This window comes from Prionailurus viverrinus, chromosome A2, assembly GCF_022837055.1.
Source record: "Prionailurus viverrinus isolate Anna chromosome A2, UM_Priviv_1.0, whole genome shotgun sequence".
Taxonomy (NCBI): Eukaryota; Metazoa; Chordata; class Mammalia; order Carnivora; family Felidae; genus Prionailurus; species Prionailurus viverrinus.
The window spans coordinates 10,420,064-10,653,058 of record NC_062562.1 but is presented as its reverse complement, the minus strand read 5'-3'; the positions used below and the strand labels follow the sequence as shown (position 1 = coordinate 10,653,058).

At 51.2% G+C, this 232,995-nt stretch overlaps 7 protein-coding genes, 3 long non-coding RNA genes and 1 other non-coding gene across 27 annotated transcripts; 7 read left to right on the top strand and 4 right to left on the bottom strand.

Moving 5' to 3' along the window:
* The first annotated feature begins 357 nt into the window (after window positions 1–357).
* Window positions 358–86,893, top strand: BRD4 (bromodomain containing 4). Of its 10 annotated transcripts, none has more exons than XM_047850637.1 (20): window positions 358–593; window positions 50,836–51,154; window positions 54,783–54,920; window positions 56,244–56,379; window positions 58,096–58,385; window positions 59,083–59,445; window positions 60,339–60,467; window positions 66,854–67,063; window positions 67,900–68,099; window positions 68,424–68,719; window positions 69,747–69,857; window positions 79,296–79,348; window positions 79,464–79,833; window positions 80,467–81,054; window positions 83,642–83,754; window positions 83,854–84,016; window positions 84,148–84,278; window positions 84,404–84,609; window positions 84,719–84,956; window positions 85,339–86,893. In XM_047850637.1, the coding sequence occupies exons 2-20, from the start codon at window positions 50,870–50,872 to the stop codon at window positions 85,405–85,407; spliced, it is 4,089 nt and encodes a 1,362-aa protein (XP_047706593.1). In that variant the 5' UTR covers window positions 358–593; window positions 50,836–50,869; the 3' UTR covers window positions 85,408–86,893. The 10 variants fall into 10 exon arrangements, with proteins under 10 accessions (XP_047706593.1, XP_047706589.1, XP_047706591.1 ...); XM_047850633.1 differs by having other exon boundaries at window positions 83,642–84,016; window positions 85,339–85,417; window positions 86,245–86,893; XM_047850635.1 differs by having other exon boundaries at window positions 79,449–79,833.
* On the top strand, window positions 72,613–76,912 carry LOC125161039 (uncharacterized). The gene is made up of 2 exons (XR_007150450.1): window positions 72,613–72,857; window positions 74,531–76,912. It is a non-coding gene; the product is annotated as an uncharacterized LOC125161039 (long non-coding RNA).
* A 2,446-nt stretch (window positions 86,894–89,339) lies between the features above and the next one.
* Window positions 89,340–93,542, top strand: EPHX3 (epoxide hydrolase 3). 2 transcript variants are annotated; one of them, XM_047850642.1, is made up of 7 exons: window positions 90,344–90,586; window positions 90,809–90,894; window positions 91,238–91,395; window positions 91,489–91,617; window positions 92,446–92,549; window positions 92,644–92,780; window positions 92,868–93,542. In XM_047850642.1, exons 1-7 carry the CDS (start codon window positions 90,344–90,346, stop codon window positions 93,091–93,093), a joined length of 1,083 nt encoding a protein of 360 aa, XP_047706598.1. In that variant the 3' UTR covers window positions 93,094–93,542. The 2 variants fall into 2 exon arrangements, with proteins under 2 accessions (XP_047706597.1, XP_047706598.1); XM_047850641.1 differs by having other exon boundaries at window positions 89,340–90,586; window positions 91,238–91,617.
* A 560-nt stretch (window positions 93,543–94,102) lies between these two features.
* LOC125161040 (uncharacterized) lies at window positions 94,103–97,450 on the top strand. The gene is made up of 3 exons (XR_007150451.1): window positions 94,103–94,381; window positions 96,083–96,166; window positions 96,296–97,450. It is a non-coding gene; the product is annotated as an uncharacterized LOC125161040 (long non-coding RNA).
* A 5,697-nt stretch (window positions 97,451–103,147) lies between these two features.
* On the top strand, window positions 103,148–138,702 carry NOTCH3 (notch receptor 3). Of its 2 annotated transcripts, XM_047844357.1 has the most exons (34): window positions 103,148–103,345; window positions 105,885–105,963; window positions 109,817–109,959; window positions 110,042–110,380; window positions 110,474–110,596; window positions 110,685–110,918; window positions 111,524–111,679; window positions 111,770–111,955; window positions 112,633–112,746; window positions 113,255–113,368; window positions 113,955–114,188; window positions 114,301–114,411; window positions 115,150–115,342; window positions 115,419–115,570; window positions 115,791–115,904; window positions 116,388–116,543; window positions 117,727–117,952; window positions 118,379–118,580; window positions 118,726–118,879; window positions 119,311–119,495; window positions 120,067–120,199; window positions 120,288–120,545; window positions 120,628–120,746; window positions 121,090–121,655; window positions 123,351–123,683; window positions 125,659–125,813; window positions 125,904–126,126; window positions 127,133–127,217; window positions 129,654–129,816; window positions 131,690–131,994; window positions 132,270–132,417; window positions 135,436–135,533; window positions 136,590–137,040; window positions 137,223–138,702. In XM_047844357.1, exons 1-34 carry the CDS (start codon window positions 103,228–103,230, stop codon window positions 137,834–137,836), a joined length of 6,984 nt encoding a protein of 2,327 aa, XP_047700313.1. In that variant the 5' UTR covers window positions 103,148–103,227; the 3' UTR covers window positions 137,837–138,702. The 2 variants fall into 2 exon arrangements, with proteins under 2 accessions (XP_047700313.1, XP_047700323.1); XM_047844367.1 differs by having other exon boundaries at window positions 136,590–137,789.
* A 30,894-nt stretch (window positions 138,703–169,596) lies between these two features.
* On the bottom strand, window positions 169,597–169,784 carry LOC125161418 (U2 spliceosomal RNA). Its single transcript, XR_007150621.1, has one exon. It is a non-coding gene; the product is annotated as a U2 spliceosomal RNA (small nuclear RNA).
* A 620-nt stretch (window positions 169,785–170,404) lies between these two features.
* Window positions 170,405–181,001, top strand: ILVBL (ilvB acetolactate synthase like). Of its 3 annotated transcripts, none has more exons than XM_047849197.1 (16): window positions 170,405–170,577; window positions 171,114–171,258; window positions 172,413–172,614; window positions 172,737–172,864; window positions 172,951–173,089; window positions 173,186–173,297; window positions 176,202–176,301; window positions 176,443–176,540; window positions 176,658–176,794; window positions 178,277–178,411; window positions 179,439–179,553; window positions 179,664–179,833; window positions 179,910–179,980; window positions 180,060–180,131; window positions 180,295–180,400; window positions 180,535–181,001. In XM_047849197.1, the coding sequence occupies exons 1-16, from the start codon at window positions 170,537–170,539 to the stop codon at window positions 180,708–180,710; spliced, it is 1,947 nt and encodes a 648-aa protein (XP_047705153.1). In that variant the 5' UTR covers window positions 170,405–170,536; the 3' UTR covers window positions 180,711–181,001. The 3 variants fall into 3 exon arrangements, with proteins under 3 accessions (XP_047705153.1, XP_047705154.1, XP_047705155.1); XM_047849198.1 differs by having other exon boundaries at window positions 170,421–170,844; XM_047849199.1 differs by having other exon boundaries at window positions 170,564–170,581.
* Window positions 181,002–187,973, bottom strand: SYDE1 (synapse defective Rho GTPase homolog 1). Of its 4 annotated transcripts, none has more exons than XM_047849193.1 (9): window positions 187,823–187,973; window positions 185,836–186,177; window positions 185,091–185,735; window positions 184,722–184,936; window positions 183,997–184,123; window positions 183,625–183,785; window positions 182,823–183,048; window positions 182,049–182,440; window positions 181,002–181,426 (listed from the first exon to the last, which is right to left on the bottom strand). In XM_047849193.1, the coding sequence occupies exons 1-9, from the start codon at window positions 187,917–187,919 to the stop codon at window positions 181,340–181,342; spliced, it is 2,292 nt and encodes a 763-aa protein (XP_047705149.1). In that variant the 5' UTR covers window positions 187,920–187,973; the 3' UTR covers window positions 181,002–181,339. The 4 variants fall into 4 exon arrangements, with proteins under 4 accessions (XP_047705149.1, XP_047705150.1, XP_047705151.1 ...); XM_047849194.1 differs by having other exon boundaries at window positions 187,832–187,969; XM_047849195.1 differs by having other exon boundaries at window positions 181,002–182,440.
* LOC125160339 (uncharacterized) lies at window positions 182,981–189,042 on the top strand. The gene is made up of 3 exons (XR_007150217.1): window positions 182,981–183,061; window positions 188,554–188,691; window positions 188,950–189,042. It is a non-coding gene; the product is annotated as an uncharacterized LOC125160339 (long non-coding RNA).
* Window positions 189,043–196,939: 7,897 nt separating this feature from the next.
* On the bottom strand, window positions 196,940–197,994 carry LOC125148737 (olfactory receptor 1I1). The gene is given in 6 exon segments (XM_053447891.1): window positions 196,940–196,983; window positions 196,986–197,226; window positions 197,228–197,345; window positions 197,347–197,761; window positions 197,764–197,871; window positions 197,874–197,994. Coding segments are annotated over 6 exon segments (1,047 nt in total).
* Window positions 197,995–221,899: 23,905 nt separating this feature from the next.
* On the bottom strand, window positions 221,900–224,560 carry CASP14 (caspase 14). The gene is made up of 6 exons (XM_047850894.1): window positions 224,534–224,560; window positions 223,364–223,513; window positions 223,047–223,272; window positions 222,789–222,905; window positions 222,491–222,594; window positions 221,900–222,004 (listed from the first exon to the last, which is right to left on the bottom strand). The coding sequence occupies exons 1-6, from the start codon at window positions 224,558–224,560 to the stop codon at window positions 221,900–221,902; spliced, it is 729 nt and encodes a 242-aa protein (XP_047706850.1).
* Between the last annotated feature and the right edge of the window lie 8,435 nt (window positions 224,561–232,995).

Genomic DNA, 232,995 nt, shown 5'->3' with positions numbered 1-232,995 from the left:
AGGGTCGTTCCACACCTTCCTCCCTCTCGCCGAGGGTCGCATCAGCAGACCTTTCTTAAATTTTGTTCGTCTCTCTCTGCCTTCAGATCTTCTCAGACCCAGCCTTCAGCCTGAGGGGTCTCCCCTCGGTCCTCTCCCTCGGTCTGCCGAATCCCTGCACCCTCCCCCCCGAGGGGTTCCCCCCCTACCCCGGGCGCCCCGCCCCACCTCCACTCACCTCGCGCCCGCCAGCTCTCCCGAGCTCGCTGGCGCCGGGCGCGGTCGCGGGACGCGCACGCCGGGCGGCGGCGGGGGGCCGCGCGCGCAGCGTACGCGGTGACGTCAGTGCGCTGGCGGCGGCGGCGGCGGCGGCGGCGGCGGCGGCGGCGGCGGCGGCGGCAGGGCTGTTTGTTCTGCTCTCCCGCAGCCGAGGAGCCGAAGCGGTGGCTGCGGCGGCAGCGGCTGCCGGCAGTGCCCGCAGGCGAGCGGGGCCTGTGAGCGCGGCGGAGCGGCGGGCGCGGCGGGCGGGCCCCGGCGCCGCGCAGGCAGCCCGAAGAAGAGGGGGCGGCGGCAGCGGGCGGCCGGCGGGGGCGGCGTGCGGCCTAGCGTCTCAGGTGAGGACCGGTGCCCTTCGGGGCGGCGGGCGGCGCGGGGCGGCCGGTGGGGACCCGCGGCGCGGCCCGCGTAACCTGCATTGCGTAATGGGGCCGGTGCGCCAGCACCTACGCCATCGGCGCGGCGCGGGGGCGGGGAGGCCGGGGCGACGCGGGCTCGGGCCTGCGGGCCTCCCGCGTCCGCGCGCCGTGCCGCTTGCGCCCGGCCGGGGCCGCCTGCGCCGTTGGCGTCGGAGTGGCCGGGTCGCTCGCGGGTGCTCGGTCGTTGGCGCCGCCGCCCCCCGGCTTGGGCCGGCCGGCGGGGCGGGGGCGCGGGTGGGGGGCGCGGGCGCCGCGGCGGGGCGGGTGGCCGGGGGCGGGCGGGGGGCGGGCCGAAGCGCCCGGCACTTCCTGCCGCCGCCATTTTGTCAAGTGAGGAGGAGGAGGAGGAGGAGGAGGAAGCGGCCGCCGCGGGCTCCGCGGCGCGCCCGGCCCCGGTAAGTCCGGGCCCGGCGTGGTGGCCACGGGCGCCGTTGTCCCCATCCGCGGTCCCCCGGGGCTGGCTCGGCCGCTGCCCGGGCGCTCACGTGGGCCGGGCTCAGCGCGCGCTCCCCTGTCGCCTGGGTCCTCCTGCCCGAGCTGGGGCAGCGCGCCCCCGCCCCCATTTCCTCGCCTTCCCGGCGGTCCCCGGAGCTCTGCGGAGAATGGGTCTGGTCCCCAGGGGGAGGGAGGAGGCTGCCGCGGCACGCCTGCCGGGAGACACCCCCGGGGGTGGGAGCGGTGCTGTGTGGGGCGAGCCTGACCCCCTTTACCTACCCACTCCCAGCCTGGCAGCCGTGCGCTGGGCGCTTTGTTTTGCTCGGTCGATGCTCGCTGGCGTCCTTGCCACGGCCTCTTCTGTTCGTTGTGTTGTCTGGGGTGGTGGTTTGGGGTGGGGATGTGGGGGAGTTGTGATTCAGCGAAATAAAACGACACAGGCCCCCCCCCCCCAAAAAAAAAAAAAAAAAAAAACGGAAACAGCACAACTTCACCCGGCTGCCCCCAAGGCCCGGCCTTGGATGAAAATGGGAAATCCCAGTTTGGTATAGTGGACAGTGTAAATACTTGCATTCAGGCCCGTGGATGAGTCATGTGCTTTTGCTAAGTGGCTGACCTCCCATTTACTCAGGACCACAGCATTGTTTTTTGAAATATTATTTTTATTTTTCACTCCGTGTTTTCTGCAACCTGGTGAGGTGTGTGGTCTTGGTCTTTGGGTTCAATTTGGTGTGTGTGTTTTGGATGCAAGAAGTGACCTCTTGGAGTCTGTGCTTTCTGAGAATTGAAGTGTCTTTGCTTCCCTTTGGGAGGGCTCTACCTGTCCGTGTTTACAAAAACCAAGTCTCTGTGCCTGTAAGTCAGTGGCTCTTTGGTGGTGTAATAATGGTTGGGAGATTTTTATGAATGGGGCTGTCAAGTTCCCTAAGTTGTTAGTCCTTAGAGTTTGTAGTCTGTTAGTGGTAAAGCTATACTCGACAGGATTTATGAATGTTTTCAGTTCTAAGTGGGTTTTGGGTGGTGGTACAGTCTGTTTTATGATCTCGCCAGTAACTTAATAAAGCATTCCTCCTCTCAGTTTAATTTGGGTAGGGATTATCTTTCCTTCAAGGTATTACAGATAACCAAGCTCTTCTCCCCCAAAACTTCAACGTGAGGAAGATAAACCTGTCAGATGGTTCCCATTGACTAAGTCCAGAAGGAAAAGCGTGATCTGAAACAAAATGCATTGCTCCTCTGTTATCCACCATACCCCTTTCCGTGGTAGGAAACATAGTATCCAAGAGGTCAAGCTGTGGAGAAAAGCACTTAAGTTCATTTTAGTTGGTTTTAACTGGAAGGAAATGATCCCACCTCTGTGTGTCTAGCTAGAATTCAGCACAGCCAATTTGCTGAAGAGGAGGAGCTCTGCCTACAGATGAACGTTCGAACTTGAAAGGGGCTACATATTAAGGACAGGTTGGCTGTTCTAGGGTGCTAGTATGGCTAGCTTCTCTAGCTTGGATGGGGATAAGGAGAAAAAAACTGCTGGAGAATTGCAAGAGAATTGCAAGAGAATTGGCGGCTGCTTTGTAAAATTGCCACTGAATTATTGAATTGTTCAAAGGAATTTAGACTTTGTTTCCAAAAGTTACTCTTTTGAGCCAGTTGTTGTGATCTTTGTACTAAATTGCACTTTCGTTTTTGAAGGTTGGGGGGGATGCAATATTTTTCTGTTACACAATTCAGGTTATTGAATGACTTGAGATTTACAGACCTAGAAGATTGGAGTCCTTGTTCTTAATTTAAAGTAAAAACCGTTTGGTACATCAATGATTTGTAGACTCTGGGCTGTTAAATCCTTTGACAACCCGCTGTCATGTGTCAATTGTAAAGTGTTTCAATTTTCGATTTTGAATGAACTTACAAAGTAGATGTTTGTCTTTATGTTCCTGGCAAATGTATAAGAAGGAAAGGAAAGCTTGACATTGGAAAGTGCTACTAATATTTCATAGATCTTTGTGAGTTTTGCTGGTTCGCAAAGACTGCGCGTTTGCAAGGTGAGAATTGTGGGGATTCTTTGCAGATGCTGACAGTTCGTTTTTAATTCATTAGACATGAGTTTGTAAAAATAAAATTTTAAGTTATTTTAATTTTTTACTGGAATGTGAGTTCCATGCGGGCAGGGTTTTGTTTGCTTGGTTTTACCTATTTTAAGTCCCTATTGTATTCTCAGGGCCTAGAAGAGGACCTAAAATATTCTTAGAGTGAACAAACTGGAAAGATAAGTGAGCAAGAATTTGGCATGTCCAGGGGCTCCTCAGTAGCTCACTCAATTAAGTGTCTGACTTCGGCTCAGGTCATGATCTCACGGTTTGTGGGTTCGAGCCCTCCGTCAGGCTCTGTGATGACATCTCAGGGCCTGGAGCCTGCTTGGGATTCTGCGTCTTCCTCTCCCTCTGCCCCTCCCCTGCTTGCACTCTGTCTCTCTCACTCTGTCTCTCTCAAAAATAAATAAACTTTTTTTAAAAAATTAAAAAAAAAAAGAATTTGGCATGTCCTTAATACCAAATGCAAGTAATTCCTTTTAATATCGTTAGGAGGGGATATAGTTGGTCAGTAGTGATTTGCAAGGAATGTGAATTTTAACTATGATGTTAAGGTCCAGAAATTGCAGTAAACTTGCTTATGGTCCAAGCAGTGTGGCATGCAGTTGCTTCTGTGCACTGTCTACTGTACATTTCCCACTTAGTTTGAAATGTGGTGAGTGGGTTTGGGCTGTGGTTCAGCATTGGCCTGGGAAAAGTATTTTTAAGAGGGACATGAAGTGGGTAATAAACGTGTATGGGTAGCATTTCTTAATGTGACTCTCATGTTTTTAATAAAAACTTGATTTGTGCGCGTGTTAAACATTGAGTCTTTTTTTGTTGTTTTTGTTTTGTTTTTGTAATATTCGGGTTTCATGTGTATATAATTGCCCAATCAGTTTCAAGTGATTAGTTCCCGAGCTCATACTATATTCACGGGGGAAACAAAAAGTGAGTTTTCTTTGGTAGGTTCATGTTTTGATGTATTCATTCCCCAACATTTTATTGAGTATAAACTGTATATAACTTGAGCATTACACTATTATTGTAAAATCCCACCAATCTCTTTCTTTTTTTTTAAGTTTATTTATTTATTTTGAAAGAGAAAGAACACAAACGGAAAAGGGGCAGAGAGAGAGAATCCCAGCAGGCTCTGTGCTGTCGGCACAGAGCCCAACGCAGAGCTGGAACTCACAAACTGTGAGATCATGATCTGAGCCGAAATCCAGAGTTGGATGCTTAACCTACTGAGCCACCCAGGTGCCCCTTTAAAGAAAGAACCGCTTTGTTGAGATACAATTCACACACGTTACAGTTCCCTGGTTTAAAGTGCACATTTCAATAGTTCCTAGTATATTCAGAGTTGTGCACCGATCACCACAACCAATGTTAGAACATTTGCATCTGTCCCAAAAGAAACCCCTATACATTAGCAGTCACTCTCCATCCATCCCTCCCCCCCTCCCCCCCAACACGTGGCAACCACTAATCTATTTTCTGTTTCTATGAATTTGTGTATCCTGCATATTTCAAAAATCATACAATATGTAGCCTTTCATGTCTGACCTCTGAGTATAACGTTTTCGTGCTTTGTGCTACAGCACGAATCACTGTTTCATTCCTTTTGTTACTGAATGATATTCCATTATGTGAATACATGCCACGTTTTGTTTATCCATTCAGTAGTTGGTGGATATTTGGGTTGTTTCCACTTTGGCTGTTGTGAATGGTGCTGCTGTGAACATTCACGCACAAGATTCTGTGCAGACGTGTGTATTTTCTCTGGGGTAGCTACTTAACGAGTGTAATTGCTGGTCATGGTAACTGTTTGAGGGTGTGCAATGACTTTTTAACTGCCTTGATTTTCTAGTGCTTTCACAAGGGGTTAAAAGAAAAGCTTAATGGGTTATGGGTGTACCCATTACAAAAAAAATGAGGGAATGGAAGTGCAAGGATGTCTGCATGTTGCATGTAGTACAGCCTGCCTAGTTTGATCCCAACTTAGTTTTTAAAAATTGCACATTCTTAGAGAACAGTTTAAAATGCTGGTAAGGCACAGAAAACCATTTGGAAGATGAACCCCAAACTTGTGTTGAAAAGGGTAACTGTTAAAACCCTTAAAATTTCTTTTTCAGTCTAAATAGGCTACAACTTCTCAAACTGCATGCGCACATCTAGCTTAAATCATGGGATATATTCTCTTCTAAAGAAATAGATGAAGTCCATTGTCACAGGGCAAACAGCCATCTGTCCAATTCTTGACTGAACCCTGAAAGGGAATAGCAGTGATTGGTTTATGTCATTTGAAAATGAGATTGTGAGATTTGTTTTTTCTTTAAGCAAAAACAAAGTAGTTCGTGGTCATTTGAAATAATTTGAAAAATAACAATGTTAACGTTAGATGTCAAAAACTGTCCTTTACCCTCATTTTTATTTCAGTTTTTCGTGTTAGTAACAAAATTGATTATACTCTTAAGTTTTCAAAAAACATTACGTTGTGAACATTTCCAGAATGTTCTATTTAAATAGTTGCCTAAATTTTATCATATGAATGTACCATAATTCTATTTTTAGACCTTGTCTTCAGGTTTCCTCCTTTTTTCATGTCTAGAGAGGGAATCACTGGATCAGAGGGTGTGCATTCTTTCAAACTTGATACAAATCCGTTTTCCAGAAAAGTTCCATGAATGTCCCATTTCTCCAATCACAGTTTGACACAGGGTCTTGTTTATTTATTTTACTTTTTAAGTTTATTTTTGAAAGAGAGAGAGAGCAGGGAAGGGGCAGAGAGAGAGGGAGACAATCCCAAGCAGGCTCCACACTGTCAGCACGGAGCCTGATGTGGGGCTCGAACTCACAGAATTATGAGATCATAACCTAGGCTGAAATCAAGAGTTGGACGCTTAACAACTGTGCCACCCAGGTGCCCCAACAGAGTCTTGTTTATAAGGCTGAGTTTTGGTTTTTTGTTTTTTAACGTCCCCCCTCCCCCGCAAAAAGCAATTGGGTAAAAACAGAGTGTCCTCTTTGGTGTGTTCTGAAGGCATCTGAGAAGCAGATGTGTCTTGACATCTTGCTTTTTGACCTTTCTACTCTCTCCTGTTAGACTTGGACTTTGTTTCCTGAAATCAAGCCCTCAGAATTCCTAATCCTGTGATAGGAGCCTAGTGTTATCTGAATACTCTGGGGAAGGGTGACTGGAAAGGGCTTAAGCAGCCTGTTGGCGTCCAGTCCTGTCTCATTTTTGTTGGCCCACTCCAAAGACTGATACCACAAGCGTGTCACAGACGCCAGTTTGAATCCTGGCCCTGCTGCCAGGATTTCAACCTGTCTCAGCCTCCTGCAAATTTCACCTGCCCATTTTTCAGTTTAGAGTAAGATGAGGCTGTGCCCTCTCTCGGGTAGCTACTACGCCCTTGCTGTCATTGCCCAGGGGGAAGAACAGAAGTGCGGAGAGGCAGCCAGGTCTGAGAGTAGAATGCCAGAGGGCCGCGAAGGTGTAGCAGCCGGCACTTCGGGATATTGTGCCGCCAGGTGCCTTCTAGATGTGCCCCCTCTCCCCCCAGCCTTGTTGTGTCTTCCGAATTGAATTCTGAGTGGAGATCATTTGGAGAAGGTGATTTCAAGTGAGGGTTGGATTTTTTGTTTTGGTTGGTTTTTTTTTTTGTTGTTCGTTTGTTTTTTTTTTAAGTGAGGATTTGTTTTTATCTGATACTGAGATTAAAAGTGGTGGTAATGGGATTAGGGGAAGTTCAGCTCTGAGGGCATTCACTCTGTGGTGTTGGCTGCAGCGTTTGGGGAAATGATCCAGCCGGGAAAGGTAATGTGTGTTCTTGGGCCTAAAATGTAACTTTTCTATTTCATTAAAAATGGGTTATGTGAGTAAAGGCAGTGGCCAGGGTGCCAGAAGTCGCTGGTGGACTAAAATTTTTCTAGAGCATAAGCACAGCATCTCTCCCTACCTTCTTTGCCCCCTTTGGCCCTAATTTGAATTATGTTGACATCTGAGCTTGAAAAAAGGATTCTGGTCTCCAGGAAGGTTTGTGTCACAAGTTGGGATCTCCCTGGAAGAGAGGCAGGCAGCTGGATGGACCAGGCAAGTGGAGTTCTGGATGGAAAGCTACAGTCCTGCTACTTTGGGCCTTGTTGACCACAAGAACTAGTTGATGTCAGTCACCCTTCCTGGGGACCATCAGGATCCAGTATCACATGGGGTGTTTTTTGTTTGTGTTAAACTCACCTGGAGAATATCTTTCAGAAATCAGCCAAATCTGAGCATTTGACTGCAAATTAAGGGTACTGGGATGAATATGTCATTTCTCTCTCTTTTTAAATTTTATTTCTTTTGAGAAAGAGAACACAAGCGGGGGAGGGGCAGAGAGAGAGGAGAGGAAAGGAGAGGAGAGGAGAGAGAGAATCCCAAGCAGGCTCCTCACTGTGAGTGCAGAGCCCCCCGATGTGGGGCTCAATGTCAGGAACTGTGAGATCATGACCTGAGCCGAAACCCAAGTAGATACTTAATTGACTGAGCTCCCCGGGCGCCCTTCCCCCCATTTTTTCCTTTTGAACTGTGACATAATTACGAAGACTTTTTATAGTTCATTCTAGGTATAGGCTATTCTGTGATCTTTTTCTTGGAGAAGTATTGGCCTGTTTTGCCTAATATAGGAAGTTCCAGGTCTTTGGGCTATGGAGAGCAGACTTGGTTGGAGCTGTGTCACTGAAGAGGAATAACTGTGGAGTCCACTGTCAGAGTTCAGTCCCAGCCCTGACCCCTTCTGGTCTTGACCTCGGGCAAGTTACCTAATGGTTCTAGATCTCAGTTTCCTTATTGGTAAAGTGGGGTCTGTATACCTGAGCATTGGCAGGTAGACAGAAGGTGGGGGGTGGTTAACATCTGTATTGTATTTAGATTGAGTGGGGTCTGAAGGGAGTGCTTGCTTTGTTCTGCCTGAAGGGCTTTGAGAAAAGCTGTCCAGGCTCTACTTTGCATGTGGTCACCTTCCTTGTCTTGGTGTCCACTTAAGGCTGAAACTCCTTGTTTGTTCCTTGTTGCTGTCAGGTCAAGAGGCACTGGCACACTGTGGAAGCAGTACCAGGGGAGAGGTGTTGGGCTTGGTATTATGCAATTTCCAGAAACAGGAATTAGTAATTCCCACATCCTCATGTGTGACTAATGTCCCCACTTGTCCTACCCCAGGCAATAACACATAACACATCTGTGGGCAAATTGGCCTTTGAGACTGTTTTTATTTTGTGTTCAAAGGGTGGGGGTGAGATAAATTTGGGGATTTTACATCTGAAACATTTTCATTGTTTTTTGAGGAAACATATTTGGTGGGAGCAGATTGTTACTGTGAGGGGTGAAACCGGAGAACTGAAGAACTGCAAGGAGGGTGGAACCTGCCAGTGGTGGGGGGGTGGGGGGGACGCGGGCGCGCGCACGTGCATGCACAAGAACTGGGTGCAGGGGCATGCTGTACTCACATTGGACTAGTCATGTATCCTCTCGAGACTCAATTTTTCATATATAAAATGGGGTAACAGGTTTGGGCTCCAGAGAACTTTGACCAGAATCTAGATTTTAAGAGAAAGTCACTCGTTTTATATCTGTTTTTTTTCAAACTGTGGGTAATGATGTGAACTGAAAAGGTTGCAATCATTGTTTAAGGGGGGAAAAAAAAGAAATGTTGGAAAGTGTCTCACACATTCAAGAGGATTTTATAAAACCTTTTCTTTGATTTTATGTATTGTGATGTACATGATAAAAGGTGTATGTTACTGTGGGTCATGTCAGAACAGTGTGAAATAATATTTTAGATAATATCCAATTGTAACTGTGGGTACCTTGATGGTATTTTTTTTTTAAACCTTTTTGCAGTTTGTTTCTTCATCACTTGTCCAAGGGTGACTACTGTATATGCTTTCCAGTAGCAGGTGAATTGCATTGATCTTTAGTTTCTTTTCTTCCTTGTACCACTGTTTGCTAAACGCTCTGTAGGGGGTGGAGCAGCTCTGAGAGTTGAGGAAGCATGTAGTGCTGAAGGTTGTCAGCAGACTGCAATCGGCAAAACAAGAAGGATATAGTGTTTTGTGTGTGTTGTTAAAATTCAACTGAGTAAATTTTAAAGATCTTAGTTGGCTTTATTCAATGATTCATTAATTGGGCGACATCTCATCCAGTAAATAGAAAGGCGCTCCAAAGAGCTGTATAAAATGAAAGGTTTTTATAAGTAGAAGGGGGTGGGATGAAGTTAGAAATGCAAAGAAACAGGTCGTTTTAGGCAGGGTCACCTTCCTTTGGGGGCTGGGGTCTGTTGGGCAGATGACCTCACTAGTGCTGGCCAGGTAATTCCAGATTGGTTAAAAATTCCACCTCTTGCAGAAGTTGAAACCATGATTAGGTATTAAGTCTCAGTTTGGTGACTGTGGGGCTTAACACAAGTGACTCCATTTAGGGCCTTTTGTCTCTTTAAGTGTGTAAGGCAAGCTACCTGTCCTTTATTCTCTGATACGTCCTCCCGATGTTTAAATTAAGAGGTCGGTCTCTCTCTCTCTCTCTCTCTCTCTCTGTTTTTTAAGGAAATAGTTGTATTGGTTAGGTCTTTCTGGTATAAGTAACAAACATAAAACTACTTAAAAGGGAAGTCTGTTGGGTGATGTGAACATAAGTCTGGAGTGGGTAGGGCTCAGGCACAGTCGAATCTAGGGGCTCAAACAGGGACATCAGAGCTTGTTACCTATTTCTAGTATAGTGACCTCAAGGTCAAGATTGAATCTTCCCTTGTAATGCTGTCTGATGGCAGAAGACTCTGCCTTGGATCATTTCCCGTCATTGACCATGTGCAGAATGGGAATGCCAAACAACCTTGCCTCACACATAGCACCTGTAGCCCATCTCTGTCCTCCATTTGCTCACCCCAAACAGTAGCTCCAGTAGCATCTTGCTCATCATTATGAGGTATGCTAGATGGAATACTTTGGTTGAGCAAGACGTCTATCTTTTACACTAGAAGAAGTGTGCTCCCTAACTGCAAACAGGAAATTTTGGGTGGCTGAGAGGGAAGTTAATTTTCCATACGAAGTCATAAACTAGAATCCAAGAGTGAGTTATCAGGAAAAGGGTAAAGTGAAGATGGTATTAGGGATTACGTATTCTGAATCCTTTGTTAGAGGGTAAAATGAAAGCTAGGATTTATCTTACCAGGTCCTGGGTGCAGAGGGGCTGCTGTGGGGCTGAGAGAGGAGTCAAGCCAAGTCTCGAAGTCTCTTTTGGGTGGGTGAGATGATGTGGGTTCCCAGTGGTGATTGGAGCCAGTTTGGCAGAAAAATAGTCCTCAGGAAGCACAGGGGTGAGCTGGGCTTATACCCTCGAGGAAGCACAGGGCAAGACTTGGAAAAGAGACCAGGTAGATAAATTTCAGTAAGTGCTTCCATGAATGAAATTGTAATGGAGAACGTTTCAGTAGACTGGGTTCATCTTTCATCCATGCCTGTGAAAGCTACAGTTGTAATTTTGCCATTTGCTAAGCTGTTTCTGTACTTAAGTTCATTCTTGTAAAGTCTGCTGCTTGACATTCCTCTAGCATTACAAAAAGCCTGCTCAGATTTCCATAATCAAAAACAAGTGTTAAGCATTGTTAGGGTCATCGTTTTCCTGCAGTTCTTACTGTTGGATTTATGCAGTCCTTTAAGGAGCTCAGAAATAATTGAGGATCCAGTGGCCAAGGATGAGACCAGCCCTGCCTCTCACTAGAACTTCAATTCTTAGCTTGAGGGAAGGTCAGAGGTCATCTTGAGACTGTGTCAGATGCCGTGGGTCCTTTCTCCAGGAAAAATGCACATGCATGAACATTGAACCGTTGAGGGAGACAGTTTTCAGAACCCTAAAGTCCATCCGAGGAGTATGTACTAAAGTGAATTTCCTGGATTTTACTTTGAGAATGAAAAATTTATTATTACGTTAATTGAGAGGCTCTTGGTAGTTTTGAAGACTTTTGTTTTCGCACTAGCTTGCTTTCGCAGGCATTTATAAATTTATGACTTGGAAACAACGTGGAACGCCCATTTTGGTTTGTTCTTGTAAAATCTCCCAGAGGGTTTTATAGAGCTGTCAACCTGGAGTGTCAACAGTGGTGCAAACTTCCTCGATACCCCTGTGCATCCCTCTTTTCCAGCTTGTTTTCTTTCCTGGGGATGAGGAATGTCAGAATGGGCCTATCTGTGTCTGCAGAAGAAGGGAGGTTTTTGTTCACTGAAGCTGCCGCTGTTTGTAAAACTGTCTCCAGGATTTGGTGTTGGCCTGGAGCCTTTGCTGCAGAAGGTAGCCCAGTGGGCCACTAGCCAGCCTGTCATTTGGTGGTGTTGGGTGTGGGTATACTTGGAATTATGGCTGTGGGTCCCTGTTGTGGTTTAGTGCCTCCTTTCTGCTGTGGCACATTTGTTCATGCATACACCAGAACTACATGCTGAGGGATGGCAAGGGATCATTCTTCAGCATAATATGTTCATGCTTAGGAATATGAACATGCTACTCCAGGTGGTGTGCGTGATGTCACTCTGCTGTCTCCCCAAATTCCTGCATGGTGGAAGGAATAGGAAATACAGTACCTCATAAACTTGAATAATTCATACTTCTGTAATTGGGGCAGGGTTGTCAGAGGTTGCAAAAGAACTATTACTTCTAAGAATAGTGCATATTAAGACCTCCTTTGCTCCTTAATCTCTAAAGTTTGAAGATTAATCTTGTTATGTGTTGATGGATATTTAAGCATTTACTGTTGGTGTTGGCTTTAATTAATCCCATTGCTCTGCTCACTTGTATTACAGTCTTATTGTACAGGCATGATTTTTGTTACTTGAGCAGTTTCCCCTTTCTATTCTGTAATTAAGAGAAACAAGATAGAGTACACAGAAGTTTTGTAAAAGATGGTGCCATCCATGTGTAGGTTGTTTTAATTTACAAGCTTCACTGAAAATTATTTGGCTCTCAAGTGCTTTCAGTTATTAAAAAAAACCTGCTAAGTAATAAAGTCGTGTATGTGTGTTCATTTGTTTTCCTTTTGACACTAGGAAACAATTGAGCTGACAGATTAGCTGTCTGGAAATAACACCACCTTTGTGTTCATCTATTTCAGAATCATAACACACATCTTTGTAATCCCAGGAATGCAGTTTTGAGTTACTAGTGTTGGAGCCCTCTTGAGTTGCAGCACATACAGCCTGTAGTTTAGTTTGCCCGTCCTCAGGGTCCTCTCCCAGGACATTTCTGGGCCTCTTTGCTGTGGGAACCCTGTGTGAACATCCTTCCCTTGTACGTGTGAAAGCTAAATGCCCACCCTGGCCTATGGCTCTTTCCGCTTGCCTTCCAGACCCCCACATTCCCTTTGTTCACCTTGAGATAGTGCTTTTCTTTTATCCATGACCCTTTGTGAAAAGGTTCCCTGTGACGGGATAGAACTATCTTTTCTGAATGTATGTGGGTTTTTTGTTTTTTTGTTTTACCGCTTGCCTGTTCTGAAATGGTGAAGTCAAATACGAGTCAACTGGCTGTCTTTGTCAGCCTCAGTATATGGAGCTGCAATGTGGGTCTGTTTCCCACTATTTCCCCAGACTGGGAGCTTGAGCATACATGTTTATGAGCAGTCTGTTTTAGTGGGTATTTGAGTGGCTACTATGGCCCAGGAGCTAGATTTCTAAGAAAAGCTCTATGTTTTCCTTAAGTCTTAAGAAAACAACTTTACTAATGGGGTACTGGTATCATCTTGGTTTTGTAAAAGGTAGCTGGCGCCCAGAGAGCTCAGTCACTTGAGCAGGAGTGCAAGGGCATGGAGCTGGTAAGTGGTACGCCTGGCTCTAGAGCCCACGTGTGCACACGTGCTCGCTCGCTCTCGCTCTCTCTCTCTCTCTCTCTCTTTTTGTTTTTAAGATTTAACTAATCTCTACACCCATCGTGAGGGTCGAATTTACAGCCCTGAGATCAAGAATTGCATGCTCCACCATCTGAGTCAGCCAGGCACTCCCACATGCTCCTGACTTCGTTCTACAAGCTGTGGAAGGAGGGAATCGGCCACGTTCAGATGGATGGAGTGGTAACTAACGTGCACAAGATAGATCATGGGAGTGCTCGTGAGAGGTACAGGCCAGCCACTCTGAGAAGAGAGTCCTTCCAGCTGTGAGCATAGGAAAGGAGCTGGCATTTAGGCTGGTCCATCTGTGAGACAGCTGAGGCCTGGACAGAGATTTGGACTGTTCTGCAAGCAAGCACCTGCCCCTCGGAAGCACTCACGGAGGAGGGTCACGTCAGAGGAGGGTCATTACTCTGGCTGCAGACCTCTTTTTCATCTGGATATCTGGTCATTAAATGCAGTGCCACCCTCCAGAGGAGTCTCATGAAGACATTCACATGAGTGGAATTAAACTTCACCTGCCTTGATTTGGTTTCACCTCCATTTTTTCCTTGTTACTCTAGTGAAAGTCTGTGAATTCAGACAAAGGAGTTGGGGGAGTCAGTAAGCTGGAGTAAACTTCATCTTTAGCCCATGTGCCCTGGGCTTGCTGTATCAGGGTGTGAACTGGATGATCTGCTAGGATTATGGTGAGTCTCTATCTCAAGGTGCTGCTTATTGTAGGGTGCGATTGCGTTCCAGCTCATGGGTTTTTATTTCCCACTTAGGGACTGTTGTTTAAAGGGAATTTCCTGCCTGAAGCAAACAGGCCAAATTCTGCCAGGGTGTGTGTGGGACTTACTAGATAATGGGGCACTGTGCTATATCTTTTGTGTGCAGTGAGAATTCAGTGATGAATAAAAGTGTTTCCCATGTCTGTATGCTGAGTACAATTAAATCATAACTGGGGGCAGAGTGAGGCAAGTGTTTAAGGGGGTCCTAATATGTCCAGTGGTGGGCAGTGGCCCAGTGCTAGAAAGGTGGTAATTCATTTAATAAGAGTGCCCTGAAGAAACATCATTTTACTTTTAAAACCTTTCTTTGACTTAATAAGATGACAAATGATTTTGTTGAGTAAGAGTTTGGCTCTGAGTACTGTGAGAAAAATCTAGTAAGAGAAAATGGTAGAATTGGTTAAACAGACTTCATGCAAAACTGAAAACTAGACCAGTAAGCTAGTTGGAATATGATCAGAAGGTAATAGATCTATTGGAGCAAAATTCTCCTGCTGCTTTAAAACCCCACTGTATATATGTAGGCTAAAACCCAAACCCCAATCCTGTGGTACTCTGGGCCCTACCTAGCTTCTATGACAGACTGCTGTCCCATGTCTTTGTTTTTCTAGGACCCCCCCCCCCCCACATCTTTCAGGGTCCAGTTTTGATCTTATTTTACAGTGACCTACCCCCCCCCCCCCCATGCACAGTGTGGGGCGTGAAGTACCCTGAGATCAATTCACATGCTCTACTGACTGAGCCTGGCAGGTGCCCCATGACCTTACCCAAGTTTTAAAGCAGTGCTGTCCTGTGGAACTTTCTGCAATAATGGAAAATCTTTAGTTTTTGAGTTACCCAGCATGGTAGGCACTACCCCACGTGATGAATATGCCTGCTTTGACAGGTTTTAGAGAGGATAGGCTCATTTTAGTCTCTTGGTGCTTGTGGTTGACACTGCCTTGTAGGCAGGTGGATATGTAGTGCTGGAATGCAGGGGCACGTCTAGGCTAGAAGTGGGGCTTTAGGCATTGCCAGGAGGGTGGATGAGGTCTCCTGGAGCTATGTGGAGAGAGAACGGGGTGGGGGTGGGGGGCGGCTGGGCCCGCATTTAGAGTGAGAGGGCAGTCAGGAACAGAATCCTGATTTGTGGGGACGGACAAGCACCCTGCTCCCCTCCTACAGGAGGCTGGAAGCAGAGTCCCAGCAAAGTCCCAGGCTAGAGGAAGCTAATAAGCCTGCATAGCCTAAGAACTCAGGTGGAGAATTAGCCTTCATCAGATCAGGGAAAGGGGTTTTCCTTTGAAAACTGTCCGCCATGGAGTGAACTCCAGTTACCTACGTAAGTATGGTATTCTCAATCTCTGCCCTTCTGTTTTTATAGCCTAGAAAATTCCCCACCCCTCCTTGGAATTTGCTTTATCTGGTATCTTTCATTTTATTCATTCCATACATCCCCATTTTGTGAGCAGAGCTTTTGGGGGAAGGGCTGGTGCATTTGGCCCATTATCTTTGGGTGTGGAGAATATGACCAAAGGCTCAAGCAGGGACTGAGGGCCGAGTTGTGCTTCTAGAAAGTGCCAGCGGTGGGTCTACCTGGAGTCATTCAACTGAATGAGGTGGATGAAGCCTGCCCACAGAGTTTGTGCTAGTGGGCCGCAGACCAGACCTGAAGGCCCATTGGGTTTCATTCTGTGATTACATTATGAAATGTGCAAAGCTAACATTAAATCATGGCATTTGCTTTTATTGATACTATGATTAATAGTGTTAATTGAGCGCTTAGTTTCTCTTGCATCGCATTTGACGCTTACACCAGCCCTGTGAGGGTCTTCTCTCCAGAGTTGAAGAATCTGTGGTGAAGCCATCTGCTTTTTTTCCCCCTGTTCAAAAACATAAAACTTTACCATCTTAATATTTTTAAGTATACAGTAACGTTAAGTCTGTGCATGTTGTGTAGCAGATCTCTAGAACTTTTCCATCTTGCAAAATTGAAACTATGTCCATTTAACAATTCTCACTTTTCCCCCCCTCCCTCCAGCCCCTTGGCAACCGCATACTACTTTCTATTTCTACGAGTTTGACTGTTTTAGATTGCTCACATTAAGTGGAATCGTGCAGTGTTTGTCACAAGCCTATTTCAATACTTAGCAAATGTCCTCCAGGTTCATCCATGTTGTCACATGTGAGAGGATTTACTTTCTTAAGGCAGAAAATACCCCACTGTACATAACCATATTTTCTCTATCCATTTATCTGTTAATGGACATTTGGATTGCTTCCCCTTCTTGGCTCTTGTGAATAGTGCTGCCATGAAATGAACATGGATGTGCAGGTAGCCACTTGTCTACTTTTTGAACACAATTTAGAACTTAAATAGGGAAGTCTGCTACGAAATTCCCTTGTCCTGTTTGCATGCTGCAACAGATTTGGGATTGGAGGGTTTTTATTAGGCAGATGTGAAAAGTGGGCACAAGGGTACAGGAAGGAGATGATTCAGCCGGTGGTCCCTTGTCCAGCTAGGTGTCTTTCAAGGCAGCCTAGAAGAAAGTAGGGGCTGGTTACAAATGGATTGGACCCTACCCCTTTCTGGCTTTCCAGGGTCTTATCCTGTCAGTTAGCCACAGTCTTGGCTTCTCAACCCAACCCACTCACATTTCCATGACACGTAGCTTGACTTGTGTTCTCATTTCAGCCAGTGTAATCCTGAAAAGGCTCACAGAATTCCTGTAACCTAACATTTCTCTGTGAGTTGCCTCAAAATGTGACCAAGGCAGCTTAATTTTTGAACTCCTGTAAATGGGATGGCCCTTAATAACACACGATCAGATGTAGCAGAGGTGAGAGGTGTCTCCAGCATCAGTTTTGGCAGTCTCTGCCTTTGCCTGCACTCAGTGTCCTGTGACTTATGCCTGGACATCTTGGATTGCTTCATACTCCCTCCTGCCCAGTGCAAGAAGCACCAAGTGCTGTCCTTGGAAGCAAGCACAGAGCTCAGGGATAAATAGACTAGACAGCTTGCTCCCTCAAAAGGAAGCAGCTTAGATTTTGACTTTTCCTTTTTCAGAAAATCTGGTCATATCCTTGTAAATGGGACCACCCATTCACGGACATCTCAATTTCTACTTTTTGGTTCTTTTTTATTATAATTTTTTTTAATGTTTGTTTTTGAGACAGAGGGAGACAGAACGCGAGTGGGGGAGGGGCATAGAGAGAGGGAGACACACAATCTGAAACAGGCTCCAGGCTCTGAGCTGTTAGCACAGAGCCGGCTGCGGGGCTTGAACCCACGAACCGTGAGATCATGACCTGAGCCGAAGTCGGATGCTTAACGGACTGAGCCACCCAGGTGCCCCTCTACTTTTTGGTTCTTAACGAATCATGAACTTCTATGAACTTCCACATGCAAGTTTTTGTGTAGACATGTTTTTCTTTCCTTTGTTTATATAGCTAGGGGCAAAACTTCCTCCTTACATGGTAACTATGTTTAACCTTTCCAGAAACTGCTGGACTGCTTTCCAAAGTTGCTACCCCATTTTACAGTCCTGTCAGCAGTGCGTAAAGGTTCCAGTTTCCCCACATCCTTGCCAGCACTTGTTATCTTTCTGATTGTAACACAAATTCCTTTTAAGCCTAGCAGAATTTAAGTAGTTTTGGTTTTGACTTCTTACTCTCTCCCTTTTGAGCAGCAGTTGCAAGATACGGGGTTGTGTTCTCAGTGTTCTTGGAGAATACGTCTGCCCAAATGAGTCTTGTCATGTGATGTGCCAGTTACAAGACACTGGGTGCAGATCTGGATGCACAGTATTGTCAAGAGGTTGGGTTTTAAGTCGTTATCGCGGGTCCTGTTTCTGTGAACTTTTGTTCTAGTGATGCATTAATTGATCTTTTTAGGTAGTACAGTGTTGAGGTCTTTGGGTGAGGGTTCCAATCCACTTTCTTCCTTCTGGTTTTTTACTCACAGGGATGCATGTGTACCTGAGGCTATAGAGTTATTTCAGAACCCATCTTACTCTCTATGCTTGTTGCTGAAACAGCTTCTGGTCCAGGACAGAGGACGAGAACTAGATTCATCAAGGATCTTATGCAGACTGTGCCTCCCAAGATTTGAAACCAGCCATAACTTTGAAGTGACTCTTTTTTACTGCTAAAACTGCCATTGGCATTCTCTTGTCCTGGGACTAGAATGAGCTAGTCACTCAGTGTTTTGTCTCCTGTTGAGCTGACCTTCTTTTTACCTCTGGTGTGTTCTACACTGGCCATTAGAGCATGCTGAAAAAGGAGTGAACCACCTGAGGAGGTAAACAGATGAACTGTGACTAGTGGTATTGAAGCTGAACATGGACACTCACTGGCATTTGGAGGAATGGGCAGTGATCTGGGATGGGCTCCTTAACCTCTGGGGCTGTTTCCTATCAGTAAAACGGGATAACAAAAGCACCCCACCTACCTGAAGGTTGTGAAGATCCTGTCTTGGACCAAGTAGCTCTGAGTGTTAGTAACAAACTCCTGCTGTCAGGCACAGCAGAGGGGAGCTCCTCTGATTTCACGGAAGATGCCGTGGATTCGGTCATACGGGGTTAAAGGTGAAGTGGTTTGCAGTTCACATTTGAGTGATTCTAATTTCTGTCTTCCAGCTTGAGGATCCTTGGGATGACCAGCTCAGTCGTCTGTGCTTCCTTCCCTACCTCATTTTCTTGCCATCCTGAAGTTTACTTGTCTCAGTTGCATATAACTCTCAACGATACGTTGCTTGGTCTTACTGTTTTTCATCTTTATTACCAGCGCAGCACATTATTTGCAGACTTTGCCACTTCCTCACTTAAGTTCATCCATGTCATGGTAGCTATAGCTCATTCATTTTCACCAAAGTGTGAATGTATCACAATTGATTCATTCTCATGTTGGTGGACATTTGGGTCCTTAGATTGATTATTTATTTTAAGGTTTTATTTTTTAAGCATTCTGTACACCCATCGTGGAGCTCGAACTCACAGCCCTGAGATCAGGAGTTGCATGCTCCACCGACTGAGCCAGCCAGGTGCCCCCTTTAAATTTATTTTTATTGGAGAGGTAGGGAGGGTGGAATAGGTATCACAACATTGTTGGCTGTGAGCATTCTGCTTGCATATGTGCATCTGAGGCATGTGTACAAGTGTCTCAGTAGGTGTATGGGAGTGGAATTAGTGGGTAATTGGGGATGTCTTAATACCAAATTATTTTCAGAAACAGTCCCATCAGTTTACCTGCCCACATCCCAGAATGTTGGACCACATTTTCACAAATGTTGGCATTAATGTACTTGTATTTTACCAGTCTTGGTGGACATAAAGTGTCATTGTGGCTTCAGTTGTCAGGGAAGTGGAGATGAATGAGGCTGAGCGTCTTCTTGGGTTTATTCATTGTCCTTGTTGAAATGCCTGTTTCTGACTTCTGCTCATTTTCCTTTAGTTTATCTTTTTTAATTGATTTGCACAAGTTGTTTATAGAGCGTGCGTACCAGATCTTTGTGGATAATACATTTTGCAAATATTTTCCCCTAGTGTGATGTCTCCTCACCTCCAGAGTGTCTTTTGATCAACAGGAGATGTTAATATTCATGTAGGTGAATTTATGAATCTTTGTTTTACAGTTGGTGGGAAGAGCATTACCTGAAGTCAAGTAATCTATTTTTTTAACATTCTGTGGATTTTTTTTCTCTTTTCTTTTTCTTTTTTTATTTAAATTCAAGTTAACATGCAGTGTAGTCTTGGCTTCAGGAGTAGAACCCAGTGATTCATCTCTTACGTATGACACTCAGTGCTCATTCCAAAGTGTCCTCCTTAATGCTCATCACCCGTTTAACCCATCCCCCCATCCACCTCCTCTCCAGCAACCTTCAGTTTGTTCTCTGTGTCTGAGTCTCTTATGGTTTGCCTCCCTCTGTTTTTATCTTATTTTTCCTTCCCTTCCCTGTGTTCATCTGTTGTGTTTCTTAAACTCCACATGTGAGTGAAATCATAAGATTGCTGTCTTTCTCTATTTCACTTAGCATAATACCCTCTAGTTCCATCCACCTTGGAACTGGCAAGATTTCATTCCTTGTTGTTGCTGAGTAGTACTCTGTTATACATGTATATACCATATATATATATATATATATATACATATATACATATATATATACACACACACACACACACACTATATAGCGTGTATGTGTGTGTATATGTATATATGTGTGTGTGTGTATATACGTATATACACACACACACACATATATATATAATTATGGAAAGAGCCCAAATGTCCAGCAACTGATGAATGGATAAAGAAGATGTGGGGTGTGTATGTGTATGGGGGGTATACTTCTGTATCCATTCATCAGTCAATAAACATTTGGGCTCTTTCCATAATTGGGCTATTGTTGATAGTGCTGCTATAAACACTGTGGTGCATGTGCCCCTTCGAATCCGCATTTTTATCCTTTGGATAAATACCGAGTAGTGCAATTGCTGGGTCACAGGGTAGTTCTTTTTTTGAACTTTTTTGAAGAACCTCCATACTGTTGCTTGCATTCCCGCCAACAGTACAAAAGGGTTTCCCCTTTCTCCACATCCTCGCCAACATCTGTTGTTGTTTTCTAAAAGTTGTGAGGTTTTGCCTTTCAAATATATGCCCTTAGTTCATCAGGAAATGATTTTGGAGTACGGGGTGAAGAGTCGTGCAGGCTTCATGACCTCAGTTGAATGACTGATGGCTAGCATCAGCATCCCTGGCTGTGAAACTGAGATCTTAGTCCCTACCTGTGCAAGGTTCTCATGGAGTGCGGAATACAGCAATCTAGCAGCACACTGAGCCTGAGCCTCAGTGAGCATGCAGTAATTGCTCCTTGGTCTGAGTCCAATTGCTTTCCCTAAGCATGTGGACACTCAGGGAAAGTTGGCGCTTAACTGGGAAAGTTGTTGCTTATACATTGCCTGCCAACCACTACAGGCATCGTGGCCAGGCTGGGTTTGGCTGCTCAACGAATCCTCTGGCAAAGGCACTGGTTAGCTTGGAAAATGTTCAGCTGCATGCAAAGCTTGCCTGATTCAGGCAGGTGCTCAGTCAGTACCAGAGCTAATTGGTGTGCCATCTGATGCATTCTAGAAGTGACTCTTTCCTAGGTCCCTAGTGCAGTAACGAGCCTGGGTCGAAGATACTTTCCTAACCAGGAGCTTCAGGCCTTGAATGGAGCTTGTTTCCTGACGCTGACATTGAGTACGTGTCAGACATGGATATATCTTTGTATGCTCTGGGAGGTCCGGTTTCAGAATGAGGGCTTTGGGACACCCAAGGGCATTGATGCCAACCCTTGCTCATGGAGTTGGTTGTGGTAGATGGTGTCCTCTCTGTAAGCCTTTTCCAGTTAGGCTCTCCCAGTGTTCTTCGCTGGCATTTTGACCAGGGGCTTTGTCATGCACCTTTTACAGAGGGGACCACTGAGCTGGGAGTGTATTAATAAGTCACCAATAATAAGCCATGAAATGTTTCTTGATTCCTCTCAACCCTGTAGTGTCCACACATTACTGGAAATAATCTCAGCATTAAACAGCTGGGGTGTGGTTTGTGAGCTTTGGCGTTTCTTCCTGATGGGTAGCAGTGGCTGTCCCATCACTGTTAAAGGTGACAGGAGGGTCTGCACACATCCCATCAATACTAGAACACAGAATGTAGGGAGAATATTGTTTGTGGGTAGCCCTGTGAGCTTGTACACACAAAAATAGGTGTTATGATGCAGGGTGACCTTTTCCCTACTTGTGGCTTTGTTGTATCTTATTGGAATGACAGTGAAATGTTTTAATCAGAAGACCTCCTTCCACACGCAGAATTGTCCTGATGCTTGTTCCCTCTGACCTGGAAGGTGTTCTGCTGTTGGCCAGGAGGGAATTGTTTGCTTCTCTGGCACTTGGCTGTCTAGGAGCCTTCCCCACCCCAGCGCAAATATCTTCACTAGCTTGGAGACTCAATCAAAACTTTAAAATTGGGCCAAGGCCCTCTAGGAAGCATTTAGTTTGAAAAATTGTTCTACACGGTAGCTTTGCTGTATCATGATAAGTTACTTTTCCCAGAAGATTAATAAACTGTACTTTAATCACTCTGGAAAAGCTGAGTATCAGTGTTCCCCCTACTCTGAGTTAGTAGTAATCTTCTTCCTCAGTTGATATGAGTGCAGGAAGTGCTCTGGTCGTAGAGCCCACAAGGATTTTTTATGACTCCTTGAAGATTGTTAGTCTTGCTGCTTTGCTGTGTTAAGTGCAAACCGCAAGTCACAGAACCCATTGTTTACCTTCATCTAGAGTTTTCCTTTCAGAAAAGCACTTTTTAACACTTACTGTTCACCAATATTCCAGTAGCTCCCATCATCTAGGAGCTCCCAGTCTACACGGGTGGATTTCTGTTCCAGAAAATAGAATATTTGGTTTCCCTCCCCTAATTACTGTGACTGAACAACATTGAGCGCTTGCTAATCCTTGGCACAGCCCCGAGGGTAGGCCCTGTGAACCGATGTTTCACAGATGAGGAGTCAGGAGCCTAACGATGATGTCTGCCTCCCAGCTCAGCTCTAGAGCATGGAGTTCAGACCAAGCTGTTTGGGTTTTTGTTCTGCACTTGCAGGTCTGTGTCTGCCCTCGCAAAGCAGCACGTCTGAAGTGGGTGGGGCCCTGTCGTGGTTTATTTGTTCATTTTCTTAAGTTTGTATGCTATAAAACTCACTCTGACAAATGCACTACCACAATCAGAAACAGAATATTTCCAGCAGCCCCCCAAATTCTCTTTGTAGTCAGCTCCTCCTCCCACTCCCAGCTCCATACATGGGGTTTTTTTTTTTTTTAATATATAAAAATTTTTTTAAGTTTATTTATTTTGAGACAGAGAGAGCGCACGGGGGAGGGGCAGAAAGAGGGGGAGAGAGCGAATCCCAAGCAGGCTCCACACAGGCAGAGCCTGATGTCGGGCTCAAACTCAACAAACTGCGAACCTGAGCTGAAATCAAGAGTTAGACACTTAACCAGCTGAGCCACCCAGGTGCCCCTGATTTTTATTTTTATTTTTTTATGTTTATTTTTGAGAGAGTGTGTGCACACATGAGTGGGGGAGAGGCAGAGAGAGAGGGAGACACAGAATTCCAAGCAGGCTCCAGGCTCTGAGCTGTCAGCACAGAGCCCGACGTGGGGCTTGAACCCACCGACTGTGAGATCACGACCTGAGCCGAAGTCCGACGCCCAACCGACTGAGCCACCCAGGCGCCCCATTGGTCGGATGAACTTTTATTCATCCCAGGGTAGGGCCTGGGACATCCAGGTTTGGCCAATCCCAGCTTAAAAAGCAGTTTATTTTGGGGACTCCCTGAAATAGATGCCGTAACCTCAGTAAGAATTCCCAATGTGGACAGATGTAGAGAAGCAACGGAAGAGGGACACGTTTCCAGAGCTCCTTTGGTGGCCCCGCATGAATGCATTCTGTGGCATGCCACCAATGCCCCCCCTACCCCGAGTAAGGCTGCAGCAACAGGCTGACACAGGCACCACTCAGGAGCAGGGCCCAACATTCTGGTGCTATCTGTCCTTATGAGAAGATGGCCACCCACTTCCCCACCTCATCCTACCAAAGAGCATAAGCAAAAAATGACTTAATTGCTGCTCTGCAAAGAGCTTGTAAAGTGGTAGCTCTCATCTCTGCAAAGAGAACTGCTTGAGGAGCTTGTTTTAGAAACCCATGTGTGGGGGCACTTGGGTGACTCAGTTAAGCATCCAACTTGGGCTCAGGCCATGATCTCATGGAACCATGAGAAAAAGAGGAGAGCCTTTTCAGAATGCAGGCCAGGGAGGGACACTCTGCCCGTTTATGCATAATGCTCACCTTCTAATAAAATGCCGGGACCTTCTGTAAGACAGGCACAGGGGTTGCAAGTAAGCAGTGTCAGGCTGGAGCCTTGGGTATTCGGGTAGGCAGCTGTGGTAGCTGAGCTTGTTTGCTCCTCAGATATCTGTGTCTGCTAGTGTTTGTTATGCCCTGTGACCAAGGAACAGCTCTGTGCCAGCAGAAGAGGGCTGCCGTTGCAGTGCTCAGGGCACAACCCATAAAGGTGACATCAAGGGGCGCCTGGGTGGCTCAGTCGGTTAAGCATCCCGACTTCGGCTCAGGTCATGATCTCACGGTTTATGAGTTCAAGCCCCGCGTCGGGCTCTGTGCTGACAGCTCAGAGCCTGGAGCCTGTTTCAGATTCTGTGTCTCCCTCTCTCTCTCGCTCTCTGCCCCTCCCCCGTTCATGCTCTGTCTCTCTCTGTCTCAAAAGTAAATAAACGTTAAAAAAAAAAAAAAGGTGACATCAAGACATGTCACCAGTTACCCAAGTGCTGGAACCCTAGGACTTCAGCCTGAACTGCTTAGGGATCTCTTAGCAGCATGAGACCTATTTTCTTTGTTAAGGCCTCTGGTGGGGTTGGATTGTATATTTAACTAGGGATGAATGATTTGGCGTACTTTCTGTTAAGCCGATTTTCTGGTTGTAGGGAGCAGATTGTTGCAATTTTGGTTTAGTTCACAAGTGTTAGGGAAGCTGTATAGAAGTGCATTTTCATCCCTTTTTCTGGGGGTGAGGAGTGGGGAGAGAAGGGATGTGACCGCAAGCTTTTACATGAAGAATGCCAGAAAAGCACTCTGTAGTTCTTTTCTTGACAGCCATTTGAGTTAACCACAGTCTTATTATAGACTTAGCTAAGGTTCAGGCAAAAACAAACCAAATATTCCAGCAGTGCTTATACAGTGAGTATTTGCGGACTTCTGCCCATGCCCCATGTTTGTGTGTTTTGCAGAGCCCACTGAGAAACCAGTGCTTAATAATGGAATCTGAATTGGGTCGTGAATGTATGGGCCTGCCTGACGTACCTGTGCCCTGTTGCCTGCGTAGAGCAGGCGTAGAGGAGCCTTCACCACAGTTGTTGGCTGCTGGGTAACCAAGTGTCTGGCCACCTGTCCTGTTGTGGTTCACAGTGGTTATCCCAGCTGGCGACACTGGTTGTAACAGAGCTTCCTGTTATGCTTCACCTTCATCTTAAAGATGAGATTGCAGAAATGACTGATTAGGATTGGGGACGCGGGGACATGCAGACAGCACCCCTTTCCTCCCTGCCGCTGGTCCCTTGGGAGTCTAAGGTGTTTGAGCCAGGCCTTTCTATTCTGCTGTTACCATTTTCCATCTTCACTTTCCAACTGAAACTGTTGCTTTCTGCCTCTTACATCATCCCCTGTGATGAGGGTAAGCCTCAGATAGAGGAAATGAGAACACTCCTAGTTGGAGCCCGTATCTGTATTCCCTTTGTCAGCAGGTGGAGCATTTCCTGCTAAACCTGAGCCACGTGCAAAGGCAGAGATCAAAAAGCAGATGAAATGTCAACATGCTTTGAAAGAGATCTACTGACTGTACAAATAGAAAGTTTCTTATATTTGTCCTGTAGACAAAACAAAGGAAGGTGTGGGAGTGTGTCGGGTTTTGATGAATAAAAAAGTTAAAGCCCCCCGTAAGGCTATTTACAAACTTCGTGAAGACATAGTTGAGGGGCTCTAAATGCTTCTGTGTTTTGTTTGAACATGACGATGTGGGAGTAATATATTCCCCCTGATGTATGCTTAGCAGCAGAAAAGGGAAGTGCCCTCCATAGATTTAGAACTGCCTGAGGAGCAACTTGAGAAGTCCTCATAGCTTGTGCAGCCTGGTTACAGGAGGGTGGCAGGTTTTCTTGCTCTTTCTGACATTAGAAAGTGCCATAGCTGGTTGCCATTCTGTGGTCTTTTGTCAAGGTTATGAGAACGTAACCAAGGGCTGTTACTGTTTTAAATCTTGCCATTACCTATTTGTGTGTGGGAGGGGAAGGAGCTAGTTTTTATTATTATCGTTATCATTATCATTATTATTATTATTTTATCATTTTCTAGAAGCTGTACCAACTGCTTATTTCTTTAGTCCTTGCAAAAACAGAAGGTAGATATTTAAAAAAACCTAACAGAAGGGCCTTGGGCTGACATACCACCCCAGTGTCCTATGGATGGGGTCTAAACCAAGGTCTTGCTGGATCTAAAGTATGTGTTTCATGGGGTGAAGGGGGAGTGTCCCCACCATCAAAGACCACACTCCCCATGAGAGGCAAAAGGGGTTATGTGCTTAGAGAATCCGAGAGAAATGAAATATTGTTTAGATTAGAGAAGACTCTGTCAATACACCTCCTTTGTTAAGTGGATTTTCAGAGAATTTGAGAATAAGTTAGTCTTGCTTTAGTCCCTTGGATTTTCATATCTTAAATTTAAAGCTTGAGGTTGGGCAGAGGGCTGCTTCAGGAGCCAGAGCTCAGTGCAGTTGAGAGGTCAGGAGACTGTATCTGAGTGCCCCCTCCTATGCCGAGTCCCTGGACTCCCTATTCACTTTAGCAGCCATGATATACTCTGCATTACTGCTGTCTAAAGACACACTGGCACATCTATAGGCTTCCTGCCCTCTTTCTGGGGAAAAGGGGTCTCTGTCCTAGGCTTTGGGCTTGGTGTTCCTGGCATTTGTTATTGGTTTCTGGTTTTTGTTTTTTAATGTTTATTTTTGAGAGAGAGAGAGAGAGAGAGAGAGAGAGAGAGAGCGCGCGCGAGCTGGGGAGGAGCAGAGAGGGAGACCCAGAATCCGAAGCAGGCTCCAAGCTCTGAGCTGTCAGCACAGAGCCCGACGAGGGGCTTGAACCCACGAACTGTGAGATCATGACCTGAGCCGAAGTTGGACACTTAACCAACTGAGCCACCCAGGCGCCCCAGTTTCTGGTTTTCTTTAAACATTTATTGGGATCTTTCAACCTGACAGGTGCTGATTTGATGCTATTCATAGCAATATGAACTTTGAAGGAGAGGAGCAGACATAATCCTAGTTTGTTGGATGCCGTGGTTGCTTGTAATTTCAAATTCTAATTTTTCATTGCTGGTGTATAGGAAAGTTACCTTTTGTGTAGTAACCTTGTATCCTGCATCCTTGCTGTAATTGCTTTATAGTTCCAGGGAGTTTTGAGTCTTTGGGATTTTCTACATAGGCAGTCCTGTCCTGTGCAAATAAAATTGGTTTTATTCCTTCCTTTCTAGTCTGTATCCCTTTCAGTTCCTTTTCGTTTTTCTTTTTCTCTTTTTAGAGGGAGAGGGAGAGAGAACAAGTGGGGGAGGGGGGAAGAGAGACTACCTTGAGCAGACACCACACTCAGCATGGAGCCCAACACAGGGTTTGATGCCATGACCCTGGGATCATGACCTGAGCCTAAGTAAAGAGTTGGGCACTTAACCTACTGAGCTACCGAGGTGCCCCTTCATTTCCTTTACTTAATGCATTAGGACTTCTAGGACAAAGTTGAAAAGGAGTGGTAAGAAAGGACACTCTTGCCTTGGTCCAGATCTTAGGGGAAAAGCATCGAGTTTTCTCAGCATTCAGTAGATTCTGTGATTGTGATGAGACCAAATCTGGCCACGGGAATCCTTGAGAAGACCACTTAAGGCAGACTTGGGTTGGGAAGGGGTAGAGACTCAGGGAAGGCTTCTTGAAGGAGAAGGGTTTGCCAGAATGGGGTGCTGTGAAGGGCAGGGTATGCCAGACAGGGAGGGCCTGCTATATCTCAAAGTAAGTAATCAAGAGTGTCTGAATGGTACACATGCAAGCAACAGTGAGGATATCTGTGTGAGAGAAGGGGAACCTGATGAGAATCCTTGAGTGCCCTGGTGCCCTGAGGTGCTGGGGACACGTTTTGCATAGATACCAGACCATAGCATTTGCGTGCTGCAAGAGGAGTTCAGATATGGCATAGCTTCCTTTAGCAAGCTGGTTGTCTGGGGTGGGCGGGCTCTACCAAGGTTCCGCTCCAACTGTATCACCTGTTCCTTGGGCCAGTGTCCCCCTTCATGGTCCCTGTAATCAGTCGGTGGCTGACGTGGAGAGTCAACACAGCACAAGTAGTGTTATGGTGTAGAGTGTTGAGGCAGCTAGGGAAATAATCATAGCTAAAGAACAGTTTTTTCTCTTCCCTTTTTTGAAGGCAGACATGTTCATTCTTTGTTCTCAGAATGGCCTTCTGGGGTGTAGGACAGCCTACCCCACACCATTCATTATCCTTGACTGCCATGTCGTTTTACCACACAGGGCCCCAAACTCCAGGCCTCGCCCTACACTGGCTCTCTATATCCTAGGAATTTGGGATGTCAGCCAGGCCCTAGAGCCCCAGGCTCCGAGGAGATCAGCGATTCTGTTCATTTTGGATTAGCCCTGGCACCCAGCCATCATTTACAACATTCTTCCCTGGGAACCCAGCAGAGAAAAGTCCCAGGAACTGGCCTGATGTACCTTTGCATCATGAGCTTGCCCTGGGTTGCTGGTTGCCCATGGTATGTTGAGAAGACTTTCCTACAAGCACAGTGGGAAAGGGGAAATTTCCACACCCAGAATATAACCTCTTGGTCGTATTCAGGGCTGGCGACAGAATCCTATCCCCCCATTCCTCTTTCCATCCCTTGGCTTCTTGACTGAAGAGGAAATGAACGGACCCCAGAAATCTCTACATGAGGGTGTGTTGCATCTAAGCTAGTGGAGATCACAGTGGAGTGTCTGGTGCCTGTCCTCTAAATGGGTACATAGAGGTCAGGGTGTCTCCTCCACTGTGAACTGCATATCCAGACCATTATCAGTTACAGCTGCAGAAATGCAAGCGAAGGAGAACATTCCTCTTTGGTGTTTTCATTTATGTTTTACTCAACACAGAAATGTTTAGCTTTAGATTATGAGAAAATTGCTGTGAATTACATTTGTGAAAACTCACAGACTCCTGGTATGTCCTGACGTGGTGCCCCATTTCTTGATTGTTCTGGATTGTGCAGTGGTTCACAATCTTGGCTTGGATTTTAGAATCACCTGGGGAGCTTTTGCAAATCCTAATACTTGGCCCCCACCCAGCATCCTTTTCGTTGGAATCTTTGTGGGAAGGGGCCCAGGAATCAATAGTTCTTACGGTTTCCTGAAAGCTGCCAACTGTACACTTCTGTAAACTGCTGTTGGAACCTGATTTCACCCTGGGCAGGTATTGAATGTAGAGCATACAGAAGTTTCACGGCGTCATGAGGAAAGACATACATTGGGCAAGTTGTAGGCTTTTTTGGGAATGCTTGGCTAAAGGTTTTTATTTACTTCCTTTGCTATCTTCATTGCCGAGCACCACCACCTTAGTCTGAGGGATGGTGGTCTGGTTTATTAAATTAAGATCCAGTTGACTGTTTTGGCTACATTTGAGCCCTGCTGAAATCGGGGAATTGGGGTGTTAACTTAAGTCCTGAAGCTATTTCTGCTAGTCATTTGAGATGGAAAACCTTCCGAAATCAATTACCAGAATCTTTGCCTTCGGGTAAACAGGCGTGTGCCTTTAGCAATGTTCTTAATAGCACTAGTGACAAAACCCAAAAGGTAGAAGCAACCCAAATGTCGGCTGACAGACGAATTGATAAAGTATGACACAGCCATATAATGGGGTATTACTCACTTGAGAAAGGAAGGAAATTCTGGTACAGGCTACAACATGGATGAACCTTGAAGACATCATGCCGAGTGAAGTAAATCAGATACAACTACTTCTGAGTGAAGTAAATCAGATACATAGGGCAAGTGCTATATGATCCTGCTTGCATGAGATAACTACCTTATGAAATAGTCAAATTCCTAGAGACAGAAAAGGGAATAGTGGGAGCCAGGGATGGGGGAGGAAGTGGGCTGGGAGTTACTGTTTAGTGGGCAGAGGTTTGGTTTGGGAAGGTGGAGAATTATTCTGAAGGATGGTGGTGATGGCTGCACAGTGGTGAGAATGTACTTATTAATGCCACTGAATTTTACACTTAAAAAATGGTTAAAATGGTAAACTTTATGTTGTGTATATTTTACAACAATAAAAACATTTTTTTTTGATGAGCGTGTCCTGCCTCTTCTGGGTAGATAGCTGGGGCCCCCTCGCTGAATTTTGGTCGTGTTCACCACAGAATAATGGGTGGTACCTGCACAGGTTGCCTGAGGCTGTTGTCCTCTGCTGTGGCAGTTAAATTGTTGGCTGTTTTTTCTTCTGGTAAAACGGCACAGTTGTCTCCTTGCTTGCTATCAAATTGCCAGCTGTTGCTTCCTCCTCCTGTGCCTTCAACTGCTCCACTCCCCTTTCAGTGGGCTGCTTCTAATCTGCTGTTCTGGGAACAGAGATAAGCCTGCCTTCCTGGTGGTGTGGGGCTTTGTGGTGGCCCTACCCAGTGCCACCCTCCCAGGACTTCCAAGGCCAGGAACCCCTCATCAGCCACTCTGGCGGAACTAAACTGTTGAGTTTCAGGTTTATTTTGTGGCTTCAGTTTTTACATTGGTAGCCAAGGTTTAGCTAATCTTGTTTTGAGTTTGTTACTCATTGATTTTTCTGTCTGGATGTCACCATTTTGAGTGGTGCTTCCATTGGCCCCCTTGAGCTGTTGGCTTCAACTGCAGGTGCCTGTTGTGAGGACACCTGGGTGCGTGCTCGGTGTGGCAGTCTGACAGGAGCCAGCCTCTCCCTGGGCACTGGCTTCCAAGACGAGGTGCCCATCCTTCTGCCTGCCTGGTGCTGAGCAGAGAGCTCCTCTCCTGCCTGTGCCGGAATCTGCTTGGGCCTGAAATTGTGAAACCCAGGACTTAGGATGCTTTCAGTTTGGGAAACATCTGTAGATGTTTTGTCCTGTGCTCACAGTGCCTTATTAAGGCAGACCACTTTCTTCACAGTCCATCGTGTAATCCAAGTAATGCCGGGGGCTCTGGGGCCAGGGTTTCCAGCAGCAAAGAGTAATCCTTGGGGTGTAGATGACTCCCCAGAGTCCGAGTTGAAGGGTGGGGGGTCATGACGGCATCTCCCCAGAGGATTGTGACCTGAAGCTCTTTTGCCTTTGGCACATGGGAGCTGTGGCGCTCCTGAGAATTCCGGGACAGAGAGACCACTGGGCAGGGCCGTGGAGTCTAGCGGCTTCTTGTCATAACTGGAGGACTCTCTTTGGCCTGCTTTCCCGAAGTAAAGGTGGAACATGTTTGTGGAATGAAAAATCAGGCTTTGATCAGTTGAATAGCCGTCCTTCAGCTTACAACTGTGGCATTTATTTGTTTAGGGAATCATGTAGTGACTGCCTGCAAAACAACTAGTGTACTGAGGAATTTGCATCTTCCTGGCTGCAGCCTGCCTGAGGGGTACAGTCTGAGAACCGCTGAACTGACACTTGACTCTGGAACAGAATGTGGCTGCCTATACTGGTTATAATCAGTGTCTGCGCTGAAAGTAAAGTTGTGGTGCAGAACGGGCTTATAATGAGCTGTGTTGTCTTGTATGTAAATTATTGAAGGTGAATATATTCAGTCCTTTTTTATTGTCTTTAAAGGTGATCGTGTAAAGATGCTGTCTGAGTGGAAGCTGCAGTTTGAAGTAAGCCACAAGCCCTTGTGTACAGAGCAGATACATGTATCTGGGAAACAGGCTTTAGAGTAATTTACACATGAAAGATGTTTCCGTGGAGAAAGCTTGTTTTCTGCGTGGACTGTTATCCCATTTAGTGCATAATACAGAGGAAATGAGAAGAGATCAGGAACCACAGAGCCTCACTTGTGAAAGTCCCAAGGGATTCCTTTAAAAAACTTAAAAATTTTTAAAAAGCCCCAATCTCATGTGCACCCTTGCTCTTTTTTTTTTTTTTTTTCTCTCTCTCCATAGAACACTACATAATTTTAGTTGTCATCTTCATTCTTGCTTGTCCCCATACCCCCACCTATGGGCTGAAATGGGAACCCATGAGGACAACAGGTGTCTTTGTGCCGAATCCCAAGAGCCTGCAGTGTTGCAGTGTTGTAAGGTTGTTGTTGATGGCTGGATCCGAAATGCAAAGTTTTCACCCAAACCAACAAATGGTGGAGTATGCCCACTCATTCCCAGGGTCCTGCTTCTTGGCCAGCCTGGACCAGGAGTTGGTTTTCAGCCTGTTCTTCACCTCAGCACCATTTCCTCATAGACCCGTGCCAAACATACATATTAGAACAGATCTATTAGCACATATCGGCGAAACAGGGCGACAAAAGTCAGAAGCAGAGCAGGCCAAATAGATACTGTTTGGTGAGGGGAGGAAGGACATTCAGATCACAGGAGTAAAGCTAACAGAAGGAAGGAACTCTTACCAGAACCCCTTGATTTGGGGTTTTGCAGGATCCAAAGCACCATCCTGCCTACCACTCTCCGTCTAGGTCCTGCTGTGGGACCATTACTTCTGTGATGCAGTAGGACTTTTTTTTTTTTTTTTTTTTTTTTTCATTTATAAAGAACACTTTTTAAAACCTCTCATACCTTGGATTGAAATCAAATCTCTAGTGGCCTGTGTCTCTTGTCTACTCACTAGAGATGGTGAACCTAACCCATGAGGAAACTTGTCTGTTGAGGGGACACGGGAGCTTACTTTTTCATAAATATGGTTCAGTATGAAAATGGAACAAATCAGAAACATGGCAACTACAGACTTGGTGACAGGAGGAGGTGTGTGTGCTGGTAACTTGATCACCTGTGGGGTGCGCTCAGGGCAGGGGCAGAGTTAACAGTGGGTCCCAGCCGTGAGGATAGCCTGGCTGGGTCAGTTGTGTTTGCCTCAAGGTTCTTCCATAGGACTGATGTTCTGTATGTTGGTGTTGTGTGAATGAGTGAGCTTCCTTTTTCTCCTGGGCCTGGAGCACATCTGTTTGGGTGGTGGTCTAAGGATACTTGATGTGCTTGCATCCATTTATTATGAAAGGGATTTGAGTTTGAACTGGATTTGATGGGGATTTTTCTTCAGCACCCATGGTGCATTTCTTCACCCGAAAGTATAATGCATTTTGATGCCATTTCTATGGCAACTGGTGAACTCCAAGGGAACAAATTCTATTTTTGTGCTCTAACATGGTAACAGGATTAGTGAAGGCACATCGAAAATTCCATTATAAGGCAGTGCTGCATTTTGAAGAGAATTGAAATGGTCCAGTACTAAATTTTTAACATGGACTCCATTTGAATACACTTCTAATAATCTGCATGTCGTTCAACCTAGTCTCTGTTTTAAATGTCATTAGGTTTTGTGAGGTTGGGAGGGGATTGATAGGGGCTTATTTTTAATCCCAAATAGGTCCTCCGTAAAGTCTTAGAGGAGCTCCATCCTCTGGATTTCAAAAGCCACCTTGTTCATGCACCTCTGTTATTAGAGATATTATTAGAGATTCTTACCTTCCAAGTGTGTGACACCCTCCCCACACCTGAGCCTGCAGGTCAGGTATTTTTTACTTTTCTGTCCTGCCTTTGAACCAGACCTCTCCGAGAGACCAAAAACAAACAAACAAATGAACTCCTCAGCCGTGGCAGCCCACTTAGGACTCCTCCCCTGACCTGAGCCCCTTGCTGAGGTGGTGGTGTTCGGCCGGGCAGTAGTACCCCTTGCCTTGTCTGTGAGGGCAAGGAGCTGGCTGGAGGTGGTCGGGGTGGTGGGGGCGGGGTGTCGGGCCAGTGCCCCAACGAGCCACACCGTCCTCAGCTTTGGAGCTCCCCTGATAGTGGTTTGGGTTTGGGGAAATGCTACCAAGTTTTTTCCTGATTTTGAGTCAGAAGCCTAAGCTTTCCACTAGGCTAGTTTGGAGACGTTTGGGTGAAGCATCTCAAGCCTCACTTGCTCCAGGCACTTGTATCTGAACCTGGAAGCATGGGGGGCTGGGTGGGAATGTGGGGGAGCTGAACAAGGGCAGCCAGAGGTAGAAGAAAGACATAAAGAAATTCCAGGGTCGTTCTACACTTTGGTTTCCTACAGTTGTTGTGGATGGAGAGACTGTAGCTTCTGTTGTTGAGCTCCTCGTGTTCAGGCCTCGTCTCGAGTTTAGGCCGTGCCACCTTGACACAGTAGGGACCTGGGCAGTTGTTTTCGTCAGTGGAGAGCTGAGGACTCGGTGCCCGTTCCTCTGACCTTTCTCTCCCCTCAGCAGATGGTACTGTTGCGTGTTCTCTTCCACCAATGAAAGAGCTCATTCATGCCATTCACTGAGGGTGGACTCAGAGCTCTGCCCTCCTCCATCTGCTGGGGACAGGGCCTACCACCCAGCTCGGAGGCCGCCCTCAGGCGTTGACTTCCTCACGTTGGCCTGGTGCCGTGCACTGTCCTGGGTAGCACCAGCTGCTCAGCGGCCAAATCGGAACAAGGGAAATGCAGAGTCTCTGTGCTTGTGGGAGGTGCTCAGGGTTTGTCAGTAGTCCTGGCTGAATTCTGCGTTTGTCTCACGAAACAAGTACGGAACAGCTACAGTTTATGGCTGGCCCCTGCATTCCAGTCCCTCCTAGTTATGACGAACCTGGGGGCCCGGCAGAACCTTTTTGCCCAGGCTCTGAAACCTTTACGTGTTATTTTCACATCTCACCTCGCCCCTTTAGTTGTGTTTACTTTGGTCTAACACTCTCCTTCAACATCGAGTGCACTTTTTTCTAGGATGGTTTCTGCTTCCTCCCCTTTCATATTACTATTCAGCACTCGTAGGACAAACATAGATTTTCCTCAGTCCTCTGATTAAGTTCCCAACAGCCTGATTGAAAATGCCAGGAGCAGCCGTGGTGCCTGAGACCACATGGCCTACACCTTGTCTCTCTCTAACTTGCCTTGCAGTGTCTGCATCCAAGAAGATGCAGAGTCCCACGTTTCTGCCTACTTCCCCAGCAGGGACTTTGGTTGAACATTCTTCTGGGTACTCTCCTCTCTGGACACAAAATTTCCTGAGTGGTCTCACTCAGCCCTGTTACTCAGCTGCTACTCTGCTCGGTCTGCTCCTATCCGCTGGTAATCAGCTTTTTACCAGGGACAGAGTTTGTCTTGCGATGATGGTTCACCAGTTGACGTTAATCCTGGGCTCCCCTTTGACCTCAACAATTGGGATTCAGCCTCTAAAATTATCTGAGTCTGACCCCGATCTTCTGCCTTTTTTGTTGTTCTTGTTTTGCTCCTGCAGTAGCCTCAGTGCTGAACTTGATTTCCACCCACCCACCCCCAATAATGTTCCTAAATTGTGGGAGCCTCAGTAAGGTGACTCTAACTATTCCAGGGACTAGCATTTCCCCATGGGAGAATTTGCAAATTGAGCGTAGCTCAGACTCTGGCCAGCAGCCACGCCAATGATGTTGTTTTCATTGTACTTATTTTTACACCGGCTTTGTCTTCATAGCAGCTGATGCTGGTTGTTAAGTTAATGGCTTTTTTCTTCTTTTTCTTTTAGTTACATATAATTATCAGTGCACAGGTTTTTTTTTTTTCTAATCCTTTGAAAGTAAGTTGCAGATGTGATTTTACCTCATGTACTTTGGCAAACATCTCTTTAAGAATAAGGGCATTTTGTTGAAAGCAGGGACTGTAACAGATATTTGTACATCCGTGTTCATAGCAGCATTGGTCAAAATGGCCAAAAGGTAGAAGCAACCCAGGTGTACGTGGACGGATGAACAGATAAACAAATGTCATCTGTCCATACAATGAAATATTTATTCAGCCTTAAAAAGGAAGGAAATTCTCATACAGGTTACAACATGGATGAGCCTTGAGGACATTTTACAGAGTGAACGAAGCCAGTTAAAAAAAGGACAAATACAGGGAACGCCTGGGTGGTTCAGTTGGTTTTAAGCGTCAGACTTGGCCTCACATCACGATCTCACAGTTCATGAGTTCGAGCCCCATGTTGGGCTCTGTGCTGATAGCTTAGAGCCTGGAGCTTGCTTCAGATTCTGTCTCTCCCTTCCCCTGCTCACGCTCTGTCTCTCTGTCTCTCAAAAATAAATAAACATTAAAAATTTTAAAAAAAAAGACAAATACTGAATCCACTTACGTGAGGTACTTGAGTAGTCAGATTCGTTGCAACCCATGTTAAGATTTCTTCTGTTGTCTCCCATAATGTCTGTCTCATTCAAACAGGTTCACACACATCACATGGGATATGTTAATGTTTTCTTTTAAATAAATACATTTAAGTTTGTAAAAAGCAAGTTGATTTAAAGCATACATGGATTTTGGGGTGGTGAAGGTGGTAGGTGTGAACTGACTAGGGTCAAACCAACCCTGAATGTGTAGTGGATCTGGGTCCCTGTGGCCCTGGAGTCAAGTCCCTAAAATGTGTGCCCTGGCTTCCTTTCTAGAGGAGGAATCTTCCAGATGTTTATGATAAGATCAGTGCTAACGTCTCAGGCCTCTTGAGCATCAAAATGTGGCTTGTGTGACTGGGGAACTGAATTTAAAAAAAATTTTTTTTTTTTTTTTAATTTTTTTTTTCAATGTTTATTTTTGGGACAGAGAGAGACAGAGCATGAACGGGGGAGGGGCAGAGAGAGAGGGAGACACAGAATCGGAAACAGGCTCCAGGCTCCGAGCCATCAGCCCAGAGCCTGACGCGGGGCTCGAATTCATGGACCGCGAGATCGTGACCTGGCTGAAGTAGGACGCTTAACCGACTGCGCCACCCAGGCGCCCCTGAATTTTAAAATTTTACTGATGCTTAATTTAGTTATTGGAGAAGTTTTAGTATGTTTGGAACACCTTGGGTATGTGAATCTACTTTTCATCCATAAATTTTATAGAATCTAAATGCAGATACAATGTTTTATGAAATACTTCATGAAAATTTAGTTCCTGCATTGAGATGTGCTGTAAGCATGGAGTACTCACTCGAATCTCACACAGTTAGTATGAGAAGAAATTAAAATGTCCCAGCTTTTTATAGTGCTTATAAGTTAAGATGGTACTTTGGTTATGTTGGGTTCAGTGGAATAGAACTATTGAGTATTCAGTGAAATATGCTGTTAACTTCACCTTTTTTACATTACTGCGACTAGTAGAAAATATCAAATTGTTGGAGGTGGCCATGTTATATTTGTATGAGGCACAGGTGGATACGGTATAAATACAGAATATCACTTTCTTTGTGCAGCAGCTCCTGGCCTCCCTCCTTCAGGTCTTCCTCTTATTTCCCTATCTGGGCTACTGAGGTTTTTAGGCCATGTTGGTTTTTGGTGAATTTTCACTGGAGTTTCATTTGCTTGTTCTTTCCCTCTGTCCTAACAAGGCCTAAGGCCTGGGAGTATCTGAGCTGTAGGCACACCTCTGCTCCTCCAGTAAGTGGAAGAGGCTCTCTGCCCCATCTGTCACCTGCTCGAGGTTTGCTGAGGGGCAGGAGGAACGAGTTCTGATCTGTGTTTCTGCATACATGGGAGAAGGCCCGCCCCTGTTCCTCTTGGGTCTAGCTCTTGGCCCCAGGTCCTCAGCAGAGGTGTGGGAATCATCGGTGGGAGGGCATTGGGACCCCAAAGAGTATAGAGGGGGCACTAGCTCGGATGAGTTCTGCTCCCTCCCAGGAATCACATGCCTGGCATGGAGAGCTGGGAAAGGCCTGGACCTCAAGCCGCCCGATATTTAGGTCTCCAGCTTTCCCTGGGCACAGTTTGAAAACCAGTTACTAAACCCAGTGCAGGGCTGTTTTCACTGAGGAGCATGCATGTGTGTGCACATTTCTGTTTATTCCGTCATCGTGTGTGCCAGGCCCTGGTGTGAAGGTTCCTATGTGATGAACGTTAGTTCCTCTTCCTTCAGTATTTCTCACAGTTTTCACACAAAGGCCGTGAGGAGTTGTGGGGAGTGCTGCAGGTTCACTGAGTGAGCCATAGTCTGTTCAGTGGGCAGGTGTTTTGGCTTTTGACGATTTGAAAGCTCCTCGCTAGCAAGCAGCTCTTATTCCTAGGTGGTCACTAACTAGGGACGAGCTGACTGTGTCTGCCAGGGAGTAAACTTGGGCCATGCCATAGAATCTGAGTCTGAGATGCTGGCTTGGCTCCAGCCAAGGCTCTCCTGGGACAGTGATCGCTGCCTGCCAGCAAGGCCCATGCTGCCCAGGGGAGAGCAGGCTGGAGACGGGAGGAGGGGGATGGCAGGTGGTCTTGCAAGGAGATCAGATGTGCTTTGTGTCATTTGTCCTTTTCTCTCTGGTATCTGCGTTCCCCGCCTTGTCAGCGCCGGGAGTTGGGGCACTTGACTTGGTGGCTCATTTACTGCAGTGGACGTTGGGTGGAACTAATGGCAACAAGAACATTAGTTCTCACAGAACAACAGATCTCTCCAGTTCTTAACTTCCTTTGCTGTTCTCTCCTGAAGTGGTTTGAGTTTTGTCCTTGCTCTGTAACTTTGTTCTCTGAAAATTACTGAGATCTAGAGGAGGTTGTTTTATTGACATCCAAGCATCCATCTCAAAATGACAGGGTCAGATTGTCAGGGCAAAAGTAGACACTGAATATTTGCTGAGGGCTGAGGCCTCCCAGCAGACAAAGGAGTGGTAAGCTTACCCCTTACCTGAGAGAAGAGGTGCCTGACAGGAAGTCAAGGCCGTGTGGAAGGTGGGCCCCTTGGCCCGTTTCCCTCTCAGAGAACCAGCCTGTTGCTGTATACTCTTGGAGTAGACGTCCAGTTTTGACATTGTCCACTCTCATGACTGGTTGTCTTTAGGCCTTGGGTCAGTCTTTCAGTTCCTGCTTTGGGAACTGGGGACTTGGGGTCTTTCCAGTTGTGACATTAACTTTGTCACTTTCTGTGTTCCCTTTCCTTTGGGAAAAGTGATGTTGTCCCCCACTCCCACCCGTATTATCTGGGTTCTGTACCTGATGGAACTGAGGCATGGCGAGAAGAAAAGTCATCTTTGCTAGAATCACTTCCTGAGATTACCTGATACTGACAGATGTAACCTTTTTCACAGGTTTTTCTTGTAAAATTCAACTTCGGAGTGAGGGTCAGAGGGTAAGATTGTTGAGGAAAAGGTTACCCCATACGCATTAGCTCTTCATCAAGGTAACCAGGCTTCTGCGTCTCTAAACCCAGAGTCGATGTGTGCCTTGTCCTTCATGCATGCTGCTATTCCTGGCACCCTGGAACGTCCTCCTGTTTCCATGTGTCCTCTCGGCCGTTGAAGGCCTGGTTTGACCTTTCCTCTCAGTGAGGCCTCTCCGTGGTCATGTGGTCCCTAGAAACTCTTTTTCTGGCCCTGTTTCCTGATCCCCTTTTGTCCCCAGTGAACATAGGTGGGCCCCAGGGATGCCTTGAGTCTTGTTCTCAGCCACCATTCTACTGTTTTGAAGAGCTCAGAGGCATGATGTGTTCTTGTTGGGGATATCACCCCGCCCTGTTACCCCTGCTTCCCAGGGTATCAAATTGTAGAAGGGTTGATTGAAGTGTTACCTTTCCCACTCATGGGTCTGTTCACACGTTGTTTCCGTTTACACATAACAGTCCTATGTGCTGAGCTGGCACGTTGTGGAACATTCCAGCCACAGGCGTGAACCACCTTCCCCTGTGTGGTGCTAGCCACTGGCTGTGCAGGCTGTTCGTCACCTGCCCTTCACTCATCTCCTTCTTGGCCTCCCAGATTCCCAAACAGCTTGCCTTCGATCACTTGCTTGGAGGTCAGCGCTGACATGTTTCCCTGGTGTTTGACGCACTGCAAACACCGTAGTTGGCTGTCTTTTATAGTTTTAAGTTTTGTTCATGAGGATCATGAACTTGATTTTTATCCTTTCGTTGGAAATGAGAGGGTTCCAGAGGACAGTGTGATATCACCCTCAGAAGCTTTCTTCTGGTCTACAACCGGGCAGCCCAAGACTGACTGTCGGCCTAGTTGGAACTAATCCTGGTTTCTCACTCTTAGACTTTCCCCTCATTACAGTAGTTTTCACTGTCAAGAGGTGAATGTTCTCTGTCACCCTTGGTGCCCTGCAGATTCTTCTGTTTTCCAGTGTCTTTGTCCTTCCTCCCAAAAAACCCTCATCTAAGTGGAAGAAGTACCCAGCCTCACTGTCTACTTCAGCTTTGCCTTCCGCATGGCCGTGCACTCTGTGGCCATCTTGGAGTTCACTTCTCAAAGCAGGATTTTTTCTACGTGAATTAACAGTCCTTTCGCGTTCTATATTACAGTGTAGGTTCACCTCAGTGCCACATAACACTGCACCAGCTCTTTTAGAAAAGCAGATAGCTGAAAATAAAAGGTATAAAAATGAGACAGTTAAAAGAGTCGGAGTAATAGCTTTAAAAGAGGCAACCGGAAGAAGATGTCACTTAACCTTTCCTATGAAGGGCACAACCCTAGACCCAGGTCAGTGGGAATGCAGTGTTTGTATTAATGACATTGTATTTCTGTCATAATCTTTTAGCTTGTAATTTGGAGTCTTGGCCCAGGTCAGGGCTGCTTTGAGTAGCAGTGGAGGCCTGCTCGCCAGGCAGAGAGACGGAACACAGCAAGAGAGGTCGGTCAGTGGGGTTTGTGAAAGGTGTCTGATTGCAGAGAAGCTGTGCTGTTTTTACGTACGTACTGGTAGGTTGGTTGGGTTTTAGAGTCCTCCACACACCCACCACCCCTGTCCCACTTCATCGTATGGTTCCGTGTACCCGCTCATTTGCACACCATTACCTAATTTAACCTGTAATTTTGTATTCTCTTACTCTTTTTTTGTTTTACTTTTTTTAAGTTTATTTCTTTTGAGAGAGACTGTGCATGTGAGCGGGGGAGGGCCAGAGAGAGAATCCCAACACTGGGGGTCAATGTCACGAAGGGATCACGACCTGAGCCATCCAGGCACCCCTTGTATTCTGCGTTTCTAACATAATATTTTGTCGCAAACGTTTCCCTCGCCCTGACACAAAGTCTAGAAATCTTTGGAACGGGGCTTGCAAACTCGGGCTCACGGGCCAGTCTGAGTGTTATTGGCATATAGCCACGCTCGTTTGTCTAAGGCTTGTGGGTGGGCTGCTTTCCCAGTGCAGCAGCGGCAGGATGGAGTATTGCTATAGACTGTATGCCTTGTACAGCTGGCTGTATTTCTTCCCTGGCCCTTTATAGGAAAAATCAGCCTGCCCCTGCTGGAGTATGTTTTAGCCTCGCAGTTTTGATCTTGTCCACATCAAAGTTTTGCTTTTACTGTGTACCCATCACAGGAACATTTTAAATTAACAAATCTGTCCACCCAGATCTAACCATCAGCACAGCGATGTAAACCATATGTAACAACGGAACCTTTTACTGTACCTGAGCTGGTCAACCCTCCAGCTTCTAGCAGCTTTTACAGAGAAAAGATGGCGCAGAAATCTCAGTGCCCCTAATTTAATGGGCCTGCTGATTGGTTTCTAAAGCAGAAGGACAGGGATTCTGAATTGGCAGTGTTGTGATCTGCTGGGCCTTCCTCGCGGTCCTCCTGACCACCACGTCCGTGTGGGCCTGGTGCCCCCCTACTGGGGAACAGAGAACTTGAGTGTGTCTCTGCTCCCTTAGCGGGTAGGTGGCTCATCTCTGCCTTGGGTCACCTGGCTCAAGGCAGGCAGCAGGGCTGAGTCTGAGGTAATGGCCCTGGTTTGGCATGTCTGAGGGGTGGCAGTCAGGGCTTGTACAAGCTGCATGAAGGAGGATTAAGGTTTTGAGAGCTGCCTCAGCGCACAGCCACTGGCCAAGCTCCAGACGGCGCGGTCTGGCTGATGACACGAGCGATGTTCTCACCAGCTGCCTGAGCCGGTCAGAGGGAAAAGTAATCCTGTTTGTGCTTCCCCACTGACACAGATGCACAATGAAATGGGCTGTGGCCATGAATGGAAATAGCTTCTGCTCTGGGACCAGAAGGAAATGGACCTTCTGATATTAGTGTTCCATAACCAGTGTAACCAACATTTCCAGGAAGATGTCCCTAGGACAGGATAAGTATTTGCTGCAAACTGACCAGTACTGAGAAATGACCAGATCCTCCAACCCCTTCTTTTTATTGCTGGGTAGGATCTTGCACTTCCCTCAAATGATTCTTTATAGGAGGGCCTTGCAGTGGTGGGGAGGTGACTTCCTCTGAAGGATGTGCTCCACTGTGAACTTGTAATTTCATGAGGGGTAGGGGTCAGCTGGCATTGGCTGACATTTTGCTTGGCATGAAACAAGTTCAAGGCACAGCTCCTTGTAGCCCTAACTGTGTGGGAACCATAAGTAACAGCTTGGACTCCGTTCCCCTCCACTCTCTCCCCATGGCATCAACAGGGAAGTATGCTTCAGATTTCACCTAGTATGTGAGACGAGTCACACTGCAGACAGACAGACGGCCAGGTGCTGTGAGAGCTGTCTGGGCTCTGATTTGTTTCTGGGGGTGAAATTTGGAAACACCACTTCTGGAAATCTGACTGGAGACCTAGCTCAAGGGTCACATGGCATTCAGCTGCTTCTGCAGAGAAAGCAGGCTTGCTGATTAATACATGCCAGGATGTGGAAGTCGCAGGGGGGCGGGGGGGGCCTTGAGCAAACCAGCCCTGTCAGGCCCAGCAGTGCTGGTCAACTAGGGCTCTGCCCCTGTATTCGGTGAGCAGAGACAACTGTGGAGCAGAGTACTTGAAATACATACAGCCCTGGGTGACCTCCCGCTGACCAGGCTACCACCCACTCTCTTGTGTTGCCACGGGCATGAAGATGGTGATGTTGCCCTTGGCCTTGTAGTGTTGCTGTGAGGATTAAGCAGGTATAGCTCAAGTGCTCAGAGAGCACTGGCCCAGGAAGTAGCAGGTATGTGCTGGCAAGCTGGTCTCGGCCCTAGTGCAGGCAGGCGTATGTGGTGATGGCTTGCATAAAGCTCTGCTGAGTGTGGCGACGGTATTTCACAGGAGAATTCGTGAAGGTTTACAGGTAGCCTGCACTGTTCCTGTTTTCCCTGGTGTTTTACTGCCTCGGTGTTGTGTCACTTAAGGATGAGAGTGAGTAAATGAACATGACAAAGTGGAGGTGGGCCCCTTGGCTTTGTGGGCCCTCTGGCAGTCCAGGACTTCAGATGGGCCTACAAGTTCAAAATTCAGTTGGCCACAACCCACCAAGATACCCAGCCTCTTGGGATGGACAGAACTAGGGCCAGATATCCAGAAATCAGCCGATTTCTGGGCAGCTGTATATGGCCTTTTCTTTTCTCTCCTCAGAGTCCCAGAACCAAGCCTATCCATGTCTGTCTTGCCTCCTAGTGTCCAGGAAATAAAACTTTCTGTTGAAATTTGAAAAATATCACATGTGTGTTGTCTGCTAAATTCTGTCCTTAAGTTTTTTGAGATCATTTCTAAAAAATTTTTTTTTACATTTATTTATTTTTGAGAGAGAGCACAAGCGGGGAAGGGGCAGAGAGAGAGGGAGACACAGAATCTGAAGCAAGCTCCAGGCTCTGAGCTGTCAGCACAGAGACCGACGTGGGGCTCGAACTCACAAACCGTGTGAGATCATGACCTGAGCCGAAGTCAGACACTTAACCGAGGGAGCCACCCAAGCGCCCCTCTCAGATCATTTAGATGAGTTGGGATGTTAGCAGACAGTATCCCTGAAAGCAGGAGTGCTTCATCAGGTGTCTCTAAACTTAGGAAGAGAATCCTCTTAGGAAGAGAATCATGGTTCCTCCTTAATGGAATGTGTGTGCCTATTAGGCGCTGCTTAACTCCTCAGGCCTTAGAGCCAGATGGGATGTCTGCCACTTGCATTTCTGGTTCCACGTTGGGTCTTATGTGGTATCTGCTTTTTGTTACAGCATTCGCTGAACACCAAGCTTTGCAAGATGGGACATTGTCCAAGGGGATATAGTGCAGTCTGGCCTTGAAATTATTAATTGCCTTATACTGATCGTTCCCACAGTGCCCCTCTAAGGTACCATGACACTCTTGGTACTCAGTTTGGGGACCAGGGCACTAACTGTCTAATCTCTCTTCATCTTTTCCTTACTCCTTTAAATTGGGACTTTGTTGTAAGGTATCTGTTGGGGATAGATTCAGGACTAGGACACTCGTTTGAATCATGCAGCCTTCTTTGGGTTGGAAACAGTAGGTGAAATTTTCTTCCTGTCTCTTGTCCTTCAATTAACTCAACACAGTGAATGGTGGCTCCTGCCTCTTGGCCACAGGTCAGTATGAAAACGGAATAGCATTTTAGGATCTTTTTGACTTAAAACTTTGCCTGAATTGGTTGAAGATGATGTCTACTGTATCACAGGAATCCTACATCCTTATATATGCGGGTAGATTTAGGAGTTTCTGAGTTTTCAGCTTGTCTCTCCCCATAAGCCCTGGTGCTGAGCCGTTGATTCACCCTGTCCACGTGCATCCGCTCTTGGGTTCTCTCTCTTTTGCATCTGTGAACTCCACAGGTGCAGGTATAGTTGAAAATGCACCATGAGGCAAGAATGGACTTCTCCTATTGTTATCTGTGTTCTGAATGACCCTGGAATCTATCCCCCAGACCCCCTCCAAGCATGCCCCCCCCCCCCTTTTCTCCTGCCACTATATTCTCTGCACTGAGTCAAGAACCTGTGAAGGACAAAAGCCAGTGTGGTCACCTGGCCCCTGTGCTGTGCCATCCCTCCCTTCCCACTTCAAATGGTCCTCAGATGCACTGGTATCTCCCCTGCCTCCAGACCCATGCCTGTGTCCCTGCATCGGTCCCTCCTTCTCCTGTCACAAGCCTTGACCCTCTCTGTTCTTGTCTGTCCCTCTCTGCCTCACCCACCACAGGAGTGTGCACACCCTCCCTGTCCTTGGCCAGAGCAGCCTGGCCCTTCTCCTTTACAGTACTTGCCCCAGTATGCTTAATCACTGGAAGAATGTCACGTTGACCACAGGGTCCTGGGCCCGGCACATGGCACACACGGGATGCGTTGGCTGAGCCAGTGAATCTGGCAGTCACCACATTTTTCTGTGTGTGAGCACGAGCTGCTTTCCTTTCCAAAGCTTTGAGATCTAGAATCCCCAGGGTGACGTTAGTGTAGGGTGCCTTCCATACCCGAGAGCACTCACTGTGTACTGGGAGGACAAGAATGAAGGAAAGGTTGCTCTGGCCCCGGGCTCCCAGGTGTGTGTGCACTGGCCAGACTGTTCAGGGAAGCACCAGGTACAGCAAATGAAAGGCCTGAAGGTGACAGGGAAGGGGGCCCACCGTGGCCACTGTGTTTAGTGTTGATGCTAGGGTCTGGGGCAGTGCGGGGTGGGGTGGTGGTGACCACTGTGGGAAGAATGTACCTAAGGCAGGAACCTAGTTGGATCTGTTGTGTCAGAGAAGTCACCCTGGCTCTCACATAGAGCCGCTTGCTAGTGCCTGTCTTTCTTGACCCACAACAGACTAGAGAGTCTTGTTGGTTTCTTTTGTGTTCTTTGCCACGGTGCGAATGAGTGGCTTCTGGAAGTTTCGTGAGGATTTTAGTTTCCCGCAGTCCTGGGAGGGCTGAGCTGCAGGTTTTCGGGCCATGGCTTTTTAAGCTGTGAGTGTGGAGCAGGACATCCTGGTCATCTCATGGTGATCCCTCACGTAGATGGATGTCACCTGTCACTGGTTATCTTGAGAGCCACCTGAAAGAAACTTTGAGGTGCTTGTGTCTCTGAGGTCCATCTGATCTGTTAAACTGCACCATGTCTTCGCATTTGAACTGACAGCCTCTAGCAGTTTCTTTCCTGATTGACCTCAGTCTTCACAAGTGTATGGGTCTTGTGCTTAGTTTTTCATGTTACTTAAGATGCGCCAGCTTGTCCCGATCATTTGCATTGGGACTTTCTGGAGTTGCACGTTCATCTGCTAAATGGGGGCTTCCTTGATTCCAAGTCCAACTGAAACTTACCAGGAGTCATGTTAGAGTCTGGGTCACCCTGGCTGCCTAGGTCTGATCTTTCTACTTCCTGGGTAAGTTACTTTTCTGTGCCTCCGTTTCTTCATCTTTAAAATGGGGATAAGACCAGAAGCAATCTCAGAGTTGTTTTGAGGATTTAAATGTTACTATGTGTCAAATGTGAGAGGGCTGACTAGGGAAGGGTGTTTGCTTTTTGTGGTGGAAATAGTGGTTTAAAAGGTAGAGATGAGGCAAAGTTGGAGGATCAGGCTATCTGTAGAGAAAGCTCCGTTCATTTTGTGAACAAAAAAAATGCAGCTTTCTTGGCTCAACAGCCCATCAGGGCTCGCTTGAAGGTGAAGAAAAGTGGTTATGTCCAGAGCCTTCCATCCCTTAGCTTCCCTGAGAGTCCATTTGGAGAGAAAAAAAGGTACAGCCCAGCCCACAGGTTCCAGAAGTCAGTTGCCTTGACTTCATCTTGCCCTGTGGACACTGTTTAGAGACTTCCAGGATGTCATTGCTTAATGGAAAACATATGGGACTGCTTCCTCCTGGTGGGGCGTGCTTGGCCCCCTGGCATTTTGTGTGCTTGTGGCTGACTGGGCTCCACTGCCCTGGGGCCAGAACATCTCCAGGATGGGGCCACCCCTGCCCCTTGCTGTGGCAGCTTACCTGCCATGTGCTTGGCTGTGAAATTCTCAGGCTGTTTTCTTGGAGAAACTGAATAGTGGAAGCAGAACTGCAAATCATTCTTTATCCTCACTTAGTGCCACCCTCCTTTCCAGCCTTCCAGGCTCACTTCAGTGTATATCCCAGCCTCCCTTCATGATGGTGCCACATTTACACTTGTTTCCTTTTATTCCTCTGGACCAGCATTCTGTCCTGCTGCGTGGAACCTTCTCCCAGCTGACTCCAAGGAGTTCTTTTTAAGAACTTTTAAGACTCCTACTGACCTATTTCCTTCTCTGTGATGTTGCCCTTCTGTTGAGACTTGTATCCAGACACTCAGCATGTCCTGTATCTCTGTGTGCCTGGTCCATGGCCACCATACAGAAGCATCCTGGCCAGCTGGCACACTGTCCATGTCATTCTTCCCTCTGTCTCCCCCTCCTGCCTCACCGGCCCCACCCCAGTTTCTGTAGTTGCCCAATAAACGATTACCCACATCCACTTACCTGTGGAGGATTTTCCAGGGAGTGCTCCAAAGCTTCTGCAGTCCTGTACCTGGCTCTCTGCCCTCCGCCCCACTTCCCACAGTTCCTGAAAACTCTCCTGACCCACTGGCTTCTCCCACCTGGAACCCGCAGTCGGTCTTGGCTGGCTCCCCTCCAGAGACATGGTGTTGGGTTTTGTTTTGTTTTTTAAACAGTTTACTGTTGTGTTTGTAGTGCCTTTATTTTGAAAGTAAACTAAATAAAAAACCACACATGGATATCAGTAAAATTAAATACAATGAGAACAGAACAACAGCGTTGTTAAATTCTACGCAGATGGTCATATTCTCTGCTGACACCTGTCTGCACAGCCTTTCACACTGGCACCAATCAGGGACTTTCCTTGTGAATACTGGAATGAGTAAAATGAAAATAGAGGATGCATACCAGGTGATTAAACGCCATCCACCTAAAGGTGTCCTTTGAACCCTCCTACAGCCGCACCTGAGCCCTGGCATATCACTCTGCAGGTGGCTGTAGACCTTGCTTCTCTGAGGTTGAGGTCCCCTCTTTACTGATTAAACCTCAGTTGGAGAAAAACCCTTTTCTGTCTTCCTTGCTGCCCACCTCAGGAATGAAGGCACACTTTTTGAAGGCTCCACGCATGACTGAATGCGGCTTCTGGGGTGCTTCCTCCCTTCCCATGTCCTACTCAGTGGTGTGTGATTCAGCCTGGCCCCTTGATCTCTCTTCCTTCCCTCTGTTCTCTTCTCTGAGCAATCTCCTGCTGATGGTTCCACACCTTACCCCACCCTTTGGGTGCTTCCCCTCCTTCCTGCTCTTATTGGGATGCATTTTACTCAAGTCATTGGGCTCCTTTCTTACCTCCCAGCTGGGCTTTCCTCATGCATACCTCATGCGCTTACCTCCCACCAGTAATGCCTCCATGCCTACTGCCCTGCCTTGATTTGTGCCCCAGGCACTTCCTTCCGGGACCACGTGGCCATTAGTTCTGGACAGACTTGTACCACAAGTAACCCTGATGGGAGAAGGGATGTGTCTTGTGTCTCCAGAGCCTGGAACAGGCCTACCCACTCACATCTGCCTTTGGAAAGTATTGTAATCCAGGATATTCTCACTGTTCCCACCTTCAGATGAAGTTGATGTAGGGAAATGCCCCTCCATGGTCCTGAACTCCTGGAACACTGCTCTTGTCTTGGGAGATGCTCTCCAGACTGCTGCCCACTTCCCCACCTGCAGGCCCCCTCAAGCTCTGATGCCAGATGCCTGTCTGGTTTCAGCCCTGAGTGCTCCTTCCCCATCTTTAGCACCATTTGGTGGGGGTGGGTACCCGGAAATCGCTCCACACCTTCAAAGCCCCCCTATTCCCTTTCCTGTAAGTGTTCCCAGCCTGTTGTTCTGGGAGAGCATACCCATCTTAGAGTCTGCCCTAGGAGCTGCCCCCACCTCCACCCCCTTCTCAGATCTCCAGAGGACCCTGAGAAGGGCACAGATTATAAATACTCACCTGGTGTCTTGGACACAGTTGGGCCTCATTAAATACTTAAGTTCAGCATTTGATGCAAGACCACATCTAGACCTAAGTTGGGACTGCTGCAACATACCCACCCTCTGTTGTCTTGGATGGTAGCACTAGGATTTCTCTCCACAGTGTTGTCCTCTCTAATGAACTAAATGACTGATGAGTTACTTGGTTTGAGGTTTGTTTGGTTCTTTGTTTCTTGTTTGTTTTTAAGTGGCCATCCCATCTGGGAAAAGGGGAAAGGCACTTGGCAGATTTCTTACCTGTTCGGTGAAAAAGGATAAAGAACAGTCTTAACCTTTTTTTTTTTTTTTTTTTTTTTTTAATAAGTCTGGGTCAATTTTATTTATTTATTTATTTATTTATTTATTTATTTATTTATTTAAAGGTTTTTCTTTCTTTCTTTTTTTTTTTTTAACATTTATTCAATTTTGAGAGAGCATGAGTGGGGGAGGGGCAGAGAGCAAGAGAGAGACACAATCCGAAGCAGGCTCCAGGCTCTGAGCTGACCGCACAGAGCCCGACATGGGGCTCAAACTCACGGACCTCGAGATCATGACCTGAGCCGAAGTCGGACGCTTAACCGACGGAGCCACCCAGGTGTCCCAGTCTTAACCTCTTAAAGCAAGCCTGGATTCAGTTCCCAGACTGAATCTGTAAGATTCAGCCTCTTGCACGTGTTGGCTTTGGGCTCCTCCCACTTGGGTCCCCTCCCTGCAGCGGCCTCTCCCATGTGTTCACTAGCCAGGTGACACCTAGACCTGCAGTCAGCCAGAGCGCCCTGGAAGGAATGCTGTCTCCTTGACCAGGTCCGTTTTGTCAGCTCATGGGCTTCCCCTGCAAATAGGACCCATGTGTGGGGCTGGCCGTGGGGGCAGAGGGTGGGGAGGTGGACGCCTCAGACCAGGAGGGCCAGCTCTCCACAGCCCCCTGTGACTGACTTGCTTTTACGTAGCAAGCTTTCCCCTGGTGCTTTTAAAACTTGATAATTTGCCAGAACTGCATCTACCAAAACCTTTGTGGGGCTCTTGGTTTAAATCACACTTGGATTGAATTATAAAGTAATTCTTCAGCAGCCAGAGTGCCTAGCTTGTGCTAAGTGTGTTCCAGAAAGAAAGCCATGACAGAGCCAGTGAACTTGCCCTGTCTTTTTTGGTCCCCTCTGCCTACCAGAGTCATGTGATTGTAAAATCTGCCCTTTTTTCCCAAGCCTTTGCCTGACTCCCTCAGCCGGAGAGGTTTTCTTACCCGCACTGAACTCCTAGGGTTATTACTGGCGATATTCATTAGCTGCAGGCAGCTCCTAGATTACAAAGTCTTTCTTATTCTGGGCACTGGGCTTAAAGCTGATACTTCCTTTTTCTTGCCAGTAGAAAAGTGTACACCGAAAGAATGCCAAATAGTCAGTACACATTTGAGCAGATGTTTCTTCTCATTAACAGAGTGTGGGAACTCTCGGCACTGCAAGTAAGGGGTGAATTACTGTGTTTCTGGAGGGCATTTTGGCAGTAAAAACATGTACCCCATATCTGTGGTTTTGTTAGAATAACTGGACAGGTGCACAAAGTTGCCGTCGTGAGGATGCTCTTGGCGGGATTTGCATTCTTGGCGTGGCCCGAAGCAGGGGTCGTTCAGGTGAGGAGAGTGCCTTGGAAGGGGTGCTCATACAGGCATTGACCCCCTGTGCAGTTCGCGAGAAGTAACCTTCTGTATCTCTGTGAATAAGCTTTGAAAACCTGGTTAATAAAGTGATAACTTTCAGGTTATCAACACTTACTTTGTGGGATTTCTTTAATCAGCAAACATGTGTTATTTTAGTCACCAAGGACGTGTTCTTAGTGTGAGCATTTGCCCTGAGCACTTGGCAGTGGACTCCGTGGGCCACTCTTCTGGCCCTGATCGCCAAACAGAATTACTGACTTGGCTCGATGTTTCATGAGCCACAAGTACAAAGAATTTTAATGTAAAGGACATATTTGGGGGCTTGCAAATCATCCTGCCTCCCACACGGGCAGTGTCCCTGAAAAACTCTCAGATGGGTGTTGCCTGGGTGGCTCTGTGTGTCAAGCATCCGACTCTGGTTCACGTCATGATCTCATGGTTCATGGGATCGAGCCCCATGTTGGGCTGTGCACCTATACTGCCAGAGCCTGCTTGGGGATGCGGTTTCTGTCCCCCCAACCCCAACTAAATGAGTAAAAACTTTTTTTTTTTAAATAACCGTTACATGATGTGAAAACCTGGTTTGTTGCTTATTCTTCCTCTTTCTGCATGGAATCAGTAGTGCTCACAGCCCTTGCAGGCTCCTGGTCAGCTCTTCTCTCTGAGCCCCGTCTCTCCTGATGCGCACTATTGGTGCATGCTCTCTCTTCCGTTCTGTAGGATGCGTCGTCTGCTCTCTGCCGAGGAGAGCAGACACAGGGGGCCTTTTATTTTAGTCAGTGCAAGAAGCGGCTCTCTGGTCAGCCTGACCAGTTTCCATCAGAGGAGCTCGGCCCTTGGAAGCCACACACTCGTGGCACTGTGAGTGGTGCCCATCTGCTGCCTGGTTTCTGATAATGGCTTTTTTCTCCTTGTAGAGTGCCCAGTGAAGAATGTGATGGGATCAGTAGCATGTCTGCGGAGAGCGGCCCTGGGACGAGATTGAGAAATCTGCCAGTGATGGGGGATGGACTAGAAACCACCCAAATGTCTACAACGCAGGCCCAGGCCCAACCCCAGCAAGCCAACACAGCCAGCACCAACCCCCCGCCCCCGGAGACCTCCAACCCCAACAAGCCCAAGAGGCAGACGAATCAATTGCAATATCTGCTCAAAGTGGTGCTCAAGACACTATGGAAACACCAGTTTGCGTGGCCTTTCCAGCAGCCTGTGGACGCCGTCAAGCTAAACCTCCCTGTGAGTAACTTGGGCAGGGCCCGGGGCTGCTGTCCTCCAGGTCCCTTCCCGTGTTGCTCCTGGGGACGGTGGGGGACGGGAGGAGGACACAGAACTGCCTTTGGGGCCCCGCTGTGAACTGCCAGCACTCATGAGGCCCTTGAGTGAATGGTTTTGGTAGTCCTGACAGACAGTCATCAGTTCTTAGATTTCGGCTCTGGGAGAAACTGTAGAGAAGTTGAAATTGGGGGTGAAAAGGAGTGCTTGCAGCTTTCCTTCTGATCCCTTAGGGGAGCTGAAGTAGGAGCAGTTGGTGGTCCAGGCCCCCTACTTCTCAGGCATGGTTGGGAGGCTGTGGAAGGGGGACTGGTTTGCTACAGTACCTTTTCTGTACTGACATGGTCGTCATCGTCGCGATCACCCAGAGCACAGGGTGGGAAGAGGCAGTGGAGTATCTCCCAGGCAACCAGTACTTGGAGGGGCCTGGTTGGAGGGAGGAGGAACCAGTGCAGCTTTGCCCTCGGCTGCCTTCACGCACACCCCCACCTGCTCAGTTGCAGCCACGGTGCACTTGCTTTGGTTCTTCTGTACCCCTCTTCTGCTCTTTCCCTAGAGAGTTTTCCTTTTGCCCACATCCCTAGCAAATGGTTCTGGAACCTCAGTTTGTATCTCTAACTGAACCTCAGGGAAGAAATGGGATAGATAATTTTTTTCTTTTCTTCTAGCATTGAGGACTAAGTGTCTCTAAGTTAAGCCCTGCTGTTTGCTAAGTCTTACACATCCCCTGGATGAGGAGTTACATGATTATTGCCATAGACGCAGGCATGGGTCTTTGGGGCTTTGAACTGCACAAGTGTAGGAACCTCAGCCTTTGCCAGGCATCCAGTTTCAAAAAGGATGAATACACTGCTAGTGTGACCCTCCTGTTGTGAAAGCAGCTGTGTCCGTGACATTCGTCCAGTTACCTCTCTCTGTTGAGTATGTGTCATGTGCACTCAGGAAGAGCAAGTCAGGAGGAGGCACTGCGGGTCTAGATCATGAACTGGCTCAAGAAAAGGGGTGGAAGCAAAAGAGGATCCTTGCCAGATCTGGGCTTCAGAGGCTACTCTTGCTGGTGACCGTGACAAGGAGTAGGGGCAGACGACCTGTCACTGGAGGGAGGTTCTTCAGAGAGCTTGCTACAGCATAATCTCTGGTTGGGTTAGTGGGCTGGGCTGGGCCGTGTGGGATCCACAGGTGAGGGTGACCTTCCCAGAGCAAAGGCAAAGACTGGGAGGAGGTGGGTCTGGGGTGGGGGGTGAAATCCAGGGGGTACTGCAACTTTTATAGCACCAGAGGGAGGTGGTGGGAGACCTGTAGAAGAGAGCCAGGAGAATCACCAGCAGAGAGCAGTCCCCCAGGTTTCCACATCAGAGGCTGCAGGGAGGTCAAAGAGATGAGGATTCCGACCTGACCCTCCTGTTGGCCTTTAGGAAGGCATTGGTGACCTTAGGAAGATGTGACGCAGAAGTAGAAACCAGATTCCCGACGGTGTGAATGAGAAGGTGAGGATGTGAAGCCATCATTTCGAGAAATTTGGCATTGAAGGGAAACCGCGGCAGAGCCAGAATGGAGGAGGGGTTGGTTTGTTACAGGAAAAGTCAGAGGGCTGAGAGGGTGAAGACTGAGGAAAAGGGGGCGGGGGGGCGGGGGCACCCAAAATCCCGAGAAAGCAGCATCCCCAGCTAGCAGGACAGACATGGGGTAGGGGGGTCTGTAAGGCCCAGTGGTTTGGGAGTTTGAGGTCATTGCTGTGCAGTGGAGGCCAGGGTCCCCGGAGGTCACAGTGTGAATCCCTGTCTCTGTGACTGTTGACATCACCCTCAGCAGTTCTGACGTAGGAAGAAGAGGCCGGTGCAAGGTGGCACTGATCTGGTGTCTTCAGGGAGGTGGGAGCGCCAGGAACTGACCCAGAGGAGTAGGGCAGGGCTAGTCAGTCAGAAGCAGCGTTCTGCTTAAAGCCTGGTGTTCCAGGGACCTCTCCCCCTCCTCGAGAAAATGTTACTACAGCCACAAAAAAAAAGGGTTCTGTCTTTTTCTGTTTTCTGACACCTTCCAGGAATCTTTATCTGCATTTTGGCCTCTGATCTCTGCTGGACTTTTCACTAGAATGCCTGCCCCTTCTGTTCAGTAAACATGTACAGTTAGATTGTCATGCCCCTAAACCCACTGCCCCCTTGTCAGCACGCTCATGCGCTCGCTCTCTGTCTCTCTCCCTCTACTTGACAGGCCATGGCCAGTTCAAGCAGCTGACACCATTATTGGCCATAGACTACAAAATATATTTCCACTGGGGCCTTGGTTCTCTTGGGAAAGGTGGCCAGAGCCATAGTAGAATATAGAAAGTCTGGTACAGTCTGTCCTTGTGGCCTCCTGGGCAGGGTACCCGGGCATGCGTGTGCAGCCCTTGTCAGCTCAGGGCTATGATCTCCGCCACTCATTATGTGTAAGCTGGTTGCTTTTGTTCTTTCTCGTGGGGGTCAGAACAGCTTAAAGCCTCACACCCTGTGCTTACCTTTCCAATACTGTCCACCATTTCCAGGCAAGACCGTGGCACTTGGTGAGGGATAGGCCTGCCTCTCTGCCATCAGGACTTGGTTCTGATACCACACCCAGGCCTGATTAAGGGAGCCTCTGAGATTGCAGTCTACCTTGGAGCTGGCCAGCTGCATGCGGGTCTCCCTGCCTGGCTCTCTCTGGTCCTTCTACAGGGAAGCCTGGTGTGCTGCCTGTTCTGTTCCCAGATACCTCCTGTGGTTATTTTTAAATATAAACATTCAGTTTTTAGGATAGGTTTAGATTTAGAGAAAGCGGACAGTAGTAGAGTCTGATTTGAAGGGCTTTAGGATATCTACACCTGCCGTCTGGCTCCTTCCGTTTGGCACTTGTAGAGTAAGGTGTGAAGTTTTGAGGAGTGGGGTCTGCTGGATTTTTTTTTTTTTTTTTTCTTAACTGAGGATTGTACGGGTTGTCTGGATTCCTCATTAACCTGGTTGGTTATTCAGCTATATCCAGGTACTGCTGACACATCCTTTAGAAAGACCAGTAATCGAAATGGAAGTGTGGTGAACTTGAGTGAAGGTGGAGGCTTCTGCTCCATGGTTCTTCAGTGTGATCAGAAGCAGGGATTCCAGTTGTTACAGGTGTGCCTCGATGCTGGTTCCATAGGATTTTGCATTTTGTGGACCAGTAAAATGTCAAAATAGTAGGGAGAAAGTACAACCTGCTGTAGGTTGTTTTACTAGATAAGGACTGCTTTTCAAAGAGCTGTATGTTTTCCCTGTTATTTACTAGAAATTAAAGGCTTTTAACATCATACAAAAAAAGGAAAAAAAGCCTAGATCTCAGTAAAGACAACCTGTTCCCAGACCTGGGCACGTGACAGACTTGGACATTTTCCCTCCAGATTTGCACCCGACGTGTTAAGAATTCTTCCCTAATTCTCACTTTGTCTTGGATTCCCGTTGAGATGGCTTGCTGAGACCATGGAACGGCTTCAGTCTGTGCCGTGGCTCTCATCTGTGTTCCTGGAGTGAGATCCACAGGCCCACCTATGAATGCTGCATGGCCGGGAAGGTGACACTGGCCTTTTGCTCTTTTTGCTCTCCAGGATTACTATAAGATCATTAAAACGCCTATGGATATGGGAACAATAAAGAAGCGCTTGGAAAACAACTATTACTGGAATGCTCAGGAATGTATCCAGGACTTCAACACTATGTTTACAAATTGTTACATCTACAACAAGGTGAGATGTGGTGGCAGGTGTCCAGCTGCCCTGAGGGGAGGGGAGGAGAGGAGAAGGAGGTGGGCATATCTGGAGCCTGTGGGCAGGGGTGCTTGGTAGCCGGTGGGATTTAGAGTCTGATGGGAGGAGATCATTTGGAGGCAGAAATAATGGGACCCATGGCTTTGCCTGTGACTGGGTGTTTCTTTTTTGGGGAGGAGGGTGCTGGCCTTGCTTTACTTCCAAGCCGTCCTTGTTAGCTTGAAGCATGTGCTTCTCGTGCCCTTGGGATTTTGGTTCTTGGGCATGTGTAGTAGAGAAGGTGTGAGAAGGACAGTGACAACTCATTAAAAAGTCCATTTGGGTGATGTCAATTGTCAGGAAGGAGCCTACTAACATGTAGTTGTGCAAAGGTGTGTTCAAACAGAAACCTCAATGTGAGAGAGGGTGTGATGGGGGCTGCCGCATCTGAAATGTGGACATGACCATTGACAACTTGTGGCCGTAGAATTGAATGTCCCCTGATCTCACTTGTAGACCTGAAGGTCACTTCTTAATCCCGTTAGCCAAACCTTTCGGCTCGGCTGTGCCATGAAGCCAGATCATTTGTTTACAGTTCAGACCACAGATGTGATTAAAACCAACCCTTTCATATAGAACGGCTCTGGAGGGAGACACTATACAGAACTCAGCTTTTGACCTCTGCTGGTGTAGTGGGTAAAATTGCCCAGAAGAGATGGGTAGGTGAGTTTCTTGAAGTTTACTGTGTTTTTTTAAAAGTCTCAGCTCTCATCACTAGGTTTCAGTGAAATGTCCACAGATGAGCTTCTCAGTTTAGAGCTGAGTGGGAACAGCATGTCGTAGATGAGGCAACAGAGTGGGGACCCATAATGTAGTTCGAGATAGGCATGACCCGAGCCCCAGTGAGCTGCCTTAAGGTAACACTGGGGAGCATTGTCAGAGCCCTGCTAATGTATCTGTGGCAAGAAATCCTGTGTAATTCAAGTATTTGTAGTGGAGTGGAATTGTGTCAGAGGAGGGATTCTGTCAGTGATTGGCAGGGCTTGTTAGATACTTAAGGCACTAGGATGGTTTCTCAGGCCAGAGCTTAAAAGACTAGAGAGGGAGGTGCAGGTGGACGGGTGCTGATTCAGGCACGTGAACCTCTGTGATATCTGGTGGCATAACTGTTGTGGCCCTTTAGGATTCAGATCGAGAAGGACCCTGACTATGATACTTCATGCTTTGGGGCAGGGGGTGGGTGGCACAGGGTGGGCAGCTCTTGCTCTATCTAGAGAGGTGGTGAGGGCTTTCTGACCCTCACCCCCGTGTCTCCTTTTCCAGCCTGGAGATGACATAGTCTTAATGGCAGAAGCTCTGGAGAAGCTCTTCTTGCAGAAAATCAATGAACTGCCCACTGAAGAAACTGAGATCATGATAGTCCAGGCAAAAGGAAGAGGACGTGGGAGGAAAGAAGCAGGTAGGGTACCTCTAGTGCCCCAGCACTGTTTGCCTCACATTGAAATAACAAGGACATTGGCTTTCCTTCTCCCCAATCTTGTCTCCTTCTCCAGGTTCAGTGAGGGACTAACTGGGAGTGGTGGTAAGGTCAGGCTTAGTGGTGAAAGTGCCCCTTTCAGAGGGTCGCATGAGTGTGTGACCTCCCACAAAGTAGAAATAATTGGACCCTGCTTTTTTTTTTTTCTTTTCTTTTTTTCTTTTCTTTTTTTTCTTATGGACCTTGGTTAAAAAGTGACTTTTTCGGGGCGCCTGGGTGGCGCAGTCGGTTAAGCGTCCGACTTCAGCCAGGTCACGATCTCGCGGTCCATGAGTTCGAGCCCTGCGTCAGGCTCTGGGCTGATGGCTCGGAGCCTGGAGCCTGTTTCCGATTCTGTGTCTCCCTCTCTCTCTGCCCCTCCCCCGTTCGTGCTCTGTCTCTCTCTGTCCCAAAAATAAATAAATGTTGAAAAAAAAATTTTAAAAAAAAGGGGGGGACTTTTTCAAAGCATTTTTGTTATTTGAATTATTTACTCCCATTTTAGAGAAAAGGAATTCACCTGACCAGTGGCGGTTTTAACTAACAATCGTATCCTTGAACCTTGAAGTTGGTTGTTTGAATTATCTTAAGATGCTTATGTCCGAGCCAGGCCTGCTTTTTGATGCTTCTGAAGTCAAAGTGAAGCTCTCCCTTCCTTGTCTATCTCAGCGGCCACCCTGCTTCCTGCCCCCGTCTCTCAGCCTGACACAGGATTCCAAAGGCCAGCTGCTGGGGAGGGAGGAGAAACAGTGAAATGTTTCTGTCTAGGAAAAGCTCTAACAGCTGCCTTCTGCATCTTGCCATCCTTAGCTCTGTGCTGAGGTGGCCCATGCTGTGGGGTGTTTGCTTCTCTAAAGAGAGGGCTTTTGACTGACTTCCTGCCCTGCTCAGAAGTGGTGGCTTCACAGGAGCAAAGGGGGCTGGCCTAATCCCCTGCTGCAGTGAGGGGTAGCCAAGGACAGGTGGTCCTGAGGGTCATCCCGTAGACGTGGGTCCTGCCAAGGGGTGGCCAGTATCCTTACCCTGGCCTTACTCTCTGGGACCAGGAGTTTGGTCTGCACATGGGACAGATGCAGGGTGTTGTGTCTGGGCTCACCCGCGCAGCTGCAGGGAGGCAGTCTGAGCCGGTCACAAAGGGCAGCAGCCGTCCAGCCTCCTCCTGTGGCTCAGGGAGGTGGAAGTTTGCCAGTTTCCAGAAACCTTGGCCAGGGCTGCTGATGCCGGCCCCCTGCCAGAATTGCTTACTCAGAAGGCAGCGCTTCTGGGAATGAGGACAGCTCTGTCCAAAAGTGCCAAGGAACATTTTTCCGCTCCCCATCTACAGGACTGGTGCTAACTCTCAGCGTGTGTTTCCTGCTCCTTTGGCCCCGGCCTCCATGAAGGCGTCTTTGTGCCCGATTTGGGACTTGAAGCCAGGACGCTTCAGGAGGTGTGGCATGCAGTGTGCCGCTGCTCTCAGAGATCCCTGGGGCAGGTGGACCAATTTGGCCAAGGTCTGGGGTGTACGGGTTGTTCTGTCTCTTAGGCGAATAGTTACAGTGACGTTATGTGCTCTGCCCGCACAGATGTGTGCTCACCACATGTGACAGTGTCTCCATGAGGTCAGCCAGCATGTGTCAGGTTCGGCATCTAATCACCTGTCCCTTTTATGATTGGTAGGGACGGCAAAACCTGGCGTCTCTACGGTACCAAACACAACTCAAGCATCGACTCCTCCGCAGACCCAGACCCCTCAGCAGAACCCTCCGCCTGTGCAGGCTGCACCTCATCCCTTCCCTGCGGTCACCCCAGACCTCATCGTTCAGACCCCCGTCATGACAGTGGTGCCTCCCCAGCCACTGCAGACAGCCCCGCCGGTGCCCCCTCAGCCACCACCCCCACCTGCACCAAACCCCCAGCCTGTGCAGAGCCACCCACCCATCATCGCGGCCACCCCACAGCCTGTGAAGGTGAGCATTCTCTGTGTGTGCGTGTGGCCCATCCTGGCCACTGGTGGGCTCCTACCACCTCAGCACCCCCTCTTTTTTGTCTTCCCTTCCATAGCAGTGAGGCTTGCAAGAGACAAGTCACTGTCACTGCCGGCGCTTCATGCAGAGCTTGTCCTGGCTCCTGGGGCACTTTGTGGGTGTTTTGGGGGCACTGTGCAGTGTTTAAGTCACGGCCTAGAAGCTGCTGCCCTGCTGGCCCACAGGTCCCATAGTTGAGCCCACCCCCCAGGGCTTGCCAACCCCCCCAGCCCCTTCCCTAGTTCTAATTTAGACTGTGCATGTTTGCAGATGGCACCCTTATAGTCTCTGAGACGTGCCTGCCCTGGGGGGGCCAATGTGTCCAGGCTTGGCTCTGAGCGGCTTCCCTGGCATTAAGTGGGAAGCTGCTTCAGGAGGTTTCTGTGGCCTCCAGGGAGCAGATTGTGCCCTGCGTGTGTGCTTTCTCCTGCCACTGGCAGGTCCTGTCCCAGCTGCAGAGAGAGTGATGGGACAGGTCTTTTCTTGCCTCGGTCCTTCACCCATGGAGTTACCTTTGAGCCCCATTCCCTGTGGATGTTGGAACCCCAGAAAGGACCCAGCTGCAGGAGTGAGCGGAGGGAGGGACAGCTGTGCCGGCCGTCACCTTTGACCGTGCTTGTCACCCCTGTGCTCTCGGCAGACAAAGAAGGGAGTTAAGAGGAAAGCAGACACCACCACCCCCACCACCATTGACCCCATTCATGAACCACCATCACTACCCCCGGAGCCTAAGACTGCCAAGCTGGGCCCCCGGCGGGAGAGCAGCCGGCCTGTGAAGCCCCCCAAGAAGGACGTGCCCGACTCTCAGCAGCACCCAGTGTCGGATAAGAGCAGCAAGGTCTCAGAGCAGCTCAAGTGCTGCAGTGGCATCCTCAAGGAGATGTTTGCCAAGAAGCACGCAGCCTACGCCTGGCCGTTCTACAAGCCTGTGGACGTAGAGGCATTGGGCCTGCACGACTACTGTGACATCATCAAGCACCCCATGGACATGAGCACAATCAAGGTGAGCAGATGCCCCCCCCTCCGAGCTGGAGGCAGGGCTCCCCGGGACAGAGAAGTCAGAACTTCCTAGGCTGGTCCAAGAGGAGGGTCCAGGCCCTGGGTGCTTCTGAACTGTGCCCTAGCAGCTGTCTCTTCTCACCAGCTCAAAGCAGCCCAGCGCCCCCTGCTGGGAGTTGTAGGGGACGGCCTCCAGGACCACATGCTTGGGAGTTTTCTTCCCAGACAGCAGCAATGCTGTGCCCTCTGGTCTGGGGACAAGCCCTCTGTGGCCTTGGGCCCTAGTGCCCATGGGCACTTTGCACACAGTTAATGTTCCAGGAGGTGTTGAGAGTTGATGACTTTGCCAGGCCCGGTGTCACGGAGTGGGTCTTGATGTCTCCTCTCAGGAGGAGATACACAAGTGCTGGCATCTTCATTGTTGTATTTTGAGGCCTTTTTGGTTATGTTTATTTATTTTAAGCCATTTTGCATTTCTGTCTGGGAGTAGAGTAAGCCTGCCCCAACATGGGACAGACAGAAGAGGGGACGGTACTTATGTTCCTTTTGACCCGTGTCTTATCCCATATCACCAAGACAGGTGTATGTCAAGTCAGAACTGGTCCCAGCCCTTCTCTTACAGTCTGGCTGAAGCTCTGTCTCCATTTATTCTGTGTCCACTTGGTCCTTAGTCACAGTGACCAGGATGGGTGGGTTTGGCATGCTAGCAGGGCATTTCCCAGCCCTGAGACTTGCTTTTGAGTGTCTTTTTGTCCACCTGACAGAGAACCAAGGTGATGATCTCTTCTCTGCTCCGCTGCAAAACTGACTTGCTCCTACAGGCAGCCCTCCTGGCTGTCACGTCCCCATTGGAGCAGGTGTGGGCATAACTAAGGAGGCCCTGTCTTGTCTTTGTAGTCTAAACTGGAGGCCCGCGAGTACCGCGACGCTCAGGAATTTGGTGCTGATGTCCGATTGATGTTCTCCAACTGCTATAAATACAACCCTCCTGACCACGAGGTGGTGGCCATGGCCCGCAAGCTCCAGGTGAGGCCCTGGGGAAGCTCCAGGTACAACATCCTGCAGTAGAGCACTCTGGGGTCCTGGGTGGGCCAGGCCTGTATGGCCCTTCATAGATTTTATTCCTGTCATTTGCTTTGGTATAATGCCATGTTGCTTTGAAGATGAACTTGAGTCAGAATAGCGTGTGCGTCAATATAAAATTGAGGTTATTTTATTATAAAGCAGGACAGTTGGTTTTGGTCTTGGGCATTTGGGGTTTTGTTTTGGTGTATCCCACTGAAAACCTCCTGCCCCATACCTGCATTCGGTTGCCCTTGGCCAGAAGAGTGTATGTGCTGTATGTCGCCCAATCTGTTCTCCAAAACAGACCTGTCTCCGTTTGGTGGCAGACACTCTTGTTAGGTAGGCACTTGGACACAGTTGTGAGCTGAAGTAACTGCTCAGCTGTGGACGTTTCTTCACCAGAGCCTTGAAATCTTTTGCTTTCTAGGTGTTCCGTGAGGCCACAATTTCCTAATGGGTGCCATTGGGGTTTGTGGCCCCTTCAAGTTGGTCTGGGTGTGCACCCTGTAAAGTGCACATGTGAGTGGAAGGAAGGGGGGCAGGTTACAGCATAATGTGTGAACTGACTTCACTTTGCTTTATTTAAAAAAGGAAAAACGTACCCAGATTTCAGCAGTGATTATCTTTGGGTGGAAAGATCAGGGGTTAAAAATTATGGAGAATTGGGGCACGTGGCTGGCTCAGTCAGTAGAGCATGTGACTCTTGATCTCAGGGTTGTGAGTTGGAGCCCCACATTGGGTGTAGAGATCACTTAAAAAAAAATCTTCAAAAAAAATTCTGGAGAATAAAGTCTATATTTAGTACTTTTATAATCTGCTTTTTAAAAAATTCTTAAGCCTACACACATAAAAATATCTAATTCCTTATCCCCAAAGCCCTGGGTTGCTTCTGCTCTCAGTGTCAGAGCAGGCCCTGGGGTGGATCACCTGCTGTTACAACAGGCAGGCACTCTGGTCAAGCCCAGGATCGGTTTGCACATCTCATGCCCCACTCCCACCTGGTGGCGAGGTGGGAGGCTTCCTCACACCTGTCTTTCCCACCCGTCTGTGGAGTGCTTACAGGGCACAAGTGCAGACTCGCAAATGCCTTTGGCAACCTGTGGGTCCGTTCAGCTCAGAGGCTGCCTGAGACCCATCGCTTGCCCGTCTCCTGGTTCCGTTAGCTCCACAGTTGTCCCAGACTTACCATCATAGTGGCTCTTACCTCCTCACACTGGAGCCAAGGCTCCATCTCTCCCGTTCCTTCCCTTGGCCTCTGTCTGGGTCAGGGACTGCTTTAGTTCAAAGGATGTGTCCTGGAACTCTTGGGATAGAATAAAAACTTACTACTAGTGTGAACCTGGCTGCTATTATTGAAATGCACACTCAGCCTTGAACGTTATTTTAGTTTCTATTGCTTGTTATTTGGTTTTATTTTCCCTGAGATTTGGGGTGGGGGTGCTTTCTGCTTTCTTCACAAAGCTGCTTTTCCGTTGTTTACTTCTGCATTTCCCATCCTTAAAAAGAGTTCAGGCTTTATAATTTTATGGCAATTCTCATACATGGCCACCAGGTGGCAGTGTTGCCCTCAGATCTTTGTCTTAGACTTCCTTTTCCCACTGTTCTGTGAGGATTGGGGGAGGGAGATAGCTTTTTCCCAGATCGATACTCCTACCCTTTATTTGCCCTCATGCAAACAGCTAAACCAAAACAAGTTCTGTGTCAGCACCAAGATTGCTATTCTGACCTACTTTACTTTAAAAAGAATAGAAGGAGAGTGGCCGAGCCTGGGTAGCTTAGTCAGTTAAGCGTCTAACTCTTGATGTCAGCTCAGGTCATGATCTCACAATTTATGAGTTGGAGCCCCACGTCGGGCTCTGCGCCGACAGCACAGAGCCTGCTTGGGATTTTCTTTCTCCCTCTCTCCCTGCCCCTCCCCTGCGCATGCACCTTCTCTTTAAATAAATAAACTTAAATAAATAAATAAATCAGAAAGAGAAAGAACTCTCCGGTATATTCTAGCTTTCCCTAATTTCTGTGCCTGTTTTATGTCTTGGCTTTGTCTTTTTTTTTTTTTTTTTTTAATGTTTATTTAATTCTGAGAGAGCATGAGTGGCAGAAGGGCAGAGAGAGGGGGGGTCAGGATCCGAAGCAGGCTCTGTGCTGACAGCAGAGAGCCCGATGCGAGTCTCGAGCCCACAAACTGTGAGGTCATGACCTGAACTGAAGTTGGACACTTAACTGACTGAGCCACCCAGGTTCCCCTGGTTTTATGTTTTTCATTTTTATCCTTCTGGCAGTGGCATGAACATGACCCAAACATGGGGTTTAGCCATAGTGAGACCACTGGGCTATTTTCCTCACAGCAGCCTCTTTCTGAACATTTTTGTTCCAGATACCAGGCTGGACTAGATGAGGTCCTTGACCTGAAGGAGGGTCCATTTCAGGCAGGGGCAGTGCCTAGGGTGGGCCATTTAGCACGGGGCGGCCTCTGCCCTAGCCCGCTTGGCCCACTTCAGGGTGGGTTGCTGTGTTACAGGAAGTGATGTTCCTTCTCCATTGCCACGAGGCAGGTGGAGAGGTATCTGCTTCAGATGCAGAGTCGATGTGAAGGGCTTCTTGTCTGGAAGTTGGTTGCTCTGTGGCATTTCAGTCTTTTTCCTCTTCCTCGTAAGCTTTCCTGGATCAGCATGGTTGGATGACTAGATTGTCCAGAGGGAAGGAGAAGCAGCAAATCCCCAACCTTTGTTTGCCTCTTGAACAGGTATTAGACTTGCCTCCTCTTAGTTAGACTGTCCCCAAGAACTGGGATTTACCTGGAAAATCACATGGAAAAGAATCCACTTTGTTTTCCTCTTCCAGTCTCTAAATTCTAGGCCTTTAGAAAACACACATCCTACCACCTGGCAGCCATGGTCACAAAGACAGCCAGGAGTGACTGGGCTCAGGGTTTCCTCAGTCCACAGGTGGCTTGGGCTGAGGCCCGTGAGTCCATCTGGTAGGCCCAGAGCTGCTGGCGGTACTGCCATGTAGACTGCCTGCTCTGTTGTGAATCGAGGAGTCATTTAGGGAGTTTGGCGCCCTTGTAGATTACCAGAGTTTTAGTGCAAGAAAAAGCGCAAATTCAAGGTGATGTGCAGTTATTTTTATAGCAAAGAAAAATGAAAATTGCATTGGCATATCCTGCATTAGATCCCAGAGGCAGGAAGCTATTCGGGCGTATGTAAATGTGTGTTTCTGAGTGTGTGCACTCACAGCTGCATCTCTAGCACCCGGCACTTAGTGGCCTGCCACTGCCTGCATTCTGCTCCCCACCACAACCCCCCTCCTCTGAGCCTCGCTGTGCCCAGATACGGCCAAGCCCCACAGCTGTATCCGGGCTTGGCCGTGCTTGACCGTTTGGCACTCAGGCAGCTGTTTCACTAGAGGGGTGGAGGGTGTGCTTCCCCCTTGAATCTGACGCAGCCCAGAGTAGGTGACCCAGTGAACATTCTAGCAAGAGGAGACGCCTGCTCTGAAACCAGTGTGCTTTGCTGATTGATGCTGAGAATTGCAGTGTGGGTGGAGGTTATGGCATGCTGGGCAGAGGAGCTGGGTCCACCTCTAGACACTGCCAGCCCTAGTGTGGAAGCCCCGAGCCCCTGCTCCCCTAGAGAGTGCTGGTTGTTGGTATTCTCTGCTCATCGCCTCAGTGTCCTCCCTCACAAGACCTTTGACCTTGGTGCGTCTCTTTCGGTTTTGGCGTCCTCTAGCCTGGCCCCACACCCTCTCCCCCATTTTCCACCTGGCCAGCAGGATGAGCACCTGGATTCGTGAGTCACAACTTTCTCTCCTTTGAGACATCCTTGCTAGGTCTCTGCAGCTTTTGGTATCACGTCCCCTTCCCCCCACACACACACCCCACCCTCATCCTTAGGTTTCAGATTTCCCAGGGACTCTTCACCAGTCCTTTGCTGTTTCCACCTTAACACTTAATAGTACTTTATAACTGTTCACTCCTTGAGGACAGGGAGCACATCGTTTCTCTTTACCATACGGGTGCAAGTCTGTCTCAGCCACGCGGGAAGGTTTTTCTGCGGTAGCTCTAGGTTCGCTGGCACTCAAGCCCAAGTGCATTTCGCAGGGTGCCCCCTACTGGAACCGGGGCAGATGGGAGGATGACAGGTCTTGTAGCTGCTCGCGACAGGGAAGCCAGCAGCCCCAGATTGTAGGCCCCGCGGTGACTGCCCAGCCAGCCAGCCCGCCTGGCCTCCTGGCTTGTGCTCTTTGCTCTTTGGTCTTGGAGCCTTGGGAGAGCAGGGCCAGGGAGTACCCTAGGAGAGGCCTCAGGGCGAGTCCTGGCTTCCATTTCCACCACAGCCACAGCCTGTTGGGGAGGAGTAGGGATGTCCTAGTGGCAAGGGTAGAGCTGTCTGGTAGCTGGCAGGAGATGCTGGGCACACACATAAGTGGCATGAGGAAGCTCCCACCTGGTAAAGCTCACCTCCCGGCAGCACCAGGTACTCGGCCATGGCTGCCACCCTCCTCCCTCTGTGGGGTCCTGACACCTCAGGCACACTTCTCTAACCTGCCCCCTCCTCCTTGGCAGCAGGCCTGGCTTTTTCTGGATGCTCCTGTGGGTCTGTTGGGGACCCAGGGCACTGTGGGCAATAAGGGTCTTGCTTGCTGCCACACTGGGGGCCTCTGCCCTGGTGTGAGCCCCTGTCTCCTTTAGCCAGGGTGGTGACAGTCTCTTGCTCATGCCTTCTGGGTGTCTTCTCTGCCACCCGACCTGCTCCAGAATGTATTTCTGTATAAATTAGAAATTAGATATGTCTGTATAAATGACTATAATTTATAGTAGCAAAACCACTTATGCAGCAGAATCCAGGTTGTCACTTTGCTGGGAGCAGGAACTGCCTTGGAGGAGCCTGAACTGGGTGGTCTGGAGGGGAGGGGACAACACTGCAGTTGGGGAGGACACCTGCCCAGGGGTCGTCCCCTTTCCCAGCTGCCTTGGGGACAGAAAATCTGAAGCTGTGCTTCCAAAGATATCAGGAGAGGCTTCTAGGGCCAGCTGTGTCAAGTGTAGCCTAGTTTGTTTGACACAGCAGCCACACACGGCCCTCCCAGGCCTCATGGGCCATGCTGCTCCGAAGCATCAGTTCACACTTGGGAAGGCCCGTTCTCTTGCGTGAGATGCTACGTTGACATTTTCTAGGCTTTTAAAGCAGGTCCTGCAGTCCTTCTGGGAAGCTAACTTTGTTCTTTTCACTGCTGTTCTTTGTCCTGAGTCATCACTGGGCTTACGAGCATGGAGCCCTTGGGGTAGGAAGGGACCTGCCGGCTGGCTGGTGAGGCAGGGCTGTTGGGCCTAGGTGCCCAGACAAAGCTGCTGCCCCCAAGCTCTGTGACCCCATGTGGAGTTCCATCGGATTCCTGAGACTTACAGTTGGAAGGTCTCGGAATCCTGGGTTGGTGGGATCCTGTGCTTAACAGCCCTGGGCATGTGGTTGGGTCTCTGGCACCTCACAAGATTTACTCCCTCCTGTAGCCTGTCTCCAGCGCCCCCACATCCACTTCTGTTATACCTTTCCCACCTTGCTGGCCATGCCCTGGAGATCCCTCAGCCAGTGGCATGGCTCTGCCCAGGTGCCCCAGAGGTGGTCTGAGGAGGGGGTGGGGGCGGACACGTGCCTGCTGCAGCAGAGGCTCAGCTGCCTTGCCGGCCTTGGTCTGTGCACGAGGCACGCTTACTCCAGGGCCAGGCCTTTGCATGTGCTGTTTGTTTCCTCTGCCTGGAATGCTCTCTCAAACTGAAGACCCCACCTGCTCCCTGAGGGAGTGTGAACCGGAGGCAGGCAGAGGTTCCTGTTCTGTTCATCATTGTATCTTAGTGCCCGGCCCTGGCACGCAGGAGGCGCCCTCGGGATGTGCTGAGCAAGCACTGACCTAATGAGAACCTCAAGGCACTGTTTGTGGGTCTTGCCCTCGGCCTGCCATCTATCTAGGATCTCCACACAGACGTCCTCAGTGGGCCAGCTGCCTCCTGTGACATGGGTCACATGTACTTACCTGGCCTGTGTCTCCTGGAGAATGGGTGCCAAGCCATGTCAGAAGGACATTTCAAAGTGAAATTTGTGAGAAATGTTGGAAGAGCTGACGAGGGTCCTCACCCAGCCCCTTGTCTTAGTGGTGGGGTGTGGGGTGGTCACCATCAGCCTAGCCCCCTTTGGCCCTCCTGCTTACTTCCTGTTGAGTCAAGCCCGGCAGCCAAGGAGGCTTGGTGATGCTGAGCCACATCCCAGGCAGCCCCCCACCACCCATGCCTGGGCCCCAGCAGCCCTCACAGGCACGGCTCCCACCCCCCCCACCCCCCCCCCAACCAGGATGTGTTCGAGATGCGCTTTGCCAAGATGCCAGACGAGCCTGAGGAGCCTGTGGTGGCCGTGTCCTCCCCAGCGGTGCCACCCCCAACCAAAGTGGCAGCCCCGCCCTCGTCCAGCGACAGCAGCAGCGATAGCTCCTCCGACAGTGACAGCTCCACCGATGACTCTGAAGAGGAACGAGCCCAGCGGCTGGCCGAGCTCCAGGAGCAGGTGAGGATGTGGGCAGCCCCGTTCCCAGTCACCCAGAATGCATGGGCCGGGCAGTCTCCCCAGGGTTCTCCATGACCTGGCGAGTCCCAGCTTGGAGTTCCAGCGGGATGAGGGGTTTAAGGGTGCTGGCCTCCCATGCAGTGGGAAATCGGTGTGCAACTTCTGGCTCCCCAGAACACCTACTAACAGCCTACTGTTGACCAGAAGCTACCTGTAACGTAAAGAGTCGATTAATTCCTATTTTATGGGTGGCACATATTATGTAGTGTATTCTTACGGCAAAGTAAGGAAACATCAAGAAAATCATAAGAACTGGAAAATATATTCATAGTACCGTATAGATCGGGAAAAAAATCCACATATAAGTGGACTTGCACAGTTCAAACCCACATTGTTCAAGAGTCAACTGCATATATGTACACCGTGGGTGTGGAGGTAGGAAGACATGGCTGTTTTGCGGGCAGAGGCGAGGCTTCTAGATCCTTCCAGCATCTGAAAGGGGGAGCCTCAGCCAGGATGTCCATCTCTCCTGAGGCCCTACAAGCCAGCCATCAGGACCTTAGTACCCAGCCTCTCAGGGACCCTCCTCCTGGATGGCTGTGGAGCTTGGTATCTGCCAGCTTGGGCAGCTTCTCCAGCCAAGAGGACACTGGCCATCCTCGGAGTCCACGGCCTGGGTGGGTGTGGGCACTTCAAGAATCTGGTGAGGCGGCAGGTCATAAGGCTGAGGGCCAGCCCCCTCCCTGTGCTTCCCTCCTCCTCTGCACCCTGGTGCCCGGGGGTCCACCCAGAGATCAGGATGATGGGCGCGTGTACCTTGCCTGTCTGCTCCACAGCTCAAAGCCGTGCACGAACAGCTTGCAGCCCTCTCCCAGCCCCAGCAGAACAAACCAAAGAAAAAGGAGAAAGACAAAAAAGAAAAGAAAAAAGAAAAGCACAAAAAGAAAGAAGAAGTGGAGGAGAATAAGAAGAGCAAAGCCAAGGAACTTCCTCCTAAAAAGACCAAGAAAAATAACAGCAGCAACAGCAATGCGAGGTCTGCCTCCCTGAGCTGCCCTGGGTGGGGACCCCTGCTGGCCACGGTGGGTAGGGAGGCTGCCTCGCCGCCCTTTCTCCTGGGGTGGGTCTTGGCACCCAGTGTGTTTGGGAAGGGAAGGAAGATAGGCAGCATGGAGCAGAAGGTGAGGACAGGGCATGGTTTGCGGTCTGTCTCCGTTGGGTGCTCCCAGGAAGGCGTTGCCCAGCCTCCCTGTTTCCTGTGAAGGCCATCTGGGTGGGGGTGTGGAAGCCCTCCCCTAAGCCCCAGATGGAGGAATGGGTGCCTCACGTTGACAATGGTGTCTACATCATCCCTTCATAGCAAGAAGGAGCCTGCGCCCATGAAGAACAAGCCCCCTCCTGCGTACGAGTCGGAGGAGGAGGACAAGTGCAAGCCCATGTCGTATGAGGAGAAGCGGCAGCTCAGCCTAGACATCAACAAGCTCCCTGGTGAGAAACTGGGCCGCGTGGTGCACATCATCCAGTCGCGGGAGCCCTCCCTCAAGAACTCCAACCCCGATGAGATTGAGATCGACTTTGAGACTCTGAAGCCGTCCACCCTTCGAGAACTGGAGCGCTACGTAACCTCCTGTTTGCGGAAGAAAAGGAAACCTCAAGGTGCCCTTGGGCCCCTGGGGCAGGGTGTGCTCTGAGTCCTGGCCAGCCCTGGCCGACAGGGAGGAGGCTGGGCGAGTGGGCATCCTCCATTAACTTTGCCTTCCAGACATGGCTCTCCCCCTCTGTAGGCTGTTTTTCCAGTTACAAAAGCTGTGTCCTCGACACAGAAACCTCTGGAGGGCTATGACATCACACTTGACCCTGGGCTGGTGGTGCCATTCTCCACCTCCTGGCCGGTACCCATCTAAGGCCTGCCTGCACCTCAGTGTCCTCAGCCTTGCTCTGAGCAGCAGCTTTTGTTGCCCTTACCACTGGGTCTTCCCCAAAAGCCAGCCACCCCCGCCCTGCTGCCACCTCTTTAGAACAGAGGGTGAGGGCCAGGTGCAGTGGCCAGGAGGAAAGATGTTAGGTCTGCACTGCCTGCTTTGCTTCTCTGCTTCGACACGGGCCCCTCCACAACAGTCTGCCAGGCAGCACTTGCCTGTTGAAAATGTCTCATCTTAACTCACGGCTTTTGTCTGGAGACCAGTAGGACTTAATATCCACATCAGAGTGTTGTATGCAGCCTTTGTCCCAGTCCACGTTGACTCCTGGGGCGCTCGGGCTCCTCCCTAGGGTGCTGCACAGTGACACTGTGCCCTCGGTCTACGCACCGAGGTGCTGGGAGACTCCCGGGGCTCTTTCACGTCTTGCTTTGTCCCTGCCGTCATGTCTTGGGGTCCCCTGCACCCACTGTCTGAAAAGTAGCTGAGGGAGCCTGAGCTCAGTGGTCCCTCATGTCAGGGAATTACTTCCTGCCTTGTCTCTTAACTGTCTGGTGAACCCAGCATAGGGTATTGAGAGATTGGAGGGGCTTTGAAATTCTAGTATTACGCCAAGCTTTTGGCTGGCACACAGTAGGACTGGTCAGGGCCTCGTAGAAGCAGCCCACTGGCCCTTCTTGCGGGCGGTTGGGCTATTCCTGTGGCCAGCAGTAGCCCCCTAGGTCGGTGCCCTGCCTGACTGTGTCCCTGTTGCTTTATTACAGCTGAGAAAGTTGATGTGATTGCTGGCTCCTCTAAGATGAAGGGCTTCTCGTCCTCGGAGTCGGAGAGCACCAGCGAGTCCAGCTCTTCTGACAGTGAAGACTCCGAAACAGGTTAGATGTCTTACTGAGCTTCTTGTCACGTTCTTCCCTGTGTTTGGCTCAGTCACGTGTCCAGGCTACCTGAGACCAGAGACGGCTGTCATAATAAGAACGGTAACCCTCTCGCTAGGACACTGGGGAGCTCGGGGGGCCTGGTGAGGACTTTGGGTGTTGGGGCCCAAGTGGTGGCATCAGTGTTAGTGTGACCCCGCCCCGCCCTACAGTCTCTTCCTGTGTCACGGTCGCATGCAGCACGGCTGTTCAGGTGATGTGCTCCAGCAGCACGTGTGTAGCGGCCTGCTCTCGACCCTGCTGTCACCAGGCTCGGGGCTCTGCCATTCGCCCCAGAGTGCTCACAGCTGCATTGGCTGCCCCTAAAGCAGTGTGCACACACGTGGGCCTGCACGTGTGCCCCATGGTGGTGTCCTGGCTGACCCTACCGCCCACCTGAGCAGCAGCTTCATTGTGGGAAGTGGGAGTGAGAAAGGGCAGGTGGAGACGCTGAGAGCTGCAGGGTGGTAGGAGAGAAGCTTTTCCTGCAGAGGGGCGCTTTCCTGATTATTCGCAGGGAGCATGGGGAGAGGGGCAGATGCTCCCTCACACTGGCCCGGCGGAGAGGCTAGAAAGGAAGCCTGGCAACCAGCCTGTTCTGTGAGCTGGAGCTGGTGGGGGTGGCCTTGCGAGTCTGGGGGGGCGGGCTGGCCTCTGGGCAGGTCTGGTGCCATCAGCCGAGCAGCCTCTCCAGGCAGGCTGTGGTATGTGCATCCTCAGTGGGAAGTGTATTTCTGGGTGTTTTCTTTCATATACCTGTTTCGTCTCTGGCATGTTATTCTGACTTAAAACTAATAGTAAGCCCCACGTAGTCAGTTTATGAAGATAATGTGATCTGATTGGGCCAAAGAAGTTTGAGGCCCCTTACACTTAGAGTAGCTTTGTGACCCCTCTCTCGAGGCGTGTGCACACCTGGGTCCTCTTGTCAGCTCAGCCTGCCTTTTTCTGGGGAAGCTGAGGACAGGAGGGCTTCTGGGCCTTCTCACTCTGTGTCTCCGCTTTGACAGGAAAGGGTACCAGGCTTCCCAGGTAGGTGGGAGGCTTGCCTTGAGGTGGGCTAAGGGCTTCTCCAAGACTCCAGATTCTGTCTCCAGTGGGCCCAAATGAGAGTCATTAAGTCATTAAGCTATGTTCCATATTTCCTGAGCTCCGCTGTATGCAGAGACTGCTGTGGGCAGTTTGCTGCCCTTCTGTCTCCATTCTTTGTCGTTTTCTTCTAACCAGCACCCCCCCCCCCCATTGCTTTTTTTTTATCTGTCAACCAGCAGGGGGCGCCACACCCCCATACCCGCCCAGGAAGGGCTGGCAGGAAGTCAGCGCCAACTGCCCTCAGCAGGATGAATGACCGTATTCTTGGGCCCAATTAGCATTCCTGGTGGCCCCTGACTTCTCACCTTCTTCTGTGCCAGCCATGCCGCAGGTTTGCCTTTGCTCTGGGGTTTTGCACCTCCTGCAGTTTGTAGCACGCTGCTCCTGCTAGGGGTGTCACAACCTTTTCTCCTAAGTATATGAGTGACCAAAAGAAAACCCCAAAGCTTGGAATTGGCAGGGGACCCGATTGTTAAAACGGCGCAGTTTGGCCAAGGGCAAACTGCTTTGGCCCCGACGTAGATCGTGGTACCCAACCGGCAAGTCCTCATTGCGAATCTGTGACTGTGGCCTTTGTCCCTGATCCCCAAGCTCTTCTTTGGGGTGTGTTTGCCTTAGGTGGGAAATCCTCCTGGGCTCCTGAGTGCCTTGCACACGCCTCCTACCATCTGATGTGGGGCAGCTGTGACGGAATCTCCAACAGCTCTCTACTGCTGAGAATACTTTTTCCCTTTTTGTGCCCCCCCTTTTAAAGAGATGGAAAGATTGTGCAACAAGTAATCTGAGAGTCCTGGGAACAGCTGTCCTGGCGGGAAGGAGGGTGAGATTTACAGTCTCTGAGCCGACGGCCTGCAGGCTCCCAGGCTCCAGCAATCCGGCCCAGTGGCTTACCCTGCTGCTTCCGGCCCATCCCTCTTTCCAGGCACCCTCCCCACCTTGAGTTTTGGGAGGCTCCCATTTGTCTTCAAGGCTCTGGCTTTTCCTTTGCCATCTGTGTGCACCGGAGAGCTCTATTGTGGGTCAGCTGGATGCTTCTCTCAAGAGAACCACCGTGTGGGTTTGTGCTCTAGGGCTCAGACACTCGGCCCGAAAATGGGAGGGAGATTGCGCCCCTGCATCATTGAATGCAGCCACCCGCCACCCCATCCCGCATGGGAAACTGCACTTGCTTCCAGGGCAGCTGCTCAAGCTGGGTCCCTGGAGCTAGGCAGCCCCAATTTCTGTGGCCAGTTAGTGGTTTTGCCTTGGGAAGATAGGACAGGGTGGGGGTTATTGAAGGTATTTCTTTTGGTCTTTTGGGGTTTGTTTTTGCCCTCCTTGTTCTTGTGTTTCCATTTGGACTGGAGCCGAAATTCCTGAAAGGGCCTATTTTTGTCACTTGTACTAAGGGTCGTTTCTGCCGACAGGGCCCTGAGACATGAATCACCAAAAGAAACCAAACAGAGGTACTAAATTGGAGCTTGGTGGGGGGGTTGGGGGGGTTTGGTGCATAGATCCCTTCTCTGGCTGCTCTCCATAGATAAGGATGCTGTGGAGTGCTTAAGGCATGGGGCTGGTCCTTGGGGCCAAGCAGTTCAGGGAGGCGGTGCACCCACAGATGGAGTGGGGGGGGGGGGCAGGGGTTGGGCTTTCCTAGCTCGGTCCCAGGCCACCATGTGTTCCTCCCCACCGCCCAGAAGCACGCTGTTGGCCAGTCCCACCACATCCTCTGAACCCAGCTATTACTTGGATTATGGTCTTTCATTGAGCTTCAGTTCTGGATAAAGTTCGAATCTGCTTCAGGGTTCAGTATTGGCACAGGGCAGGGAATGCAAATGCCACTTTCCCACTTGCTCCTAAGGCATCTGTAGACCTCGGCTGGGCAGGCCAGAGGTGAGTGCCTGGTTCCCCCTTTTCTGCAGCCATCCCAGATGGGCTTTGGGCAGAGCTGTGTGGCCTGTCGGTCACCAGTGCTGGGATCATGTCTGCCTGGCTCACGGGGCCAGAGGGAATGTCCTAGGACTCTTTGTCCAGCTTTCCACCCCGTCATGTCGCTGATGACAGCCTCTTTCCACGTGCCATCCACGGGTCTTTCTGGGTAGGGTGGGTACACAGCTCCTGTCTCCCTTAGGACTGCACCCTTGTACCCCAGCTACCTGGCTGGGACGGCTTCAGGGAGGTGTGGGGTAGTTCTCTTGGATTTGTGCCTGGTCTTCTAGTTGCAGTGGGAGCTCACTCCAGCTATTTTAGTCTCCTTGTTTCCTTTTCCCAGGATTTGAGCTTGTGGGTGTTTCTTAATAGCTCCGGGGAAAAAAGGAATGCTTGATGTTTTGGAAAGATTTGAGCCGGAAAGTGCAGACGGAGGCCACAGGGCGTTCTTCCCAGACAACCAGCCTCAGCTTCCGACCCCTGGGGTCTTTGAGGGACTGGGTCCCAGGCCCATCTTGGGGTCTGCTGCTGCCTGCTCCAAGGGTGTAATACTTGCTCTTGGGAAGAGGGAGAGGCCCCTGGTAGGGGCATAGGGAGGTAGGAAGGGACCTGTAGGGCAGGACTGTAGCTGGTCTGCCTGTGCTGTCAGGTGACCCCTCTCATACACTCACATGCAGGGGTCGCAGCTGGAGGGACTCTGGGGCTTCGTGGGCGAGGGTGAGCCTTGTGGAATGTGCCCTGAATGACAGTCCGGCCAGTGGGTGGGTTTTTCCCACGCGCGCACACACACACACACACACACACACACACACACACACACTTGAAGACCATGGGACTGCAGTGTTGGTTGCATCCGTGACTCTGGCAGAGGCATCTCCTCTGCTGTGTGGGTGGGAACATGCCCCATGCCCTTCTCCCGTCAAGGGGAAACACTCAAGACCGCTTTCCTCCTCGCATGTCTTCTGATTTCACCCCACCTTGACGGTGTATAGAATTGTTTGGTCTTTTTGTAATTTGTTTTTTGTTGATGTTTCTTGGTGTTTGTAGGAATGCAGAAGGGAGGGTGTTTGCTGGAGGTCCTGCACTGCAGAGCCCCTCTCTTGGGGGTTTTCTTACCTGTGCCCCGGCCCTGAGGAAGGGCTGGCATCACCTCCCTGAGAAAGACAGTGTGCAGTAAAGCAGATACGGAGGGGAGACAAGCTTGGGGGGTGGGGGGTGCCTGATGGACGTGTGGGCACACCTGGCTGGTCTTCAGGAGTGATGGCAAGGACGACAGGCCAGGGCATCTCTCACATTCAAAGACCGGTAAAGGAAATGCTGGTCCATGCTCAGGGTGCACATGAACTTGTTCCTGGAAGCAGTTACTCTGTGTGGAAGCATGAGCAGGCTCTGGGTGGTTTTGGAGACGTCCACACGTGCCGGATCTGTGGCCCTTGTAAAGGGAAGGTGGGTCTGTCCCCGCCCGCGGCTGGCCAGGCAGGGGGCAGGGTTCCCAGGCTCCGGCGCCGTTCTCTCGTGCCCTGTCCGTGGGCAGGGCACAGGAGGCTGGCTCGGTCTGTGGTTCTTCTGTTCTTGTGACTTGAACGGTACATTCCACACCATTTCTCTCACACTGGTTTCTCTCTCCCTCTATGTAGGTCCTGCCTAATCATTGGACACGGACTCTTAATAAAACGGTCTTCAGTTCCAGATTCCTTCCCAGCAAGCTATAGCTTAAGTCCATTTTCTTCTGTGAAAGGGACAGGACTCCATCAAGTTATGGAATTCCTCAGAGCCCTGGGCCTGTCCCCTGGGGTGGATTTAGTCATGTCCAGCAGCACACGCCTAATCCCGCCTCCGGGAAGGCTGCCTGCTTGGCTGGCCACCCGGGCCTCCTGTGTAAAGACTGCTTGGCTGTCCTGCCCAGCCTCCCTGGTCGTCTGGGGTCTTCTGGGTGGGTGGCATCTCCCAGAGGGTGATGACAATCCCCCCGCACACACATACGTGTGGTGCTGCTCCGTGTGCAAGGCCCCGTCACGAGTATGTTTTCTCTCTTCATCCCTCCCTCTTTTTCTGGATCCTAACTGCTTTCCTCCTGGATCTTAAAATGATGTTAGCCCAGGGAAGATCTCATTCAGCCTAAAGAAGAACACTCTAGTTAATCTAGCGCTTTCCCCAGTGAGGAACAGGGGCTTTAGGGGCAAGCCTGGCTGGGCTCAAAAGCTCACGGGGTTGTCCCTCAGCATGCCCTCTTTCTGGTGGCTTGTGAGGCTCCAGCCAGAGGCTGTCACCAGCCACAGACTACTCCTGGCCCCTGGAGTCTTCCTTCTGTTTTCATTGTTCCCATTGTTGCCTGTTGGGCATTTTCCCAACTTTTTTGGCCTCTTTGCCCGAAGTCACAGAGGGGAAAGTACCTCTTGGGCTGCCTCCCTGTCCCTCCCAAGTAATTAGAAGCAGGCTACAGGGGGAAGGGATGCTTTTAGGAAGGCCACTGGTGAGGGGCACTCGAGGAAGAGTGGCCATGCAGCCAGGTGACCTGTCCCAAGTGGGGTGGGACGCTGGGCTGGTGGGCGAGAAAAGGCTCTCAAACCCAGAACACTGGACCAGTCCATAGTGAGGCCATCAGAGCCCTCGGGGTCTGCTCTGTGCACATCTCTGAAGGGGTGTCGCCAGTGCAAGCACCCTCTCAGTCTTCAGTCCCCTAGAATAATGACAGCCTCTGGGGGTGGGGCAGGCCAGGGTGGCCACATCATCCAAGCCCTGTGAGAGGCACTGAATAGGATTTTTTGCTCTAAGAATAAATATCAGCCCTTTTTTGGTCATGAATCCAGCATTTCAGCAGAAAACTGCCTGATGAAAAGTCCCTTAAGGAACAGCATCTGTGTTTCAGGGAGTTTTGTTTTGTTTTTGTTTTTCTTTGTTGTTGTTTGGGGGGGGGGGTGGTTTTTTGGGGTTTTTTGTTTTGTTTTTTTTTCCCCCCTCTTTTTAAAGTGTAGTTTGTGTGTACTTCTTCAAGGCTTATAACAGTCTCCTGGCACCTTGGAGCCTGCCTTCTAGAGCTGGAAGCAAGTTTGAGGAGGTATAGTTCCGTCAGCAGCTGGTGGATGCTGGCCACCTCCTGTGCGGAAACCCTGGGACACTTCCTCGGGGCCTTGGGTTCTAGATCCAGCCTCTCCAGGGCCCTGCAGTGATGCTTGCGAGTTCCTAGGCTGCTCTCTGATCCTCTGGCCAGTCTTCTTCCAGTCAAACTCATTTGCCAAACAGACTATTTTGGGTTGCCCTTTGGCCTGTGCCTGATGTGTTCCCAGTGCAGCTCGGCCTGGCTGGAGCCAGGGGGCTTCATGCCCAGAGATTCCCACAGGACAGTTGGGAAGCTGCTGGCATTGTCTTTCTGGGAAGATTCTGTCGTCTTGGAACAAATGGCAGCCTGGATTCCCACAGTGTCGGCCTGTGTTGCCGCCCCACCCCTTCCCACACTCGTGCATACCAGCTATAGCCACAGGCCAGCTCGCCTGCAGGGTCTCTGCACCCTTGCTATCCAGGGATCCTGGCCTCCTTGCCCATCGGGCTTTTATCTGTCAGGGAACTCGAACTTTAGACTCGAGCCGTCACCTGTGCCCAGTGCCCCAGGAATAGGGCAGAGAGAGCAGTGCCCACTCACTCCTCATTGGCAGCCTCCTGTGTGTGAGCAGGGGGACATGCCAGCTGGGCCTTGACACACCAGCCAGCCTGCGGGGCCTGAGGAGTTGCTGTAGGATGGGCGGGTGGCCTGGGCCTCTGCTAGCGCCAAGGCTCCCCCGTCCGTTGTGTTGAGGGGCTCTGTGCCTCTGCCCTGCCCTTACCCTCAATCCTGTCTCCTTCCCTTGAGTGGGGGCGGAGGGGGGCGCGGGGGAGGAATCAGTGTTTTAATCAGATTTTACAAAAACGTTTTAATTCTTTGTACAATTACCATCCTATGTAAAGATGAAATTTGTGTTGAGTTCAAGATTTTCATGGAATAAAGATCACACAGTACTCGAGGCCATCTTCATGTAACCCTTTCTAGAGAGTTTTGTGTGGGTGTCTCGGGGCTGGTGTGTCGTGAAGCTGTGCACTTCCTGTCTTGTCTTCCTACCAGTAACTCCAGCAGGAGGCTCGGGCCACATGAGCTGTACGCAGCTGTCCCAAACAGGCTCCAGCACCCTTTGGTCCCCACCGCCGGCCCCTTTTGTGACCTCTGGTCCTGGAGGTCTGCTGCGTACCTCCCACTGGTTCTCCCACTCTAGGCCCGTCCCCCTCCCCACCGGCACTTCCCCGCAGAGACCTGGGACACTTGCCAAGGCAGCCAAGACCCACTCTCTGGAACCCCTGGGACCCCACAGCATTTTGTCCCCATGAGTGCTCACGTGGGCCTCTCTGCTCACGGCGTGCGAGGAGATAGTGAGGGCACACAGAGCTACCACCGTCCCTCCTTTATGGTAGAAAAAAAAGGGGGGATTCCCCTGAGGCCATGAGATGACTGGCCACCCCAGCCCTCTCCCTGCAACACCGTGCCTTCTCCTGGTCAGTCTTTCCCCACTGAGCCTGAGCCCTCTCTTACCCTAGGTTCCAGTCCCCCAGACCCCCAAAGGCCTGCCCATGTGTGAGTGGCTGCTCCAGCCTCCCTCAAGTTTCAGTGTCTGTTCCTGGGATCTGCTGCGAGAGGTGCCCGTCCTGGAGGGACGCCCCCACCCCCAGCCCCTTCCTGCTCCCTTCGGCTCAGAGGCCTTAGCACACCGTGCTCTGCCCAGTGCATGGAGGGCCCCTTTGGTCCTGGGCCTCCCACCTTTCTAGTTCAGTGTCCCTCCTTCACCCTGCAGCTGCCAGCCCCATGGCTCTAATCCCGCAAGTCACCCAAACTGTCCCCTTTGTATGTCCCACCCACAAGAGTGTTCCTCTCACCCGGTTTCCTGCTGTGACCCAAAGAGCCCTGAACCCTCTCCTGGCATCTCCAGTGTCCGGGTTTGAGGCTGGGCTTCTGGTTCCCGTGTTCCAGGTGTCCCCGGTTGCGGCCATTTGTATGAGGACGTGTGTCCATAGCAGCTGAGGTCTTTGTCACTGTCTTGTCTCTTGCATGGAATGGTGAGCTCTTGCAGGGCATGAGGTCCCTCTCCTCCGTTTTGGTAGCGCGCTGTGCCCTGTGGCTGCACACCTCACAGAAGCTTAGCACGGCCCTCCGTGAAGCAGCTACCAGCAGAGGTGGCCCGCCTTGGGCAAAGCATGTGTCCTCCGACACCAGCAAGAGCCGGCACCCTGGCAAGGAGCTCAGGGGAAGCCAGGCAAAGCCAAGAGGTGTCTCTTGGTGACAGGAACTTGAAGGGCACCGTGGGTCCCGTCTCCTACCTCGTTGTTGACTTCATCATTTCCTAGGCCAAGAGTGCCGACTGGGCCTCCTCTCCCTCTCTGGGGTTCGCACACCAGCGATTCTTGGCAGGGGACAAACTGGTGGCAGAAGATCCTTAGCATATATCTGTGGGTTGGGTGTGTGTGTTGGCGGTTGCCCATTCCTTGCAGGGACAGGCCCATCCTGGACAAGGCCATACGATGGCAGCAACAAGCCGCCGGCCCCTGAGGAACCAGGGCACACACTGCCTTCTCCCTGCAGCACGTTGGCTGTGTCCCATCACGGGGACTTGTCTGAGGCTGGTCTTTCACGAGGAAGGGGATGCTGGTTGGTGGCCACCTTTGCTGGCCACGGTAGCGAGCACCTTCTCCGTTTCCTCCGGGTCATTCCTGAAACGCTGGCCTGCCTTCCCTCCCTCTCTCCATCAGTCCCTCCCCTAAAGTGCTCACTCTGCAGCCAGGCCTTGGCCCATGCCGACACCACCACTCTCACCACAGTTGTGCAGCTCTGCTTCCCCTGGGAGGATGGGAAGGAGTCAGCTTAGAGGGCAGTACAGTTAGAGGCAGCCATGTCGTTACTTTGCAGCTGCGTGACACAGGGCAGGTCCCTTAATTTCTCTGAGCCTCACTTGGCTGATCCGTCAAATGGATGTGATCATTTTGAGTGGCACAATTGTTCCCAAGGCAGAGCGGGCTGGGGTACAGACACTTCAGTCACCATAGTGGCGTCTGACCCAGCAAGTGGGAGAGACACTGGGCGAGGAGGTCTCTGTAGCTCATCTCCCAGCATACCCGGGCATCATCCTTTAGTGGAACTCGTGGGCAGGGAGGCTTTTCAGACGAGGTCCCTGCTAGGAGAAGTAGCAGGCAAATGGGTAGGTGACGCCCCATACGTCTCTCTCTCCCATGACCGACTCCCGTCCCTGACGGAACCCAGCTACCCTCCCTGTCACCGTCACCGGCCCTTCTGAACTTACCCTCTGTTTTCTCCTGGCTCTGCCTCCGAGGCCGGCTCACAGTCCTCTCCCCCAGCACCTCACCACCTTCTCTTTCCCTCTGCAGAGATGGCTCCGAAGTCAAAAAAGAAGGGGCACCCCGGGAGGGAGCAGAAGAAGGTACGTGGTCTCAGGGGTGTCCTCCAGCAGGTGAGCAGCTGGCCACCTGCCCTCATGGGCCCTGAGGGTACACAGGCATGTCCCGCCTGCCTGACGTCAGCCTGTCTGTCCGCAGCACCATCACCACCACCATCAGCAGATGCAGCAGACCCCGGCCCCCGTGCCCCAACAGCCCCCGCCGCCTCCCCAGCAGCCCCCGCCGCCTCCACCTCCGCAGCAGCAGCAGCAGCCCCCACCCCCGCCGCCCCCGCCTTCCATGCCGCCACAGGCAGCCACCACGATGAAGTCCTCGCCTCCGCCCTTCATCGCCGCCCAGGTGCCCGTCCTGGAGCCTCAGCTCCCAGGCAGCGTCTTCGACCCCATCGGCCACTTCACCCAGCCCATCCTGCACCTGCCGCAGCCCGAGCTGCCCCCTCACCTGCCCCAGCCGCCCGAGCACAGCACTCCACCTCATCTCAACCAGCACTCGGTGGTCTCTCCTCCAGGTGAGCTGCGGCCACGCCTGCCGAGGTGCAGGGAGGCCCCCTTCCCGTCCTGCTCTTCCATTGACTAGGCACTCTGGGCGACCTGTGGAACCCCCTCGACTGTAGTTGTGTTGCTTCCAAAGGGAGGCCAGTTGATTTTCCGAGCCATTAAGGAAATGACGGGAGACTGAGACGCACGCCATGGGACGGGCCCCGCATAGAGTTAGTTCTTTAGTTCTTTGATCTGGAAGACACTGATCTGTTCCTTCCGTGGGGTGGGTGTTGCGCGAGATAGAAAAAAGATACGCTGCCGCACGCTGCCTCCAACTTGGGGATGGAGGTGCTGGGGGATGCATGCGCACTTGGGCCAGAGACAAAGTAGCTGGGGGGGGGGGGGGTGGGGAAGGCCTGCTCTGAGACCCACAGGGCAAGGAGGGAGACTGGGGGTGCAGAGCACAGGGCAGAGTGGCACTGGCGAGGGGCCCGATCCCATAGACCTCTCTGGAAACTGTTCTTATTCCTGAATTTGTGGGAGGCCAGGGAGGGTGGCGCAGCCAGTGGCGGGAGACCCATAGGAGGTCAGGATGGAGTGGGAAGGCTGGGCCTTGGGGTGCAGAAGCCGTGAGCCTCACTGCCGCGCCCTTGTCTTTCCAGCTTTGCACAACGCGCTGCCCCAGCAGCCGTCGCGGCCCAGCAACCGAGCCGCCGCCCTGCCCCCCAAGCCCGCCCGGCCCCCGGCCGTGTCACCTGCCCTGGCTCAGCCACCCCTTCTCCCACAGCCCCCCATGGCTCAGCCCCCCCAAGTGCTATTGCAGGAGGACGAAGAGCCACCCGCCCCACCCCTCACCTCCATGCAGATGCAGCTCTACCTGCAGCAGCTGCAGAAGGTGCAGCCCCCCACACCACTACTCCCTTCCGTGAAGGTGCAGTCCCAGCCCCCGCCCCCCCTGCCGCCCCCACCCCACCCTGCCGTGCAGCAGCAGCTGCAGCAGCAGCCACCACCACCGCCTCCCCAGCCGCAGCCACCGCCCCAGCAGCAGCACCAGCCCCCGCCACGGCCTGTGCACATGCAGCCCATGCAGTTCCCCACCCACATCCAGCAGCCCCCACCACCCCCGGGCCAGCAGCCTGCACACCCACCCCCTGGCCAGCAGCCGCCGCCGCCACAGCCTGCCAAGCCTCAACAGGTCATCCAGCACCACCCTTCACCCCGGCACCACAAGTCAGACCCCTATTCAACAGGTAAGTCGGCCCTTGCCCCCTCCCACCCCCCCCCCCCCCCCCCCGCCGCCCCGCCCCGGGCTCTGGAAAAACTGGTGTTGGGCCCGGAATCTTGTCTTTAAGAAGCCCAGTGGGTCAGCTCAAGCTCCAGGCTGAGGTGGGCCCAGAGCTGAGCCTTGAAGGCTCTGGGTTGGTTGGAGAGGTGGCCGAGAGGGGGCGTTGGGGCTTCATGTAGCATTGTTATCTGGGGTCTGTCTTGACTTGCCACCTGAGATGACTGAGAATGGGGTCCCCGCTGGCCCTTGTCTGGGAAGTCGCAGTCACGAGCATTACAGTACGTTGTGATCCTGCTAGGTGGGGAAGCCAGGAGCCCAGGGAGGCATCTTATCCATTTCTGAGAGTCAGGACAGGCTTCCTGGAGGAGATATCAAAGAATGAGCCAGAGCTAATTTAAACAGGGTAGGAAGTGAGGTCCAGACAGAGTTAGGGGCAGGCCAGGGTAGCTGGGGCTGTTTGGGAACCTGTAGAACTAGGTGCCCTGCTCTCAGCGTTGTAAAGCTCACCTGGTAGATGAGGACCATGTGGGAGAGAATTGGGTTTAAGCTGAGTGGTGGCTTGGGGCACACCCAGGAGCCATCTTCCATTTCCTGCTCCCTTTCTCCAGCCTGGTCCAGGCTGCCCTTTCCCACAGCAGTGGTCAGGCTGCACCCTCTCGCCTTTCCTGGCCCCTGTTTTTTAAGTGTCTGTGACCATACCGTGCTGGGCAGCTTCAGCGAGGGGGATTGTTCCAGTCAGTGCCTCCTGGTGTGCTGATGCGTGAGGATCAAGGTTGAAGTTCTTGGACTTGGCAGGGCGGACCACGTAGCCTGGCTGGGGAGTGCAGGTGCCGCCTGCAAATTGAACAAGGCTGTTGATCTCGGGCCGTGACTGCTCCTAAACCTAGCAAAAGCTGCCAGGTGCCAAGTGGATCATCGCATGCCCTGAGCCAAGAACAGCTGTCTGTCCTCCCTGGGAAAGGCTGCTGCTGGTCCCAGCAGCTGTGCTGCTTGCCTGTTTTCACCCTTGAGGAAGGCCAGGCTTCTCTGTGGGGGGCAGTGGGGGAAAGGGGTAAGCCTCCTCTGGCCACCTATGCCCTGAGTCCCCAGGCCCACCTCCCTTGCTCTCCTGCGGCCTGGGATGGGTCACAGGGAGCAGTGTGGGTTGGAACGTAGCCGGGGACTTGAGGCCAAAGGCCAAGTGGTTGGAGTCTCAAGGGGGTTTCACAGGCATCTGTGGGCATGTGGCCAGCTTATAGGCACTACCCCCGAGCCATTGGGCCTCCCCTCTAATGACTGGTAGATTAAACAGGTGCTGCTGAGGGAGCCACCCGGACAAGAGACTGTCGCAGTCCTGTCCTATGCCTGCAGATCCCTAGGCCTGGACTGGGGCCACTGACACCAAGTCTGGAAAAACCTGCCACACGGGGCCAGGGGCCAAGGGGTCAGGGGAAGGCTGGTCCTTGGCACCATGTTGTCTCTGAGCAGCCGTTCTACCTCTCTGAGAGGTTAGGAGCAAGTTCTGGCTCTAGAGGGATGGGGGCGAGGAAGGTCCACCATACTTGGGGCATTGTGGTCTGTGCCAGGCTCAGGAGACTGGTGGAAGGCCAAGGGTGTCTGTATCTATGCTGGCAGATGGCGGCTGGAATCCAGCCTGGAGAAGGTCAGCGGAAGGGCCTGCGTGCGGAACTTGGGTTAGGTTGTTCAGTGTGAGGCACAAGGCAGGACCGGGAGCACGGAAGGGCACTGCAGAGAGGTGGCTTTGTGTTAATGGGCAAGTATGGCTTGTCCCATGCTGGGGCCAGCCAAGACATGTCAAGGATCCAAGCAGGAGGGTGTTTCCATGCTGGAGTAGGTAGAGAGTTGAAGGCGGGACTTGGTGACTGTGATCTAAGGTTGTTTTCTCACCAGTGAAACTGGGGAGTCAGGCTTAAGTGTTTTGATGGGGCTTTCAAGACTCCTGCCCTGCGGCAGGTACTTGAACCTCATGGCTGCCTGGATCTCCACCGACCCTCCCCTATGCTCCCACCCCACCGTTGGTTTGAGGAAGGTGGGTGGCTGGGTGGGCTGGCTCAATTCCCATAAGAGACACAAGGTGAGGACTGTTCTACCGGCTCTGCTGTGGTGGGCCAGTTCCAGGAGTCCCCCTTGTGTGGGGCTTGCAAGCTAAGTTGTGTGGGGAGGGAGGGTCCTGGGCATCTGGCCCTAGGCCCAAAACATTTGTCCATGCAGGCAGGTTAAGCCATGCGTGGACAGCTGGGAGCTGTCCTGTGTTCTGTGAGGTTATTGAGGTCCCTTATATTTAACCCAGCCTGTGCCATAGAGGCATCTGGAAAGCTTTTAAAAAGCATTCGGGCCCAGACCTTACCTGCGACCAAATACATCAGAATCCACTTTTCAAAGATTCTTAATGATTCTGACACCAGGACTGAGCTCGTGGCTCCACAAAGCGCTGCTATACGCGCAGCGAACTAGGGGCCTGACCTGCTCAGGGCTCAGCCACTGTGGGTCTCGGCCGGGCCCAGGCCAGTGGCTTCCATACAAGTTGATGTGCTCCTTGTCACCTCTCCTAGGTCACCTTCGCGAAGCCCCCTCCCCGCTTATGATACATTCCCCCCAGATGCCACCGTTCCAGAGCCTGACCCACCAGTCGCCACCCCAGCAAAATGTCCAGCCTAAGAAGCAGGTAAAGGGCAGGGCTGGGCCACAGCCCCCAGGGCCAGGTGTGGGCCGGTGCCAGAGGCACTCACCTGCCTCACCGGCCACCGTGCCTGTGCCGTCCCAGGAGCTGCGCGCGGCCTCTGTGGTCCAGCCCCAGCCCCTGGTGGTGGTTAAGGAGGAGAAGATCCACTCACCCATCATCCGCAGCGAGCCTTTCAGCCCCTCGCTGCGGCCAGAGCCCCCTAAGCACCCGGAGAGCATCAAGGCGCCCGTTCACCTGCCCCAACGTGAGTGCCCTCTCTGCCCCCGGCCTGCACTGGACGAGAGCTTTCTGTGGGCTTATTGACTGTGCCCTCCTGGGCTTGGGGGCAGGGGGGAATGGGCCCCAGCCGAGGCCCACAAGCTGTTTGTGTTCCAGGGCCTGAGATGAAGCCTGTGGACGTCGGGAGGCCTGTGATCCGGCCCCCTGAGCAGAATGCACCCCCACCAGGGGCCCCCGACAAGGACAAACAGAAACAGGAGCCGAAGACACCAGTTGCACCCAAAAAGGTAGGAGTAGTGAGTCCACGAGTGTCCCTCACTCCAGGGAGGCACCTTGGTGGGTGTGCCCGCAGGCTCTGGGCCTCTTGGCAGGGCCCCTCACCCCCCCACCCTGTGGTCTCTCTGCCTGGCAGGACTTAAAAATCAAGAACATGGGCTCCTGGGCTAGCCTGGTGCAGAAGCATCCCACCACCCCATCCTCCACAGCCAAGTCCTCGAGTGACAGCTTCGAGCAGTTCCGCCGCGCTGCCAGGGAGAAGGAGGAGCGTGAGAAGGCCCTGAAGGCGCAGGCCGAGCACGCGGAGAAGGAGAAGGAGCGGCTTCGGCAGGAGCGCATGAGGTGGGCTGGGGCTGCAGGCAGCCTGGGGTTTTCTGGGGCTTGCTCTGCCCTCCTTCCTGCCCCCCCCGCCCCCCCCTACTCACTGGCAGCTCTGGCCTGCTCTCCTCAGGAGCCGGGAGGATGAGGATGCGCTGGAGCAGGCCCGGCGAGCCCACGAGGAGGCTCGCCGGCGCCAGGAGCAGCAGCAGCAGCAACGGCAGGAGCAGCAGCAGCAGCAGCAGCAGCAGGCGGCCGCGGTGGCCGCGGCCGCCGCCCCCCAGGCCCAGAGCTCCCAGCCCCAGTCCATGCTGGATCAGCAGAGGGAGTTGGCCCGAAAGCGGGAGCAGGAGCGAAGGCGCCGGGAAGCGGTGAGCAGGGCGGGGGGGGGAACCTCTGGGCAGGGGCTGCGAAAGGGGGCCGTGAACCCCAGGGTGAAGGCAGTCTCTCTCCGAGGGGTGGGGTGAGCACCCCATGCAGGGAGGGGGTGCTCAGGACAGGGTGAGAGGTGGGGTGAGCACCCCGTGCAGGGGGTGGAGGTGGGCGGTGCTCGGGACAGGGCAGCTGCTTCTCTGCACTGTGCTGGCCTCAGGGTCTCAGAGGGGGCTCAGGGCCAGTGCCGAGGTGCCTGGGTGTGGGCCCTGAGGGCATGGCCAGTGCTGGAAGGGGCTGAGGGGTGGGCGGGGAGTTCGGAAGCCGTAGCCAGTGGGGGGCACCTCTTCTCACTCCCTCCTTCCCACCTCTCCCCTCCAGATGGCAGCTACCATTGACATGAATTTCCAGAGTGATCTATTGTCAATATTTGAAGAAAATCTTTTCTGAGAGCACCTAGGTGACTTCTGACTCTGATTTTCTGGCAAAACGTTGACTCTCCATAGTGTTAGGGGCGGCAGTGGAGGCGGTAGCAGCGGCGAGGGGGTGTCTCCGGGCCTGGCCCTCCTGCATGCTGTGCCCGGGGCAGGCCTGACGGGCAGCTGAGGATCGCAGAGCCTGTCTGCCTTACAGCCAGCTGGACAGCCCGCCACCCACCACCCCCTCACGGGACGTCAGCTCAGAGCACGCCTCGCCACGAGCAAGTGCCGGCCAGACCCAAGCCGCGCGTCCCCGCGGGCAGGGCACAGGCCCTGCTCTCCGCCAAATGTCTACACAGTATACACAGGACATTGTTGCTGCCGCCACCACCGTGACTGGTTTCTGTCCCCGAGAAAGTGACGTTCGTGACGTCCTGCCCACCAGGAGTCCTTCCCCCCACACCCCAGCCACCACCGCCCGCTCCCAGGAGGCCAGGGCAGGCCCGAGCGAGCTGGAGGCGGGCGAGGGCGCCGGCCCACCCCTTGCTGGCACTGACTTTGCCTTGAACAGACCCCACCCCTCCCCTCCCCCCACAAGCCTTTAATCGAGAGCCGCTCTCTGTAAGTGTTCGCTTGTGCAAAAGGGAATAGTGCCGTGGAGGTGTGTGTGTGTCCATGGCAATTCGGAGCGAGGTGACTGTCACACGCGCGTGTGTGGGCCGGCCTCGCCCGGTGAGTGAGGCCACCAACCAAAGTCAGTTCCTTCCCAACTGTGTTTCTGGGTTTTTTTGTTTTTTTGTTTTTTTTTTCCTATATATATATTTTTTGTTGGATTCTATTTTATTTTTAACTCTCTCTTCTCCTCCAGACACAATGGCACTGCTTATCTCCGAAATGGTGTGATCGTCTCCTCATTGAGCGGCGGCTGCCACCGCGCTGTGGGTAGTGTGTGACCGTGGCTGTACTGTGTAGTGAACATAGTTGGCATATCTTTGTTTGAAGTTTGTTGGTGACTCCACCAAACTGGTGTAAAAAAAACTCAAAAAAACCCACAAAAAACAAAACAAAACACAAAACACACAAAAAAAAACTGCCTATATTTTACTCAGTTTCAAACTTTATTAGTCTATTTTTAATTATAAAGCCATGTTTTCTTTTCCCTCCCCACTCCTTTGTTTTTTAATGTCAAATCTGTTTTGAGTTGTTTTTTACCAGGAAAGGAAGGGCCAGGGGATGAGGCGGGCACCAGGGGCTGGGGGCCACAGACCACTGAGGCAGAGGCTCCCCACCCAGCCTGACCAGCTGGCTGCCACTTCCCCTACTTTTTTTTTTTTTTTTTAATTTTATAATTGGAGCCCTTGGTGAGGTTACGTGTGCCATGAGAACCCACTCTACACCACGTCGCTGGTGCCTCAGTGTTGGCCAAACTCTGGAGTCACTGACTGGTTTGACTTTCATACGGTGAATATGCATTTGGTCTGTACTGATCATGGAATAAACACATCTCTCTTTTTTAATGCTGGTGTCTTCCTGACATTTCTTTGTGAACCACCTGTTGCCTAGGTTAGGCCTAGGGCCGCTCCCCCCCCCCCCCCACCCCAAATCCCAAACCACCTTTGTACAAGAACTACCACCAGGGCCACCTAGGCCTTCTCCTGTGACCACATTGAAGCTGTGACAGGGAGTCCAGGCACCCATTCTTTCCATGGACCCTGGTCTCCTAGTGGGGTGACATGCTCCAGCAGAACCTGGCCAGACTCAAGACAGTATTTTCCCCCCTTCGCCCTCCTCCATCCTGGTCCCCCACTCACCAGAGGACTTGGGCCACTTCTGCCACCTTGCCTGCCTCTACCTTAACTGCTCCTTTCATTTAAGCTCAGGGTTAACCAGATGTTCTTAGATAAGTGTCCATCCCCCAAAATGGGATCCTCCCCCGCCCCATGCATGTAGACACGCACGCACACATGCCTGCCCGAGAGATCCTGCCATATGGCTACCCTGCTTCCCTTGCCTGTGTGCCACAAGGCGAGGGGGGCACTCAAGAGTGGCCCCTAGGATGTAGGATGAAAGTGTATCATTTATGTGTGCAGAGACGTAAACTGAAACATTTCTAGCACTGTTTCTTAACCCCTATCTCCCTTTTCTGTTTCAACCGGAAAAGCCCTTGTATCATCTTGTGTTTGGGATCTGCCGAAACCTCTTGGCAAGAGTGTAGTTCAGGCGACGGGCCACAGGCCCCCACTTGCCTCCGTACCCTTGCCCCACACCCAGCAGGCACTTCCTCGATGTGCCACTGTGCTGCCGGTTCAAGTGGGACTTCATTGGTTCTTTGGGGTTTCTTCCATCTCATCCCACCCCCTCACTTCTGTTCCGTGTTTTGTTCAGTAACTTCCCCAGGCCAGGTCCGACTGTTTAGCTGGAGAAATGGTTTTGTCTGCACCTTCCTTCTGAAGATTTAATTCTGCCGTGGCCCTCTCCACACCTCCCTGATGGGTGTTCCTCTAACTGGGTTGTAATTAGAACTTGATCTACTATTTAATTTATCTGGCCATTTTTCCATTCCCTCCCACAGTACTAGAAATCTTAGTCCTATACAAGAGTAAGAGGTGTGTACAAGCCCCCCACTGTACTGTATGCACGGATCGCTTGGCCAATAATTCTGTCAGTGAATCTGAGACTTGTATTAAACACTTTAGACATTTGTAGAAGGGAATTCGTAGACTTTTCACTTATATACTAAAGGTTTTTTTTTTTTTTTGTGCAGTTCTCATTGCAAAAATAAACATTTGTACTGAATATAAAATTAACCATCCTGTGACTACTGCTGTCTTTTTGTCTGAGGGCAAAGCTGGGGTAGGGGGATGGAGGGAGTCGGTTTCGTGTAGCAGAGGAAGAAGGGCGATCCCCAGACTCCCACCAGCCATGCAGCCAGATTAGAGGACTCAAGGAGGCACAACCGGGATCACCCAGTGGCTGTGGAGGATTGATTTGATGGAAAGTAAAAGAAACCGAAGCTGTGATCCAGGCTAATCGTGCAAGAAAAGAAAGGTACTTGGTACAGGGAGAATAAACCTTTGTACAATACAAGCCATGTAATCATAGCTGTCCAACCGAGTCTGAAATACATTGTTTACTGAGGCCGAACCACATAAACCACCGTGCCCTTTTAAGTAGGAACCCACAGACTTAATTATGGGCCCAGGATGGTGTCCTGTTCAGCCTTAACAACACAAAGGTAGAGGTTAGCAGTGGGAGGTGACAAAAATAATGAGAAGGGTGTTTAAAGTTAGAGAGGAAACCAAAAGGAAAACTAAAAACGGGCAGGGTCCGTCCAGCGGTGGTGAGGCTCGAGTCCATGCTTAATGAACTTCCTAAACTGGTCCTCAAGAAATGGCCACACAAGCCTGTCGAGCGAGATACCTGGGTAACCACCAGAAGAAAGCTAACAGCGTTCCAATGGCCGCCTCCGGGCGGGAGAGGTGGAGCTCGAGATTGTTGCTTTTTTCATAAATCTCGTTCAGCAAGTTGTATGGCTTTAGGCAAATGACTTAATCCCCGAATTTCAGGTTCGTGGTCTGTAATACAGAGATGTGATAATAGTACCTACACTTAATAGGGTTGTTACGTGGGTTAAACGGTGAGTGACCATGAAATGTTTAGGATCTTGGGGGAAGGTTGCAAAACAGGAGGAAGAACCTGCCCTATCGGCCTTCTCGACCGATCCTGACCGACTTCCTCTTTCTGACCGCCCCAGGGACTCAACCGGCCCGGTCCTCCGGCTCGCGGGCCCGGTCAGCCCTCTGGAAGTTAAGAGTCTCCGCGTCTCCATTGGTCGCCACCGGCGAATCCCCACCCCCCAGCCCGGCCTCAACACCTGCCGATTGGCTCCCGGGCGAGACCTGTCACCCGCACGTCAATGACCACCGCCCTCCAATCACAGCCGTGCAGGGGCGGGGCCGGCGGGCGCTGGACTAACTGGAGGACTTCCCGGGGTCGAGGCCACTGGACCCGCCGTTGGAACCAGGCCTGGGTGAGGGTGCTGCTAGGTCTCTCCCAGCCAGGCCAAGGACAGGGCCGCGCAGTCCAGGGAGGGGAGCTCCGAAGGGCGGCGGCAGGGGCTCTCAAGTCCTCCCCGGGTTGCGGCGACCGCCCGCGCCTCCTAATCCCAGCCAAGGCACTACCTGTCCCCTCCTTCCGCTTCCGGGCCCGCCCGCCCCGCCATATTAGGTCCCGGCCCCGCCCCCCGTCCCTTCATCCCGGAGCCGGGCCGACCCGCAGCTTATTGGCCCAGCCCTCGCACCCAAAGTATCCGGGCCCAGCCTCCGGCCTTCTCCCGCCCAACTTTAGGCCCCGCCTCATCTGGACTCCACCCTCGCCCCGCCCGCCCTCTAAGCCACGCCTCCATCCCCTACGCAGCTCCTAGGCCAAGGTGGGTCCACGGTTCCGGCGCGTAGGCCGCACCTACCCTGCATTGCTCCGCCCCCTCGCTCCAGGCTCCGCCCATTTCACTAAAGTCACCTCCTTATTCCCTGTTTGTCCAGACATCAATCTCCCTCTAGACTTAATATTCCCACCCACCCGCGGCGGAGTCCTACTAGGCCCCGCCCCCTTATGAAGCCCCCCCCCCGCCTGCCTAGGCCCCGCCCTCAATTCGCTTCCCCTCTCCTCAAAGCCCCTCCCCAGCCTCGGAAGCCTGGTCCTCGCAGGCTCCATCCCCGCACCCTATCCTTGTTCCCTGTCGCCGTCGCGCCCAGGTGTTTACCTGGCACTTAGGTGACTCGTGTGCGGTGGCTGTTTCGATATAAGCCTCCCGCCTCTTCTCTCGGCGCGTTCCTTAAGCTCAGGAGGCACGGAGGGTCCCCAGACCAAAGGCGGTGGGCTTCCCAGCCCGAATCCCGCCTCGCTGCTGCTGCTCTCGCCCCCCGCCCCCCGAAGGCAGCGCCGAAGTCGTCCCAGGTCGCGGCGACATGCCGGAGCTGGTGGTGACAGCGCTGCTGGCGCCGTCGCGCGTCACTCTGAAGCTCCTGCGCGCCTTCATGTGGAGCCTCGTGTTCTGCGCGGCGCTGCTGACCGCCGCCGTCTACGGCTGCATCGCGCTCACGCACGTGCTGTGCCGGCCCCGGCGCGGCTGCTGCGGGCGCCCCCGGCGCACCCCACCCGCCTGCTTGAGCGACCCCACGCTGGGCGAACATTGCTTCCTGACCCTCAAGGTGAGCGCGCGTGCGCGGGCGGCTGTGCGGGGGGCCGTCGGGGCTTCGAGGGTCGAGAACCCCGGGAGGTCGGGCCCCGTCGGGGCCGAGCCCCGGTGAACGGAGAGTAAACGGTGGAATCCAAACGGGGGTCGGCGCGTGGCCGGAAGGGCGGGGAGGGGGGGGGGGTGTCAAGCCTAGTGAGGAGGGCCTCCCCGGGTCTCTGACTGTGCCCTCCCCCAGAGCTCGGGCCTGCGCCTCCACTATGTCTCCGCTGGACGTGGCAACGGACCCCTCATGCTGTTTCTGCACGGCTTCCCGGAGAACTGGTAGATATGAAGCCCAGGGGCTTGGGGCGCCCAAGGCCGCAGGTGGAGCTGGAGGTGCCGCGGGGCTGGCTGGGTAGACTGGGGGCCCAAGGCATAGAAGGGGGTGCTCGAGGACAGGCGTCTCCAGGAATGTCCCTGCAGAGATGGGACAAAGCGGTATCAGTGTCGACGCTGCCCTGGACCCAGAGTGCAGCCGACCTTGCCTTCCGCGCGGGGTTCCCCCATCTTCCTTTCTGGGAAGTCCAGGGCAGGGAAGTCGGGTTGCCAAAGGCCCCTGCTGGGCGTAGGGTGGAGGTGCAGCCTGGGGACCCTGACTCAACCTCCCTCTCCACCCGCCTGACAGGTTCTCCTGGCGCTACCAGCTTTGGGAGTTCCAGAGCCGCTTCCACGTGGTGGCTGTGGACCTACGGGGTTACGGCTCCTCAGATGCACCTCGGGATGTTGACTGTTACACCATCGACCTGCTGATGGTGGACATCCAGGATGTCATCCTGGGCCTGGGTGCGGATACCCCCATCCCAGGCCTGGCCTCCCTCACCCCTGCCTTGCTTCTCCCTGGCTTCTCATCTGCACTGGTTCCTCTCACCCCCCCAGGTTATTCCAAGTGCATCCTGGTGGCCCACGACTGGGGTGCGGTCCTCGCCTGGAATTTCTCCATCTACTACCCGTCCCTGGTGGAGCGGATGGTTGTTGTCAGTGGGGCCCCCATGTCTGTGTACCAAGGTGTGTTGGGGAGCCCGGGACGCTGGAATATGCCTGTGTGGAGGGGCTTGTCTCTGTGTCCACACTTCCTTGTCCACCAGTCAACACCGCCCCCCCCCCCCCCCACGGGGGGCTGGGGACACCCATGATGCTCCCAATCTACAATCAGTGACCGTGCACTCAGGAGTAACTCACGGTTTCTGAGCACCTACAGGTAACAATTGCCCTGACAAGGAGCTTTGCATATACATAACCAACACAAGCCTCTGTGCATACGAAAGTGTCGTTATCTCCACGATCCAGTTGGGGAAACTGAGGCAAGAGAGGCTAAATGTCTTTCTTCTGGCAAGGAAGGCATAGATGAGTAAGCAGATACCCGTCTCATCACCTGATTCTAATTCCCAGTATAATAGTTCTAGTGCTGTGTTCTCTCTCCCACTCTCTCTCTCCCTCCGTGTTGTTGTTTCTTGTCTGTCTCTGTCTCTAGACTGTCAGCTCTCAGGCGGGCAAGGGAGTTTTGTTTGTGCCATTTACTGCCGTGTCGCCAGGGTTTTAAACAGGTCCTGGCATACAGTAGGTGCTCAATAAGTGTTGAAATGCATCCAGACCTGGGCAGTGGCTGCAGACAGAGGTGTCCCCATTCTGTGGATACAGTGACCACTTGGCAGGGAGGGACACCGGCATCCTGGCCAGGAGGAATGTCAAGTCACCCCCACGAGGTCCGGCATGCGATGACATTCCTGAGTGTTGGTGCATCTGTGTGCCTGACCTGGGTGCGTGTAGGAGTGCGAGGGGGTGGGGCCACCCCAGGCCCAGGCCTCACATCTGCCTTTCCCCTGCCGCCCACAGACTACTCTACACACCACATCAGCCAGTTCTTCCGTTCCAACTACGTGTTCCTGTTCCAGCTTCCCTGGCTGCCTGAGAAGTTACTGTCCATGTCTGACTTCCAGGTGCAGTGGGGCAAAGGCCTGGGGGTACGTGGAGGGTGGGGGGCTGGGACTGGGCAGGCTGGGCACTGAAACCGTAGGTCTGCTGTGTACCCAGATCCTGAAGACCACCCTCACACACCGCAAGAGAGGCATCCCACACTTAACTCCCAACGAGCTCGAGGCCTTCCTTTATGACTTCTCCCAGCCCGGTGGCCTCACTGGGCCCCTCAACTATTACCGAAACCTCTTCAGGTGAGACCAGACCCGGGGCAGAAGCTCAGGAGAGTTCTGGGGGGCCAGGGGGAGGGGAGGTTATTCTTCCACCTGTCTTGGCCCTAGGAACCTTCCCCTGGAGCCCCAGGAACTGGCCACGCCCACGCTGCTGCTGTGGGGAGAGAAGGACACCTACTTGGAGCAGGGGCTGGTAGGAGCCATCAGCAGTCGCTTTGTGCCCGGCCGGCTGGAGGCCCACATCCTGCCAGGCGTGGGGCACTGGATCCCACAGAGCAACCCCGAGGAAATGCACCAGTACATGTGGGCCTTCTTGCAAGACCTGCTAGGCTAGCAGCCCTCGCTCCCTGGCCTGTGTGCACCTGGGAGTCCACACCACGTGCACACCACGACAGACTGCCGGATCACACACAGGCGTGGAACTCCTAGACCACACACGAGTGTGTCTGTGGATGCCCGCAGGCACACCAGGCTGTTTGCCCACACACCAGTGTGAGTGTCTGTGCACCTGAACAAGCACTTCAGCCCTGGGGAACCGGGAACTTCTCTCCTCTGCAGAGCTGGATACCCAGTGTCCTACCTGTCCCCTCCCTGGGGCCTTCCCCTTCCTGCCAACATCAGCCCCCAGAGCTGCACAAACCACAGACTCTGACCTTCCTGTCCCTGGCTTTCATCTCCAATCTGAGTCTTCAGCTAAAAGCTGTTCTGTCCAGTAGGGTAACTGGCAACCGTATCTGGCTGCTTCAATTTAAATGGAAATTAATTAAAATATGATCGATTAAAAATCCAGTCCCTCGGTCACTCTAGCCATGCTTCAAGGGCTCCACTGACACATCAGCATAAAGCATTCTATTGGACAGTGCTGATGAGGGTACTTCTAGAAAGGGGGGGTCTGTACCTGGCTCCTGACCAGCTCTCCAAGGAAAGACCCTCATGTACAAGCAGGTGTGTGTCTAGAATACTGTCTAGGCAGGCCCTGGGCAGCTCCCACCATCTCCCTCCCGGTTGTGACACCAGACCCTGTAAGGTCAAGATCTCTAGGTGCGGCCTGGGCAACATCCCTGGGATCCCTGTCTCAGATACGTGGAAAAACAGCTCTAGGCTATGCTAGGGTGGATGTTTGAGATTCTGGACAGGGCACAGGAAGGGACTGGCTCCCTGAATGACCATCTGAAGTCTGAGGCCTGCCTCTCCAGCGCCTGGAATCTTCTCCAAGTTAACCACAGATTCCGCTGGTTCTTTGGTGGGGCGGGGGGGGGGGGGGGGGGATTCTCTGGCTCCAGCCTCCAGATGAGGGTGGGACAAGTAGAGGGTGAATCATCCAGCCTCAGGCTGGCCATGGCCCTTCTGTCTCCCCAGCCTTTGCCTAGCCTTTGGGGACCATGTCATGACGAATGCTGATGAATCTCTCTGGGGACCTGCAACCTCAGAAATACATTCTCTTATCACTGGGATGGGTCTGGCTGGCTAAAGCTTGCCTGTTGGTCATCCCCCTCTGTACTGTCTTGTCTCTAACATAACATCCTTTTCATTCATCCCGTGTGTCAGGCACTGATCTAGGCACTGGGGAGTGAACAACACAGCCTTACTCTGGAGTTAACAGAACGGGCATAGAGAGCTAGGTGAGTGGCGACTCAGGAAAGGCTTCCCTAGCTGGGGGACACACTTCAGGGAGTGGGAAACTGTAAACAGGAAGGTTGGAGGTGGAAATAAGCCTGGGCTACTGGAGTAACAACTTGGCGATTAGTGGCTGCGAGAGAGGAGAAGAGGCCACAGCCAGACCGCCAGGGGCTGTGAGGAGTTTGGATTCCGTTCTCAAGGGGAGTCAGGGAAGAGTTTTCAGCAGGGGAGGAACATGGCTTGCATTTTGAAAAGCTCCCTGTTGTGGCCGGACAGTCCCACGCAGGAGTGCGAGTGGTGAGACAGCTGGGGGGCCATGCGCTGCCTCAGCACGGGCGGCCCGTGGGGCCCGACGGGAGCCGGGATCCCCAGCGCCCGACCCACCTCGGGGCCCCCCCACTTCCAGGGTGGGAACAGTGCCCCTTGGGGTCGAGGAGATGGGCCGGAGGGGAAGGGGACCCCGCGACCTCGGAGCCTGGGGTGGAGGTCTGGGCCGAGGAGGCCTGCGGGCAGGATGAGGATGGTGTGTCCAGGGGGCGGTGGGTCTGGCGACGGTTGCCAGGGTGATGGGGAAAGGGCTGATGGTTGACCGGAACGGGTAGCGGTTGTCTGGGTGATTGGAGGGGCCCAGGCGAAGGCTGACGGGAGGCCTCGGACAGTTGCTGGGGCGACAGGTCCGCTGACGGTTGCCAGGGTAACAAGAAGGCGCCGTCTTCCGCCTCCTCGGCTGCACGCGGGAGGGAGTCAGAGTCTGGGGGTGGGGGGGAATTCATCGCGGTGATTGGGCAGAGTCCTGGCTAGCGAGCCAATAGAGACTCGTGATTCGGCCGAAGCCAGCCTGAGCCAATCGGGGCGCGCCTTTCTCCCAGAGGCGGGGCTGGGCGCGCGCATCCTTTCCAGGCCGGAGAAGGGACCCGGAGGGTTTGGAGGGAGGCGGCCCGACTGAGATCCCTCCCAGGCTCGACGACTCCCTTCCCCTGCTCCGAGCTCCCGGCTCCAGACCGCCTTCCATTATTCATTCATCAGTCAGTCGGTCGCTCAGCCATTCATTCATTCATTCATTCACTCGTTCATCTGTCCTGCCACAGGCTCAAAGACTTTGGCGGTACACCAGAGGAGGGGCAGGGGAGGCGGAGCCGGGCTCGAGTGGAATAAGCAACGTGGGGGGTGGGGTGGGGGTGGGGGAGGACACTTGGGGAGTGGGAGGGAAGGCTCCCTGGAGGAAGCAGCCTTGGAGCTAACCCCTGCAAAGATGCGCTCCAACCCACGGAAGCCTCCACGCACAGCTGATTTAGTGTTCCTTGAGACTGGGAGGGAAGTTTGGGATGGGGAAAGACGTGGAAGCAGAGGACACAGGACTTGGATGTCCCGAGCACCCTTAAGCAGGAGTGAGGAGGGAAGAATGGGGACCCCAAGCTGTGAGCCTAGAGGAGATAAGTGGCACATTCAAATGGGGTAAGTTGAGGCAGGTTTGCTACAGGGACCACATAGAGTGAACAGGGTTTGGAGAAACCAAAGGGGCAAAGCAACCATGGAGAGCCATTACCATCTCCTGGTCCCCCTGACCAGACAAGGGGAAAGAAGGATGTTAGAACCCAAGCACAGATTCATGCAGACAGGGCCTTTGGTCAAGGGGTGCTACTAGCTGAGCTGACCCCACAGGCAGGGATGAAGGAGGATTAATACCCCATTCTCTCCTTTAGCTTCATCTTCTGCCAGCGCCTCCTATTGGCCAGACCCACCTGGAAGCCAGAGGACAAGGCCGTCCATTGATGCAGCCAGTAGAGGTCAGCCTCTGGGGGCACGGAGTGGAGTAGAGGAGGGGAAGAATGAAGGGAAGGGACACGGGGGAAAAGGGGGTGAGGGGGAGAAAGGAGCTTGGGGGTAGGGCAACATGAGAGGAGCACTCACTGCAGATTCCTGTGAACTTCACTTTGTCGTGGAAGAGGGCTCAAGCTCTAGCCAAAGGAAGAGGTAATGAAAAGCCCTGGGGAGGCATTTCCCTTCTCTGAAACAGGAGGACAGGGAGGAGGACAAGCTTCAAGGGCCAGGGAGCCCTGGACAGGCAGGGGCCATCAGGGCATCATGGTTCAGACCTGAGCAGGAGGAGATGGGGTCTGGAGGAAGGCTGTGCACACGGACGACTCCAGCGGTCTGAGCCCAGGGCCTGGGAGGCCAAGATGCCCAGCGATGTCCCACCCAGTGGAGGGTCCTACGACAGGGACACCGCCACCTCCAGAGCTGCAGGGCCGGCAGCTGCTCAATAGAAGTGAGTTTCGTTCTCTTCACTCTTTTCCATACTCAGTTCTCACCCCCCCCCATCTCCTCCTCCAAGAACCGCCCCCCCCCCAGCCCCCAGCCCGCATCCCTTCCCCTGGCGGAGCCCTGATCTAATGGGGGCAGTCTCAGAGCTGCCAATGGGCACATTCAAGTCCCACCTCCTGGCTCCTGCTCTGCACTGAAATGTGCTTGGTACATTCATTCGATCGACTGATAGTTGTTTCACCTACTGTGGGCCAGGCTCTAGGCTAGACACTGGGGATTCAGCAGGGAGCAAGACGGACACCTACAGAGCTCAGAATCTGAGGGGGACCCAGGAGGGATCATGTGGTAGGCGGGGTGGGGGGGGAGGCCATGGGAGCCCAGAGGAGCTAGTGTGAGGCCCCAGGGACCACTCCCTGGGAGAAAGGAAGGCAGAGCTTCCACAGGGATCTCCTACAACCTCCGATCAGCTTCTCCCTGCTAAAACGCTCCAGCGGCGGCCACTGTGCTTGCAATGAAATCCCAGACCCTTGAGACTTGGCCCCCATCGTCTTCCTCGACCTCCCAGCTCTCGGTCACTGTGTGCCCAGCATTCTGGCCCCCTCACCCTTCCTCCTCTGGGCCTTTGCACTCGCCCTTCCCTCTGCCTGGAACACCCTTCCTCTGGCTGCTTGCTCCTGTGTGGCTTCTTCTCCTCCTTCAGGTCTCAGCTGTAATGTCCCCTAACTCAGTGAGGCCTGTCCTGCCTGCCCCTGTCACTGAAATCTCTCCTCCCCCCTTGCCACAGTCCATGGTTCTTATTTGTTTGCCTTCTGGTTTCTTTTCTTCTATTTATTAACTTAAAAAAAATTTTTTTTAAGTTTACTTATTTTGAAAGAGTGAGAGAGAGAGCGTGAGCAGGGGAGGGGCAGAGAGAGAGGGAGAGAGAGAATCCAAAGCAGGCTCCGCACTGTCAGCATGGAGCCCGATGCAAGGCTTGATCCCACGAACTGAGAGATCATGACCTGAGCTGAAATCAAGAGCCTGTCTGTCTTTGACAGCTGTGCCTGTGGTTGGTTGTCAGCAAAATGTTTGTTGAATGACTGAATGTTTGTTGAATGAGTGAATGAAGTGAGGAGAGCTGGAGGGGCAGAGTGAACGGAGCCTGCAGGGTATGAGAAAAGAGCTCCCAATGGTGGACGCAGCCCGTGCCAAGTAAGCTGAGGAGGGTGTCACTCTGGGCAGTGGGGAGCCATAGAGGGTTGGAGCATGAGAAGGCCCTAGGGAGGCAGTGGCCAAAAGAGCTGGTCGGGTCTACGGCCGACAGCCCCTGGAGTCCTGCCTTCCCACTCTTGCCCAGGGCCCACACCCAGCAGCCCTCACCCCTGCTGGCTCCCGTGGCCCGCTGTCTGGGCCTGAGGGCCTGGCCCCAGCTTTGGTGCAGAGGGGGGACTGTGGTCCCTGGAGGAGAAGCTGAGGGCACGTTCTCAGGTTCCCGGTCATCGGCCCGGGCCCGGCAGCTGTGTCTTGGCCTGGGCCCAGGACCTGTGTCCCTGGGGACTGAGCTCATTGAGGAGAAACGCAGTCCTGGGCCAAGGCGGCCATCAGGGGCAGGGGAGAGGGCTCGGGCTCACCCCCTATCTCCACCACATTGGGAACTGTGTGGAATCCCACTGCGAGGCTGTGGGAATGGTCGTTCCAGACTCTCCTGTCCCCCAAGGGTCCTGACACCTTGGGCTGGGCCTGCCACTGTGGCTGGAGGGCAGCAGGATCCTGGAGCCAGGACTCCGCATTCTACTTGCTGAGTCATGGGGACTTGACATGGGATTGACACCCAGTAGGGGCTCTGTAAATGTGTCTTTCTGTCTTTTGTCTCCACTGCCCCTCATGCTGGCCTCAGCCTGTGTTTTCACTACTTTTGCTCCCTTTCCTTCTCTGTTTGCTATGGACCAGAGGCTACTGGATCAGCAGAGTCACAGACTCTGGGCTTTCTGCCTAGCAAAAGGGGGGGGGTGTCCAAGTTCCTTGGTTGCTCCTTCTGATGGGGAGCTCAGCACCTATTAGGACATCCATTCCAGCAAAAAAGTCCTTTCTCAGATGGGTCAGGGGAGAGCTAGCCCACCTCGTGAAGCCCCTACCTTTGCCCCTGGACCCTCAAACCTTTTTCTGGACCCCCAGACTTCTAGAATATACTTAAGAGGGTGGTCTGGGCCCCCAGTGGCAGCCCTTCTGGGTTGGCCATCCTAACACCTTCAGCTAATTCCTGAGTCACCAAACCCTTCCATGTCACCCTCTCTGTGCCCAGACCATGCTGTGTGACGCCTGGTCCCTGGGAAGCTCCCAGTCTAGGTGGGGATACAGAGTAGGGCATAGATACCCAACCCCTTGTGTGTGAGGCTGATACAGAGAGCAGGAGGGTGCTGGGATAGCCCAGGGGGGCTCTGTCTGGGGGGCAGAGAGGGCTTCCTGGAGCTGAAACCTTGAAGAATAAAAGGAGTTCACCAGGCACAGGGATGGGGGGTTGGAAGGCACACCAGAAAGAGAGACCAGCATGGGCAAAGGGGTAGCATTGTGGGAAATAGCAGAGCATTGCCTATAACTGGAAGAAAATACATTTTAAAATGTTTTCTTAATGTTTATTTATTTTTGAAAGAGAGAGAGAGCATATGTGTGGGAGGGACAGAGAGAGAGGGAGACAGAGGATCTTAAGGGGACTCTGTGCTGACAGCAGAGAGCCCGATGCGAGGCTCGAACCCACAAATTGTGAGATCATGAGAGAGATCTCACGTGAGAGAGAGAGAGAGACAGAGCATGAGCATGAGCAAGGGAGGAACAGAGAGAGGGAGACAGAATCTGAAGCAGGCTCCAGGCTCCGAGCTGTCAGCACAGAGCCCGACGCGGGTCTTGAACTCAGGAACAGTGAGATCATGACCTGAGCCGAAGTCGGACACTTAACCGACTGAGCCAGCCAGGCGCCTCAAGAAAATACATTTTTGAAGAGAACACTCCCTGTGAGTTCCTGCTTGGGGAGGAAGCAAAAGGGTCCTTGTAACCAGCTGGGTGTCCCAGCAGAGGGAAGAACCTGGGCAAAGGCCATGAGAGCGCAAGGCCTGCTGGGTGAGGAGGGACACTGAATCAGTGTGATGATGAGAGGGGAGGGGCTGCAGAGGGTAAGGCCAGTCTGAGGCTTTGAAAGCAGGGCCCAGGGGCTTGGATTTCCTCCTGGGGTGATGGGCACAGGGACAGACTTGAGCTGCACCTGCCCTAGGGTCTGTTGACTCAGTACACTCACTATGAGTCAGGCTGTGCTCTTTCTTGTGCAACTTTTGTCCTTTTCTCTGCCCGATCCCCACCCCCACCCCTCGTACTCCTGTGGCCTGGAGTCACTCAGGCCTGGGTTCTCATATCATCTCTGGCCCCCAGGCTGCGGCCATTCACTTGTCACCCTCGGCCCTTCATGCTTCTTCTTTCTCACTAATAGCACTTCTCTGTCTCCTTCCCTCTTCCTCTTCCAGCATTTAAAAATTATTCAAGGTATTAATGGATGAATGGATAAGCAAAATAGGGTATAGCCATTCAATGGAGTCTTAGCCATAAGCAAGTGATGTACTGGTACATGCTCCATGGTGGCAGATGAACCTCAAAAAACGTTATGCTGAGTGGGCACCGGGTGGCTCAGTCGGTTAAGCGTCCGGCTTCGGGTCAGTTCATGATCTCGCGGTTTGAGTGTTCGAGCCCCGCATCGGGCTCTGGGCTGACTGCTCAGAGCCTGGAGCCTGTTTCGGATTCTGTGTCTCCCTCTCTCGCTGTCTTTCCCCTGCTCATGCTCATGCTCTGTCTGTCTGTCTCTCTCAAATATAAAATTTAAAAAAATAAAAAAAAACCCACACATTATGCTGAGTGAAAAAAACCAGACACAAAGGGCCCCACACTGTCTGATTCCATGTATATAAAATGTTTAGGCAAATCCATAGAGGCAGAAAGCCATTTGGTGGCTTCCAGGAGCTGGAGGAGGGGGCTGGGGAGTGGCTGCTCTAGGGGATGGGGTGATAGAAATGTCTTGGATGGGGCACCTGGGTGGTTCAGTTGGTTGAGCGTCCGACTTCGACTCAGGTCATGATCTCCTGGTTCGTGGGTTCAAGCCCTGAGTCCAGCTCTGTGCTGACAGCTCGGAACCTGGAGCCTTCTTCAGATTCTGTCTTTTTCTCTTTCTCTGCCCCTCCCCAGCTCACACTCTCTCTCTCAAAAATAAATAAACATTAAAAAAATTTGTAATGGCAATTGGTTAATTTTTTTTCAACTTTTTTTTAATTTTATTTTTGGGACAGAGAGAGACAGAGCATGAACAGGGGAGGGGCAGAGAGAGAGGGAGACACAGAATCGGAAACAGGCTCCAGGCTCTGAGCCATCAGCCCAGAGCCCGACGCGGGGCCCGAACTCACGGACCGCGAAATCGTGACCTGAGCCGAAGTCGGACGCTTAACCAACTGCGCCACCCAGGCGCCCCGGCAATTGGTTAATTTTGTGTGAATTTTGTCTCAAGTTTTTCAAAAATCCCCAGAGGAAATCATAAATACGTGCCCAACCCAGCGGGTGAACATTTGATGGGCACCAGGATAGTCACATCGTCTCAAAGTATCTCCCCACGTGATACTGATATTTATTTATTATGGGAGGAGGGGACGGAAGAGAATAGTCCCTTGATAGTAGGGAAAGTTGGCCAACTTCACACAAGTGATCGAAGTGTAATACCCCCAGTGTTGGGAACTAATGTCAAGTACCTCCTAATCCGAGGCACTGGGGAGGACCAGCACCATCTCTGTGGTTCTGGACAAAGACATACTCCCTGGTTGGGAGGACTGAGCAGGCCAGCCCACTGGAGGACATTCTGAGAAATGAGTGGCCTCAATTCTCCCAAAATGTTAATATCACAAGAGACAGGGAAACGCTGAGGAACCAATCCAGATCAAGCAAATGTGGCAAAGCATGGAAAGGGTTGGCGAATCCCGACAAAGGCCATGTGGAAATTATGCTATTCTGCATTTGACATTATTTTATTTTATTTTATTTTATTTTATTTTATTTTATTTCTTTATTTTTTTTGCATTTGACATTATTTTAAAATAAAAAGGTTAAAAGTTGCCTGAAGCTCTCTGGGCTGCTCTGGTGAAAATCTCCCACCTTGCCTTCTAGATGCTCAGCCCCTGTAGGTGACCCCTAGGCTCCACGGATTCAGCGCCTTATCCCCAACCCATCCCTCCTCCCTGCAGCCAAATTACCATGGGGGACAGCCTGGCCTCTTTCTCCTCCTCCTTATGGTGGCCCTTGTGACCCCTGGTCTGTCCACTCCTCCTCCTTTCTTTGCTTCCTCCCGTGGGTGCAAACCTGTGTCTCTGCTGCCATTTCCCTCTCTAGTTCAGCCTTCCCGGCTGAGCTCCACTGGACCCTCCTTTGGGGAGCCCTCTCTGGGGGAGGAAGGTATACCCCAGCCCCTGGAACAAAGCCAGACATAAAGCCAGAGATTTATACCCACCTGTTGAATAAATGAATGAACAAATCAGTAACTACCCTCAAGCAGGGCCCTCACCAACCCCTCTGCGTGGCCCTCCCACACTCTGTCCCTCCCTCTAGCCCAGCTCTGAACCCCCAGAGCTGCTGGTGTCTGTGTCAGGCTTTTTCTTCCGCGGAATGAGGGCTCCTCTGGGGCTGGGCTTGGGGCCTTTCAGGGTCCCCATTATCGCCGCATGGACAGAGTGGGCTGCAGGGCGGCTTTGCAGCATGACTGATTTGGGAAAAGGCAGTTGATCAAATTGAGCAAGGCTGAGCAGCAGAGAAGCTGTGAGGGGAATGGGTGGGGCTGGGGGCTGGGGTGGACCTTTGGGGTTCACACAGGGTAGTAAGGAGGAAGAGGGGTGCTTTCCAGGAGAGCTGAGAGTAAGAAGATTGTGTGTGTGTGTGTGTGTGTGTGTGTGTGTGTGTGTGTGTGTGTGAGAGAGCGTGCGCGCGCACATGCATGGGTCTCCTTCCTAATGTGTGTCTGAGGTCTGAGGCTGCAAATGCTGTCCCAGGCTCAAGGCCTGGCTGGGCCTGAGCTTTGGGTTTGTGTTTTATATCTTAAGTCCCCATGAAGCTCTGTGCATACGTCTGCAATGGGGCAGGGTGGTTGTGTGCGCCTGAGATTCTTAGGACGTGCCTGGCCTCAGTTTTGGAGGATCTGTGGATCTGTGTTTGTGCCCTGGCTCTGTGTGCGTCCCTGGGCTCTGAGTGTGTGTTGGGAGCGTGGGTGTTCACGAAGCTGGTGTGTCTGTCAGTGTGGGTTCAGCCCACGCCTCACCGCATGGCTGGCCAGAATTTCCAAGGATCTGCGGGTCCCTGGCTGTGTGGGTGGAGGGTGGGCAGGGACCCCGGGAGGCCGGGCTGGGGTGGGGGTAGGGGGGCGGGGGAGCGCAGGGCCGGCCCCGGGGCGGGGCGAGCCGCCCAGGGCTGGGGGCGGGGCGGCCCGGCAGCCTCACTTTGGCGAAGTTGGCGGCGCGGAGGCTGGCCCGGGACGCGCCCGGAGCCCAGGGAAGAAGGGAGGAGGGAGGAGGGAGGGTCGCGGCCGGCCGCCATGGGGCCGGGGACCCGGGGCCGCCGCCGCCGCCGTCGCCCGATGTCGGCGCCGCCACCGCTGCCGCCCGTGCGGGTGCTGCCCCTGTTGCTACTGCTCGCGGGGCCCGGGGCTGCAGGTGAGGGGCTGGGACCTGGTGGTCGGGACTGGGTGGGTGGGTTGGGGGAGGGTAAGAGCAGAGTTTAAGGACCCCCGAGTCTGGGGCTGGAGGGCTGGCCTCGGAGCCAAGGACCAGAGCAGGGGCTGTGAGCACAGGAGTCCGGGGGCTACGTGCCAATCCCGGGGGGGCAGGAACTCAATGGGGGGAGGGGGCAGGGCCCCAGAGGTCCGCAGAATACGGGCCCGGGAGCGATCAGAGTCGGGGGGGGGGTGTGAAGGGACCCAGGAATCAGGGGCTGGGAGCTTGAGGTGCAGGGATCAGGGACGCGAGATCGGGGGGACCAAGGGTCTGGAGCACGCTCCCAATGCACGCCCGTCCGGAGTCCTGGGAAGGTCACGAACTGGAGCCTCAGGACCCCCAGGCTGGGGACCCCTCGCACAAAAGCCCCCCTACACACCCAGGGCCGGCCAGGCGGGGCGGGCGACGGGGAGGGGGGCGCGAAGTTCTCGGAGCTCTGAACTCGGGGAAAACTTCTCAGGCCGGAGCGCGGCAAGACCCGGAGCTGGAGTCGGAGCTGGAGCCACAGCGGCGCCCGCGCCCCTTTCCCCGCCCGCGGCCCCGCTCCCTCCCCCGGCCGCCGGGACCTGGCGGCCCCGGGACCCCGCCCCCGCGAGGGGAGGGAAAAGGAGGGCGGGGGGCGCGAGCCCACGTGCTCCGCTCCTGCGGCCCAGTCCCCGCAGCCCGAGCCCCTCCCCAGCCGGCCCGGGCCCCCTGCCCCTCCCCCTCCCCGCTCTCCCTTCCCCCGCTCGGGACAATGGCCGCGCCGTCTAGACACCCCCTCCCCCCCGGCCGGCCTCGCGCTTTCTTTGCCAGACAAAGCGGGACGGGCGGCGGGGCCTGGGCGGGGGCTGCGGGGGCGCACACCCCCAAGGGAGGCCTGGCCGGCGGAAGAGGGACGCGGGCCGAGCGGCCGGGGTCCGGGGTCCCGGGGAGCCGCGGCGGGGCTCAGCGCCGGGAGGGAAGGGCCTCTACCGCCCAGCCGGGTGCCCAACCGGGCAGGATCGGGCAGGAGCTGCCGCCCCCGCGGGGCCAGCGCGCACACACATGGCCTGTCACACACTCGCAGGCACACACACAGCCCTGGGTCACACATACAGAGATGTAGACGTGCGCACACACACGACATCCGCAGACGTGGATTCGCTGCTCACACACTGACATACAAACTCCTGCAATCACCCATGTTCGTAGGTACCTGTGGATCACCAGCCCCGGGCCTTGCACACGTCGCCTGCACACATTGAGCACATGTAGACACGGATCCAAGATATGCCCACACCCAGTTTATACATGCAGACAGACAGTCACATCCAACCCATACACAGACCCACCTGAGGATCCACAGGTCACACACAGGCGCACAGCTGTATACCCAGATAACTGGTTCACATGCAGGGACCCACAACAGATCCAGCCTGCACATACATGCACAGGCATCTGGACACCCATGGACTTGAAGCACACGCACATGTGGCTCATCATGTGGCCCCTTGGGTGAGTTCACAAGCACCCACCGGCCCCTGTCTGGGTGATAGTGTCCTGTCTCTGCTTGTCCCCTGAGAAAGGAGACACAGGCCATGTTGTCCTATTCTCCAGCTCACCTCGTTCTGTCTCTCCCTCTGTCTTTGTCATCTCTGTCTCCTCTCTGAGGCAGCCTGCTTCTAGTTTCCTTTTTTGTGTCTGTCTGTCTTTCTCTGTCTCCCTCCATCTCTCCTCTCTTTCCATCTATCTGTGACTCGTTCATGTGCACGCGCGCGCGCACACACACACACACACACACACACAGAGGCCCCACACCTGCCGTCACACACAACTCTCCACTAGCTCACACCCAGCCACACCCCAGACCAGTCTGGCGGGACAGTTAGACTGCCACACCTCAGAGGGACATAGCCCTCAAGGATGGGGACGCTGGACAGGGCAGCACATGTCTAGTGCCAGCCGCCCCTCCCTTCAAACCACACCCTGTCCCTGCAACACCCAGTGTCGGCTGTGCAAGGGGTACCTGCTTTGGCCCCTCTCACCAGAGCCCTGTTCAGGTCTGCCCAGCTGGAGTAGATGTCCAACACCGGGGAAAGTAAGAACCATGGCCCCAGGTCTCCTTACCCTGCCCTCTCCATTACCCTGGGATCTGGGCACACAGCCCCAGACCTCCCTTTAACACTCAGCACCCTCACTTCCTGCCTTTGCACCCCCCATTCTGGCAGCTTCCTGAGTCCCCACATCTGGCACGAGTCAGCACCTCCTCCTGCCCGCCCCTGCCTTGTGGTTCCCAGGGCTTGAGCGGGCAGGGACAGCTGCAGCCCCAACAGCTGGGGCTGGGGTGGGGGGCCGTGGGAACTGTGGATGGGGGGGCTCCATGCCCCACAGAGACACCCCCAGCCCGTGGCAGCTGTTGCCTGGGGGAGGGAAAGATGGGCTGTGTCACTCTGAGCTGGGGTTTCTTGGGTGCCTGGCTGACCCCCCACTTTCCTTTGCCTCCCTCCCCCCACCACAGCCCCCCCTTGCCTGGACGGAAGCCCGTGTATGAATGGAGGTCGCTGCACCCAGCTGCCCTCCCGGGAGGCTGCCTGCCTGTGAGTGCCTGGCTCCGAGCCATCAGTGGGTCCTGTGTGGGGAGGTAGTCTGTCTTCTCCTCTGGCCTCTGTGTCCACCATGGGTGTCTCTACCATTTCCTACTTGTGTATGGCTTGGGTAACCTCTTGTTTCCCCACTGGAATCGAGCAGGGTTAAGAACTGAGTAAGGTTAAGAGCAAGGGCTCTGCAGGCCGCCTGGCCTGGGTTCAAATCCCACATCGTGTTGCCCACTGCCTGGGACTCAAACCCTTTAAGCTTCAGTGTCCTTGTCTGGAAAACAGGCACACTAACACCTGCTTCACAGAGTTGTTGGCCGCCTGAGGTCACACGTAAAGCCTCTGATGGAGGTGGTTATTATTCAATTAACAGATCTTCAGGGACCAATCACAGTGGCTTGGCAGTACAGGGTACCCTAACTGGATCCTCCCATATATCAACATTTAGTGGTGGGGGCACAGTGGTGGGGGTCATGGGGGTGCCATGACCTTGGGTTAGTCACTTCTCTCTGAATCTCACTGCATCTGTGAAATACAGGTGCTTCTTCGTGGCTTGTGACCATGAAGGATTTCAAGAATTCGGTTGTTGGATCATACAAGGCAAGGCAGAGGGCTGGGAGGAGCAGAGCAGGGGCTGGGAAAGAACTGAGCAGAGGGAGACAGAGCTCAGTTTGAATTCTGGGCTCCGGGAGGGGCACCTGGGTGGCTCAGTCTGTTAAGCCTCTGACTTTGGCTTAGGTCAGGACCTCCAGGTTCAGGAGTTCAAGCCCTCATCGGGCTTGGTGCTGACAGCTCAGAGTCTGGAGCCTGCCTGCTTGGCATTCTGTGTCTCCCCGCCTCTCTCTCTCTCTCTCTCTCTCTCTCTCTCTCTCTGCTCCTCCCCCACTCGCTTTCTCTCTTTTGTTCTCTCTCGAAAATAAATAAACATCAAAAAATTGAATTATAGACCCGGGGATACCCTGAGCAAGTGCTTTGAACTCCCTGAACCTCAGCTTTTGCATCTGGAAAATGGGGCAGTACTTCCTTCTTTATGAGGTTGATTTTGATGTGATGAACTCAGCATAGTGCTCAGCCTACAGTAAATGCTCCATAAATAATAATGATGATGGTAGGGGCTCAGGAAATAGGTGCCACAGAGGGCAACGTCTCAAGGTTATGGGGGAAATGCTTGATTCCTTTTATAATATCATCATTAGTAATAGCCCGTCACCTAGTAGCCATTATTGATTCATTAACGGATTCATTTATTCAAGAACATGTGTGCCAGGCCCAAGCTGGGTGGTTCTGGGGTGAGTTTAGATCCAGGAGAGCCCCTTTGAAGTTACACACGTACTTTGACTGGAGCCCCACTTGGGCTCACCCAGGTGGGGGCTCAGCGTGGCTGAGCGGGTTCCTCGGGTTGGGAGTCTGCCGTAGTGGGACGTGAGGGAAAAAGTGACCTTATCTGGAGCCACACACCTGGGAGGCGGAGCCGCGGAGCTGAGCGCCTGCGCCGTGGAGCTCCGCACCTGGAATACTGCCGACAGGTGAATGCTGCCGCGGCTGCCCTGCCCCTCAACAGGTGAATCACCGGCTCGCGCGGCCGCCCGGAGCCCGGACTACCCGGGATGGAGCGGGCTCTCCCCGGAGGTGGACCGTGGGAACCACTCCCCACGGCCCCCCAGTCTCTTTCAAGATTCTAAATACTCGTATCTTTTCAGGGACGCCCCCATCTGTCACCCCTCCACGGATCCCCCAAACCTCTTCCTCGAAGTAGCCTCTCAAGCCCTGGTGTCTGTTTCCTAGCCTTCGCCGCACCCCCTTCCCTTCCCCTCCCGCCGACCCCCAACCAAGTCTCCTCTCCCCCCCACCCCCACCCCCCCCCCCCCCCGCCTTGGTTTCCCCCAAAGCCCAGTCAGTGGGGCGGGGCGCGGGCGGAGGCTGGAACCGGCCCGACCGGTCGGCAGGGGAGCGGGGCGCAGAGCGTGGGAACCCGCCCGGGGCGTCGGGAGGGGGCCCGCGCGGCCGCGCCCTGCTTGGCGGTGGGACCCGCAATCCCGGGAGCCCGGCGCGGCGCGCCCCCTCTCGGCGTGCAGTCGTGACCAACGTCCTTGCCCTGAGGGTCTTTGGGGAGGGGTCTGGGAGCCGGGCCCTCCGTCTTGACACCATCGGCACCCCTGCCCTGCCCTGGCCTGTTTCACTGGGGGCCAGGGTGGGGGGAATCTTGTGGGTGACGCTAGGGACTGAGTCAGCTGCCTGAGGCTAGCCCCAAGCGACTGGGACAAGCCAGAGGGAGGGACTGCGCGAGGGGTGGGCAGCGTCGGGGGCGGGGTCTGGGCCTTCTCACCATTCCAACCTTCCCCTCCCCACTCCCCCCACCCCCCCATCCCGCCCCCCTGCCCCTCCTATCCCCGCTTCTCCCCTCCCCGCTCCCCCGCCGGTGTCTCTCTGGAGGTTTCCGGTCTCAAGACCAACCGCCTTATTTCCCTCCTGCTCAAGGTTGCCTTGGTCGGTTTGGGGAAGGGGCTGCAGGCTGAAGGACTCTATCCCAGTAAGAGGGCGGTAGAACTGGTGTCTACCTCCCCCTCCCAATGGCAGGAAGGGTGGAATGTGCCTCCAGGAAAGGCCAGGAGGATGTGGGAGAGTTACGGTCTGTCCACACCGAGCTGTGGCTGTGAGCTGCGTTGTGGTTTAGGGTCTGAATGTTCGCTAGGCCAGTATGTCCAACTGTGTATGTTTCTGCGTGTGTGTGTGTGTGTGTGTGCGCGCGCCTGAGAGGTTGTCTTCTGGAGTCTGAGACCTTGTGTTTCTCTCCGCCTGGAAGGCTCTTCCTCACACAGTACCTTCTGCAGTCTGAAAATATCCTTCTTGCCTTCCCTCTTCACTCATCTCCCTTATCCTGTGTCTTAGTTTCCTGGCTGCCATAACAAACCACCAAAAAGCTGGGTGGTTTGAAACAACAGGAATTTCTTCTCACAGTTTTGGAGGCCAGAAGTCTGAAATCGAGGTGTTGGCAGCCAGTGTGTCCCCAGTGGCTTTGCAGGAGAGTCCTTGCTGGCCTCCTCCACCTTCTAGTGGTTTCAGGTGCTCCTTGGCTAGTGGGTGCAACACTCATATCTGCTTCTGTCTTCAAATGGCCTTTAACGCTTCCTCCCCAATCTCCCTCTGCCAATGGATTTAAGGCCCATTTAGAAAATCCGGGATGATCTCATCTTGATGTCTGTCACTTAGTTACATCCGCAAAGACTCTTTTTTCCAAATAAGGTCAGAGTCACATGCTGTGGGACATGGGCATTTCTTTTCTGGGGCCGTCGCTCAAAGCCCACTAAACTCTTGGTGGCCCTCCCCACCCCATGCCGGCATGTTATATAATTCATTATTTGTGTGTCTTCTCTTTGCCCAACTTGGCTGTGAGGATAAGGGGTGGGGGGGGCGACTTTTCTTGTGTTCGCGACCGCATTCCTTTTGCTAAGAACATAGTAGGTACTCAGTGAATATTTGTTGCATGGATGGATGAGGGTGCCTGTTCGTTGGGCTGTGTGCTTGCGTGTGTGTTTTTTTTTAACGTTTATTTATTTTTGAGAGGGAGAGAGAGCGCGTGCGCGCTCACGTGAGCGCACGAGCAGGGGAGGGGCGGAGAGGGGAAGAGAGAGAATCCCAAGTAGGCTCTGCGGTCAGCACAGCCGGATGCAGGGCTCTATCTCACTAAGCGTGAGATCATGACCTGAGCCGAAATCCACAGTCGATGCTTAACCGGCTGAGCGGCCCAGGCACCCCTGCTTGGTGTTTCTGCTGGTCCTGTGTGTATCTGTGTCTGGGCTTCTCCTGCCCCATACCACCCTAGTACTGCCCGTTACTAAGCTATCTCTGCCCACAGGTGCCCTCCAGGATGGGTGGGTGAGCGGTGCCAGCTGGAGGACCCCTGCCATTCGGGCCCCTGTGCTGGCCGTGGTGTCTGCCAGAGCTCGGTGGTGGCAGGCGCTGCCCGGTTCTCCTGCCGCTGCCCCCGTGGCTTCCGGGGTAAGGGACGGTCTGGGGGAGGGGAGCCCAAGGCAGGCGAGGATGTGCATGGCCCAAGCTCACCCTCTCCTGGTTCCTCTAGGTCCCGACTGCTCCCTGCCGGACCCCTGCCTCAGCAGCCCCTGTGCCCATGGTGCCCGCTGCTCCGTGGGGCCCGATGGCCGCTACCTCTGCTCCTGCCCGCCTGGCTACCAGGGCCGCAGCTGCCGAAGCGATGTGGATGAGTGCCGGGTGGGAGGGCCATGCCGCCACGGTGGCACCTGCCTCAACACGCCTGGTTCCTTCCGCTGCCAGTGCCCAGCTGGCTACATGGGGCCACTGTGTGAGAACACTGCAGTGCCCTGCGCCCCCTCGCCGTGCCGAAACGGGGGCACATGTAGACAGAGTGGCGACCTCACCTACGACTGTGCCTGCCTTCCCGGTGAGGGAGCTGCTCCCTGGGGAGGGCAGCAGGAGTGGACAGACAGCAGGCCAGCCTGGCACTGACCATCTTTGCCTTCTCTTCCTCTGCTAGGGTTCGAGGGCCAGAACTGTGAAGTGAATGTGGATGACTGTCCAGGGCACCGCTGTCTAAATGGGGGCACGTGTGTGGATGGCGTCAACACCTACAACTGCCAGTGCCCTCCTGAGTGGACAGGTGAGCCCCAGGGCCGAGAATAGCCAGGTGGCAGACCTTGGGTGTGCCTGCAGCCCGGTGGCTGGACTGGTGTATCTGTGTGCCACAGGGCAATTCTGCACGGAGGATGTGGATGAATGCCAGCTGCAGCCCAATGCTTGCCACAACGGGGGCACCTGTTTCAACACACTGGGTGGCCACAGCTGTGTGTGTGTCAACGGCTGGACAGGCGAGAGCTGCAGTCAGAATATCGATGACTGTGCCACGGCCGTGTGCTTCCATGGGGCCACCTGCCATGACCGCGTGGCCTCGTTCTACTGTGCCTGCCCCATGGGCAAGACTGGTGAGTGGCTGTTTGCCTTGCAGGCAGCAGGGAGCCAATGATGGTTCCACGGTGGGGGAAAGGATGGAGTCTGACTTGAGCGTTAGGATGATTAGGTTGGAGGCCAGCTATGGGGTGCAGGGTGAGCCTGGAAGAGGCTGGCCTACAGTCCGGGGCAGTAGCCATGGGAATGGAGAGCTATCCCGTGACCGAGGAGAGGGGACCTTTGCAAGTGGCAAAGGGTCAGGGAAGGTGTTTGGGAGGGGGACTTGGGTGTGGAGGGCAGGGCATGTCAGGGAGAGGCTACTGCAGAAGCCAAGGCTTGAGGGTATAGAATCAGAAAAGGAGTCAACAAATTTTAAAACAATATGTGGGTGTTTCCAACTCATTTGCAAACGGTTCAGGAAAAAGATACATAGAGCTTACGGTAGTTGAAGCTAGGTGGTGGGTGTATGAATTAGCTCTTCAGTACATTTGGAAGTTTTCGTTATAAATGATCGGGAAAAATAGCCTAATGAATACCCTGCAGGTTAATAGAAACAAAGCACAAACCAATATGTGGGGGATGTGGGACCTTTGGGCAGAGCTGGAGGGTCCGCCCTTGAACTCTGCCTGCTCCTTTCCAGGGCTTCTCTGTCATCTGGATGACGCCTGTGTCAGCAACCCCTGTCACGAGGATGCTATCTGTGACACGAACCCGGTGAACGGACGGGCCATCTGCACCTGTCCACCAGGCTTCACCGGCGGGGCATGTGACCAGGATGTGGATGAGTGCTCCATTGGTGAGGGGGGCACAGTCTGAGAGTTGGGAGAGAGGGGAGAGGCAGGTCCTTAGCCACCCCCACTCACACTGGCGGTGCCTGCTCTTGCAGGCGCCAACCCGTGTGAGCACCTGGGCCGGTGTGTGAACACACAGGGCTCATTCCTGTGCCAGTGTGGCCGTGGGTACACAGGCCCGCGCTGCGAGACCGACGTCAACGAGTGCCTATCGGGGCCCTGCCGCAACCAGGCCACGTGCCTCGACCGCATAGGCCAGTTCACCTGCATCTGCATGGCAGGTGCGTGGGGGGTGTTGTGGTGGGGGCGGAGCCTGAGGCTGGGGGTGATCGAGGGAAGCCTGCAGACAGCAAGGAGCACCCCCCCACACACACACAGTGACACTGGGTCTGCAATGGGACCCTGAGAGACTGAAGCCTGGAAGGAGGTGGAGGCTGGGCCAGAGCAGAATCTTTGTGCAAGGCTAGGGGTGTGGTCACATGGAGTCCTTAGAACCTCAGATGGGCTGGGAGTGGAGTCTGTGCCATAGGATCCACTGGAGGGTGGGGATGAAATGAGGGCGGGACCAGGGGGTGAGATGAGGGCGGGACCAGGGGCTGGTGTGGGTCCAGGTGGAGCCTGCAGACAGTCTGGGTGGGATTGAGGCCGGGCCCAAGGCTGTGGTGGGCCCTGGGCTGGTGGCTGAGGACCCCGCATAGTCTAAGGACTGCAAAGGGAAGAGGGCGATCTGAAGGCAAGGCCCATGTGGGGTCTCATCATCCTTGGATTGGTTGGAGCCTCAGCTGGGTGAGGGTCCACCATAAGGCCAAAAGCTGAATCTAGGGTTGGGCTGGGGGTCAAGGCCAAGCAAGGCTCAGGGGAACTGTCTAGAGTGGGAGAGGGAACACCTTCCCACTTGCTCTCCCTTTAGGCCAGAGGCTAACCCCTACCGCCCTAATCCCCCTCCTTCACTCCCTAGGCTTTACAGGCACCTATTGTGAGGTGGACGTGGATGAGTGTCAGAGCAGCCCGTGTGTTAATGGCGGGGTCTGCAAGGACAGAGTCAACGGCTTCAGCTGCACCTGCCCCTCGGGTGAGGACCCTGGCCAGGGAGCCTGAAAAAGACAGGTCCCTGCAGAGGCAAAGGCTGAAGGATGGGAGCCTGTAAGCCCATGTTAGTGGGCAGTTATCGTAACAGAAACCACATGCTATGAACACCATTGAAGTCAATTTATTGTTTTATTTTTACAAAAGTTTTATACTTTTGAGAAAATGTTTATTTATTTTTGAAAGAGAGAGAGTGTGAGTAGGGAAGGGGCAGAGAGAGAGAGAGAGAGAGAGAGAGAGAGAGAGAGAGATACAGAATCCAAAGCAGGCTCCAGGCTCGTCAGCGCAGAGCCCAATGCGGGGCTGGAACTCAGGAACCACGAGATCAGGACGTGAGCTGAAGTTCAACGCTTAACCGACTGAGTCACCCAGGCGCCCCTGAAATTAATTTAAAACTAAGTGAACAGTCATCCCACCCGAACAAGGCAGGGTTGGCAACGGGTGACTTCTCTGACCCGGTCTGGGCCTCTGCCCGTCCCATTCCCTACCCTAAGGCTTCAGCGGGGCCATGTGTCAGCTGGATGTGGATGAGTGCGCCAGCACACCTTGTCGGAATGGAGCCAAATGTGTGGACCAGCCCGATGGCTACGAATGTCGCTGCGCAGAGGGTGAGAGAAGGCCATTGATAGGCCAGCAAGAGTCTGGGGGCGGGGCAAGGGAGAGAGAGAGAGAGAGAGAGAGAGAGAGAGCAAATAGCCTTGGGGAAAATTTGGGGGCGGGGCTGCAGCAAGGCAGGACCTCAGTAGAGCCAATGACAGAACCAGGGAGTGGAGCCAATGATGGACCTTAGCAGTGGTAAGGCTAGGGTTGGGGCCAATGGGTCTGGCAGATACTTGGTGCTAAAAGGTAGAGGGGGCGTGTCGCCCCCAAACTCTTCTATCCCCAGGCACTTCCCGTGTGTCCCCATTTCCAGTCCAGAGCGGAGAGTGAGGCGGAACAGGGCTGGTAGTGTAAGGACTGGAGGCAGGGTACAGCCAGGGATGGGATTTATCTGTGGAGGTGTCTTGGTCAGGGGCGTGTCCTGGAGCCTGTCGCTGGAGGGAGTTAGGGGCGGAGCCTGAATTGAGCCCACCTCCTGCTGGTTAGCTGGGCAGGGCGTGAGGTAGAGGTGGGCCAGGATTGGGCCTGAGCCACGGCTGCGGGCAGGACCTTGGCAAGTGGGTGGAGCCTGATCCTCTGTACCCCCCCCCCCAGGTTTCGAAGGCACTCTGTGTGAGCGCAACGTGGATGACTGTTCCCCGGACCCGTGCCACCACGGGCGCTGTGTGGATGGCATCGCCAGCTTCTCCTGCGCCTGTGCCCCGGGATACACAGGCACACGCTGCGAGAGCCAGGTGGACGAGTGCCGCAGCCAGCCCTGCCGCCACGGAGGCAAATGTCTAGACTTGGTGGACAAGTATCTCTGCCGCTGCCCTCCTGGCACCACAGGTGGGGCTGGAGGCGGGGCTAGGGCAGAAACCGTACATCTGGAGGGGCACAGGGAACGGTGCCCCTGGTGGGGCTCAGTGGTGGCCAATCTTGCCATGTTCCCCTTCCCCAGGAGTGAACTGCGAGGTGAACATTGATGATTGTGCCAGCAACCCCTGCACCTTTGGAGTCTGCCGGGATGGCATCAACCGCTATGACTGTGTCTGCCAGCCTGGCTTCACAGGTGGGCAAGTGGCTGCCATGGGAAGGGGGTCTTTTTTTTAATATACAATTTTTAAAACTGTTTTACTTATTTTTGAGAGAGAGAGAGAGAGAGAGAGAGAGAGAGAGAGAGAGAGGCAGAGCATGAGTGGGGGAGGGGCAGAGAGAGAGGGAGACACGGAATCCGAAGCAGGCTCTCCAGGCTCTGAGCTGTCAGCACAGAACCCTATGTGGGGCTTGAACCCACCAACCTAGAGATCATGACCTGAGCTGAAGTCGGACACTTAACCGACTGAGCCACCCAGAAAGGGGGTCTTTTTGGGGCAAAGGTGAAATCACCCTATTTTTTTGCTGAGTTTGCCCCTCTCTTTGCATATGCTTGTCCAATGAGATTGTCCACACTTAGTCCTGAGGCTATGCTCTCTCATTGGCCTGAGGTTGTCCCCGTATCAGCTCAACGTTATCCTGGAACTTAGATGAGGGTGTCTGGACTCAGGGATGGGCGTGTTTCTTCATGGGGCCAAAGTAATCCTTGGTGAAAATGAAGGTGACTTCATTTAAGTTTGCGGATGAGTATGATCTGGGGCAAGGCAGCTCTAGGTTGAGGAGGTGGCTGCCCTAGTTTGTTCAAGAGCTCGTGCACTGTGAAAATGAGATTGTCTTTGCTCAAGGATGTGGCCACGCTAAATGGGGCAAGGTTGTCTTCCCCGTTGGCACCATCGTCCTTGTCCTGGGATGAAGTTGCCTTCGTGCTCTCCAGGGCCCCTTTGCAACGTGGAGATCAACGAGTGTGCGTCCAGCCCGTGTGGTGATGGAGGCTCCTGTGTGGATGGGGAAAATGGCTTCCGCTGCCTCTGCCCACCTGGCTCCCTGCCCCCGCTCTGCCTTCCCACGAGCCATCCCTGTGCCCAAGAACCCTGCAGTCACGGTGTCTGCCACGATGCGCCTGGAGGGTGAGGCCTCTCCCCATCCCCTGGTCCCCTGGGGCCTCCCTGCCCACAGGCATTCCCTGACTGCCTTTCCTTCCAGGTTCCGCTGCATGTGTGAGCCTGGCTGGAGTGGCCCCCGATGCAGCCAGAGCCTTGCTCGAGATGCCTGTGAATCCCAGCCCTGCCGGTCTGGTGGCACCTGCACCAGTGATGGAATCGGCTTCCACTGTACCTGTCCCCCTGGTGTCCAGGGTGTGTGTCCCCCATGTTCCCACCCCAGGCTCTCCCTCCCCCCTTCTTCCTTCTCATTTCCTTCCTGCTGCACTCTCCCTCCTTTACATTTGCCTTTTTTTTTCTTTTCCTCTCCCCCCACCCCCAGGACCTTTGGAGGTGGGTATCAAGGTGGGGACCCTGGGGGGAGATGGGGACAAGGAATCTCTCACGAGTATGTCACTCTGCCTGCCCCCCACAGGCCGTCAGTGTGAGCTGCCATCGCCCTGTACTCCAAACCCCTGTGAGCATGGGGGTCACTGTGAGTCTGCCCCTGGCCAGCTGCCTGTCTGCTCCTGCCCTCCTGGCTGGCAAGGTATACCACCCACTTCCTCCTCCTCCTCCTCCTCCTCCTCCTCCTCCTCCTCTCCTTCACCTCCTCTGCACCCTGCTGCATACTGAGTGGTGCTGGCGACCCAGAGGGAAACTTACAGAAAAAACAGAAGACAGAAAAGACTCGCCGAGCAGAACACAGACAATTGCAGCCCATGTGATCAGTTTTGGAGGAAAGGAAGGGATCTGGGGATGGGGAAGCTAGGGGTCAGGTGGAGGGTTTGGGTGCAGCTCCCTGGAAGGGCTGACCTCAATCAGAATGCATTCATTCACTACCCACTGAAATAAAGGGAAGGGGGAAGACAGTTTGGGAATAGCACGTACAAAACACACAAAGGCTAAGGAGAGCATGGCGTGTTCCTGCCTTCACCCATCTCAGCCTTCAGGTTCCTCCCAAAGGCCAGGTACTCGCAGACCCTACCCTGTACCCTCTAACCCTAGATACTACCTTATTCCCCATCACCAGGCCCACGATGCCAGCAGGATGTGGATGAATGTGCTGGCCCCTCACCCTGTGGCTCCCACGGTACCTGCACCAACCTGGCGGGGAGTTTCAGCTGTACCTGCCACGAGGGGTATAGTGGCCCTTCCTGTGATCAGGACATCGATGACTGTGACCCCAGTGAGTTCAGGGGAGTTCCCGGGGTGGGTGTTGCTCTAGAGAACATGTTCTTTAAGCCCACACGGTGTGCCCAGCACTGTGCTTCCATTTTCTTTCTTTCTTTCTTTTTTTACATTAAAAAATACTTTTTTAAATTTACATTTATTTATTTTTGAGAAGCAGAGGGAGACAAAGCGTGAGCAGGGGAGGGGCAGAGAGAGAAGGAGACAGAGAAGCAGGCTCCAGGCTCTGAACAAGTGGTCAGCGCTGAGCCTGATGCGGGGCTCAAACCCACGAACTGTGAGATCGTGACCTGAGCTGAAGTCGGACTCTCAACTGACTGAGCCACCCAGGCGCCTCTGTGCTTCCATTTTCTCTTCACTGTACTCTTTCCCCGTTTTATGGAAACTGAGGCCCCAGAGAGGTCAAGTGATTTGCCCAAGGTCACGAAGCAAGTAGAGGGATGAGCTGGGATTGGAGCACAGGTCTGTCTGAAGCCTGTAGACTGCCTCTGGCTGCGAACAAGTTAACATTATGCGTTAAGTAGGACATAATAGGCCCCCAGGAAGTCCTCCAGGAGCATTGTCTGATAGACTGACAGTGCAAGTCACATCTATACTTAGAATTTTTCTAGCAGCCACATTGAAAAAGCAACAACAAAAAAATTAAGTTTAATAATATATTTTAATTAAATTAATATATAAAAATGTTATTTATTTTGACATGTAATCAATATAAAATTACTGAGATATGTTTACATTCATCCTTTTTTTAAATAATAAGTCTTCAAAATCAGAAATCCAGTGTGTGTTTTATGGCACATCCCAGTTTGGACTAGGTACATGTTAAGGGCTAAATAGCCACATGTGGCCAATGGCCACTATACTGGCCAGCACTGGTCTGGAGGAGGCCTTCTGTGCTGTGCCCAGGAATTAAATAGACCTAACTAGCAGCGTGTGCTTGGCGGCTCAAAGGGACCTTTTGGTTCCCCTATCCCCTTCCTCCTTGCACATAGGTGGGGTTTCCAGATGAGGGAGAGGATGAAACCACAGAGGGGACAGAATTTGATCCCTCTGACCAAATGTGCCGCTCCCTGTTAAGCCTGGTTTCCTCCTGGTTCCCCTCTATGAAAGGCATGGCTGGGTCAGCTTGGGCTGATGGAGGGGTCAGGTGTATGACCAGGCTTTCTCCCTTCGGACCTTAGACCCCTGCCTGAATGGTGGCTCCTGCCAGGATGGCGTGGGCTCCTTTTCATGCTCCTGCCTCCCTGGCTTTGCTGGTCCCCGCTGTGCCCACGACGTGGATGAGTGTCTGAGCAGCCCCTGTGGCCCCGGCACCTGCGCCGACCACGTGGCCTCCTTTACCTGCACGTGCCCACCTGGATATGGAGGCTTCCGCTGTGAGCAGGACCTACCCGACTGCAGCCCCAGGTGTGTGGGGCCTCTGCTGGGGGCTCAGGGACACCGGCATCGGATGGGGTGTGCAACGCGAGAGGGAATGGGGACAAGAAGGGGGTTCTCGGCTTGGCACCCACTTCACAACTCTGATCCGTGATGGAGCAGTGTTCGGGAAGGGTCAGGGCGTCTGTTTGGAGGTCACCTTAGGGGACGCTGGTCCCCAACAGGGCCAGGCCACGGCGGGGCGGGGCCTCCATGTGGCTCCCACCTTAGCTCTCAAGGACTTGGTGAGTTGGGGCTAAGGGACAGGATCGGGGCGGGACCTCTGCTGGGGCTGCAGCTTCTGCTGGGGGTGGGCCTAGGGGGTCAGGGAGTGTGCCCCGACCCAGGAGGGGCCGAGAAGGCGGGGCCTGCGTGGGGGTGGAGCCTGACCCAGCCTGCGCTTCCCTCCCCCTCCAGCTCCTGCTTCCACGGCGGGACCTGTGTGGACGGCGTGAACTCGTTCAGCTGCCAGTGCCGCCCGGGCTACACGGGCACACACTGCCAACACGAGGCCGACCCCTGCGTCTCTCGGCCCTGCCTGCACGGGGGCGTCTGCACGGCCGCCCGCCCTGGCTTCCGCTGCACCTGTCCGGAGGGCTTCACTGGCGCTCAGTGCCAGGTGGGCGTGGCCACCGGGGACCCGGGGGAGGAATCTGGAGGGGCTGTTCTGGGGTAGGGGTCTGCCGGGACCCTGGAGAAGCTGGGGTTGCGGCTTCCGGGGGGTCGTGGCTGAGAGGCTGAGACTCTGAGAGCTTCTCCTCCAGACGCTGGTAGACTGGTGCAGCCACGCGCCCTGTCAGAACGGGGGTCGCTGTGCCCGGAGCGGGGCCTCCTTCTACTGCCTTTGCCCTCCGGGTTGGAGCGGCCGCGTCTGTGACATCCGGAGTGTGCCCTGCAGGGAGGCCGCAGCCCAGATTGGTGAGGGGGAGCACAGAGGTGGGGTGTGGGGCTCGGGAGGGTGTGCGTGCATATACTTCTTGCTAATGTGAGCCGAACACGGGTATGACAGGGCGTGTGGGCAGCATGGGGTGTGTGGCTGAGCGTTTGTGGATGCGCGACCGTGTGCCAGCTGGCCAGGGCCAGGATGGTGTAGATGCCTCTGTCACCACGAGGTAGCTGGGATGACGTCCGAGATGCTGTGTGTGACTGAGCCGGTGTGGGCAGTTGGGGGGTGGGTGTGTGTTTGTGTGTCCGTGACTGAGACGGTGCCGGTCTGGGCAGATGTGTGACGACACGATGGAATGTGTGTGAGACCCCGGGGACCGAGGCCAGCAGGGGTGTTTGGTGATGCCGTGAGTGATGCAGGCAGGGAGGGGCACGCGTGTGCCTGACACCTCTCCTCTGTGCAGGGGTGCGGCTGGAAGAGCTGTGTCAGACTGGTGGGCAGTGCGTGGACAAGGACAATTCCCACTATTGCGTGTGTCCAGAAGGCCGCACGGGCAGCCACTGTGAGCAGGAGGTGGACCCCTGCTTGGCCCAGCCCTGCCAGCATGGGGGCACCTGCCGCGGCTACATGGGGGGTTATGTGTGCGAGGTAAGGGGCCCCCAGAGTCGAGGAGAGGGGAGCTAGTCGTGCTGGGTGTGTCTGCACACACTTGTGTGTGTCTGTGACCTGGTGTGGGTGTGGCTCTCTCTAGGCAGGTCTGGCTTTTTGCTTTTCTGTCTCTGGGTGTCATCTCGTGGGGCTATTTCTCGGTTGATCTGAGGGACTTTCTGCCCACGGGCTGTCTTTGTCTTCAATTGTGTCCTGGATGTGCCCCGTATCCCTCTGTGTGCCCTGTCTTTTTGGGTGTGAATGCATGTGCTGGTGTCTCTGGGCCCATGTGTCTGGGTGTATGTGGGTGTTTCTCCTGGGTGTCTGTCCTATGCATTTGTGTGGGTGTGTCCCTCTCATTGGGTGTGCCTGTAGCCCTCCGTGTGGGGGTGTCCTCCGTGTCTGAATGTGTTGCCTTGTACTGTGTGCCTGTTTTCTGTTTCCTGCACACCGGACATGCCTCCGTGTGTTGGACACTGTATGTCCTTTTGCACTGCCATCTCCGTGTCTTCCTGGGGATTATCTGTGTCCCCCCGGGCTCAGTGCTGGTCCCCGTCTCACATTGCTGCAGTGTCCAGCTGGCTACACCGGGGACGACTGTGAGGATGATGTGGACGAGTGCGCCTCCCAGCCCTGCCAGAACGGGGGCTTCTGCATTGACCTCGTGGCCCGCTATCTCTGCTCCTGCCCCCCGGGAACGCTGGGTACGCCGGGGCCGGGGTTGGGGGACAGGATGGGAGGCTGGCTCTCCATCCCTTCCTGACGGCTCCCTCATCTTTCCCTCCCCCCAAGGTGTGCTCTGTGAGATTAATGAGGACGACTGTGGCCCAGGCCCACCCCTGGACCAGGGCCCCCGGTGCCTGCACAATGGTACCTGTGTGGACCTCGTGGGTGGCTTCCGCTGCACCTGCCCCCCTGGGTACACTGGCCTGCGCTGTGAGGCGGACATCAATGAGTGTCACCCGGGTGCCTGCCACGATGCACACACCCGGGACTGTCTGCAGGACCCAGGTGGGGGCTTCCGCTGCCTTTGTCGTGTGGGCTTCACAGGTAAGCATGGGAGAGGTGGCTGCCCTGGGATCCGGCCCCTGTTCCTACACTGTGGCTGACCCACCACATCCTGCTTGTCCAGGTCCCCGCTGTCAGACCGTCCTGTCTCCCTGTGAGTCCCAGCCATGCCAGCACGGAGGCCAGTGCCGTCCCAGCCCAGGACCTGGGGGTGTGCTGACATTTACCTGCAGCTGCGTTCCGGTAGGTCCCATCAGTGCCCCTGGGAGAGGAGTGGGAGCGTGGCCACGTTGCAGGACGTGGCTTTAGGGGAGAAGAAGTGGAAGGGAAAGGGGTTCCTGAGAAATACTGAAAATACCTGGAGACTGTGTGTGCGTGTTTTGGGGGATGGCGCCCCAGGCCTCCTGGGGAAGGCGGGGCTTATCTCTGCAAGGTGGGGCCTCCAATGGGCGGGGGAGGGGAGAGGTGTGGAGGGACCTGGGGAGATTGGAGCCTCAACCTTCTCAAGCCCTGACCCCCCATCCTCCTCTCTCTCTCTTCTCCACCCTTCCAAATCCCTCCATCCCCTCCCTTTCCCCTACCCCAGCCGTTCTGGGGTCCGCGTTGCGAGCGGGTGGCGCGCTCCTGCCGGGAGCTGCAGTGCCCGGCGGGCGTCCCGTGCCAGCAGACGGTCCGTGGGCCGCGCTGCGCCTGCCCCCCGGGACTGTCGGGGCCCGCCTGCCGGGGCTCGCGGGGGTCGCCGCCGGGGGCCGCCAACGCCAGCTGCCTGGCCTCCCCCTGCCTCCACGGCGGCTCCTGCGGCCCCGCGCCCCTCGCACCTTTCTTCCGCTGCGCGTGCGCGCCAGGCTGGGACGGACCGCGCTGCGAGGTGCCCGCGGCGGCGCCCGAGGCCCCCGAGGAGCCGCTGTGCCCGAGCGCCGCCTGCGAGGCCAAGAGCGGGGACAAGCGCTGCGACCGCGAGTGCAACAGCCCGGGCTGCGGCTGGGACGGCGGCGACTGCTCGCTGAGCGTGGGCGACCCCTGGCGGCAGTGCGCGGCGCTGCAGTGCTGGCGCCTCTTCAACAACAGCCGCTGCGACCCCGCCTGCAGCTCGCCCGCCTGCCTCTATGACAACTTCGACTGCCGCGCGGGCGGCCGGGAGCGCGCCTGCAAGTGAGCCCCTCCCGTCTGCCACCCGTTCGATCGTTCGCCTCAGTCCGTGTCTTCTCTGTCCCTGAGCCACACCTGCCCATCCACGGGTCCCGCTTCTCTGTCTGTCCATTCCTTTCCCCACCGTCAGTCCGTGTTTAGACTGAGGGACTGTTCATACGTTTGCCCCCTCTGTTTCTTGGTGTATTCTGTCTGCCCAGCCAAGTGCTGTTTGTCTGTCTGTGCATCTCATCTACCCAGCCACGTGCCACTGTGGTCTGTCCCTCTGTCCACACGTGCCATGACCTGTTTGTCCATCTGTGTGTCTGTGCGCCCTTTCTTTCTGCCTTTGCACTCCATCTGTCTCTCCCTGCATCCTTACTGTCCATCTTTGGGCTTCGTTCTGTCCGTCCATGAATTCCTTTCATCCCTCCGTACACCCAAGTGTCTGTCTACGTCTCTTCTGGTCCATCCGTGGACCGCACCTGTCCACCCATCTGTCTATTCTTATGCCAGTCTGTGTGCCTCATCTGTCTGTGCCTCTCCATCCACGCTCATCCCTGTATCTCTTCTGTCTGTCCTTCTGTCCATCCACTCACCATTTTTGCCTCTCTGTATGCCCATTCATCTGTCCATGCCCCTACTGCCTATCCCAGCCCATCCTCTGCCCCTCTCTGTCTATTCATGAACTCTGTCTTTCTGTCTCATTCCATCTGTCCATCCCTGTGCTCTGCCTCTTTTTTTAAGTTTATTTATTTTGAGAGAGAGAGAGAGAGGGCGCTCGTGAGTGGGGGAGGGGCAGAGAGAGAGAGAGAGAGAGAGAGAGAGAGAGAGAGAATCGCAAGCAGGCTCTGCACTGTCGGTGCAGAGCCCGATGTGGGGCTTGAACTCAGGAACCGGATCATGACCTGAGCTGCAATCAAGAGTCAGACCCTTAACCGGCTGAGCCACCCAGGTGCCCCCAACTCGACTTCTTTTGTCCCTCTGTTTGCCTAGAACCCTTCTCTCACTTTTATCTCCCTGGCCTCATTGTCCCCCACTCCCCTCCTCACTCACCCTGGCCTCTGCCATCTCTCAGGTACCCCAGGCTTGGTCCCACCTCAGGGTCTTTGCACTGACCGGCTGTTCTCTCTGCCGGGAATACTCTTCCTTGAGGAAGCCACATGGCTCCTCCCTCATCTCCTTGAAGCTTTCGCTCAACCAGTCGCCCCTTCTCAGGGAGCTCCTCCCTGGCCACCCCACACATCCCCCGCTTCATTTTTCTCCTTAGCGTTTAGTTCCAAAAAGGGCCGTGTGTGTGTGTGTGTGTGTGTGTGTGTGTGTGTGTGTGTTTTACATTTAGCTTTCACTCGTGTACAGTTGGAAGACTGTGTTTTCTGCTCTTTCCATCTCATTTAATGTCTGTCTCTGCCCGCTGGAATGCCTGCTCTCCAGGGGCAAGGGTTTGTGTCCGAGCCACATCCTGGGTGCCTACAGCCATATCCAGCACCCCGCAGGCCTCTGTCAATAGTTATTTATTTATCAACAGTTCGTGAAGGAATGGCTGGATTTGCAGAAAGCCTGGCATGTGCCGGATACATTCTAGTTTTCCCTCTCTCGGCCTCCTCTCGCTGTCCGACCCCCACTCCCGCCCCCCCCCCCCCGCCTCCCGTGTCCGGAGTCCGGGCTCCCTCTGGTGTGTGGTTGGATGACCCCTGACCCCCTCCTCCCCTCCCCCAGCCCCGTGTACGAGAAGTACTGTGCGGACCACTTTGCGGACGGCCGCTGCGACCAGGGCTGCAACACGGAGGAGTGCGGCTGGGACGGGCTGGACTGCGCGGGCGAGGTGCCCGCCCTGCTGGCCCGCGGCGTGCTGGTGCTCACCGTGCTGCTCCCGCCCGAGGAGCTGCTGCGCTCCAGCGCCGACTTCCTGCAGCGGCTGAGCGGCATCCTGCGCACGTCGCTGCGCTTCCGCCTGGACGAACACGGTCAGGCCATGGTCTTCCCGTACCACCGGCCCGGCCCTGGCGCCGAATCCCGGAACCGGCGGGAGCTGGCCCCGGAGGTGATCGGGTGAGTGGCCCCCACGCTTGAGGGAGCCGGCCGCAGGTGCAGACCTAGGGGCGAAGGAGCCGCGTTGATCAGGTCTCGTGTGTTTCACTTCCCTTAACGTGCGTGTTTCACTTCCCTTAACGTGTTCGAGAGTCGTCTTGGGAGAGTGTCCAGCGCGTCTCAACTTCAGCCTGTTGACATTTGGGACTGGATCATCCCTTCTGTCCTTTCTTCCTTTTTTTAACGTTTATTCATTTTTGAGAGACAGAGCACGAGTGGGGGAGGGGCAGAGAGAGAGGCGGAGACGCAAGCTGAAGCAGGTTCCAGGCTCTGAGCTGTCAGCACAGAGCCCAACGCAGGGCTTGAGCCCCGAACCCTGAGGTCTTGACCTGAGCTGAAGTCGGATGCTTAACCAACTGAGCCACCCACGGGCTCCGGGGCTGTGTCATGCTTTGCTGTGGGGGGGTTGTCTGGCGCACTGTAGGATGCTTAGCAGCAGCATGCTTGGTCTCCACCCACCTCATGCAGGTAGCATCCCCTCCCGCCACAAGATGCGACAACCCAAAACACCTCCGGCTACTGGCAAGGGTCCTTGGGGAGCAGAGTGGTTAAGGGCATTCGTACTTTTAGTTTTTTACAAATGGAAATCAGAGAACTTTCCTGATGGTGGCCTGGTAGAGCGGTCAGAAGGGAGGTGTGGCCTCTGAGCTGGGATGGGGCCCCTGACAGAGGAGGGCTGGATTCTAGAGATGGAGGGCAGGGGCTCTGACTGGGTAGGGCTGGAGTAGGGACATGATGTGCTAGTCCCTGGGTGCATTGATGGGGTTACTGGAGGGGTCTCGTCAAGAAAAAGGACACAGGGTGATAAACAGGGGTCACTTTCAGGCTTGCAGAATCTGAGGAGTCTGGGGGTGTCGTGGAGGCCCCCCAGGAGACAGCCAGAGGCTGAAGACGTGGACAAGAAAGACAAAAGGGTGTTGGAGCCCTGGGAGGGACTCAGAGGAGTGGGGGCAGAAGAATGATCTGGGAACAGTGAGATAAAGACTGGTTGAGGGAAATCAGCTCAGGAAGAAGGGGAGTTGGGGCACCTGGGTGGCTCAGTCGGTTAAGCTTCCGACTTTGGCTCGGGTCACGATCTCACAGCTCGTGAGTTCGAGCCCTGAGTCCCTGTGCTGACAGCTCAGAGCCTGGATCCTGCTTCAGATTCTGTGTCTCCCCCTTTCTCTGCCCCTCTCCCACTTGCGCTTTCTCTCTCTCTCTCTCTCTTTCTCTCTCTCTCAAAAAAAAAAAAACATTAGAGAAAATACGTGGAAAATGTTTAAAAAAACAAAGGAGAAGGAGCAGCCAGGGAGATAGGAGGAGAACCAGGCCATGTGGCACTAAGGATCTCAAGGCAAGATGGAGTTTGGAGGGCTGGGTTCCTGGAAGCAGAGCCTGAGGCAGGGATTCAGATATATGTGCCATTCGGAAGGGGCACTCTCAGGAGAGAGGGAAAGAGAGAAGCAGGATGTGGCAGGGAGCAAACGAGGCAGAAGGAGTCTCAGTCCGGCCTCAGGGAGCTCTAGAGCATGACTGGCGCTTCAGAGTCCTTGTGACAGGAGGGCACCTTTGTACCCCCCAAATCAGCCAGTCACCGGCTGAGGGCTGCCCTAAGGGGTGTCCCCTCCCACGTGAAGAGGTCCCCACTTTGCTGAGGGTCATCTGTTAGAAGTCAGCGCTCACAGTAGTTGGGAAACGGACGCACCGGCCTGGTAAAGGAGACTGGCATCCACTGGAGATCTTGATGTGAAAACAGTGCCCAGTGCGCACTGGATTCGTGGCTGGGGGGACACTGGTGGCCACAGCAAGACTGGTTTGGGGTGGGGGCGTGGTGAGGGGGGCCTTGCCAACGTGGTGCGTGGAGACGGCTCTTCTGAGTCCAGGGCATGGGGCTCCGTGCCTGGCCGGCAGCAGGTTGAGCCCCCCCTCCCCCCATCCTTCCCTTGGGTCCCCGAAGCTCTGTGGTGATGCTGGAGATTGACAACCGGCTGTGCCTGCAGTCACCGGAGAATGACCACTGCTTCCCCGACGCCCAGAGTGCGGCCGACTACCTGGGAGCCTTGTCGGCGGTGGAACGCCTTGACTTCCCGTACCCGTTGCGGGCCGTGCGAGGTGAGGCCTGGCCTGGTGGCAGGGTGGGGGGTGTGGGGGGAGGTGGGGTGGCCGGCCCGGGGCTGAAGCCCTCTGCTTCCCACCCCGCAGGGGAGCCGCTGGAGCTGCCGGAGCCGAGCATGCCGCTGCTTCCGCTGCTGGCCGCCAGCGCCGTCTTCCTGCTGGCCATCCTCGTGCTGGGCGTCATGGTGGCCCGGCGCAAGCGTGAGCACAGCACCCTCTGGTTCCCCGAGGGCTTCGCGCTCCACAAGGATGTGGCTGCCGGCCACAAGGGCCGCCGGGAGCCCGTGGGCCAAGACGCGCTGGGCATGAAGTAAGGACCCCGCCCACTCCCGGTGGCTGACTGGGGGTGGGGCTTGGGAGCCCTTGAGCCCACTTTGACCCTACTGACCTCTCATCCCCACCAGACCCTAGCTTCAGACTCCAGCCCAGGCCCCAGTACGCGTCCCCTTGACCACTGACCGACTCCGTGATCCCGGGGGGGGGGCACCCCTGACTTGTGACCCCCTGACCCCCATGTCCTGTGTCTCCGCTCCCCTGACTCGAATCCTGCTCTGACCGCCCCCGACCCTGCCTTGATCCTGGCCTCTCCAATTTCACCAAGATACTCAAGATTTTGTTCCCACGTGACTGCTGGCTTCATGATCCTTATCTGCACCCCGACCCCTCACGGAGCCCTGACCCTATCGTCTATGACCGCCCCCCCCAAATACCACCTCTGGCTCTAACCCACCCTGACCTTTGACCCCACCTCTGACCCTCTGTCCACCCCCAACTCAGTGTTCATTCTCCATGATCCTCAATCCTGGCCTTGGCCCTGGGCCTCGCCTCCAACTCCCTTATCTGTCCCTCAAGACCCCCCAACCCTGCCCTGCCCTAACCCCAGAATGTACCCCTCTCCTGCGACCCCATGACTTCCTGACTCTTCAGTACAACCTACTTAATCCTGGCTGCATCCTTACCTGTGGGGAGGATAACTACATCCTCATGACTCCTGATGTCATCCTGTGTATTCTCTGCTGTATGCCTGTGACCCTCAGCTATCCCACAGCCCACTGTTCTGACCCCTGACCCCGTTCCTGGCCCTTCCCCGATTCCACCTTAAGACCCTGGCTGCCACCAATCATAACCCCTGACTATCCCCCTCAGTGACCTTAACTTCGTCCTGCAGCCTCTCTTTGGACTCTGTATCTTGGACCCCAGAACCCAACCCCAGCTGGCCTCTGGGGGCTTGTCTCTGACCCCACCCCAAATCCTCCTTCCAGGTTGCATGTCTCAGTTGTCTCTTCTCCCCTCCCCCCTTCCCATTGTGCCCACAGGAACATGGCCAAGAGCGAGAGTCTGATGGGGCAGGTGGCCACAGACTGGATGGACACTGAGTGCCCAGAAGCGAAGCGACTGAAGGTGGTGTCCTTTCTCTGACCCCTGCCCTCGGAGTTCTGGGTGGAGGGCCCCTGATGGTCAGTGGGAGAGTCACGGGAAGTCTCCGCTCTCCCTGGCTCTGGGGAACAGTCATGGTGGCCGCCCCATCCTGCCCCTCTCTAACCAGGGCCCTACTCCCAGGTCCGTGTGGGGTCTTCTGGAGCGGAGCCCCTGACCTAGACAGCAACTCTGCTTTCTCACTGTGGGTTCCCACTTTGTCCAGGGTGCCCAGCCTGAAAGTGCTCCGAGCTGGTTTTAAACACCCTTTCCTGTACTGGGGCCACACCCGTGGGCTCTGTCTTGGTCAGCTTACACAGCCGTTACAAAATACCACAGACTGGGGGTCTTAAATGACAGATACTTTTTTTCTCACAGTTCTGCAAGCTGGAAGTCAGGGAACAAGGTGCTGGCAGGGTTGGGTCGTGGTGAGGGCTCTCTTCCAGGCTTGTAGACAGCCGCCTTCTCTGTGTCCTCATGTGGTGTTCTTCTGTGTGCATGGAGGGAGAGAGCTCTGGGGTTTCTTCCTCTTCTTACAAGGATCTCAGTCCTGTTAGTTTAGGGCCCCACCCTTATGACCTTGTTTAGCCTTGATTATCTCCTTAAAGGTCTTCTGTCCAAATACTCTTGTTTGCTGGAGGTGAGGGCTTCAACATATGATTTTGGGGGGACAACAGTTCAGTCTTTAACACGTTCCTGCCAACATTCCCTTATACTTGCTAGATGTCTTGAACACACGCAAGCATCCTGTTTTGTCTTTCGAAGGACCCTGTAAAGCAGCTGTTGATATACATCTCAATTCTCAGCCGCCTCTTCCTGGCTAGATTTTAATGTTTGGCTAGATTTTAATGTTTGTGAAGTGGAGACATCTGTTACAATTGACAGCTGGAAGAAATCTGTTCACCTCAGGCTTTTCTTTTTCTTTCTTATCCCAAAGTGGGTATTAAGTAGATAGCAGAATAGGTTTTTTTTTTTTTTTTTTTTTTTGAGAGAGAGAGAGAGAGAGAGAGAGAGAGAGAGAGAGACACAGTGCAAGTGTGGGGAGAGGTAGAGGGAGACACAGAATCTAAAGCAGGCTCCAGTCTCTGAGCTGTCAGCACAGAGCCCGACGCAGAACTCGAACTCACAAGCCATGAGATCATGACCTGAGCCAAAGTCGGATGCTTAACTGACTGAGCCACCCAAGTGTCCCATGCAATAAGTTTTTGATGGCATTTTGGCATTGCAGAATGACAGCATTATCCTGATTTTGCTAATGAGAAGCTCAGAGCGCTAACGTGATCTGCCAGGTGATGGACAGCTAATCAGAAAGGGTCAGGGAGGCTGGGACAGCTGTCCATCACCTGGCTCTCCCCTTTCGTGAAATTCAACTCTCCGCCTGGGACCTTAAGCTCAGGTCTGGCTTGATCAGGCTGTGTTTAGTGCTTGAGGGCTCCTAAATGTCCTGGCAGGCTAGTTAAGAATATTCTGTCCTGAAGGGCACCTGGGTGGCTCAGCCGGTTAAGGGTCCAAGTCTTGATTTCATCCAGGTCATGATCTTGAGGTCCTGAGATCGAGCCCCACACTGGGCTCAGTCCAGAGTGTGGGAACTGCTTGGATTCTCCCTCCCCCACTTAATGCTCTCTCCCTCTCTCTCTCTCTTTCAAAATAAATATACTGAAGAAGAAAAAAAATTTAAAAATACCAAAAAAAAAAAAAAAAAAAGAACATTCTGTCCTATTTCCGTAACATCACTATGCCTTTTGGACCCTGAGTCTGAAATTTGTCAAGCTCCTGCTAGGGGCCCAGGTGCTATGCTTGTGAAGGTAAACTGATACATTTGTGTCTATTTTGTCCTGATACCTCATGTTCATGTTCACAGTACTGGGTGGGAGTCCCACGTGGTATCCAGGGCCTCTCTTTGCTTCTCTCTTTCTCTCCCACCCATTCAGCCTTTTCTCAGACTAAAATTGATCCTTGAAGGACCAGCCCCCCACCCCCGCATTTCTTCTGCTAGTGATTTGTAGTTTCCAGAATGCAAATTTTGCATTTCTTCTATTAAATTTAATTCTGAATGTTTTACTCTTCCTGATGCTGTTGTCATGGGATTGTTCTCTCAATTTCGTTTTCAGCGTGTTCGCGTCTAGGGTATAGACAGGTGTCTACTGACAGGGGCTGTGCTCCGTGTCTTTTCCTTGATCACCCACCTTGGATTCCCAGCCCTCCCCACTTCCTACCCAGATTAAAATCCCACCTCTTCCTTTTATGGGTTCTCTGAGCTCCGGTATGTCAATTTCCTGTTTCCATATGTAGAAAAGAAGCAGGATATTCGTGGTTTCTTGGGGCCGTGTGTGCATCTCCACGAGAGAAAGCTGTGAGGATGCCCAGACTGTCCCTCTATCTCTCGGCTCTTTGTGAGAGCCTGGGTCCTTGTGCCTCCAGGTAGAGGACCCTGGTGTGGGGGCCGAGGATGCTGTGGATTGTCGCCAGTGGACTCAACACCACCTGGTTGCAGCTGACATCCGTGTGGCACCAGCCATGGCCTTGACGCCCCCACAGGGCGATGTGGATGCTGATGGCGTGGATGTCAATGTGCGTGGCCCAGGTCAGTGGTGATGCCTTCCCCCTCCAAGGATCCCCTTACCAGTCCTACCTGGGAAAAGTTGCATCTGGGTCTGTGTCCTGGGGAGAGTTGGGTCTGTCTGGGGGTGTGTGTTAATCAGGACTCTTGGTTGTAAGTCATAATAGCCCAACTCAAACTAGTTTAAGTAAAACGAGAGATTTACTGGCTCTTGTAACCGAAAGCATCGTGGATATTTGGGTCCAGGACTCCAGCCCGAGGAGGCTTTCTCCGGGGGGTATGATAGCCACAGGCCTGAGCAACCTTGTAGAACCTTTATTACCAGGGCGCCTGGGTAGCTCAGTCAATTAAGCATCTGACTCTTGGTTTCAGCTCAGGTCCTGATCTCACAGTTCGTGGGTTCAAGGCCCACACCAGACTCTGTGGTGACAGCATGGAGCCTGCTTGGGAATCTCTCTCTCTTTCCTCTCTCCTCTCTTTCTGCCTCTTCTGACCACTCACCCACGCTCACTCTCTCTCAAAATAAATAAATAAACATTAAAAAGAAAAAAAATAAAACCTTCATTACCAGTTACCCTAGCAAAAGTCCCAGGATGAGTTCTGATTGGATGGACTAGAGTCACCTGCCCATCCCTCAACTAATCAGTGTGACCCGGGGGCTGGAATATGCAGATTGACTGCAGGTCTGGGCCTAATGCCTCTCCTTGAGCCAGGGATTGGGTTTAGCTCTACTCGGGGCTTGAGGATGGAAAATGGGGTGCTTATGGCTCCCTAAGGGAAACGAGCAAATGCTCATGCAGAGTGTAGCAGCTCACATTATTTGGATTATCTCGGATCCGTCTTTCCTGCATTTCGGGGTATTCCTCCTCCAGCTCGTTTTGCTTTCATTCCAAATGACCTGCACTGATGGCTCTTTTTTGAAATTCCTCAGGCCACCAGGGCCTGAAGTGCCCGGGATTTTATGTCTCTGGGGTGGTTCTTGTTTTTTTTTTTTTATTTTTTTATTTTTTTATTTTTTAAAGTTTATTTATTTATTTTTGAGAGTCAGAGAAAGAGAGAGACAGAGAATCCCAAGCAGGCTCCGCGCTCGGTCAGCACAGAGCCTGATGCGGGGCTCGAACTCATGAACCATGAGATCATGACCTGAGCCGAAATCAAGAGTTGGACGCATGGGGCGCCTGGGTGGCGCAGTCGGTTGAGCGTCCGACTTCAGCCAGGTCACGATCTCGCGGTCCGTGAGTTCGAGCCCCACGTCAGGCTCTGGGCTGATGGCTCGGAGCCTGGAGCCTGTTTCCGATTCTGTGTCTCCCTCTCTCTCTGCCCCTCCCCCGTTCATGCTCTGTCTCTCTCTGCCCCAAAAATAAATAAACGTTGAAAAAAAAAATTAAAAAAAAAAAAAAAAGAGTTGGACGCTTAACCAACTGACCCACCAGGCACGCCCTGGGGTGGTTCTTCACTAGCGGGTGGGGGAGCGTGAAAGACACAGCTCCTTTGCCTCAAGCGGGATTACACCTCTGCGGTACCTGAGTCCCCCTTCAGGATCGGGCTGAAGTAACCCCCTGGGAATTTGCCTGACGTTGAACGCTTGCTTCTTCCTCCCTCCCTTGTCCTGTATCTGCCTTGGGAGCCCTTCTGTGACAAGTCACCTGCCCGTGCATCCTTATCCTGCCCTGGCTTCTCGGGTACCTGGCACAGATGCCATGCGTGTCTGTGTGTGCGTGCATGCACACGCATGTGCATGTGTACACACGTGCACACGTGGGTGCAGATGGGAGGACTCGTCGCTCCCTCTTGTGACCCTTGTGTGCCGCTTCCTGCTAATGCAATGCCCTCAGTTGCGTTCGCTGGCAAGGCCCCCTGTGCCCACCTCCCCGTGACACATTCCCGGCCTTTGCAGACGGATTCACCCCACTGATGCTGGCCTCTTTCTGTGGCGGGGCTCTGGAGCCAATGCCCACCGAGGAGGATGAGGCAGAAGATGCGTCAGCCAGCATCATCTCAGACCTGATCTGCCAGGGAGCCCAGCTTGGGGCACGGACTGACCGCACGGGCGAGACAGCCCTGCACCTCGCTGCCCGCTATGCCCGGGCCGATGCGGCCAAGCGGCTGCTGGATGCCGGGGCAGACACCAATGCCCAGGACCATTCAGGCCGCACTCCTTTGCACACTGCTGTCACTGCTGATGCCCAAGGCGTCTTCCAGGTGAGGTGGACCTGCCCCTTTGGACTTTGGAGCTGGCAGCCGACATGAGGCATCAGCCAGGCCTGGGTTTGAGCCCTGGTCCTATGAGACAGAGCTTGCTTTTCTCATTTGTTAAATGGGGGTCTGTGGGAGTATGGGGCCTGGCGGGTACCTGCTTCCTGGACTTCACGGAGTCTATAGGGGACGTGGGGGTTGGGGAGCTCAGGGGACTTGGAGATGTACCTGGTCCTTCTGTTCCTGCCGTGACCCTCCCTTCTGCACACCTTCCCTTCTAGATTCTCATCCGGAACCGCTCCACAGACCTGGATGCCCGCATGGCGGATGGTTCAACGGCGCTAATCCTCGCAGCCCGTCTGGCGGTGGAGGGCATGGTGGAAGAACTCATTGCCAGCCACGCTGATGTCAATGCTGTGGATGAGCTTGGTACGCTGTGGGGAGTAATGTTTATTTTTTGTTTATTTTTGAGAGAGAGACAGAGTGTGAGTGGGGGGAGGGGCAGAGAGAGGGAGACAGAACCCGAAGCAGGCTCCGGGCTCCAAGCTGTCCGCACAGAGCCCGACGTGGGGCTGGAACTCACGAACCGTGAGATCACGACCTGAGCCGAAGTCGGACGCTTAACCGACTGAGCCACCTAGGCGTCCCACGTGTAACAGTTTTGATGTGGACTTACACTGACATGTTCTGTGTGTGTGTGTGTGTGTGTGTGTGTGTGTGTGTGTGTGGCATTTGCTAGCCCATATGACACCTCCGTGACTTAGAAAAAGGTGGCCTTCCCGAAGACACTTCATTTCCCTTTGCTTTAGCAGAAGAACTTACTATGCTGCCCTCTGCTGGACAGCTGGTATAGTACATTTGCAAATTGGCCAAATCCATCCATACGTGATGGCAAATACCTCTGTGGGGGTGGCTTGCTTGCACAGATCCCGACCTTTCTGGAGCAGGTGTTCTCAACCTCTGCACCATTTACACTTGGGGTTGGATGATTCTTTGTGCTGGGGGCTGTCCTTGCAATGTAGGATATTAAACAGCGTCCCTGGCCTTGACCCACTAGATGCCAGCAGCACCCCACTCCCCAGCTGCGACAACCAAAACTGTCTCCAGACATTGGCAAATGCCCCTGGGTCAGGGGATCACCTCTTTTTGAGAACTGTGGCTCTGGAGAACCACTGTCCAGTAGGACTTTCTGTATTGATGGAAATCATTCTTGGTCTGTGATGAGCAATGTGGTGGCCCCTGGCCACATGCGGTGGCTTTTGAGCACTTGAAATGTGGCTAGGGCAAATGAAGAGCTAAATGTTTTGTTTCATTTAATTTTTTAACCTTTGTTTTTCCTGCTTTAACAAGCTTTATTTATTTTTAAAAATGTTTTTATTTATTTTATTTTATTTATTTAAACAAATTTTTTTTTTACGTTTTATTTATTTTTGAGACAGAGAGAGACAGAGCATGAACGGGGGAGGGGCAGAGAGAGAGGGAGACACAGAATCGGAAACAGGCTCCAGGCTCTGAGCCATCAACCCAGAGCCCGACGCGGGGCTCGAACTCACGGACCGCGAGATCGTGACCTGAGCTGAAGTCGGACACTTAACCGACTGAGCCACCCAGGCGCCCCTAATGTTCATTTATTTTTGAGACAGAGAGAGACACAGCATGAGCAGGGAAGGGGCAGAGAGAGAGGGAGACCCAGAATCCGAAGCAGGGTCCAGGCTCTGAGCTGTCAGCACAGAGCCTGACGCGGGGCTCGAACTCACGAACTGTGAGATCATGACCTGAGCCGAAGTCGGACGCTTAACCGACTGAGCCACCCAGGCGCCCCTCATCATAGTAAATTTTAGAACATTTTCACCACCTGGAAGAGAAGCCCTCACCATTAGCTGACACCCTCCAATCTCCTTACCTTCCCAGCCGTAGACAACCACTTAAACACATACTTTCTGTATGGATTTTCCTACTCTGAATGTTTCCTAACATTCATTGGCTACTGCTCCTATGAACAATCATGTACCGGTTTTTGTGTAGACATATGTTTTCATTTTTCTTGGGTACACAACTAGGAGCGAAATTGCTGAGTCATATGGTAACTCTATGTTGAATCTTGTGAGGAGCGGCCAGACTTTTCCACAGTGCCTGCCCTGTGTCACATTCCTGCCGGCTGTGCATGAGGGTTCCAGTTTCTTCACGTGCTCGCAGATAGTTGTAATTATTAACTGTCTTTTGTTACAGCTTTCCTAGTGGGTGTGAATTGGTATCTCGTTGTGGTCTTGATTTTTATTTCCCTGGTGGCTAATGATGAGCGTATTTCCATGTGCTTATTGGCCATGTGTATATCTGCTTTGGAAAAATGTCTATTTTGATGCTTTGCCCATTTTTTAAAAAGTTAACTTATTATTTGAAAGAGAGAGAGAGAGAGAGAGAGAGCATGTGCACGAGTGGGGGAGGGGCAGAGAAAGAGGGAGAGAGAGAGAGAATCCCAAACAGGCTTCATTCTCAGCATGGAGGTTACCCCAGGGCTTGATTCCACAATGGTGAGATTTTGACCTGAGCCAAAATCAAGAGTCAGATGCCCAAATGACTAAGCCGCCTGGGCGTCCCTGCCTGTTTTTAAATTGGGTTTTTGTTTTTTTATTCTTGAGTTAGAAGACTTCTTTATATATTTTTGGTATAAGTCTCTTATCAGATACGTGGTTTATAAAGATTTGTCCCATTTTGTAGGTTTTCTTTTCACTTTCTTGATGGTGTCCTTAGAAGCACAGACATTTTAATTTTGATGAGATCCAATTTATCTATTTCTGTTGTTACTGGGTTTTTTTTTGTTTTTTGTTTTTTGGTTTTTTTTTTTGGTGTCCTAGCTAAGAATCCTTTGCCTAAATCAAGGTTATGAAGTTTTACTCCTCTGTTTTCCTCTAAATGTTTTATAGTTTGAGCTCTTACATGTAGATATTTGTTTCACTTGAGTTGATTTTTGTATTTGGTGTGAGGTAGGGATCCAGCCCCGTTCTTTTGCACGTGGAGATCCAGTTGTCCCAGCACCATTTGTTGAGAAGGCTAGCCTTTCCCTGTTGAGTGGTCTTGGCAGCTGTGTTGTTTAATTTTAATCAGTGTAAATCTAAAGAGCAGGGTGTGCTTGGTGGCTACTGCATGGGACAGGCACAGCACTAGCTACAACCGAGTGAGGACCACATAGTACCCCCGCCTGTGTATGGAGAGTCATGCACTGTAGGTGTGCACACACACGCACAGTGTCTCTCTTGGACAGAGAGCGTCATCCCACAGGTCGGCACATATAGGGACCCAAACACATGATCAGGTACTCATGGGAGGTCCCCCCACCCGCCTGCCTGCCAGGCCATATTCTAGACACTTTCTGTCCCCCGGCCGTGGGACCCTAGCAAATGAGCTTAGTCCTAACCCTAACTTCTCCCCCCACCCCCCCCCCCACAGGGAAATCAGCCTTACACTGGGCAGCAGCCGTCAACAATGTGGAGGCCACGTTGGCCCTGCTCAAAAATGGAGCCAACAAGGACATGCAGGATAGCAAGGTGAGCCCCAGCCCTTGACCCACCAGGCAGTCAGCCCTAAATATGACAAAGAGCAGGGTGGCATGGGTTAGTGGGGGCATTCATCTTGCCTGCAGCCAAGTTAGGATTTGGACCTAACAGCCTCTAACAGTGGATTAGAGGAGAAAGCGTGTGGCAGTTGCTGTGTGTCCTTGGGCAAATTGCTAAACATCCCTGAAACCTCAGTGTCCTCATCTGTGAAGTGGGGAGGCAACAGTACCCACCTCGTTGTTGTCTCCTGAGGATTCACTGAAATAACGCATTTGCAAAATGCTTAGTAGATCCTCAATAAAAGGTAACTGTTACAATCATTGTTTTAAAAGCCTTGCAGGGTGAAATTACTCTCCTCATTTTATAAATGGGAAGAGTGAGGCTCAGAGGGGCACAGGGATGGATTCTGTCCTTATCTGACATTTTGATATTTTATACATTACAGATTTTTTGGCCAACAAGTATAATTTAAGAAAGGGTTGCATTAAAATATCATTTAGTTTGATGATTGGCTTTTTAAAAAAAAAAAAATTTTTTTTTAACATTCATTTATTATTGAAAGACAGAGTCAGAGCGTGAGCAGGGGAGGGGCAGAGAGAGAGGGAGACAGAATCCGAAGCAGGCTCCAGGCTCTGAGCTGTCAGCACAGAGCCCGACGTGGTGCTTGAACTCAACAAACTGTGAGATCATGACCTGAGCTGAAGTCGGACGCTCAACCGACTGAGCCACCCAGGCGCCCCTGATGATTGGTTTTTGACGCCCCCTTAAGTTTTGTGCCTAAGGGGAGTGCCTCACTTTCCTCACCCTAGTCCTGGCCCTGGGGCATGACGCTTAGTAGGCACTGGACGGATGCGCTTTAAAGGAAAGAACTTGCCTAGTTTCCCCTCAGCAGAGCAGGGATCCCATCGAAGCTCTGCTGGGCTGGAGAGTGTGGCTTCTTAGCTGGTTTCCACCAGAGGCTAGGAAGCCGCCAGACCTTGGCCAGGAGTTAATCCGGGCTCTTGGGATGCTGATCTGTCGTGGGTTCTGTGCCTCACTCCCGCTCAGGAGGAAACTCCACTGTTTCTGGCCGCCCGGGAGGGCAGCTATGAGGCTGCCAAGCTGCTGCTGGACCACTTCGCCAACCGTGAGATCACAGACCACCTGGACAGGCTGCCTCGGGACGTGGCCCAGGAGCGGCTGCACCAGGACATCGTGAGCCTGCTGGACCAGCCCAGTGGGCCCCGGAGCCCTCCCGGCCCGCATGGCCTGGGGCCCCTCCTCTGCCCACCGGGGGCCTTCCTCCCGGGCCTCAAGGTGGCACAGTCTGGGGGCAAGAAGAGCCGGAGGCCACCGGGGAAGGCGGGGCTGGGGCCGCAGGGCGCCCGGGGGCGGGGCAAGAAGCTGACGCTGGCCTGCCCCGGTCCCCTGGCCGAGAGCTCGGTCACGCTGTCGCCCGTGGACTCGCTGGACTCCCCGCGGCCCTTCGGTGGGCCCCCCGCGTCCCCTGGCGGCTTCTCCCTCGAGGGGCCCTACGCGGCTGCCACCGCCACGGCTGTGTCCCTGGCGCAGCTCAGTGGCGCGGGCCGGGCCGGTCTAGGGCGCCAGCCCCCTGGGGGCTGCGTGCTCAGCTTGGGTCTGCTGAACCCCGTGGCCGTTCCCCTTGACTGGGCCCGGCTGCCGCCACCTGCCCCACCGGGCCCCTCGTTCCTGCTGCCGCTGGCGCCGGGACCCCAGCTGCTGAACCCCGGGACCCCCGTGTCGCCCCAGGAGCGGCCCCCACCGTACCTGGCGGCCCCGGGACACGGCGAGGAGTACCCGGCAGCTGGCGCCCACAGCAGCCCCCCCAAGGCCCGCTTCCTGAGGGTCCCCAGCGAGCACCCTTACCTGACCCCCTCCCCCGAGTCCCCCGAGCACTGGGCCAGCCCCTCGCCTCCCTCCCTCTCGGACTGGTCAGACTCCACGCCCAGCCCAGCCACTGCCACCGGGCCCGCGGCCACAGCCGCTGGGGCGCTGCCTGCCCAGCCGCTCCCCCTTTCTGTCCCAGGCCCGCTAGCTCAGGCCCAGACCCAGCTGGGGCCCCAGCCCGAAGTCACCCCCAAGAGGCAGGTGTTGGCCTGAGAGCTCTCCAGTTCCTGGGTCTTGGGGGGCTGAACAGACATCCTGTCCTGATTCTCTCTCTTCCCCCCGCTTCCTTTGTAGACCTTTCCCTTTTCTTTTCTCTCCACCAGCCTCCTCGCACCGGTCCGACTCCCCCTCGAAGTGTGGCTGAGATAGGTCCGCAGCCTCGGCTTTCAGTCCTGCTTTATTTATAGGGGGTGCGGGCTGACTCCCCCCCACCCCCTGGGTCTTGAGATGAGCCTGGGGCCTCCTCCTGCACCCCCCCATCCCCATGCTTCCGTCCCTCCCCCCTCTCCTGCCTCCTCTGGTCTCTCTCCTTACACTCCGACACGAGTGAATTATTATTATTTTTTTTTACATTTTGTATAGAAACAAATTCATTTAAACAAACTTATTATTATTATTATTTTTTACAAAATATATATATGGAGACGCTCCCTGCCCCTGCAAACCCCCCAGTGCCCCCGTGGGGCTGAGTCTGTGGGCCCATTCGGCCAAGCTGGACCCTGTGTACCGAGTACACAGGCGTGACCGGGATCCTGTGTACCGAGTACACAACCCTGGTGTGTACCAAGTAGGCACCCTTGGGCGCACCCTCCGGGGCGGGGGGCGGGTGAGACTTGGGAGCCTGTTTCCTCCCCCATGTCCCTCACTTCACTGCATTCCAGATGGAACTTGTTCTATAGCTTTGCTGGGGGGAGGGCTCTTCTGGCCCAGAGAGCCCGCCCCAGGTCCCCCCAACCCTAGAGCCGGGGCCATCTCTCTTGGGGAGCTGGGTGGGGGTGGCTGGTGAGAACGTGAGGACCAGGGGAGATGTGTGCATGTCACTTTGCCTCCCTCTAAATACGGGACTGCAGGAAGGGAATGAGCTGCCTGGTGGCACCCCTCCCCTGGTACTTCCCCCCACACCCCCCCGCCCAGCCCCGGGGGCAAAATAGGAGTATTTTTAGGCTATTTTTGTAATGTGGCTTCTGGTCACTATCCCTGTGTAGCTAAATTCCCTTGCATTGTACAGCCCCCAGTCCCCTCACCACCTAATAAAGGAATAGTTAACACTCAAGTGTCCTTGGTCTGTGTCTCGAGAAGGTGGGGGGTGGGGGGTAGTGGTGGGCCTTCTATATCTCTGGGGCCGACTTGAGTTCCCATCATGGGTTGAACCCCATGCAGCTTGCCAGCCCACTCCTGCTTCCTCTCTTGGCAGATGACTGCTGATTAGTTCAGAGGTGGTCACCTGACTTCAGGTGAGCCAATCAGATTCCCTTTCCCCAGAAGTTCCTTAATACAGATGCTGAGAAAGAGGTCAGTTGTTGGGGCTTCTAAGGCCATGGGCAGATGGAGAACTATGGGTGGCTAGTTTTATTGGGGGGGGGGGTGGTGGGGGGAGTGCTTGGGTGTCTCCAGAGACTTGGAGGCAGTATCTAAGTTCCAGTTGGAGCGTCCATTCTAGTTAATTGAGCGTGCATTCCATTGGCACCAACAGGTATTTAATAATTGCCTCCTAAGTGCCCGATGCTGCTTCTGCATGAATCTCACTTCTACCTTGTGCTCCCTTGGGTTCTGGAGATAATGCTGCACGTGTGTAATCAGTACTCCTTTGCACGTACCAGCGTAGATGGATTTCTCTGTCTTGCAACCAGTTGTGCCCCCAAACAAGGTTGTGTTTGCACTGGGACCCTCCGGGAAAGGAGGATGGGAGAATGTTCACTGATTCCTCCTGTCATTTTGTCATCGGCAGGTCCCTTCCCTTGCCTCCACGCTGACCTCGGTTTTTGAGTTTTGCCAAGAAAGAATTCAGAGCTAAACTCTCAAGTAAGTGAGAGTTGAATGGCAGTTAAAGAGACCTACGGATGGCAACTACACCAGGGGTCAGGGTTGTCTTGTTTTTTATACTTGCATGGGTTATAAGTCATAGCTAGGGGAGTCTCTAATTGCCTCCAACCATCTAAGGGACTCCTCCTGCCGGTTGGGAGGGGGGCATTGGGGGCCCTATATGGTCCTTGTGGAACCCTCACGGCAGCCTTCCCACAGCAGGGGTGTCAAAACCGCGATGTAAATGTATGAAGTTATGAAGATATGGAGGGCAACAGTTATGGGGAAGAACGTGCCCCCCCCAGCCCCTCCCCTTGACTCTCTCCGCTGTTTGGAATTTGATTTCCTCTCTTTTTATCAGAAAGGATCTGTTCCCTGCTCATATCTAGCTAACTGCCTACTCTACCAATTTGGAGTGCTCTTGGTTGCCAGTGACACAAAAAACCTACTCAATAGGCTTAAACAGAAAAGGAATTTATTAGCTCATATAACTAAGAAGGACCAGCTTCAGGAAGATCAGATCTAGCAACTCAAATGAGGTAGGTGAACAAGTTCTGAGTTTCTCTTTATCTCTACAGCTTTTTCTCTGGGTATCAGTTTCACCCTCGGGCTCCACATAGTACCCTTACTATGTAGCATCGCCCTCCTTCTGTGTTAGCAAAGTAGGTGCAAAGATCACAGACCATATTGCACTTTCCAGAGAATTGAGAAGCTTCTAGTTTCGAGGTGGATTTTGTAGTGACCTCAACCGGGTCAGGCATCCATCTTCTAACTCGGGGTTTCTCAACATCGGCAGTATTGGCATCTGGGACCCGATCGTTCTTTGCTCTGGGGGCCGCCCTGGGCATTGTCGAATGTTTAACAGCACCTCGGGCCTCCACCCACTAGATGCCAGCAGCAGCCTCTCCTCCATTGTGACAACCGGAAATGCTTCCAGACATGCCAGTTGTTCCCTGGGAGTGGGGGGGATTGCCTTTGAGCACCGCTGCATGAACGAGTCACTAGGGCAATGGGGCATGGAATGTGCGGATTCCTTAAAGCAATCATTCTCTGCTCTGGAACTGGACGTGGCGTATGTTCAGGGACGACCAGGTTTGCAGATGCAGGCATTCTGTGGAAGCAACCAAGTGTTCATGCCACCTCTCTTCCTTTGGCTAAATCTTTGGAGATGGAACGATCTCTTTCATTGTTGTCTCAAGTTTATTTTCTGCACGTTCATCTAGCCTCTGCATGCTTGCTGAGTGCTTACTGTATGCCAAAGCCTGGACTAGTTGTTGGGGGTAGAATGATGACTTATATGGCCTGCTCTCTGCTCTTCTGGAATTTTGAGCTAGTTAGAGGATGTATAGTGGGTGTCCACTATGTCCCTGTGGATGTTGACAGAGGTTGACAGAGTCTGGGAACCCCTAAAACTCTCTACCCGTGGCTTTCTTTTGCATGGGGCAGGAATAGCCCTCAAGAACGAGGGGTGGTCAGGAGCTAATGGATAAACACCCTCGCCTCCTTTCTATTCTGTGGGAGAAATTCAGAGGTGTGTTTGCGCAGCCTCAGAGGATGCCCTTTGGGATTGATCCCCATTGCCCATGGCAGCAACTAACTCTTCCTCACTGAGACTCTCTGGGGTGTTCCTTTTTGAAATGTTCCGACTGGATGTTTCTGGGATAATTTTTCAAACAAATCCTTTGCACTTGAATCCTTGGCCCAAGAGAAGTCCATCTTAGCTGTGTACATGAGTTGACTCTTGGGGCGGAGAAACCAAAATGTCTGTTGGAGTGCAAGCCATTTTGGGGATCCTTTTTTTCTGAGTGCTACTCGAGGGAAGAAAAAGTCATTCTCCCAACCCACACTGCCTACTTTATCATGCAACCCTGACTTTATGTAAACAGGGCATTGGAGACGCTTGTCTCACAAAGGGGAGCTACTTTCATATCTGGTGGACCCAACTTTCTGTAAGTACATGGGAGTCTTCTCTCGGGGTGTCAGGTGGGAGAACAGGAAGTCTGCAGCAGTGGTTAAGGAAAATGAGCTAGCGGGGTTCGAAGATCCATGTGCATGTGACTTTACTGGTACCCACAAGATTCGGAGACACTTGGATTCATTGTCCTAGTTGACTTCTTGACTGAAAGGACAGTGATAGAATAGCTGTGTGTCTGCTCTTTGCCCCTCTGTTCTACCCTCACCCTTCTCTCCATTCTGTTCTGTGCTTGGGAGGGTGACTCAGGTAGAAGGAACCATCGGGCTCCTTTATCCTCTGGCTTCCACTTGGATTTGGCCAATGGGGTGGAAGATTAGGGAATAGAATGTATTTATTTCCTTGGTTCCACACCTGCAGGATAGCTGTGGTGCTCTCCATCTAGCTGCCCTCTGTGAGTTTGGGTAATTATTCCCTCTCCTTCCCCTTGGCCCTTCTGGCCTAAGGGTGGTAAAGTCTCTCTACCATTGCAAGCCCAAGGTACAGCAGCATGCCTTTCCTATATCCTGCTCACTCTATTGTTTATCTATCATCTATCTGTCTATCTATCATCTATCTACTATCTATCTATTATCTATCTATCTATCTATCTATCATCTATTATCTATCTATCTATCTATCTATCATCTATCTATCATCTATCTATTATCTATCTATCTATCTATCTATCTACTATCTACCTATTATCTATCTATCATCTATTTTCTATCGTCTATCTATCATCTATCTATCATCTATCTATCATCTATCTTGAGAGAGAGAGAGAGCAGGGGAGGGGCAGAGAGAGAATCCCAAGCAGGCTCTGTGCTGTCAGCACAGAGCCCAATGTGGGGCTTGATCTCATGAACCGTGAGATGACCTGAGCCGAAGTTGGATACTTAACTGACTGAACCACCCAGCTGCCCCTATCTATCTGTGTAGCTATCATCTATCTATCATGTGTCCATTCATTCATTTTTGTTCAGCTTTATGAGGCATAACATATAGTAAAGCTAATCGATTTTAAGTGTAAAGCGTGACGAGTTTGGACAAGTGCATACAGTCATCAAACCGCTACTGTAATCGTGTTTCCTCACACTCCTGTGTGCTAATCCCCTCCCACACCTCTGGCCCTAGCAGTCACGGACCTGCTGTCACTACAGTTTTGCCTTTCTAGAGTTTCCTACAAATGGGGTCATGCAGCACGTTGCCTTTTGAATCTGGCTTTCAAAACTCAACATACTGCTTTTGAGATTCATCCATATCATTAGATGTGTCAATCATTATGTGTGTTCCTTTTTATTGCTGACAACAGTATGCGTGATGCGTGTGACCGATATATTACAATTTTTCAGCTTAGGGACATTTCGGTAATTTTCGGTTTTAGGTGTCATGAATACACTTGCCGTGAACGTTCATTATATGGATGTGTGTGCATTTCTCTGCGGCATTTTTCTCAGGAGTGAGATGGCCAGGTTTCACGGTGTTTGTCAACTTTTTAAGACACTGTCAACCTGTTTTCGCAAGCGGCTGTACGTGTTGTGTTCCCACCGGCAAAGTATGACCTATGCAGATGTCCGCGTCTTTGTTAACGCTTGGAATTGTCACACTCTTTGGTGTCAGCTATTCCGGTGATACAGTGGTATTTCATTGTGCTTTTCATGGTGTGTAATGTGCAAATGAGTGCATTTCTTCATGTGCTCATTGAAGATTCATCATGTTTTTAAAATGTGTTCAATGTTTATTCATTTATTTGAATTTTATTTTTAAAAATTTTTTAATTTTTTTCTTAATTAAAACAATTTTTAAAAAAAATATGAAATGTATCGTCAAGTTGGTTTCCATACAACACCCAGTGCTCATCCCAACAGGTGCCCTCCTCTATGCCCGTCACCCACTTTCCCCTCCCTCCCACCCCCTATGCTTATTTATTTTTGAGAGCGACAGAGAGAGAGTGGGGGAGGGGCAGAGAGAGAGGGAGACAGAATCCGAAGCAGGTTCCAGGCTCCGGGCTGTCAGCACAGAGCCCGATGCGGGGCTTGAACTCATGAACTGTGAGATCATGACCCGAGCCGAAGTCGGACGCTCAACCAACAGAGCCACCCAGGCGCTCCAAGATTCATCATCTTCAGTGAAGTGTGTGTTCAAGTCTTTTCCCACTTAAAATTTTTTTTTTAATTTTTAAAAATAACATACTGTAGGGACACCTGGGTGGCTCAGTTGGTTGAGCATCCGACTTCGGCTCAGGTCATGATTTCATGGTTGACGAGTGTGAGCCCCGCGTCGGTCTCTTTGTCGTCTGCACCGAGCCTGCTTCTGAGCCTCTCTGTCCCTCTCTCTCTCTCTGTGCCTCCCCAGCTCGCGTGCTTTCTCTCTCAAAAATAAATAGACATTAAAAAAATTAATAAAACAGGGACACCTGGGTGGCTCAGTTGGTTAAGCGACCAACTTCAGCTCAGGTCATGATCTCACAGTTCGTGGGTGTGAGCCCCGCATTGGGCTCTGGGCTGACAGCTCAGACCCTGGAACCTGCTTGGGATTCTGTGTCTCCCTCTCTCTCTGCCCCTCCCCCACTCATGCTCTGTCTCTCGCTGTCTCAAAGGTGAATAAATGTTAAAAAATGTTTTTTAAGAAAACAACAAAATATGGAAACAGCCTAAATGTCAGTCAATAGATGAATGGATAAAGATGTGTGTGTATGCATATATACATTGTATATATAATATACATTATTTATAATGTATATGTATCCATATACACACACACACACAATGGGATGCTCTTCAGCCACAAGAAAGAAAGCCCCCTGTGACAACTTGGATGAACCATTATGCCAAGTGACATACTCAGACAGAGAAAGACAGATACTGAACGATATCACTCATATGTGGACTCCAAAGAGACACAGAGAATAGAGTAGGGGCCACCAGGGGTAGGAGGGTGGGGGGAATGGGGAGATGTTGGCCAAAGGGTGCATACTTCCAGTGATAAGATTAACAGGTTCTGGGGAGCTAATGCACAGCATGTGATTATAGCTAACAATATACTGTATCATATACTTGAACAGACACTACGAGAGTAGTTAGCATGATCTCACCAAAAAAAAAAAAGAAAAAAAAAAAAGAAATGGTGGGGCGCCTGGGTGGCCCCGTCAGGTAAGCGGCGACTTTGGCCCAGGTCATGATCTTGTGGTTCGTGGTTCCAGCCCGGCATCGGCATCGGGCTCTCCACTCAGTGCAGAGCCTGCTTCGGACCCCCTGTCTCCCTCTCTCTGCCCCTCTCCTGCTACCGGCCTGTGCTCCCTCTCCCTCCCTCAAAAATAAATGAACATGAAAAAATGGTAATTACATGATGGGATGGAGGTGTTGGCTAACACTTTGGTGGTAATCATTTTGCGATATGTAAGTGTATCAAATCAGCAAGTTGTACACCGTAAACATACACAACGTTATATGTCAGATCTCAGTAAAGCTGGGGGAAAATGAAAAAGACAAATTTCTCAGCTAGGGAGACAGAAGAGGGTCTAGGACTGAACTCAGGGTGTTCTAATTTTAGGAGCTGTGTGGGAGAGGAAGAGTCTGAGAAAGGGTGGCTCACAGAGGTAGAGAAAAAGCAGATGCCATGGAAAGCAAGAGAGGCGGCCATGGCAAGGAGGGACTTCCTCATCTGGGTCTGAAGCTTCTAGAAGGTGGAGTAGGATGGGGACAGTTCCAGGGAGCTCAGAGGCTAGGGGAAGACACACAAGGACACAGGCAGTGTGAAGAGGAAACCCAGGCTGTGTGGGAGTACGGATGCAGCAGGTGACTAGCTTGGAGTGATCAGGGAGGGCTTCCTAGAGGAGGTGATGGAGAGCTGTGTCTTTCAGGAGGAGTAGGAGTTTGCCTGGAGTCTAGGAGGAGGGGAAAAGAAATTCCTGAGAGAATAGCCTGGGGAGGGGCAAAATAATGGGAAACTGCCTGGAAATCTCGGAGGAAGGGTCAGCAAGTCGGAACGGCTGTGTCTGTACCTCACTTCCTTATTATTAATTGAATAAATGCACGTGCATCCGTGTGCATGAACAGTGGGTGGATTGGGAACTAGAGAAGGTAGCAGGGGTCAGATCACAAGGGTCTTGAACGTGAACATGGGGAATTTGAAACTTCACTCTGGGGGCAATGGGAAGCCAGGGAGGTCTCTGAGTAGAGAGGGGCCACGGCCAGAGCCTTCTGTCCTGGTGTCCAGTACAAAGGATGGACAGGAGGGAGGTGGTGCTGTAGGCTTCTGCCGGATGAGAAGGATGCCCTGGGGGGGGGGGGCTGGGGGGGGGCAGGGAAGGAGAAAAAATAGAGGACATCTGACAACTTCTTAATTCTGGGGAGAGCAGGGAGAGGGGTCGAGAGGGCTGGGGTCACTCTGAGTTCAGCCTGGGCAACATTTGTAGAACATCAAGGTATCCACTCCCTCAGCTTGCCCTGGGGGCAGGGCATGTGCGTGCGTGTGCGCGTGCACGTGCACATGCGTCTTCCTCAGGGCAGCAGCCTTGCCCAGCCCACGGCGGGCGCTGATGGGCTCCGGGGAGCGCTGCTCGAGTGACGAGTGCATGTGTGATCTCCACCCATACAAATCAATCATAACTAGTTCTTCCCCCACTTTTTGCCATCAAAGCCTGGTGGGGGGGAGGGCTGGGGAAGCAGGCCCTGGGGTCTCTAGTTGCCAGGAGGGAGAAAATCCGCAGGGAGTCACCAGCCTGAGCCCTGGGGGCGGGCGGGGGGGGGGCTTGTTAGTGGCTGGGGAGCCCCTGGGACAGGAGCTCCAGAGACCCCTCCTGCAAATAGAACCCGGGTCCTCAGCCCCTCCCTTCTTAGGCTGTGAGCAGGGAGCGATGATGATGCGGGCACCCTGCATGGGACACTCCCTCGGCCATGGTGAGTGTGGGTTCAGAGCCTTTGCAAAGCTGGAGAAGTCGCTGTGGTCCATCCCTGGCCCTGGGGGTGAAGCCTGAAAATGATGCGGGGCGGGTGGGGGCGGGGGAGAGAAATGCCAGAGCGACTGTGAACCTGAAAACAGCCAACGGTGACGGATGGGGATGGCATTTGCCCGACAGGGGTCCAGTTCCGTTTTCTGTGGATGACAAAACGTAGAGCGGAGGAGAATACGACATCTGCCCCGGGGGGGAGGGAGGGACGTTTGGGGGAGCCTCCAGGAGAACCCTGCAAAGCCACAGACACTCACCTGCACACAGCACCTGGTCCGCGCAGGGGTGCCCACAGACCGTGGGAGCTGGACGTGCTCAGGTGCACTCTGAACACCTGGACACATCCCTCGCACGTGCACACACGTGTTCCCTGGAGTTTCAGGGGCACAAACGCACACACACTCATATGGCAGTGGGGGCTGGGAGGTGGCGGGGAAGGGGCTCCTGTGCCGGAGGGTTCCCAGAGAGCAGGGAGAGGAAAGGGTACGACTCTAGAACCTTCCCGTGACGTGGCCCTGGGCGGAGCCGCAGACCTCACAGCCCGCTGGCTCCTGCTCACTCTGTCCCCGAGAAGCAGCTGGCCCGGGGATCTCCCCGTGGCCGCAATGTTCACAGGTCCCCAGGGTGCAGACAGGGCACTCTCTTGTCCTGTAACCTGACATGGTTTGATTAAGCGCTCTCGCCTGTCACAGCTGGACAGTGGCATTTGGACACGTTGAGGCAAAAAGTCAGGGCTCCTCAGTGGCTGCAGGGTTAAGTTTCGGCCACATTCCAGGTCTCCCTCTTTCTTCTTCCCTCTCTCCGGGGCGGGGGCTGGGGGCTGGGGCAGAAGGAGAGGGGCCCTCTGCCTGTCTGAGTTGTCCGTGCTCAACGCGTGTGTCCCCAGCATTTCTGGAGATGACAGAGTCCCCTCAGACCCCCTGGCTGGACCCGTGTCACCCTGCCCTTCCGATGCCGCTCTGTCAGCTCCCATAGTCTGCTCTTTCGTTCACACCCGCGGCCAACCCGTCAGGAAATCCAGTGGGCTCCACGTGTCCAGAAGTGGGCTCCACGTGGCTACTCTCACCACCTCCTTGGCCTTTGCCCTGGTCCGGCCCCCATCATCCCTCACCTGGACCGGCTCGGCCACCTCCTCCTTTGGTCCCCAATGTTCACCTGTGTCCCCTACACCCTGTTCTCCCTCAGTGGCTGAGTCAGGTCACGTCCCCCCACCTGTACCTAATCCTCCATCAGTCCCACAGCCATGGGCATAAAAGCTCAAGTCCTCCCTGTGACCCAACAGACATGTAGCAACATGCCCCTGTCCCCCCTGTGGCCTCACCTCCTTTTTCCCTCTTGCTCCCTCTCTCTCTCTCTGTTCCTCCTGGATCTTCCTGTTCCAGGCATAGTCCAGCCCCAGGGCCTTTGCACAGGCAGTTGCCTTTACCTGGTTTACCCTCGCCTATCTTCTGGGCTGATTTTTTTTTTTTTTTTGTTGATACTGCTGGTCCAGGGACCATGCACAGAAAACCAAAGCTCCAGCTGAAACCCCTCCACATATAAAGATGAAGTGAGAGAAACCAAGGTACCCTTTTTTTTTTTTTTTTTTTTTTTTTTTTCTTAAATTTATTGACAAATTGGTTTCCATACAACACCCAGTGCTCATCCCAAAAGGTGCCCTCCTCAATACCCATCACCCACCCTCTCCTCCCTCCCACCCCCCATCAACCCTCAGTTTGTTCTCAGTTTTTAACAGTCTCTTATGCTTTGGCTCTCTCCCTTTCTAACCTCTTTTTTTTTTTTTTTCCTTCCCCTCCCCCATGGGTTCCTGTTAAGTTTCTCAGGATCCACATAAGAGTGAGACCATATGGTATCTGTCTTTCTCTGTATGGCTTATTTCACTTAGCATCACACTCTCCAGTTCCATCCACGTTGCTACGAAAGGCCATATTTCATTTTTTCTCATTGCCACGTAATATTCCATTGTGTATATAAACCACAATTTCTTTATCCATTCATCAGTTGATGGACATTTAGGCTCTTTCCATAATTTGGCTATTGTTGAGAGTGCTGCTATGAACATTGGGGTACAAGTGGCCCTATGCATCAGTGCTCCTGTATCCCTTGGATAAATTCCTAGCAGTGCTATTGCTGGGTCATAGGGTAGGTCTATTTTTAATTTTCTGAGGAACCTCCACACTGCTTTCCAGAGCGGCTGCACCAATTTGCATTCCCACCAACAGTGCAAGAGGGTTCCCGTTTCTCCACATCCTCTCCAGCATCTATAGTCTCCTGATTTGTTCATTTTGGCCACTCTGACTGGCGTGAGGTGATACCTGAGTGTGGTTTTGATTTGTATTTCCCTGATAAGGAGCGACGCTGAACATCTTTTCATGTGTCTGTTGGCCATCCGGATGTCTTCTTTAGAGAAGTGTCTATTCATGTTTTCTGCCCATTTCTTCACTGGGTTATTTGTTTTTCGGGTGTGGAGTTTGGTGAGCTCTTTATAGATTTTGGATACTAGCCCTTTGTCCGATATGTCATTTGCAAATATCTTTTCCCATTCCGTTGGTTGCCTTTTAGTTTTGTTGGTTGTTTCCTTTGCTGTGCAGAAGCTTTTTATCTTCATAAGGTCCCAGTAATTCACTTTTGCTTTTAATTCCCTTGCCTTTGGGGATGTGTCGAGTAAGAGATTGCTACGGCTGAGGTCAGAGAGGTCTTTTCCTGCTTTCTCCTCTAAGGTTTTGATGGTTTCCTGTCTCACATTCAGGTCCTTTATCCATTTTGAGTTTATTTTTGTGAATGGTGTGAGAAAGTGGTCTAGTTTCAACCTTCTGCATGTTGCTGTCCAGTTCTCCCAGCACCATTTGTTAAAGAGGCTGTCTTTTTTCCATTGGATGTTCTTTCCTGCTTTGTCAAAGATGAGTTGGCCATACGTTTGTGGGTCTAGTTCTGGGGTTTCTATTCTATTCCATTGGTCTATGTGTCTGTTTTGGTGCCAATACCATGCTGTCTTGATGATGACAGCTTTGTAGTAGAGGCTAAAGTCTGGGATTGTGATGCCTCCTGCTTTGGTCTTCTTCTTCAAAATTCCTTTGGCTATTCGGGGCCTTTTGTGGTTCCATATGAATTTTAGGATTGCTTGTTCTAGTTTCGAGAAGAATGCTGGTGCAATTTTGATTGGGATTGCATTGAATGTGTAGATAGCTTTGGGTAGTATTGACATTTTGACAATATTTATTTTTCCAATCCATGAGCAGGGAATGTCTTTCCATTTCTTTAAATCTTCTTCAATTTCCTTCAGAAGCTTTCTATAGTTTTCAGCATACAGATCCTTTACATCTTTGGTTAGATTTATTCCTAGGTATTTTATGCTTCTTGGTGCAATTGTGAATGGGATCAGTTTCTTTATTTGTCTTTCTGTTGCTTCATTGTTAGTGTATAAGAATGCAACTGATTTCTGTACATTGATTTTGTATCCTGCAACTTTGCTGAATTCTTGTATTAGTTTTAGCAGACTTTTGGTGGAGTCTATCGGATTTTCCATGTATAATATCATGTCATCTGCAAAAAGTGAAAGCTTGACTTCATCTTTGCCAATTTTGATGCCTTTGATTTCCTCTTGTTGTCTGATTGCTGATGCTAGAACTTCCAGCACTATGTTAAACAGCAGCGGTGAGAGTGGGCATCCTTGTCGTGTTCCTGATCTCAGGGAAAAAGCTTTCAGTTTTTCCCCGTTGAGGATGATGTTAGCTGTGGGCTTTTCATAAATGGCTTTTATGATCTTTAAGTATGTTCCTTCTATCCCGACTTTCTCAAGGGTTTTTATCAAGAAAGGGTGCTGGATTTTGTCGAAGGCCTTTTCTGCATCGATTGACAGGATCATATGGTTCTTCTCTCTTTTTTTGTTAATGTGATGTATCACGTTGATTGATTTGCGAATGTTGAACCAGCCCTGCATCCCAGGAATGAATCCCACTTGATCATGGTGAATAATTCTTCTTATATGCCGTTGAATTCGATTTGCTAGTATCTTATTGAGAATTTTTGCATCCATATTCATCAGGGATATTGGCCTGTAGTTCTCTTTTTTTACTGGGTCTCTGTCTGGTTTAGGAATCAAAGTAATACTGGCTTCATAGAATGAGTCTGGAAGTTTTCCTTCCCTTTCTATTTCTTGGAATAGCTTGAGAAGGATAGGTATTATCTCTGCTTTAAACGTCTGGTAGAACTCCCCTGGGAAGCCATCTGGTCCTGGACTCTTATTTGTTGGGAGATTTTTGATAACCGATTCAATTTCTTCGCTGGTTATGGGTCTGTTCAAGCTTTCTATTTCCTCCTGATTGAGTTTTGGAAGCGTGTGGGTGTTCAGGAATTCGTCCATTTCTTCCAGGTTGTCCAATTTGTTGGCATATAAGTTTTCATAGTATTCCCTGATAATTGTTTGTATCTCTGAGGGATTGGTTGTAATAGTTCCATTTTCATTCATGATTTTATCTATTTGGGTCATCTCCCTTTTCTTTTTGAGAAGCCTGGCTAGAGGTTTGTCAATTTTGTTTATTTTTTCAAAAAACCAACTCTTGGTTTCGTTGATCTGCTCTACAGTTTTTTTAGTTTCTATATTGTTTATTTCTGCTCTGATCTTTATTATTTCTCTTCTTCTGCTGGGCTTAGGCTGCCTTTGCTGTTCTGCTTCTAGTTCCTTTAGGTGTGCTGTTAGATTTTGTATTTGGGATTTTTCTTGTTTCTTGAGATAGGCCTGGATTGCAATGTATTTTCCTCTCAGGACTGCCTTTGCTGCGTCCCAAAGCGTTTGGATTGTTGTATTTTCATTTTCGTTTGTTTCCATATATTTTTTAATTTCTTCTCTAATTGCCTGGTTGACCCACTCATTCGTTAGTAGGGTGTTCTTTAACCTCCATGCTTTTGGAGGTTTTCCAGACTTTTTCCTGTGGTTGATTTCAAGCTTCATGGCATTGTGGTCTGAAAGTAAGCATGGTATAATTTCAATTCTTGTAAACTTATGAAGGGCTGTTTTGTGACCCAGTATATGATCTATCTTGGAGAATGTTCCATGTGCACTCGAGAAGAAAGTATATTCTGTTGCTTTGGGATGCAGAGTTCTAAATATATCTGTCAAGTCCATCTCATCCAATGTCTCATTCAGGGCCCTTGTTTCTTTATTGACCGTGTGTCTAGTTGATCTATCCATTTCTGTAAGTGGTGTATTAAAGTCCCCTGCAATTACCACATTCTTATCAATAAGGTTGCTTATGTTTATGAGTAATTGTTTTATATATTTGGGGGCTCCGGTATTCGGTGCATAGACATTGATAATTGTTAGCTCTTCCTGATGGATAGACCCTGTAACTGTTATATAATGTCCTTCTTCATCTCTTGTTACAGCCTTTAATTTAAAGTCTAGTTTGTCTGATATAAGTATGGCTACTCCAGCTTTCTTTTGGCTTCCAGTCGCATGATAAATAGTTCTCCATCCCCTCACTCTCAATCTAAAGGTGTCCTCAGGTCTAAAATGAGTCTCTTGTAGACAGCAAATAGATGGGTCTTGTTTTTTTATCCATTCTGATACCCTATGTCTTTTGGTTGGCGCATTTAATCCATTTACATTCAGTGTTATTATAGAAAGATACGGGTTTAGAGTCATTGTGATGTCTGTATGTTTTATGCTTGTAGTGATGTCTCTGGGACTTTGTCTCACAGGGTCCCCCTTAGGATCTCTTGTAGGGCTGGTTTAGTGGTGACAAATTCCTTCAGTTTTTGTTTGTTTGGGAAGACCTTTATCTCTCCTTCTATTCTAAATGACAGACTTGCTGGATAAAGGATTCTTGGCTGCATGTTTTTTCTGTCTAGCACCCTGAAAATCTCTTGCCAATTCTTTCTGGCCTGCCAAGTTTCAAAAGAGAGATCAGTCACGAGTCTTATAGGTCTCCCTTTATATGTGAGGGCACGTTTACCCCTTGCTGCTTTCAGAATTTTCTCTTTATCCTTGTATTTTGCCAGTTTCACTATGATATGTCGTGCAGAAGATCGATTCAAGTTACGTCTGAAGGGAGTTCTCTGTGCCTCTTGGATTTCAATGCCTTTTTCCTTCCCCAGTTCAGGGAAGTTCTCAGCTATGATTTCTTCAAGTACCCCTTCAGCACCTTTCCCTCTCTCTTCCTCCTCTGGGATACCAATTATGCGTATATTATTTCTTTTTAGTGTATCACTTAATTCTCTAATTTTCCCCTCATACTCCTGGATTTTTTTATCTCTCTTTTTCTCAGCTTCCTGTTTTTCCATAACTTTATCTTCTAGTTCACCTATTCTCTCCTCTGCCTCTTCAAGCCGAGCTGTGGTGGTTTCCATTTTGTTATGCATTTCGTTTAAAGCGTTTTTCAGCTCCTCGTGACTGTTCCTTAGTCCCTTGATCTCTGTAGCAAGAGATTCTCTGCTGTCCTGTATACTGTTTTCAAGCCCAGCGATTAATTTTATGACTATTATTCTAAATTCACTTTCTGTTATGTTATTTAAGTCCTTTTTGATCAGCTCATTAGCTGTTGTTATTTCCTGGAGATTCTTCTGAGGGGAGTTCTTCCGCTTGGTCATTTTGGATAGTCCCTGGCGTGGTGAGGACCTGCAGGGCACTTCCCCTGTGCTGTGGTGTATACCTGGAGTTGGTGGGCGGGGCCGCAGTCAGACCTGATGTCTGCCCCCAGCCCACCGCTGGGGCCACAGTCAGACTGGTGTGTGCCTTCTCTTCCCCTCTCCTAGGGGCGGGATTCACTGTGGGGTGGTGTGGCTCGTCTGGGCTACTTGCACCGTGCCAGGCTTGTGATGCTGGGGATCTGGCGTATTAGCTGGGGTGGGTAGGCAAGGTGCTCGGGGGCAGGAGGGGCAGGCTTAGATCGCTTCTCCTTAGGTGATCCACTTCAGGAGGGGCCCTGTGGCAGCGGGAGGGAGTCAGATCCGCTGCCGGAGGTTTGGCTCCGCAGAAGCGCAGAGTTGGGTGTTTGCGCGGAGCGAGCAAGTTCCCTGGCAGGAACCGGTTCCCTTTGGGATTTCGGCTGGGGGATGGGCGGGGGAAATGGCGCTGGCGAGCGCCTTTGTTCCCCACCAAACTGAGCTCTGTTGTCAGGGGGCTCAGCAGCTCTCCCTCCCTTTGTCCTCCAGCCTTCCCGCTTTCCGAGCAGAGCTGTTAATTTCTGACCTCCCAGACGCTAAGTCGCGCTTGCTGTCGGAACACAGTCCGCCCGGCCCCTCCGCTTTTGCAAGCCCGACTCGGGGGCTCTGCTTGGCCGGCGAGCCGCCCCTCCGCCCCGGCTCCCTCCCGCCAGTCCGTGGAGCGCGCACCGCCTTGCCGCCCTTCCTACCCTCTTCCGTGGGCCTCTCGTCTGGGCTGATTTTTAAAATTCTTTCTAGTGAGCGGCGCTTGGGTGGCTCAGTCGGTTGAGGGTCCGACTTCAGCTCGGGTCATGATCTCAGATCACGCGGTTCGTGGGTTCAAGCCCCGCATCGGGCTCTGTGCTGACAGCTTGGAGCCTGGAACCTGTTTCAGATTCTGTGTCCCCTCCCCTCTCTCTGCCCCTCCGCTGCTCGCGCTCTGTCTCTCTCTCTCCCTCAAAAGTAAATAAACATTAAAAAAAATTTAAAATTTCTTTCAAGTGACAATGTGGGACCTTTGCCACCATGGTGAAGCCACCCTGGCTCATCCCCAGCCCTAGAGGCGAGATCTGAAAATAAAGGAAGGGGAACATTCCATTCCGGAGGGACTGGGTGTTCCAGAAGCCCTTTCCTTCCTTTCTTTCTTTCTTTCCTCTCTCTTTCTTTGTTTCCTTTCTTCTTTCTTTCTTTCTTTCTTTCTCTTTCCTTTCTTTCTCTTTCTTTCTTTGTTTCCTTTCTTCTTTCTTTCTTTTTAAATTTCAATAATGCTGCCACGAACATGTTTGTACATGTGAGTTGGACCATTTCTTCACCAGGAGAGCGTACAGGTGGAATTGTAGAGCCCAGGTAGGACTTGTGGTGTCTACAGATGGGCTGTGTCCCTCCAAGCGGCCAGGTGGAGGTGGGGTGGGGACCAGGCGCTGCTGACGCTGGCTGCCACACACCGTTCGCTCTCCTCTCCAATCTTTGCCGATCTGACGCTTTAAAGGAAATGCCACCTCTCTCAAAGTTGGGGTCAAGTCCACATAACGTAAAATGAGCCATTTTAAAGTGTACAACTCAGTGACACTTAGCATGGTCACAGAGCTGTGCAGCCATCACCGCTGTCTCTTTCCAGGGCATTTTTATCACCCAGAGAGGAGATCCCGTCCCCTCGGGTGGTTCCTGCGTGTCCCCTCCTCCCCGTGCCCTCGGCAGCCACTTCCCTGCTGCCAGTCTATGTGGAGTCAGCGATGTTGGACATTTCATGTCAATGGGCTCAGAAAATACGTGGCTTTCGTGTCTGGCTTCTATCACTCAGCATGATTTTTTTTTTTTAATTTTTTGAAAATGTTTACTTGTATTTGAGAGACACACACACAGAGAAAGAGAGAGAGAGAGAGAGCGAGCCAGGGAGGGGCAGAGAGAGAAGGAGACACAGAATCCAAAGCAGGCTCCAGGCTCTGAGCTGTCAGCACAGAGCCCAACGCGGGGCTCAGACTCACAAACTGTGAGATCATGACCTGAGCCGAAGTCGGACACTTAACCATCTGAGCCACCCAGATGTCCCATGTTTTTATCTTAAGTGGGCTTCATGCCCAACATGGGCCTTGAACTCGTGACCCTGAGATCAAGAGTCGCATGCTGCATTGACTGAGCCAGCCAGGCGTCCCCCTCTTGGTAGAGACTCTTAAGCAGTGACCATTTTACTCTGTTTTTTTAAGAGCTGGGCTGTTACAGAATCGTGCTATGAGTGATATCACACTGTATTTGTCTTTCTCCGTCTGACTCATCTCAGCATAATGTCCTCAAGGTCCATGCATGCTGTCCCAATGGCAGGATTGCCTTCTTTCCTTGGCTAATACTCCATCGTGTGTATATACCACTTCTCCTGCCCCTTCTCCCCTCCTCCTCCCCTTCTTCTCCCTCCTCCCTCTACCCCTCAGCCTTCTCCTCTTCTTTTTCTTCTTCCTCCTCCCATCTCCCCCCTCCTTCCTCCTCCTCCTTCTTTTCCGCCTTCTCCCCCTCCTCCTCCCCCTCCTCCTCCTCCTTCTTTTTCTTCTTCTAGGGTAATCTCTACACCAAACGTGGGGCTGGAACTCTCCGCCCGCCCCCAAGATCAAGAGTCTCATGCCCTACCCACTGAGCCTGCCGGGCACCCCTATACCACATCTTTACGCATTCATCCATTGGCTGACAGTTGGGTTGTCTCCACATGTGTGGTTTTCTTGTCTACTGAAGCGACATTTGCTAGCTGGGTGATATTTCGTAATAGCTGAGCCTCTTTCCTTTTGTGTGAATCAGGGATAATTTCCTACCCCTCAGCCCTGGATGCATGGCAGGTCCTTACCAAATCGTCCCATTCTGTTTTCTCTTGTCCTCTCCTCTCAGGCTCCCGAGAAGCAGGAGGAAAATGCCACCTGGCTGTGTTATGCCCAGAATTCGTGATCCCCAAAGACCGCCAGGGAGCCGAGTCCGACATAAAGGCAAAAGAGCCTTTATTCGAGCTAGCTCGAGCTCAATCCCCTACCTGCACCGAGGCAGCGGTGAGATACCAGGGAGAGAGCGAGTTTCAAAAGCACAAAGGTTTTATTGGGGCCTAGGGGCAGTTGGTGAGGTAATGGCTGTGGCCTCAGCCGATTGGCTGGGGAAGGGTTGGAGTCCTGTTAGGCAGGTGAGCGGGAGGTTACTCCAGAGCAGGAGGCGTGGTCAAGGTGAAGGACACAGAACAACCCTTTCAGCTGGTGACCGAGTTTGTGCTGGTGGGTTTCTCCCACCTCCCCGACCTGAGAACTACCCTCTTTGCGCTGTTCTTTGTCACATACCTGGTGACCCCCCGGGGGCAACGTCACCATCATCACCATCATCCCCACGGATCGGGCCCTTCACACTCCCATGTGCTGCTTCCTGGCAGTGCTGTCCCAGTCTCCTGCTACGTGCTCATCACCATCCGCGACATGCTGGCTCATCAGCTCCTGGAGAGCCAGGCCATCTCCATCCCTGGCTGCTGGGCCCAGACGTGCTTCTTCCTGGGCCTGGGATGCAGCCACTGCTCCCTCCTCACCCTGATGGGTTATGACCGCTAGGTCGCCATCTGCCAACTGCTGCGGCCCTCGGTGATCATGAGACCGTCGGTTTGCCTCTGCCTGGGAGGCCTGGTTTTCTGCTCCGGGTTCTCCGTGGCCTTGATTGAGACCAGCATGATCTTCTCCTCCTCCTTCTGCCGCAGCGGCTGCGTGGAGCACTTCTACGACATCGCCCCGGTCCTGAAGCTCAGCTGCTCCGACAGCGGCGGCAGGGGACCGGCCATCTTCTTCCTGAGCATCCTCGTGGTGCTGGTCTCCTTCCTCCTCATCCTGCTGTCCTACGCCTTCATCGCGGCCGCCGTCGCGAGCATCCCCTCGGCAGCCGGCCGGCGCAAGGCCTTCTCCACCCTCACCTCGCCGTGGTCATTGTGCATTTTGGCCGCGCCTCCATCATCTACCCGCGGCCCGAGTCCGGAGGAAAGCCCGACCAGGACCGCCTGGTGGCTGTGCTCTACACGGTGGTGACGCCGCTGCTGAACCCCGTGGTGGACACCCTGCGCAACAAGGAGGTGCGGGTGGCTCTGCGGAGGAGCCTGGCGCGCAGCCGCGGGGTTTTTAAGCAGACCGCCCATCCACATCGCCCTCTGTAGCTTTTTCATGGACGTGTACCCCTCCTGACGCGCAGTCTCCCCACCTGGAAGCCGGGGGCCCTCCCACAACCTTGAATGAAATCGCCTATCCAGTGAGGCAGTTGACAGGGGCTGAGACCCACCGTGGAGTCCAGGGAAAGGCCGCCTGGTCCTTCCTTTTGTTCTGGGCTTGGCGGGCATGCAGCGCCGTCTGCAGTGCAGCAAGGTCACCAGCAGGTGGCGCCGCGAATCCTGCCCAGCGAATGTTGGCTGCGAGGCGGGCTGGGCAGGGGCTCAGGCATCGCTTCCTTTGGTCTCGCTCAGAGCCTTCTCCCATCTTTTAGGGGCGAGGGCTGCTTCCTCCTCGCCCTGCTGGGTTAGGACCGCTGTGTGGCCATCTGTCACCTCCTGCGGTCCTCGGTGATCGCGGGACCCACGTGGGGGCCCCGGTTTTCTGCTCCTGGTTCTGGGCCTTGAACCAGCCCCAGGCTGCCTGCCCTTGGTTGTTTTTCCTGTCAGGATCGAAGCCTGAAATGCAGTTGTGTCCACGATTGTATAGCTCTCTTCCCATTGGACCTGTTCTGTCCGTGTTGTATGATGGGAGGGAAAGTAGGGAGAATTAAAAAAAAAAAAATTATGGTGGTAAAATTGAAGTAACCAAAATTTTGTCATTTTAACCATTAATTTTTTTTCTTATTGAGTTTTCTGCTTTCTTTGTATGTTTTGGATGACAGTCCTTTATCAGATAAGATTTCTTAAAATGTTTCTTTTAGGGGTGGCTAGGTCAATTCAGCATCCACCTGTTGGTTTCGGTTCAGGTCATGATCATGGTTGGTGAATTCAAGTCCCACATCGGGTTCTAGGCTGGCAGTGTGGGGACTGCTTTGGATTCTCTCTCTCTCTTTCTCTGCCCTCCCCCCCCGACTTGTGCTGTCTCTGTCTCTCTCAAAATACGTAAATAAACGTTAACATGTTGTTTAAAAAAGTTCTTACTTAAATTCCAGTTCGTTAGTATACAATGTAATATTAGTTTCAGGTGTACAATATAGTGATTGGACACTTCCATACATCGCCCAGTGCTCATCGCGACAGGTGTGTTCCCTAATCCCATCACCTGTTTTACCCACACCCCCCACCTCCCCTGTGGTAACCATCAGTGTGCTTTCTGTGGTTAAGAGTCTGTTTCTCGATTTGTCTCTCTCTCTCATTTTTCTCCTTTTGCTTGTTTTCTTTCTTAAATTCCACATATGAGTGAGATCACAGGATATGTGTCTTCCTCTGACTGACTCATTTCGCTTAGCATAATACCCTCCAGTTCCTTCTACATTGTTGCAAATGGCAATATTTCATTCCTTTTGATGGCTGAGTAATATTCCAGTGTATATGTATACATCACTTCTTTATCCATTCATCTATTGATGGGCACTTGGGCGACTTCCATAGTATCAGATAAGTCTTTTGTATAAAGAGTTGTTTGAAGAATTGTGATACCTCCCACCACACCCACTGCCACTACCAAGGGGCATAGGACTGAGGGTCAGGATTTGGAAAGTTAAAGGGACTAAAGATGGCCCAGTTTCTTTCCAAATCTAGTTTTTACCTATGAGAGTCTCCTTGCTGATTTGCGTCTCCCATGGCCACTCCTGAAGCTTTTCTCAGCTCACTTCCTGCTAGTAGAATTTTGGGGGACCCTCGGGGATTGTTCTAGAAACCAATTAGTTACCATGGTACACGAACACCGAGTTGGGAATCATGGATTGTAGTGTTCCTTTAGTGTTACTGGGCTGCCTTAATCCCCCTTTTTGGGAAAATGGAATTTGATGTGTGTGTTTGTGGCAGGATAGGACTTTCATCCTCTCTCTTTGCTGAGGGAAAAACTGCAAAAGTCCAAGAAAGAATGAGTCTAGACAAAATGATGAGTTAAAAGTTATATGATCGCATCTATTAGGATGGTTAGGACACCACCCCCCCCCCGCCATCCCTCTGAAAATGGCAAGCGTTGGCCAGGATGTGGAGAGATTGGAATCCTTATGCCCTGTTGGTGCAAATGTGAGATGGTGCAGCCACCGTGGAAAACAGTGTGGCAGTTCCTCAGAAAATTGAAAGTAGGATTTTCTAGTGATTCTACTTCTGGGTATTTATCTAAAGGAATCAGCAGGGTTTCAGAGACATATGTGTATACCCACGTTCACTGCAGCGTTTTCCACAATGGCCAAAAGTTGGATGCAACTGTCCACCGATAGATACATGGATGAGCAACATGTGGTGTGTCCATAGAATATTATTATCATCATTCAGCCTTAAAAGGGAAGGACATTCTCACACAAGCTGCAACAAGAATGGACCTTGAGGACACGTGGACATGATGCTAAATGAAACCAGCCGGCCACGCAAGGACAGAGGGACGTCGGGGATGGTCGCACAACCACGCGAACGTACTTCACACCACTGAACCGGACCCGCAAACGTGTAAGTGGGTTACATGTGAAGATGGCAAATTTTGTGTTATGTGTATTTGACCACGGCTGAAACTGACGAACGGAGTGCAAAGTTACGCAGTCAGCATTAGCGAGAGGAGGGTTTGTTTGCCTTGCAAATACCCTGATACTGAACCATCTGAAGGCACCTCCCTAGACAGGCAGAACCAGAAAGACTGGTGCCACTGTATTCAGCACAGTATGATACCCACGCACCCCTCCTTCTCATACACGCAGCACCCCTGTCCGGGGATGCAGCCCCACACGACTCATCTGTTCACTGCACAGTGTTTGAAATAGGAGGGGTCTTTCAAGCCCTGTAGTGGCTCCTCGTGTTCCGGCGACCTAGGAACTTAAGAAAAACCCAATTTAGATGTGGGATAAATGTTGCAACCGCAGTGAACAACGATGACGAAGACGATGACGACGACAAAGCTTCAGCAGAAGCACGGGAGACACACAGACCTCACTGAAATTAGCAACTTAGCGTTCTTGTTAGGCGGGGCTTGTGAGACTCCTCCGCTTGCCAGTTCTCGGTCCCTTGTCTTCCCTGGTCCTGGGCTCCGCCCTGTGTGAGGCTCCTCACTGACCTCTGGCCCTCATCACCACTTCTCGAGCTTTCTCATTTCATTCCCTGCGGCTATGGTTTGGGGGACCTTAGGGTACAACCTTGGGGCATTGTTTTATAAGCCAATCAGTCAACAGTCTTTTATCTTACAGTTTCTCTAAAATATTTAGCTGGCGCCCCAGCTTCGTGTGTCCAGGCAGCTCCAAGTACAAGCAAGTACAGCCAAAGATTTCCCTGGACACAGTTCCCCCCCCCCCCATTTCTTTTATTGTGGTGAAATACACTGGACAGAAAATTGACTGCCTTAACCTTTTTTTTTTTTTAATCTTTATTTTTGAGAAAGAGATAGAGCGTGAGCAGGGGAGGAACAGAGGGAGAGGGAGACACAGAATCTGAAGCAGGATCCAGGCTCTGAGCTGTTAGCATGGGAGGAACAGAGGGAGAGGGAGACACAGAATCTGAAGCAGGCTCCAGGCTCTGAGCTGTCAGCACAGAGCCCGACGCAGGTCTTGAACCCATGAACCGCGAGATCATGACATGAGCCAAAGTCGGACGCTTAACTGACTGAGCCACCCAGGCACCCCAGGAGTTCGATTTTTAAAGGAGGAAACTGAGAATAAATTCTGGTAGACAAGTAGCAACACATTAATTGTATCCTCCCATGAAGCAAGATTATTATTTCCATTATACTGATGAGTAACATGAAGGGTCCAAGAGTTTAAAAAGATTGGCATCATATCCCATGGCTACTGAAGAGCCACCCGGGATTCAGTCCCAAGTGGTATGTGCCCTTAGCAGCTTTGACCACTGGGAGGACCCTGGGAAACCGAGAGATTACAAATAATCTGAAAGAAATGTGGGATGTGGGGCGCCTGGGTGGCTCAGTCGGTTAAGCGTCTGACTTCAGCTCAGGTCATGATCTCACGGTTCATGGGTTGGAGCCCCGCATTGGGCTCTGTGCTGACAGCTCAGAGCCTGGAGCCTGATTCGGATTCTGGGTCTCCTTCTCTCCCTGCCCTTCCCCTGCTCGCACTCTGTGTGTGTGTGTCTCTCTCTCAAAAATAAATAAACATTAAAACAAAAGTGCTCCTTCGGTGAACAAACATGAGTGACAAGAAAGCAAAACTGTGTTACTGCTGATGTGGAGAAAGTTTGAGGTCTGGACAGAAGGCCAAACCACCACGACGTTCCCTTAAGCCGAAGCCTCGTCCGGAACAAGGCCCTACCTAACCCTGTAATTCTACAAAGGCCGAGAGAGGTGAGGAAGCTCTCATGTTGGAGGCTAGCAGACACACGTCGGGTCATGAGGTTCCAGGAAAGACGCCATCGCCCCTGACGCGGCAGCGCAAGGCGAAGCAGCAGGTGCAGACGCAGAAGCTGCAGCAAGTGATCCAGAAGGATCTAGCCGAGATCATTCACGAAGGTGGTTGCAGTCTAAACAGCAGGTTGTCCGTGGAGACCAGTCTTCTGATTGGAAGAGGATGCCATCCAGGACTTTCAGAGCTAGAGAGGAGAGGTCAATGGCTGCCCTCGAAGCTTCAGAGGACAGGATGACTCTCTTGTTAGGGGCTAATGCAGCTGAAGTCAATGCTTATTTGCCATTGCAGAAGTCCTAGGGCCCTTAATAAGTAGGCTAAATTGACTGTCTATGCTCTATATGTGGAACGATAAAGCCCAGATGATAGCTTATCTGTTTACAGCATGGCTTATTAAATATTTTAAATCTACTGTTGAGATCTACTGCTAGAGAGAGAGAGAGAGAGAGAGAAAGCAAGAAAGCAAGAAAGCAAGAAAGCAAGAAAGCAAGCAAGCAAGAAATTCTTTTCAAAATAAGACTGCACGTTGACAATGTGCATGGTCACCCAAGAGCACTGATGGAGATGTAAAGTAAGTTTAATGTTGTTTTCAGGCCTGTAATCACAGTATCCATTCTGCAGCCCATGGATTAAGGAGTAATTTTGACTTTTAAGCTTATTCTTTAAGAAATACATTTTGGGGCACCTGGGTGGCTCAGTCAGTTGAGTGTCCAACTCCTGACTTTGGCTCAGGTCATGATCCCAGGGTCGTGGGATCGAGCCCCACATCGGACTCCATGCTAGGCGTGGAGCCTGCTTAAGATTCTCTCTCTCTCTGCCCCTCTCCCCAACTCATACTCTATCTCTCTCTAAAATAAAAAAAATAAATATGTTTTGATTTTTTAATGTTTATTTATTTTTGAGAGGGAGAGAGAGAGAGTGTGTGTGGATGGGAGAGGGGCAGAGAGAGAGGGAGACACAGAATCCGAAGCAGGTTCCAGGCTCTGAGCTGTCAGCACAGAGCCTGACGTGGGGCTTGAACCCATGAACTGGGAGATCATGACCTGAGCTGAAGTCGGACGCTTAACCGACTGAGCCACCCAGATGCCCTAAAGGAAATACATTTTGTAAAGCTATAGCTAGCTACATAGTGATTTCTCTGATGGATCTGGGCAAAGTAAATTGGAAACCTTCTGGAAAGGATTCACCATTCTAGATGCCATTAAGGATATCTGTGATTCATGGGAAGAGGTCAAAATATCAACGTGACCAGGAGTTCGGAAGAAGTGGATCCCAGCCCTCACGGATGACTTTGAGGGTTCAAGACTTCAGTGGAGGCAGTGACTGCAGGTGTGGTGGGAAGAGCAAGAGAACTAGAATCCGAAGTGGAGCCTGAAGACAATAGGCCTGCAGTGCTCCGATCTCGTGACAAAGCTTGAAGGGAAGAGGAGTTGCTTCTAATGGACGAGGAAAGCAGGCTTCTTGAGCTGCAATCTGCTCCTGGTGAAGATGCCGTGAAGACGGTTGGAACGACGACACAGGGTTCAGAACGTCACAGAGGCAGAGTGGAGGGGGCGGCGGCAGCGGGATTTGAGGGGACGGACTCCGATTCCGAGAGAAGCCCCACCGTGGGTGAAATGCCACCAAACAGCATCGCGTGCTGCAGAGAAGTCGCTCGTGAAAGGAGGGCTCCTTCGACGCAGCGAACTTTACTACTGTCTTATTTAAGACATTGCCACAGCCACCCCAGCCGTGAGCGACCACCACCCCGATCAGACAGCAGCCGTCACGTGGAGGCAGGACCCTCCACCAGCAAAAAGATTTCGACTCGCAGAAGGCTCAGATGACGGTTAGCATTTTTTAGCAATAAAGTATTACATATATATATATATATATATATGAAAGAGAGAGGAGAAAGAGAGGGAGGGAGAGAGAATCTCAAGGAGGCTTCACGCCTGGTTGTGCAGGGCCAGCGTGGGGCTCAGTCTCATGACTGAAGTCACGATCTAGGCCAAAATCAAGAGTTGGATGCTTAACTGATTGAGCCACCCAGGTGCCCAGGGATAAAGTCTTTTTCAACTAAGGTATGTGCATTTGTTATTTCAGACACGATGCTATTGCGCACGTAACAGACTACACTACAGTGTAAGCACAACTTTGATACGCCCTGGGAAACGAGAACATTCATTTGACTTGCTTTATCGTGGTGGTCTGGAACTAAATCTGCGATACCTTGGAGGTATGCCTATTTTTGTGGTTTCTGTGGACTTTATTTTTTCCAGCCTTGAGGACTGACTGGCTTTCATTTCTCTGCTTGGGTGGATGGAAATGTGGGTCCGCCCCTCATTTTTAGGCATTTAGAGGGGGCTCGGACCCGTGTATGACTTGCACCTCCTGGGAATGGCTGGAGGCCCCAGGGGGTGCCATTGGCTCAAGCAGGTGGAAGCAAGGAAGGGCTTACAGCAATTTGGAAGGAGCTCTGGGTACCTCAAGCTCCTTCTCAAAGGCAGTATGAGCATTTTATTTATTTATTTATTTATTTATTTATAAGAAATTTATTGGCAAATTGGTTTCCATACAACACCCAGTCGTCATCCCAACAGATGCCCTCCTCAATGCCCATCCCCCACCCTCCCCTCCCTCCCACCTTCCCATCAACCCTCAGTTTATTCTCAGTTTTTTAGAGTCTCTTATGATTTGGTTCCCTCCCTCTCTAACTTTTTTTTTTCTCTTCCCCTCCCCCCACGGTCTTCTGTTAAGTTTCTCAGGATCCACATAAGAGTGAAAACATATGGTATCTGTCTTTCTCTGTATGACTTATTTCACTTAGCGTAACACTCTCCAGTTCCACCCACGTTGCTACAAAAGGCCATATTTCATTCTTTCTCACTGCCAAGTAGGATTCCATTGTGTGTATAAAGCACGATTTCTTTAACCATTCGTCAGTTGATGGACATTTAGGCTCTTTCCATCATTTGGCTCTTGTTGAAAGTGCTGCTATAAACACTGGGGTACAAGTGCCCCTATGCATCAGCACTCCTGTATCCCTTGGGCAAATTCCTAGCAGTGCTATTACTGGGTCATAGGGTAGCTCTATTTTTAATTTTTTGAGGAACCTCCACACTGTTTTCCAGAGTGGCTGCACCAGTTTGCATTCCCACCAACAGTGCACGAGGGTTCCCGTTTCTCCACATCCTCTCCAGCATCTATAGTCTCCTGATTTGTTCATTTTATGTATGAGCATTTAGAAACACTGGCCACTGAACCAGGATCTGGAGATCTGGACCCGTTTACCTGCGAACCACTCTTGGAGACATGGGAGGGTCCCTTCCCTTCTCCTTCTCTTGGAGGTCATTACATGCAGCAATTGAACTGATGATCTCTCTTTGCCATTTTCAGACCCTATGTTGTCTCTGGAACTCATAAATGAGGCTTGATGAGAATATGAAGGCCTGGCAAGGTCACTGCTTCCCCAAATGTGAAGCGCCTAACAGTAATATTTCCTGCATGTGGTGTTCAAGAAAACTTTGCGCCGCACAGGTAGGAACCTATTCCTTCTCCTAATTCTCTTTCAAGGCTACCGGTTACTTCAAGAAATTGGTAAATTTCTTGATGCTAGTGGATCTTTGGTTAATTTTTTAAAAATTTGAGGATGGTTGACACGCAGTATTATGTTAGTGTTCAGTCTAGTGTCCACATCTCCATACCTCATGCTGTCCTCACGTCAGGGTAGCTGCTATCATCACATGACACTGTTATAATATCATTGACTGTGTTCCCTACGCTGTACCTTTTATTCTCGTGGTTAACACATCCCATAACTGGAAGCCTGTGTCCCCCACTCCCCTCCACCCATTTTGTCCATCCTCCTATCCCCCTTCCCTCTAGCAACTCTCAGTTTATTTATATGGCGGATTCTGCTTTTTGTCTATTTCTCCTCCTTCTCCTTCTTCTTTTTTGTAGATTTCACATATAAGTGAAATCAGATGGTATTTGTTTTTCTTAGTCTTATTTCTGCTAGTGTATCTTAAGAAAAATTTTTTTTTAATTTTGGAGAGAGAGCGAGCACGCACAAACCAGAGAGAGGGGCAGAGGGAGAGAGAGAGAGAGAGAGAGAGAGAGAGAGAGAGAGAGAGAGAGATCCCAAGCAGGCTCCGGATGTGGGGCTGGATCCCATGACCCTGGAATCACGACCTGAGCTGAAATCAAGAGTCAGACACTTTGGGAAGGCAAGCTGGTGCGGCCACTCTGGAAAACACTATGGTGGTTCCTCAAAAAACTAAAAATAGAACTATCCTACGACCCAGCAATTGCACTACTAGGCATTTATCCACGGGATAGAGGTGTGCTGTTTCAAAGGGGCACATGCACCCCAATGTTTATAGCAGTGCTACTGACAATAGCCAAAGTATGGAAAGAGCCCAAATGTCCGTGGATGGGTGAATGGATAAAGAAGATGTGGTATTTATATACAAAAGAGTATTACTCTGCAATCAAAAGAATGAAATCTTGCCATTAGCAACTATGTGGATGGAACTGGGGGGTATTATGCTAAGTGAAATTAGTCAGTCAGAGAAAGACAAATATCATGACTTCACTCATATGAGGACTTTAAGACACAGAACAGATGAACACAAGGGAAGGGAAGCAAAAATAATATAAAAACAGGGAGAGGGATGAAACATGAGAGACTCATAAATATGGAGAACAAACAGAGGGTTACTGGAGGGGTTGTGGGATGGGGGATGGGCTAACTGGGTAAGAGGCATTAAAGAATCTACTCCTGAAATCATTGTTGCACTACATGCTAACTAATTCGGATGTAAATTAAAAAAATTAAAACAAATTAAAACCAATTTAAAAAATTAAAAAAAAAAGTCAGACACGTAACCAACTGAGCCTCCTAGGTGCCCCTGCTAATGTATCTTAAAAAAACCGTTTACATTGTGTGTGTATATCTCTCTCTATACACGCATGTGTATGCAATTATATGTGTAACTTAAAAGTATGATATATTAAAATAGATTTTTTTTTTAGTGTACAAGTCAATGAATTTTAACACATGCCACTGCCGTCGTCATCCAGGTACAGAACATCATGCCAGAAAACTCCCTTGTGTGACCCTCTTTATAGTCACATCCTGCCCTAGTCCCCAGAAACCACTCATCTGTCCTCTGGTTTTGTCACTTACAGAATTTTGTATCAATGGAATCATATAGTATGTAACCTTTTGAGACTGACTTCCTTCACTCAGCATAACTTTGTATGGGTGTTTAGCTTGTGGATAGAGAATACTCTCCCCCAGCCTGTTTGTTTTTGAGGTAAAATTGACATATATCATTGTACTTTAAGGTCCACGACTAATGATTTGATATACCTATATATTGCAAAATGACGACCACAGTAAGTTAATATCCATCACCTCACAGAATTACAATTTTTTTCCTTGTGATGAGAACTTTTAATTAATTAATTAATTAATTTATTTATTTATTAAAATTTTTAATGTTTATTTATTCTTGAGAAAGAGAGAGAGATAGAGACAGAGCATGAGCAGGGGAGGGTCAGAGAGAGAGAGAGAGAGAGAGAGAGAGAGGGAGACACAGAATCTGAGGCAGGCTCCAGACTCTGAGCTGTCAGCACAGAGCCCGACGTGGGGCTCAGACTCACAGACCGTGAGATGGTGACCTGAGCTGAGGTCGGACGCTTAACCGACTGAGCCACCAGGCGTCCCATGATGAGAACTTTTAAAACCCATTCTCTTAGCAACTTTCAGATCTATGATATAATACTGGTAACTGTGGTCTCCATCCCCAGGATTTATTTATCTTTTAACTAGGTATTTGTACCTTTTGACCACTTTCACCCCCATTCCCTCCTCCCACCCCAACTTCTGGCAACCACACAGCTGTTCTCTGAGCATCATTATTTTGAGATTCATCTAAGTCGTTGTGTGTTTCAGTAGCTTGCCTTCTGTTGCTGAGTTGTGTTCCATGGTATGGGTGGATCACAGTTTAACCACTCACCTGTTGAAGGCATTAACCTTAAAAATAAAACTGTCAGTTGGGGGCCCCAGGTGCCTCAGTCGACTAAGCATCTGACTCTTGATTTCGGCTGTTTATGATCTCACATTTCATGAGTTCAAGCCCTACTTCGGGCTCCACGCTGACAGTGTGGAACCTGCTTGGGATTCTCTTCCTTCCCCTCTCTCTCTGCCTCTCCCCTGCTCACTCTCTCTCTCTCAAAATAAATGAATACACTTAAAAAAATAAAATAAAACTGTCAGTTATTTATCAGCAAAAATGGGCTTATTCAGGAAGACCAGAAAATTACAATTCATGATACCTAGGCCACCGCAATCTACAGGCAAGTCTGAGGCACATGGGCAAGGAAAGTTCTTTAGAGAGGAAAAGGGAGGGTTGGGAGGAGCTGCTATAAACCAAAAGTCCATTGGGGTAAACTGGGAGTTCAAAGTATAGTGGCTTTTTCATGGCTGTGGGGTCACAGTCTCTCCTTGGTCGGGCTGTTGCTGGGGGAGGAGAAAGACCTTTCTTCCTTCTGCTGGATTAGTTCAGTGGTATTTGTTCTCAAGACTTGCAAGGTAAGTCTTAGTTTACAGTTGATGGTGAGTGGTAGGGTGTGTGAGCTCCCCTTCTGGCCTCCTAGCTCCATTAAAAAAAAAATTTTTTTTTCAACGTTTATTTATTTTTGGGACAGAGAGAGACAGAGCATGAACGGGGGAGGGGCAGAGAGAGAGGGAGACACAGAATCAGAAACAGGCTCCAGGCTCTGAGCCATCAGCCCAGAGCCTGACGCGGGGCTTGAACTCACGGACCGCGAGATCGTGACCTGAGCTGAAGTCGGACACTTAACCGACTGAGCCACCCAGGCACCCCTCCCAGCTCCATTTTAAATGAGGTTTCATTCTACTGATTTTCACAAGGGACATTTGGTTTTTTCCTAGCTTTTGGCTATTACCAATAAAGCCCCTCTGAAAAATTGTGTGCAGGTTTGGTGTGACTTAGGCTGTTCAAAATCCTCTCTGGCCTTCCAATTCACTTAGAATAAAATCCAATGTTAAGTGCAAGGGTGTCTGGGTGGTCCTCAAATGCTATACCCTGTGACAAGCATGGGGAAGCCATGTGGTTGAAGCACAGTACCTGTTCTTGAGGTCCTCCCAGTCTGGGGGCAGCACGGCTGGAGTTCACATTGTGCCTCTATCACTTACAAGCTGTGTGACCTTGAGCAAGTTCCTTAACCTCTCTGTGTTTCAGTTTCCTCACCTGTAAATGGAGAGATTAATAACATAAACTATGTTACAGGGCTGTTGTGAGGATTAAATGAGTTAATGCAAAGAGTATGGAACAAGCCCTTATATGTAATAAGTGCTTAACAAAAATGATCACTGTTTCATTATTGGCTTTCAGAATTTAATTGCAACTGGAAGGCCTGTCTAGGAAGTTTGTATTTTATCCTGTTAATTATATACAGGGAGAGTGGGGTTGAGCTGGTAGATGAGAGACAGGAGGGAGAAGGAGGGGTTTGGAGACTCTTGGAATACTCCTGAACAGCTCTCATGGGGTGGCGGGGAGGAGTCTGGTTGGAGTGGGTTGAAGAGGGAATAGATGGAGGTCTTATGGAGACAGCAGATGTAGATAACTCACTGGAGGAATTTTGCTAAAAAGAAATGCAAAGGTGGGGGCGCCTGGTGGCTCAGTGGGTTAAGCGTCCGATTTCAGCTCAGGTCATGATCTCACAGTTTGTGAGTTCAAGCCCTGTGTTGGGCTCTGTGCTGACAGCTCAGAGCCTGGAGCCTGCTTGGGATTCTGTATCTCCCTCTCTCTCTGCTCCTCTCCCACTCACACACTCTCTCTCTCTCAAAAATAAATAAACATTAAAAAAATTTTTTTTAAAGTGCAAAGGGACAGTAATAAGTGGAAAATGTGGGGCAAAGGGGTTTCCTTTTCTTTTCTTTCTTTTAATGGGTGAAATGAAAAGTAGGAATGATTTCAACATAAGACAAAATTAACAACAGGGTGTAATCCTCAGAGGGAAATCCCTGAAGTTGACAAGGGATGAGGGCCAATGTTAAAATGGTACAATCTTTATCTTCTCCCCCCACAGGCGGGTGCAGTGTTCCTGGATGTACTGCAGTACCACGTGGATGGGTGAAGTGGGCGGAGCAAGCTCCTATTCCAACTCCCTGCTCCAAAAATCCATTTAATATATTATCCTCGGATAGGGGACGTATCTGATGTCAATCTGACAACAGTTACTACACTTGATCTTAGCTAAAAGGCCGAGAAACAACTAGATTTGTTTTGGAAGGAAGCAGGGTGCTCAGTACCAGAATTACTTCCCCCCTCGCTGGTGGAGAGATCATTCTCTAGAGGCCAGATGGCTGGAGCCAAGGACCACCGGCGTCGAAGCGTCTCCTCCCTTCCACTCGGGGCAGAAACTCCTCAAGGTCTGGGAAAGAAGGCGGGGCCTGCGGGGGTGGGGCCAACCGCAGAGGCGAGCCTACGAGCTAGGGGGCGAAGCTCTGCCCTTGCAGGGTTCTGGTGGGTTGGGAGGCGGGGCCTGTGCAAGGGCGAGGGGCGGGCTTGTTTGGGATGTGGTTGCAGAAGGTGGATCTGGGGAGCGACGTGTGACGTCCCGGTCTGGCCGACCTGAGGGGCATTCGGCACGGCTGGTGTGAAAGCTGGCTGGCTGGAAGGCCCGAACACTACGGACAGAAACGTGGGGGCCAACGGAAGGCCGTGGAAAGCCGGCTCCACACGGTCGCGGCTTAGACAAAATGCCAAGGGGCGTGGTCTCATGTAAAGAAAGGGGTTAGGCCTGCAGTACGAGCCAATGAGAGGCGGGGGAGGGCGGGACTTGTGCTGAGGCGGCCTGTAGGGACGGGGCTTTTGTAGGATATGCTTGTAACCCAGAGCGTGGTTACAGCTTTGCGCGTGCGTCTCAGGCCGGACTACGGGGCGCCGCAGACCCAAGTGAGAGAAAGGGACAAGGCTGCAGGCTCGGAGCCCGGCCCCCTCAAGCCGCGCGTTTGGGTCACGTGACATGAAGGGCACCGAATTCCTCTGGAGTCAGCGCCATTTCCCGTAGGTGAAGGCCGAAGTATCCTGGGGGTCAGAGAAGCCTCCTGTTGCGATGTGACCTTGACCCACGGCCTGGGGCGGGTGTCAGGCTCGGGCGCTCGCAGAGGGCAGAGGTCTAGCTTTAAGGGATGGGCGCGCCCGCTAGCTTGGGGGCGTGGCCTCGTCCTTCTAGGTGGTGTAGACTTGGGGTGGGCGGGCTCACCATTGGGGCTGAGATTTGGACCCAGGTGTAAAAGAGGCGGGGCTTCCCATCTATTCTTTGAGAAACAGGTAAGTGTGAAGCACTATTTTGAGGCCAAAACTGCCTGTGGTGGCCAATTTTTGGTGCTGGTGGTGACGTAAGGAAGGGGGCTGGCGCCGCGGGAGGCGTGGCCTGGCCCCCCAAGAGGCGTGGCCTCGTCCAGAGCCTAACCGCGTAGGTGGCGTGGCGGCGCCGAAACTGGCGAGAAGAGGCGTGGCCCGGGAGCCTTGTGGCCGGGGAACCTTCTTCCGGAAAAGATCGCGGCGCCTAGCTGCTGGCACTGTCCTTTCTCTTTCAGGTGGCGAGTCATGGAGACCCTCACGGCCGCCGCCCCTGCTGGGAGCTTCTTCCCCTCTTTCCTGCTCTTGGCCTGCGGGACGCTAGTGGCCGCCCTGCTGGGCTGCGCGCACCGCCTGGGGCTCTTCTATCAGTTGATGCACAAGGTGCGGGGGCATAGGTCAGCGGCGGGCTGGGGGCAGCCAAAGAAGGAAGGAGCTCCTGGCACTCCTAGCTCACTTATTTTACAGGAGAAAGTGAGGCCCGACTAATCTAGGGGGCTCGGTTGGGAAATTCTGTCTACGGCCCTTAACGCTTCGGCAGTCTGCAGTCAGGTCCCTGGACTTTGCCTGTAGGCAGAGATAAATCGGGCGGTAGCTGCCGGGTACTCAGCGCCCCGCCTACTCCTTCCCCAGAGGCCAAGAGCCCTTTTCACTGAGCGCAGCTCCCTAAACCCGACGTGATCAGAGTGGGCCAAAGGTAGCACCAGAAGGGGTAGCTGTGAGAGATGTCATGTACTTCTCAACGCGTCCCCTAGAGGTGCTTTTGTTTCTGTACTCATTTTCCACAAGAGAAAACTGAGGCTCAGAGAGTTTGTGTGGTAACTTGTCATAGGTGGCCTTTTGGGGAACAGTTGACCCCACGGATCTCACCCTGAACTGCTTGGCTCCTCCCTCAGGAGTCCACCCCTTCCCCTCCCAATAGCAACGGGAGCAAGGTCACTGGCCTTGAGGATTTCTGGAGATTTAAGGCAAAGGCCTCTGGTGTGCGGGGCTGGGAACAAGCCGAGGCCCAGAAGCCTCAGCATATTCTGTGCCAGCAGGCCACTCCCTTGCCAGGTGCTTAGTGGCTGGCAGCCTGTCAGCGGGGCCTGCCCAGTGAGTGGGAAGAAGCCTAGCGGGCTGGGATCAACAGTTGCCACTAGCTCCTGGAGGGCAGGCAGTTCTGGAGTCCCAGCAGATGGCCCCTGGCCAAACTACTTTGGGTTCTGGGGATCCACTTTCCCTCTCCTCTCACTCATTGGCCTACTGTCCCCGGAGACAGGCAGTGTAACAGAAGGGGGCGCTCAAGGGCCTTGGTTCTATGGGACTTTGAATCTTGCCAGGGCAAGTCTTGGTTCCCTTAGCTGTACAAGGACGGCCTGCCCTACTCTGGGCCTTGTGTATAGTATGATATGTGCCTCACCAATATCAAAGTTCCTCTGACCCCTGACTCTGTCCTGCCCTCCTTCCTGGGGGAGTGAGAGTGCCCTCTCCCTGTCTGCCTTGGCCCTCTTGCCCTGGTCCTCGGTAATTGTGCTCCTCTCCCTCCCTGGGCCCAGGTGGACAAGGCGAGCATCCAGCATGGCGGGGAGAATGTGGCAGCTGTGCTGAGGGCCCACGGCGTGCGGTTCCTCTTCACCCTGGTCGGCGGGCACATTTCCCCCATACTGGTGGCTTGTGAGAAGTTGGGCATCCGCGTGGTGGACACACGCCACGAAGTCACAGCTGTCTTTGCCGCTGATGCTGTGGCCCGCCTGACCGGTGAGGGCAGAGCAGAGAGGGTGGAGGGCTGGTGAGAGTGGGATGGGAAGTCTTTGCAGGGCAGAGTTTTTTCAGAGGTGGCCAGGAGGGTGGGCAGGGCCGTGATGTATTCTGTATTTCAGGGACCGTGGGCGTAGCAGCAGTGACAGCGGGCCCTGGCCTCACCAACACGGTGACTGCAGTGAAGAATGCCCAGATAGCTCAGTCGCCAGTCCTGCTTCTGGGTGGGGCCGCCAGCACCCTGCTGCAGGTGCCCTGCCCTTGGGTGGATGGCGGGGGTCCCGGGGAGCCTCAAAGGTCTCATGTATTGACTCTGGCCTCCTCTGTTTCCACCAGAACCGGGGTGCGCTCCAGGCCATTGATCAGATGGCCCTGTTTAGGCCACTGTGCAAGTTTTGTGCTTCTGTGCGGAGGGTGCGGGACATCGTGCCCACCCTGAGGGCTGCGATGGTGGCTGCCCAGTCGGGGACCCCAGGTAGGTGGGGGGGGGGGGGGCTGGGCGGTGGTCAGGCCCTAAGGCCTGGGTCCAGGGAGGCATGGCAGGCTCAGTATCCTCCCTGCCCCTCCACAGGCCCAGTGTTTGTGGAGCTTCCCGTTGATGTGCTGTACCCCTACTTCATTGTCCAGAAGGAGATGGTGCCAGCCAAGCCGCCCAAGGGCCTCGTGGCTCGAATGGTCACCTGGTGAGTTGCCCCACCCCCACCGTGCCCTCTCCAGCCCCCTGCCCTCTTTTGTAACTTCTCGCCAGCCTCTGTCACTCCTTTGACTCATTCATTGGTTTGCATATCAGCTGAGGGGAACCAGCCTTAGGAAGAGCATTGGAGGTAGAGGGACTAGCATATGCAGAGGTCCTGAGGCAGGAGCGAACTTGGTGGGTTGGGAAAGCAAAGTAGCCTCTGTGGCAGCGGCAGGTGAGCAAAGGGGAGAGGGGCAGAGGTTGAGCTCAGAGCAGCCAGCAGGGGCCACTGGGAGGACCTGGGGTTTTGTTTTTACTTTGAGATCCATCGAGAAGCATTATATGGTCCAAAGCAGAGGTGTGGCACACCCCAATTCAGGTTTTTATCACGTTCCCTCTGACTGCTGCTGGGGAACGGACTGTGGGCTTGTGTGGAAGCTGGGAGGCCAGGGAGGAGGGGTTGTCGGCCCTGGGATGAGAGGCAGTGGTGGCCTGGCTTTGAGTGGTAGCTGTGGGATGCAGAATAAGGAATAAGCTTAAAGGTTTTCCTGGAAGAGCTACAAGGTTGAGGGGGGACTTCTTTCAGTGGAGAGGATAGGAAGGGGTTCCATGTGGGGCCACATCCCCAGCAGAGGTATCTGGTTTTGGCCACCCCTGGGATGGGCCTGGCCGGAGCGGCACAGGAAGGAGAGTCGATTCTCCTCTTCCTTCCCCTCTGTCCCTTCCCTTTGCCTGTCCTTGCTCTACTACCTGCCATGCCCCTTCCATGTATTTAGCGAGTGCCACAGTGTGCCAGGTACCAGCACCGGCACGAACAAGACAGGCCCCTGTGCCTGGGCACGTGAGAAGTCCCTTGAAGACCATTTCGGGGGGTAGAACTTTATTCACATATCTTTTGTGACAACACTGAGTGAAGAGGGTGAGGTGTTACTACACCCATTTCATAGAGTGGGTAACTGGGACCCAAAGGGGGTAAATGACTGGCAGGAAGTCATCCAGCTTGTTAATGGCACACGAGGATTCAGCCTGGAGGAGCCTCCCATGCTTTATCCACAGAGCTATGTGCCATCTACAGGGAATGAAATGAAAGTTCAGAGAGTCGGGTCTGAATCCCGAGCCAGTAACTAGCTGTGTTAACCTTGAGCAAGTGATTAAGCCTTCCCCACCCACCCCCCGCCAGTTTAATGGAAATACAGTTGACATAGGGGACTGTGCAGGCTTAAGGTGGACAGCGTCATAATTTGACGATCCTGTTGTGATTAAACCTTTCTTTTTTTTTTTTTTTTTTCAATTTTTTTTTTTCAACGTTTATTTTTATTTTTGGGACAGAGAGAGACAGAGCATGAACGGGGGAGGGGCAGAGAGAGGGAGACACAGAATCGGAAACAGGCTCCAGGCTCCGAGCCGTCAGCCCAGAGCCCGACGCGGGGCTCGAACTCACGGACCGCGAGATCGTGACCTGAGCTGAAGTCGGACGCTTAACCGACTGCGCCACCCAGGCGCCCCAAGTGATTAAACCTTTCTTGACTGCAGCTTGCCTGTCTGTAAAATGAAGAAGCGTAGCGTGGTTTTCTCTCTAGACTAAGATTCTGTGAAGAATAAAGCACGATCGCTTCGACAGTGTAAAATGCTGAAGTGACTAATTAGCCATTGTCTTAGATAAGAATAGGGTTGAGTCCAGTGTCCTTTCAGGTGTAAGGCAAGCTGTCTCCCATCCTTTCTCCAACCTGGCTAGGGAACCACAAATACAGAGGGGGATTCAGAGGTCCTGAACAGATAGGAAGTGGCTGGTGTCCATGCCAGGTAGGCTGAATTTTGTTTGTTTATTTGTTTGTTAAAGTTTATTTATTTATTTTGAGAGAGAGTGAGAGAGCAAGGTGCATGCAGGGTTGAGGCAGAGAGGGAGGGAGACAGAGAATCCCAAGCAGGCTCCGCAGTGTCGGCACAGAGCCTGATGCAGGGATTGATCTCATCAACCGTGAGATCATGACCTGAGCCGAGATCAAGAGTCAGACACTTAACTGACTGAGCCACCCAGGCACCCGAGGTAGGCTGAACTTTTAAGCAATTTTGTTCTGTGGCCGTGACAGCAGCCTGTTTGTTCCCTGGTTCTGGGTCCTCCCTCCCCCCCTTCCATTCTCCTTTCCTCTCTTGGGCTGCCGCTACTCAGCCCTTTGGGCTGGCTCTTCCTTTGCCTTTCTTTCTGTGTTGGGGTTTACCATGGTGTCTTCCTTGGCCTCTTCTCATTCTCTGTATTCTTGGTTCCTCCTCAAAAGAGAAACAGAAGCTTCTGGTTCCGACTCCTTTTTGCCGACACCCACATGTCTTGTTCTTGGCTGGATTGGATGTTCCTTGAATGCAGATCTGGGCAAGATTTATCTCTGTGTCTCCAGGGCCCTGGAGGCCCAAATGGGAAGTCAGGGCCCTATGACCCAATGAGTAAGGAGACAGAAGGAGGTGTCGGAAGCCGGAAAAAGAGGCTTGAGGGCCTTCCCTGATTGAGTGTTTTGCAAAGTGCTTTATATCCTGAATGGATAGATAGTAAACCTTGGGAGAGAGATTCCCTTTTCCATTTTACAGAGGAGGAACCTCAGAAAAGTTAAGTCACTTGCCCAGTCACACAGCTAGGAAGCGTGGAGCCTTGGGTGTTTCACTCTGCAGCCGTGGCCCTGATCCTGGCACTCCACACCTGTGTCACTTGGTTCTGAGGGTCTGTGTCAGGTTGGGTGGTCGCCAGGAGCTTCTCAGGGGCAACAGGCGGCTGGAGACTCGGCCACTGGGGTTTGTCTGTCTGGGGTGTGGCTCACCTACTTCTGTGCCTGTCTCACTTCCCGCCTCGACCCGGCCTCCTTCAGCTCCCAGAACCCCAGTCATTAATCCTGGTAATTGCCTCTTCCTCTCATCTTTGCAGGTACTTAGAGAATCACCTGGCCAACCTCTTTGCAGGAGCCTGGGAGCCTCGGCCTGAGGGGCCTCTGCCTCTGGACATTCCGCAGGCATCCCCCCAGCAGGTGAATCGCCTCTCTTCCCTGGTTCCCTGAGGAACCCCACCTGGCAGGATGGCCTCTCTCTGAGTCAGTAGTGGGGCCTGGATCTTGGGGGCTGATGGTGACTCACACGGTTGGCTCTTTGAGCCCCGTCTCTAATCCCAGGTTCAGCGCTGTGTGGAAATCTTGAGCCGAGCCAAAAGGCCCCTTGTTGTGCTGGGGAGCCAGGCTCTGCTGCCCCCGACACCTGCTGACAGACTTCGGTGAGAACCCTCAGCCCCGCCCTTGCTGTAATATCCCTGGTCCCCGGTCTCCGGATGCCTTGTGGGGTGGGGGCATGCCCTTGGCTACACTCCCCTCTGCTCTGCCTGGACCCCCAGGACTGCCGTGGAGACCCTTGGCATCCCCTGCTTCCTGGGAGGGATGGCACGAGGACTGCTGGGCCGCAACCACCCCCTCCACATCCGGCAGAACCGCAGCGCTGCTCTGAAGAAAGCAGACGTGGTCCTCCTGGCAGGTGGGCCTCGGCCTCCTCTGCCCTTTCCCCTTTCCCTCCCTGCAGGCCCCACCCCTGCTCCTCTCCCCACCCCCCCTGTGGCCCTGCCCCTCGTAGTCAGGTACTTAACTGGCACCCTCCCCTCGTAAGCACTCACCCTCTTACCTTGGGCCCGCCCCTTGCCCCTTGCCCCTTGCCCCTTGCCCGGGTTTGGACAGCCGTGTACTTGAAATCCAGCCAGGGAAGTTCTGGCAAGCTCGCGGTCGGGCCGCGTGGCTCAGCCCTGCATGGAGGAAGAGGCACAGATAGTGGGCACCTGTAGTGTTCACATTCAGCGTTGGCACGTGTGTGCTCTGTGCAGGATGGACACAGCATGTACGCGTGCGGCGTGCGCATTTTCGTGTAAAGGGGAGTCCTGGCCACCGTGTAATAGTTGTATCGGTTCGCGGTTGTGTGATAACCATCCCAAAACTCAGTGACTTAAAATGCGCTTATTATGGGGGCGCCGGGGTGGCTCAGTGGGCTTAAGTGTACGACTTCGGCTCAGGTCGTGATCTCACCATTTGTGAGGTTGAGCCCCGCGGCGGGTTTTCTGCTCTCAGAGCCTGGAGCACGCGCTTTGGGTCCTCTGTCGCCCTGTCTCTCTCTGCCCCTCCCCCGCACTCTCTCTCTTTCAAAAATAAACAAACATTGAAAAAAGGCACTTATTTCTCAAGCTCCACCTGTAGGTTAGGCGGTAGTTTTTCTGCTGTTGGTGGGACTCCTTTATGGGTCTGTAGTTGGCGAGGCAAGAAGGCATCTGGGCTGATCCGGGGCGGGCAGGCGCATATCCTTGGGCTCGGCTGACGTTAGGCTGGGCTCACATGGCCTCCGCTGGGCTAACTGACTTTTCTGACTCCTCCTTACATCTTCCTCCAGGTTTCTCATCATCCAGCAGGCCAGCCTGGGCTTGTTCACTTGGTGGAGGATGAGAACAGGCAGGAGGGTTAGAGCAAGGTGTTTTAAGAGAGAGAGAGAGAGACAGTGGCAGCCACAAGGCTTCTTGAAGCCTGGTCTCAGGAGTGCCTGCCGTCATTCTGCCATAGCCTGTTGACCGAAGCATGTGCCGAGGCCAGCCCAGATTCTTTTTTTTTTTTTTTTTTCTTTTTTGGACTTTATTTATTTATTTATTTATTTTTAATATATGAAATTTATTGTCAAATTGGTTTCCATACAACACCCAGTGCTCATCCCAAAAGGTGCCCTACTCAATACCCGTCACCCACTCTCCCTTCCCTCCCACCCCCCATCAACCCTCAGTTTGTTCTCAGTTTTTAACAGTCTCTTATGCTTTGGCCAGCCCAGATTCAAAGGGTGGGGAGATGTGGAGTCATTGCGGCCGGCGCTGGTACAGGGAGAAAGGAAGAATGGGGGTCACTTTTGCATCTACTCTGCCATGGTGGGTGAAGGAAGGTAGTGGGGACACTGGCCCTGCAGCCGCTGAGACCCCGCTTCCCACGCCAGGAATCGTGTGCGACTTCCGCCTGTCTTACGGCCGTGTCCTCAGCCGCAGCAGCAAGATCATCATCGTCAACCGTAACCGGAAAGAGATGTTGATGAACTCAGACATGTTCTGGAAGCCCCAGGAAGCCGTGCAGGGTGAGCGCCCGGTACCCCCTCACACACACATGCTCTTCCTGGTCCTTCTCTTGGCCTCTGCTGCAGCTGGCTTGAGCTGGGTGCTTGTGAGCAAGGCCTGAACCCTGCCCCGGCGGGCATCCGGTCAGCTGGAGACATACCTGTGGCTCTCAGACTGATGGGTGCTTCTGGATGAACAGATGGTGGGGTGTGCGTACGAGGGGAGGCCTGGGAATAACATGCATGTGATCACGCCCCTGGCTGCAAATCCTCCCATGCTGCTTGCTGCCCGGAGGACAGAGACCTGCCTCCTTGGCCTCCGAGGCTTTTGTTGTCCTGTCCTACCTTCCCTGTTCAGTCTGTTCCCATAGCCTTTTTGTGCCCTGCTTCTGCCCGTCGTCCCAAGGACACTGTGCCGCAGCGTAGGCTACACGGAGCTCTTGTGTCAAGCAGAGGAGTGGCGCTGTTGCATTCAAGCTCGGGAAGGTCTACTGTAGCAGCTGGTGGGCAGCGAGTTGGAGGGGGCAGGTGGAGGCCAGGGGCCTGTTAAACCAGGCCAGGGCCGAAACGACGAGGCCTGGAGCAGGGATGGACCGGGATGAGAGACTCGGCTTCTCTGAGCCTCTGTGGGATCACTTCGAAGACGGAGATGATGGAAAGTGTATATATCACTGGCCTGTTTACCGGTCACTTCAAAAGCAGCGTGCTTGGCTGATGGAGGTGCTTTTCGTGATGTGTTTTAAGGCAGAATTCACAGCACTGCCTGATCTAGGGTGTGAGGAGGAGGAGGCGGGCGACGAGGCTGCCTGGGTTTCTAACCCACTTAGTGCTTCCTAAACCTTCATTTCTCTGGCCTTGGCTGCCCCGACCTGCTTCTGGCAGACTGTGGGGGGTGTTTTGCCTCTTCTGCTCTAGGAGCATCCCTGGCCTGGCACCTTGCCTCCTGCTATTGCCTCCTGTTGCTATTGGATTCCTGCTGTCCTCGGGCCTTTGGTGCTGGGAGGGCAGGAGGCCACTTCCCTGCAGCTGTTTTCTCTTCCTTCCCTAGGAGACGTGGGCTCCTTTGTGGTGACGCTGGCGGAGGGCCTGAAGGGCCAGACGTGGGCCTCAGACTGGGCAGAGGAGCTTCGGCAAGCTGACCGGCAGAAGGAGCAGACCTTCCGGTGGGGGCCGGGTGTGGTGGACACGGGGGGGGGGGGGCGGGGGGGAGGAGGGGGTGGGTTCCCGGCAGGCTCTCCTGCTGGCCCTGCTGATGTGCACCTCTGTCTGGCAGGGAGAAGGCATTGACGCCTGTAGGCCAGCACCTGAACCCGGTGCGGGTACTGCAGCTTGTGGAGGAGATTCTGCCTGACAACACGATTCTGGTGGTCGATGGTGGAGACTTCGTGGGCACTGCCGCCCACCTGGTGCAACCCCGTGGCCCCCTGCGCTGGCTTGATCCTGGTAAGGAAGGGCCTCTGCCTGGGATGGCTTGTACGGTCCAGGCCCCTTTCTACCCACGTGCTCTTGGTTTCCCTAGGGGCCTTTGGGACTCTGGGGGTTGGTGCAGGATTTGCACTCGGGGCCAAACTGTGCCGGCCAGATGCCGAGGTGAGTCAGGGCGCTGGAGGCAGGAGGCTTGCCGTGTCCTGGGTAGTGAGGTACTCAAGCAGCCTTGTTCCCTGCTCAGGTGTGGTGCCTGTTTGGAGATGGAGCCTTTGGCTATAGCCTCATTGAATTTGACACCTTTGTGAGACACAAGGTGACTGGGCTGCCCGAGGGACGCTGAGGGCTTGGAGTCCTGGGAGCTGTCAGGATGGGCCGGGATAGGGAGGGAGCTGCTTCTGCCTGTCCCTGTCTTTGCCCTCTGGTTGGCCAAGCCTTGAAACTGAAGGCTGTGGGCTGGCCTCGCCCTCTCCCTGCAGATCCCAGTGATTGCCTTGGTGGGGAATGATGCTGGCTGGACCCAGATCTCTCGGGAGCAGGTGCCCTGTCTGGGCAGCAATGTAGCCTGTGGCCTGGCTTACACCGGTGAGGGGCCTGGGCAGGCTGGAGACGGGGGGAGGCTGTTTCAGGCCCGGATGGATGGGCATGTGTTCCTCTCCTGGGCTGACTGCATGGCGGGCTGGGTCCCTGCCACCATCTGACTGGACTTCTCCTTTCAGATTATCACAAGGCAGCCATGGGACTTGGGGCCCAGGGCTTGCTGCTCTCCCGGGAGAAAGATCAGGTGGTCGAGGTGCTTCGTGACGCTCAACAGCAGTGCCGAGATGGCCACCCGGTTGTGGTCAACATCCTCATTGGGAGGACAGACTTCCGAGATGGCTCCATTGCTGTGTAGGGCCTCATGGGTCAGTACCCTTGGCTCCCTTCCCACCCCTGGACTGTACCTAGCTGGTTGAGAGCCTCACCCTTGCCTACCTGGACCTGGCCTATGAGGTCCACTGACTCCACAACCGTCCAAGAAGACAGGGTGGGGCTGCAGGGGTCAGAGCTCAGAGAAGCTCCGTGGCAGCACCCGGGAGCTCCTGGGCTTTTTTTCTCTGCGGGGGACAACTGCCCTTCTCTCCCTTCCTCTCTTCCACGCTTAATAAACCACTTCTGGTCCGTGTGGGCCCAAGTACTCATCCCAGAACGTGTGCATATTGATTTATTTGTCCACAAAGATGGGAGTGAGGGAAGGTGGGGGAGACAGGAGGGGACCCTACTCTCCCATTGGAGCTCTGGGGCCCACTGTGGCTCCATTACTGGGGATTTTAGGGTGTCTGGCCACTGCGAACTCTTTCCCTCTCAGAGGTCCCTGAAAGAGCCCCATACGCCTGCTCCAGACGTGTCCACCCATGCACACTAGTCCTCACACACAGACACACACGCACGGAGGCAATAAATATGTTCCGTACCAAAGTGCCCCCAGCCTGACATTTCAGGAGGGGCCCCTCCACAGGGAGGTCTTGTAAGTGCTCAGTTTCTTCAGGGATGTGGAGGAAGAATGGGGGAGGGGAAGGGCCAGGCTCTGCTATCTCCGTTTCCTGGTTTGAGGCAATCACGGGGCTTTCCCTGGAAGAGAGGGTGGGGAAACCAGCTATTTTTCTAAAAGCCCCCAGCTGCCCCTATCCAGCCAGAGCCCAGATAGGGGCTTTCCCCCACCCTGCCCCAAACAGCACTTCACCATAGTCCTTGGGCCCTCCGCGGAGGGGAGAAGCAGAGTGCAGTGCTTAAAGCTAATACTGAATTGGTTGGCAGCAGCAAGAGGATTGGCGCGGGGCATGGGTGGGGGGTGGGGAGGCGGGGAGTGTCTCACCACCCTGGGGTGATGCTCACAGTAACTGGTGTTTCCCTGGCTAAGGGGAGGCAAGAGAGGCCAGCCCAGCAAGCGGGAGAAGTGCCTTTGGCAGCAAGGGGAAAAGCCCTTGGTACTCAGAAAAGATGGCCACGACGGCTGGTCCCGAAAATCCCCAGTCCCAGCCTATGCAACCAATGCCCCAATAGCGAGCACTGGAAACGAGGAATGATTCTCAGCAACGGGCTGGCTGGTCACTAGGCAACGCCCCAGCAGCCGGGACCAGGGCCTGAGTGACCGGTCTGGTCCCTTCAGGGGCTGGATGGAGCACGGCCTCAGCAGCCAGGAGCCCGGGGCCCCAGTGACCGGGGTCCCGCCCCGCCCGGCTCAGAGGCACACGTTTATCTGCTTGGAGAGCTCTCTCTCCAGGTCCAGGATGAGGGCGTCGAAGTCTTTGAGGTTCAGGTGCGGGTTGAAGGGCGCCTCGAAGTCATCGTCGAAGTCAGCGGCGCCCGCCGGCTCGCCCGCGTCCTCGTCCTCGTCCTCGCTGCAGCTGCCCGTCACGTGCTCGTAGTCCGGACCGGACAAAAAGTCCCGCCCGCACGGCAGGAAGTCCCGCCCGCAAACGCTCCAGTCACCCGCGTAGCGGTTACTCGGGGGGCTTTCGGGGCCGCCCCGGCCGCGGGGCCGAGTCACCACCTCGGGGCTGGCGAGTGGCAAGTGCAGCGACGGCTGCCGTTTGGGCCGCACGTACGGGGCGACGTCCGGAGGCTCCGGGGGCCTGCGGGGATCTGCGGGGGGAGAGCGGGGCTCGTGACGGCGTCACGCGCCACGCGAGAAGCCAGACCTCTGATTGGCTGCCCAGGTAACCAGGCCCCTGATTGGCCCTGACGAAAGAAAAGCCCTGCAACCGCATCGCGAGTTCACTGGCGGAGCTAGAACTGGTTGCTTAGGCAACCGGCCCTCTGAAGGGCGTGTCAAGAGGCAGGGCCTCTGACCGCGTCAAGCTTGGATTGGTTCTAGCTGGACGGGTTGCCGGGGCTACCAGGTACCGGTTTACCCTGGTGAGGGGGCGTGGCATGCCTGAAGCTCGAGACTCTGATTCGTCGCCCGAGAAAGCGCCGCTGCGGCGGCCTGGCCTTGATTGGTGGTGAGGGCCGGAGGCGGGCTCACCTGGCCAGGCCTGCAGCAGGTAGTGCAGCACCTCGATGTGGCGCTTGAAGTCCACAGCGTTGGTGGGGCCCGGGCCAGAGCTCCGGATGCGGGGCCTGGCGGGTGACTGGCGCGCCGGTAGCAGCACGGGACCGAAACACACGGCCAGGTTCTGCGGGGTCATGCGATTGTGGGCGTGGAAGGAGGAGACGAGGCGCAGGTGGTCCAGGAGAAGCATCAGCGTGGCCTGAGAGAAGAAGGTTGGGAATCGTGAGGCTGACTGGTCCCCTGTCACACCTGGTGGGGGGGGGGGGGCGGGTAGACGAACGCGGCCCGGAGTGGGGAAACTCAAGATCTCATAGTGGTTGATGGCCGAGCTAAGGCTTCGATACTACTATTATGATCCCATTTTGCTGGAAGGGAGACTGAGGACAAAGGTAACTTAGTTTTGGAATGGCAGAGCTTGGATTTGAACCCACTCCTCTGTGTGTTAGTCAGGGCTAGCATTAATTCCATTTTACAGATGAGGGTATTGAGGCACAGAGGGTCGGGACTTCTCTAGGATTCCACAGCCAGGAACCTCCCTTGTGGTAGGTTGACAGACCTGTATTCAGAGCCTCCATTTTTGTGATGTTCTGGCTGTGCAACCTTGGGCAACTCACTCAACTGCTCTGGGCCTAGGTTTCCATAGCTATGAAGTGGGGATTCTGATAGCACCTAATAGCCACATGCTCGTGCACATCATGGGCTCAGGTGTGGATGAAACACTCTACTGGTGTCAGCCTGCTATGAGTCCTGCCCACTCCCACCAGGCCCAACTCACCCTCTCCACATCCGGCAGGCAGTTGAGGAGCCCACGGGTGCCCTCAGTGCTGGAGGGCGCCCTGCTTGGGGGTCCTCGGGCCATGGCTTCCAGCACCACCTGATAGAGGGGCTGGGTGATGAGCGGGGTGGGCAACTCCCGAAGATAATCCTTGAGGATGCCTGTGGACACAGGGCCCACTCTGGTCAGGGCACCCCTGGCTTCTGAGTCTGGAGGGGTCAGCTGGGGCTGGGAGGGGGAAGAGGAGGGCAGGCACAGGAAGATGAAAACAAAGCCAGAGAGAAAAGGGTGAGGTCCCAGAGGGACCACAGGGACTCCCTTGAGGTGAAGGTTGAATGGGGAGCAGGCGGGGGTAGGCAGGGGCATGCTGACCAGTGATGACATTGATATCTGGATACAGGTCCTCGGAGAGGCAGACGGCTGCACTGTCCCGCTCAAAGGCATCCCGAAGTTCTTTCTTGACAGCTGCCGAGCCACACAGGCGGTAGAGCCCCACCACCTGGGGGTGGGCGCAGAGAGATGTCTTCTTGCCAGTGCTACAAACTGATGAGGGCCGGGTGGGCTGAGGGCTGGAGGCCCGGGTCAGGGTGGCAGTGGGCTGAGGGCTTGGGGGCTGGCTGCAGCTTTACCAGCTGCCTTCCTGCTCCTCTGACACCTGTCGTGGTGTCCCCACCATGGCTCCCTGAACAAGCTGGCCGCGTAAGCCCTCTGCTTGGCTCACTTGTCCTCAGGTCACTTGTCACCTCCTCTGGGGAGTCTTTCCTGACTACCCCAACCAGAGGTCAGGTCCTGCTTTAAGGACCTGCTCTCTCCCTGCTTCTCCCCTCTTGTCCCAGCCACAGTTTTACACTTGTGAGTTTCGGGGATCGTGTCTTTTCTCCCATCAGGCTCTGAGCTCCAGAAGGTCTGGGACCCTGGGTTCTGGGTTGGGTGCTATGGTCTAGGGGAGCCTTCTGCCCTTGTCTAAGCTGGGATTGGAGCTAGGAGTGTCCCAGGCAGGGTGCACTTGTGGGGAAGGCCTGGCCTCTGTACGTGGGGTGTCCTGGGGGTGTAGGTCTGAGGTCTGGGGGCCAGCTGGGATGGGGCAAGGGGCTCACCCGCAGCCCGCGGCGCTCGATCTGCCCAACGCACTTCTGGATGATGAGGGGCACCTGGCCGGGGGGCTGTTCCCGCTCCACCAGCAGCGGCAGGGGCAGCCCAAAGACGCGGGGCTCAGCTGTGCCTGGTGCTTCCTGCTGCTCTGACAGGGTCAGCTTGGCATACAGCAGCCCCTGGGGCTCCAGGCGCACGGCCAGTTGCTGGGCCTGGCACCCTGAAGACACAAGGAGGCCTGTGGGGTCTGCCCCCACAGGCTCCTGTGCCCTAGCCCCCTACTCCAAGCCACCCCCCAGGCCCCGGACACTCTGGGGGAAAAGGGGAGCCGAGTCCTGTGCCAACCGCTCTTCCCTTGCGGCCACGTATCCTACCTCGGAAGACCGTGGGTAGCAGCACAGTGCCCTGGGCACAGGGCCGGTGTCGCCGAACACCGGGGTCCCATGCCAGCACCAGGGCCCGCAGCAGCCGGGCAGCCTCGAGCTCCAGGTGGAAGGTGTGGTCCAGCCGCAGGAAGTCGGGCCCCCCCCTCAGCGGCCCCGTTCGGGCCCGGGCCACCCCATCCACCTGCAGTAGGCAGCACAGGTCTCTGGGGGTGGCCCCAGGTGCCGGCCGCAGCCCCCCCAGCCCGTACAAGTGTAGGCTGAGGCGGCCCCAGAGTGCGGCGGGCGGCGCTCGGGCTGGGGGGCCCGCCTCGTAGGGCCGGAAGGCAGTGGGCGATGGGGGCCCCGCTGGGCGCTCCGGAGAGTCCCCGTCACTGAGGTAACCGGCCCGAGGGCCCCGTGTGGCCCCAGCCCCTGCCGCCCGGCCAGGGGCCCCCACACTGCTGTCCAGGTGGTAGCGGCTGATGACGGAGCCCTCGGGGGCGGCCCTCTCACGCTCGCGGCCCGCCCGGGTGCCCCGCAGGCTCAGGCGGCGCCGAAGGTCAGGCAGCTTCTTCATCTTCATGGAGAGGCGCCTGGCTGGGCCGGGGGACTTCGTGCGGGAGGCTTTGGCTGGGGGGCTGGCAGGGGCCGCGCCTGGGGAACAGCATACCTCAGGGGTCAGAAGCATGGGCTTGGGACCGGGGTGAGGCTTGTGGTCATCTTGGGGGGCCGGAGGTCTGAGGCTTGTGCTCACCTTGCGAGGCTGGGTCCTCTGGCTCCGCTGAGCCTGGCTGTGGCCCCGGGGGCTCAGGTGCCAGGGGTCTGGAGTCTTCCTCAGGGATAGGGTTGTACCAGATCTCACCCGCGGGCTCCCCGCTGCCGGGCGCCCTGGGCCCCAAAGCAGCCTCTTCTGGTGGCTTGGCCCCACCCAGCACCCATCGGCGGCTGCTGGGCTCCAGGCTCTGCAGGTAGGCCCCCCGAGCTGGGCTCCGGGATGCCTCGGGGCTAGGGGGGCCCTCTGCCCCAGCCTGGGACTTTTCGGGGGCGTGGGGCTCTGGCTCTGGAGGACTGGGCTCCGGGCGCTGGGCTGGCCGGCCTGGCAGAGAGCAAGGGGAGTGACACCCAGCTACTGCCTGCTGCCCACAGTGCAGCCCCAGCGAAGAGCTCTTTCCCCAGCAGGGGCCAGGGCTGGGGTGTACGCGGCTCTGGCATTCACTCCACTTGTTTGTTTGGAATGGGCGGGCACAGGCCAGCAGTCTCACTGGTTGCCAGCTTACAGCCCCCCCCCCTTAGTTCCTGGGGTCCCAAACGGGATTCTGTCCCTCTGCCCTTCAGCCTCAGGGGTCCAGTGGGGTTTCTCCAGACCTGGGCCCTGCATTCTCAGCTCTACCTCCCACCCCTGGCATGGAGCCCTGCTCCTGTCCCTTCTTACTGGGTGGCTTTGGGCAAATTGCTTTCCATCTCTGAGCCTCAGTGGCCTTCTGTGAAATGGGGGGGGCTAGTCAATGCCCCCCTCCAGGGAGGCATCAGAGAGCTCGGTGTGGGGAATGCTTCCTAGGCATCCAGGTTACGGTCAAGCACACAGCCCACAGTGAATGCTGGCTTGCTTCCTTAGGAAGACAGGAGCAGGCACGTCGGCTAGTGCTCTGTCCTCCCATTCCTGCAACATCCCCCCCCCCCCCAACCCCCCACCTCTTAATAGCTTGTCTTCCAAACTCTTTCCCTATCCTGGAGTGGGCCCTGTCTCTCAGTGCAGTCCAGATCCCCATGGTCAATGTCTTGGGGCCTCTCCTCTGTTCTACCGTCCTCCCCTCTCTGACATCCTGGGCTGTTTCCTGTCTGTGTTTGTGCGTGGGCACCCCGGTCCCTTCTCTCTGCTCTAGGAGCCTTGGGAATCTTTGGGAAGGGCTGGCGGCGGTGGGGGGGGGGGGGTTAGGGGAGCTCAGATGTGGAGTCCTCAGGCCTCCCTCCTTTAACACCTTCCTTCCCGGGACTTTCTGTCCCACGCAGCTCCCAATTCCTCAAGGTCCTGTCTTCTGGCTGGTAGAGTCCCTCCTCTGGTCAACTCTGATTTCCAACACCCTGGACTCTGCCTCGGGGGTCTCTATTAGCAGCATAGTCCAAAGCGCTGTTTAACTCACTTAATTGGCTCTGGGCAAATTACCCAACAGCTCCGTGCCTCAGTTTCCCCTCCTGCATAAAGGCGACAGTTTCCTGGGGCTGCCTAAGGTGGGTGCAGCTGCAGTCACTGGTTAATAGGTAGGAGGGGGCCGGCGGGTGGCTACTGGGGTTGATGCACCGCCCCTCTCCCTCCTCTGCAGGACTTCGCCACCCATCTCCCATCCTGGAGGGGCGCAGAGTGTCCCCGGCCTGGCCTGACTGGGGCCCGTTTGCCAGCTTCCCAACTCCTCCTCCCCTCCGCCCTCCAGGCGCTCGGTCTCGGCCCCATTTCCTGTCAGGGGCGAGGCCCCCCTCCCGGGCCTCCTAAGGAGCCCGCAGCGCTGGCATCCCCGGCCGGGCGCACATAACGGTCCGCGCCCCCTCTCCCCCTGCCCAGCCCCTTCCTTCCAGGACCCCTGCCCACTCTTGGTCCCCCACCCCGGGCCGCAGGGGACTCCGCGGGGCTCCCCTAGCCGCCGCAGCCGGCCCTCCTCGGGGCTCCAGGACCCCCCCACCCTCCCGGGCCAGGCGGGGTTCGGCGCCCCCTCCTCCGCCGTCCCCCTCCCCCCCGCCGCGCTCACCGCGCTCACCGCGCTCCTTCGCGTCCGACTTTTTCCGGGGAAGTTTCTCCCGGCCCCGCAGGCGGGAGAAGGTTTTCCTGAGGAGCGGCTCGGCCATGCTGGGGCCCGGGCCGGGCCGAGTGCGCGCCCCGGGCTCCGGCCGCGCCGCCCCCCTGCCCTCCCCGCCCCGCCCCGCCCGCCCCCCGCTCCGCGCCAGCAGGAAGCGCATTCCGGGAATGCTTGGCCCAAACTTTTTTTTTTTTTTTCCCCTTCCCGCGGCCTGAGCGAGCGATGCTGGGAGATGTAGTCGCCCGGGCCGGGTGGGGAGGGAATGGGGGCTCTAGGCTGCCTTCCTCGCTCCCCCTGGGACTATCATGGCACAGCCCTCGTCTTCCCTCTTACCCACCCTGCTTTGGTGATGGAACACAGCGCGTCATGCTGGGTTTACCTTCAAAACGCATCTTGCCCATATTTCCTCTCCTATCCCCCCCCATCTACTGCCCCAGCCTGGTGCAAGCCCTGGCCTCTCTCCTTTCCATGACAGCTCCTCTTTTTTGGTATCCTGGATGCCCCTCGGGGCGCCTCCGTCCTCCACCTAACTTTCCCACCCCCATTCCGGTTACTACTGATGTTTGACAAGCCACCCCCCAAACTAGTGGTGTGAAAGCCATTTTATGTCACAGGTGCCGTGGGTAAGGGATTTTGGCAGGCCAGAGCTGACATTGCTTGTTTCCACTCAATCAATGGTTCAGGGGGAACTCAACAGACGTGGCTGGAATCATCTGGAGGCACGGTCACTCACAGGTCCTGAGGGCTGGGACCTCTTCACAGGCTGTGGACTAGGGCTGCTACGTGGGCCTCTCCCTACGGTCCGGCCTTCTTCCCAGCAGGTCAGTAGTCAGGATGACCAGACTTCACTCATGGCCACCCAGGACTCCGAAGGTGAACAGGACAGATGCTGCATCACCTTTCTTGACCCAGCCTTGGGTGTCACGTTGTGTCACTTCTGGAGCCAGATTCATAGACCCCACTCCTCTCAGTGGGCGATGTGTCAGGGTGACCTTGTGAACAGGATGTGGGCTGGGAGATACTGTGGCCACCTTGGGAAATGTAAGCTGCCTCACACCTACATTTCATTCTCTGTGCAGTGCCCAGGGTCGACTTAAAAAGCTGAAGTCGGATTCCAGCACGCCCCACCCCTGCTGTAGTCTTTCCATGACTGCTCATCCCGCCTAGAATAAAACCCAGATTCCCAGTAAGAGTTCTAGCCTCATTTCCTTTGTTGTGTCCATTGCTCACCATGACCTTCTCTCTGGTCCTCCTTTACATCAAACTGTCCCAATCCCTTTGCACAAGTAGTCCCCTCTGTGTGGGAAGACTTGGTTCCTCCAAATTTGCCTCTTTCTCTTCTTTAGTTCTAAAAGCGCCTCCTTGGGAGGCCCTCCTTCAACACCCACCACTGTCTACTCACTATTACCTCATTGTATTTCATTTCTCTGAACACTGTCGCAGCCTGAGCTTAATAGCTCCAATGCTTTGTTCTAGTTCATCTGCTTAATTGTCTAACCTGGGACTCCACCAGAGGCTTTCCTGTTTTGTTCACTGCTGAATGTCCAGGTGGGAGATCAGGTGCCAGGTACCAGAGGCCTGGATAGGAGGGGGTGGTGGCCAAGAGGTTTGCACAAGAGGAGGTCGTGAGTGTTTGCTTATCATGTGTCTCAGAGTGGATGTCTGTGTTTGTCCTACTTGGAGTTTGTTGAGCTTCTTGGATGTGTAGATTCATATCTTTCATCAACTCTGGGAGGTTTTTTTGGGGTTTTTTTGGTGCAATTATTTCTTCAACTATTTTTGTTTTCTATCCTTTTCTCTCCTTCTGGGACTCCCATTATGCGTATGTTAGTATGCTTGTTAGTGTCCTACACATCTCTCAGGTTATGTTCATTTGTCTTGGATGTGTGTGTTTGGGAGGAATCAGGCTGAAGAGCAGTAGGATTCACCCCAGATGTGTTTGACATAGCTGCAGACAGTGGGGAGAGAGGTCAGGGTCAACACAACACCTGTTCACAAGTCCAAGGCAGGGGGTACAGGAAGAGGGCCCCATCAGGGAGGGTACCCCAGAACCTCCAAGAAGCTAGAGGCTGATGTGGGGATGAGATCAGCCCTTAGAATCACCCATCAAATGATTAAAAAACATTCAAGCACTGGGGCGCCTGGGTGGCTCAGTCGGTTAAGCATGTGAATCTTGATTTTATCTCAGGTCATGATCTCATGGTTCATCAGGTTGAGCCCCTCATCGAGCTCTGCACTGACAGCATTGAGCCTGCTTGGGATTCTCTCTCCCCACCTCTCTGCCCCTCCCCTGCTCATGCTGCTCTCTCTGTCTCTCAAAATAAATAAATAAACTTAAAAAAACATGTACCACATTAATCTTCATTTTTGGTAAACTCCTTTGACTGTGTTTCTGCACTTTCCCTGTTACATTTATTTGTCTACATTGTAGCTCATTTAATTCACAGTCTGCTATGATTCTTAACAACCAGAAATTCATGGTAAGTGTTAATAAAATGGCTATGTATACTAATTTTCAAATTTTGTGAAGTGTGTACAATTATTAATCTGGATTTTGGTAGTTGCTGTTTGGATTTAGGAGCCTGTGTGTGTGTGTGTGTGTGTGTGTGTATTCTCTTTCCCCCAAATGCTCTCGCTGGCTGCTTGATGGATAGCCCCAGCAGAATGGGGATTTTTTGAAAGAAGAAATGCAGGCAGAGGGGGCTGGTGAGGTTTGCACAGAGCTCTGCACCCCTGTGGCAGACCGTGGGGGGTGGTGGATAAGTACCCCAGCTCCCTCACCCCTCATGTGGGATGACTGATGTGTATGTTCCACACTGACCCCCATGGGTTCCCCTGGGACTGAGTTCCAGCTGCCCACACTGGAAACTTGAATATCAGCACACTCTTTACTGCCTTCCTTCTCTTCCCTTCCCTTTCTCACTCCTCCACCCCCCTTCCAGCATTTCCTAGATCACTTCCCAAATAAACTTCCTGCACTTGAATCCTTATCTCAGAGTCAGCTTCTTGGGAGCCCTAAACGCAGACATTCTCTTTAGGCCTCCGTTTCCTTATCCATCCGAAAGGAAGAATTATGCGCCCCCTGTTATCCAGGCTGTGGGGGTGGGGACAATGGAGGTGGGGTGTGTGTCTGTGGGCTAAGCCTCCTGTATGCCATCTCCCTAGGGCCCTCTGTTCCCGGGACTAGAAGATAGAGAAGGTTATGGGGAACAGGCTCCCAGCTCCCCCCACCCACTTTTCAGTTGCCCCTGTGCCCACAGCTCACCTGCAGGAGGTATCTTCCAGGGTGAAGAGGCACTTGCCTGGCTGGGAGTCCATCCTCAGAGGAGCCAGGGAACAGGTGGCTGCTCAGAGACATCCACCAGGGTGGCTTCAAGCACCTAGAGGGGCAGAGGGTGGCCAAGGCACCATGAGGCAGCTTCCTGAGGCGGAATGTGGCGTCACCTGGCAGGCAGTTAGTGGGGCGGCATATCTTGGCAGGAGCCTCTCAGTGGCCCTCGGCAAAGCCCAGCAGACAAGCTGTAGAGTGGAAGCTAAGGTGCATCAGAGCCCCCAGCTCCCTGTGCAGAGCCCTCCTTCCATCAGCTGTAGGTCTGCGGGGCCCTCCTGCTCTCCAGGCCCCTGCACAGGCCCCAGGACACGTTCAGCAACTGGCCACCAGCTGGCATGCCAAGAGCTGCCATTGGTGTCCAGCTTGCAGGACCTCTGGCTGTTCCACAGGAAGGGGAGGCAGCCTGGAGAGGGGTGACAGACCAGTTAGGTGGGGCAAGTGGCCTGGTGGGCAGAGCCAGGCAGAGACCCCGTGTCATTCCTTACCTTCTCTCTCCTCTCTCCCAGGTCTCTGGGCTCTACTGCATTGTCCACAGAAAGATCTGGCCCTTGACTGGCTCCTGGGAGGTGGCCCCTAAGCCCTTGGAGTATCCTACTTGACAAGAATCCCTTTGTATACCTGGGGGGCCATGCTAACCACGTGGTTTATAGTGGGGACCTTGGGCCACACTGACCCAAGAGGTATCAGTCTGACCTCTAGAAGGGCAAGAGACTGAATAACCAAGGCCAGCCACATGGGTGGTCAACCATGTCTACGTGGCTGTTATAGGCTGAATTGTGTCTACACCAAATTCATATGTTGACTCCCTCCCCCTTCCCCCCCCACCCCAGTACCTCAGGATGTGACTGTATCTGGAGATGGGGCCTTTAAACAGTGATTGAAACAAATGAAATCTTTAGGGTGGGAACTAATCCAAGGTAACTGGTGTCCTCATAAGAAGAGGAAGTTTGGACACAGAGATGTGTGTGCACAGAGGGGAGAGCATATGAGGACACAGAAGACGGCCATCTACCAGCCAAGGAGAGAGGCCCCAGAAGGAACCAGCCCTACTGATGCCTTGATCTCAGACTTCTGGCCTCCAGAACTGCAAGAAAATAATAAATCTTTCTTGTTTAAGTCACCCTGTCTGTGGTGTTTTATTATGGCAGCCGTAGGACGATAATACAGCGGCCTACCTTCAGTGAAAATTCTGGACGAGGAATATTTTTCCAAGGAGCTTCCCTGGTTGACAATATACTACGTGTGTTGTCAAACATCATTGCTGGGAGAATTAAGTGCGTCTATACAAGCCCACAGGGAGGGGACAACTGGTCCCCTGTTGGCTGGTCTCTTCTGGACCCTCCCCGCCATGTGCTTTTTACCTTTGCTGGTTTTCATCTGTATCCTTTCCCTGTAATAAACTGTGAGTGTAACAATTTTGTTGAGTCCTGTGACTCCTAGGGAAGCATTGAACCTGAGGGTGGTCTTGGGGACCACCCACTAGGTTCACAGAGATAGGAGTGACTCCCCCCAAATCTAAACGTACGTTTAAAAGTAGGAGCTTCCCCTCCAGGGCCTCAGGCTGTAGCCTTACTGCATCTTTCCTCGTGCCTTCCTGGACGTGCCTTTCTTTTTCACCAGCTGATCCACCGTTTGCCCCTGTCCCCCCCACACTGAGCCCCACATGGGGCTGCAGCGTGACCTTGGGCACTCACCTGAGAGGGCATCCAGCACGGTGGAAGGAGGGGTCAAGTCTTGGGGTCACACTATGCTGGATTGGAATCCCCCCCTCTGCCCTGATCTAGCTTATGACGTTGGCACAGTCATTTTCCCTCTCTGAGCCTCAGGGTCCGAGTCTCCAAATTGCTTTGCGTCACCCAATAAAGTCCCATGTATAGAGAAAGAAGTGTTACTGTGCTCTCATACTGGCCAGGGCCACTCTACTTCTTCAGATAAATCGGCTCAACCCCCTTCGAACACCTTGCTGAGATTTTGGAGAATTACTAGATGATTGTTTTCTCATGGTCTTCTGTTATCGCTGAGTTAAATAGTTTCATAGTGAGCTTACTCTTTCTGGTCTCTACGAGGAGGTGCACTGGCTTCTCTCCTTGATTTCACCAGGGCTCCTGGGTGTGTAACAGCCTTTACTGAGGCTGGGGGAGCAGAGGGAGAGTTTACATTGCATACCACAGCAACTTAACCTTGACTATTAGATGTCTCTCTTCCAACCTGGACTACCTCCTAGAGTCTTGTCATTGCACTGCGTCCCTATTCATTCATTTTTTCATCCATTCATTTGTTAATTCATTCACTCAGTCGACACATATATTTCGAGTGACCAATGTACTAAGCATGGGGGTATGGAGTTGGGCAAGATAAACAAGAAAACACAGTCTCTCATTTCTCAGCTCACAGTTCAGTCGGTGACATAGATTCTCATGAGAGAATCACACATATGAATACCAAATCACTGATGTGATGGGGACAATGAGGAATAGTGAATGTATTTGGGCACCTGACATAGCTGAGATAAGGAGGGGGTGAAAGATTTCCCTGAGGAAGTGCGGTTTGCCTCGAAACCTCAAAGCTAAGGAGGCATTAGCATATGCAAAGGTCCTGTGGCACCACCTGTCCCTTCCTTGTCTGGTGCTGGGATTCAGCTCATTTCATCTCTTACTCTTTGGTCCCTTTTGGTCTCCCTGCTTCTTGTCACTCCCATCCACATGTGCCAGGGTTTACAAACTAGAGCTTGTGGGCCAAATCTGGCTCTCAAGCTATGAATGATTTTTTTAAAAAATTTCATTTATTTATTTATTTTGAGAGAGAGAGAGAGAGAGCCCACGTGCAAATGGCGGAGGAGCAGAGAGAGAGGGTAAAAGAATCCCAAGCAGGCTCCACGCTGTCAGCGCAGAGCCCAAAGTGGGACTCTGGGACTCTCACGAATTGTGAGATCATAACCTGAGCCGAGATCAAGAGTTGGACACTTAACCAACGGAGCTACCCAGGCGCCCCAGCCACCCAGGCACCCCTGATTTTTAAGAGTTTAAAATGTTTGGAAACAAATAAAAAGAAAAACATTTTGTGGGCTACTTTTGATAATTCTGTTGGATAATCAAAACTTTAAAGCTAGTATCCACGAAGGTAGGCTTAGTGGTAACCGTAGCATTAATGCGTCCGACAATAGGTAATATTAGAAAGCTCACACTGGATGGCAGATTTTAGACAGGATTTTCTGTTTCACAACTTAGTTATTATTTTTCCTGCAACCCTGGAGCCCAGCCAGTTGAAAGAGAAGGTAGAAACCTCCTCCTGATTTCTTCTTTGTGGGCGACAGCTGAAATAATTTGGTAGTTGAGATACATTGGGATCCTACATTGCCAGGTAGTCAAATTAGAAGAGGCAAGTGTGTAGGAGGGTTTCTGGGGGCAGGGGGAAGAAGAGGAGTGAACCGAATGCCAGTCACTAAAACCCAAACAGCCAGATCCATTTTTGCAACATATTTGACTTTCTTGAAAATATAGAAGGCACATGCTATATTTTATCACTACAGTCTGGGGGAGAGAAGTGCACAGAAGGTGGATGTTGGTTAAGAGTCTTTCTGAATCATTTTGATGTCAATACATTTTTTTAATGAAACAGTAAAAAAAAAAGGCTATATTTCACAACATGTAAAATTATATGAAATTCAAGTTTCTTTTTTCTTTTTTTTTTTTAACGTTTATTTATTTTTGGGACAGAGAGAGATAGAGCATGAATGGGGGGGGGGGGGTTAGAGAGAGAGGGAGACACAGAATCGGAAGCAGGCTCCAGGCTCTGAGCCATCAGCCCAGAGCCTGACGCGGGGCTCGAACTCACAGACTGTGAGATCGTGACCTGAGCTGAAGTCGGACGCTTAACCGACTGAGCCACCCAGGCGCCCCTGAAATTCAAGTTTCAATGTCTATAAAGTTTCATGGGTTCTCATCCACTCCCATTCCTTGATGTGTTGTGGATGGTGGCTTCCATGATGGAACAGCAGAGGTGAACCACTGTGCCAGAGGCTGTAGGATCTATACAGCTGATAATTTCTCTCTGGCCATTTATAGAACGTTTCCTGACCCCCAATCCATGATATGGTTCACCAGTGGATTTATTCAGAAGCACAAGCCCTCCCTATATCCCTGCTTAATGTTCTGGTCCCTTCTGCCCTGTGGACCAATCCCTGCGGTGAGTGACCACACCTCTGTGGGCTGGGGACACACCTTTCCGTGATTTCTCTGAGCAACCCAGGCTCGGTCCCACCACAGGAACTTTACACATGCCGTCCCTCCCAGAGCACGACTGCGCGGGAGGTCGGGGGAACTGGGCCAGTTTACAGCCAGGATAAAGGTTTCTGAAAAACCGAACTTTAAGTCCGTTTTGTGAAACGGCACTATCGCCACCTGGTGGCCACGTCCTCCAGCTGTAGCTGCAATTCTTTGAAAGCGTTTGGTGGGGTCTTTGGACCTTCCTCTCCAGGGCGGTGTTTATGGAAGGGAAACATGGAAAATGTCTTTGGAAAAATGTCCCAGATATGGTTCTCTTGTACCTCTGAACTGAAGGCCTATTTGAGTCCCAAATCGCTACTTCCCTTCTTTCCACCCCCCACTGATTCCCGTGATCCCCAAACTTTAAGGTTCATATAAGCCCCTTGGGTTGTTGTTAAATTATGATTCAATGGTTTGGGATAGCGTTTGCGTCTTCATTTCTAGCAAACTCCCCATGAAGCTGATGCTTCTGATTCATGGATCTACTTGGGTATCAATTTCTATGTTTTCTATAGAAAAGGGGTCAGTAAACTCCTTTGGTAGAGGGCCAGATAGTAAACATTTTAGGCTTTGTGCAACATGAAGTGTCCTTCAAGATTATTCAGCTCTGTCCTGTAATTTGAAATCAGTCATAGATGATTAATGGGTGTGGCTGTGTTCCCATAAAACTCCATGAGCACTAAAATTAGAATTTTATATAATTTCAGTCTGTCATAGAGTAGTCTTTTAGTTTTTTCCCAACCACTTAAAAATGTAAAAACAGGGGGTGCCTGGGTGGCTCAGTCGGTTAAACATCTGACTTCGGCTCAGGTCATGATCTCGTGGTTCATGAGTTCAAGCCCCACATCAGGCTCTGTGCTGACACTGCAGAGCCTGCTTGGGATACTCTCTTTCTTCCTCTCTCTCTGCTCCTCCTCCTTCTTCTTCTTCTCCTTCTCCTTCCTCCTCCTCCTCTTCTTCTTCTCCTTCTCCTCCTTCTTCTTCTCTCTCTCTCTAAAATAAATAAATGAATATAAGAGAAAGAACTCTGTCAGATGGATGGACCTGGAGGAGAGGTGCACATGGGAGGCCTGTTGATGACAATGATTTCCAAACTCATGGACACAAGATGTGACCACAAGGCCCCTGTGAGACCGAGGCTGGTGGCTGCTGACACGAATAAGTGAGCTAATCTCAACAGATGCTTTCAATGTCCTTCTCCGAGTCACTTGGGAAGCATGGTGATGTAACTGGCTAATATGTGTTGTCTTTATCAATATTAAAATGGTGTGGCCAATCTTTTGTTCAACTAGTGTTACCCACGTAGCAATCCCATAAGCCCAATAGCCCAGAGAGGGCCAATTTAAGACTACTTTTCTGATCTTCACGGGGAAGAAAAACCATGGGGAAAACACACATCTCTCTCTTCGGGTTCCCATAACTTTCCATTCAACTTTTGTGACACATTTACCATGTTGTACCACAATGATTTATTCACACATCTCTGTCCCCCACTCAACTCTGAATGCCTTGAGGGCAGGGATGGGATGTATCTCTGTGTTCTCACCACCCAACAGTGGTTCTGGAACACGGTAAATGCCAACCACCGTTCTGACCTAGCACTGACAGGAGACTGCTTTGCTGATGAACCTCCTCAGGGCTGCCTTCATGTCCTTGTTCCTTAGGCTGTATATAAAGGGGCTCAGCATGGGGATGAGCACCCCACACATCAGGGCAGCCACCTTGTCCTTCTGGGAGGAAGCGGCAGATGTGGGCTGCAAAGTACACGGCCCAGATGGTGCCATAGAACAGTGACACTGTGGTGAGGGGCGAGCCACAAGTGGAGAAGGCTTTCCACTTGCCCTGAGCAGAAGGGATCTTGAAGACTGCCCAGAAAATGCAGGTGGATGCAGGAGAGGGGGCTGATGCCCATGATGATGCCAAAAGCAAAAACCACCAGCTCATTGGTGTGAATGTCAGAGCAGGAGAGCTTCAGCAGGGGCATGAGATCACAGAAGAAGTGGGGGATTTCGGAGCCAGAACAGAAGGTCAGTTGAGCCATGAGGGAGGTGTGCATGAATGACTGGAGACTGGTGATCAGCCATGGCTCCCCAACCAGCAACCCACAGACACGAGGGCTCATGATGACTGAGTAGTGTAGAGGGTGGACAATTGTCACAAAGTGGTCAATGGCCATCATGGCCAGGAGGAAGCTGTCCATGGTCCTGAACAGGTGGAAGGCATACATCTGAGCAAGGCCGCCCACAAAGGAGATGGCTCGGCTCTGGGTGCGAAGGTTCACCAGCATCTTGGGACAGTGGTGGAAGAGAAGAAAATATCGACAAGGGACAGGTTGGAGAGGAAGAAGTACATCGGCGCGTGGAAGTGGGAGTCTGTGATGGCCAAGATGATGATGAGGTTCCCACAGTGATCAGGTACATGGAGAGGAACAGCCCAAAGAGGAGCATCTGATGCTCTGGCCTTTCTGAGATTCCCCGAAGAAGAAATTCTGAGACTGCTGTTTCATTTTTTTTGTGTTTTGGTTCCATTGACAGCCTGTGTCGACTGCAGAGGAAACAGGGGAGGGAAAAGGAGAGGAAAACAACATAAAGCTGGAAGTTGGATATGGAGCTCCAGGCCTGGAGGTTGTAGCATTCTGTGAAGATCTGCGGGTTTCTGTTTGTCCCCAATGAAACCGACCATGCCTGAGATAGTTTGCATCTCAAAAACTTAACTTGGTTGTTTAGAGACAACTCAGAAATTGCCCATAAATACCTTTGTTGTTGTTTTATTTCTTCCCAGTGGAAAAATGCTTTGCAGAAAACACAATGAAGCTGGATCAAACCTAAACCAAACCCAGCACAGAAAAAGGGAACCCGATCACTCTCTTTTCTTCCTTCTCTTCCTTTCCCTCTGTCGTTCTCTATTTTCTCTCCTGCCTTCAGTCATCCTTCCTGAACGTGATGCAATGTTAGCATCCATTTCAGGTTAATGACTGATATTAACCTGATAGATATTAACCTCAGATACCTGAGGATATAAGGACAGATAGCACTCTTCTTCTGCTTCCAATGAATGCCACATTTATTAGGGGCATTTTATGCTCTGCTGCCACATCATGACTACAGTAAAACCCCTCTCATCCATTGTGATGAGGACCAGTGCTAAACATCTCGTGGGAACACAAATATGCACAAACATACTTTTCGAATTTTAACGTTGGTCAAGAATGTAAATTTATTCACCGGGCTTTGATGAGGACCACAGTGTTCTCTCTGGGTATGAACGCATCAATGGTGAATCTGCCTGATCACCTTTCCTGCCTGAGTCATACCCATAGGCTTCTTGCTATGCTCTAGTTTGCTCCACTAATGTGGAACAAGATATTGGGGATCCTTACGAAACAATCCAAGGACAGAAGCCTTGCACGTTTTTATGATTTTACACCTCAGTTATGTTGTTATCTTGCTCACATCTCATTAGACAGCAATTGTTTTTTTAGTGATTCCTTTTTATGAAGTCTTTCTAAAGCATTCAACTTGGATTTAATCAAAAAACATTTCTCTCCCTCCCTCCTCCTTTCCTTCCCTTCCTTCTCTTGCGATATATATATATAAATATATAAATATATATATAAATATATAAATATTTAATATATAAATATAAATATAAATATATATATATTTGAGAGAGAGACAGAACGAGTGAGGGGCAGAGAGAGAGGGACACACAGAATCTGAAGCAGCCTTCAGGCTCTTAGCTGTCAGGACAGAGCCTGACGTGGGGCTTGAACTCACAAACTGTGAGATCATTACCTGAGCTGAAGTCGGACGCTTAACTGACTGAGCCACCCAGGCGCCCCTTCCTGCAATTCTTTTATTTCTATAGCATTGAATTAAATGATACAATTGCAGCAGCAACTACAACCAGTACAGTCATATTTGGTATTACTTAAAACAATTCAACTCAACTCAACTGATGAGAGCAGAAATGCTTTGGCAGGTTTGTGACTAACCTTCTGGCCACGAGCATTCAGCATACTGGGACAGCACCCAGTCCATTCTCAGGGGGAGATAGAGACCATGGATGAACCCAGAAAGCTGGTTAAGTGGAGATTTTAAAGAGGAATTTCATGGTAAAAAAGTATACTTGGAGATTTAAAGCCAATGGCGTTTTGGAAGTACATTTTGACATTAGCAGTAGCCTTCCAGGACAAGAAATTTTGTATTTTCTCATGTTCTAGACAGGCTATCACTAGCAATTGAAACCCTCAGTGAAAGACTCATTGTTATAGTGTGTTAAACAGCTGTTTAAGAAGTTTATTCAAAACAAAACTCCCAGACACAGCCTGGATTGTTCAAAGGTGAGTTGTTTTCATAAAAATGACAAAAATGTGGGGCGCCTGGGTGGCTCAGTTGCTTAAGCGTCTGACTTTGGCTCAGGTCATGATCTCATTGCTTGTGAGTTCAAGCCCCGCGTCGGGCTCTGTGCTGACAGCTCAGAGCCTGGAGCCTGCTTCGGATTCTGTGTCTCCCTCTCTCTCTGCCCCTCACATGCTCATGTTCTCTCTCTCTCTCTCTCTCTCTCTCTCTCTCTCTCTCACAAATAAATAAATATTTGTGAATAAATGGGCAGAAGACATGAATAAACACTTTTCCAAAGAAGATATCCAGATGGCCAACAGACACACGAAAAGATGCTCAACATCACTCCTCATCAAGGAAATACCAATCAAAACCACACTGAGATATCACTTCACACCGGTTAGAGTAGCTAAAATTAACTCAGGAAACAACAGATGCTGGCAAGGATGTGGAGAAACAGGAACCCTCTCGCACAGTTGGTGGGAACACAAACTGGTGCAGCTGCTCTGGAAAACAGTGTGGAGGTTCCTCAAAAAATTAAAAATAGATCTACCCTAAGACCCAGCAATAGCACTACTAGGAATTTACCCAAGGGATACAGGGGTGCTGATGCATAGGGGCACTTGTACCCCAGTGTTTATAGCAGCACTTTCAACAATAGCCAAGTGTTGGAAAGAGCCTAAATGTCCATCAACTGACAAATGGATAAAGAAGATGTGGTTTATATATACAACGGAATCCTTCTTGGCAATGAGAAAGAGTGAAATCTGGCCATTTGCAGCAACGTGGATGGAACTGTAGGGTATTATGCTAAGTGAAATAAATCATACAGAGAAAGACAGATACCATATGTTTTCACTCATATGTGGATCTTGAGAAACTTAACGGAAGACCATGGGGGAGGGGAAGGGAACAAATAATTACAAACAGAGAAGGAGGGAGGCAAACCACAAGAGACTCTTAAATACAGAGAACAAACTGAGGGTTGATGGGGGGCGTGGGGGAGAGGGGGAAAATGGGTGACGGGCATTGAGGAGGGCACCTGTTGGGATGAGCACTGGGTGTTGTATGGAAACATCAACCATGGGAATGTAGCCCCAAAACCGAGAACACACTTTACACACTGTATGTTAGCCAATTTGACAATAAATTATATTTAATAAATAAATAAATAAACATTAAAAAATAAAAAAAAAAAAGGAGCCACTGGTTCTTTATGTGTGGGTCTCTCAACACCCACCGCAGGGAGACAGTGTTGGTCATACCTGACAATGAGGCACAGGCTGAGAGCGATGGTAGGGGCCTTCCGCTTGTAATGGCTCTACTCCCATCTGGACAGATTTATTCTTATTCTCTCACCAGCCACTGCTTCTCTGAGAGTGTGCTTCGTGATGAGAGGCATTTCAGAGCTACACTGTGCTAGGGAAAACGATTCAACCACAAGCATCTAAAATTATCGTCTCCTTGCCTTCCAAGGAATATTGGTCTCCAGAAAGATTTAGGGTTAGCTGAAGTGGGATCAGGACGTATATGGGAGAACAGAGTAGGTAGATAGGTGTGTATAAGAAAGGTTACAGGTGACCCCGAGAGGTTGTGAGAATAAGAGAGAGGTGCAAGTATCTGCTATGAGGAGAACCCTTGGAGGTGGAAGAGGTGTTGGAAGGGGGCTTTTAGGAAGGTTAACAGCATAATCGCCTCCTTGGCAATCTCTGGCAAAACTACTCTTTTTTTGTGGCACCTGGGTGTCTCAATCAGGGAAGTGTCTCACTGTTGATTTCAGCTCAGGTCGTGGTCTCAACGGTTGGTGAGTTCAAGCCCCACATCAGGCTCTGCACTGGCAGTGTGGAGCCCTCCCCAGCTCATGCCCTCTCTCTCTCTCTCTTTCTCAAAATAAATAGACTTAAAAATAAGAAACAAATAAAACCCCCCTTATATTACTTTTGAAGATTTTTTCAGAGTTGCATTGGAGGCTTTGTAAGGGGATGCTGTGGGTTGTGACTATTCCTGAGAGTCCCTTCCTGGCAATATATTTGCAGCTGTCCTTGGTTGTTGGTGTGAAGTCCTTGGTTGCCCTAGAGTAGTGGTTCTCCACTTTGAGCTGTGTCAGTGTTTCGTAGAGGGCTGGAGCATCTTGGGTGGGGCTCGATAATCAACGCCCCTAGGAAGTTCCTGGGAGCTGCGCTGCTGCTCGCCCCGGGGACCACATCTAGATGAGCACCACAGTGGAGAAAGCTGTCCCATTTGTGCACATGTCCCTCAGCTGCAGACCCTAAATGTTTTCTTCACGTGAGCTGCCACAGAGTGTGTGTCCTCTGTCCATTCAGAGGGTGCAGAATTGGTCTCAGACACTCCTGTCTCTCTGGGCATCCAAGAAGGAAAGGGATTCCTCTTTCCCAGCCCCAACCAGCTCAATTCCCTTCTCCATCCCTCACTGACTTACCAGGATAGTATCACCAAGGGGATGGTGTTGGCCAACCTCCTTTTATACTGACTTCCAGGGTATCCTGTGGTCAGCGTTAAGCCCTCAAGAAGGGCACAGGAGACCACTGAGGCTGTGATGGCTGGGGCGAGTCTGATGTCTGTGTGTGTGGGGGAATCATGTGTCCACCCAGGCCTGGGGCAGGTGAGCAGGGGGCCAGGATACTTACAGTTTGGGGGCCCTTGGGGGACGCTAGCCCCATGGCTCCTTGTTAAGAAAGAAGATGCTCATTGTTTTGTTTCTATTCTTGCTACTTATGGCCTGTTCTCTGGGGTAAGTGCACTTTGGGATGATGGAGAGGGCGAGGAAATGGAGAAATCACCAGGGATTCACTCTCACAGGACACCCCCCTAAAATCCCCTCCTAGCCCAGACTGGGCCTCCTGGCAATTCCTAGGCAGGGTGGTTTGAAGGTCCAAGCCCTCCACGGAGTACTCAGATGTCTGACCCAATGTCTTGATTCCACGAGGAAGGGAATTTATACTGTTGGGTTCACCAAGGAAAGTAATAAATCTCAGATCAGATAAATGAATTTATCAAACACTTCCTAGTCACCTGCCATAGGTCAGGTCCTGTACTTGAAACTGGGACTTGAATCCACATCCTTGTTAAAAACACCCTCCTTGGGGCGCCTGGGTGGCTCAGTCGGTTGAGCGTCTGACTTCAGCTCAGGTCACGATCTCGCGGTCCATGAGTTCGAGCCCCGCGTCGGGCTCTGGGCTGATGGCTCAGAGCCTGGAGCCTGCTTCCATTCTGTGTCTCCCCCTCTCTCTGCCCCTCCCCCGTTCATGCTCTGTCTCTCTCTGTCTCAAAAATAAATAAAACTTAAAAAAAAAATTAAAAAAAAAAAAAAACACCCTCCTATCAGCCACATGAAGGGCTCAATCTTCGTTAACTCTACCAAGCCCACTTAGGATGGGATTAGGAAATCTTTGTTGGATCCTTGCCACCAGCAATGTTGGTGAACCTTTGTTTTTTGGTGTTGGGTGTTTCCATCATGACCCCAATTTTTGTCCCCCCCACCCCAGGGGGGAGCCTCTCTATCTCCTGGGATCTTTTTTTTTTTTTAACCTTCTCGTCCATTGGCTTTCTGTTGTCTTTAAAAAATTTAACTTTTAAAGTGTGTGATACTCGGGGGGGGGGGGCAGAGTGGCTCAGTTGGTTAAGCATCTGACTTTGGCTCTGGTCATGATCTCACAGTTCATGAGTTTGAGCCCTGCCTGTGGTGAGGGGCCTATTTGGGATTCTTGCTCTCTCTTCTCTCTCTGGCACCCCCCGCCACCACTTGTTTCACTCTCAAAATAAATACACTTAAAAAAATTGTGCGATACTCATTCTTGGTTAGAAAATAGTCCTACAGTGGGGCGCCTGGGTGGCTCAGTCGGTTAAGCGGCCTTCAGCTCAGGTCATGATCTCACGGTCCGTGAGTTTGAGCCCCGCGTCGGGCTCTGTGCTGACAGCTCAGAGCCTGGAGCCTGCTTCAGATTCTGTGTCTCCCTCTCTGTGTCTCTCCCCTGTTCATGCTCTGTCTCTTGCTGTCTCAAAAATAAATAAAACGTTAAAAAAAAAAAAAAGAAAATAGTCCTACAGTGAAATCACGAAATGCTGTCCCCCAAACTGGATCCCCATCCCTCCAGTTCATAACAAGCCTGCCATCAATGAACAGCCCCTATTAATGATTTCTTAAGTAACCTGCCAGAGTATCTTCACTCCCACAATCCCACCTTCGCTACACACTTACTCTCCCCTCCTTCTGCATATAAAAGTTAGCAAACTATAATAGTGTTCTGAATCTTACAGTTCTTGCTTAATTGATTTTGGTGGTATTTTCATATCTGTAATTTTTTTTTACAGCTCTTTATTTCCCATTGAGTAGATAGTACCACCATCTATGTAATCAATTTTCTCTTGATGAGTGTTTCCAGTCTTTGCTAAAATGAATACTTTGTACACACATTATTTTACACTTCCAACATGTTATATTAATGGAATCGTGCAGCGTGTATGCTTTTGATAAAGTTCAGCGTTTAACACATGACATAATAGCCTTGAGATTCAACTGAGTTGTTACATGTATCAATATGTCCTTCCTTTTTGTGACTGAGTAGTATCCATGGTATAGACGAACTGTAATGTGTTCATCCACTCATTCACTGAAGGTTATTTCTAGTTTGGGCTGTTATAGACAAAACTGCTATGAACATTCATGTGCAGGTTTTTGGGTGGATATACATTTTCATATTTCCAAGAGTATAAGTATATGTTTAAGTTTTATAAGAAACTATCTGTGTTCTAATATATAGAAATATTTATATATTTATAAGAAGCTATATAAAAACTGTATACATTTTATCTATCATCTATCATCTATTATCTATGTATCTATCATCTATCTATCATCTATCTATCTATCTATTAATCATCTATCTATGTATTATTTATCATCTATCTATCTATTATCTATCTATCTAACATCTATCTATCTATTATCTATGTATTATCTATCATCTATGTATCTATCATCTATCTATCTATCTATCTACTTATCTATCTATCATCTATCTGTCTATCATCTATCTATCATCTATCTATTATCTATCTATCTATCTATCTATCAATCATTTATCTACGTATTATCTATCATCTATCTATCTATCTATCATCTATGTATTATCTATCATCTATCTCTATCTATCTATCTCTATCTATAATCTATCTATCTATCTATCTATCATCTATCTATATATCTATCTATCTACCTATCATCTATCATCTATCTAGCACCCCAAAGCCCCTTCATGACTGCTCCACATTCTCACTCATCTATTCTCCCCAGAGATAACCACTTTTCTGATTTCTTTTTAAAATTAAAAAAAAAATCTTTATTTATTTTTGAGAGAGAGAGAGAGAGACCGTATGTGAGCAGGGGAGGAGCAGAGAGAGACACACACACAGAATCTGAAGCAGGCTCCGGGCTCTGAGCTGTCAGTCAGCACAGAGCCCAACGCAGGCCTCGAACTCACAAACCGTGAGAGCATGACCTGAGCCAAAGTCGGACGCTCAATCGACTGAGCCCCCCAGGTGCCCCCCACTTTTCTGATTTCTAACACCTTAGATTAGTGTGCCTTGGCTTGAACATTATTTAATCACAATCATATACTTTTTCTCCCATGTGGTCTCTTACTTAACATAGTACTTGTGAGAGTCATTCCAGTTTTTGTGCATAACAAGAGTTCACTGCTTTTCACTGCTCTGCAGTATGACTTGGTTATACTGGTTATTTTGTTTTTTGTTTTGTTTTTAATTTTTTTAACATTTATTTATTTTTGAGAGAGGGAGAGACAGAGCATGAACAGGGGAGGGTCAGAGAGAGAGGGAGACACAGAATCTGAAACAGGCTCCAGGCTCCAAGCTGCCAGCACAGAGCCCGACACGGGGCTCGAACTCACGGAATGCGAGATCATGACCTGAGCCGAAGTCGGACGCTTAACCGACTGAGCCACACAGGCGCCCCTATACTGGTTATTTTGAACTGGGTTTCTCTTTCTTGGAAAGGATCCTGAAACTTGATATCCAGTATTTGAGTGAGCATCATTAACAAAATACTCCAAAGGCCTGGGAATGTATGTCACAGGTGCTCAGTAAACAACCTCTGTGAGAAGTTGGCTCAGTCACTGAGCTGGAAGATGATAGAGTCTGAACTTGAGCTCAGTCTGTTGGGTATCTTTCCTTGCTGCTAGACACCCTCTCCTGTTTATGCCTGCTGATCTCTGGGAGTGTTGGGGGGGCAGAAGAGTGTAGTGGCTAAACTCAGGCAAGTCTTAGCTCTGCCTCTTGGCAGGTGTGAGATCCTTGGGAAGTAATTAAGTAAAACTGAGCCTTCGTTTCCTCACCTGAGATAGGAAGATGGGACTATTATTACCTCGCAGGCAGGCTGTGAGGTTTATAAGTCCCAATGTACATAAAGGGCATAGGGCAGCTATTGCATACACTTGGCACTCAATAAAAGCTCTGATGGTCATTTCACTGTAGCTCCTTGATGGCTTCTAGAGCTCAGCAGGCTTGTGTGTGTTTCCAGCACCTGACACATTCCCTCAGAGCTCAGGTGACAGTGTTATAGTCTCAGAGTCATAGCCCTTAGTGAGATCTAGCCAAGAAGGAGTAAAGTCTAGCTGGGGGAAAGGGGAAGAGAAAGGCTATTCTGACCAGTCTGCCTGATTATGGCTTATTATATGTGTGTATATCAATTATCGAGTCAATGAGGAATTGATTCACTGGAGACAGAGTAGAAAGTTTCAGACTGTGCCACTCCTTAGCTTTGGTTGTTGCTGTTGGTCACCAGGATGCCTGTAGGTAGAAGTCATGGCTGTAAAAAGGAACATTAAGCAAGTCTGTCCCCTGCCTCTCCTGCAGGTGGCAAGCACACCTCACTGTGCAAAGCTGGCCAATAACCATGTATGTGCCTCTGACTTTGTACCTTTGTACCTCTGGGCTTCTGGAGGCTGGTGCCCTTAGTGGGGTGTGTGTGTGGGCGTTGGGCTATTTCAGCATCATGGATACAAACCTTTAAAGATTTGTTGCTGTAACCAGGCATCCCTAAGGTTTTCCACTGATGGCAGTGAGCTGAACAGGGAGAGCTCTGGCTTTGCAAGCAGACCACAGTTAGAATGTCACCCCTATTCCTTACTTGTTGCAAAAATGTAAACAAATGATGTCACGTTTTGAGTCTCAAGTTTCTTTATCTGTGAAAAGATGTTCATAATGATTTCTGTCCATCTCTCAGGACTGTTTCTATGCACCCTCCTACCTCCCAAGTCTTGATCCTTTGTCCTGAATGGGTATTCAGTGCACTCTCAGTGCATCCCACCCAGCACTGCATGCTCTTTCCAGAATTTTGCATCTTTCTTGGTCAGTGCACCAACCTCTCCTTGATTCTTTCTTTCTTTCTTTCTTTCTTTCTTTCTTTCTTTCTTTTGAGAGCAAGCAGAGGAGGGGCAGAGGGAGAGGGAGAGAGGATCTCAAGCAGGCTCCATGCTCAGCACAGAGCCTGATGTGGGGCTCAATCCCGTGACCCTGGGATCATGACCTGAGCTGAAATCAACTGACAGAGTCACCCAGGTGCCCTCTGCTTGGTCATTTATAATGATGGCCTCTTTGGACAGTTTGCTCTACTGTTCCCTATGTCAGCCAAAGTCACATTAGCAAAGATGGACTAAATGTCTCCAGTTTGCTACCCACCACTGCCGTCTCCCAATAGAAACAAGCATCAGACATCTTGTCTTCATGTCTGCTTTTGGGAGAATCCAAGTTAACAAGCCAAGGAATCTAGATCTCCACCATCCTAAGTATACGTACACAAACACGTAAGTGCACATTCATATGCACACATAAACATGCCCCCCCCACACATACATGTAAGTACACATTCACATACACACTTATTTTGGCAAATGTATCCATCCATCTATTGATGAGGTCAACAGAAATCCATCAAGTCCCCTACTCTTATGATACAGACATCATTTGGCAGATATTTCATGAACTCATGGCCTGAAGAAGAAGACAGGCTTATAAACAAAGAGCTTTAATGCAATGAGGTAAGCATTATAATTGAGTGTAAGTGCAGGGAGAAGAGATTGGGTCTGGTTACTGCTGTATTCTCGGCTCCTGGAGGAATGTCAGGGCTCACCTGGTATTTGTGGGATGAAAGAAGGAATGAACAGAGTTCTCTAAAGGGTTAGGTAATGGAGGAAGGAACAACTCATACTACCTGAAAGGGCCAGGGAATGCTTCACAAAGGTGGTGATGTGAGTCAGGTCTTGAAGGAAAGGGAGTGTTTGTGTGTGTGTATTGTGTGGGCACACACGTACATGCATATATGATCACACACGTGCCTGCGAATGTGCATGTATGTGTATTGTGTAGGCACATGTGTACGGACATATATGAACACATCCTGTGTAGGCACCTGTGTATGTGTGTGTGTTAGCTTCCCGGAGCTGCCATAACACAGTACCGCGGACCAGATGGCTTACACAGCACATTTGTTTTCTCACAGTTCTGGAGACTAGAAGTGTGAGGTCACGGTGTCAGCAGGGCTGGTTTCTCCTGAGGCCTGTCGCTTGCACTTGTAGCTGGCCATCTTCTCCCTGTGTCTTCACTTGATTCTCCCTCTGTAACTGTCCTAATCTCTTCTTATTATAAGGACACTTGTCTTATTGGATGATGGCCCATCCATATGACTTCAGTGAACCTTAATTTACCTCTTTGAAAACTTTGTCTCCAAATACGGTAACATTCTGAGGTCCTGGGGGTTAGGAATTTAACATATGAATTTGGGGAGGGCACAATTTAACCCATAATACTATGCACATAAATGTATAAAGGTGTATGTGAATGTGTACTTATATGTGTTTGTATATGTGTGTATGTGCATTGAGTGGGCATGTCTACGTGTGCATATGAATGTATGCTTATGTGTTTGGGTATGCGTGCTTAAGTATGTATGTCCTTATGTATGTATGTGTACTCAGGTGCATATGTGTGTGTGTGTGTGTTTGTGTATTGTGTGGGCGTATGTGTATATATGAGTCTATATGTGTGTATATCAATGTGTGCATCTGTGTGTGTCTCTGTGTGTGAGAGAACATTTCAGGCAGAAGAAATAGCACGTGTAAAAAATCATGCTGTATTTGGAGAATTTTGCATAGTTTGGTTTCCTTCTACTTTTGGCCCATATATGTATTTTTTTGAGCTCAGTTGGAACTGCATGGAACGTATCATTTTCCTCTGAGCTAATTCCTACCTAACATTCTGTGCTCACTCTCCTCTCTACTGTCACATAATTACCACTTCAATGGCTGCTTAATATTCCATGGAGTGCATAAATAATGACTTACTCAACCTTTTTGTTGCTTTTTAAAATTGTAGATAAGGCTGAAGTAACCACTTAAACCTTTCTTCTTTTATTTTGAATTATTTCTTTGTTTTATTTTTTATTAATTTTTAAAAAAATTCTGTATTTTTGACAGAGAGAGAGAGAGAGAGGGAGAGCAAGCGGGGGAGGAAGAGAAAGAGAGAGACACAGAATCCGAAGCAGGCTCTAGGCTCTGAGCGGTCAGTACAGAGCCTGACGCGGGGCTGGAACCCACGAATCGCGAGTTCATCACCTGAGATGAAGTCAGCCGCTTAAACTGACTGAGTCACCCAGGCTCCCCTTGGATTATTTCTTTCTGATAACTTTCTCAAAGTGGAATTACTGGATGAAAAGTAGAGAACATTTTTATAGCTTTTGACAAAGCTAGTGTTTTCTCAAGATGGTAAGAATTTATTCAGCCATTCCGCCACCAGGAGTTTTACTATTAGTTCATAAAACTTTGTGCGAATTTGTTAGAGTTTTAACAGGTCCCTGCGGGGCTGGTGGAGTTTGCATTGCTTTGACCACTGTAATTTATATGGCCTCTTTTGTGGATTGTTGTGGGTGAGCTCTGCTTAAATAGCTTCCGAGGAAGTGAGGGGGGAGACCTTGGAATTCAGAGCTGGATGGTTTCAGTGGGGGTAATTTGTAGTGCTGTAAGATTCTTCCCGAGGTTAAGTTAAAATCTCCTTCCTCAACATTTTTGCCTGTGGGTCCTTGCTTTTCCTCCCAAACCTCAGAGTGGCCTCCCCTTTAAAAGCGTAATGTTCTCAAGGTTCTTTATTCTTTTTTAAGTTGCCAAATAATATTCCATCGTATGGGTAACAGTTTGCTTTTAAGTAATGAAAGCAAAGAATCACGTTAAAGAAAATTACGAATTTATAGTACAGAGGTGTTTTTGGCATTTGGTAGGGGCGTGATAAATTATTTTAATGCAGTGAATGGGTAAACATATGGAAGATAAAAATGCTCATACCTTTGGCTTAACAATGCTGCTCCTAGAGAAATGTTTGTACCTGTGCACAAAGTGGCAAATTTATCATACGTGTGTATTTATTCATTGAGATGTAATTGACCTATAACATTTTATAAGTTTACGATATACAATGTGTTGATTTGATGCACTTAGGTATTGCAATACGATTACCAACATAGTATTAGTTAACGCCTTTACCACATCATATAATTATAATTTCTTTTTTTTGTTTTGTCCTGAGAACATTTAAGATCTAGCCCCTTAGCAACTTCCAAGTGTATGATATAGTATTGTTGACAACAATCACCATGTTGTGCATTAAGCCTCCAGAAGTTATTTATCTGCTAGTTGCAGGTTTGTGCCCTTTGAAACATCTCCCCAGTTCCGCACGCCCAGCCCCCGGGAATCCCCACTCTGTTTCTATGAGTTCAGCTTTTGAAGATTCTTCTTATAAGTGATATCATATACTATTTGTCTTTCTCCATCTGGCTTATCTCACTTAGCCAAATGCCCTCAATGTCCATCTAGGGTGTCACAAATGGCAGGATTTCCTTTCTCATGCCTGAATGATATTTTATTGCTTATCTTCTATTTATGGCGAGTGATACTGACTTTCTACTTACCATAATAAGTAACTGTTTCCTAAATAACAACTTTACTGGTATATAATTCACGCACCACAAACTCGCCCTTTGAAAGTATAGGATTCAGTGGTCTTTGATACATTCAGAGTTGTGTCGCCTTTCAATTCCAGAACTCGTTCATCATCCCAAAATGAAACTGCATATCCATTAAGCACTAACTCCCTATCCCCCTCCCCAGAACCTGGGAATCTGCTTTCTCTCTCAGTAGGATTTGCCCATTCTGGACATTTTGTGTAAGTGGAATCATACAATAAGTGGCTTTTCCCACTTAGCATAACACTTTCAACGTTCATTCATGCTTTTGCCTGTATCAATCCTTTGTTCCTTTTTAATGACAAATGGTATTGTATTGTGTGGAAAACTTTTGCCTTTTAAATAAAAAAAGTAGAATTGCTTTAAAAAATGAAGGGAATAATAGATGCAGGCATCTGTAGATATAGGATGAAGGTAGCATTCCAAAGGCCAGCATTTGGGCAACTGGAACATAGGAACCCATTTGAGCTATGCATAGTTGATGTAAATCGCACAGGTGTATCTTCTGGGTGTGCAAACATTCTCTAATCCTGTGGTTTGGAGGGGAGGATCATTCATTAATTCAGTCTTCCCACCAACTCTGGCTTCACCCTATTCTCTAGAACAATTAGTGGGAAAATGTTGGGTGCGGTCAGGAAATGCTCAGTATCTGATCTTTAGTTTCTCCCCTCACAGAAAATCTGTCAAAAGAAATAGATGTGTTGCCTTTATTAAAGAGTCGTACCCACCCAGGATGGCAGAGTGCAGTTGAATGATGATTTATCTTTTTTTTTCAATATATGAAATTTATTGTCAAATTGGTTTCCATACAACACCCAGTGCTCATCCCAAAAGGTGCCTCCTCAATACCCATCACCCACCCTCCCCTCCCTCCCACCCCCCATCAACCCTCAGTTTGTTCTCAGTTTTTAACAGTCTCCTATGCTTTGGCTCTCTCCCACTCTAACCTCTTTTTTTTTTTTTCCTTCCCCTCCCCCATGGGTTTCTGTTAAGTTTCTCAGGATCCACATAGGAGTGAAACCATATGGTATCTTTCTCTGTATGGTTTATTTCACTTAGCATCACACTCTCCAGTTTCATCCACGTTGCTACAAAAGGCCATATTTCATTTTTTCTCATTGCCATGTAATATTCCATTGTGTATATAAACCACAATTTCTTTATCCATTCATCAGTTGATGGACATTTAGGCTCTTTCCATAATTTGGCTATTGTTGAGAGTGCTGCTATAAACGTTGGGGTACAAGTGCCCCTATGCATCAGTACTCCTGTATCCCTTGGGTAAATTCCTAGCAGTGCTATTGCTGGGTCATAGGGTAGGTCTATTTTTAATTTTCTGAGGAACCTCTACACTGCTTGAATGATAATTTATCTTGACACAATAGTGTTCTAATCCCAAGCACCAGGAGCAAAAATTTAAATTCTTCTCAAGTTAGGCATAATGTCAAAATTCAACATGATCTTACTTTTAATTTTTAAAATTTATTTTAATTTATTATTTATTATTTTATTAATCTTTATTATCTTATATTTGTTTATTTATTTGTATCATGCCTTTGAAATTACACTGTATTCTAATAGCAGTGGATTCAAACTGATGAAATCATTTACATGTATTAGAAATTGTTGGTCTACTTCCTCTACTTTATAATCAGTGATGATTATGTTCTTTAGCAATCAGGTTTAAGTCAGGGAAGCAAAAATGACTCCAGTTATAATTTTTCTTTGTCTTCAGTAAACTCTTGGCTTTGGAATGCTTCTAGATTTATCGAAAAGTTAGGAAAATAACACAGGGAATTTATGTTCTATCCCTTTAATGTTAATATCTTACATAACCAGGGTGCATTTGTTAAAACTAACATTGATACACTACTACTGACTTTATTCAGAATTCACCAGTTTACCCACACATGTCTTTTTTCTATTCCAGGACCCAATGTAGGATACCACATTGCAGTTAGTGAACTTATGTGCTTAGTCTTCTCTGATCTATGACAATCCCTCTGTCTTGTCCTTCAAGAACTTGACGGTTTTAAAGAGCATTATTGGTCAGGTATTTTGTAAGATGTCACTTAATTTAGGTTTGTTTGGTGTTTTCTCATTGCTAGCATGGGATTATGGAGTCTGGGGATGAAAACACCCCATTTAAAAAAGGGGCACCCCTTTGCACTGCTGGTGGGACTGCAAACTGGTACAGCCACTCTGGAAAACAGTATGGAGGTTCCTCAAAAACATTAAAGATAGAACTACCCTGTGACCCAGCAGTTGTACTACTAGGTATTTATCCAAGAGATAAAAAAAAAATGCTGATTCGAAGGGGCACATGCACCTCACTGTTTATAGGGGTGCTATGGACAATAGCCAAAGTATGGAAAGAACCCAAATGTCCATTGACTGATGAACGGATAAAGAAGATGGGGTATATACACACAATGGAATAGTACTCAGCGGTCAAAAAGAATGAAATCTTGCCATTTGCAACAATGTGGATGGAACTAGAGTGTATTATGCTAGGCGAAATGAGTCAGTCAGAGAAAGACAAATATCATACGATTTCACTCATATGTGGAATTTAAGAAACACAACAGATGAACGCAAGGGAAGGGAAGCAAAAACGAAATAGAAACAGAGAGGGAGACAAACCATAAGAGACTCTTAAATGCAGAGAACAAACTGAGGGTTGCTGGAGGGGAGGTGGGTAGAGGGATGGGCTAAATGGGTGATGGGCATTGAGGACACTTGGTCGGATGAGAATTGGGTGTTATATGGAAATGATGAATCACTAAATTCCAGTCCTGAAACCAGTACTATACTACGTGTTAACTAACTTGGATTTAAATGAAAAAATAATAAATTAAAAATAAGTACAAAAAAATCCACCCCATTTATTTTTCAAAAACAAGATTTAAGATTATTTAGATTTGATCAGTTTTTCCAATATTGCCCTCTTTCTGTTCCAAGCTCTGATCCAGGTTACCACGTTGTATTTAATTGTCATGTCTCTCCACTTTCCTTTAGTTTGTGATAGTGTCTCAGTCTTTCCTTGTTTTTCAAGATATTGACTGTCTTGAGGAGACTCGTCAGGCAGCCTAGAGGATGTCAACCAACCTGAGCTTGTCTGATATTTTACCCATAATCAGATTGGAGTTATGGATTTTTGGAAAGAATACCCCAGAGGTGAAGATTCTTTCATTGTATCACTTCAGAGGGTACATGAAATCCACATGAACACCTCCTTCACTTGGTTAAGGTAGTTTTCTTCACTGCAAAGACCTCAAGTTTTTTTTTTAACAGTTTTATTGAGATATAATTTGCATACCATACAATTTACCATTTATTTATTATTTTAATTAAAAAATTTTAAAAAATGTTTATTTATTTTTGAGAGAGAGATAGAGCGTGAGGGGGGAGGGGCAGAGAGAGAGAAAGAGACACAGAATCTGAAGCAAGCTCCAGGCTCTGAGCTGTCAGCATGCAGCCTGACGTGGGGCTCAAACCCACAAACTGCGAGATCATGACCTGAGCCAAAGTCGAACGCTCAACTGAGTGAACCTCCTAGGAGCCCCCTTTTTTTATTAAAAATTTTTTTAGTATTTATTCATTTTTTGAGAGAAAGACAGAGCCATGAGTTGGGGAGAGGCAGAGTGAGAGAGACACAGAATCTGAAGCAGGCTTCAGGCTCTGAGCTGTCAGCACAGAGCCTGATGTGGGGCTCGAACTCATGAACCATGAGATCATGACCTGAGCCAAAGTTGGACATTTAACCAATTTGTTGTTTTTAGGTATGTTACTTTATTAACTTTTAAAAATTGTTGTAAAATATATATAACATAAAATTACCATTGCAACCATTTTTCAGTGTAAAATTCAGTGGGATGAATTACACTCATGAGGTACAACCAACACCACCATTTTCAAAACTTTTGCTTCACCCCAGACAGAAACTCTGTAATTATCAACCAAGAGATCCTCTTTCCTCCTTGCCTCCAGCCCCTGATAACCTCTAATATACTTTCCATCCCTATGAATTTGCCTATTTTGGGAACCACATATAAGTGGAATCATATAACATTAGTTCTTTTGTGTCTGGCTTATTTCACTCAGCATAATGTTTTCAAGGTTCATCCATGTGTGGAAACCCTCAGGGTATTTTAATAGAGAAAACTGAACGTAGGAATTGATTATACAGGTAGCAGAGGACAGAAAAGGCAATGCAATACTAAAGTTAAAACAGAGAGAGATCCTGTGGGAATCAGTTGATCAGCCTATCCTGGGAAGCAAAGGGGAGAACTAATGTTACCAGATCCTAGAAGCTTAGAGAAGGGAGAGGAGGCTACTGTGTGTGATCTAGTACCCATAGCCCTGAGGAGGGGTTGCTAATCAGCTGGTGCTGGTATACCTGAGTGGGCATGATGATGTTGGTTCTGCTTGTGGGGCAAAAAAGTTGGAAACTGGAGTGGTTGGTCTGCCATTGCCGGCCACTAAAACCAGAAGATTCAAGTCACGTATTTCTCCAATGTACCCTTGTATCCCATATGTCAGAACATAACAGGAAACCAGATGGGTGTAAGGAGCTTGCCTTGAGGCTGTGGGTGTAACTGTGTGCAAGGAGGTACAGCAGCAGGGTGATTGGCTTAATTAATTGACCAAAATGAGGGTGACCTCATTTCCTATAAATGATATCTGTAAGAACAACTTCATAAACAGCTGCCATGTTTTATCCCCCAAATAATCTAGTCAATCAGAATGAAGACAGATCAGTTTACATTCCAAGTTCCAAAAGCCAGACATCCCATCACTTTTGTGTCTTTTGCTGAACTGGGGGCCTTTGAAATGGTTTAGGTCATTGGTTCCTTGGGCTTCCCTTGTTAGTGGATATGCTTTTTAAAAAGTATTAAAAGTTCTTCCAGCTTTAGTGAGATATAATTGACATACAGCACTGTGTGTGTTTAAGGTATACAACATGATGATTTGATATATGTACGTATTGTGAGATGATTAAGAGAATAAACTTTTAATATAGTTCAATGTATTCAGAGATATAGGAAGTGGATTTGTTTTTACCTCATGGATTCTGTGAGTTTCCTCTTTGTCTGCTGGGAACCTCAGAGTGTCTTTCATTATAATGTGCACTTTTAACCTGGATCCTCCACTTTAGGCCTTCAATCCTGTCTGGTGTATCAGTCAGCATAAATTTTAGGTATGCTGCAGTAACAAATGACCCCTGAAATTCATTGACTTATGATGACAGAAGTCTAGTCTTGGTGCCATTAAGTAGCAATTTTGCTGTGACTTGTGGATTGAAGGAAAAGTCCACGAAGAACTGTAAACATTGATCTTGTCTGGGGTAATGGACAAGACTTCTCTTAAGAAATGATACTTGAGCTGTGATATGAAGGATAAAGTATTTGGGAAGAATGATATAGGCAGAGAGACCTGAGGTGAGAGAGAGCCTATTCTGGGAAAAATAGAAGGTCAAGTTTACTGGGGTGGAGATGAGAACATGGGAGCACACATTGGGAAACCGCTGAAAGCTGGATGGCAAGATTTCATTCTTTCTCATCACTGAGTAGTAGTCCATTGTATATATATACCACATGAAAAGATGCTCAACATCACTCCTCATCAGGGAAATGCAGATCAAAACCACAATGAGGTACCACCTCACACCTGTCAGATGGCTAAAATTAACAACTCAGGAAACAACAGATGTTGGCAACGATGCAGAGAAAGGGGAACACTTTTGCAGTGTTGGTGGGAATGCAAACTGGTGCAACCACTCTGGAAAACACTATGGAGGTTCCTCAAAGGATTAAAAATAGAATTACCCTATGACCCAGCAATTGCACTACTAGGTATTTATCCAAAGGATAAAAAATGCTGATTTGAGGGGGCACATGCACCTCAATGTTTATAACAGTAATGAAAAATAGCCAAATTATGGAAAGAGCCCAAATGTTTATCAAATGATGAATGGATAAAGAAGATATGGTGTGTATATGTTTATATACATATACTTAAAATGGAATACTACTTGGCGATGAAAAAGAATGAGATCTTGCCATTTGCAACAACATGGATGGAACTAGAGTGTATTATGCTAAGCAAAATAAGTCAGTCAGAGAAAGACAAGTACCATATGATTTCACTCCTATGTGGAATTTGAGAAACACAATGGATGGACATGGAAGGGAAGGGAAAATAAGAGAAGAATAGAGAGGGAGGCAAACTACAAGAGACTCTTAAATACAGAGAATAAACAGGGTTGCTGGAGGAGAGGTGGGTGGGGGTAAAGGGTTAAATGGGTGCATTAAGGAGAGCACTTTTTTGGGGATGAGTACTGGGTGTTATATGTAAGTGATGAATCACTAAGTTCTATTTCTGAAGCCAAGACATCATTGTGTTAACTAACTTGAATTTAAATAAAAAATAAAACAAGTTTCATGGCAGGTCCGATTTTCATTTAATTTTATTTTTTTTAAATTTTTAACATGTTTTTATTTATTTTTGAAAGAGAGAGAGAGACGGAGCATGAGCGGGGGAGGAGCCGAGAGAGAGGGAGACACAGAATCCGAAGCAGGCTCCAGGCTCTGAGTTGTCAGCACAGAGCCCGATGTGGGGCTTGAACTCACGAACCGTGAGATCATGACCTGAGCTGAAGTCAGACGCTTAACCAACTGAGCCACCCAGACGCCCCCCCGATTTTCATTTTAAGATGACCATCCCTGCTGCTGTTGGGAGAATGGCTTAGAGAACAGATGGTGGACAGAGGTGGGTTTTTATGTGAAGCTAACACAGCATAAGCCACAGGTACCTCACTTTCATGGGCCTCCTGCAGGGCCTTGGGAGAGACCTGATAACTCACATGGCTGTATTAATTCTGCGTTGGTATTTTTGTAGTTTTCTTAGGGAGAAACTCCTCCTGGACCAATTGTACAGGTCCTGCAAAACTTGGATCTGCCCTTGATACTCAGCAATAAACTTCCAGGATACACTTTCAAATCCTTACTAAGTACTTGGGGGAGATCTTTAATCAGGGGTCTTGAAGAATTAAGCCATTGATTTCAGTGCTGTCGCCTATTGTATCAGGTATGGTTCTTGGTGATGAGTAACTCTGGCTGACTTCAGTAAAATGGGAATTTGTTGGAAAGACATTAGGATGGGGGTTGGCACACTTCTGAAAAGGGCTAGGGAGTCGATATTTTCAGCTTTTCAGGCCATATGTTATGTGTTATAATTACCGAAGCCCGCCATTGCAGGGTAAAAGAAACCACTGACAATGTGTAAATGAACGAGCATCACTGTGTGCCGATAAAACTTTATTCATAAAAACTGGGTGGCTCGTTGGTTGAGTGTCTGCCTTCAGCTCAGGTCATACTCTCACGGTGTGTGAGTTCAAGGCATGCATGGGGCTCGCTGCTGTTGGCACAGAGCCCACTTCGGATTCTCTGTCCCGGTCTCTCTCTGCCCCTCCCTGGCTCACACTCTCTCTCTCCCAAAATTAAATCAACCTGTAAAAAAATTTGGATTTGCCAAGTGGGGCACAGTTGGTCGATCCTTGTATTTATTTGGAGACTCTGGAATCATTGGGTGTTTGGACCACATGGGTGGGTGAACAGGACTCAGTAAATGCATTATCCCAGATCTCCTTGGCTCTGTGTATACTCAACCCTGCCTTAGCCACTTGCTCTGCCATTCCCATGGACAAAGCCCTCACAGCTGCCATGACTATTACTGCACTATTATAGAATGAGGGGCCCTGAGTTTCCGATTTAAGAACTTGGTGACTCTACCTGTTGGGATGAGCACTGGGTGTTGTATGGAAACCAAGAATGGATAAAGAAATTGTGGGTTATATACACAATGGAATACTACGTGGCAATGAGAAAAAATGAAATATGGCCTTTTGTAGCAACGTGGATGGAACTGGAGAGTGTGATGCTAAGTGAAATAAGCCATACAGAGAAAGACAGATACCATATGGTTTCACTCTTATGTGGATCCTGAGAAACATAACAGGAACCCATGGGGGAGGGGAAGGAAAAAAAAAGAGGTTAGAGTGGGAGAGAGCCAAAGCATAAGAGACTGTTAAAAACTGAGAACAAGCTGAGGGTTGATGGGGCGTGGGAGGGAGGAGAGGGTGGGTGATGGGTATTGAGGAGGGCACCTTTTGGGATGAGCACTGGGTGTTGTATGGAAACCAATTTGACAATAAATTTCATATATATATAAAAAAAAGAAACCAAGTTAACAATAGATTTCATATATTAAAAAAAAAAGAACTTGGTGACTCTAGGGGTGCCTGAGTGGCTGAGTCAGTTAAGTGTCAGACTCTTGATCTCAGCTTAGGTCTTGACCTCAGGGTTATGAGTTTAAGCCCCACGTTGGGCTCCATGATGGATGTGGAGCTTACTTAAAAAAAAAAGAAAGAAAGAACTTGGTGACTCTAGATAAGTCCCTCACTAATGAATTGCTTATGTTTCCTGGAGTTCTAAGAGGAGAAATACTTTGAAGCTACACTTGACTTCAGTAGGAAAGGTGTGTTTGATTAGTCATGCCTGCCATGGGCTCCTGGATAAGAGACAGGTAGTACACTTACTAAATATCTGTGATCCTGTAATTAGCTGATCTCCAGGGTCCCTTATGGTTCTGAAAAGCTACAGTCCTGTGTCTGGATACTTCCTTGGGAACATTCTGGAGATGACATCGTGGTGACAGTCATGTAAAATATATCCACTTGGAATGGAAATGTGACTTCACAAATTCCCAACGCGTCTACTTTTATGAAAGAGATAGATGAAACTCCTGATTCTCTGTTCATGATGGACATGCCTGGGAGGCACTGGGCCGTTGGGAAAAAGAAACCAAATCCATAATGCCTTTCACATCGGCCTCACATTTCAAGTACAGAGCAGATTCCAGACATACTTTTATAGTTTGACATCTGTTTATTGAACCTCCATTATGTTGATCTAAGACTTCTTCCCGCCCTCAGTCTTGTAATCATCAGTGTCTCATCCTGGGTGAGAGTGGAGAATAAACTAGAAAGAATGTTGGGAATGGTTCTTTGGAATATGTATGGGTGGGAGGTAGTGGAAAGGGAGTGAAGGGAGAGAAAGGGCACCCGGTTAGTGAAATGGTGATAGCAAAGCCTCAGAAGCAGGAATGAGTAAAGGGACATTTGTGTTGGAGGAGTGAATTCACACTGGGGGAGGTGAGAGAGGAGTTTAGCTGATTGCGGGTACAAAGGGGAATTGTAAGCGTGTGAGAAATCAGGATGTGGGGTTTGGCCTTGATATCTAAATGATGGGGCACCATTGTGTGTTCTTGAGCATTCCAGGCAGGTGAATTGTAGATGGAGGGCAGAGATAGGGTGAGATGGGCAGGCAGAGAGGCAAAGAAGGAAGCTGGCAAAAAGATGCAGACACAGAGGATGGACTTGAGCCTCAAGAGTGACTTGTAAGGGAAGAGAATACAGATGTGAGAACGGTTTCAAAGTCAGGCTGTGCTGGACACGGTGCCTGGTGGCATATGAAGGGTGCAAGAAGAGGGGAGTGTGAGGTAACTGCAGAATTCTGAACCTGGGGTCTGGGGTGAGGGTTCCAGGGAACACTTGGAGGAGGAACTAGAAGAAAAGACTCATCTCTAACCATGAATTTCCAATAATGGCAGATGTGCCCACAGGTTATTTCAGTAGGGAAGGTTAAGGCTGGAGATGGGGAGACATGAATCATACACTTGGCAGGCAGAGATCTGGTTCAAATTCCAGCCCAGTGCTGGAATCCCATGCAGGTAGCCTTGACCGTTGGGTATTGAGGGCTTGTAGGTCTTCCAAGGAGCTCCTATCTCCAAGTAGAGAAAGCTTTTCTTAGAAAGTTCCTCTAATTAGAAAATGTTTTGGGGCACCTGGGTGGCTCAGTCGGTTGAACATCTGACTTTGGCTCAGGTCATGATCTCATGGTTTGTGAGTTTGAGCCCTGTATCAGGCTCTGTGCTGCAGGTCAGAGCCTGGAGACTGCTTCAAATTCTGTGTCTTCCTCTCTCTCTGCCCCTCCCCTGTCCCCCCCCTCTCAAAATTAAATAAACATTAAAAAATTAAGAAAAGTGTTTTGATAGTTCAAGACTTAGCAGGCAGTGGCAAGGGGGCTGGGCTTGAAGCCAGACCTTGACCCTCCTACTGACTACCTGTGTGGCATTTGACAAGCCTTTTAACCTCTCTGGGTCTCTATCTTACTGTCTGAAAAGTAAGAGGGTGACTTTAGAGGATTTGACATAGCTCCAACATTCTCTGATTCAGACTGGTTAAAAGTGAAGCCTTGAGAATGAATACATGGATGGATTTTCTTGGAGAGAAGGCTGAGTCCAGGGCCTTTGGAGGCATTAGTTAGTAGGGAGAGACTCAGAAAAAGATGAAACTTTTTCCATTAGCCAAAGAGAGCCCATAAGCTAAAAGGAGAATCATGTCAAGGCACCATTTTGCTAAGGAAGAGGAGTCTTGGAAAGAGAATGATTCTTGCCTTACTGAATTTCCAGGGGTAGGGAGGGAATCTCTGGGAGATGGAAATGGATATAGTTCTTAAGAGGAGGTTATCATTCCAAGTGAGATTCAGGAGCCAGTGGAAGTTTGATTGGGATGGGAGGGGGCGAGTGGACATTGGTTTATCAGTAGAGTATCTTGAGCTTTATCCAGTAACATTTGTTTAGGTGTAATCAGTAGGAGAAAGAAAGGGTTTCAGTTGAAGATAGGAGCAGAAACTAGGAGAAGTGAATGTACTCTTAGGTTGCATTAATAGAGATAGAGATTCCAGCCTGAAGAAGGTGATATTATTGCTGTGCCCTTGTACTGTGTTTTAGCTGGCTTGCTTTAAGAAGGACAGGGACAGATGGAAGGAGAATCTGTTTGAGGGGTGTGATGAAAGAGGGAGCTGGGTGCCACTTGGCCTTGAGAAGAAAAGATTTTAGGGATGGGGTAAGAGCTGCCTCTAAATATCTGTGGGGCAGAGAGAGCACTTGAAAGACAGCCCCTCCTTGCCCCTTGTATTTCTATTGCAGATAGAGCCGTTTCCGAAGGGTGCTTTGGATCTCGGGATTCACTTTCCTTGCTTTTCCTTCCTGAATCAGCTCTGCTTCTGCCATCCGCCGGGTCACCTGAAGCAAGAGACGTGGTCAGCTTGGGGCTGGGTCCCTGGGGGAATTGATGTAGTGGGCTTATGAGGAGAAGGTTAGAGAACAAGGTAGGTGGGTTTTCACGTCCTAAAATGGAAGACCTTTATTGTCTCACCCTATACCATAATCTCTAGGGAATCATTGGTTGGACATTCTTGTTATGTTTTTTTTTTCCTAATCCACCATGAAAACACATTAGAAGAAAAAAAAGTTTTCTCAACCAACGGTTCAACTTATGGGTTAATTTACCTGTATTTCATCTAAATTATGTCACATACCATGGGCTTTGGAATTTCCTGCATTAAGGAGACTTGTTGCTAGGATATTGGTATCCTATTTTCTGTGTTGGGGCATAGGTTGGATTTGGGGCTAGGGGTAGGAGAGGGCGAAAGCACAGTAAGGTTTGGAAGAGGCTCAGCCTCCCTGCTCAGGCTGGGTGAGGGTTCCAGGTACCTTGTCCCAACTCACCTCTGTCAGAAGCTCCAGGATGGGTCCTTTCCTCTCTGTGAACACGTCAACCAGAGTCTGGATGAAGCAGGAGCCCTCTTCGTCATGTCTGTATGCGATGTACCCTAAGGATTCCAGAGAAGAGGGCTCGGAGAGGTCCGATGGGAGATGGAGTGCGTGTGTGTGTGTGTGTGTGTGTGTGCGCGTGTGTGTGTGTGGTGCAAGAGGACCTGGGAAAGGGTGGGTCCTGGAGGAACATCTCAGGAGTGGTGGGTGAGGAATAGTGGGAGACCACCCTGTACCCGCTGGGGACTCATACCCTCCACGGTGGAGTAGATGTGGAGGGTGTCCGTGTACGTTGGGATGGTTTGGGGACTGTCCTTGGCGACCATCACGATATCGTCTCCACTTACTGTTTCACCGGGGTCCCTGTGTTCTGAAACACCAAGAAGAGGAAGAGGCAAAGTCAGACACAGAGGGGGAAAGGAGATCATAAGACGGACTGGCAACCCAAGGCTTAGCTGGGGCTGTGGATCTGGGGTTGGGCTGGATTCTGTGTTCTTGGCTTTGTCCCCACCTCCTCGACAGGCCTGCACGATGTACACCTTCGGCTTGGCTCTCAGGGCCCGGCAATTCTTGTTGTTCAGAACCTCGAAAAGGTTTTCCAGCTCAACCATCTTCTCATCCTCTCCTTTGAGGCGACCTTCCAGCCCATGTGCCATGAGCACCACAAATGCACAGCTGATGAAGTCATCCCGGGCGTCCATGGCCTGCTGAAAATTTTCCAGCTCTTCCTGGAATTGCTGGAACAAGAGGAATGGCCAGACTCAGGTGTGGCCCCAGAACCCACCTTCTGGCCCAGCCCCCCTCGCTCACTGGCCTGGGGCACAATACCTGGGCCGTGGGGTTTCTCTTCATGGTGCTCTCAAATCCCAGCTGCTGGAACATGCGTTCCAGGGCATCCAGGTCTGCCTCCGAACCTTTCCGGGCTTTGGTGACGCACAGTGTCAGGGCTAAGCGGGCGCCTGACATGTCGTATACCTCCTGGGCCAAGAGTTGACAAAGATCATCAAAAGGGTAGGGAGGTCAACGAGAAGCAGAAGATGTGGTCCAAAGAGGCCTGGGGTTTGGGTTGCTGGGTAAAATACAGGATGCCCAGCAACACTCAAATTTCAGATAAAAAAATGTTTGTGGGGCGCCTGAGTGGCTCAGTTGTTTAGGTGGCCGACTTTGGCTCGGGTCATGGTCTCATGGTTCATGAGTTCGGGCCTTGTGTTGAGCTCTGTGCTGACAGCTTGGAGCCTGGATGCTGCTTCAGATCCTCTCCCTCTCTCTGCCCCTCCCCCACTCTTGTTATGTCTCTGTCTCAAAAATAAATAAACATTAAAAAATCAAGTTTTTAAAAAAATATAAGTATGTCCCAAATAGTGCATAGGATATACTTACATAGTATAAGATTATTTGTTGTCAGAGTGAAGTTCAAATTTGAGTGGGTATCCTTTATTTTTATTTGCCAAGTCTAGCACCTTAACCTGGGATCTGGTTCTGTTTTAACTCTCTGTGGACTTGGTCAAGTCATTGCTCCTATCTGAGCCTCAATTTCCAAACACAGACAATGAGTGTGCTCATAGGAGATTGTGAAGGTCCCTTCCAGCTGTCACATTGGTGGTTTCGTCTCTCTCTCCGTCCTTCCTAAGAGTGTTCTGAGCATCACTCTCTCATTTGAAGAGGTCTCAAAATTTCTGAAGGTAATACTGAGATCCTACCTTGTCCTGTCTGAAGAAGAAGGATATTGGGGTTAAAATTTCTTTTCTTATCTTCACTATCAACCATAGTGTTAAGAATCTGATGGCTGAGAGAGGTAAAGCAAGGTCCCTCCACCCCAAGTTGGTTTCCATCTCTGTGTTTCTCCCCCCCTTCATCTGAATGATCACAAAGCATCTTCCAGCTCTGAATCCATATCATGATTTTTCACCCTCTCCGATATCTCTGAAGCATTAAGCTCCTTACCTTCCCTCTCTCCAGATGCTCCCACCCCTCTCCCCAAAGCTGCACCCAACCAACCTCCTCCAAAGGCTGAGGGTTGCTCATGTTTCCTCTGATCCTGAGTCCGGCTCTCTGCACTCTTGGCTGATCCTGGGGGATTAAGAGAAGATAGTGTGAAGGTCTCCAAGGGAAGCCAGAGGGACTCAGGGAACAGACTAGTTTGTCTATCTGGATTTTTGTGACTGAACAGAAACCCGGTGGGGGGGGGGGACTTGGTTCATGGCCAGAGCCGGGCAAGAGACGAGAGTAGTGAAGTGTGTCTTCTCTAGTGTGATGACACTCCAGCTAAGCCCACACTGAGATGCCATCCATCCCCCTGGAATTTTCCCTATCCCTCCCTCAAGACCCTCACCAGCTTGGACTTCCCTCTGAAGGCCCTGGACTGATGAGGGGGAAAGTGGCCCCATGTACTCCCCTATGCTGCCCAGGAACTGATAGGCTGGGGATACATCAACAAGGAGACGCTTTGGGATTGGGTTTAAAATGACAATGTCATCAAAGTGGGGGAAGACTGCTTTAAAACTGTCCCAGTGTGTTTCTAATCCAAACAGATCAATCCACCTTCCTCCCTCTGCCTTGAGCCTGAACATCTGTCTGAGTTCTTTGATCTCATGTCTGAGTTCTGTTTTACTTTCTGGCTGAAGAGAATCTGACTCTTGCCATATTCTTGGTGTTTTCTCACCTCCTTGCCTTTTCTTACACTTCCTCTTCAGCTTGGAATGTGTCTTTACTAGTCAAGACCCTTCTCTGCCAATTTGGATGAATCACATCTGCTATGACTTCCCCCCGCCATGCACTCATCCATCCATCCATCCATCCATCCACTAACCCACCCACATATCTATCTATCCAGTAAATTGTTTCTGGGTGCCTATTATATGCCAGTCACTGGGAATAAACTGTATAATATGGACATGCTCCCTACCCTCATGTAGCTCTGGTCTATGACAGAGATGAATATTAAACCCCTCTTGCTCTCAGGGCTCTTGGCTGGCTCAATTGGTGGAGCATGCAACTCTTGATCTTGGAGATGTGAGTTCGAGCTGCATGTTTGGTATGGAGATTACTTAAAATAAAATCTTAGAAAAAATCTCTCTTGTTCTCTCTTACACACACCTGCACACACATGCACGTGAGTGCACACACACACACACACACACACACACACACACACTGGAGCCAGTGCTGTGAGGGAAGAGGAACCAAATACTGTGAGAGAAAAAGTGAAAAAAGCATGGACTCTGGAGCCAGATAAACCAGAATTAATCTTGCCCCTGTCCCTTCCCAGTTGTGTGACCCCGAGCGTCTTATTCTCCTCTCTGAGACTTGGTTTTCCCATCTGAGAAGGACCTTGGAAAAGCACTAGATGCCTTACAGCAATGGCCCAACAAGGAAGGTTTTACCATCCCTGTTAACCCAGTGGAAGCTGCCTCTCCCTTCTCCAGACTCCTGTAGCACTGCATGTTTATACTTGTGTGACAGCAGTGCTTTTGATTCTTCTTCTGGTGGCTGAACAGGCAGCTCAGTTTGTAGCGTCGAAAACCGAATTTCCTTATCTCTGTCTCCATCAGGGTAGGCAGTGCGGGAATGGGCACAGAGGTGGTGCCCAAGGAAATTTGTTGAGTAAACAAATAATAAACAAACAAACAATGAAAGGATGATGGATGGATGGATGGATGGATGGATGCAAGTTTCTTCAGTTCTGCCAAAACTGCCAGAGCATCCATTCATGCAGGGAGAGGGAGAGAATAAAAGAAAGAGAGAGAAGAGAGAAGAGGAGATAAGAGGAGAGGAGAGGGTAGAGAGAACCAATATCTGCTAAATTACTTACTGACTCTAGAAATGGCTGCTTCTTAAAGCCGGGCCAAGTCTTGGTGCTCTGCTAACTGCCAACAGGGCTAAGTACCGAGGAGGGGTCAGGTCCACGTGCTGACCTTGGAGAAGGAGCTGACAGTGTTTCTCCTGTGAGGCCTGTGTATAAATTGGGCAGCACAGCCATCTGGCCCTTTATTGCAAGTGAGTTTTCTGTCACTCAAGAAACCTCATGGTGGGAGGGACACACCCTTGGCACAGCCTTGGTGACGAGATGGAACCTAACGCCCTGGCATGAGTCATGACGAAGCTTAACCAACACCCCCCTCGCTAAGGAGGCTGAGGCAGTGAATTAAAATAAGCCAGGGCTTTTACACCAGCCCACCCACAAAGCAACTCCTGGGTCCAGCTCATCAGGCTCCCATCAATCCATCACGTCCATCATTATGCTCCCTTCCATCCCGTCCACATTCAACTGGGCAGATAATACCAATTTCACTTGTTTCTTGTTTCATCAAGTGTTAACTGTCCCAAGAGATCAGTACTGTTTCTCCCAACAGAAATTGACTCACAGAAGTGAAATGACTGCCCCAGGTCACCCAACCAGAAATTGACACAGTTGGCCTTCAAACCCACGAGGGTCCAGCCCCAGAGGGTCTGGTTCATCTGCATCAGCAGACCCAGCTGCTGTCTTCTCTTCCTCACAACCTTGCTCCTTGATTCTTTTTCAGTCTTTATTTCACTTCATTTTATTTTATGTTATGCTAGCAGAGTTAAAGAGATGTAATTCACGTACTAAGCAATCCATCCATTGAAAGTGTATAATCCAATTTTTTAAAACTATATTCAGTGTTGTGCAACCATCACCACAGCCAATTTGAGAACATTTTCATCACCTTAGAAAGAACCTGTGCCCTTTAGTTATTGCCCCCAGTCTTCCCTCCACTCATACCTCTCAACCCTAGGCAACCACTGATCTATTTTCTGACTCTATAGATCTCCTTGTTCTAGACATTCTGCATGAGTGGAATTTGTGGTTTTTTGTGCATTTGGTTTCTTTCATTTAGCATGATGTCTTCAACATTCATTCGTGTTGTAGCCTGTATCAGTATTTCATTCCTTTCTATGGCTGAATAATATTCCATTCTATGGCTATACTCCATTGTGTTTATCTATCCATCCATAATGGATATTTGGGTTGTTTCCACCTTTTGGCTGTTATAAATGATGTTGCTATTTGCAGCAACATGGATGGAGCTGGAGGGTATTATGCTAAGTGAAATAAGTCAGTCAGAGAAAGACAGATACCATATGTTTTCACTCATAGATGGATCTTGAGAAACTTAACAGAAGACCATGGGGGAGGGGAAGGGGGAAAAAAAGTCACAGAGAGGGAGGGAGGCAAATCATAAGAGACTCTTGGATACTGAGAACAAACTGAGGGTTGATGGGGGGTGGGGGAGAGGGGAAAGTGGGTGATGGGCATTGAGGAGGGCACTTGTTGGGATGAGCTCTGGGTGTTGTATGGAAGCAGTTTGTCAATAAATTATATTAAAAAAATAAAAAAGTAATGTTGCTATAAACACTAGTATGTACACACATCTTTGTGTGGATGTATGTTTTTATTTCTCTTGGGCTTATATCTAGAAGTAGAATATTCAAACCACACTGACACATACTCCACAAGACCAGAACATTCTTATAAAATGCTGCAACCACTGTGGGAAACAGTATGGTTGTTCCTCAAAAAAGTAAACATAGAATTATCACTTGATCCAGCAATTCCACTACTGGGTATGCACACAAAATAACTGAAACCAGTGTTTCAAAAAGATATGTGTAGACCAGTGTCAGAGCAGCACTATTTGAAATAGCCAAAAGATGAAACATCTCAACTGTCCAGAAATGGATGAATGGATAAGACAAAATATGTGTATCCGTGTGATGTAATATTGCTCAGCCTTAAGAAGGAAGGACATTCTGACACCGGCTACAACATAGGTGAAACTCAAGGGCATTATCCGAAGAGAAATAAACCAGACAAAAAAGAACAAATACTGTATGATTCCATTTATATGAAGTCCCAAGGGTAGCCAAATTCACAGAGAGAGAAAGTCGAATGGTGGGCACCGGGGGATGGGGGGGTTAATGTTTAATGAGGACAGAGTTTTAGTTCTGCAAGACGGAAAGTTTCTGGAGATGGATGGTTGTGTGAATGTACGTAATGCCATTGAACTGTATACTTAAAATGGTTAAAATGGTAAATTTTATGTTATGTGTATCTTACCACAATAGCAAAGTTAAAAAAAAAAAGAAACGGAAACCTTCTCATCCCCCCAATTATTCCTTTTGTTTCAAGATAACCCAGGCACCAAACTGGGCAATTTTTCTCCAGGTCCCCATTTCTGCATTGACTCACATATTTATAGCTGTTTGTGATATATATCTGTTGGCTCATTCCACCAAATCGTTCTGTTACTTGCTTTGTTCACTGGCTCATCACACAATTTACGTCTGGGTCATCTTTCCATGTCGCTCTGTGTGGAACAAACTCATCTTTGGTTTTCTTAAAAACATTTTTTTTTAGTTGAAGAATAACCTACGTGCAGAAAAGAGCATAAATCATGAATGTGCAATGAATTTTCACACATTGAACATACCAAGTCCATGCAACCAGGACTTGATCAAGGAAAGAACGTGAACAGCCTCCTACCCCTGGATTCCCTCTCCTGCTTCCTTTCTTGTCACTACCCTGCCCTTGACTTCCCCAAACACTCTCTTGATATAGAACAGTACAGGTGAACTTTTCCTGCTTTTGATACTTTAAAAAAAAGTTTTGTTTGTTTATTTATTTATTTTAATGTTTATTTATTTTTTGAGGGCGAGAGAGAAAGTGTGAGCAGGGGAGGGGCGGAGAGAGAGGGAGATAGAATCTGAAGCAGGCTCCAGGCTCTGAGCTGTCTGCAGAGAGCCTGACACGGGGCTCAAGCCCATGAAGCATGAGATCATGACCTGAGCCGAAGTTGGACGCTTAACTGACTGAGCCACTCAGATGCCCCTTATTTATTTATTTTGAGAGAGAGGGAGATGGGGGGAGGGGTAGGGAGAGAGAGAGAACCCCAAGCAGACTCTGCACTGTCAGCACGGAGCCCAACTGTGAAGGGCTCGATCCTACGAACCATGAGATCAAGACCTGAGTTAAAATCAAGAGCCGAATGCTTAACAGACTGAGCCACCCAGGCTCCCCTGCTTTTGTACTTTATATAAAGGGAATCACACATCAGTGTCCTCTCTTTTGTGTCTGGTTTCATTCACTCCAACATTATGTTTGTGAGGTTCAATCTTCCTTTGCATATGTCTGTAGGTCCTCAATCTTATTGCTTTATAATAGTATTTTTCAATCTTTTTTTCCCATTATTTTCTCCTCACAAGAAGCCATTTTAGATACTTTACTTAATTGCCCCTCCATGAAGTTTAATACTTCCGACATACCGTATATCTATATCTATCTACGGATCTGTCATATACCTACCTATCTCTGTTTATATCTCTATATAGTATGTATATCTGTATATATATGTTTTACCTCTCCAGAGTCAATTTTTCCCCTGTGGAGGTCAAATATTGCTCCTATCGAGGATGCACGCTTTATAATATTCCCCTTTGTGAATATATCACAGTTTATTTATCCAATTTGTTAGTAACGGACATTTGGATAGTTCCTAGTTTTTTTCTGGGAGATTACGAGCCATGGAGCTATAGACATCTAGTACTGTATATGCCTTTAGAAAATGTTTATTCATTTTTGAGATGGGGGAGGAGAAGGGGCAAAGAGAAGGGGACAGAGTATCTGAAGCCGGCTCTGCCCTGACAGCAGAGAGCCCGATGCAGGGCTTGACACAGGGCTTGAACTTACGAACTGTGAGCTGAAGTACACCTGAACTGAAGTTGGATGTTTGACTGAGCAACCTAGGTGCCCCTAATATAAGCCTTTTAATGAACACATGTACACATTTCTATTGGGTACACACTTATCCGTGAAAGTGCTGGGTATCAGACAATGTATATGTATATAGCTTCAGTAGCCATTGCCAAACCATTTCCAATGGGTTGTACCACTGTTAGCCTACCACCAACAGTCCCTAACGGCTCGAAATCCAAGCCAACACTTGGTATTTTCCATTTCTTTTTTGTCTTAGTCATTCCAGTATATGTCTTGTATCACTGGTTTTATAAATTGCACAATATCCCATAGAATAGATGGGTAGTAATTTTTAAGTCATTCCCCTGCTGATTGGACATTCAAGTATTTCCACTTTTTTTGCCAAGGCAAATAACCTTACTATTTTCCATGAACCACCTGTACATCCCTCTTCAGGCACAAGATTGAGGCTTTTCTGGAGAAGAAGTTCCTAGAAACGGAATTATTGGTTTAAAGGCATAAGGCATCGAAAATCTTGCTAAATTTTGGCTGCTATCTTGATTTCTCAAAAGTCTTTAGCATTTCATTTTCCATCTCAAATAATATACGAAAGAGAGTGCCTGAATCCCTGCATCATCAGCAATATAGGATATTTCCACTAAGCTTCAGCTTTCTCTTGTAAGAAATGAAGACCTACCTTCTAGAGTTGCTGTGAGATTCAGAGAGATAGCCTGCATATAAAAAACCCAGCAATGTTCCTTCTTGGCACTATGTTGGATGCTATGTTTTCTTCTTTTCTATCACCCCTCCTTCATCTTCCTACGTCTCCTCCTTCTTCATTTAATTTATTCAACAAATATTTACTGGGTATTGTGTCTGATGCTGGGTCAACATTGGCAAGGGAAACTCATATAGTCTTTGTCTTTGTGAAGATTGTAATCTCATCTTCATTGTCACCAATAGCATCCACAGATCTTGCAAAGTACCTTATCCCTGACACTGTAATAAATATTCATTACAGAATATGTCCCAATTGTGACCTTTCTGTGCAGAGATAAGGCTTGGGGACCGTGTATGTAAAGCATGTAGGGAAGCAACCCTTCCCATGTTTCTTCACAATGACCCAGGTAAGGTTTGGCCATTCCGAAAGGGGACAGGACAATACACCTGGGAGTACGTGGAATCATCTGAAGAGGTTACCTGACCATCACCTTGTTCTGTGATGGGGTCAAAAGCACATACTGTTCACTGGAAGAGAAATAAAAGCCAGCTAGAGACAGACCTAATCAAACAGGACTCAACATCCAATCCTCATCCCAGACCAAACATTGTGGCTGAACTATACTTTTGTCACCTTTTTTCCTTCTTGAAATCTCATTCTCTCACAGAGTCTGGCCAGCTAAGAAGACTGGGTATTAAGGGAAAGAATGGAGAATGTGGATATTGGCAATGGTGTGCTGAAAAATGTTTAACCGGCTTGCTCTAAACAAACAAGCAAGCCAGCCAACCAACCAACAACCCAAAGCAAAAAAAAAAAAAAAAAAAAAAAAAAAGTCTTGATTTACAGTGTTTGCCACAAATTTCCATGGTGTAAATATTCCCATGGTGGATGATCTCAAGTTACCGACATGGCATCACAGAATGTGGAGCTGGGAAGAGCTTGTTGCAGCACATCACTGAGTGTTGCAGAGAGATTCCTTAGGAGGATCCAGCTCCACGTGGCTGGGATAGAAAAGGATATTTCCTGAAGTGCTCCGTGGTAGCAGATGGAGCCAGTACCTGGGGGTAGGGCCATGTTTGAATATGTCAGTCAGAGCCATAGTAGGTACACAAGAAGGAAGAGTGAGATGGATGAATGCTTTGGGATGTCCAATTGTCTCCTGAAATGAAGAGTGGCAGAGACAGTCCCTTCTCCGTTCCTCCTCACTACACCAATGACAAGACCTCAGACGGTTCTCGCGTCTCTGGTGAGACATATATTTACACAGTGTCAGTATGCAAAAGAAGGATGTGTCACTCTGGGCTTTAGCAACCGTGAGTTAATGAATCAACTGGTTAAATTAATTGTATTAATCAGAGTTACCCACCAATTAGTTATCCAGAGAAAGACAATCTGGTGTAGAGACTCCATGAAGAGAAACCTGCCTGGGGGGCTCCTGGGGGGCTCAGTTGGTTAAACGTCTGACTCTTGATTTCGGCTCAGGTCATGATCTGGCAGTTTGTGAGTTCAAGCCCCGCACTGGGTTCCATGCTGACAGCACAGAGCCGGCTTGGGATTCTGCCTCCCTCTCTCTCTGCCCCTCCCATGCTCTCTCTCTTTCTCAAAATAAATAAAGAAAATAAAGTTGCAGTTTGGCTTTCCAGAGGGGCTGGCATTTCATCCAAGACCTGAGGAATGAGTAATGCTTTCTAAGGTAGGCAGATGGGACCCAGTATAGACAACAGCAGAGGTGGAGGAGAGGACTTGGTGTTTTCAAGGTACCGTGTGCTCCCATGTGGTTGGAGAATCAAATGTAAGGGCCAGTGGTGGTGAGAATGGTGAGTCCAGGAAGGGATGGGATAATGAATGGGCTTGAATTCACTCTAGGGAGTCTGGGTTTTGTTGGATTGTGGGGAGACCAACTCATAGGTCTCATAGGCCATGAGTAGCCATTGAGGGATTCTGAGCTGGGGAGTGATAACCACTACTTTTTGTTGTTAAAAGGTCAATTGATCGTCAGGTAAAATGAAACTTCTGTAGGAAGCC

Bases quoted from the DNA above. Each gene is read 5' to 3' on its own strand.
- SYDE1 (XM_047849193.1), bottom strand. From the start codon at position 187,919: ATGGCCGAGCCGCTCCTCAGGAAAACCTTCTCCCGCCTGCGGGGCCGG. The intron at 183,786-183,996 runs GTCAGCATGCCC...CTGTGTCCACAG, and splicing joins AGATATCAATGTCATCACTG to GCATCCTCAAGGATTATCTT. The intron at 181,427-182,048 runs GTGTGCCTCTGA...CCTCTCTTCCAG, and splicing joins AGCTCTCCAAGCAGATAAAC to GGAAAGCCCCGTGATTGCCT.
- EPHX3 (XM_047850641.1), top strand. From the start codon at position 90,344: ATGCCGGAGCTGGTGGTGACAGCGCTGCTGGCGCCGTCGCGCGTCACT. The intron at 91,618-92,445 runs GTGTGTTGGGGA...TGCCGCCCACAG, and splicing joins CCCCATGTCTGTGTACCAAG to ACTACTCTACACACCACATC. The intron at 92,550-92,643 runs GTGCAGTGGGGC...CTGTGTACCCAG, and splicing joins TGTCCATGTCTGACTTCCAG to ATCCTGAAGACCACCCTCAC.
- NOTCH3 (XM_047844357.1), top strand. From the start codon at position 103,228: ATGGGGCCGGGGACCCGGGGCCGCCGCCGCCGCCGTCGCCCGATGTCG. The intron at 115,343-115,418 runs GTGAGGCCTCTC...CTTTCCTTCCAG, and splicing joins TGCCACGATGCGCCTGGAGG to GTTCCGCTGCATGTGTGAGC. The intron at 131,995-132,269 runs GTGAGGTGGACC...CTTCCCTTCTAG, and splicing joins ATGCCCAAGGCGTCTTCCAG to ATTCTCATCCGGAACCGCTC.
- ILVBL (XM_047849197.1), top strand. From the start codon at position 170,537: ATGAAGGGCACCGAATTCCTCTGGAGTCAGCGCCATTTCCC. The intron at 172,865-172,950 runs GTGCCCTGCCCT...TGTTTCCACCAG, and splicing joins CCGCCAGCACCCTGCTGCAG to AACCGGGGTGCGCTCCAGGC. The intron at 173,090-173,185 runs GTAGGTGGGGGG...GCCCCTCCACAG, and splicing joins TGCCCAGTCGGGGACCCCAG to GCCCAGTGTTTGTGGAGCTT.
- CASP14 (XM_047850894.1), bottom strand. From the start codon at position 224,560: ATGAGCAACCCTCAGCCTTTGGAGGAG. The intron at 223,514-224,533 runs GTTGGTTGGGTG...CTCTTGGCCCAG, and splicing joins ACCCTCAGCCTTTGGAGGAG to GAGGTATACGACATGTCAGG. The intron at 223,273-223,363 runs GTATTGTGCCCC...CTCTTGTTCCAG, and splicing joins AGAGAAACCCCACGGCCCAG to CAATTCCAGGAAGAGCTGGA.
- BRD4 (XM_047850633.1), top strand. From the start codon at position 50,870: ATGTCTGCGGAGAGCGGCCCTGGGACGAGATTGAGAAATCTGCCAGTG. The intron at 68,100-68,423 runs GTCTGCCTCCCT...ATCCCTTCATAG, and splicing joins AGCAGCAACAGCAATGCGAG to CAAGAAGGAGCCTGCGCCCA. The intron at 68,720-69,746 runs GTGCCCTTGGGC...GCTTTATTACAG, and splicing joins GAAGAAAAGGAAACCTCAAG to CTGAGAAAGTTGATGTGATT.